Genomic DNA, 275,352 nt, shown 5'->3' on the forward strand with positions numbered 1-275,352 from the left:
GGCAGGAACGGTATCCCGGGCCTCTGTTTGCCAGAAGCTGGGATTGGGTGACAGAGCATGGATCACTTGATGATAACCTGTCTGTTCATTCCCTTTGGGGCCTGTTGAATTTATGATTTTGAACAACCTAGGAGTACTTTGTGATACAACAGTTAATGGAAACACCGAAGGATGTATGTATTTTATTACCATGACTAACTGCAGAAAGGTGCATTTTACATAAAAGAATGCTGGTGTACAGATAGACGCTTAGACGGTACAGTAAATGGAAAATATTCTCAGCATATCTGCTTCCCCAAGTATATCTAAATATATTTTACGGTTGGAAGAATGATACCCTATATTTGGTAGTTATTTGCTGTTGTGTTGAAGTTGGAATCTACATAGACCCATAATTCAACAGTATGTGTAGTTTGTTTAAATACTTTGTGACATGCAGTTATTTTAAAAAAATATATAAAATGTAATTGCTTTAAAAACTAATTTTGATAGTTTATAAATTATGAATATTCTACTTTACATGGTTTTAATTTTATTTTTATTGCTTATTGTACAAAGTAACTGACCAAGAGCAAACAGCATTATAAAATCTTTGCTGGTGTCACATGATGTTACATCAGTAAGACCTATTTGTAGAGAGGCTCTTCCAGTGCCATTTAAATTCGATAAATGTAAGTCACGATCATTACAAAGAGTTACCAAAAAGAAGTACAGTAAAAAATAAAATATTTCCTTACATCTAAGGCCTTGTATTCCATCTCTTTCTTGCTGTTGATTTTGCTTTTATTATTCAAAAAAAGACAGAAAATTCTATTCTGCCATCCCAGACATTGTTCTTATTCACTTAAAAGCAACAGAAGCTGTAACAAACATCTTGAGCAGATTTATACCCTAGCATTTAAAAAAAAAATACCCAGAAAACCCTGTTCATTTCCCAACTCTGCTTTAATTTGATGGAACTGCTGTAAACCCTGGAACCTGCCTGCTTTCCGTGAAATTGGGACAGTATAACAAAGCCTGAGGAGCCCCATTTGTATTTTAGTAACATCAGTGTCAATCCAGAGCAGCCCCACTGAAGTCAGGGTAGATACTCTGGATTGACACTAGTGGATAACTGAGATTAGAATCGAACCTTAAACTGCAGTTGATAAAACAAATTCTTTGCTGGTGTAAATTAGCTGAGCTCTATTGAAGTCTATGGAGCACTGCCACTTTACACTGGCAGAGAAATTTGGCCAAATGTATGAAATTGACCTAGTTTATGTAAGTTTCAGGCCACACCTGACTCTTGTAATGGAGAATCAAATCAAGTCAATGGGCGCAGGATCTGGCCTGTAAAACATCAGATATTCAACATGGAGCCAGCAGTTTAATCAGTTTCCAAAGGACCAGATCCTGCAGTCATCATCAGCCAGGCCTCAGGCAAAACGTCCTGTGAGTGTCTTGCGAATTTGAGAACAACCAACAAGGAGCTATCCACGCTTCTATTTGTCATGTCTTCCACCCACGTCTGATTCTCAGCTGGTGTAAATCAGCATAGCTCCATCAAATAGGCCAGATCCAATTGAAGAATTGGTCTGCATTCAACAAGATGAAATTCAATAAAGGTAAGTGCAAAATAGTTCACTTAGGAAGGAAAAGTCAAATGCACAATTACAAAACAAGGAGTAAGTGGCTAGCGGGTCGTACTGCTCCAAAGGGTCTGGGGGTTATAGTGGATCACATTGAATAAGAGTCAACAATGTGATGCGGTTGCGAAAAAGTATAATATCCTTCTGGGGTGTATTAACAAGAGTGTTGTATGTAAGACGAAGGATGTCAATGTCACGCTCTGCTGGACACTGGCAAGGCCTCGGCTGGAGTATAGTGTCCAAGTCTGGGCACTGCACTATATGAATGATGGGCAAACTGGGGAGAGGCCAGAGGAGAGCAACAAAGATGAGCAACGGTTTAGAAAACCTGACCTATAGGGAAGGTTAAAAAAGCTGGGTCTGTTTAGTCTTGAGAAAAGAAGCCTGAGGAGGGATCTGGTAACCGTCTTCACATGTGTTAAGCTCTGTTGTAATATAAAGTTCACTTGTTCTCCACAGCCACTGAAAGTAGGATGATAATTAATGGGCTTCACCTGCAGCTAGGGAGATTTACGTTCGCTATTAGGAAACACTTTTTCTTTACTCTAAGGGTAGCTAAGCTCTGGAACAGGCGTCCAAGGGACCTTGTGGAATCTTCATCACTGGAAGGCTTTAAGACCAGGTTGGACAGACAGCTGTCAGGGCTGGTCTGGGTTTACTTGGTCCTGCCTCAGTGCAGGGGGCTGGGTTTGATGAATCCTCCAGGTCCCTTCCAATCTGACATTTCTACGGTTTCTATCCCCAGCTAGTATTAATCAGGACAGCTCCAATGATGTGGGATGCAATTCAGCAAAGGAAAATAGAGGCTGAATATCAAACTCAAAGAGAAAACTCCCTCAAAGAGAGATACTAGGCTGTGGAATCAATAATCCCGCAAACCAAATGGTGGAAGTTTGCAACATGGAAAGCCAGATTGCACAAAACCCTGGGGAAATACAGGAACAATTCTCTTGTCAGGGGAGCTGAATGGGACATGATTCTAATAGACTTTTCCGTTTCTATTTCCTGTGATGTGAATGGCATCCAAATACACGTGCCTCTGTGACACACCGAAGCCACTTCACTGAGCCTATCATGCGCATCCACAGGAAACGCCGAGCTTAAAACATTAAATGGAACCGGTTGAAAAACTGACGGAACATTTTCCATCGGGAAAAAGCCGACTCCACAAAATCAAACCATTTCGTGGAAACGTATCCATTTCATCCCAATTTTGGATGCAAAATGATCGTGATGTTTTATTTTGCTGAGGTGGAGATGCTTTGTTGCCATGTTATTGTTTGGACTGTGATATTATGTGTCCAAACGAAGTGCGTCGACCTCATGGAAATGGTTCGCTAAAGGTAGTTTTGAAATTCTTCAGCAATTTCATTTCTTGGGAAGTTTCAACTTCCCCTTCTGACCCAGGGTGAAAGGAAATGTCAAACCGGGGGAATTTCCCACCAAATGGAAATTACAAGTTTCCACCAGCCCTGATATTAACCATTTTGGAAGCAAATTGCCTCATCCCCCTCACAAAGAAAATAAATCCTGACTCCTCTCTTCCAGAACCCTCCCAGACATTCTCCTGGGGATCGAAGTCTGAGCTTGGCTACGCTGATGCAAATTCAGACTAACCCCATGGAAATCAGTGGGGTTACTCCAGATTTAAGCCAGTGTAATCCAGACTAGGGTCCAGCCCATTGCTTTGAAAAGTGGAACCGTTTGATTCATCTGAGCTCATGGGAAGAAGGCAGGCAGCTTAACTAGGACGGATTTGCCTGAGACCAGTCCCTGACAGGGGCCAGATGTCCCCATCAGAACCTTTGGCACTTCTCAGGGGTTCCTGTCCAAGCGACTTTCCCTGCACACCGAAACAAGAGCTGTCTCTTTGCCGCATCATCCAGAGTGACAGTTCTCTTGCAGTCCCAGCACCTCTTTCTATTCCATTGCCCTCTAGCACAGAGATGACAGCAAGATCTCTGCGCGAATGGTGCATTTTGCTGCAACACAGAAATAAATACTGTCACCCAAAGCAACTTCCCCATCTGGAAAATATCCTGTGGGAGAGGGTGGGTAAAAATACTGGAGGATTGAGCTCTTGGCATTGATACAGCAGGGTGGCTGGAGGCAAGACTTCTGCTCTCACCACATGGGCACTCCTTGTGCCGAAGATGATTAGGGGTGGTAGGGGACAAGCAGCTGAACCCGAGGTCTCAGTGCGGTGCTGTGCCAAAGAGGGCTAGTGCGATCCTTGAATGTAGAAAACGGGAATGGCGAGTAGGTGATTTTAACCTCTGCGTACGGCATTCCTGAGCCCACTACTGGAATATTACGTGCAGCATTTTTAAATATGATAATTATTATATTATTTGATAATATGAATGCCCATATAATGAATATTGATAGCTATATCCTGAATATAATTATACCCTCCCTGTTTACAGCATTAAGCATATTCTACAGACATTTTTACCTTGAAGATACATTTCTTTGCAGTAATTGTACCTACAAATTCCCTGAATCAACAGTTCACAGGGGAGGGAGGAAGGGGCCATGACCCCCAAGCTCGTTTATATAGCTGGGTAAAGAAGGGAGGGAGGGGGAGATAACACTTCTTTACACAAAGGGGATCCTTCAGACAGCCACATTCCTTATGCAGCTGCGAGGACGAGGACGCTTCTCTTTCCTTAACAAGCAGAAGGGAACTTTATGGCAGGATGGCGACTGATCTATCAAACCAAGAAAGTGTTTGCTATGCCTCACTCCCTATTACCATGTTAGTGGTTACCCAGGTCTTTACTTAACCCCTACATACCCCAGCACTCATAGAATCTCAGGGTTGCAAGGGACCTCAGGAGGTCATCTAGTCCAACCCCCTGCTCAAAGCAGGACCAGTCCCCAACTCAATCATCCCAGCCAGGCCTTTGTCAAGCCTGACCTTAAAAACTTCTAAGGAAGGAGATTCCACCACCTCCCTAGGTAACACATTCCAGTGTTTCACCACCCTCCTAGTGAAAAAGTTTTTCTAATATCCAACCTAAACCTCCCCCACTGCAACTTGAGACCATTACTCCTCGTTCTGTCATCTGCTACCACTGAGAACAGTCTAGAGCCATCCTCTTTGGAACCCCCTTTCAGGTAGTTGAAAGCAGCTATCAAATCCCCCCTCATTCTTCTCTTCTGCAGACTAAACAACCCCAGTTCCCTCAGCCCCTCCTCATAAGTCATGTGTTCCAGTCCCCTAATCATTTTTGTTGCCCTTCGCTGGACTCTCTCCAATTTTTCCACATCCTTCTTGTAGTGTGGGGCCCAAAACTGGACACAGTACTCCAGATGAGGCCTCACCAATGTCAAATAGAGGGGAACGATCACATCCCTCGATCTGCTGGCAGTGCCCCTACTTATACAGCCCAAAATGCCGTGAGCCTTCTTGGCAACAAGGGCACACTGCTGACTCATATCCAGCTTCTCGTCCACTGTGACCCCTAGGTCCTTTTCTGCAGAACTGCTGCCGAGCCATTTGGTCCCTAGTCTGTAGCAGTGCAAGGGATTCTTCTGTCCTAAGTGCAGGACTCTGCACTTGTCCTTGTTGAACCTCATCAGATTTCTTTTGGCCCAATCCTCTAATTTGTCTAGGGCCCTCTGTATCCTATCCCTACCCTCCAGAGTATTTACCTCTCCCCCCAGTTTAGTGTCATCTGCAAACTTGCTGAGGGTGCAATCCACACCATCCTCCAGATCATTTATGAAGATCTTGAACACAACCGGCCCCAGGACCGACCCTTGGGGCACTCCACTTGATACCGGCTGCCAACTAGACATCGAGCCATTGATCACTACCCGTTGAGCCCGACAATCTAGCCAGCTTTCGATCCACCTTATCGTCCATTCATCCAGCCCATACAACAGCAGGGAAAGTAACCAATGCCCGGGCGGGGGTGTCAAACAACCACCAACAGCCATTGTCCAGCAAGGGAGTTATTATTCCATGACTCACCTGCATAAGGCCACACCAGGGGAATTGCTCAACCTTGCCTGGGGACTCAGCAATGCCCCTCAGACATGCCTGGACTTGTGTTGTCCAAGCACATGGACTAAGGGTAGAAAACATAACACAGAGGCCACATGCTTGGCCTTTCTCCTGCCCCCACCTACACTGCAAGCAACAAAGACACTCAGAAGACTGAAGACTCCAACAGAGGAGACTGGCCCAGGTTTAAGGGACAAACCTGTATATTAAGGACTGCAATATCCAGTGGGGTGAGAAAAACTGTTTAATGTAGATGTTGCCCAGTCTAATAGGATTGAGAGGTTAGACTGCGTGCTTATATTTCATTTTATTTTGGTAACTAACTTTGACTTTTGCCTATCACTTAAAAATCTATCTTTTGTAGTCAATACATTTGTTTTACTGTCTATCTTTGCCAAATGCTTCAGGCAAACTCACTGGTAATCTGCTCAGGTTTACAAAGGCTCGTGTATGTCCCCTTTCCATTGATGAAGTGGTGAACCAATTAATAAATGTGCATTGCTCATCTTGAGCAGTGCAGGACGGTATATTCCTGAGGTACAGTTCTGGGAGGATTTACCTGGTGCCTTTCTCTGTGTGATTCATGACCGGCTCTGGGAGCGTTCATGCAACCTAGCTGGGTGGGGGGGCTCCACATGCGTTGTGCTGAGTGATCACAGCACCTGGAGGGGTCACTAGCAAAGCATTGTGGGAGACCGCCCAGGCTGGAGAGAGTTAAGGGGCCACAGTGGTCCCACAGTCCCAGGCTGCACCCAGGGGGTCCTGTCACAACTAGGTCAGCCAGAGGTCTATCTAGCCCAGTTTCCTGTCTCTGACAGTGGTCAGTGCCAGATGCTTCAGAGGGAATGAACAGAACAGGGCAATTATCGAGTGATCCATCCCCTGCTATCCAGTTCCAGCTTCTAGCTGTCAGAGGTTTAGGGACACCCAGAGCATGAGGTTGCATCCCTGATCATCTTGGCTAATAGCCATTGATGGACATGTGACTGTTGCCCCTCCCCCCCTCCAGTATGCCACCTGATGTACTGGGGTCCCACTGAGCCCACCCGTTCCACCAGCCTGGGTTCGCTCACCCTGTCCTACTGTGCCAGGCCCCCAAGTCTCCTCTAGCACACACACAGGTAGGGCCACACTCAGCTGCAGAAGGACACTGACACGGAGATCAGCTCTGTGTGGGAAGACTCAGCTTGGGGAATGCCCAGCACTCAGGTACACACACACACACACACACCCCCACCCAGAGTGTAAACCCAAAATTGCATCGTCTTGCGCTGCACAGAGATCTGTACAGCGTAAGCGCATGAAAATCACCCCCTCCCTCAATGTGGAGGAAGACATGCACAGCTTTTTGCCCCCCCAATTATGAATTGCACAAACTGGTTTATAGAAAACAAAAATAAGTTTATTAACTACAAAGGATAGATTAAGTGATTATAAGGGATAGCAAACAGATCAAAGTAGATTACTGAGCAAATAAAACAAACACAAATTAAGTTTAATACACTAAAGAAACTGGCTACAAGCCTGCATCTGAAGTGGGTGTTTTACCCACAAAAGCTTATGCCTGAATAAATCCGTTCATCTTTAAGGTGCCACCAGACTCCCCATTGTTTTTGTGGCTACAAGTAGTAATTTCTCACCCAAAATTTTGTTTTAAGCAGGTTGCAGAGATTCTTGAAGACAAACTTCTTTTGCTTGCAGCTTAGAATTCCAGATATTCCCTTCACAGGCCAGGCACCTTCTAGTGGGGGTCCAACTCTTCCCCAGTTCAGTCTTAGGTGTTTTTAGCAGTCATCTTGGGCAGGTATTCAGTGAAGAACCGACCCTGATTAATTCACTTCCCAACCTTAAATAGGATTTACACATGGTGGGAATCCTTTGTTTCCCAGTTTGATCCCCTACTAGTGGAAAAATACAAGCAGTCCCAGATGGGATCCAGCACCAGGTGACATAATCACATGGCCATGCAGTGTCAAAGCAGCATCCCAGGAAGTGTCTCAGGAAGGTGGAAGATTAGCATCTTCAAAGAAGATTGTTCTCCCTAGTGGCCCATCCAGACTGATTGCATTCTGTCTGGTGGGCATTCCCCAGATGTAAACACAGTTGTAATTAGAAAAGGAGTACTTGTGGCACCTTAGAGACTACGTAATTTATTTGAGCATAAGCTTTCATGAGCTACAGCTCACTTGCTTATGCTCAAATAAATTTGATAGTCTCGAAGGTGCCACAAGTCCTCCTTTTCTTTTTGCGGCTACAGACTAACATGGCTGCTACTCTGAAACAGTTGTAATGGTTACATAGTCAATATTCCTAACTTCAGATACAGAAGTGATACTTGCATACAAATAGGACAATCTTAGTCAGTACACCATAACCTTTCCAATGATTGGGGGGAGGGATAGCTCAGTGGTTTGAGCATTGGCCTGCTAAACCCAGGGTTGTGAGCTCAATCCTTGAGGGGGCCATTTAGGGATCTGGGGCAAAAACTGGGGATTGGCCCTGCTTTGAGCAGGGGGTTGGACTAGATGACCTCCTGAGGTCCCTTCCAACCCTGATATTCTATGATTCCTCACATGACCCATCTTGCATAAAACATACCTTAATTATGCCATATTCATATCATAACAATATGTATGAGGAATATGGAGCATAGCATCACAGGACCTATCCTCCATGACCTTATGTCATAAATATAAAGGGAAGAGTAACCACCTTTCCATATACCGTGCTATAAAATCCCTCCTGGCCAGAGGCAAAGTCCTTTCACCAGTAAAGGGTTAAGAAGCTCAGCTAACCTGGCTGGCTCCTGACCCAAAAGACCAATAAGGGGACAAGATACTTTCAAATCTTGGGTAGGGGGAAGGCTTTTGTTTGTACTCTTTGTTTACGTGGTTGTTCTCTCTTAGGAGTGAGAGAGGCCAGACAGAAATCCATCTTCTCCAACCCATCCTAAGCCAAGTCTCCAATATTGCAACCAGTAGAGGTAAGCCAGGCAAGGCGGATTAGCTTATCTTTTGTTTTATGTGAATTTTCCCTGTGTTAAGAGGGAGGTTTATTCCTGTTTTCTGTAACTTCAAGGTTTTGCCCAGAGGGGGATCCTCTGGGTTTTGAATCTGAATACCCTGTCAAGTATTTTCCCTCCTGATTTTACAGAGGTGATTTTTACCTTTTTTTAAAAATAAAATCCTTCTTTTAAAAACCTGACTGATTTTTCCATTATTCCAAGATCCAGGGGGTTGGGTCTTTGATGATTTTGTAACAAATTGGTTAGGATATTATTCTCAAGCCTTCCCAGGAAAGGGGGTGTGTAGGGCTTGGAGACGTCTTCCCCCAAAATATCCCCCCCAAGTGGTCTCTTTCCCTGTTCTTTGTTTAAAACACTTGGTGGTGGTAGCATACGGTTCAAGGCCAAGGCCAAGCATGTACCTTGGGGAAGTTTTTAACCTCAACTGGTAAGAATAAGCTTAGGGGGTCTTTCATGCAGGTCCCCACATCTGTACCCTAGAGTTCAGAGTGGGGAAGGAACCCTGACACCTTATCTAGTTCTTTTTTTAACCCAGTTATGTTTCTGACCGTCACAACATCCCCTGGCAATGAGTTCCACAGGTTGACTGTGCATTGTGTGAAGTACTTCCTTTTGTTTGTTTTAAGCCTGATGCCTATTAATTTCGTTGGGTGACCCCTAGTTCTTGTGTTACGAGAAGGAGTAAATAATATTTCCCTGTTCATTTTCTCTACACCAATTGTGATTTTTATAGACCTCTATCATATCCCCCTTAGTCTTTTCTTTTCTAAGATGAACAGTCCCAGTCTTTATAATCCCTGCTCGTATGGAAGCTGTTCCATACCCCTAATCATTTTTGTTGCCCTTCTCTGTACTTTTCCCAGTTCTAATAGACCTTTTTTTGAGGTGGAGCGGCCACATCTACACGCAGTATTTAAGGTGTGGATGTACCATGGATTTATATAGTGGCAATATGATATTTTCTGTCTGATTATCTATCCCTTTCCTAATGGTTCCCAACATTCTGTTCGCATTTTTGACCGCTGCTGCGTATGGAGTGGATGTTTTCAGAGAACTGTCCACAATGACTCCAAGATCTCTTTCTTGAATGAGAACAGCTAATTTAGACCCCATCATTTTATGGGTCTAGTTGGGATTATTTTTTTCCCAATGTGCATTACTTTGCAATTATCAGCATTGAATTTTCACTGTTCCAGCTCTATGATTGGTCACCCAAATCATATGGTGTGGTTTCTGCTCCCTGACTGGACAATCATAACTTTGATAGTTTCCAGCACGCATCAGTGTTCACACAAAAACACATGCCCATGAGTTTCCTGGGGCACGCCTGCTCTGCACTGCTGGCTGGGAATGCTGCTGTAGGCACTCCTGGCCTCAGTTTCCTCCTCCCCAGGGCTTTCTGTCTTTCCCAGGGCTCACATGGCCCAGCCCTCCAGCTGAGTCATTGTGTTCAATCCCCTGTCAGGGTAACAAGACCAAACAAAAGTCCTACATCAACAAAAGATCCTTCTAACCTTTAGGGCTTCTCTTCAGCTTGATCTCTGGGCCTTACTCCCAGTCCCTTCTGGTTACTGTTCAGTCTCTCTCTGGCACAGAGCCCTGCCTCTAAACTTCCTCACCTGGAGCTTCCTCGGGGTCTCCTGCAGTCCCTTGCTCATGGCCTCCACCTGGTCTCATGGGTGGGGGAGTCTTCCCTCAGACTGGAGTTCTCAGCCCTTTTGAATGAAATCGTTCAACTAATCCGGACCAGCGGTGGGTGGGTGTGTGGCTAATCCGGCACAGCTGAGCCTGAGCCCAGCTGCCCTTGAAGGGCCGGCCAGCCTGTGACAATGTGCAAACCTAAGTCTTCGTGCAAATACTGGTCCCCCTCCAGACACCGGGGTGAACGAAGCTTCGGCCGGGAGAATGTTCATGAACCAAGTGAAGTTCACCCCATGCAGAGGCCCCCCATGAGCTTGTGCTGGCCCCTCAGCACAAGGGTGAATTTCACCCACAGTCAGTAAAATGGGGCTGCAAAGCTCACTGAATAGACTCAGCTGGCTTTATTCGTACTCTCATCAGCAGGTCCTGCTTTGCAGTATTCAACCAGCTCTTTACTAACCCCACATTGAAAACCGGGCTGGGAGAGGTGGAGTGGAAAGAGAAGAGTACCCACAGTTTGACACCAATGAACCCTCTTCTCCTTTTCTTTTGATTTCTTCCATCCATTCCCTTCTCCCCCTTTGTGTTCCTCTCACCTGTTAGCTGTCTAATGTGCTTACACTGTTTGTCCTAGCACAGGGGTGGGTCCTACTGGGGAAGGGTTAAGTGGGTTCTGCTGACTCACCAGTGCAAGTAGTTCCTTACTCCACTCCAGCTATAAGGGAGGTGGGAGTGGTTGGCCAGAGGCAGAGATGATCTAGGGTGTGGGCTGAGCAGTCTTCAGGGAGGAGGCCATGACCAGAGGGGAGGCTGATTTCTCGGTTAATAAAGCCAACCCCAGGAAGGGTGTGACCTTGGATTTTCTATGGTGCATGTGGACTTTCTTTTTAAGGCCAGTTGAGGTAGCCATCTGTTCATACTGTCTTACTGTTGCATCATTTTTCATTTTCATGTGAGGCCCTTGCTGGTGTAAAACAGGAGCGGTGCAGTGGTAACAATAGTGAAATTTCAGGTTTCAGAATAACAGCCGTGTTAGTCTGTATTCGCAAAAAGAAAAGGAGTACTTGTGGCACCTTAGAGACTAACCAATTTATTTGAGCATGAGCTTTCGTGAGCTACAGCTCACTTCATCAGATGCATACCGTGGAAACTGCAGCAGACTTTATATATACACAGAGAATATGAAACAATACCTCCTCCCACCCCACTGTCCTGCTGGTAATAGCTTATCTAAAGTGATCATCAGGTTAGGCCATTTCCAGTGAAATTGATGGTGTAAAACTGGAGAGAGTCAGGCAGTGGGGACTCCAGCCCTTAGCTAGGGCCTGTAACAAGTGCACCTTTTTTGTGTGTCTTTGGCCCAATTTCTGCCCCCTCTTTCGCCCATCCATGGGGTTGCTGACATAACTGAGGGCAGAATCTTGCCTTTGACCTGAGCCATTCTTTCTTTCCTTCATTCTGCTTTCTCTGACCCCTCCTGCTCTCTTCCATGCTTTTTATCTTTGCGTTCTTCCTCCATCTTCTCGACTGGGGTGGGGGGAGATTGGGGAAAGGGGAACAGAAGTGACCTTCATACAGCTCTCAGGGCCCTGGGTCCCTCCTCCTAGCCCCCTGTCACATTCCCCGTTCCAGCTGAGACGCGCTGGGTGCGGTTCTCTTTCACAGCCTTTGTGCTGTGCAAAGCGTTGCTCTAAGATGCATCAGCCTTGCAGAAACTGGAAGCCCCATAACAGGCACCGGTACAAAATGAAAAGATCTCTGTTTAATGCACGGATTAGCAGGCTTCATTGATCAGCATTCCCCCTGCAGGGAGGGCGGCCAGGTTTCTTCTGGCTTGAAAGTTTGTCTCTTTCATCAACCCAAGTTGGTCCAATAAAAGATATTCCCTCCCCCGCCTTGTCTTGCTCATATCCTGGGACCCACACGGCTACAACACTCCAAAGGTTCAATTCCTGAATTCCTGTCTGAGATCATAACCCCGCTGGATAAAACTACAAATGCGATTGACAGAGTCCAGCGGAGGACAACAAAAATGATTAGGGGACTGGAACACATGAGTTATGAGGAGAGGCTGAGGGAACTGGGGATGTTTAGTCTACGGAAGAGAAGAATGAGGGGGGATTTGATAGCTGCTTTCAACTACCTGAAAGGGGGTTCCAAAGAGGATGGCTCTAGACTGTTCTCAGTGGTAGCAGATGACAGAACAAGGAGTAATGGTCTCAAGTTGCAGTGGGGGAGATTTAGGTTGGATATTAGGAAAAACTTTTTCATTAGGAGAGTGGTGAAGCACTGGAATGGGTTACCTAGGGAGGTGGTGGAATCTCCTTCCTTAGAAGTTTTCAAGGTCAGGCTTGTCAAAGCCCTGGCTGGGATGATTTAATTGGGGTTGGTCCTGCTTTGAGCAGGGGGTTGGACTAGATGACCTCCTGAGGTCCCTTCCAACCCTGATATTCTATGATTCTATGATGTTGACTGGGGGGCTTCTCTGCTTCCTTTTTGCTTCCGTGTTGTCCAGGTGTCACATACACCTAGGAGAGAATGTAAGTGTGACATCCCGGGGTGGTGAACCCAGCACCTCTAGAACAATGAGCATCCCCTATATGAGCGAAAGACCCACAGCTGTCAAACAAGAGGCAACAGCAGGCTTCTCACCTTCTACTGTGGTCCAACCATTACAGCCAGTCAAAGGCCCCACCCTGGGTCACCGCACAGCAGAAAGCGGGAGAGAATCATAGAATCATAGAATATCAGGGTTGGAAGGGACCCCAGAAGGTCATCTAGTCCAACCCCCTGCTCGAAGCAGGACCAATTCCCAGTTAAATCATCCCAGCCAGGGCTTTGTCAAGCCTGACCTTAAAAACCTCTAAGGAAGGAGATTCCACCACCTCCCTAGGTAACCCATTTCAGTGTTTCACCACCCTCCTAGTGAAAAAGTTTTTCCTAATATCCAATCTAAACCTCCCCCACTGCAACTTGAGACCATTACTCCTCGTTCTGTCATCTGCTACCATTGAGAACAGTCTAGAGCCATCCTCTTTGGAACCCCCTTTCAGGTAGTTGAAAGCAGCTATCAGATCCCCCCCTCATTCTTCTCTTCTGCAAACTAAACAATCCCAGCTCCCTCAGCCTCTCCTCAGAGGGCTAGTTCCCAATGACAGAATAGCTTCTGGGCCATGCACATGGGCCAGCCCAGCCCGAGGACTCTGTATCCCTAACACAGAGCTCAGGCCTCCGCCGGGGGTGTACACAGGAATTTAAATCCCAGCACTTTCAGAGGGGCATGTTCTTTGCCCCCGCTGGGGGCTGGAGAAGTTGTCAGCTCCTGCCAGGGCCCTGGGGGCTGGAGAAGCTCTGTGACCCCTGCCTACTGGGGGGGGCCCATGCCCCTGCTTGCTGTCCCTTGTGCGTGCCCCTGGCTGCCCCTTAGCTAGACAAGCCTTCTGCAGGCGAGCTTGAGATTCATTTCCTAACGAACTCTTTGCGCAGCTTCTCTCTGGGGCTGCCAAGCTGGGGCTTTCAGAAGTAGGGAGACTCTGAGGGTGGTGCTGACACGCACGGCATCAGGGGAGATGCTTTGAAAGCTGCCTTAGCATTAATCCCTCCAGATGTGTGCAGCTGGGCAGGGCTGGGGAGATGGAGGGGGGCTCTTTGGCTCTGTTACCTGCTCACGTTGTTGGGTTTGGAACAGGTTTTCCGAGTAGCTAAGCTGGAGATGAGGGTGTAACCAGTTACCTAAGAGCAACAGCTTCCTGGTAACTGGCTAAGAAAATCTTTCCAATTTCTCTCTACCCCTCGGCGTGAGACAAGCAAGGTCTTAAAAGCCTGGCAGAAGGAGACACCAAAGTCATTTTTCACAATAGGCTACACCCCGCGCTTCACAAACCTTGGTTCATTAATAGAAGCCATTGTTTAGTTATGGTGTCACCATTGGGGAAACTGAGGCACAGAGCCAGTTAGGGCTAAATCATGCCGGAGTCCCATATGGTAGCACAAAGGTTGGGTAAGGCCCCCACACTTCCCAGTGCAGCTGCATCCTAGACCTGGGAGAGCAGGGGCTGCTCACTTAATACAGTCTCCCACAAGCAAATGGGAGGGCAGGCTTGGTAATAGGGGGTGTCTTGGCTGGTGGGGAGAGCTGACTCTACAGGGTGTATGGTACAACTTGCAAAGGGGTGGTCCAGTCCAACCACTGCCATCCCCCTCCCAATCCAACAGATGCCTCTGCAGTACAGTGCTTTCTCAGGCTCCCCACCCAACGGCTCCCTCTGGTCCTCAAACAAGTCTCCAACAATCACGTGGCCAGGAACTCAACTGCTGCAGCACACCCCTGCCCTCACCACTAGGTTGGACTGCCCTCATATAGGAGCCACGCGGTTCACCATGCTGATATAACGCCCCCGTTACTCTAGTACCTGAGCACCTCAATTTTAATCTCACAACCACCCTGTGAGGCAGGGCTGTTATCCCCATTGTACAGAGGGGAAACTGAGCGACTAAGTGACTCACCAAAGGCAGAACAGGGAATTGGACCCATGGTTCTTCAGGCCTAGGGGACCCATCCTCTGGGCCAGCCATCTTCCCTGGAAGGCTACTTCCATCCCCTCCAGCAGAGAGGAGGGCTTTGTGCCAATCTGAATGTCAAGAGCCCGCAGGCCGCAATGTTCCTATGGTCTATACACAAAGCCAGCTGACAAGTCTCCGTTGATTAGGAGAAAGCTGTTTCTGTCTCTGTCATTTTTGGTACATTCATTGATTTCCCCAGGGCCCTCCATGCAGGTTTCATTGCAGTTGACCAGAAAATACGGCGCGAGCCGGGGATGGGATTATAACTGGAACGCGCCCCAGTGGACTTTGCCGAGAAGCCTGTCTCTATGTGACAGCTTAATCAGGTTCAGCCGGAAGGTGGGGAGGGTCTGTGGCGTTGTTACAGGCTGTCAGGAGAACACCTTTCGTCTTGGCAGCTGCCAGTCAGTAACTTGCTTGGTAGAAAATGCCCCTTTCCACAGACACGCAGAGAGGACACATCTGGCACGGGGAGGACAGTAGATTCATAGATACTAAGGTCAGAAGGGACCATTATGATCATCTAGTCTGACCTCCTGCACAACGCAGACCAAAGAATCTCACCCACCCCCTCCTGCAAAAAACCTCTCACCTATGTCTGAGCTATTGAAGTCCTCAAATCGTGGTTTAAAGACTTCAAGGAGCAGAGAATCCTCCAGCAAGTGACCCGTGCCCCATGCTACAGAGGAAGGCGAAAAACCTCCGGGGCCTCTTCCAATCTGCCCAGGAGGAAAATTCCTTCCCGACCCCAAATATGGCCATCAGCTAAACCCTGAGCATATGGGCAAGATTCACCAGCCAGATACGACAGAAAATTCTTTCCTGGGTAACTCAGATCCCACCCCATCTAATATCCCATCACAGGCCATTGGGCCTATTTACCATGAATATTTAAAGATCAATTAATTACCAAAATCATGTTATCCCATCGTACCATCTCCTCCATAAACTTATCGAGTTTAATCTTAAAGCCAGATAGATCTTTTGCCCCCACTGCTTCCCTTGGAAGGCTATTCCAAAGCTTCACTCCTCTGATGGTTAGAAACCTTTGTCTAATTTCAAGTCTAAACTTCCCAATGACCAGTTTATATCCATTTGTTCTTGTGTCCACATTGGCAGTGAGCTTAAATAATTCCTCTCCTTCTCTGGTATTTATCCCTCTGATATATCTATAGAGAGCAATCATATCTCCCTTCAACCTTCTTTTAGTTAGGCTAAACAAGCCAAGCTCCTTGAGTCTCCTTTCATAAGACAGGTTTCCCATTCCTCGGATCATCCTAGTAGCCCGTCTCTGTACCTGTTCCAGTTTGAATTCATCCTTCTTAAACATGGGAGACCAGAACTGCACACAGTATTCCAGGTGAGGTCTCACCAGTGCCTTGTATAAGGGTACTAAAACCTCCTCATCCCTACTGGAAATACCTCTCCTGATGCATCCCAAGACCGCATTAGCTTTTTTCACAGCCATATCACATTGGTGGCTCATAGTCATCCTATGATCAACCAATAACTAATAATGATCAACTTATAACTAAAATTCTTGTTATTAATCCCTAAATGCATGACCTTTCACTTCTCACTATTAAATTTCATCCTATTACTATTACTCCAGTTTACAAGGTCATCCAGATCCTCCTGTAGGATATCCCGGTCCTTCTCTAAATTGGCAATACCTCCCAGCTTTGTGTCATCCACAAACTTTATTAGCACACTCCCACTTTTTGTGCCGAGGTCAGTAATAAAAAGATTAAATAAGATTGGTCCCAAAACTGAACCTTGAGGAACTTCACTGGTAACCTCCCTCCAGCCTGACAGTTCACCTTTCAGTAGGACCCGCTGTAGTCTCCCCTTTAACCAATTCCTTATCCACCTTTCAATTTTCATATTGATCCCCATCTTTTCCAATTTAACTAATAATTTCCTATGTGGCACCGTATCAAACGCCTTACTGAAATCTAGGTAAATTAGATCCACTGCGTTTCCTTTGTCTAAAAAATCTGTTACTTTCTCAAAGAAGGAGATCAGGTTGGTTTGGCACGATCTACCTTTTGTAAAACCATGTTGTATTTTGTCCCATTTACCATTGACTTCAATGTCCTTAACTACTTTCTCCTTCAAAATTTTTTCCAAGACCTTGCATGCTACAAATGTCAAACTAACAGGCCTGTAGTTACCCAGGTCGCTTTTTTTCCCTTTCTTAAAAATAGAAACTATGTTAGCAATTCTCCAATCATACGGTACAACCCCTGAGTTTACAGATTCATTAAAAATTCTTGCTAATGGGCTTGCAATTTCGTGTGCCAATTCCTTTAATATTCTTGGATGAAAATTATCTGGGCCCCCCGATTTAGTCCCATTAAGCTGTTCGAGTTTCGATTCTGCCTCAGATATGATAATATCTACCTCCATAACCTCATTCCCATTTGTCATGCTACCATTATCCCTAAGATCCTCTTTAGCCTTATTAAAGACTGAGGCAAAGTATTTGTTTAGATACTGGGCCATGCCTAGATTATCCTTGACCTCCACTCCATCGTCAGTGTTTAGCGGTCCCACTTCTTCTTGCTTTGTTTTCTTCTTATTTATATGGCTACAGAACCTTTTACTATTGGTTTTAATTCCCTTTGCAAGGTCCAACTCTACTTGACTTTTAGCCTGCCTCACTTTATCCCTACATGTTCGGACCTCAATAAGGTAGCTTTCCTTGCTGATCTCTCTCATCTTCCACTCCTTGTATGCTTTCTGCTTTTTCTTCATCACCTCTCAGAGATGCTTGCTCATCCAGCTTGGTCTACAACTCCTTCCTATGAATTTTTCCCCCTTTCTTGGGATGCAGGCTTCCGATAGCTTCTGCAGCTTTGATTTAAAGTAATCCCAGGCCTCCTCTGCCTTTAGATCCATAAGTTCTTCAGTCCAATCCACTTCCCTAACTAATTTCCTTAATTTTTGAACGCTGATCCTAACCAGACAGTGCACTCCAGTGGTTAGAGCAGGGGGGGAGCTAGCAGAGTGGGGTTCTATTAGCAAGTCTGCCACTTGATCACTGTCTGACTGTGGGCAAAGCATTTAAACTCCATGACTGACATTTCCAAAGAGACCCAGGGGAGTTAGATGTCATGCTCCCATTGGAATTCAATGGCAGTTGGCTGCCTAACTCCCCGAGGCTGGGGTTTTCAAAGGTGTCTGCATGCCTCAGTTTCCCCATCACTAAAACAGACAATTACAATATGGATCTGAATTTTGTGGCCGGTGCCCAGCTCTGCTTCTGGATGAAGCTGCTCTGGCTGCAGGTGAAATATGCCATTTCAAAATGAAACCAGGTGGGAAACAACCCCCACCCGCATGGCTCCAGCTGAGTTTTGCTGTGTGCATCTGGGTTCCTTCAAACCCAAAACATAGTGAAATTCATGGGGCTGTGAAACACACATAGATTTGAGCCAGAGGAATTGCTCACCTTCACAGCAACATGTGTACTAGTCCTAGCTGCTGTTTGATGCTGTTCAAGGGCCACCAACATGTGATTACTTCTGAAGGAATCTGGTTAGCCCTTCAAGTCTAGACTAGGTCCCTTTCTTGAAGAATGAGGTGCTCATGTAAGGGAGGTGAGGCCAAGAGATCAAAGATGGCAAACTGGGAAACTCAGCTACATTCCCTCTCTACCCCCCTGTCAGCCCGCCCATCTCCTAAAATACTAAGATGTCGCACCCTGGAGATGACAATGGATTGGTCTGGCCTTCGGTGAGAGGAGATGCAAAGATTAAAGGGCTAGACTGATGAGTCCCTCACATAGCATCTTACAAGTGCACTCCGATCTCTTCTCCTTGCCCTCCACTCTCACATACCATTTCTGAGTGGGGAACAATGCTGGTCTATTACTCACAGTGCCGGTCGTTAGGAAGCTGTGGAACAAACACCAATTCCAGCCACTACAGAGACACCAGACAAAACACCCCAGAGACCGCATTTTCATACAGGACACGTGTATGGCATGATGCGGTTTGCCAGGGGACTCATCTGCATTTGCTTACTTCGAGCACGCAATGGGGCAGCGCTGCATTGGGACCCCAGTGACAGGATGGTGCTTTCTTATACCCTTCTCTTTAGCTCAGAGCGGAGCAGAGGACGCGAGCTCAGCCACTGGCTCAGGGTTTGTTATGGACAACGCAGAACACAGCCCCAGTGAACCTGAGACTGGTCCCTCTAATTCCTCCACCCGTGCAGCCTCACTTTTCACACCCCGTGCTCTTGTGGATCGAACAGCTGCATGGGAAGCGCTGGACCATCTCAAGAACCTGTTGCAGGCCACCAGCAGCACCCTGAAGAGCCTTCAGAGCACAGCAAGCCTGGAGGCCGGCAAGCGCAGGTACCAGGAACTCACTTCTGAAGCACTGAGGGCTATATTATATTATTATTATAATATTCATGGTAAATAGGCCCAATGGCCTGTGATGGGATGTTTGATGGGGTGGGATCTGAGTTACTACAGAAAATTCTTTCCTGGGTATCTGGCTGGTGAATCTTGCCCATATGCTCAGGATTCAGCTGATCGCCATATTTGGGGTCGGGAAGGAATTTTCCTCCAGGGCAGATTGGAAGAGGCCCTGGAGGTTTTTCGCCTTCCTCTGTAGCATGGGGCACGGGTCACTTGCTGGAGGATTCTCTGCTCCTTGAAGTCTTTTTAAACCATGATTTGAGGACTTCAATAGCTCAGACATAGGTGAGAGGTTTATCGCAGGAGTGGGTGGGTGAGATTCTGTGGTCTGCATTGTGCAGGAGGTCGGACTAGATGATCGTAATGGTCCCTTCTGACCTTAATATCTATGCATCTATGAATCTATTAATCAGAAGGGCCAACCCGGAGTTCTTTGAGAACCTGGACAAGCTGACCAGCCCCAAAGGGGCAGAGAAGAGAAGGACAGAAGGGAAATAGCCCTCAGCTTGGTTGTAATTGAACCAGGGACCACTAGAGATTAACACGTTTCTACAGCTTCCACTAGAGAGACAGACTCTATAATTGCAGCTATAACAGACTCACATCCTTCATGGGTCAGGGACACATAACTCACACTGACCAGTGGGTTACAGAAGCAAATCACATTGAAGCTCTTGGCAGACTTGCAAGACAAAATCCTTCCTGTTGAGATGTTTAGAGCGGGGCTGGTCGGAACCAAAATTTCATTTCAGAGAAACATGCTCCAAATGCTCCCTGGGGACATACTGGTTCCCGCAAACCTTTCAGCAGGAAGGTTCCAAAGACCTTCTAGGTGGGTGGGGAGGGTATTAGGGATATGGGAGAACTGCCAACTCTGTGTGATTAAGAAGATTAAGAAGAGAGTTTTTTAACCTAAATTACGCCAAATCAGATTGCCGGGACTTGAACCTGGGTCTTTTACCGGTAGGGCTAAGACGAGGACAGAGACACAGACAGACACACACACTTCCAATTTTGGGAAAGCATTCACAAGGTTTTGTTTTAATTCTGTCCCTCACTAGGGACCCTACAAAAATAAACCCAAGGCATGAGCATGTGGTAGAGAGAAAGAAAACTCAGCAATTAAATAGGGCTCCATTTCAACCACAGAGAGTTAAAAAGGAAGGCAAACAGTGAACAGACACTCCGTACAATTAATACTAACAATAAGGGAAAAGGAACACAAGTCAAAATAGGGAAAGAACAGATTAAAGAATATTTAAGTAAATTAGATTTGGCAGGGTCTGATGAAATTCATTCTAGGCTACTTAAGGAACTAGCTGAAGAAATCTCGAAACCATTAGCAATTATCTTCGAGAACACCTAGAGGACGGGTGAGGTCCCAGGGGACTGGAGAAGGGCAAACCTACTACCTATCTTGAAAGAGGGGAACAAAGAGGACACAGGGAATTATAGACCAATCAGCCTAACTTCAGTACCTGGAAAGATACTGGAACAAATGATTACAAATTCAATTTGTTAGCCCCTGGAGGAGAACAGGGTTATCAAGAATAGCCAGCGTGGATCTGTCAGGAACAAATCATGCCAAACCAACCTAATTTCCTTCTTTGACAGGGTCACTGGCCTACTGGATGGGGAGGGAGGGGGGAAGAATGATTTTAATAAGGCTTCTGACACAGTCCCACATGACATGCTCATAAGCCCGCGAGGGGAAAGTGGCCTCGCTGGGTGCACCATGGGGTGTAAGTCCTTTTTCAAAGAGTAGTTATCACTAGTTTGCTGTCAAACTGGGGAAAGGTTAAAAAAGTGGCCATGCTTAGCCCTTAGTGAAGAGGACTGAGGTCCTCTCTCCCACTGGCGTGGGGTACTGTGGGCATGGCATGACGCTCAAAGCACTCGGGGAAAACACCCGGACAAAGTTCTCCGTCGGCTGTGAAACCCAACCTCGGCAATGTGCTTGCCCAGGAGAAGATCTCAAGCGCCTTGAACCAGAGTGGCTAGTGAAATCCCATTCTCAGTGAGACTAACTTCAGTGCGGCCACTCGTCCAAACTCCACCCCCACATATTGCCTCGGGAGCAGTAAATTCTGCTCTGAGTGACACTGGTGTGAATCCAGAGTGACCCCAGTGCAGCCTATGCAGATTTTCGTCCAGTATAACAGAACAGAATTTAGCCCAGAGGGTCACATTCAGCATGACGTAAATGGGACTTTATATTGTGCATTCAGTGTGGATTGGCCAGGAAACCGGCGCAAGAGGCAGAGTTAGTGTGACTCGGATCCCATGGGCATCATTACGGGCCGGATCCTCCAGAACACTCTGGGTGCGTTTTGCTCGTGTAAGTGACTGCTTCCTGTGGGTTGAAGGTGGTTTTGTGTCATGGCGGATGTGCAAAGCAGCCAGCACATCCAGGTGAATCTGACCCCAGGTCTGCAGAGTGGGGATCAAATTCAGGGCTTGCGTAAGGGGATGTAACTCACTGGCATCAATGATATTGGTATGAGTGGAAGACACTTGCACCAGGGCTGCCTGGAGGAGCAGTCTTATCTCACCCCATCCTGGGAGCTGCTGTTCCTGCTACATCTCTTTCCCCCTAACCCCCAGGAATGTAAGTTGCCCCTCACCTTGCATGAGTTCGGAGCTTTAAATCTGAACATGTTACACTATGTTGCAATTTACACCCATTTCCTGACCAGCTTATGCCTGTCGTGATATTTACACCACTGCCAAATCTGGCCCTCTGTCCCCATATGGCAGGAGGAGGGTTTGGGCCTTGGACAGGCATTCCAAGCAGCGTTGCTGAGGTTAACTCTGGGGAGAACGGGATTTCACTCACCTCTCCAGTTTGATGTACTTAATATTTCCCCCTCTCCTTCCCCATATCTAAAGGAGTGTGTGTATGGGGGAGTGGGGGAAGAAGAATGTTCCTGCTTTCTGTTAACCAGTGGATGACAACACCTCCAGAGCACCCCCTCCTGGCATGGGGTGGCCCTACAGGCTTCCAAGCCTCAGGTCCCACCGCATCTCCCAGTAATGTTCCACAGTCCAAAGCATTTAAACAAGATTCCTAATTTTATTGAGTCTTGACACAATTTCCAGTGGCCTTCCGGGCCTGAGCCCTTCCCCCTCCCCCTTGGCTAAGGGACTGCCCAGCCCTCCTTCCAGGGCTGATGCTGGGCTTCTCCCTGGGCCCTTATAATTGCCCTCCACCCGTTCCACAAAGGCTGGCAAGAAAGTCTTCCAAGAAACCAAAGCAGAATCTTCCTCCAAGGCACCTCTGCCGGAGCGCAGTCCACAAACCTTCCTCTAGGGCTCTGCGGCCAGGTCACCCCACCGCAGTCCTTTCTCCAGTCGGCTGTCGACCCCGGTGGCTCAGGCTCACCCCATCTGCCTCAGAGGTGGGATTGGCTCACACGACCTTCTTCACTGGGTGAAGAGTTGGCTGTGTCTACCCCATGATGTGCAAGAAAGACACAAGAGGCGGCACCCCAAATGGGATGATTTTTTGTTAATCTCTTGGTCATGGGCAGGGCGTGAACCCCTCCTTCGGGGAGGCTAGTGCCTGGCCCCGCCCCTTCCATCCGAGGCCCCGCCTCTTCTCCCCATCACCACTGGAGCACCGAGCCCCCTACTGTGGCCAGAGGAGCCCCACTCCAGCCACCCTGAGTCCTGGCCCACCAGCCGTCCCAAGCACCGGTCCGAGTGCCAGCCAACCCAAGCCCCATCTGGCCCGCTGACCCGCCGCAGCCAGCCCAAGCATGAGCCCTCCAGCTCACACCAGCCACCCCGAGTGCCAGGCCCCCGGCCCGCCCACCCTAGCCCCAGCCCCAGTCCCCGCCAGCTTCGGGGGAGGGGCTGAGCGAGGGCAGGAAGAGGAGCAGTATGGGTGGGGGAAAAGCGGGATGCGGGAGCGAGCCCTTGGGGCGGAGCGTGGGCAGGGCCATGCCTGGCTGTTTGGGGAGGCTTAGCCTCCCCTGGCCTATGATACTCGCCGCCATGCTCTCAGTTTTGAAGCCAGCCTCAGGGCTTTTGGGGGCTTGACTCGGGACATGGCAAGACCTGGAGCTGGCTCTTTGGAGACCGTCCACATCTCCACATTGTCTCCCCGCATGCTTCTGGAGGCAGGGAGAGCTCCAGCTCAGCTCTGGCTGACATCACCAGTTAGGTCCTGCAAAGCTCTTGCCCAAGTCCTCCAGCAAAGGGAGGGAAACGAGGAGCCAGTGGAGCCGACGCCCCTCGCCTTTGTACCCCTAATTCTCCACTCCTCTACACAGGTCTCACACCAGCCCAGCGCCACGGCCTGTAGCAAACCTGTACGCTGCTGATGTGCTGTATTTCTCCTTTATCGCAGGCATTTATACTGCAGCCATTCTCTCGAGCTCTGAGCCCATTTCCCGCGCTCAGATCCTCCAAGGTATTTCGGCACCTAACGTCCATCGAAAACAATGGGCATTAGGTGCCTAAATACCTGAGCCCTGGTTCTTGTCCTTACTGGGTCACGTTCATTGTTAGGCTCCGGCTGCTGTGTGCCAATGTGACTGTGCAAAGCAGCTGGAAGCCACGCTTAACTGGCTGGTGTAAGCCATGCCCCCCGTTGCATTGCCTGGCCGGAGTGGCCTGGAGCAGTCCGAGACCACTGTCCATAGACCTAGGACTTCGGAACCGACACCTCTCGGCATTGCACCTCGTGCAGTCACTTCCCTCAGAGCAGCAGCATCGTTCACCCCGTGCGCGTTCAGCTGGCACCGGGGTAAATGACTGTTTACCGTCCGTGACAATCAGGCTTTTTGTGTGTGACCAGAACTGACTCCACCTTCCAAACCTCCTGAGCTCCCTGCCCCGTTCGGAAAGCGCCGGCTCAGTGACTGTGGGCTGGGCAGCCAGAGGTTTGGCCAGCGAGGCCAAGCTGAGCCCATATCCTGCGCCTCCTGCTCTTGGCTGATGATTAGCTGTCACAGCCGCAACGTAGTCATTGGGTTCGGACAGGAACTGATCCCAAACCTGCTCAGTTCATGGAGGAGCTCCATTGATTTCAACGGCATTTGGATTGGCTGACAAAGAACCAAGCTCAATTCTTGCCCCCGCTTTCCTGAGGGTCTGCCGCTTTCAGGTGGCCCAGAGCTCATGGCTGTTTCCCAACACGTGTCTGTTCTCCTCCCGTTCTTCCAAGGCTAAGGAAAGGCCTCCACGTGATGGACCATGTGCTGTAGGTCATTGGCCACCTTCCTGAGCTGCTGGACAGCATGTCCCCAGACCTCCAGGCGGTGTTATCTCAGTGCTTGGAAAGCTCCACTTCTCTAGCCACCAGGCGCTCTGTGGACCCCTAGAGGGACCAGGGTAGCGAACCGTAGATCCTTGGCACGAACAACTCAGGAAGCCACTTTGGCTTTGTGGACCTAGGTGTATCAGCGTTTGCCTTTTCCATGCACTCGGCAGGTGTGTTTCAGTAGGACCGTGGGCTGTGAGAATCTTGGCCCGCTGTCTCTATGGTACAGGAGTGACACAGACACCTGGTACTTGGTCTGTCAGCCGGACTAGGCTAGGCAGGGGAGTCTTATCCGGCAATCAGTTACACCTGGGTAAACACGAAACAGCTCCAGTAAAGTCAACTTTAACAGTAGCTATTCCAGATTTACACCAGTATAACCAATCAGATGCTGGCTCCACATTAACTCTACATAAATCTCCATCCCCATTAATGGCTGCACTATATACAGAGGTTTGTAAGTCTGCTACTGATGGAGTTGATAGGATCACGGGAACTGCCAGACCGGACATGGCGATCTAATCCAACATCCATCTGCCCCAGCGGCCGGCACCAGTTGCTTCAGGGGAAGGTGAAAGTTACCCCTCAGTAGGCAGGTGTGAGATAATCTGCCCCCCCTGCGTAGGTTTCATCCTGGGCTCCAATGGTTACAGATCGGCTGACGCTGTCACGCGCTCAGTTTAACATCCCTTTCACGTTTGTTCCCTTTAACAAGAAGCCTGGCTCTTCTTGTTATCCATATAAATAACTGTGATGGGGTGTATCAACCCTGCACTGTACTAACGGGGGCTGACCAATCACTGTGGGCCCAGGAGACCACGCCCCCTCACCCCTGCTGCACATGCTCCAGGTGGAGGGGACAGATAAAAGGAGGCAGCCCATCTCAGTTGGGGTTGGCGGAGGAAGAGGAAGGATGTATGCTGCAGTCTCCTGCAGAGGAACCATCAACTCACCGGGCTGTTGGGACAGTGGCCCTGGACCAGGGATCTCGGAGACTGATGGGGCCGTCGAGCTGCTGCCAGCCGGGGAGATGCCCAAGATCCACTTTATGGTAGGAAGTGACCCAGGGAACATGTTAGAAGCTAATGCTTGAACCCTTAATAGGGAATTTACCGGCTTCACAGGACCCTGGGTTGGAACCCAGTGGAGTTGGGTAGACCCGGGTTCCCCTACTACCTGCCCCCCCACACACATTTGCCACTAGACGTGGCTACCAGGGATGCCTGATTTAGATTGTGTGTTTGCTCTGCTCCCTTCCCCCCCCCCAAGGGCTACACAGATTGTTTGCTCTGCCCTGCCCAGAGGGTCAGAGCCCTGACTGCTTTTGTTTGCCTCAGCCAGGAAGCCCAGGGGCTATGGACTGCTCGCTTGCTCTGCCCCACCAGAGTCCTGAGCCTCTTGATGGCAACTGTTTGATGCAACAGAAAATCCCTACCACCATGTGACAGGGTGTATCAACCCCACACTGGACAAACGGGGGCGGCCCCCACTCGACACACAGCACTCCCACGGCAATAACCCATCACTCTCACAGTCTTGCTCATTCTTGCCCTTAACCACTTCCCGTGGCAGCAAGTTCTGCCATCAAAAGACACATTGTGAGGGAAGAGTATTTCCTTTGATCAGTTTTGGATTTCTCCCCTTTTATTTTCATTACCCATCCCCTGGGTTTGTGTTAGGACACAAGGGAAACAGCAGCCCCCGCTCTCCCCTCAGCAGGCCACTCGTTATTTTATAGACTTGTCAGGTCCCCTCGTATTCATCTCCTTTCTAAGGTAACGATCCCAGCCTTTTCAGTCTCTCTGCACAGGAAAGCTTTTCTGGGCCTTGATCATTCTCATTGCTCTTCTCTGAACCACCCCCCAGTTCTGCAGTATCCTTTCAGAGAAGGGATGACCAGCACTGTAGGCTGTAGCCACATGAGGCCACACCATTGATTTAGATGAGGACGGTATAATGTTTTCAGTATTATTCTCCATCTTCTTACTTATCCGCCCTAATATCTTGTTGGGTTTTTTTGACCGCCGCTGCGCACTGAGCCTAGATTTTTATTGAGCTGGTAACATAACATCCCTTTCCTGAATTATTACAGTTAATTTAGAACCCTGTAAATTACATGAGGAGTTTACATTTTTCCCTTCAACGTGCATTACTTTGCACTGATCGACACTGAACTTCATTTGCCATCACATTGCCCACTGGAAAATGTTGTAATAAAGAAGACTATGATCAACTGTTCTCCAGGTCCACCAAGGACAGAATGAGAAGTAATGGAGATTTAGGTTAGACAGTAGGAAAAACTTTCTAACTTTAAGGGGAGTTAAGCTCTGGAATAGGTTGTGGAATCCCCATCGTCACAGGACTCTGGGAGCGGGGGCTGGAAGAAAAACCACCAAATACCATGAGACTTGTGATAAAATCACAACAGCTGGCAACACCCTAGGGTGCCAGCAGTCTATCAGATGTGCCAGGACTCAGAGGCAAGTGCTGAAGATGCATTAGCAGCTAGGCATTTGTTGGTAAGCTGTAGAGTCAATTGCTTGACCACCCTTTGGTTCAGTATGAAATACATCCAAAAGGCTAAATGACCCCTGTCAGCCAGGTTTATCACTAAACACCAACAATAGTAAAGTACAGGAAGAAAGGTTCAGTGTCTTAAAAGGGCAACAAAAATAATGAGGGGGATGGAACAGCTTCCATATAAGGAGAGATGAATAAGGCTGGGGCTTTTCAGCTTGGAAATGAGATGAGTGAGGGGGAATATGAGAGAGGTCTAAAATCATGGCTGGTGTGGAGAAAATAAATAAGGAAGAGTTATTTACTCCTTCTCATCACACAAGAAGAAGGGGTCGCCAAATGAAATTAACAGGCAGCAGGTTTAAAACAAACAAAAGGAAGTATTTCTTCACACAATGCACAATCAACCTATGGAACTCTTTGCCAGAGGATGTCGTGAAGGCCAACACTATAACAGGGTTCAAAAAAGAACTAGATAAGTTCATGGAGGATAGGTCCATCAATGGCTATTAGCCAGGATGGGCAGGGATGGTGTCCCTAGCCTCTGTTTGGCAGAAGCTGGGAATGGGCGACAGGGGATGGATCACTTGATGATTCTCTGTTCTGTTCATTCCCTTTGGGGCACCTGGCATTGGCCGCTGTCAGAAGACAGGACCCTGGGCTAGATGAACCGTTGGTCTGACCCTGTATGGCCATTCTTATGTCTGATACCAGTCACCGGGAAGCCATCTTGTACAGCGTTGTTCCCCTGAAGGTGTGTTCCCAAAGTGACACCTTTCAACTAGGAGTATTTATAGGATGATTTTACAAGTTACAAAACTCTTTACCCATCACTAAAATCCAACCTAGCCGTTGGTACCAGTTCCTTAACTCATTGGTCTTTACCTTCCTTATCTAGGTACCAGTCCATGAAAGCAACTCCCTCACTTCTACTAAGACACAGAACGAATGTGTCTTGATTTCTGACACGTTTCTTATCTGCTTATGCCCAGTGCAGAGTTGTAGAAGCTCAGGGTATTGTGGGATGGAGCTTAGTGGGAGTGAACAGAATTCTGCAAAAACACAGGCCAGTTCAGCTCTTCGAACTGCCAGGCACGAGTATAACGTGGTCTATGCTAACCTCTTGGCTAACACCTTGTAGGCACTAGGCCTGGGCCCCCAATAACCACTGACACATTCCCTACGGGAAAGGGTATTTCCCTAGGGCTGGCAGGAAAGGGAAAGGTTGCAGATACCTTACATACAGACAGAGGCTTAAACGGTTACTGTTCAAAGCGTGCAACAGTGGGTCTTGTTAGGCCCCTGGGGCTGTCCCACGGAGAGTCAGGGCTCTTTAGACCTTGTGCCTGGGGAGCCCACCCCGTCCAGTCTCTATTCCAGGCAAATAGGCACTTGTGGGTTTCCAAGCCAGGCTCAGGTAGTCTCTCATCGGGGCCCATGTGCACTGGCTCACTGCTCAGCTGCTGCTGCTCCCCCATAAGTTCCCACACAGACCTGCACCCGGCTATCCTGTCCGGCAGTCACCGCCCGTTCCACGCGCGCCTCTGCCCACAGTTCCTGGGGGTCATGCTCTGCATCCGGCTTCTCTGAGACTCCTGGCTCGCCGTGCGGCAGCTGCGTCATAGAATCCTAGAATATCAGGGTTGGAAGGGACCTCAGGAGGTATCTAGTCCAACCCCCTGCTCAAAGCAGGACCAATCCCCAATTAAATCATCCCAGCCAGGGCTTTGTCAAGCCTGACCTTAAAAACCTCTAAGGAAGGAGATTCTACCACTTCCCTAGGTAACGCATTCCAGTGTTTCACCACCCTCCTAGTGAAAAAGTTTTTCCTAATATCCAACCTAAACCTCCCCCACTGCAACTTCAGACCATTACTCCTTGTCCTGTCATCTGCTACCACTGAGAATAGTCTAGATCCATCCTCTTTGGAACCACCTCTCAGGTAGTTGAAAGCAGCTATCAAATCCCCCCTCATTCTTCTCTTCTGCAGATTAAACAATCCCAGTTCCCTCAGCCTCTCCTCATAAGTCATGTGTTGCAGCCCCCTAATCATTTTTGTTGCCCTCCGCTGGACTCTTTCCAATTTTTCCACATCCTTCTTGTAGTGTGGGGCCCAAAACTGGACACAGTACTCCAGATGAGGCCTCACCAATGTCGAATAGAGGGGAACGATCACGTCCCTTGATCAGCTGGCAATGCCCCTACTTATACAGCCCAAAATGCCGTTAGCCTTCTTGGCAACAAGGGCACACTGTTGACTCATATCCAGCTTCTCATCCACCATAACCCCTAGGTCCTTTTCTGCAGAACTGCTGCCTAGCCATTCAGTCCCTAGTCTGTAACAGTGCATGGGATTCTTCCGTCCTAAGCGCAGGACTCTGCACTTGTCCTTGTTGAACCTCATCAGATTTCTTTTGGCCCAATCCTCCAATTTGTCTAGGGCGCTCTGTATCCTATCCCTACCCTCCAGCGTATCTACCTCTCCTCCCAGTTTAGTGTCATCTGCAAACTTGCTGAGGGTGCAATCCACACCATCCTCCAGATCATTTATGAAGATATTGAACAAAACCGGCCCCAGGACCGACCCTTGGGGCACTCTGCTTGATACCGGCTGCCAACTAGACATGGAGCCATTGATCACTACCTGTTGAGCCCGATGATCTAGCCAGCTTTCTATTCACCTTATTGTCCATTCATCCAGCCCATACTTCTTTAACTTGCTGGCAAGAATACCTCACCACTTCCTGGTTCAGCGTCTTTCCATGGCATTTCTGCCCTCTCCCCTCCCTGGCCAGGAGTATGGGACTGGGTAGTGGGGAAACGGTTTATGGGAATTGGAGTCTCCATCCCAGAAGTCAGCTGTCAATTAGAGCTGCTCTAACATATGCCCGGCTGGACCCGCAATCTGCGAGGCGTACGGCTAGCTTTGCCTTTCCACCTGATTTGTACCAAACACAGCCCTGGATCAGGGCCTTTGTGCCTTTCCTGGAGCCTGCCCTGCCAAGAACGGACCCAGCCCTGCTGGTAAGAGCTGAACAGATCCAAGCCCCAAGGAGCCGTGACTGTGGGTGAAAGCTGCCTGAGCGTAATTACCCTTACACACCACCTTAATCCTTGGGCAAGGTAACACAGCTCTCATTCCAGAGGAGTTCCTGGGCCCAGTTATTGCTCAAGTTCCCAATTAAATCAGAGCGTAGATGTGGTCCCAGCACGCAATCAGCCTGGGAAAAAGGGAGCAATCGTGCTGAGATCATTCCAGCAACCAAGGAAGGGCTCAGGAGCTGGCAGCGGGATATGCGGCTTCTCCCTCAGGCCCCGATGGGAATTCACTGGTGAAACAAGCTGAGCTTGGACCCTGATTTGCCTGTTATGGGTCCACTCACTGCTACGGGCACCTCCTCCCGGCTGCTCTGGGGATTAGCTCGCTTCCAGTACTGCGCCCTTCTCTGGTCGTCTCTCCACCGCTGTCCTCTTTCATGGCCCCGCTTCCTCTTCCTGACTCAGCCCTCCGGCCGGGTCTCTAAGGGCACCCCCCTTCCAGGGTATCAAAGTCTTTCAAGGCAAACTCTCCCAGGCCGGCCGCTCTCCGCTGCCTGCTCTGGGCCACTTCCCCAGGGCCAGGTAGGGGAACCCAGGCCCACCCTCTACTCCAGGCTCCAGCCCAGGACCCCTCTGATCAGCAGCCAGGATCTGCACTGTCCTGCTTTCCCCCTGAGCCTTTCCGAACGGTCTGGCTCCCCCACTCTCTGGGGTTGCCAGGGAGTAACTGTAGAGTACCTCCCAACCACATCTCCCAGGGAGTGACAGCAGCCGACTTCCCTGCAGCCCCCTTTCTGCGCTCCCCGCCGGGGCTTTATACGGGCCCCTCCTGTTCCTGTCCAGCTGAGTCTCATCTAATTAATCCCGGCTCCCTGGCTTCTCCTCCAGGTGCAGCCTGGGCAGTTCATTGGCCTGCCTGGCCACCTTAACCCCGTCCGGCCTTGCGTGGGGTGGGCACCCCATCACCTGCCCCACATTGCAGCAGCGTAGGCGGGCTAGAGCAGGTATGTAGCCTGCCAGCATTGCCAGCCCTGTGGAAGAGCTGAGCCATCAAATGGGCAGGGCAAGCTGGGGGGCATCTACCCTGCCCAGAAACACCCGGAGCAGCGAGCCTCAGCACCCAGATCGACAGCCTGGACTCCCACTACAGGGTCCTTGGACTGGAGTCAGGGCTGTGAGCCCCCATTCCCGGCCAATGGGCCAGAGCCCACCCTCCTGCTCCCCTCCTGCAGCTGAACCCCCTGCTGCACCCCGCACCCCTCCTGCACCCTGACCCCCTGCCCTGAGCCCCTTGCCGCATCCCGCACCCCTCCTGCACCCAAACCGCTGCCCTGAGCCCCCTGCTGCACCCCTCCTGCACCCTGACCCCCTCCTGCACCCCGCACCCCTTCTGCACCCTGACCCCCTGCCCTGAGCCCCCTGCTGCACCCCGACCCATTGCTGCACCCCGCACCCCTCCTGCACCCTGACCCCCTGCCCTGAACCACCTGCCACACCCCGCAACCCTCCTGCACCTGGACCCCCTGCCCTGAGCCTCCTGCTGCACCCCAAACCCCTCCTGCAGCCCCACCCCCTGCCCTGAGCCCCCTGCTGCACCCCAACCCCCTGCCCTGAGCCTCCTGCTGCACCCTGCACCCCTCCTGCAGCCCCTGGGGGCAGGGAGGGGGGGGAGTTGGGGTGGGGATTTCGGGAAAGGGGTTGGAATGGGGGCAGGGAAGGGGTGGGAAGAGGTGGGGCAGGGGCAGGGCCTCATGGAAGGGGTGTAGTGGGGGCGCGGCAGTGGGAGAGGGGTCAATGATGCAGCCCTTGGACCAATGTACTAGTCCTCATGTGGCTCTCATGGTCATTTGAGTTTGAGACCCTTGTTTTAGCCCCATAACACAAGCCCCACAACCCTGAGTCTGCAGACCTAGACTCTGAGACTTGCCGCTGTGGGTGTTTCATTTTTTTTGCAGTGCAAACATACCCCAAGAGGCTGGGGGCCAGGCTCCAGGCAAGCAGGAGAAGGCTGCAGGACAACCCTCAGCGGGACGTGCCGGGACTCTGTGAGGGCACATGGGTCTGCCTGTATGGATCCGATCACAGGATCGGAGCCGGCGATCTTATCTCCGTTGAGATAATGGGCCGCATCCGGAGGTGCTCTGGAGAACGGTGTGGAGCAGGCGTATGTGAGTCCACAGCCATACAAGCTACACATCAAGGGGAGGTGTCGAGGGTAAATCAGTTATTGTTAGCAACCCGCTCAGGTCCTGCGAGGGTGGGGCTGTCTGAGGGCGTAGCTAAGTCCATTCCCATCAGGTCACCTTCACCCCACACAGAAGGCAGGCAGGGAGACCCCCAGGGCAGCTCTTGCTTAGCTGTATGATTGTAGCACCCATTTGTGCTAGGTACTGTACAAAGCACAGAACACAGACAGTCCCTGCCCCAAAGTGCTCCCAGGCTGAGTACAAGATGGAGACAGAGAGGGGAATACAAGGAGACAGGTCGACTGTGGTCTCTGCTCCAGGACTAGGGGAAGCTTCCTAAAACTGGGGGCAGGGGGGGATCACCTGTGCCCAAAGAGTGGCCCCGCCCCTTCTCCCAAAAGCCCCACCCACATGGTGCCACTTCTCCCTGAGCCCCCGCCCTCACACTTCCCCGGAAGCCCCACTTCTGCACCGCCTCTTCCCCCCCAGGGCCCCGCCCCCTGCTCAGCCTTCTCTGCCCCCTTCCCCCCTTATTCGCTCTTACAGATGGTAGAGTGTGGGGCCCATACCCCCCTCCTCCACTCCCCCTCCCAGCACCCCTGCTCTGCACACCAACTGCCTGACCATTGTCGAGTCTGTTCTTGGCATCCCAGCAGAGGAGAGTTTGAAGCAGGGGTAGGAGGTAGCTCTGTGGACAACTAGGGGAGTGAGGGGCAGCAGGGGAGAAAGCAAGAAGGTGCTCGTTGGAAAACGTAACAAGTTGGCGATGGAGGCCGGACTTAGGGACCAATCGGACCATTAGATGGACCAGGGGTGCCCAGGGCTATTCCCGGCCCTCTGCACGGAGGTGAATTCCCCTCCCATGGTTCTTTAGACCTGCCTTGACTTTCTAGCCTTGGATTCCCGCAGCAGAAGCAGGCCCAAGGGGTGTTTTTGAAAGACACAGAAGTTGCCGTGTCAGTCAAAACCCTGCTAGGAAAGCTCCCGGTGTCAGCGGAAAGAGCGCCCCCTCTTGCCCACACACACACACTCACGCACACACACACCCCGTACATTTCACCGCTCCCCTGGAATCCTGTATCCAGCCCTTCGAGCTCTGACCCTGCCAGAAATCAGTCATTTTTTTACAGCTCTAAAAATTAACTGCAGGTTTGTAAATTAACTCCCCATGGCCGCACAGGCTCAGTGTTGCTTTCTAATCTGTGTCCTCCTTTGTGCGCAGATGGCCCCATAAAGATGACTCGATAGTCCCTGCTATACAGGGCTCTGTATCCTTCCCTTAACCAAGGCCAGCTTTTCGGTTGACTCATGCACCCCCTCGTGGTCGACGCACATTCCCCCCCCCGCCCCGCTGTGGTAACTTCAGCTTTGTTACAAGCTCCAATGTCCTAAAACATCAGATCTAATGACCCATCCCGCCCGCTCCCCGGCGCCCAGTACAAGCTTCTGCTATTTCTTTGCAACTTTCAATCTCCTACCCAACAGGCAACTTCAGAAAGTGAACTGGACCCACGCACACACAGAGGAACGGACGCATGCCCATGCTGGATCCGAACCAGACGCGTGTGCCCAGCTCCTAGCACAAAGAACGGGAGCCCCATTCCTGGCTAGGTGCCACTGTAATACAGACACTAAATAATAATGCCACTGATGGACATGAGGGACAGGACGGACTCCCAAGCCTGAGGGAATTAACTCACACGATGACAAATGGAATCTGTCCAGAGGGAGAGATTTTGTGTTTGTAGGCACATTGTAGCCCCTTCCCCTTTATTTTAAGTCCCCAGGAGATTTGTTTCCATTCCCCGCGCTTCCCCCAGGCTCTCTCATACACAAGATGCTCCTGCTCCAGATGAGCTGTGCCCTGGAAGGGCTGGTGAATAAATCATGATGCTCTGGTGCTTTACAATCCGGGGAAGTGGCTCCATTAGCTCCCCACAGAAGAGGAGCCTGACTGAAGCCGGAGTTAGCGGATCTATTTGTAAAATGAACCCTCTGTCCCCAGGCCCCAAGCACCCCCCTGCCGCCATCACTCACTAGATGATTCTGCCGGTACCTCCTCCCCCTACTCCCCTCACGTCGTCAGGGTTTAGTGTAAGCGCTGGGGAGATCTTCATCAGTCTTGCCAGTGCTTGGCTGAGATGCAGCATCCCTGAGCAAGGCGGCCACACTCAGCCAAGGCATGAAACCGCCAGGACTGGGAGAGAGATCACAACTAGGGCCACTGGGTTCCTGCAGCACTGTTCAGTGAAGCTGGAGAGAGGGCAGCGGAAGAGAGGCGGATAAGGAGTAGGGGGACGGGGGGAGAATAGATCATTTTGCTCCAGAGCTTGTGCATCTTCTCACCGGGAGTTTTGATCAGCCCCTCCTGCGCCGTGGGGGTGCGGTGGGGCTGCAGACTGAGCAGGAAGCTGTCGTTTCTGATTGCACGAAGGAACTTTGGTTGGACAACACTGAACAGGGCTCCAGCTGGCATCTTCCTTCCTCCTCCACGCCCTTCGTCCAACGGGTAAGGGGTCTCTTTCTGATCTTGGCAGGTTCGCTAGGAGAGGAGAGCACGCCCAGGGAGATGAGATGCATGTGCTTAGCAGCAAAAGGGGAGCAGAGCAAAGCTTAGCCAGCAAACTCAGCAATGAGGAGAGCAAAGGTACTGGAAGTTTTCTTGCTGGTGCGTGAAGTTCCTTTTAAAACCCTCCTCTAGCCTGCCTTTGAAATCCAGACATGAAATAGTTTGCTTCACTGTATATATAAATCTGCTTCACTTTACAGCCTATATGGTGTTTTGTACCGTGATGGCCTTTGATCTCCTCTTTAGCAGAAAGGAAGCATACATGATCTTATCATTTTCATTCATCAGATTTACACCGTAGCACTTGAAATACACGTATACACACAGCCCTTCATGGTACATATTTCTGCTCTCACACACACACTCTGAAACCTGTCTTAAGTGGAGACGGGTGTACTATTCAAACGGAACAATTTATGTTGTTGAATGTTATTAAAGTCAAAGAAACTGTCCAACAACTAACCAGCTCCATTATTAGCCTATCCCTCCTAGAATAAAACACCCGGTAGAGGAACAGTTAAGTGACTAAAGAAACGTGGCTCTTAAATTATAGGTGAGGCAGAATGGCCTGAGACTGTGAGCATTTTGGAAGCTTTAAGCGGGCTGCGTAAGACAAGGAGTTGCTGCCTGGAAAGGAGACAAGCATCCAGAGAAACATTCTCAAATGTTACTGATCACAAGTGACCCGAGGGAAATGGAACCTGGCTGTTAAACGTGAGCCATGAAGAAAATGATCTATGCAGGGCATACGGCTAAAAGGTATGTACTGATTTATTTTGCACATTTCAGCTAGAATTCTTAAAAGGTAAAGCGAATGATGCAATGTGTAGAATTACTCAGTTCAGTAAATGTAACCGTGTCTTTAGGGAACATTTCCATACGTATAGCTAGATGCGTGTGTGTCAAATCTCTGCCTCTCGCACATAAATGTCACACATCAAAGTCACACATCACTCATTCACATACACAAGTCACACAACACACACAACACGTGGCAGGCTCCAAACACCCATCCCCACACATTACTCAAAACAGTCACACAACACCCATCCACACACATGACACATACCAGCCACACAATGCCCATCCATGCACACATTACACATACCAGTCACACAACAACACATATTATATACACACACATACAAAAGCCCCCCCCCCCCCACACACTCAGTCTTAGTTTCATAGATTTTACCCTGCCTGGACCTATGTATTTCTCCCTCTCCTATTATTTATCTAATTATCTCTGCAAAGTCTTCAGCTATTGATGTATAAAATACTCAGCTTTCTTTTGCATCCCGTTGTATAATTATGCCCACAGAGATGGAGTAAATGCAGGCAAAGTCCACTGTATGCGTTGCTAATTGTTTCACTTAGATTTAGATTTCTTCTCCAAACCCGGGGGGATAGTATCTGTAATTTTCTTTTCGACACACACGAGTGAGCATTATTTCTTCTTCTGTCTTCAAACCCTTTTACCATCAATGGATTAATCAAGGCAGCGGCAAGCTGACCACTGTTCAAGAGATAACGATGAGTTAACAAGGTCTCTTTTTTTCTTAAACAAGTCAGTGAAAAATTAAGCCCAATGAAGCATCTTACTTACTAAATAAACTCATCCCGCTTCTGATTTGTGCCGAGTAAAATCTGAGATCTTTGCTGAATCCGTCTCTTCGGGGATTAAAGAAGTTGTGTGTTGCTTAGGTCTTTGGAACGGCATCTCGTGAGTGCTCTGTTTGGAACTCAGGGTCAGATTTGGACAAACTACAGTGACAAACAAGACCGGGGGTCTTTTCATTTTAAAGCCAGTGAGAGAGGTGATGCATGCCAAAGATGCAATATGTATTCCCTACCCTTTTCATGCTCTGATCAACAGCTGCTTTTCCAATTGACATGATCTATAGGCTGGAATCTAGCTGTGCAAATTCATACAAATTCTGCCTTCTGGTCTTTTTCCAAGCATCGCCAGTATCCTTTTCCCTCCTACAAGAAGATATCTTTCCTCCTGGGAAAAGGAATTGAAAGGGTCCTACGATGAAGTTGAGAAGATTAGAGAGAATCTTTCTCTTTCAGAACTGAATTATATTAGTGACTCCGTTTCCCCCCTTCTCAAGGAGTGAGATCTCAGTATGTACAAGGAATCCAAGTGTCTCTCCGCTCCCTTTGGGTTCAGGACCCACATCAAATGAGAGCCACCCAATGAATTTGCTTTCCAAGCTTCAGGAAAAAAGCTCGTAGGTACCAGGCCAGATTCTGTACCCACTGCATCCCCTTTGTGTTGCCCCATTAGTGCAAAGGGGATGGAAAGCTGCCCTGGCAAAGCAGCTGGGGATGCCCCAGGTGGTGTACAGCCAGTATAACTCCAATAATCTTTGCTGGTGAAATGGCCATCTCAGATGTGTGTACCCTAGAGCAGCCCCAAGGCTGCTCTAATTTGTGCTGGGGAGTAAAAGGGCCCTTCCTGTCACCCAGCTCAGGGAAGGCTGGAACAAGCTAGAAAGCCAGCTACACCATCCCACCTGGGGCCTGTTCCAGCTGAAGATCTGGCCGATCTGATCCAAATGCACCAGCCTTATGCACCAGTCAGTGTCATTATTCAGGCTAAACTCCCACAGGTTTCAGTGGACGTTCTGTCTGACAAAGTGCTTTGAGACGGGGCCGCTGGCAGAATCCAGACCCCCCTGGCTCCGTCTTACTTCCCTCTGCTTTTTCAAAACAGGGGTGTTAGCACTGATTATTTCTAGGAAACATACTTTGCATGTACATAGCCCTTTTCACTTGCTCTCAAAGGCTCTAACAGATTTATAGCCCCTTACAAATGGGGAAACGGAGGCACCAATAAGTCAAGCAACTTGCTCATGATTGCACAGTGGCACAGATGGTATTTGAGCTCAGGTCTTTCAAAGCCCAGCCCTGTGTTCTAGCCATTAGGCCATGCTGCCCCATCAGCCTTCCTCCTCTCCCCGCCCCCACCTGCTCAAGCTCACACCACTGGGGACACATGCAGGCGATAAGCAGCAATCAGAGCTGAGTAGTGCGGACCTGTGATATGAAACCCTTTCCCACCCCACCGGGATTGTCTTTTCCCTGCGCTGAAGGGCCAGGCAAGGCAGGTTGTAGTCCCTGGGATTTCACTAGCTCTGTCCTTGGTCTGACATCTCTTGTGATGCAGCACACTCTGCTTGGAAACGAAAGGCAGTCCCTAGCGTGGGGCGCAGCCCGCCTGCTCCGGAGGCAGGGGCATGAGGCATCTGCAGGTAGAGGGGGCAGAGCCCTGGCTTGGAACATCTTTAGAATGGTGTAGCCGCCACTCCCACCCCACAGCCAGCCTGCCCAGGCCATGGCTCTACCCAGGGATATTCCCTCTGCACGGCCCCCAGCCCTGGTCCTCCTGAGGGCAGCCACATTGCCGGTCATCTCCTGCATCTGTGCCCAGAGGGGGGAGAGCCTCATGTGTTCTCCCCTCTCCTCGCAGAGACTGAGCCAAGGGACAGCCTGGACCTGGCTTCAGCTGGACGGGCCACTCAGAACTGGGGATCTGCTGCGCAGGACTTTCCGCAGGGCTTTCCGCAGGGCTGGCCAGAGAGGTCAACAGCAGCAACGGCTCTGCAGAGGGGACGGCAGCAGTTTAATAGGCAGCAGATTTAAAACAAACAAAAGGAAGGGGTTTTTTCGCACAGCCAACCTGTGGAACTCCTTGCCAGAGGATGTTGTGAAGGCCAAGCCCATAACAGGGTTCAAAAAAAAAAACAAAAAACAAAAAAAAACACTAGAGCAGTTCATGGAGGATAGGTCCATCAACAGCTATTAGCCAGGATGGGCAGGGATGGTGTCTCTAGCCTCTGTTTGCCAGAAGCTGGGAATGGGCGACAGGGGATGGATCACTGAATGATTCCCTGTTCTGTTCATTCCCTCTGAAATACCTGGCATTGGCCACTGTCGGAAGACCGGAGACTGGGCTCCATGGACCTTTGGTCTGACCCAGCGTGGATGTTCTTATGTCTAATACCTCAGTTGGATTAGCGCAGACAGCGGCCACAACCTTCTTCCCCTTGCAAATGGCACCCCCCTCCCCCTGCAGCTCCCCAGGCTCCGCGGCATGGAGCCCTGACAACCCGATGGGCTCTGCAGCTTCCCTGGGCTAATGAGGTGTCAGGGGTCCCTCAGAGTGGGGGAGTGGAAGACCATCCACCAGGGTGTTCCCATTCAGGGCATAAGTGACGTAGGCACCTTGGCGCTGTTTTATAGAGTCTTGGGCACCCGGGCCCAGCCCCTCAAAGGTGCCTAGGTGCCCATTTCCCAGGGAAATCACTGCCCAGGGCATGAGATGAGCATTGGGCATGAGCTGAGATGAGTAAGGAATCTCCACTGCGTACAGGCACAATCGGGGGGACCATCCTCCGAAGCACCTGGCATTGGAGATTGTCGGGGGCTGGGTTGGATGGACCGTGGGTCTGATCTGATGCAGAAACTCCCCTGCTCTGAAACATCTGAAATTTATTGCATCCTGTGCACGCTGAAGGTTGCAATTTGCCTCTCTCACGCTCCTGCAAGATGGGTATTTTGCTTCCTCTCATTTGCAGTACAGCTTGATAAATCAGGCAGGGGTGTGAGAGGCCATGGGGCCTGGAAAAGCTGGAAGGAACCTACAGATCTTCACTTGTTTTTTGTGATCCTGCAACAACCCACCACTGTGGTGCCATCAACAGGAATTGACCCCACAGCCTCTAACATAAGAACATGAGCACGGCCACACTGGGTCAGACCGAAGATCCATCGAGCCCAGTCTCCGGTCTTCCGACAGTGGCCAATGCCAGGTGCTTCACAGGGAATGAACAGAACAGGGCAATTATCAAATGATCCATCCCCTATTGTCCACTCCCAGCTTCTGGCAAACAGAGGCTCGGGACACTCAGAGCATCGTTTTACATCCCTGCTCATCCTGGCTAATAGCCACTGATGGACCTATCCTCCACAAATTTATCTAGTTCTTTTTTGAACCCTGTTGTAGTCTTGGCCTTCACAACATCCCCTGGCAAAGAGTTCCACAGGTTGACTGTGCATTGTGTGAAGAAATACTTCCTTTTGTTTGTTTTCAGCCTGCTGCCTGTTAATTTAATTTGGTAACCCCGAGTTCTTGTGTTATGAGAAGGGGTAAATAGCACTTCCTTATTCACTCTCTCCACACCAGTCAAGATTTTATAGACCTCTATCATATCCCCCCTTAGTCGTCTCTTTTCCAAGCTGAAAAGTTCCAGTCTTTTCAATCTCTCTTCATATAGAAGCTATTACATACCCCAAATCATTTTAGTTGCCCTTTTCCGTATCTTTTCCAATTCCAATATTATGTTTGAGATGGAGTGACCAGCTCTGCACATAGTATTCAAGATCTGGGTGTACCATGGATTTATATAGAGGCAATATCATAGAAGCATAGAATATGAGGGTTGGAAGGGACCTCAGGAGGTCATCTAGTCCAACCCCCTGCTCAAAGCAGGACCAATCCCCAATTAAATCATCCCAGCCAGGGCTTTGTCAAGCCTGACCTTAAAAACTTCTAAGGAAGGAGATTCCACCACCCCCCTACATAACGCATTCCAGTGCTTCACCACCCTCCTAGTGAAAAAGTTTTTCCTAATATCCAACCTAAACCTCCCCCACTGCAACTTGAATTATGCATATGATATTTTCTGTCTTATTACCTATCCCTCTCCTAATGATTCCCAGCATTCTGTTCACCTTTTGGACAGCCGCTGCACATTGAGTGGATGTTTTCAGAGAACTATCCACAATGACTCCAAGATCTCTTTCTTGAGTGGGAACAGCTCATTTAGACCCCAACATTTTATATGTAGAGTTGGGATTATGTGTTCTAATGTGCTTTGCATTTATCAGTATAGAAATTCACCCCAAAGGGCAATCCCCTCCTATTTGAGCTAAAGGTTAGCTTCATTCGATGGATCGGTAGTAGGCTGTTTTCTTGTGCATGGACCTGCCTCATAATGGGAATCCCGACAGCTTTGCTAATTACCTGTGCTATGCAGCAGCTGCTGTAAAACCCTTTGAATCCTTTACTGCAATGCAAGCTTTACACCCCTTATGTAGCAATATGGCTTGGTGAAGCCCAGCCAGTCTCGGGGCTCTTGGGAAGTTCATGCTCTCGTCAGCAGCGCTAAAGCCCCTCTGCCACAAAGCCAGGCCGGATCCTTGGTGTAAGAGCCCCAAAGGGCACTGGAAATGCTGCTACCCTTTATCCATATGGGGCCCGCGCCGCATCTGGGGTAAATCAAGGCAGACTCACTGGGGACAGCGCTGCAGTTAGTGTAATGCCAGTGCCACTCCATTGACTTCAGTGACCAAACAAGCTAAAACCTGGCTGAAAATCAAGGTCTCCGGGGCCCATTCTGTGTTAAGCCCTGCCTAGCCAAGCCCTACAGGTCCCTCCAAATGGGCGTCTAACAGCAGTGTCCTCTCGTTCTGGCTTTCTAGGAACATGGTGGCCCGAGTGCAGCACAGCTGAAGGAATGCAGCTCATCCCACCACGTGGACCAGCCCCTGGGATCAGCGCGGATTGAAAATCAGAGCTGGGCGCAGCGTGCAGAGGGACTGGAAGCCAGCTGACTAGCAGCCACGCTTTCAACGCTCCAGACAGCCCTTCGGCTCTCCCTGCTGCTTGCCCGCCCCTGACTCGGCAGCTCCCCACCGCCTTACTAAAGGACACTTGTTAACACTCAGGGACCCCCCTCCCCAGCGGGAGGTCTCGGCTAAGCCACATCCGCTGCCACCATCCACCCAGATTCACTCCCTGCTCTCTTTTGCCCCCTGGCGAAGACTTTGCAAATGAAAGGGGCTGTACTGGGGATTGCTGCCTGTGGGAGGATCAGTGTAAGGGGACGGGGTGGGGAACGGTGGTGCTGGCCTCCCGGAACATGGATCGATTCGCCAGCGGATTCCCACCTCTTAGGAACATGGTCGTGTGGTGCTTCGTCCTGCTCCGATCAGGTAAGGGACTGCTGTGAATACTGAGATTTGACAAAGGCCAGTGGCTGGACCACAGGACTGGGAGCCAGGAACTCCTGTGGTCTAATCCCGGTGCTGCTCCCTGGGGCCTTGGCCAGCTTGTTTAATTTCTTATTTCCCCCATCTCTAATATGCTTTGAAAATTAAAAGCTACTGTTTAAATGCCACATAACCACCTTTCCCATTCGATTATCAGCAGCGTTTGAACTCAAGACCTCTAGTAATAAAAGCAGGAGCGTCTTTCACTTGAGTTAAAGGGGTAACTCCTTCAGCTAACAGTTGTAGTAGGCTGTTATGTGTATCAGCCATTGTGGGGCCAGAGAGTCACACCATACTAGTATGGTCCTGAAGGATCCCAAAGCAGTTTTGCAAACTGTCAAACCATTTGATATCAAACTGGGAGGGCGTATCTAGTGGGGTCCAACAGGGGCCAGTCCTGGGTCGGGTACTACTCAATATTTTCATTAACAACTTGGATAACAGAGTGGAGAGTGTGTTTATAAAATTTGCAGCGACACCAAGCTGGGAGGGGCTGCAAGCACACTGGGGAACAGGATTAGAATTCAAAACAACCTTGACAAATTGAAGAATTGGTCTGAAGTCAACATGAAAGCAGGATGCTGGGGGTGGTTTGTGAAATGGAGGATGGGAAAGGGGCTGGATTGACATCTCTGAAGACATACAGCAATGCAGGCTTCCCACCTCCCCAGCCCTGCCAATGTCCCTCAACCCCAGCCCAACACAGCAGGGTGATGGGGAAACCGAGGCACCGGAAGGCAAAAAGGGCCTAGGGTGAGTGAATGGCAGAACTGGGGCTAGACCCTGGTTCCCAGGTCTCCTGATGCCCTTAGCCACTGGGCAACACATACCTGGTTTCCCCCCGTCTCTCAAATCCCACAATCCCTGCTCAGTGTGCTCCGGTATAGACAGTAAAGATCACCCTCTCTGACTGACTTTGAGCCCCGCCTCGAGTGACTCCGTATAACCAACATGAGCCTCTGTGCAGCGGTCTCCAAGATTCATTGCTCTTTAAAAAGCAAAACCTGACTGACCTTCACAACCGCAAGGCCACGCCTGCCCTGGTGCCAAGAGAGAAGCAAGGGACCCGCCACCTCCACGTGCTCTGAAGGCAGCTCCAGCTGAACCTTGGCACCGTAGGGGGACCCTGGGGGGAACCGAGTTGGAGGTGACTCAGTCCAGCGTCGGGGGGGCTCGGTAACTACAGCTGGACAGGATTGACTCCCCTGGTTGCAATCTCCGCAGAGATGGCGAGGATGGGACAGAGCCTGCGCTCCCCTCTTCTCCCTGAGAAGGGTCCTTCCATGGTGCTGGTGCAATGCAAGAAGCTCTCCCAGCTGCTAGCCAGAATGGGGTAACCCCCGCCTCCTGCTAGTGCCCTGTACGTCACCCTGTGTGTTCAGCAGGGCCCAAGTGGTGTCTCGGTCCTGGGCCCAGGGGTGAATTTCACCCTGAAAAGAGCAGCGGGATGGACAGACGGAGGGCTGGACAGACACTCCCGCACACACAGGCTGCACCCAGTGAATCCACAACGCCGCATCTCCCTGACACTGATCTAAGCGAGGGTGGGGCAGGGAGATGCCCCTGCTCCTCACTCACGCAGACGGATCCAATTGCAGTGATGTGCTGTCATGTTATCCCCACGGGCCCACGCCCATCAGAGAGGGTGAAAGCCAGTAAGTGGGCGCCAGGGCCGGGGAGAGACACGCCGGCTCTCATTAGCGGCTGTGGTGTGAAGGGAATGCAAGCGGCGACTGGGGATTGTCTGCACAAAGCCTCTCTGGGGAAAGTTCTGGGTTCTCTGCAGACAGACAGGGAGGGAAGAGATGGTCCAGTGGGAAAAGGGAGGGTAGCTCAGTGGTTAGAGCCCTAGATTCAGTCCCCTTCTCTGCCACAGACTGTGGGCATGACCTTGAGAAACTCACTCAGGCCCAGGTCCTTCAAGAGAGCGGGGCAGCTTACTCCCAATGAGGTCAGTAGGGTCAGGCCCCTGCATGACATTCAGGATCTCAGCCTGAATCTCTTTGGGCCTCAGTTTTCCCCATCCATAAAATGGGGATCGTGATGGAGGCTGCCACAGCCCAGGGCAACTGCTCCTGTATTTCCCCTGAAGAGCACCTAACTCTCAGGCTCCTGGACCCTGAGCTGTTGCCGCTCTTGGGTGGAGACCCATGTCCCTCTCCCTTCTGAACGGGTATTTCCAGGTTGCACAGGTCCCTGCCTTCTAGGTGTCTTTCCCAGATCAGCCAGGGACAGCTGCTGGCTTTCTCTTCTAGGACAGTTAACGGTGTAACTGCTGCCCTTATAAGGTACAGGATCTCCTCACTTAAAGTCGTCCTGGTTAACGTTGTTTCATTGCTGATCAATTAGGGAACATGCTTGTTTAAAGTTGCGCAAGGCTCCCTTCTAACGCCGCTTGGCAGCCGCCTGCTTTGTGCGCTGCTTGCAGGGACAGCAGCCCATTGGAGAGAGCGGGGGGAGGGGGGGCTTGGAACCAGAGTGGGCCAGCAGCCCCCCCCATCAGCTCCCTGCTCCCCTAAGTTCCCTGTGCAGCAGCCACCCAGCAGACTACCAATTGCCAGCAGTTCAGCTGTCCCTCCCCCCACAGCCAGGTGCTGCTCCTGCCCTCCGCCTTGGAGCTGCTCCCTGAGCCTCCTGCATGCTGGGGGGCTAATGTCAGGGTGTCCCCCTCGCCCTTGCTCCTGCACCCCGCTTACCCCATCTCCATAGAGCAGGGGGACACATGACAGAGCTCAGGAGCTTCCTGGCAGCAGCTGTGGTCTCAGCTGGCTGATTAATTTAACAAGGCAGTGTACTTAAGAGTGGGGTCAGCATACTTAAAGGGGAAATGCGCATCTCTCTCCCACACATAGGGTGTGTGTCTCTGTCTCTGTCTGCCATGCAGTCTCCCCTCCCTCCATTCAGTGCTGCCTTGTAGAGCGTGAGGCTACATTAACACCAATGTGTTAACCCTTGAGGGCTCAGCCGAATGCTAGCTCATCGTTTAGCAGTAAGGCATTCCCTGGGAAATATCCCCCGCCCTGACTTCACCACCTCAACCAAGCTTCACAACCATCCTTGCTGTGTGCAGTATTACATTGTTTGTGTAAAACTTATTCTCTGTGTGTGTGTAAATATAAAATGTAGTCTTCTGTGTGGCAGAAAAAAAAAAATTCCCTGGAACCTACTCTTCCCCCCCCCCCATTTACATTAATTCTTAGGGGGAAATTGGATTCGCTTAACATCGTTTCGCTTAAAGTCGCATTTTTCGCTAAGTGAGGAGTTACTGTACCACCCAGTGGTTCCTTTGCAAGCCTGCTTTATTCTGAGGGTAAAATCATTACCGAGAAAACATACTGGAAACAAGAAAGGACTCTCCCTGCATGCTAATAAGCCCACCGGAGATGCCCCACCCCCCGAGCCCCTGCCCCATCCTGTACATGGATTCTGGCAGGTCCTTCAACCCCCCATCTTAGGCATAGCCGTGTGGTTCCCCATTCAGCCCAGCTCCACCTCAGGCCAAGCCTCCAGCCCTCCGAACCCTCCGCTAAGGACGGGGGTCCTGTCCCTTTGCTGGCCCCAGAAGAAGACCCTCAGCCAGTTTTAAACCAGGCTGTTTAACCACAAACACTTTCTTTGGCCGCAGAGCCCTGGAGAACCCAGTCTATATGCAGCTCCTCTCAGGGGCTTCAAAGAGCTCGTACCAGAGGAAGTACATTGGCCTCCCACCTCCCTTGAGGCCACCATAACATACCCCCAATTGCATGTTTAACACAACGGACCCCAAAGGTTTTAACCCTCATGCAATCAGGTTTCCCAGGAGTCAATGAAGTTTATCTTCCGTCCATCAAGTTTGTTGGAGATATTACAGGAGATTGTTGGGGTCACAGGGGCAACCCCGAGGGGCATGGTGCGGTTCTGCAGGCATGCCACCCTCAGCTGCCTTGGGGTTCTTGCAATAATTCACTCCCAGGCCAGAATACTGGGGGGAGGGATAGCTCAGTGGTTTGAGCATTGGCCTGCTAAACCCAGGGTTGTAAGTTCAATCCTTGAGGGGGCCATTTAGGGATCGGGGCAAAAATTGGGGATTGGTCCTGCTTTGAGCAGGGGGTTGGACTAGATGACCTCCTGAAGTCCCTTCCAAACCTGATATTCTTTGAATACGTAAAGAGCCCCTCATCCTTGTGGAGCCCTATTTATTAAGTGGTATCAGAATACATCCCTAAGTCCCCAACCTTGTTCCTCCTAAAGTGTCTGGAGTTCCACCACCCTCTTTCTTGGGGCCTATGTCAGTAACTTACCTCAGTTTCCCCTCCTTGGTCTGGAGTATCACAGCCTTCCTTCTGGGCCCATAGCTCACGCTGCTGCAGTCCTTGAACTGTTTCTCTGAGATGGCCCCTCCTAAGTCTGTCCTTTGGCTCCCAGCTGACTGCTCGCTCTCGGGGGTGACTCTCTTTTACCCTCAGGCTTGGGACTGATTTAGCTGCATGACCTACCTGCCAGGTGGCTGAGGTAACTTTTCTCACCTGGGGAAGATTGCTGAGGGAAGCACAGAGGCAGCTGGTGCCATTATCTCTTTAGATTGATTTCAAGGGGAGTTAGGCAGCTATATACCTTTAAGGATCTGGGCCTCAGCGCCTTTCAGGATCAGGCCCGTTGTCAGTGAATTCCTCCCAACTTGCCAGGCCACTGGGGGCCTGCCTGATTCATGCTTATGGGCACGTCGCGGTCAGCTGGCCAGACATGCAGAAGAGCCGGTGGCGTTCTCAGCCCAGGGAGAAGAGATTTCGCCTCCTGCTTGTTTGCAGTAAAAAACCCAGCCAGAGGCAGTGCGGCAAACCGTCCAGCCCATCTGTGAGTGGGGGAGAAGGAAGGGAGATCGCAGCCAGGCTGACCTCAGAAAAGCCCCAGTCAGAGCAGTAAGCAGACAGAAGCTATCAGTCCAGCAGGCTGTAAACCAACCTCACCCTGAGCGTGAAACTAGCCAAAGCCTTGTCAACTATCTTGGCTGGAACCTCACTGCCCCAGCAGGGACGAATGACATTGTCTGCACAGGCCCTTTCCATCATGCGTGTGGGCCCGATCCGCCACTGATGTAAACTGCGGTAGCCCCCTGGGGTGACCAGACTCTCAATATTATCAGCACTGTCCTGGTATTAGGGGCTTTGTCTTATATACGCAACTATACCCCCCCCCCCAAAAGTCCTCATTTTTCACACTTGCTGTCTGGTCACCCTAGGTAGGTGTGACACTTTGTTCCACAGAGTAGGAACCCCCATATTCATCACTGTCATGTAATTATGATACATTTTGGACAATGTATGTCTTGTGAGGAATCATTTGAAAAGTCTTGATCTGTTGAAGATTCTTATCCAGTTGGATTGTATGTGCTGTCCTTGTAGGGGAAGTGATGAAGTTTTGCTATGTGTGTTTCTGAACTATGTTGTGAGGTTGGGAACACCCACAACCAGCCTTTCAGTTACAACAAAGGAGCGGCCATCAATAGCTGGCAGGGCCGGCTCTAGGCACCATCAAACCAAGCATGTGCTTGGGGCAGAGCTCTGACTCCTTCTCCCCCCTCCCCGGCTGCACTTCGGCTTTTTTATTTATTTATTTTTGCGGTCGGGGCGGTAAAAAGCCTAAAGCCGGTCCTGATAGCCGGATGGGTGATTAATGGCTCATCAACACCCAAACCACTATCTTGGAGATTTCTTGGAGAAGGCGGGTACACAATGGAGGCTGCGCCTTATCCCCCTGTCACGGCAAAGAACTTTCCAGCAAGCTGAAAGAAAGTACAAAGGGAGACAGTGACATCATCACTTGGCCTTCCCCCACCCCCAGCTCAACACCTGGAAGAACACCTGGAGGACAAAGACTTTGAACTGAGGGAGTTTGGTCCCAGGTTTGAAGGGGGTCCAGTCTGCGTACTGAGGAACTCTAACCTGCTTATACCATTGGTCAGGGTGAGAAAAGCTGTTTGATTCACCCCTTGCTTAGACTAAACATTTAGGATTTAGAATGCGTGCTTCTATTTTTATTTCTTATGGTAACGCTCTCTGACCTGTATGCCTACCACTTCTAATCACTTAAAATCCACCTTTCTGTAGTTAATGAGGTTATTTTAATGTTTTATCCTTCCCAGTGTGTTTGTCTAAAGTGCTTGGGGCATCTGCTCAGGTTACAAAGGTTGGGACATGTCCTCTTTCCTATGAAGAAGTGTGAACTAAGTAATGAACTTACACTGGCCAGGCTTCTGCCCGGTGCAGGACTGGGGAGCTGGGGGAATTGGCTGGAGCCTCTCTCTTGATGGGTCATGAGCAGCTGGGAGACCATTCATGTAACTCAGTTGGGTGTGTCCATGCCTGTGGATGGCTGTGTACGTGCAGTGCTAGTCAGAGGCTTGTAACTTGACAACAGCCTCACAGTGGGAGGGAGAGCCCAGGCTGGTGGGTTTGGAGGGCTCAGAGGTCCCACAGCCCAGGGACCCGGTCACATTAGGCCCCTGGGGTTTAGTAGAGCTGAGCTGCTCTGCCCCAGCCGATGATCCAGCCCCATGATTTCACACTGGCCTCTGGAACATCTTCAAGTCACACCTGTGTGCTGTACAACACAGCCATGCTGGGGCTGCAGCCAGAGCAGTTAGGGGAGACTCAGCCAGAGTCCACAGCCCTTTGCTCCTCCGCAGCATGGCTGGCAGCAACCTTCCCACGGCAGCCTCTTCCTTTCCCAGCCGGGGCTAGCGATGGCAGGTGGTGACAGCGCCCAGGACTCTGGAGCCAAGACCTGGTCCGGGAGCCCAGGACAGAGCATCAGTACGGAAGCCCCCTGCGGCCGTGCCTAGCTGGTCTGCTGGCAGGTCACACTCCAAGGGGGCAGGGGAGGGGTAGGAGAAGTGGCCCTTTAACCCCCACCACACGGACTCCTGCTCCATCAGCTGGAAGTCGCTGGCGATTTGCAAACCCATTCCTGCTGCGGGGGCCCGTTCCCCACTGCCCTGCAACCGGTCATTTCCATGGGTCCAGTGGGAAGTAACGGTCCGGGGCCTGAATGGTTAGAAACATCCCTCCCTGCCTGTGCTCAACGACCCTCCCAATGACGAGACCCATTTCTAAGGCATGGCCTGCGCCTCTGCTTACCACAGGTTCATTCAGGGTCACGCCGCTGGGCCTGATCCCTGGCTGGTGTCATCTGGCATCGTGCCATTGACAGAAATGTAGGGACGGGGATTTACACCTCCTGAAAATCTGGCCCCATTGACTTTGATATGGCTGGGGGTGATCTACACCAGCAGGGGATCTGGCCCCTTTAATGTCAATGGAGGGACGCTGATCTACACCAGCAGGGGATCTGGCCCTATGTGCTTTGTGTACAGTTTCTGCCTTTTCCTGGCCTTGCGCACTGTAACAGAGGATTTGACTCGCTGCTCCGTGACTCCAGTTTAATGCCGGTGTGACACCATCACAATCCGTGCAAAGAACCCTGGTGCAAAACTGGAGTAGAACAGCAGTGACTCAGGCTCTGCATTTGGGGGCTAAATCTGATCTGACAGCATCTTGTTAAAACCGGGAGCGCGGTGCTTTCTGGGCTAGCTACAGCAGAAACTGCGCCTCACAGCCGTAGCTAAAGCGGTCGCTGGCTAACGCGTGCAGGGTCACTGTAGCCGTCTCGTTCCCAGGATACTCGAAAGACAAGGCAGGGGAGGTAACATCTTTTACTGGACCAAGTTCTGTTGGTGAGAGAGACGCTTTCAAAGAGCTGGTCCTGAAGAACCACATGTAAGCTCAAAAGCTTGTCTCTCTCACCAACAGAACTTGGTCCAATAAAACAGTGGTCCGCAGCCTGTGGTCCGCAGACCCCAGGGGTCCAGGCTATGTCTGTGGTGTCCGCGAAAGACTTAGATTGAAAACTGACCGAACAGAGTTCAACTCTATATTCAAACAATAGATCCGCACTCCAATCAAAAATTTTTTCGGGGTCTGCAAATGAAAAAAGGTGAGAACTACCGCGATGAAAGGTATTACCTCACCCACTTGCTCATGTGACAAGTAACGTTCCTGGTTCCCGGAACCAGCGAGCCCCTTAGCACCCGTTGGGCCAGATCCCCCTGCCCTAAAGTCAGCTGGTCCAGCCACAGAAGGTTCCTAACAAAACTGCTACAGGGGGCTCCCCTCCTACCTCTCCCACCCCTGCAGCTGCTGCAGGGGGCGTGGCTGGGGGAAGTGGGAGGGGCTTGGAGATCCCCCGCTGCCAGGATCAGCTGGTGTGAATTCAGGCTCAGGGGAACTGACCTGGCACAGAGCTGCCCCTCCTCGGTTGGGCCCAGCTGCAGGGAATCTGGCCCCATGCTGGGAGATGGCATCTGCTTTGATTTGCTCCGTTGGTCCATAGCGCCAAATCCCATCGATCTCCAGAGCGGGTCTGGGTGCCCACGTTCAGGCCTATGCAGAGAACTAGAATGTAGCCTTAAAATCCACCCTTACGGCGGTTCCCCTGCCCTGCAGTGCAGATTACGCTGAGATCCTGCTTAAGCAAAGCCAGCAGCGCTGCCGTCCTATGGGCCAGCTGGGATTTTCCAGCTCCAGGGTCTCCAGCCTGTTGCGATAACTAGGCCTACAAACCTTCCCTAATGGCGAGCGCAGCTGTGAAAAGCGAGTGTGAGTTCATCAGACGTCACAATAGCAAATACCGTGGAATAGCAAATGTTGATAGGAAAGGGATCAAAAGCAAGACCAAGAGGCTGAATCAGTCGAAACAAAAAGGCCCCCTGGTGCAGTACAGTGCAAGGACCGTGGTAAGATCCTGGCTGGTAAACAGGAAATCACGTGTGAAACCGGAAATCAGTGAACCAAAAGGGGTGTGTCAGGAAGTAGACCTCATTGGTGGACAAAACAATGAGGGGCCGGGCTACTGCGCCCACCAGTCCTTTGGTGGGTGCATAAAGAGACTTTGGGGAGAAAAATTGGCTCCTGGAGCGAGCGTCACCATCATGGCTGCCACCCCCACCATCTCCTGCGACCCCAGACCTTCCTCATCCGAATCCTGACCAGGCTGGGCCAGAGAGAGGGACCCAGATGACATCACCACCTCCCTTGACTCAGGCTAAATCCCAAACACCACTTAGGCTGGGACACTGTCACCCCGCGTCCCCCCCTCCCCCCACGTATACTTACTTCTTTTTGTTCCTTTCTCTTTTTTCCTTCTGGCTTGTAAAAGTCTGGTTTAGCCAGCCGAGCCTGTGTATTTTGCAACCCTGCTGTAAGCCAGTGATCAGAAAGAGGCAGCTAAAAGCAATGCCCTAACCAAACTGGGACAAGTTTGCCAGATCTCAGATTTCCTCTCTTGTGTCTGTTTGTCTTGTTTTGCCTTCTAGGAAATCGGATTGGACTTTAACACCGGCAATAACAGCTGTACCAGCCAACCTCCACTAACTTCTCTGTTCCCCAAAAGGACCATTATTGCCATCTGTGACACCCGCTAAGAGACTGTTGGACTGGGGGGTGGGGAAGGGGTTCCTTCTAAAATCTCTCTCCAGCTGAAGGGAACAAGGGATGTGGTTAAAATGAAAGCCTCATTTAATACGTCGTATTCCAAATGCTTTAACTGTGGTTTGATTCTTTTCTGTCTCGTTAATACAAGGTTAAAAGGATGTTTAATGGTGTGTTTGCCACGGAGCTAAGCAGGCTGAGGTCTCCGCATACCAGACCCGGAGCCTCGTTTAACACTGTTTAACATTGGACAGTGATAGGCTCATGTTAACACCTTTGGCCCATACAATCTATCTGCATTAATCCAGCATTAGAGGAAGTGCTGAAGTGCCCAGGCCGAAAGCAAACTAGCTCATCCGTATGTCTTTTTCTGTCTCCCGTTGGTTCAGTGTCCGTCCAGGACCGGACTCACACGCACGCCGAGGAGCGCCTCTTCAAGTTCCTGTTCACCGGCTACAACAGGTGGTCCCGGCCAGTGCCCAACATCTCTGACGTCGTGATCGTCAGATTTGGGCTGTCCATCGCTCAGCTGATCGACGTGGTACGTATGTGAAGCCGGACTCTAATTCCGCTTCTAAAACCCTCCACAGAAGGGCAGGACATTTATACTAGCACCTGGGGTTACAGCAGGCAACTTAAGCCTAGCAAGGGCTGCATCAGCCCTCATACTTCAGGGCACATGTGCATCACCAGCTGGGGTCAGGAAGGAACTTCTTCTCCCCCCCTCCGGATAGTATATTGCACATTTAAGGGCTGTAAAAGCTTTTATCCCCTTATCCTTGCAGTTCAGGAGCGCCGGCTACATTTCCTTGCTCTGCCATAGACTCACTGTGGGACTTTGGGCAAGTCGGTTTTCCGCTTTGTGCCTCGCTTCCCCAGCTGTAGAATGGGAACTACGATACTTCCTTTGTCTGCCTTGGCTACGTAGGGTGTAAACGCTTTGGGTGCATCTACACAGCGAGCGGCAGCCCACAGGTGCAAGTCTCAGAGCCAGGTTCAGCAGATTCAGGCTCGCACTCTGGTGCTGAAGAGAGCTCAGTAGACATTCAGGGCCAGGCTGGAGCTCAGGCTCTAGGGCCTAGGGGCCTAGGATGGGGGTGGGCTTGATGGCTCGAGCTCCGGCCTGAGCCACGTGTCTACACAGCTATTTTTAGCGCCGTACTATGAGCCCCACTCTGTCGCCCTGGGCTTTGATACACACTTGCAGCGGGCTGCATAGACATATCCTTAGAGGCAGAGATGGTCTGTCACACTGGGTCCAGGAGGAGCCCAGCAGCATGGGCCCCAGGCCTCTCGGTACTTCTCGAGACCCAATATATAGTAATAATAAACTCTCTAGAATTGGCCACAGCTGGAGACACGAAACTGAACTCGAGGGACCGTTGATCTGTTCACTGCAACAATTCCTCTGGTCTGCTGGTCACGTACTTTCTTTCTCACTTTCTGGACACGAAGATAAATGAGCTCAGCTGGGGATGTTTAGCACAGCCAGTCAGCGTTGGCTGACACAAGATAAAATAGGAGCCAGGCCACCATGAAGTACTTTAAATGTAACGGGAATTACTATAAAGGGACCACGTGTTGCCTCTTGTCTATAAAAGGAGTGTTAAGAAAACACAGTGACAAAGATAAAATGCATTCGGATGGGTTTTGTTTAGTACCCCGTCTTCCAGACAAGATCTCAGTTCTCAACCACACCATGCCAACCTTGGTTTGAGATGATGAAGTGTTCACAGAATGGGAGCCGGTAGGTTGTTAGCCCCCCGTGCCCTGGCCACATTGCAACGTGAGTCATTATCTTCCACTTCACTAAACTGCCCCTGCGGTTCCAGCTGGTGGCGGTATTCGTCTTTACTTCCTGTCCGAAACTGTTGTCCGGTGTTGCTGTGTGGCTGTTACACAGCTGTTGCGCTCCACCCCAGAGGTGCCGCAGAAAGTGATTCAGCTTCATAGATGTTTAAGGCCAAAGGGACCACTGCGATCATCTTGTCCACCCTCCAGCAGAACACAGGCCAGAAGAAGTCCCTGAATTCACTGACCAATAGCTGTGATTGAACTAGAAAAACATCCACTCTTGATTTTAAAATGGCCATGATGGAGAATCCCCCCCAGCCCTTGCCAAATTGCTCCAGTGGTTCATTAAAAATTGTCCCTGAATTTATCTGGCTTCAACTTCCATATAACGGGCTTTCTGTTGCTCTGAAGCAACTCCAAAGAAACCTCAGTCAAAACCGAACAGCAGGAAGAGTGAAAACAAAGTATGTTTGATTTGTAAAACCCTTCAAGCTGCGATAATCTCAGGGGTGGCTAGTGACACGGGGAAAGAAATTACGGTTAGTATAACTGGGCCAAAATTCTGCACACCAGGAGGATCCCTCTGAAACCAGCAGTAACTGACGTGAAACTGACAGTGCAGGGGGATTCCCCCTAACCTCATTCCTTTGCCATCAAGTGCCATGGAAGCTTTCCAAGAACCACAAGGGGTCAGGAGCTCAGGTTTATATCAGCAACATGAGTCTCGTCAGCCTGGTGGGGAGCTAGTCGCTTCATTTGGAAGCTGTTCCCTTTTTTCACTGAAGCATTTGAGTGCCTCTCAGTTAGCACTAAGCACTTACACTAGGAAGTCTCTCGAATAGTCTTTCCACTATCTATCTATAAAACTATCCATCCCACATTAATCACCACGATATTTAAGCACTGTTACCCCTGGAAAAGGGGTAAACAATGAGATAGCAAAATTTGCAGATGATGCAAAATTACTCAAGATAGTTCAATCCAAAGCAGACTGCAAAGGGTTTCAAATTAATAGGCAGCAGGTTTAAAACAAACAAAAGGAGGAACTTTTTCACACCATGCACAGCCAACCTGTGGAACTCTTTGCCAGAGGATGTCGTGAAGGCCAAGACTATAACAGGCTTCAAAAAAGAACTAGATCAATTCATGGAGGATAGATCCATCAATGGCTATTAGCCAGGAGGTGCAGGGATGCAAAACCGTGCTCTGAAGTGTCCCTAGCCTCTATTTGCGAGAAGCTGGGAATGGGCGACAGGGGATGGATCGCTTGGTGATTCCCTGTTCTGTTCGTTCCCTCTGGGGCACCTGGCATTGGCCACTGTCGGCAGACAGGATACTGGGCTCGATGGACCTTTGGTCTGACCCAGTGTGGCCCTTTTTATGTAATGCCCATACTTTGGTAACTACTAATGGCATGCCATTGCCATTTAGTGGCCACACACCTAAAGGAGATAAAATCTCCCTCTCTCCATAGCTGGCATTCATTCCTACCAGTATCCAAGCTCTGGAGGAGGGTGGGAAAGGTAACAGTTGGGTCTTGCGCTGAACTGGCCCAGTGGAAGCAGCTGGTTTCAGGTCTAGCGTTGGTTTTCTCCATTATGATCAAACAAACTCTCCTCCTCTCTCCTTTCTCCCCTCCCCACCATACCCCTAATAGGATGAGAAGAACCAAATGATGACCACAAACGTCTGGCTGAAACAGGTGAGGGATCATTTCCCAGTGGGGTGCTGGGAGGATAGGTGGGTTTCCCAAGTCACGAGGAACCTCCCGGGGCTTAGGAGTTTGGTTCAGAGAAGTCCCGACCAGCCTGGCGGCCGTAGTCTAGCAGACCTTCTTGGGGTCAGAAACTTAATGAGAAGAGCCTTGGATACTGGATTTCAGCCTCGTCCCCCTGATCTGTGTGAAACCCGAGAGATAGGATGCCCCAGGGGTTTGGCAGTGGTGCATGATGACTTTACCCATGTGAACATGGCTGAAATCTAGCCCATGTGAGAAGTGGCTGGAAGCAGTTCCCATCCCACAGCTGCTCAGACTTTGTGAACTGGGTTGGTGGGTCTCAGCCCAGGTCCCCAGGGATGGGCACTGAATGGACCCGTGACCGGTCTCTGAAGGGGCTCTGCTAATGCCAGGTTTAAAGCATGTTGATGGGACCATCCATCGGGAGCTGATGGCAGTACAGCCTGTGTTATACCTGCCTTATACGGAGAGACCTTCACTCAGCAGGAGTGGCAGCCTGGGACCTTTCACCAGCACTGAATTCCCACCAGCACCCAGATGCCGTGGGGATGGGCACTTTAGCAAAGTGCCTAATAATGATGAAGACGTGTTTGAAAAGAGAAAATCAGCTCAGGAGGAACTGAGCAGTGACCCAGGACCCCTTTAGCTCATGTAGGAGGGGCCCATGCTTTGGACACTAAACATCCGAGGGGCCCCATGATGAGCTTGTTACACGGGGACACTCGCCCCGCTCCTTCGGACGGCTGGATCCCCGGCCCTCCTTGGGCAGCAGGTCCATCTCAGACCGTTCTTGCTCTTTCCTCCCCCAGGAGTGGAGTGACTACAAGCTGTGCTGGAACCCGGCGGACTTTGATAACGTCACCTCCATCCGGGTGCCCTCTGAGATGATCTGGATCCCGGACATTGTGCTGTATAACAAGTAGGTGGCACCACTGCACAGATACGGCGAGGCCAAGGCCTTAGGGATGGAGAGGAGGCCTCGGGGGTCCCACTGGGCAGTATACAGCCGGCAGTGCCCATTCCATGCCTGTCGCCTGCAGGCCAGGCCTTACGGAGATGCCGGTCCTGATCCCACTTGCAGTTTGCACTGATTGAAATCAGGAGTAACTCCTAACTGGGAGCAAAAAAGAAAAGGAGGACTTGTGGCACCTTAGAGACTAACCAATTTATTGCTTCTTAATTACTAACTGGGAGCAGAATCAGGTGCATGGCAGCAGGGAGCCAGAGAGAACCACATGGTCTGTCTGTGTCCAGCAGCCTGAGCAACGAATCCCCTTCCCATGCATTACAGCCCAATTTCCCATGCTATGTCCACCAGGCAGGGCCCTACACGTCGACAGCATGTTCCTGCTTGTGTCTTGCTGCCACCTCCTGGTGCATCTTGGTCACTAAAGGAAATGTTATTCTTGACCCGGGAAGGGCCTGCTTTTAAATTAACGGCTGGCCTCATTAACAGATTCAGTCACAGAGCAACCGCGTCCTGGGGAATTGGGTCGGAGCCGGGTTCCTGGGTTCCAGACCTGCACTGCGTCATTTCATGACCAGCTGCCTTGACAGACTGGGTCTTCAGCGGACCCAGGCCCGGCCATGAGTTTGCAGAGTTTCGTGCCGCACACTCAGCGTTCTCCCTTGCCATCCAGACAGGAACCTTGCTGTGCTCGGCTGCAGAGACATCTCGAAACAACCCCAGGCTTGATCCCCTGCTCTGGGGCCGCCCCACTGACTTCTGCCTGATCTGTCCATCCAGCCATGCTCATCACCACAGCATCTGAGCACCTGCCCTGGGGTTGTGTTGGGTCACTGAGCCCCTCTGTGCCTACCCACCTTCATCACACATCTCAGCTCCTCCCCAGGACCTGATCCCCCCATTTTGCAGATGGGGACACTGCGACCCAGAAGAGTTAGTGGTGACATTCACTCCCGTGCAAAGGGCCAGGCACCACTTTATCCCTCACGCCTGGGACGTAAGTGGGGCACTGGCTGTCTGCATGGGGTGGAGTGATTTGCACAGGGGGTCTGCAGCAGGGCTCTTTTGAGTCCCAGAGCTGAGCTAATCACAAGCCCTTTCTCCCCTTTTACTGCTCCTGGTGGATTTGGCCTTTCCTCCCCCCCGCCCGCCACTTTCTCCAAGTCTCTCACCACTCTGACCCCTGCTCCTCTGTCCCGCAGCGCCGACGGGGAGTTCGCAGTGACACACATGACCAAAGCCCACCTCTTCTCCAACGGCAAGGTGAAGTGGGTGCCGCCGGCCATCTACAAGAGCTCGTGCAGCATCGACGTGACCTTCTTCCCCTTCGACCAGCAGAACTGCAAGATGAAGTTTGGCTCGTGGACGTACGACAAGGCCAAGATCGACCTGGAGAGCATGGAACGTGACGTGGACCTGAAAGACTACTGGGAGAGCGGGGAGTGGGCCATCATCAACGCCGTGGGCACCTACAACACCAAGAAGTACGACTGCTGCACGGAGATCTACCCCGACATCACCTACTGCTTCATCATCCGGCGCTTGCCCCTCTTCTACACCATCAACCTCATCATCCCCTGCCTGCTCATCTCCTGCCTGACCGTGCTGGTCTTCTACCTGCCCTCTGACTGCGGGGAGAAGATCACCCTCTGCATCTCCGTGCTGCTCTCCCTCACCGTCTTCCTGCTGCTCATCACTGAGATCATCCCTTCCACCTCGCTGGTCATCCCCTTGATCGGCGAGTACCTCCTCTTCACCATGATCTTCGTCACCCTCTCCATCGTCATCACCGTCTTCGTCCTCAACGTCCACCACCGCTCGCCCAGCACCCACAAGATGCCCCGCTGGGTGCGCGCCGCTTTCCTGGACTTCATCCCCCGCTGGCTTTTCATGAGGCGGCCTCCGGTGCTAACCCCCCAGCAGGGGCTGATCGGGGAGTACGACCCGCCTGGCGCCAGGCTCAGCACCTCCAGGGGCTGGCTGGAAACGGACGTCGATGACACATGGGAGGAGGAGGAGGAGGAGGAGGAAGAAGAGGAGAGGAGGCACCCCGGACACGTGCCCCTCCAGACAGGCTCCCACAAACACAGCGTCCAGTACCGCCCCGGCTGCGACCGCCACCTGGGCACAGGGCCGGGGGCCCGGGCGCAGCGCCCGCCTGCCAAAGGGGACAGCTTGGGGTCAGATCCCAGCCTGCTGCTGTCCCCCAGGATCCTGAAGGCCTTGGCGGGGGTGCACTATATCGCAGACCACCTGCGGGCTGAGGATGCTGATTTCTCGGTGAGTCTGCGCCCCGCTGGCTCGGGAGGGCTGGGCCCAGGCACCTTGGGCCTTTCCCCTCCTCTAGCCATCGGTGGGAGTCTGGCCCATTCCAGGTGCCACCATCTGATGGCTATTCAGGGGCCCGCGTGGGGCGAGTGGGCGGGAGTCAGTCTAGCTCCCCGTGGCGAGGCACCCCCTGCATTGCCACCGGGGGAGCAGTCACAGCAGAGAGGACCAGGCAGGGATGGGCATGGGGAACTGGCTTTCCTCCTCTCGCCCCCGCGGGGTCCAGGCCCCGGGACTGGGGGGAGGCCCGTCGCTCGGGCAGGGTGAAGGGGGCTTGCTCCGCTTGCTGGCCCTGCCCCAATGCCCCCAGCTGTCCAGCCGGCACTGCATTCACCTACAGCCATCATCTGCAGCTGTTCCATGACCTCTTGGTCGGTTGTCTCCTTGCCAGGGATCGGGGGAGAGCTAGGAAGAGGTGGGGCTAAAAATGAATGAACTATTCACAGGCCCGTGATTGCCTGACAGGAGAGGCCTGTGCAGTAAAGGAGCGTGTGACTGGTCAAATGCAATGAGCCAAATTCATTCACTGGTGGGACTCCCTTGAGGCCCAAATGCTGGGGGTGGGGCGGGGCCTGGGCCTGGGCCAGGACAAGCATCTGCACTCAGCTGCAAAGCAGAGCCACCGGACCATGGCCTGAACGGCATTTACTCTCCTCGGGTGTCACTGTGCCCTGAGAGACTCTGAATTAGCAGACACCCAGGCTGAGCTCTGCAGTGAGGGACACACACACCTAGCTCGGGTCTTCTCAGCACTGGATTAAAGCTACATGTGGCCTGGATAGGCCAGTTCTGCAGGGCTTCAGTCATTGCTCCTGCATTTCCAGCCGGCTGGGCAGATGTGCGGCTTGGTTTCCTCCTCAGAGCTGGTTTTATTTGCCCCTGAACAGTGGTCTTAGGAGGGGAGTATTGTCTAGTCTCATCGCTCTGTTCTCACAGTTTCCTTCAGTGTATGCTGAAGCCCCGTTGAGGTATTTATCCTCTCCTAAGATGCAGGGGAGGTTGTTGGCCCCAGGGAACTAAGGCACAGGGAGAGAGACGAGGTGACTTGCCCAAGTCGCCTGTGGTAGGGGCACGAATTGAACAGCTTCCAAGGAGAGCCGGGATTTTTTTCACAAACCCACCCCTCCCCCAGTGCCAATTCATCGAAACTGAAACTTCACGCAACGGGGTCGGTGCTGACAAAGCTTCTGGCTTGGAACATTTCGGGGAAAAGAAGTTTCAGACCTGTCCACATGTCCCACTTGGACATTTTCGAACAGGAACTTTGGAGTCGAAACAACTTTTTATTTAGAAATGTGAGTAAAGTCAGACTAAAAACGGAATAAAACTTGACGTAACTAGAACCCTTCTGCCAGTTGTAGTCAGCAGCAACCAGGGCCAGGGACAATATCTAGGGGTTCCCGTTCAACAATACAACACAGACCCAGCTCGAGCCCCCACCCAGGAACGTGGGACAATTACACCCCATCCCTGGGCGCCTCTGAGAGGAAATACATCCCCTCTTGCAAGCACAGTGTAGAAAAGAAACTTTTAATGAAAGGAGAGAAGTCACTCAACATTAACTTGGGAAAACACCGCAAGCAGGATTCATAGACACAAAATAGTGAGCAAAACACCCACCCCAGAATACACGGGCCAGTGTCTTTTGCCTCAGATTTGTGAGTTCTACTACGAAAAGTTCCTTTAACCTGCCCCTCCTTTCTCCCTCCGCCGCACCCCACTCACAGTTGCTGTCCTTGGTCAGGGAAGACCCAGAGTTCAGAGATCATCTGTGTGAGTTCACCTCCCACCCTGGAGAGGGGGGCACCTGGCTCACTCTGCTGTCCAGGCTCACACACTGCCAGCCACCCACCCCTTGTGATCCCAGCTGTTAGCCGTTGAACCTCACTGCTAATGCACACTGGGCAGTTTCTTGCCTCACAGATACCAACCCAAAGCAGGTCTCATGGTTAGGCCGGGTTACCAGTGATTTCAGTTCTATTAGCACACAACAGGACTTTCAATTCACTCTTTACCAGCTCTCTTACTACACAACTTTTGTAGTAACAGGAAAAACATTTTCGCTAGGAGGGTGGCGAAGCACCAGAATGCGTTACCTAGGGAGGTGGTGGAATCTCCTTCCTTTGAGGTTTTTAAGGTCAGGCTTGACAAAGCCCTGGCTGGGATGATTTAATGAGGGATTGGTCCTGCTTTGAGCAGGGGTTGGACTAGATGACCTCCTGAGGTCCCTTCCAACCCTGAGATTCTACAATTCTATGACAACAGACTGAGAAAGGGTCAGGTGGTGCCTAGGACCAGCTCCACACCACCAAGTACAACTATCTATCCCCACCCTTTCTCAACTCAGTGGGCTTTGGCACCCCCATCCCCTGCCTAGCAAGTGGAGTTTAGTTAAGGGTGAGTCTGTTAATCAGGGTAGGCCAAGCACAATTCTGCTGCCCCTGGTTCACACTACAAGGATAACAACCCTTTAGTACCCCTGCCCCCATAACAAAGAGACTGGGGATCCAATACCAGCCAAAAGTGATCATTTGGGCCAAGCAGCCCCATCATGCTAGGCCGGGTGGGCGGGTCTATGCAAACAAAGGTGGCTCAAGTCCTCTTCCCCAGCTCATCACTAGATGTCAGGGGAGAGCTCATTCAGATCCTACTTACATAACGTTTCGATAAACCTGCACCAGATTTGAGTTTGTTTGGGGTTTTATAGTTTGGGAAGATTTTGAGGGTTTTTTTTTTTTTTTTTTACTTTTTGCCATGATTTGAAATGGGAAAAAATGTCAAAATCTCAAAACTTCTTCTGAGATGGAAAAAGTCTTTCCTGCCCACCCCAGCTCCTGAGTCCAGCCGCAGGCTACACCTGCATGGCCAACCTCTCTCTCAACACAACAGCCTCTCTGCCAGGCTGCTGGGGCCTCCCGTGACCCCATGCTGCTTTTGGGCCCCACACCTCACTCTGACTCTTGTCTGCCTGCAGGTGAAGGAAGACTGGAAGTACGTCGCTATGGTAATAGACCGGATATTCCTCTGGATGTTTATCGTCATCTGTTTGCTGGGGACCATCGGCCTCTTCCTCCCTCCCTTCCTGGCTGGGATGGTATAGGGTCTGTGCCCTGCGCTGAAGGTGGTCCTGCTCCCAGACCTGTGCCCAGGGCTGGGGAAGGGACAAACTAACCCACCCTGACTGCTGGCTCTGTGGAGCCCCTTTGGGCTTGTCCACACTGGAAAAACATTGTCAAGCCGCGACCCCATTTGAACTCTCACTCTCCCCGGCTAGTACCAGTGCCGAAGTCACACGTCAGCTGGGCCCAGCATCTGGTTTGTACCACCAAGGGAACAGTGCCAGGGGATTGGGGAGGGGGAACCCTACCGTGAAACCCCAACAAGATTTTTTTCTTGAGTCACGGAAACTGCTTCAAACTGAGCGGATCAGAACGGAACCACATGGGGTGCTCTGCGTTTGAAATTAACATGCCCGTAGCTACCTAGCAAGGCAGCAGGTGCGTCCCGCTGAGATGGGAACATGTTGCTCACGTTGGTTTGGTGACAAGGTCCATTTCATACTGTTCTTCCCAGCCACACACAGTTGCTGAGGCCAATTTATCCCCCAGGTGCAAACGTAAGTCACTGGCCAGGGGGTGTGAGAGGTCCCCGTCTGCAGCCTGCGGCTGGGAACCTCTAACTATGGCAGCTCATACTTTTCGCTAGGGAGATCCCCAGGGGGCAGCCATGGGACAAGCGTCCCAGGAGTTAATTCATCCTAGCCCAGGTGTGAGCAGCCTCACTGCAAAGCCATGCCTGTGTCCTCACTAGCCCTGCGCTCTGCATGTGGGACTGGGACTCCTGGGGGCCTGGCCCGTGGCTCTTTGTGCTGCCGTCAGCTGCCCATGGAGCCGGGAGAGAACTTGCGGGAGCTGAGCCTGGAACCTGGGCATCCCAGTTCCCCCAGTCTAGCCAGCCAACCTGGACGTAAAGTAAAACTGAAGTTCTGCCTGAAGCTGCTCAAGACAGTACCCTGAAGCCCACTAACACAGGAGAGAAGACAAACATTTCCTGCCTTTTCGGAAGCACCAGAGAAAAATCAAAAAAAGCGTCTCTGATTTTTATCCTTGCAGCGGGCAGGGCCATTGACTGATATGCGTCAGGGCTAGTGCACCCGGGGGAAGTAGGACTCATGTCTAGGCCTCTGCCCAGGGCCCAGTTTCACTGTAGAAGGGACGATCACTAGGCAGGCATTAGTGTGGTGACCGAGTGGCATGATCCTGGCTTGTGGTGCTGAGGGTCCACACTTCCAGTCCCAGGGAAGGCCTGGTTGTGGATGTATAAACAACAGGCCCTTAAATTTGGATGTCTGTTTTTTCTTTAAATATATATAGCTACATTCTAGCCCAACTGTAAGATATGGGCTGGATGCAGGAAGGACTTGATTTCCCAGTGTTGCCAGCTATTGGGGTATTTGGTGTTCTATTTAATCCCCAGCTGCTGGACACAAGAGGCTGTATGAGACACCCCCAGCTTTCTATCCAAAACTAAAGGAAATTGCCAGCCCTCCTAGAGAGCTTGAAATTGTGAAGCAAGTGCAACCTGAAAGCAGAGAAAAAGACCCCCCCGCCCCGTTTATTATCTTTAAAAAAAATCTCATGAGTGTTAAAGCGATCTCAGGATTGGGGGCAGGGATATGCTTTTGGAATGCTTGAGGGTTGGCCAACACTGCCCCTGAGCTCTGCAAGACATCGACTAGGCGTTCTGTGTTTGGACAGCACCTCGCACGAGAAGGTCCTGGGGCTCCTACAGTGATACACATAATAAGTAATAATGGTCCCGTCAGCCCTCACGATTCCATGGCTCTCGAACGTCAAGGTGACCTCCCAGAGATGTGCAGTATTATCTTCCGGGGAGGCTGGACTGTCACCCATAAACGTGCCCCCCACCCCCCTCATTCCAACATGACTGTTTTGGCCTTCAGTCGACCCAGCCTGGCCACGTACATCTGAAGCACCCTTACGAGCAGCAGCTTTCCAACAGACCCCTGCTGCTGCGGCCACGTGCGATGGCCCTGGGGGCTGGCCTAGCGAGGAGACGGGACGGAGGCCATTTTCAGCTGGGACGCTTTGAATGAATGGACCAGGACGCAGAACGATCGGCAAAATGGAGCCGGGGCACAGGAGCGGACTAGCGAGCTGGGGTGCCTTTTTCAAACACGGGCTTTAGCATTTATAGGGGCAGGGCCGTACGGCAGGCAGGAGTCTGTGGCGGGACATTCGTGTTTCCGGATAGGAGGATAAAGGTGTGTGTGCGTGTGTGGATGCGTCTGAGTGGATGTGTGTAGAAGGCCAGGGAGGGGGGTAGGTGGGTCTGGGTTTGAATCTGTTTCACTCAGGTATAGCTTTGTAAGTAGGGGGGATGGGTATATAGGAGTGTGTGAATGGCTATGTAGAGAAGTGTGTGTGGATGGGGGAGTGGGGGGGGTATCAAATAGAATGTTTTGCACCCGTGAAGTCACTACAAGAAGCAAACCCCACAGCGGCTGTAACTGGCCTCCCATTTAGCCCTCAAGAGATAAACAGAACCAATTTTGTTATGGGAGCGTTCTCCGTTTTCATGAGTCCTCGGACTTGACGTTCCAGCTGACCTGTCCTCACAGTATGGTCCGTCTGAGCAAGAGAAACATCGCAAGAAAACCTGGAAGATGTCCAGCCCAGGCTGAGCCTCGAGCTTCAAATAACCCTCATGCTCCAGGGCCTTTGATGCCTGCCCATAAAGAATACCCTTGATCTTGTGTCTAGCACCCCGAGAGCTTTTGCAGCCACAAGGGGCCATTTGAGAGGGGGAGGAGGAACAAAAGGGTTCTTGCAAGCCCCACCCGCAGCCATATAGAGTCCCTAACTCACACACCACAGAAAAGCAAAGGCACAATCAAACTTTGTACATCATTTATCTCAACCAGAATAAACAGCTTCATGGGAATTAATGGCCACAGCCAAACAGTACAATTTTGAATTCACCCACAAACCAGATAGAAAGATTTTTGTTGTTGTTGTTGCTTTGTTGTTCTTCCCCCCCACCCCCGCAGAATCTTACAGAGAAGCAAAGATCAGAAATACCGTCCTCGGGGCTGGTTTGTGTTTTTAAACGTCAGAACGAAGGCTACAATTCGGCGCTGTCCATGCTCTGGGATCGGTGCATTCCAGCTGCAGACGGGGAGGGGGGTGAGCAGATAGGTTCCAGAGATGCACACAGATCACGCACGGTCATTAAATAAACTCTTCTATACAATGTACAAGAAAATAAACAGTCTCTTCATGGCTCAGTGGAACATTTCCAGAGCGCCGGGTGTCTAACACCCGGGTCTCAGCCAGCAACGTCCAAACGCCCTAGTCTCCCAATGCCTACAAATGTAACAAGGGAAAGAGTGAACCGAAAAGCCACCTGCACCTGTGAAATTCACCAGTCTCCTGTCAACTCAGAGGGTACTATGGAAGTAGAATTGATATGAAAGCTCCCTGGCAGGGCTGGGACTGGCAGGTGGCTGGGTGATTTCGCTGGTTTGTCCCCACCATTCTCCCCACCCGTCCAGTGTCTTGTGTGTGCAGAATCAACCCCAGCAGCACACTCTATGGGACACAGGAAGACAGTGAGTTCCCCACAACCATGCCCTGTAAGGGGGAGGAGCCAGGAGCGTCTCCACCCTGTACTCAGAAGACTGACACGACAATATACAAGACACGAGCGATTGCAGGGAGGGGGGGCGGAACATCGAGGCTGGAGGAGATATTTAAAGCCGGGCCTTCTGGAGCAGATTCCTCTCCCGTCTCCACCAGCAGCGTGTCTTTCTCTCTCTCTCTCTCTCACTCCAGAGCGAGCTTCACCAGGTTGGCTTGGACCTTAGCCTGGTCCACAGCGTCCAGCAGGTTCTTGGCATCCACGGCCAGGGTGTGGGAGGCCGTCAGCATCTGCCGCTTGCACTCCTCGCTCAGCGAGGTGACGGCATTCTGCTGCGCCAGGCGCATCTTGTTGATCAGCTCGGCCAGGTCCTTGTTCAGCAGCTTCTGGGTGCCCTCAATCTGCCAACACAAAACACACACGTAGTGGCCGGAGCACATAGGGGATAACAGCCTACCACTGCTGCCAGCTAATGGAGTTACTCAGCTATGCGCAGACTCGTTTATGTGCGTGATTCAGGGATGACCGCAGTCCGTGTGGTCATTAGTTTCTTCCAAGGCAGCCTCATCCAGGCCAGGATTTAAGAAGACCCTGTGATGTCATTAGGCAGCAAAGTCTGCGCAAGTCACTGAGTGTGAGAGACAACCACAGGGTCTGTCTATGTCCAACAGCCTCAGTCAAGAATCCCCTTTACATTCATTACACCCAAGCCCTGTCTCTTTTCCAACCTGCCTCGCCCGGGGGAAGACGCACGCAGGATTTACCAGCAAAACATAGGTGTTCCCTGTTGAAGCCGCATCCTTGGATTTACCAGTGGTCCTGACCATCTAATGCCCTCTTCACCTGCCAGGCCTTCGGTTTGCAACCCACTCCCTTTGGACAGTGAAATCCACTAAGAGGACCCCATTCACTGCTGGCTAATGCTGCTACATTGTGTGGCCAACTCTCCTGATTTTAATCACGAGCCTTGCAATGTTTGATGATTTTCTTAAAGCCCCAGCTCCTCGAGTCATGTGATTGGCCAGGCCTCTCAGCTGTCCTGGACCAAAAAACACCGCGTTTCCAGCTTTTCTAGGAGAAAAAAGTTGGAAAATGCGCCTCCTTACGGCTCAGAGAGCAGCAGTCAAAGAAAAAGAAACCCTTTGTGCTGCTGTTGATCCCCTGACTTGGGGTGGCCTGACTCATGATTTTGGCACATTCGGAGCCGGCTGCAGCATTGCAAGGGAAGCTGGAAATACATTAAAAACCCGCCTCCCTCCATGTGGGATGAGCAGTCACCTGGCACTAATAAATAGTGGCTCAAGGAATTCTCTAATCAACTCTGTATGGCCCCTGGTGAGCCCTTGTGGGTGTCGCTGGGTTTCTTTAGAGCCAGGCCTGTATTGTCACCCTGGCTGGTAGACGTAGCGTGCAGGGGATTGACTCCGGCGAGAACAAAGGACCCTCTGGGAGGGGGGCAGGTGGGGAAGGTCCCTTGTTCTGTGTGAGCCCTGAAAGCACTAACATCTGCAAACTGGGATCTGCTCCCAGGATGTGCGGGCAGGGAGCTGGGGGTGGGGAGAGACCATGTGCTGGGATCATCCGTTACCCCAAAGGCAGGGGCTGTCCCACCCAACGGCTCTCCCCCGGCAGTAGGGGGCACAGGAGCCCTTACCTCTGTGCGCGATGCCATGGGCAGAGCTGGCAGGATCTCGTCCACGCTGCTGATCAGCTTCCGAAGGGACAGGCCCACGTTCTGTGAAGGGGGAAAGGTAGCGTGAAAAGTGTCTCTGGCTTCGGCAAAAGGCTTCATTCTTAGTGATGACCTGGGCCTGTCTTGGCTCAGGAGGGCTGCTGCAGAAAGATGCACGCTGGGAAATGTTCCCCGCTCTCGGGTCAACACCACCACTGGGGAGAGATGCATCTTGGGAAATGTTCCCCGCTCTTGGGTCAAGACCAGCACCGGGGAGAGGTGCAACCTGGCAAAATGTTCCCCGATCTTGGCTCAAGGCCACCACCGGGGAGAGGTGCATCTTGGGAAATATGACATGAGCACAGAAAGGGCTAACATGATCCAATGGCTGGAAGTTGAAACTAGACAAATTCAGATTGGAAACGAGGTGTCAATTTGTACTAACGAGAGTAATTAACCACTGGAGCAGTTTTCCAAGGGTCGTGGTGGATTCTCCGTCACTGACGATTTTTAAATCAAGATGGACTGTTTTTTTAAAAGCTCTGCCCTGGGAGTTGCTGTGGGGCAGGTCTCTGTCCCGTGTTATACGGCAGGTCAGACGAGGTGATCACAATGGTCCCTTCTGGCTTTAGGATCTGTGAATCTAGGATGTGTCTTAGTCCTTGCCAGTCTTCCCAGGAGGCAGCCTTGGTTGCCTACCTCCTCGCCCCTCACACACCCTGCGTGCTTTACCTTCACCACAATGATGTACCCCTCCGGGGGCAGCTGGCAGATCTCATTCTTGAGCTGCAGCACCGCCTTCACCAGCTCCATGACATTACTGTACACCGTGTCGTCCGTCCGGTCCAGGTTGGCAGTGGGGGCCGGCTGGATCGACTGCCAAGAAACCAGGAGAGGAAACATGATTGGCTTGCCCGCAGGGCCGGCTCGCCAAAGGCTTCAGAAGGAAGCCCCGAGGAGAAAGGCCAGTAGCCGCGCATGACGCAGGCCCTTCTGCGCCCACAGGGAGTGGGTTCAGCTGCCCCGGGGTGGACTGCCTATCGGCCAGGCAGCTGATAGCATCATGGTGCGTGCAGACCCACCAACAGCTGGGCGGAGGGTCAATGCTTCCATTGCCGAAGCAGGGCATGGGGGCGTAGCATCAGACCTCTAATCGCTGCACCCGACTCCAGGCTCAGGTCCGAACTAAAGGGACAATGGGCAGAGCGCTATGACCACGAGCCATCCCTCCCTCCCTCCCTCCAGGGGGCCCTGAATAGCTAGGGCCAAGTAGGGGGCTGGGGCTGGCTTCAAAGCGGAAGAGAAGGGACAGATGCAGGCCAGGAGGGAGAAACTCAGCCTGGTTCATTTTCACCACATACCTGAGCTCCCAGCCTTGGAGGCTTCTGGGGTGGGCCTGTAAACTCGGCTGAACCATGCGTGAAAGAAAAGAAGAATTGTTGTTCCCTTTGTTATTTCTATTGCCATCACCCTCGGAGATCCCAGTCAGGCCTCACCGTGCCATGCCCTGCGGGCACATATGGGGCCTGTCTACACTTCGAGCTGCCCGGTGTAACTTCCAGCTCAAGCAGACATGCCCATGAGAGCTCTGATCGACCTAATGTGCTAAAAACAGAGTGTAGCCGCAAGGGAGCAGCAGGAAGGGCTAGCCGCCCGAGTACGTATCTAGCCTCTTGGACAGGTACATCCTCCCACCCCCACAGAGCTCACAGTCTGGGTTAACAGGCACTGTTGTCTTGACCTTTAAATAGGTTCAACCCCCAACACTGGTTTGGCACCGTGTGTGAACCAGTGGAACTCCCTGGCTCAGGATATTATATAGACAAACAACTTAGAAAGCTCCCCCCGCCTCGAAAAAAGGATTAAACAATGTGTCTGAATGAGAGCTGCATGTGCAGCCGGAACAGCTGCCGCCAGAAACCCCACCCCTACGCGGGAGGAGGATGGGACAGTCTGGAACGGGCACTCACTGTAGTCAGTCTCCTTCTCCGAGTGCAGCTGCAAAGAAACGAGAAACGTCGTCAATCAACCTAGGTCCTGAAAACCTGAAATGAGGGAGGGCGCGAGCTGGAGCCACCTCCAAGGCACAGACGCAATCTCCATGGTCGGAGTATCAGGCGGGCCCCAGGCTCATTCAGATCCCCGAGGTTCCAAGCAGACATGGGCTCCAGCTGGACAAGTTGCACCTAGCGCCCCCTTCTGAACGAAGTCTGAGGGGGCATTGGGATCGTTAGGAAGAGGGGCCATTTGCAAGATCGGAATCCAGATCCCAAACACGCCCAGAGGTCAGAGGTGCTGGGTTCAGACCCAGCCTCCAGGCTCTGTAGAACGGAGGGACTTTTCCGCACCAGTTCGCACGTGGCTGGGTGCCAAGAGCAAGTCCAGCCTCCCAGAGAACTGAGGGTCAGCTAGTGGAGGTTTTACTGTAATTTGCATTGTTCAGTTGGGGAAGCAAGTCAGAGAAGATCAACAGTAACGGTCAAGGGGCTGGAGGAACTTGCTTACCAGGGAAAGGCCTCCGAGCAAGGTACGTCTAGCTAGGCTGAGCCGTGACTGGGGGGCGGAGGGAGAGTCTGGCTGTCTAGGAGCATGGCAAGGATGTAAACACCAAGGATGGGGAGTCATGGTTCGGGATGGGATAAGGGCTATTGTCCTGTCCACCTGTCAGGGATGGTCTAGATAATACTTAGTCCTGCCATGAGTGCAGGGGACTGGACTAGATGACCGCTCGAGGTCCCTTCCAGTCCTACGCTTCCATGATTCTACAATTATCCCTATTGTACAGATGGGAAACTGAGGCCTGGGAGGCTAAGTGGCTTGCCAAAGGTCACACAGGAAGTCTGTGGCGGAGCAGGGAAATGAATGAAGACCTACCAGGTCATAGGCTAGTGCCCTAACCACTGGAACAGAGAGATGTCCCCTCTAGTCCAACGCATGGACCAGCCAAGTCCCGCTCACATTTCTGAGTCTCTGAAAGCACCTTTCATCCCAGGTTCTTAGTTCCAAACAGGGATTAAAAAGGCATTTCAATAACCCAGTGAGACATGGAATAACTAGGGCTGTCAAGCGATTAAAAAAATTAATTGTGATTAATCACACTATTTAACAATAATAGAATACCATTTATTTAAATATTTTAGATGCTTTCTACATTTTCAAATATATTGATTTCAGTTACAACATAGAATAAAAAGTGTACAGTGCTCACTTTATATTTATTTTTGGTTACAAATATTTGTGCTGTCTTTTCAATTCACTTCATACAAGTACTGTAATGCAATCTCTTTTTCATGAAAATTGAACTTAGAAATGTAGACTTATGTACAAAAAATAACTGCATTCAAAAATAAAACAATAAAACAAAGCAATGTAAAACTTTAGTGCCTACAAGTCCACTCAGTCCTTCTTCTTCTTCAGCCAATCGCTAAGAAAAACAAGTTTGTTTACATTTGCAGGAGATAATGCTCCCCGCTTCTTGTTTACAATGTCACCTGAAATTGAGAACTGGAGTTTGCATGGCACTGTTGTAGCTGGCCTCGCAAGATATTTATGTGCCAGATGAGGTAAAGATTCATATGTTCCTTCATCTTCAACCACCATTCCAGAGGACATGCGTCCATGCTGATGATGGGTTCTGCTCGATAACAACCCAAAGCAGAGCGGACTGACACATGTTCATTTTCATCATCTGTGTCAGATGCCACCAGCAGAAGGTGGATTTTCTTTTTTGATGGTTCGGGGTCTGTAGTTTCCGCATCAGAATGTTGCTATTTTAAGACTTCTGAAAGCATGGTCCACACCGCATCCCTCTCAGATTTTGGAAGGCACTTCAGATTCTTAAACCTTGGGTCGAGGGCTGTTGCTATCTTTAGAAATCTCACATTGGTACCTTCTCTGCGTTTTGTCAAATTTGCAGTGAAAGTGTTCTTAAAACGAACAACATGCTGGGTCATCATCCGAGACTGCTATAATATGAAATATATGGCAGAATGCGGGTAAAACAGAGCAGGAGACGTACAATTCTCCCCTAAGGAGTTCAGTCAAAATTAATTAACACATTTTTTTTTAAATGAGCCTCATCAGCATGGAAAATGTCCTCTGGAATGGTGGCTGAAGCATGAAGAAGCATGTGAATGTTTAGCATATCTGGCACGTAAATACCTTGCAGTGCCGGCTACAAAAGTGCCATGTGAATGTCTGTTCTCACTTTCAGGTGACATTGTAAACAAGAAGCAGTCAGCAGTATCTCCCGTCAATGTAACCAAACTTGTTTGTCTGAGCTTAGATTGGCTGAACAAAAAGTAGGACTGAGTGGACCTGTAGGCACTAAAGTTTTACATTGCTTTGTTTTTGAGAGCAGTTATGTAACAAAAAAAATTGACATTTGTAAGTTGGACTTTCAGGATAAAGAGATTGCACTACAGTACTTGTATGAGGTGAATGGAAAAACATTATTTCTTTTGTTTATCATTTTTACAGTGCAAATATTTGTAATAAAAATAATAATATAAAGTGAGCCCTGTGCACTTTGTATTCTGTGTTGCAATTTAAATCAATATATTTGAAAATGTAGAAAAACATCCAAAAATAGTTAATAACGTTCAATTGGTATTCTATTGTTTAACAGTGCGATTAAACCTGCGATTAATCATGATTAATTTTTTGAGTTAATCGTGTGAGTTAACTGCGATTAATTGACAGCCCTAGTAACAACTGGAAGACAGTTTGGCTCCTATCAGAATTCGCTTTGTGTTACTCACTGGAGGAGAATTGTTGTTCATATAGACCATAGGGTCCTGTAATGGAGAAGAACAAGAATGATGAATAGCACAGAACCAGTGAAACAATTATCTTTATACGTTATAGCTATTGGACTGTCACAGACACGTGGCCCCCGAGGAACTTGAGAGCTGTTTTCATTTTGCTGCACATCTACTTCATGGACAAACTAAGATCTTCCCAGGCCCCTGATCTAAGAGAGACTCTCCTTTAGCCATTACCAGTATAGGGCACATGACACACAGTTGAGCAGTTCTAGTGCTGCCCAGCAGAGGGCAGACAAACATATTAGTAGAGCAGGTTGGGAATTTTTTGACTAAGCGATTTTTTGATTCCTCTAAAACAAAATTTTTAGCAGAAAAGAGCTGGCCGTGACAAATTTCCTTTTTCAAAAAATTGTTCAGAAAAAGAGTTTCAAAATTGACAAAATGTCCCATTTCAACATTTTCAAACCACAACGTTCCATGTTTGGTTCAAAATGACTTTTTGCTTCGAAATTTAAGTTAATTTATAGTAAAAAAGGTTTTTAACTAAAACTGGTTGAAATTGAAATGCATCATTTTGATTGACCCAAACTGTTCTTTTTTCCGGATTTTTGGTTTATGAGCAATTTTGAGCTTTCAGGTTTTCGTCCCAGTTCAGGAGAAGAAGCAGTTTCAAAATCTCGAACATATTCCCAGGACAGGAAAACCACTATCTGATCAGCACCACACATTAGCCATTTAGTGATGATACCGAATTCTCCATAGCAGAGCGTGTTACTCAGCCAGTTTCACAGCGGAGGAAACCAAAGCTAATCCTGTTTTTACCGTGGGATCTTTCATGTTCACACACTTCGACTGCTACACATTAACCAATGCAATCATTGTATCTACTTTAAAAATATACGACTACAGCTGATTAAAACACTATTCCAAGAATTTTCAAAATTCACAGTTGTTTCCAAACTCCAGGGTTCAAAAACTTTTCCATGAAATTTTCCACAATATTTTTAACCAAGATTCGTATCGAAACCATTACAGACCTTTTTCATGTCCCAGAAACCAGGTTTTCTTACCAAAAACTGGGGTTTCCACACACAGAAAATTTCTATAACAATTTTGGTACAAATTTTGATTAAAAAGTACGACGTGGAAAATTTAGTAAAGAACAGAAAATGTCCATAGCAGGGGTGGCCAACCTGTGGCCCCGGAGCCCCATGCGGCTCTTCAGACGTTAACATGCGGCTCCTTGTCCAGGCACCGACTCCGGGGCTGGAGCTACAGGTACCAACTTTCCAATGTGCCGGGGGGTGCTCGCAGCTCGACCCCTGGCTCTGCCACGGGCCCTGCCCCCGCTCCACCCTTCCCGCCCCCTCCCCTGAGCCTGCCGTGTCCTCGCTCCTCTCCCTCCCGCCAGAGCCTCCTGCACGCCACGAAACGGCTGATCAGGAGGTGCGGGGAGGGAGGGGAAGGCGCTGATCAGCAGGGCTGCCGGTGGGCGGGAGGTGCTGGGAGCGGGGTGGGGGAGCTGATGGGGGGCTGCTGACGTATTACTGTGGCTCTTTCGAATGTATACTGGTAAATTCTGGCTCCTTCTCAGGCTGAGGTTGGCCACTCCTGGTCCAGAGTTTTGACAACCTTTCGTGAGAAGTTTTGGGTTTTGAAAAAAAGGCCGTTTTTTGACCAAACAAACAAACAAACAAAAAAGGGTGTGAGAAAAATGTCAACCACCTGTAGATACCACAGTACAGTATTCTCTGCTAACAGCCCCAACCTCCAGACTAGCTCCATTATAAGTGTAGTATATTGGATCATTAGTATTTTTAAAATGTATTTAACCCCATAAATCTATCTTAGGTACTTCTATGGCCCTCATTACTCTAGTATAAGAATATTTCACAGTCTTTGATGTATTTGTCCTCACAGCACCCCAGGAGATAGTGCAGTGCTACTATCTTCATTCTACATATGGGAAACTGAGGCACCGTACAGAGGCGCTAAGTGAATTGCCAAAGGAAGTATGTTGCAAAGCCGGAGCTGTGCCTAGGTCTCCAGAGTCCCAGCCCAGAGCCCTGACAACTGGAGCATCCTAGCAGAGCAATACGCTGGTCTAATAGTGACCAGCACTGGGCTGTACCCGTATTTTCTATGTTGCTGGAAATTCCATGATTTCGAAAACATTTCTGTTCCAATACAGAACAAAAACAAAAAAACAGAAAAATTTCCCTTGGGATTAAATTAGGAAAAAAAAAAAAAAACTGTTTGGGGTCGATCCAAAAGTTTTGTTTGGTTTTTGACTTTTTAAAATCTTTTATATTATATTAAATACAATTTTAAACCCTGAAAGGAAAAGTCAGTTCAGAACAAAATTTCCTCAAACTGGACACATTCCTGGGCAACGTTTTGCTTATGACGAATTGGCATTTTCCGATGGACAAACGTTCCACTGCAAAATGTCTGGCCAGCTCTCCGGCTGAACCCGCTGGGCCCACTCACCAGGGATTTCTCTTCTTGCTTCAGCCACTGATAATCCTCCACCATCTGCTTATGCTGCTTGTCGAGCGTTTGCCGCATCTTGGCCCGCTCCATCTCCCACAGCTTCTGCGCTTCCTCCCTGCTAGTGGGCCTGAGGAAGTCCTCCTCCTTTGAGACAGAGGGTGGACTGTGACTGCGGCAATCACGGCTTAGGGACTGCCCACCTCCCGCACGAGCCAGGCACCGCTGGAGAACTCAGCCCTGAACCCAAGGCAATGGGCCACCCTCTGCCCATATTGACATCCCATTGGAAGCTTGAAACCAAGACCGTGTTTATTTCTTTCAATATATTTTCCTTCATTGTATGCATAGACACTGGTTACTGATTGCAGGGATGCCCATGCTGGTTTGTTATGGCAGGGTTACTCAGCGAGAGAGCTGGTCTGCCCATGCTGGTTTGTTATGGCAGGGTTACTCAGCGAGAGAGCTGGGCTCTGTACTCTAGGTTATTGTATTTATTTGTATTGTGGTAGCTCACAAAGGCACCAATCAGTGCTAGGTTCTGTGCAGACAAACGCGGGGCAAGACACAGTCCCTAACATAAGAACATAACAGAAGACCGGCCAGACTGGATCAGACCAAAGGTCCATCTAGCCCAGCATCCTGTCCTCTGCCAGCGCCTGGTGCCAGGTGCCCCAGAGGGAATGAACAGAACAGGGCAGTCATCGAGTGATTTATTCCCTGTCCTCCAGTCCCAGCTTCCGGCAGTCAGAGGTTTAGGGACCCCCAGAGCAGAGGGTTGCATCCCTGCCCATCTTGGCTCATTTGTGGAAAGTCCCTTTAATGAAACCAATGGCAGCCTATCGGAGAAGGGCTACCAGGGCCTAAGGAACATCTAGCCACCGCGCTTTTCTGAGCTCATCAGCAGTTCAGTCCCAAGTCCCCGGCTGCTGCTGCCCATGTGCCTGGGGCCAGTGTCGCTGCAGCTAACGCTTCCCCCGTGGGTGGCCCGCCAGGCCACTGAGACGGTGCTGCCCAGTGCCGTCCAGCAGGCTTGCCTGGGTCCAGCGCACGGCGACACACCTGGGCCGCGGGCCAGGCCGGCACTAAAGGGGTCAGTGTCTTTTGGGATCAGCTCCATAGACGGGCCAGGAATTGTTTGTGTATAAGCAGCAGACCTTGCAGCACAGCGAAGAACAAAGTCACACGAGACAGCGCCCCCTAGTGAGCCCCCGCCTCCCCCGGCTGCCTGCAACACAGTGGCCCCCTGGTGCCCCGCTGGGGCATGGGGGTCAGCACTGATTGAGGGAAGAGCGCCCCCTGCTGGCTTACACTGCACCTCACCGCGAAGTGCTCCGCTTCACGCCCCCTTCGGATCAAGCCAGGGGGCAAGCAAGCCGGCCCGTCTTACCCTCATGCTGTGGCGCTTGAAGACGCTGTGCCGGTTGAGGGGCGGGGTGTGCAGGGAGCTGGCGGGCGACTGGCACTCTATGGGGCTAGTGAGCGTAGGCGAGCTGGCGCACAGACCCTCGGGCACCTGTTTGAGGGGAGCAAGAGGCACCGGGCCCAGAGCCAGACACGGACAATTAGCAGCAACAGACAGAGAGGGGCGGAGAGAGCAAGTGAACAGAGCAGGGAGCGCTTTAGAGAGGGACCTTCGCACTGGGGCAGGCGTGTGGGGAAGGTGGCTGCTGGTGGTCCTTCAATAGGAGATTCCCTTCTCCTCCTGCCAGCTTGGTATCTCTCCGGCCTCATCCCGCAGTGAAGTGACCAGGGGAGGTCGGGCCTAATGGGCTGAGCACAGATCTGGGAGCCAGGAACGCCAGGCCTTTACTCTCCTGTCTGCCAAGACCGTGGGCAAGTCACCTAGGCCCCGGGCATCCAAATCATTGAGGGTCCCAACAGGAGTGACCAGGCCTGAATATTCTGGCCTAACTTTCCAGTCTCCTGAACATCCACAGGCTCCCACTGACTGTGGGTGCTCAGCACCCTCTGACAATCAGGGCCTCTGAGGCATAGAATTGTGCCCCAGAAAAACAGGCCACCAAAATTTGAAAATGTGGGTGAAAACGCTTCCTGCCTCAGTTTCCCCATCTGTAAAATGGGAATAATATTCCCTCTCTCCCAGGATAATAAAGATTTGTCCTTCTCCTGCCCCTTCTTTCTTAGGATCTGAGAGGGCTTTACAGAGATTAGCCAATTAATTCTCCCAATCCTACCCTCTGCAAGGTAGGTCAGGATCATCATTTCACAGATGGGGAAACTGAGGCATGGGGAGATAAAATGACTTCACCAAGGTCACACAGCATGTCTGTGGCAGAGCCAGGAAGGGAATGTTGAGCCCCCACCCCCAGATGCTGCACTGGAACCACTACACCCCACTTCCCTAATTCCCATAAAGTGCCCTACACCTGGTTCTGTTCTGATCTCAGTTACACTGGTGTAAGTCAGAGGAAACGGCATGGAAATCAGCAGAGCTCTGCTGGCGTAAACCCAGTGTGGGATCAGAATCAGGCCCATACGGCGCGCGGTTTGTGCGAAGATGTCACACGCTGTACTTCACTGCTGGGAGAGGATTGCAGGCAGGTGGACCAAGGCGCGGAGAGCCAACTTCGGCTCCCGGTTCAGCGGGCCCACACAACGCTGAAGGAGAGCAGAATTCCAAGACCCGAACACCTTCAGCGAGCAGCAGAGGAGGAAGAAGGTTGGAAACCGTTTTTCTCTCCTACCTCCCATGTAAAAATCGGTGTGTGCTGGGAGCCAATCGATGTCAATGCCATTCCCCAGGGCGAAAGTCTCTCTTTAAGTTTCAGGGCACAAACAGACACCCCGTTAGAGCTGCTTGGCCCCTCGGAACCGTACAGGGCCAAACCCCAAGAGGCGCCGGGCACCTGCTCTGACGTCGGGGGGAGCCGCGGGTGCTCTGCAGCTCTAAGGAGTTGGCTCAGAGTAAGCGACACACAGTAGCTCTTCAGCTATACCCCTGACCGAAATGCAATGGTCTCATCCCATCAAGCACTGGGAGTTCTCTGCTAGCCAATAGCTTGCTGCTTTCGGGCTGGTCAGTAACAGCCATGAGGCCTTACCTGGAACTGCAGCTTGGGCGCTAATAAGTTGGTCTGGGGAGACGGCTTGTATTTCGGCCTGCTGGGCTGTGGGACGACAAGGACACGGAAAAGCACAGGGTGAAGTGGTCGCCGTGTTAACAGCGCTCGGCTCCTGGCAGCCCTGGGCGTTACTCGCTGCAAACTCGCAGGCTGGGACTCGTCAGCCAAGCGTTACGAATGTAGCAAGAGGCAGGTCAGGAAAACCAACCAGGACGATACCAGCCCTTTGTCCGTGGGTCCCACAATGCAATGAGGTGGACGGGTGCCCGGTACACGAGTGCAACGCTTTGCATCTGACTGGGCCGGTGACGTGTGTATCTGGCGTAACACGTAGCATGCTCCAGGGGATTTCACTTGAGGTCTGTCACATGTTACTGCCCCCTGCATCATGCAGGTATCTAGATTCCCTCTCCTGTTGCCTCTAAGACAGGTAAAACCATGCATCTTGCTAGATTCGAGACACAACAAATCCAGCACCTTGACAGAGGTTAGACTAGACGACCTTGCAGTCCCTTCTAACCCCATGGGTCTATGAGTCACTATATGCCATTATTAAAGCTATGTTTAGTCAAGGGTATTTTTCGTAAAAGCCAAGGACAGGTTACAGGCAGTAAACAAAAATTCATGGCCTGTGACCTGTCCATGACTTCTACTATATAGCCCTGACTAAATCTTGGGTGCTCTGGAGAGGGGGACTCAGGGGTGGGGGGGAAGGGGGAGACACCACTGCTGGTGCTCTGGGGCAGGGGGCAGCAGGGGATCGCTGCTAGTGGGGGGGGGGTCGGCGAAACACAGCCCAGGACTGCCGCTGGTGCTGTGGGGAGGGGTGATTGCCCCAGCAGCGGCTGGTGCGGCTGGCCCAGGGGCCACCCGAGTTGCTTGGGTGGCCCTGGGGTCAGTCGCACCAGCCGCTGCAGAGTCAGGGAGGTCACGTGACTTCTGTGACCTCCACGACAGACTTGCAGCCTTACCCATAATATGCTAGACTTCATATTTAAAGGGACAGCGTTAGCTTAAAAATCATGCATATATTTTAAAAAAGAATTTCTCCTCTCTGTTACTAACCTCAGCTGGGATTCTCTCCGAGCAAACAGGGTGTATTGACACCACAAGTGCACTTGTCACTTCACACACCGATAAGAAAACACACGCTCTGCCCCAAACAGCTTGCTGTCTAGGGAAGGCAGGAAACTCAAAACGTGGTGGACGGCAGGGATGGACCACAAAGGTCATGGTAGTCTCCATCGGTGACAAGTTTTAAATCAAGATTGGACGGTTTTCTAAATGATCTGCTGTAGGAAATATTTTGGGGAAATTCTACAGCCCATACAGATGATCCCAATGGTTCCTTCTGGCCTTGGAATCTATGAAAAACCAGATCCCCATGTATATGCATTAGGGGGATCAGAACCCATGTCCTTCAGGTCTAAACAGCATAAGCTTCTGCCTCTTGAGCTAAAGGAGAGATTCCACTAAGTAACAGGTGTAGTGGACTGTTATCCTCTTACGCAGACCAGCCACTACAGGAGACCACATTCTCCTCCTGTGAGTGATGTGTGCACTATAGGGATGGTTGTGGTGGGGTGGCAGCCCTCCACAGCCCTGGCGGGATCTAGCAGCTTGTTATAGACACGCTGCTCAGCTCCCTTCTTACCTTTGGAGGGGGCTCCTGGAAAGACATTGGCTCCATGATTCTGGGAGGCCGGTGGCGATTGTTCCTCTCTTGCTCCCTGGCGATGTCCTTCTCCATCAGATATATGTCACTACAGGCAGTAGCAAAGGGAAGCAGTTCAGCTTTCTCCGCTACCGGGGAAATGCCAGGCAGTCAGCACTGGCGGGACTTGCTTATGCCAGCATCCCTAACAACGTTCCTGCCAGCTACAGCGTCCAATGCGGAAACCAATGACCATGGCGGAGAGACGGGGAAATGGTTGTGAGCACGTCCCACCCTTACTCGCCTCTTCCTGCCCCAGCTCCTCCCTCTCCCTCCCAGCGCCTCCTGCCTGTCACTGAACAGCTGATCAGCAGCAGGCGGGAGGCGTTAGGGAGGGAGGGGGAGGAGCTGATCGGTGGGGCCCACGGGGTTCAGCACCTATGGTGGGTTCAGGGTGACCGAACTCCGCGGGTAGAACCAGATCCCTGGAGAACTCCCCCCACCCAGGGTGGCAGGCAGCAGTCACCGCAGGGCTCTGGCTAGCCCTACAGTGATACTGCAGCCGCTGGCAGCGAACCTCCACAGCTCCCCGAGTTACCAGCGTCGCTAGAGCCTCCTGACTGATCCATCTGGCTGCCCCAGGTCATTAGCACCGCGTGATCCCCCCCGGCCGCCTACCTCAAGCTGCAGACCAGCTCCTTGAACTTGGGCCTGTCGTTGGGGTCGTAGTCCCAGCAGCGCGTCATGAGGGTGTAGAGGATGGGAGGGCAGAGGTCAGGCTTGGGGAGGCGATCTCCCTTCTCCAGCACCGCAATCACGTCTTTGTTCTCCAGCCAGAAGAAGGGCTGTTTGCCGTAGCTCAGGATCTCCCACATGCACACGGCTGGGCGGGCAGGGGACACAAAGCACCACATCTCAGGGGTGGCAGGCATGGCAAGGAGATGGGAAGCACTCACCAGGCAGGGTGGGCAAGGCACGGGCACCAGGGCCGCAAGCTCCCACCACGCTGCACTGATGGACCAGTGATTAGACCCCCATCTGGGGGAGCTGAGGTCAAATCCCTGCTCTGCCACAGATGCCATGTGTGACCCTGGGCAAGTCACTTAGCCTCGCTGTGCTTCAGTTTGCTATCTGAACCATGGGGTAGTAGCCCTGCCCTACCTCGCAGGGGGGTGGGAGGAAAAACACATTAAAGAATGGGAGATGCCGAGATACTATAGAAATGGGGCCAGACGAGTACCTTAGACAGACCACACCTCCCGAGGGGTGAGAGTCCTGTTTAGCCTCTGAAGCCCAATGAGTCTTTGTCATGGGGATTCCTGGCCACTCAGAACTGTCCTGAGCCCCCCAAAACTCCTATCAGCCACGCTGCATGTTGAGTTGCCAGTAGGGGAGGGGTTTGCTGGGGGAGCCGGGGTACTATTCGCTCTCTTCATTCCATCTACTTCCCTGCTGTCTCCCCATGCTCGAGACAGGATCTCTTCTCTTGTGCCGAATCTGCGCAGATCTTCAATACACCCACCCCCCCAAAAGACATCTCTGCTTTCTGCCTGGGCCCTGCCCAGCTCCCGCTACACACTCTGCTGGGTAACTCTAGGATAACGGCACTGAACTGGCTCTGGGTTTACCCCAGGGGAACTGAGAGCAGGATTTGGTCCTGGGAATTGGGAAAGATACCGGCCTGAGATCGATATACTGCCCCGGACCCTTCCTTGCCCCATGCCACACCCTTCTCGTAATCCACAGTCCCGCTCACCAAACATCCACACGTCACTGGCGGACGTGAAGCGACGGAAGTTGATAGACTCTGGCGACATCCACTTGATGGGGAGACGAGTCACGGAAGCTTGGGGAGCAGAGAAAATGGTCACAGACCTGCAGCCCCCCCTGCTCTTCCAGCTTTGGGCTTCCCACCCTGCAGCTCTGCCCATGTCCCGCAATCCCTGTCCAGAGCCCCCCTGCTCTCCCTCCCAGTCCTGGGCTCCCCACACACGCACACAGCTCTATCAATGTTCCTCAGTCCTGACCTGCAGCCCCTCGCTGCTACTCCAGCTTCTTCACCTGACCCTGCGTAATAGTGCCTAGTAGCTTTCTGATAGGGAGAATCGTCCCACAGCTTTAGGCCAGGCCACTGCAGACGCGAGTTGCCCCTTACCTTTGTAATACTCGTCATCTTCTATGTACCGGGAGAGACCGAAATCCCCCAGCTTCACACACTCGGAAGAAGCCACCAGGATGTTCCTCACAGCAATGTCCCTGCGGAGACCAGGGAGAGCAAGTCAGTCCCGCGGGAGCGTGTTGGACGTCGGCTTTGGAGAGAGCCCCGCATGGGGTGACCAGGCAATGGGTGAGCTCTGGGGACCCACTTCTCCATTGCCTCGGACCTAGTTGTGCAGAATGGGCAGAACAAACGAAGAATTCGTGTGGCTCCCTGATTGGATGAGCATAGCTCTTATCCTCAGTAGTGGGGCTTAAAAGCCCACTGGGCTTTGACTCTCCAGATCTACGTGTCACTGCATCGGGCTACATCCCACCACACCCCATGAGACATTGCTACTCTGGCAACACCCCTAGTGTAGATGCAGCTACGTAGCTGACATCATTCAGGGAGGCAGTGTTCCTACAGGGGCAGAAAAACCCCTTCTCTCTGTGTACGCTGCGTCTACACTAGGGGCCTAAGCCAGCATGGCTTCTGTAACATAGGTACACCCTAAATGTAATTTTACATCTCTCATCCCAATCCCACCATCCAACTGTGAGCAAGCTAGGAACAGTGCGTTCTCAACCCCTCCGTAGTGGTGCTCCGGTACGGGATGGTGGAGCCTGCTCCCCTTGCTTCGTCAAGCAGGGCCCCAGCCATCTAAAACAGATTAGCCGTGTGACACAGAGACCCCGCAGCAAAGCAGCCCCTGTTCAGCTCTTTTCTAAGACCTGACTGACTCACTGCACCCAGCACATGTCTTACAGGATATTTATCATGTAGGATATATACAGAAAGCTTGGAACCTATCAAGACTCATAACCATTACAGCGCGAATGGACGGGTAATACTTAAGGAGCAATGTATTTATACTGAAAGTCTGATTTGGAGTAGAAATTATTGCCCAGGGCATAATGTGTCCCCGTGACCCCCACATTCAAGCAAGAGGAAGTTGCCATCTCCCCAGTCGGCCAGTGAGGTCACGCAAGGTTCAATTGTCTACTCTTGCCACGGCCAATGGAAAACCATCATAGACCAGGACAAACAATCGAGACCGCTTACAGGCGGGAAGGAAAGTACCACAAGGCCGGGAGTCACCCTGCCTGTGAACAGAAACAAAGGGCCGTTTTCAGTAGAACAGAGAGTACGGCAAGGCGCTCTGCCTGCATTCACAGAGGAATCCCCTTTGGGAGCGGGGAACTTGCGTGGATATTTGGATCCTGGTTTCGGTGAAGCCAGCCAGCTCCACCACACACCGCACTTTGCGGGGGGAGCCAAATTTATTACCCAGGACAGGTAGCTATTGTTCCACCGTTTTCGATTTTATTTCATGTTGTAACCGGCTGTGTCCATCTCTGTCTCTCGCTTCCTGTTAAATCTTTGTTCTCACTCACACAAACCTACTTTTGTGTCGTTCAAAGTGCGGTGTGGTTTACAGGCGGGGTGGTTTAAAGGGAAACTGGGGTGCACCGCACCTTTGGGTGCAGAGGAATTGGAATTTCTGTGCGGAGCCAGTGTGAGGGGCTGGGTATCACAGCGGTATGATTCAAAGGCATCTCGTTAACCTGCAAGATGACAACAGGGGTGGCGTTTGGCTGAACGGCTGGTGATGGCAGGGATCGGACACCCAGCTACCATACGAAAGACACCCTCTTACTCGAGGCAGGGGGTAGCAGGTGACTCGCTCCTGGGCACCCCAAGAACAAGCCAATGCCCTGTAATTTGCCATCCTTGCTGCAGTCGCTCCCACGCGCTAACCGTGCGTAGAGCTGAGTGAATCACTGGTTCTTTGGTCTGGCTGCTGAACCAAATGGGAAAAAAAAATGCAGTTTTCGTTTTCTAGTTTTTATAACTTTTTTAAAAATAAAACGAGAAGTTGCTTCCGGTGCCAAAATCCAGTGTGTGTGTTTGTGTGTGGGGGGGTAGGGTCATTTCCCCCCCCCAAGACTGAAACGATTCGTCAGCTACAGGGCCAATTCGCAACACGCTTTGGTGGACACGAAGCTGCACTTTTCACACACACACCCCAAAATTTCGGACGAAAAGTTGTGCCCGGCTCCAGCGCTTGCATGTGTCAGCAGTTCGGCAGCTCTCTGCCAATGTGCCGGCTAATGCCCGCGGCCTTGGCAACGCCCTCGGAGCGCCCTTCCCCAGCTTTACCTGTGCACGCAGCTGATGGCCTCCAGGTACGCCAGGGCTTTGCCGATCTGCAGCGCGTACAGGATGAGGGTGGGCACCCTGAGGGAGTTCTTGTTCTGCTCGAGGTAGTGGCCCAGCTGCACGGGGGCAAGAGAGCTGCGGTTAGGGGCAAACCCAGCAGCTGGGGGGACCCAGGTAGTGCAAGCCAAAGGAACCCGGGTGTGGGGGAGGAGCAGCCACGCGAGGAAAGAGATGGGAGTCAAAGGCGGCCACGACGGGCAGATATCAGGGACGCTGGAGCAGTGGGGGGGTCTATTGGGATGGGCGCCCAGGAGTCCCAATGCCTTTCAGCGCCATCCAAATCTCTTGAGACTCGTGGGGCCATAATTGTAAGGCCCACCCACTCCGGAGCAGGCAGGAATCATTATTTCTATTTTACGAGTGGGGAAACCGAGGCACGGAATGGTGATGTGACTTGCCCCCATGATCATTGGCAGCACTGAGGGAGGAACCCAGGTTCCCTGGAATCCACTCCCCTGCTCTAACCACTAGGCAACACTCCCTCTGGCAGGGGCCAGTGGGTGAGGGCATTCCTTACAGCAGCAAGAGCTCCATGTCAAGCAAGCTTCTCTCCCGCCTGGCCCACCCTCTCCCCACCAACGACAGATCACTGCTGCTGAGGAAATGTTGCCTGATGCACGTTTCCAACGGCTTCGCTACCCGATGAGGAGCAAGGAGTCCTGCTGTAAAGACCATCCCCCCGCTCCCAGGCCCTCCAGCTAGCGAATGCCCCCCATGGGTTTGTTCTCCTCCCTCACCTCCCCGTAGGGGTACAGCTCCATGATGATCCAGGTCGGCTCCTCATCTGTGATGCCGATGAGCTTCACGATGTGGGGGTGGTCCAGCTTCTTCATCAGCACTGCGAGCGAGAGAGACACCGGGGTTGGCTCAGGCACTGAGGCGGCATGGTCGATGGGGGCGGGCTGAACCGGGGACCAGCAGCAACGGGAACGTGAGCATCCCCCACCGGAGCGAAAGCAGCAGCTGCCCTGGTAGCGGTGGCAGGTTCATGACCGTCTTAGGAGGCCCATGTGTAACACAGACAGACCCCTGTCGTCAGCGGGCGGCTATCTCCTGAGCTATCTCCAGCCCCCCGTTGCCCCAACACCCCATGGGCCTGCCAGCCCAGTGGATCCCCACCAGAGCAATACAGGATACGGCCAGAGGCGCCCCCGAGGTGGAGGGGGCAGGCTGTCGCCATGGCCACGGGCAGCCGGGAGCTACGTACCGGCTTCGCTCATGAACTTCTCCTTGTTCTCGGGGGTGCAGTCCTTCTTGCAGGTCTTCACGGCCACGTTGATCCGCACCCCCTTCTGGAAGGAGAAGAAGGCAGAGGAGGGGCTTTCACCCAAGGCCTTGATCACGGGGCAATGTCCAGGGGGTGGGGGAATTAGCGCAGCCTGGGGCTAACCACTGGGGCCTGAGAAGCAGCTGAGGGGGTTTGTCGGGAGGAAAGCGCAGGTAGGAAGTGCCTCCAAAGGGGGTATGGGACAGGCCCTGGGCTGAGAAGAGCCAGGATGAAAGGGAAGCCGGGTTTCAGGGGAAATCCACGTCCCTGTGCAGCCAGCCCTGACGGGAAAGGGCCAGGATTAAGGGGAATCAGGCCCTGGGGGCCCATGGGCCCAGAAGAGAAGACAAAAGCTGAGAGGGGACAAGAGGGCTGGGTGATGAGGACACGAGCCAGTGATCCCAGCTGCCCAGTGGCTGATGACTGGTGGGTGGAATATCACTGGACTGAGGGGGTAATAGACTGAAAAGACCTAGCCTCAGAAAGGGCTGGACATCAGAGGGGCCAGGCCTATCACAGGAGTGTGCCCGCACGGCAACAAGGGGGTGCTGTGGGACGGGCACTTTGCCACAGCCTCGTCTGTGGCGGGGCTGGCATCTGCCCTCTTGCGCCCACCCCTGCCAGCCCCATGGGGAGGATCAGTGGCTGCGAGTCGGCGGCAGCAAAGAGAAAGCGAACTCACCTGGTTGGTGTAAATGCCCTCGTATACCTCCCCGAAGAAACCTTCCCCCAGGATCCTGCCCAGAGTCACATCCTCTCGGGAGACCCCATACTGCTGGGCTGGAGGGACAGAGAAACCGGAGGGACAGGGTTCGCTGGTGCCACCAGCTCATCCCCGGGAGTCCCTGCTTGGAGATCCCCCCAGCGGGCGATGGCTCCACGGGGCTGGTACATTCGGTGCAGCCCCTGAAAAGCCAGCCGCTCTGTCAGGTGTGCAAATCCAGAGTCCACGGAGCGTGACTGATCCTATGGCCAGCCGCACCCCCGTTCCCGGCCCCGGGGGCTCCCAGAGGACAGGGACTGTCCTTGGTATAGACAGAGCCCTCCCTCATCTCCTGCAGGCAAAGCAGAGTCTCCAGGGCTAATGAAACATCCCCCCACGATGCCTGTTCAGCGCAGGATGACGACAGTATCTGAGGGGCCGAGTTTACAAATCACGAGGCGGGGGGAGGCTAACCACGGGGAGGACGAACGCATGAACCTTTCCACCCACGATCAGTCGGGGGAAGCCAGAGCCGGAGGTTAAGGATAATAGGCCACATCCAGTGCCGGTGCGAATCAGTGACGCTTCTTCTCCTCTAATGGAGCTATGCGGATTTACACCAGCGACGGATGGAGCCCCCCTCTCTCTAACATAGAAAAATTACATCCTTCAGACCATGCCCTTAAGGAGCACCTAGTGGGAGGGGCTGATTGACCCCAAGCTCCTCCCCCTCGCAGCTCAGCTCCTCCCATCACGTCTCCACCGTCTTTTGGGAGCCAGCAAAGAGGCGCCGACCGGCCAGTCCCTTTCCCCTGGAGCTGGCGTCCCTTCCTCCAGCATGTGGGTTCTCATGTCTTCAAGGAGAAGCGTCACTAACCAAGCAAAGCTGGAGGGGTCAGGCAGGGCACGTACCTCCAGACTTGGGTCTCGAGGCCTCATCGGGGATTTCAGCATAAATATCCGAATCTAGGGCAAGAAATTCAGCAGTAAAATGAGCCGCAGCACTAAGAAGGGGCCACCTGTGCAGGGCCCGGCCTGGGGTGTTTCTTTTAATAAGCCAGCCGGTCTGAGACCCCTACGAGCTGCCCCTTATCCTGTGACACTGTGGCAAGCCCGGGGCCTCCGCCTGGACAGCCCATCCGCACCAACCCCACGGATAAGCACAGGCTGTCCAGTCCCCCCGTGCCCATAGAAGCCACTGGCCATGGGAACCGCCACGGTGAGCCAGCTCAGGGGTCCATCTAGGGCAGCGTCCTGCCGGACAGGGGCCAGCACCAGCTGCTGCCAAGGAGGGTCTAAAGAGGCAGGAAGGACCCACACTGGGGCCGCACTAACGGGTTGGTTCCACCCGACTCTGTGGCCATGGGACAGAGAGGAAAAAGAAGCGAGGGTCCCCCGGTCAGGGGCAGGAGATAGAGGGAGGCTGGATCTGGAGCTTTGCCTCGGGCCTGTCTCTAATACAAGGGAGCTGAGATTCTCTCTCCCCTTCCCCAAACACTCCCATCCCTCTGTTTTCTCCTTCTGCCAGTGGCACCGGCTCGCTTACTCTCCAGTTCCCAGCTGTGGCCGGATGGCAAGAGGGGTGAATGAAACTCACCCACACTGATGCTCTCAGTTAACATGGGTCTTCTCTCGTCTATGTCCCTACAGGTGAAAGCATGGGTGAAAACGAGGAAGAGACAAGCTCAGACACCAGATGTCCTATCCATTCATGCATCCATCCATCCGTCTGTCCATCCATCTCCTCATTCTTCCATCCATCCACCCAGCTCCAGTATTTCCAAGGTGCCTATCACCAGGGTATCTAAGCCCCGCTCTGAAGCCAGGCGTTCGTGCGATCTCTGAGGGCCACACATGGTCAGGGCTTTAGTTTTATGGCCCTTCCTTCCAACCTGGACATCCCGCCTTTGTGGCCCCTCTGCCCAGTGCCAATACAGGTCCCTCGAGAGGTTATGTTCTACTTACTGTGTGGGGATCTGTGGCAGGCTCACCCGCTTCTCATTCTCTGTGGGGAAAGGGGGAAAAGGGTCTTGACTTTGCATCTCCTGTCGCCCACCCACCCCCCGTTTGGCTGCCAGACTCTGGGGACATCTTAGCCTCCGCTCTCCCTTCCCCGGCCATTCTGCTGAGCCTCCGAGGAAGATATGGGATGGAAGGCAGAGTGCAGTCGGGGGGCCCTTCCCCACACACCCAGCTGCTCAGCAACCTGCATACGAACATCAAGCCGAGACAGCCCCACACTGCCACCGCCTTTCACCTCGGGACGCCATCTGGGGTTCAACGCCAGAGTGGATCACAAGCGCAGTGAGTTTGGTGGCTCTCAGCTGAGACTGAAGGGCACTTGCCCCTCTCCTGTAATTTAGCAGGATCGTGGCGATGGTCCAGGACAGGAAAAGAAGGGGCTCTGTGCAGGGACGCCGAACTGGAATAGTCGGGGGACTGTAAATCAGGGCTGATGGGGGTGCTGGGAACAGGGGGTTAAGAAAACTCCCTGCACTAAGCCTGGCTCCAGTTTGGGACATCACCCCTTGACGTTCATGGGCATCGCAATCCCGCTGCATCTGCTCCCCCTCTGGTCTCCCAAGCACCTGTGCTTGGAGAGAGTCGCTCACCTTTCTTGGGACGGACGATGAGGGAGATTTCCAGGCCCCCCTGCAGCCGGCAGTAACCGTCTATCAGATCAGCCATGTTCTCCGCCTCGGCCAGGGAGGAGGTTTTAATAGCCAGGGACTGTGAAACATGAAAGGGGGGGTGGAGGGGAGAAACCTAGGTGAACATTTGCATCCAGATTTCCACACTCCCAGCTGGACGGACAACGGCTGGATACCTGGAGGCCGCAGGGGCTAGTGTTGAGATGCGCTGCCATACTGAGCCCATCCCTCTCCCTTCTGGGACACTGGGGTCCAGCAAACCCAAACCACTCGGGCCAGACTCAGAGATGAACCTGAGTCCCCAGCCATGGGCAGGAGATTTGCACAAGTGAAACTGCACCCATGACCAAGCTTCCACTGAGCCCCCCGGCGTGTGAGTTACACCCACTCAGGCTCCATTCGCGCCAGAAGGCCAAGGTCACAAGCGACGAGTAAGGGGGTGTACGTGACACACCGGTGCCAGGGGGTGCGTCTAACCGTCCCCATTACAGGCTGGAGCTGGGGTCATGTTCCCACTGAAGGGGCAGCAGGAGGTGCAAGATTACACCCTGTTACGCCCTCCGAGATGCACCTCTGTATCTGGCCTGATGCATTAACATCTTTAAAGTACACCTGGGCAAGCCCATTGATTCCAATGGGGACAAATTGGGCCCCTAACGTATTGGTCTGGTGCCATCTACAGCTATTGGCCTGCACTCATACCCTGTGCTAAGAACAGCTGGTGCAGTGTCCTGGTAGCCCTATCTGACCCAGGATATTAAACAAACAGAAGTTGGTGAAATAAAGATACTGCCACCCCACCTCACCCCACCCCGCCCTTGTCTTTCTGGTAGCAACATGTGACTGTTATAGAATCATCGAACCATAGGGCTAGAAGGGACCACAGGGCCATCCAGTGTAACCCTCTGCCAAGATGCAGGATTTGTTGGGTCGAAACCATCCAAGGCAGATGGCTCCAGCCTCCTTCTGAAAACCTCCCGTGAAGGAGCTTCCACGACCTCCCCAGGCATCTGCTCCATTGCCCTGCTGTTCTTACAATGAGGAAGTTTTTCCTGAGATTTAATCTAAATCTGCTCTGCTGGAGTTTGACCCCCTGCCTCTCGCCCTGGCCTCTGTGGCAAGAGAGAACAGCTTTTCTCCATCTTTTTTAGGGCAGCCTTTCAAGGATTTGAAGACCACTCTCTTGTCTCCCCTTCATCTCCTCTTTTCCAAACTAAACATGCCCAGATCCTTCAGCCTTTGCTCGCATGGCTTTCATTCCATCCCTCTGATCATCTTTGTCGCTCGTCTCTCGATCCTTTCCAGTGTCTCTACACCCTTTCTACACAGTGGTGACCCAAACTGGACGCAGTCCTCCAGCTGAGGCCTGCCCAGCGCCGAGCAGAGTGGTACTTGCACCGCCCGTGACTTGCCTGCGGTGCCTCTGTTCATTGCTAAAATTGCTTTTGTTTTTTTTGCAACAGCATCGCATTGCTGACCCGTACTGAGGCTGTGACCCACCACAACTCCCAGCTCCTTCTCAGCAGTGCTGCTGACGAGCCAGTTATCTCCCATCCTGTATTTGTGCAGTTGGTTTTTCTTCCCAACGTGTAGCACCAGCCATTTGTCTTTGCTGAATTTCACGTTGTTGTTCACGGCCCAGTTCTCCAATTTATCAAGAACCCTCTGATTTTTAGTTCCATCCTCCCAAGTGTTGACACCCCCCCCCACCAGCTTTGTGTCATTTGATCAGTGTGACGCTGTGACCTTTTTTATGTTACTACTAAAACCATGTGACGCGCTTTTAGTTTTTGCAGCTGTTTTTAGAACAGTCGTCTCCCAAAAAACAGTTCTCTGTCTCCCCTTTTTCTCCCCTCATTTCTCTTTTCCAACCTTGGCACTGGGGGAACAACTATTTGATAATCATGGGCTCTTCAGTCTAGCAGACAACATTCAATGGCTGGGAGTTGAAGCTAGACGAATTCAGCCTGGAAACAAGGGGTCATTTTTTAACGGTGAGGGTAATTAACCCCTGGAACATTTTACCAACAGTCGTGGTGGATTCTCCAGCACTGGGCATTTTTAAATCCAGCCTGGATGTTTTTTTCTAAGAGATCTGCATTAGCTCAGAGGAGTTCTGTGGCCGGTGTGCTATGGCAGAGCAGATGATCAGAGTGGTCCCTTCTGGCCTTGGACTCTACGTGGCTCTAGGACGGTAAGAGACATCGAAGCGCTGCCCATCTCCCCCCCCTTTACCTGGGGGGTCCCGGTGAGTGTGAGCTGCAGCACGGCTCTGCCCTCCTCCACGCTGCAACACCTGATGGATTTGATCTGCTTGAACTCCGCCAGGCAGGTGGGCTGCAATGCACCAAAACCTCAGCGTGATCACAACGCCTGTGGGGACTGGGAGACAGCTAAGCAAGGATGTCACACACACACACACACACGCTCTATTTTGGGATGCCCGTTGCAGCTCCCTCATTCCATAAGCAGCTCCACCTCCTTTAATTGCCAGAAGAGGAACGTGCTCTGGGTCCCAGCCCCGGCAGGTGCGGGGGTGAGGGGGGACTAAGCCCTCTCATCTTTTGGGGATTTAGCCCTGCCCCCCTCCCCATACCTTTGCTTCCTTGCTTGTCATCTGCCGGATGCCCTTGGGCCCGATCACCAGATCCACCGTGATGTTCCACCCTTGCTGGAAGGGAAAGACAAGGACACGGGCGCGGTCTCTGCTCTGCCTCCGAAACAGCCCCGTCCCCCTTCTCAAGAGCTTCTCGGCCAGGGGTTTGCTGAAGCACCCAGCACTGGTCAAGGGGGCTGGAGAACAGACCCCAAAAGGGGGGCCTGAGCAGCAGCACGATGAGCGTCCCCACACAGTCCTGCCCAGCAAGCTGGAGCCCTGGCCTGCAGAGAGCACCGTCAGTTCTGTCTCCACAGTCCATACAGTCCTCGGCTTCTCCGCTGAGGCCAATCAGAGCGCCAGCAAGGGAAGGGGGAGTGTGAGGTGGACGCTTGTCCGAGAACTGGGCTGAGACTCACCCCGTAATTCCCTGGGGGCAAACTCATCTCGGCTGAGTGGAACTGAGAAGCCGACCGCCCTGTCTAGCGCCGGGTGCAGTGCAGACGGCGGCTTCGCTGGCTTTCCACACCCGTGGCTCTGCCGGCCCACCTCAGTCCCCGCCTGCGGCATCCCACTGGATGGGGAGCTGGGAGCAGTCCCCTGCCAACATCCCCCAGCTGGGCTGCAACTGCTGGCCGTTCGGAGACGTGCACCGACCCCAGAAACTCAATCAAAACCGCAGGACTTGAACCCAGGCCCCATCATAAGTCCCTGCTAGATCTCGCTAATGATAACACTGCTGGGGGATTCCAGTGCCTCCTGGGCAGCTGAGGGGCACTGAAGACTTCAAACCGCTCGCGCCCTCCCTGCTGTTAAACTGGTACATACTGCAGCAGCCAGGAGTGGAGCTACGGGGAAGCCCCCTGGTATCTAGTGGGAAAGTCAAGCTGAGCTGGGGAGCCTGGATCAGGTTTGGGGATAGGCCTGTGTCCAAATGCCGGGTGGAAACGCTATGAAACTTGGGGGCACAAAGCTGAGTGGTGCAACCGCGGACCTTGCACAACTCCCGGAGAGCTGAAACAACCAAGCTTCCCGCAGCACTCGCCATGAGCACCGGCAGCTGCCGATCCACATTGGATCTGCCCCGGCCAGCCCCACCCCGAAGCGACGTGAAAGCCACCGAGACCGGCTGCGGGGTGTTGTTGGCAGCTAGTGGCTTGAACTACCTTCAGCTGCTTGAGAAATTCTGTGAGGAACAGGATATTTGCTAGTACAAACTCAGACACAGACGCTGCCTGAGAGACAGAGTCAGGGGCCACCTTTATGATCGGCTGGAGCCAGAGAGTAGAAAGCCGGAAGCAGTTGAAACCAAAGCCATATTACAGTGTATGACCAGGGCAGGGGTCCCCAGTGGGGGAGCCACTTGGGGTTGCGGTATGGGGCGTAGAGATTCCCAGGAGTTAATCTGGGGGTTACTTTCTGAGATGGGAACATCAGAATGGCCTGTCTCAATCAGACCCGAGGTCCACCAAGCACAGCATCCTGTCTATGACACTGGCCAGCCCCGGCTGCTCCAGAGGAAGGTGCAAGACACCCGAGGGGAAAGTCTGACCTAACCCCCATCTGTGGTTGGCTTAGTCCCTGATGGGAGAGGGTTTATAATGCTAATACATTTTATGTCCTATCTAATGGACTTGTAATTCAGGATGTTTTTATCCCTATCGGTGCCTGTGTTATACAGGAAGTCAGACTAGATAACCACAACGGTCCCTTCCGGCCTTATAATCTATGAATCTACCAATGCCTAGTCCTTTTTGGAACCCTGCTGGTACTTTGCCCTCACGGATAGCTAGTGGCAGTGAGTTCCACAGGCTGATTGTATAAAAAAGTATTTTGTTGTATCAGCTTGAAATTGGCTGCCTTCCACTCTCATTGGACCAGCTGGTGTCAATCGGTGTAGTTGGCGCAGCTACGCGGAGGATCCGGCCCAGTATTCCTAGGAGGCTACGCCACTGATGTATACAATGGCCCCTATAATGTCTTATATCCTCTGATACTTAATATCTTCAGTGTTGCTGTTATGCCGGAAGGTGGTCATGGCTGCCAGCAGGGGGCAGTCTTGGACCTAAAGACGATCACAGACCTCCTTAAAGCCAGCATGTGCCCACCACTCTCTGTCAGGAAGAGCAATCCAACCCCTGTATGTGCTCCCAACAGCTGGGTCCTTGCAGCTATTGCCCGGGGCGCCAGACCGCGAGGAACGAGGGCTTTCCCAGGCTGTGAACACGGGGCGGGGTTAGGATGTCGGGTTTGCAGCCCCTGTGTGCCGGAGGCAGAAGTAAGTCAGCAGGAGGCGCTGCGAGCGTGACCCTGGGAAGCAGAGGGGCAGAGCTCCTTGGGCGCAGTGCTTGCTGGAGGGGCGAGCATGGGGACTTCTGAGCCAGGAAGCTTCCCACTGTTTGTTCGGGCCCACGTTCAGGGAACAGGCCTCCGTGGCCATTCTTTGTGAATCATAGAATATCAGGGTTGGAAGGGACCTCAGGAGGTCATCTAGTCCAACCCCCTGCTCAAAGCAGGACCGATTCCCCAACTAAATCATCCCAGCCAGGGCTTTGTCAGGCCTGACCTTAAAAACTTGTAAGGAAGGAGATTCCACCACCTCCCTAGGTAACGCATTCCAGTGTTTCACCACTCTCCTAGTGAAAAAGTTTTTCCTAATATCCAACCTAAACCTCCCCCACTGCAACTTGAGACCAATTACTCCTCGTTCTGTCATCTGCTACCACTGAGAACAGTCTAGAGCCATCCTCTTTGGAACCCCCTTTCAGGTAGTTGAAAGCAGCTATCAAATCCCCCCTCATTCTTCTCTTCCGCAGACTAAACAATCCCAGTTCCCTCAGCCTCTCTTCATAACTCATGTGTTCCAGCTCCTGATCATTTTTGTTGCCCTCTGCTGGACTCTTTCCAATTTTTCCACATCCTTCTTGTAGTGCGGGGCCCAAAACTGGACACGGTACTCCAGATGAGGCCTCACCAATGTCGAATAGAGGGGAACGATCACGTCCCTCGATCTGCAGGCAATGCCCCTACTTATACATCCCAAAATGCCATTGGCCTTCTTGGCAACAAGGGCACACTGCTGACTCATATCCAGCTTCTCGTCCACTGTAACCCCTAGGTCCTTTTCAGCAGAACTGCTGCTGAGCCATTCGGTCCCTAGTCTGTAGCGGTGCATTGGGTTCTTCCGTCCTAAATGCAGGACTCTGCGCTTGTCCTTGTTGAACTCATCAGATTTCTTTTGGCCCAATCCTCTGATTTGTCTAGGGCCCTCTGTATCCTAACCCTACCCTCCAGCGTATCTACCTCTCCTCCCAGTTTAGTGTCATCTGCAAACTTGCTGAGGGTGCAATAAACGGGACGGTGCCCAAGAACCGCCTGGTCTCATGGCCCTGATTTCTCATCCTGACGGAAACAATCCTGCAAGGCTGGGCAACTCCGGCTAACCGCTCCAGCCCAGGGCCGACGCTAGTCTCTGCCCTCGTCTGTATGCACCCTGACATTTTCATCGCAGCACATGGAGCAGAAGGTTTCATACTGAGCTGCCCAGTTCTCCCCCCGCCGCGGGCAGTACAGTGAATGTAGAAGCCCCACCATTAGGGCACAGTTGCAGGGTATTTCCAAGAGATCAGGAATCCCCCACAGGGTCCTGTTCTGTGTTCCGGGGTTTCCCTCGAGGAACTGTTCCTCTCCTTTGGCAATTCCCAGCAGGTACCCCCCAGGGCTCAGTCACGGCCCGCCCAGGGATCCGACCAGGCATTCGCAGCTGGAACGCGGCAACGCGGCTCTGCTCCTCAGCCCCTCCCCGGTTGGCTCCCTTTCACGCACAGCAAGACAACTGGAAGAAGCCTGCCACACAACGCCTGGGCCACAGGACAGCAATGCCCGCTAAGGACGCCCAACTCCCCACCCCCACTCAGGCCTCCTCTGCTGGGTTTGCCCTGACTGGGGGCCTGATTCTGCTCTCCCGCTGGTGTAAATTAGAAGCAACTGCACTGAAATGGTGTCAGAGGGAGCAGAATCAGGCCCTTGGTAAGGTGAAATGCATCCTGGGAAGAGAGGCCGGTGCCTAGAACTTTGCACCAGCCCCTTGGCGGGCAGCAAATTTCACACTCAGAGCCCTGGGGCTGGGCATACTGTGTATCCTACCGTATACTGGCCCTCAACCCCAGGCCAACAGGAGATTTGGGAATGCCATATTTCCCCCTCTATCCGAGCACTGATCCCCAGCCCTCCTCCCGACGCTGGCCATGGAGCGATGCTTATTAGCCAGCCAAGGCTGGATGATCAGGCTCTAGGCAGGGGCTGGCTGGAGGCGTGTGACGGAACCGTACAGATCCCAGCCCCGGCCACAGCGCCCCGTCCTCCCCAGGCAGGTACTCACGATCAGCTCGCAGCGGTAGCTCTCCTGGTCAATGTTGGCGAAAGAGGCGAGGGTGTGGAGGAACTTGATGATGCACTCCTCCTCCCGCAGCAGGGCGTACTGCTGGAACGTCTGCTGGATCATCTTCCGGAACTGCTTGGGCTGAGGAGAGAACAGCGCCCGAGCCGGGGAGTCAGCGACGGGCCCCGCTGGCTGGGCATAAAGACCCAACAGCCGGAAGCAGCCCGGTCTGGGAGGCGTCTGCGTACCCAAATGCTTCCCTCTCCACGTGCACAGTATCTCCGCCAATGCACTTGAGTCCTGACCCCCCTCTCCCGCCCGCTGTTCCAGTCGTGAGCCGTCCCCTCACTGCTGACCTGCAGCCCTGCTGTGGTTCCACTCCTCGCTTCCCCGGCTCTGCTGACGCCCTCAGCCTGGACCCCCAGCCGCTCTGCATCCCCAGCTATTCCAGTCCTGGGCTCCCCACACACACAGCTCTGCCAGCGCCCCTCATCCCTGACCTCCACCCCCTCCCCGCCCCCCACTGTTCTAGCCCTGGGCTCCCCATACACAGCTCTGCCAACAGCCCTCAATCCCGGCTTCCAGGAACCCCTGCTAATTCCTGTGAGCGGCTTTCCCAACTCCGCTCCTTGACCGAGAGACCTGACAACCCAGTGCGGGGCGCTGGAGAGCTCTGCAAGGAACTCCTAGGTTTGGGTGAGTTCCCTGCCGTTCCGCGCCCGGCCTGCCCCTTCCCCAGGTCAGCTCCCCTCTCCTTGTCGTTTCTTGGCAAAGGGTGAATTCTTCAACCGACATCCTAGGTGCCACTCAAGTCCCACTTACACTCCTAGGGTTGGCTTAGGCCCCAGGCCTAGAGTGGCACCTGTCTCCTTGCTCTGCACCAGGCCTGGATTTCACCCTAACGGCTTAACCCAGCTGCACTCAGCTGTTCTCTGAGGGAGTCCTGGCTTCCTGCGCTGGCCACAAGTGTCCTTTGTCCATAACACCCCTAGGCCGGGCTCTGCAGCACCTCACCTTCAAATTCTCCTGCATCTGCTTGGGGAAGAACAGGTCCAGCCCTACTTCCTTTCTGAAAGGCAGAGAGAGCAAGAGACGCACACGCAGGTTAACGATCCCACAGGGACTCTGCAAAACCTACTCCTTTCATCCGCATTTCAGTGGCGTTTAGGCCGGCTTTAAAATATCCTGCCTGGCGCATGGAGGGGTGCCCGGGGACGTGTGACAGGCACCCTGAGTCCCCCAGGGTCATTGGCTTGGGTGGGTCTCTGATCAGCGATGACTGGAGCTCAGTGCCACCTGGTGGGTGACTGGTGGCCCCTAAAGCAGTGCTCCCAGCCTGGTTCCCGGTTGAGGACCGTCCGCACTGCAGCGGGCAGCCTCAGCAGAAATCCCCAGGGCCACAGAGAGACCACCTCTCAGTGACCCCTGCCCTCGGGACAGGGACTCTGGTACTGCCCCCACTTGGATCGCGATCTATTGTTGTGGTCAGTAATGTGGCCTCGCGCACCTGACGCGGTAGGGGATGATATGAGGGGGTTCATCTCATGGCATTTCAGGCTTCCTGCACTTATGAGGATCCCAGCTTCCCCCACTCTGGGTTTGACTCCCTGCAGTAGGGCCATGACGCTTTGAGGGGCACACACACGTTTCTGCAACATCTCTAGGGCAGCCCACTCCAGGCTCTTGGCCAGGACCTTGTAATAACCATCAAAGAGCCCAAACCATAGCACATCCATTCCAGGCTCTACACTGAGCCCAGTAGATTCTGCAGGGTTCGGACTCTGGGGGAGGAGGCTGTGTGTGGACGCAATCAGCCACAAGTGTCCTTGTGGTTAGGTACTTAAATGGTGAGTCTCCCTCTGTGCTGGGATCTAGGGAGCTGCCTAATCCCCTGGGCCATAAGTATAGGAGGAGATTTCCTTGCCTTGATTAAGAGATCACGTGGGATTGGACACCCTGTTATTTGTGAGGACTGGGGAACTCCGAGGAGTGGGGGGAAGGGGGGGAGAGTCGAGAAGAAATAGAACCTGGCTACTTACTCCAGGAACTCAAAGTTGGATTTCTTATCCAGGGCATTGTGCGGCATGTCCTTATAGAACCTCCTGCAAGAAGAGTGAAGGTCAGGTGTCAACATACCGACCTCACGCGTGCGCATCCTATATGGGGGGGTGGGGGGTGGGCATGCAAGCAGGCTGCAAATGCCAGGGCAGCAGATTAGCCATCAGCCCCTGGTGGCTCATTCGTACATTCAATATGCAAAATGAGCGGTACAAAATGATAGGAGGGCAGCAGACACCCCGTTAACCTCACACTGTGATCAGAGTCAGGAAAGGGACCTTCAAACAGATGGGCCCAGATAAGAATTGCAGATGCAAAGGTAATAAGTTAGTTAAATGTGTCACGGCCCCCTTTAGTGGCTCATTCTCAGAGAGGATACCAGCCTACCACTGCTACTAGTCAATGGAGTTACTCCATTAGCTCATGTGGCAGAGGCCTGTAACTTAGAGCAGAAAGTCAGGGTTCTGTATCTGCTGCTTACATGTGGTAACCAAGGTGTTACACAGATTTGGAGAGCTTTATACTCCAGGTCTGGATCTAAATTTGCAAATAGCCCCTGGGCTAAATTCTGCTGTGAATTAGACATGCGACGTTCCCACTGAAACTGAGCACAACGTGGCTCCCTGTCTGCATAACAGGCAGGACCCAAACAATCGCAAGCTTTTGGGGTGTCTGGTTCTGGATTGAGCCCAGCTGGCCTATGGAGAGTGACAGGCAGAAAAGCAGGTGGCTCTGGGGTTCTTCCCCCATCCGTGACTGTCAGCTCAAACGTGCTCAGCTCCAGGCTTTTGCTAACCACCAGCCATGGCAGTTCGAGTCCAGCTGGGGTCCTCCTGCCTCTTATCAGCAACAAACTCACTGCAGAACTCTGATGGATTTCCAGAGGCCTGGGCTTCGCCTGGCGGGCTGACGAGGCACGAGGAGTATAGAATCCGCCCAGCCCTATCCTAGCAAAAGCCCGGGCCAAATCCTCAGCTGGCGTAAATCAAGAAAGCCCCCACTGACTTGTAGCAGGAGTGTTTCCTCACCCTAGCGAGCAACGGCTGCCTCTCCCGACCCCCGCCCGCACTTCCCATGCGCCCGCATCTCACGGGGGGGCTGATGGCGACCGCATTCAAGCCTGCCGGGTGGCATACCAACCATGCCACCACCACCCGCCTTGGCACTGCTCTCTGCCAACTACAGACGACCGTGGGCATGGAGAACAGAGGAGCCTCCTGGGGTTGAATCTCTCCGGTTATTGTTAGGGCCCATCTAACGTCCTGCTGCTCAAGTCCATCTGGCCCGCCGGAGTGATTCAGCTGGAACGCATCCCCCCTCCCACCATATTATTCTAGCTGTAGGGCATGAGAGAGCCGTTCCCCAGCACCCCTGGGAGCCGTGGGGCACCAGAGCCCATAGCTCAGCTGCGCCGGTTTCTTCATCCTCATCTTTCCTCTCTTCTACCTCCTCCTGACACCCCCGCCCCCCTTCGTGCAGTGCCATGGCACTGGCATCTGGCTTGAGCTTCCCAGCCCACCACATCCAAGGGGGTTGGGACTCGCTCAAAAGAAGCTGCCCTCCCAGCCCGGACAAAACCTGGAACTTCTCCCCGGTCCCTTTGCTGGGGGCTTGCTCCAGGCAGCCCTTGTTTTGCTCCAGGTGAGCCTCTGGCTTGGGGCAAAGGGAGCCACAATAGGAAAACGCTATGCACTAAATGAGCCCTATTGTCCAAGGAGCTCCAAGCTGTTTACAAAGCGTGATCCCATTTTGCAGAGGGGGAAACTGAGGCACGGAGTGGGGAAATGGCTGGAAACAGTGAGCCGGTGGCAGGGACAGGATTCACCCCCTGGCAATCCCTGGCTCCTTGCGCTCCGCTGTTTTAACCACTAGCCAGCGCTTCCTCCCACACTTCTCTGGATCCAGTTTGGGGCTGGGATGCATGTTTAAGAAGGGTTCTTTCCCCTGGCCCCCTGGGGACGGTCCCCTAGCGCTCCACGCCTGCTCTGCGAGGTACGTACCTGAGCTCCAGGCAGCCCAGCTGCAGGGCCATGCCCTCGCTCACCTTGCTGGCATAGTGCTGCATGTAGCTGGCCCGGAGCTGCAAGGCCAGAAGGAGAGATCAGGAGGCCAGTCAGGTGTCCGGCATTCCCACAATCCCTCCTCGCCTCTCCCTTTTCCTGCAGCGATGGGGCTGCAGGCCCGAGTGTGAATGCCGCTGGGGCACGTGCAGGGCAAAGAGATTTACTTCAGGAACCGGAGCTGTTTGGTCTCCAGGCAAAACAATTGCCCTGGGGATTCATAGCTGCTAAGGCCTGAAGGGGGCATTCCGATCATTTCGCCCAGCGGTTCTCAAACCGTGGGTCAGGGCCCCATTTTAATGGGGTTGCCAGGGCCAGCGTTAGACTCACTGGGACCTGTGCTGCAGCCCGAGCACCACACTCCCAGGGGGCTCGGGCTTTGAACCCCTGTCCCCCTGTCTGGGGCGGCTGGGCTCGGGCTCCAGCCCCCCCGCCCCCAGTTCGGGGCCTCTCTCCCCCCACGGAGGGCATCAGGGCTTGGGCTCTCCCCCCGCCCCTCCTCACACCCAGCTCGGGCTCCTCTCCCCCCACCCAGGGCATCGGGGCTTGGGCTCTCCCCCCGCCTCCGGGGTCATGTCATAATTTCATTGTCCGAAAGGGGTCCCGGTGCAATGACATTTGAGGAGCACTGGTCTGTCCTCCCGCAGAAGACAGGGCATAGAGCCTCGCCCAGCGATTCCTGCCGGTCGTCCATAGCTTTTTGGTTGAGCTATGGTGGAGCTTTAAGAAAGAGACAGCCAGTCTTGACTTAAAAGCCACCAGGGATGGAGACGACACCCCGTCCCTAGTAAGTGGGTCCAGTGGTTAATGACTCTCCCTGGTCAAACAGGGGCTTTAGTTCTAGTCTGAATTTCTCTAGCTTTAGCGTCCACCCCTTGAGCTCATTCTGCACTGAGATGAGAGAGTGGCCGACCCCTGAAGCTCTCGTCTTCAGACACGTCCCCACTCTAACCATCGCTGCTGCTGGTCAACCACACCCGCACGGGGACTGCTGGCCAGGTCTGGGTGCCCGCAGTTCCCAGCGACTTCTTTGGAATTTGTAGGTGCTCAGAACCTTTTTCAATCAGGCCCCGGTGTGGTGAGAGCAAGAAAGGGAGAGAGATTCCCGGGAGACGTGTGAATCCAGGGGGATCACGGGTGCGTGCGGACGGGAGGCCAAATTCAACACTGGTGCAAGAGGGCACATTGCCGCAGGAGTCGGCGGAGTCGGGCCCACTCATGCCCCGGAGAGCGTGTTGCAAATACTCTGACCTGCTGGTAGAAGTACAGTAAGGTGGTCCTGTCCTCTAGGAAGCACTTCATGTAGTCCTCAGGGAGGTAGCGGATTTGGAGGTCGTACCTTCAAGAAAACAATAAGGCAGCTATTTGGGGTGTCCGCTCTTCCGAGGAAGGGTCTTTCTTTCTGCAACGCGCCTAGCCCCGACAGCTACCACAGCCCTGCCCGGCCGACGCCCCTCGCCCCTGCTGCCCCACTCCGCAATGTGCCCGAGTGGAGACTCAGCTGAGACCCCCGGATCCAGGTGTGACGGGTCCGTGTGGACCCAACAGCCCCCGGCTGTCCTCCCGCCATGGCGACCTCCCCTGCGGCCACCTGTTCCGGCTGCGTCTGCCCATTGCGCAGGGCGATCTCTGGTCCTAAAGACGGGCGCGCGGGGTCTCCCCGTACCTCCACTCGGCCTCCAGGTGCAGGTACTCGTACTTGTCCTGCACCTCGCCCACCGTCAGGTCCGGGTGCAGCCAGTGGATCTCGTCGGACTTCACATGCTTGAGCCGCAGGCCGTAGCAATCGGCCAGCTGGATGTCAGGCCCGATCCTGCCGCTCAGCAGGATGGAGTGGATGACCTCCTGCAGTCGGGGGAGGGGAGATGGAGTGAGAGTGAGAACACAGACGCCCCTTCCCCCGGGGCATTACCCCTTCCCCCAGCACAAGCTGTACCTCGGCAGGGACATCCTGGAGTGCTGGGCTTCCCAGTGCATCTCCCGTATTAGATTCTCATGCTCTCTGGAGCAGGAGCTGCCTGAAGTCTGTGTCTTGTGCTGGGCCAGGGCCAGAGGTGCTGGAACTAGGGGTGCTGGGGATGCAGCAGCACCCCTGGCTTGAAGTGGTTTCCATCTTATGCAGGGTTTACAGTTTGGTTCAAATGGCTCTGGGCACCCCCACTCTACACACTGTTCCAGCACGCCAGGGCATGCGATAAGCACCAAGAAAAACCATCAGTGTCATTTGAACTATTCCCACTAGAGGGTGCTGTGACACAGGCTTTCAGACTGGCTACGACCCCACGGCCACCAGACACACTGGCCCTGGGGCGCACAGCCAGCTTTCATTTCAGGGGGTTTACAAAGCTGCGGTGTGATAACAGGCCGTACTTTGAACTAAATACAACAGGCCTGATACTGAGCTGGTGTCAACTGGTGTTGCCCCGGAAGATCTAGCCCAGCACCTGAAAATCTGGCCCAGGGACGGGAGGTTAAGGAATTAATTTGTTTCAAATGCTGCTGTTTTTCCTGTTAAAACTTACATACCCCCTCTGCCCCAAAACTGAAATCAGAACATGAATGTTTGCAATATAAGCCAGCAAGACTTTGTAGAGAAACAATGTTCTTTGGGTGCAACAATGTATTGAAAGAAAGAAAGAAAGAAAGAAAGAAAGAAAGAAAGAAAGAAAGAAAGAAAGAAAGAAAGAAAGAAAGAAAGAAAGAAGTACACGAGGTTTTTAGTGGTTGAGTTGTTTGCACAGTTGGCGTCATGCCATACGAGCTTGTTTAGGTACAGACTGGCTATAAACTCTTCTGTTCAGGGTTACACTGCAGACATCTTTTGTTTTAAGTTTATCACTTGAACCTTGGAAAATCAACAGAAATCGGTTTGCAGCTAAATAAAGGACATTTTCCATTTTTTCTTTTTCTTGCTTGGCTTAAGGTACAATGGGGCCAGATCCTCACTGGTGTCAATCAGTAGCACTCTGTTGACTTCAGTGGAGTCTTGCCAGTTGATGCCAGCTATCTCTGTGAATGCCACCTGCCTGGCCTGCCCCTTTCATCAGATCAGCAGCCTGGCTGCTGTGACCTTCCCCCTGGAAAGCTGTTACCGGCTCTGCACTTCTGGCCTCCTTGGACTCCTCCTTCGAGCCCCCACTGTGAGGCTTGATAGGAACAGGAGCACACACAGCAGGAAGAACTAGGCCAAGAAATGCTTCTGCTGTCACTAATTTTAGCAGCTTCCTGGCCATGCAGAGTTACCCACTTCTGCCATAACAGTGAGGGACTCGGCTGAGATATACAACACAAGCCTTAACCACTCCTGGTCATTGAAGATTCCCACACACCCTTCTGCAAGAAGAGGAGTATTAACCCTAGTGCTTTGGCCAAATGCAAGCTCAAGTAATTAAATCCTGCCTAACTCATCCCCACCCACTTTGATATGGTAACATTCTTCCCCTTCCACTCTTTCGTCACTGTGTCCTGTTAGCTGCCGCGTTCTGCCCCAGAGGTGGCTGCCTGTCAGTGCTGGGGGAAGCAAACCCCAGAGGCTGTATGTAGTTTGTAAATCCGTTCGGCGATCATCAGGAGACGGAAGGCAGGTTATGGGCCAGGTTCATCCCTGCTGTAACTGGACTCAAGTCAATGGCTCTACACCTGAGGTGAATTCATCTCCATACGCGGAAGGTGGGCGTTGTTATCCCAACATGTTGGTCAACGATCCCAGGTAGCTTTTGAACGTTAACCCTAATTCACAGTTTCCTGTCTTAGTAGTGTCCATTTATTTGCAAAACTACAACGGCTTTCCTAGCTTGGGGGCCACCAACTGGTCCTTTCAACCTTCGCCTCACCTAGGCAGCCCTTTCCCCACGTAACGCCTTCCGGGGCCGTGGGTGAGTGCAGAGCCCGTGACACTGACGAGAAAATACAGAACTACCCTGCGTCAGGAATGATAGCACACCCATTCTCCACGGACCTCCTGCCACGAACGTGTACGAGCTGCCTCTTTAAAGCACAGTGCGCAGCTAAGAACTAACCGCTGCACCTGGAGGCCCCAGCGGAGATCAGGGAGCCATTGTGCAAGGTGCGGTACAGACAACATATTAAGAGACCATTCATTTCCCCTACAGCTTTCAATCCATACAAGGTGGGAGAAAGGAACTGTTCTCCTGCTTCTACGGATGAGGAGCTGAGGCTGAAGGAGACGACGGGAGGGACGTGCAGTAAGTCTTCGATAGCTCTGGGAATCGAACCGAGAGCTATCAAAGCTCAGCACCGTGCCACAAAGCTGTCCTTCCTCTCCACGTGATGAGCCAATGAAGGGCCAGCAGCCTGGGACTCTCTAACCACTCTCCTATTGAGCCCAGAACCAAGAAGCCAACCTGCGAGCTAGCCAGTCCCTCCCATAGTAGGCCCTTGTCTACCACTAGAAATGCACAAGTTGCAGATCTCCCCGGGCTTAGAACATAAGAACAGCCATACTGGGTCAGACCAAAGGTCCATCCAGCCCAGTATCCTGTCTTTGGACAGTGGCCAATGCCAGGTGCCCCGCAGAGGGAGTGAACCTAACAGGTAATGATCAAGTGATCTCTCTCCTGCCATCCATCTCCACCCTCTGACAAACAGAGGCTAGGGACACCATTCCTTACCCATCCTGGCTAATAGCCATTAATGGACTTAGCCTCCATGAATTTATCCAGTTCTCTTTTAAACCCTGTTATAGTCCTAGCCTTCACCACCTCCTCAGGCAAGGAGTTCCACAGGTTGACTGTGCGCTGTGTGAAGAAGAACTTCCTTTTATTTGTTTTAAACCTGCTGCCCATTAACTTAATTTGGTGGCCCCTAGTTCTTATATTATGGGAACAAGTAAATAACTTTTCCTTATTCACTTTCTCTACACCATTCATGATTTTATAGACCTCTATCATATCCCCCCCTTAGACTCCTCTTTTCCAAGCTGAAAAGTCCTAGCCTCTTTAATCTCTCCTCACATGGGACCCGTTCCAAACCCCTCATCATTTTAGTTGCCTTCTCTGAACCTTTTCGAATGCCAGTATATCCTTTTTGAGATGAGGAGACCACATCTGTACGCCGTATTCAAGATGTGGGTGTACCATGGATTTATATAAGGGCAATAAGATATTCTCTGTTTTACTCTCTATCCCATTTTTAATTATTCCTAACATCCTGTTCGCTTTTTTGACTGCCACTGCACGCTGCGTGGACGTCTTCAGAGAACTATCCACGATGACTCCAAGATCTCTTTCCTGATTACTTGTAGCTAAATTAGCCCCCATCACATTGTATGTATAGTTGGGGTTATTTTTTCCAACGTGCATTACTTTACATTTGTCCACATTAAATTTCATTTGCCATTTTGTTGCCCAATCACTTAGTTTTGTGAGATCTTTTTGAAGTTCTTCACAGTCTGCTTTGGTCTTAACTATCTTGAGCAGTTTAGTATTGTCTGCAAACTTTGCCACCTCACTGTTTACCCCCTTCTCCAGATCCTTTATGAATAAGTTGAATAGGACTGGTCCTAGGACTGACCCTTGGGGAACACCACTAGTAACCCCTCTCCATTCTGAAAATTTACCATTTATTCCTACCCTTTGCTCCCTGTCTTTTAGCCAGTTCTCAATCCATGAAAGGATCTTCCCTCTTATCCCATGACAACTTAATTTATGTAAGAGCCTTTGGTGAGGGACCTTGTCAAAGGCTTTCTGGAAATCTAAGTACACTATGTCCACTGGATCCCCCTTGTCCACATGTTTGTTTGTAGATGCTCAGTGCAAGGGAAAGGTTTTGGAGGGGAACCCCTGGGCAAATAGTCTTCAGGAGAAACAAGTGGCCTGGGACATCTGCTATGGGAGAATCACCAGTCCCCGCTTCGGAGTTAAGCCTGAGTTTCCATGAATGAACCAAGCTGCGGAGAGGAGAAGAAGCCCCTAAGTGGGGAAGAGCTCATCTGGATAACACATGACTTTGGTAAGGCTTTTGATACTGTCTCACATGACCTCATAACCAAACTAGGAAACAGCCTAGACAAAGCTGCTACACAGTGGGTGCACAGCTGGCCGGAAAACCGTACTCAGACAGTAGTTAGCAATGGCTCACAATCGAGCTGGAAGGGCCTAGCCAGTGGGGTCCCCCAGAGATCTGCCCCACGTCCAATTCTTCATATCTTCATCAATGATTTAGATAATGGCATAGGGAGTACACTTATAAAGTTTGCGGACCATACCAAGCTGGGAGGGGTTGTAAGCGCTTTGGAGGACAGGATCAGTATTTAGAATGATCTGGACAAACTGGAGAAATCGTGTGAAGTAAATAGGATGAAATTCAGTAAGGACAAATGCAAAGTACCCCACTTAGGAAGGAACAATCAGTTGCACACATACACAATGGGAAATGACTGCCTAGGAAGGAGTACTGCGGAAAGGGATCTGGGGGTCACAGTGGACCACAAGCTAAATATGAATCAACAGTGTAATGCTGTTGCAAAAAAAGCAAACATCCTCTGGGATGTATTAGTAGAGTGTTGTAAGTAAGACACAAGTAGTAATTCTTCCGCTCTACTTCACACTGATTAGGCCTCAACTGGAGTACTGTGTCCATTTCTCTGGGCATCACATTTCCGGAAAGATGTGGACAAATTGGAGAAAGTCCAGAGAAGAGCAACAAAAATGATTAAAGGTCTAGAAAACAGGGCCTACCAGGAAAGATTGAAAAAACTGGGTTTGTTTAGTCTGGAGAAGAGAAGACTGAGAGGGGACACGATAATAGTCTTGAAATACATAAAAAGTTGTTATAAAGAGGAGAGAGGAAAATTGTTCTCCTTAGCCACTGAGGACAGGACAGGAAGCAATGAGCTTAAATTGCAGCAAGGGCATTGGTAAAAACTTGCGAACTGTCCGGGTGGTTAAGAACTGGAACAAATTACCCAGGCAAGTGGTGGAATCTCTGTCATTGGAAGTTTTATAAGAACAGCTCAGACAAACTCCTGCCAGGGATGGTCTAGATCAGTGTTTCTTAACCTTTTTGTGCTGGATACCCTCTTGGGACTTAAAAAGAAATTGCAACCCCCTACTTTAAGCTTGGGCTTGGACTTCAGCTCCTGGTAGCTCAGGGCCAACACTGGTTGCCAACACTCCAGGACTCTCCTGTAGTCTCCAGGAATTAAAGATTAATCTTTAATGAAAGATTACATGGTGTAATGAAGCCTCCAGGAATCTCCCCGCCGCCCGGAGCTGAGGTAAGTAACTTAGCTTCACGGGGCCCCTGGGCAATTGCCCTGCTTGCCACCCCCTAACGCTGGCCCTGCACTTGTGACCCCACTAAACCTGGCCTATGCCCCTTCCTGGAGAGAGGGGGGGTCACAACCCATAGGTTGAGAAACACTGGTCTAGATTTCAGAGTAGCAGCCGTGTTAGTCTGTATCTGCAAAAAGAAAAGGAGGACTTGTGTCACCTTAGAGACTAACAAATTTATTAGAGCATAAAGCTTTCGTGAGCTACAGCCCACTTCATCGGATGCATGGTCTAGATAATACTGAGTCCTGTCTCAGAGCAGGGGACTGGACTAGATGACCTCTCGAGATCCCTTCCTGTCCTACGATAATACCTCGCTCTGATATACCACTTTTCATCTAGAGAGCTCAGCGTGCTCTACGAGGAGGTCAGTGTTATTGAACGGGAGGTAAAGCGATTGTCTAAGGTCACCCAGCAGCCTGGGGGCAAAGCTGGAACGAGAACCCAGGTGTCCTAAGGCCCAGGCCAGCACACTATCCACTAAACCACACTGTTCCCCGAGCGCCCCTCTCCTCGTGTGTCCGTCCTCTTCTTCATTCCATGGCAACATTCGTCTGCAGTCCCATGGCTGAAATCTGCTGCTCTCGGGCAGGGTGGTTGATGAGGGGAATGTCAATGGGCTACAAAGCCTGACAGCGCTGGAGCCCATCCTGCCCAGGGAGGGCCCAAAAGCCCTGTGGCCTGCATGAGATGGGCAGGCGGCTTTAATGCAGATCCCACCAGACAGGAGTCGGCATCGCAACGGAGCACAGGGGATGGCTGGCCATACTCCCCAGCCCCCGGCCCCGTTCCCGGACAAGGAGCCTGACACGGAAGGGTAAGCACAGACGCCACGGTCGCTGAGTGAAACGGGGTCACCCCGCTTCTGGGGGGTTTCCTGCTGTCTTCTTCTTGACTTGCAGCCGAGCCATGGCAGCAGCAGCCGGAGTTCAAAGCTGCATGCCAGCCACCCAGAGCCTGGTGCGTTACAGGAGGGACGCAGCGCGCTGCAATGGGACCCGTGGCACTGAATCCGCAATGCAGTTGCATCGAATTGGGAATCCAGCTGCAGTGCCGTCTGGGCATATATTCCACAAGCCCCAGCTCCGCTCCTGGAAGCGGTGCATCCTGGGAGGTTTCGCAAGGCCTCTGGCCCGCTCTGGGAGCATCCACGCATTCACACTGGCACTAAACCAGTTCAGACCGAACCTCTTCTGCCCTATCAGCTTATTTAAGGCCGTCTGGTTTAACCGGTTCTTACAGCACGCTTGAAGTGGCTAAAAAGTGGTGCTGCAAACAGAGACAGGGCCTGAGTGGCCGAGAAAGTCGAGCGAGGGCGGCAAACGCATCGAACCCCTCAGTGACACTGCCGTGCCCACGAGGCTGGCTCCCCGGCTTTCCCTCACACTCCCAGCCCCCCGGGAAAGCTGCCTGACAGGTCGGAACACAGAGTCAAAGCCAGCTGATACTCAGTCCGTCCTCCTTAAAGGGGACGTGCAGCCAAGGAGAGAGAGGGCGGAGGTCAGCTAAAGGGCACAGGTGAAATCCCGGCCCCACTGACGTCAATGGCAAGCCCCATGGAACGCAACAGGGGCCAGGATCCCACCCCAGCAATTCTCCTCATGCAATCTGCCTGCCTTCTCCCTGTTACCAGGGGGACCACATCTTCCCTCGCCTTAAACTACTGAAACCAGGAATCCTTGCTTGTTTTGTAACTTCCCCACCCTCATTATCTAGCACCAGCCAAGCACCCCCGGAGACATGTCACTAGCCCCTGTGTTACAGGGGGGGAACCCATGGACTGGGAATCTATGGGAGAGCCAAGAGCAGAAGTCACATCTCTCCACTCCCAGGCCAGCACCTTCAACACAAGTGCAACCTCCCTCTGTCCCTTCGGCCTCCCTCTCTGCATGAGAGCCTTCTCCTAGGCAGCTCCGGCCATCAGACACAGCCTCGCTGTATCTCCAGGCCTCTCCCTGTCTTTTCAAAGCTCAGGCCAAAGCCTCTCTTCTCCCCTTGGCTCAGGTCTCTCGACGGATCGGCTTCGGCTCTGCTTCAAGGAAGCACAACTGAAATCAGGGCTAGAAGGCTCGGCAACCTCCTCCAGGCTCTTTTGTGCCCTGCCTGAAAGGAAGACGTCCCACGAAACACGGTCTGATCCTGAGACATGCTGAGCCCTTCTTGCTCCCGCTGCAGCTGGCAGGGAGCAGAGGGAGCTCCGCACCCAGCAGGATCCGACCCTCGGGCTGTTCCGCCTTGCATCACAAAGAAGAAACCACAAACCTGGACAGAAAGGGTCGGTAGTTTCATAACCGCGGAGGGACAGCAAAAAGGAAATCCGGGGTGCAGACAGAGCGGGCTCAGAAGCCCTCACTCTCCACTAAGATTTTTATTCTTCACAGAGGTGATAAAATAGTAACAATCCACCCGCCCACACACACACAGATCCTTGAATATTTTGCAAATAATTTGCTTTGTTGGGATTCATAGGGTCACAGGATTCAGCATTCACTTGTGTTCTGACAACGGCCGCCCGGGGAATGGGTGGAAATGCCTGCAAATCCCTAGGGAACCATACATTTTAGCCCACGTGAGGATTTGTCCCCAAATCTCCACCAGAAGCCTGGTCTTCTCTAGGCAATGCTGTCCCGGTTATAAAGCTTACATTGTCCAATCAGGGAGCATGAACAATACCAGCTGACTTGGATGACCAATCACACAACAGAAATGGCAAACAGCATGTAGTCCTGGGGTGAATTTCAACCCTGTGCAAAGGGGGACAGCAAAACTGAACACCCTTGCCCCGCCCCCTGCCCCACCCCTAATCTGAGACCCCGCCCCCGCTCACTCCATCCTCCCCTTTCTCTGTCACTTGCTCATTTTCACCAGGGGTGCGGGAGCGGGGGAGGGCTCCAGCTGGGGGTGCGGGTTCTGGGATGGGGCCAGAAATGAGGAGTTCAGAGTGCAGGAGGGGGCTCCGGGCTGAGGCAGTGGGTTGGGATGTGAGAGGGGGGTGAGGGCTCTGGCTGGGGGGTGCAGGTTCTGATGTGGGGCTGGGGATGAAGGATTTGGGGTACAGGAGGGAGCTCAGGGCTGTAGCTCAGGGGTTCGGAGTGTGGGAGGGGGCTCTGGGCTGGGGCAAGGAGTTGAGGTGTGGTGGGGTGAGGGCTCTGCATAGGAGTGCAGACTCTGGGGTGGGGCTGGGGATGGGGGGGTTTGGAGTGCAGGAAGGGTTCTGGGACCGAGGGGTTTGGAGGGCGGGAGGGGGATCAGGGCTGGAGCTGGGGGCTGGGGTGCAGGTGGTGAGGGCTCCGGCTGGGGATATTGGCTCTGGGGTGGGGCTGGGGATAAGGGGTTTGAGGTGTAAGAGGGTGCTCTGGGCTGGGACTGAGGGCAGGAGGGGAATCAGGGCTGGGGCAGGGGGTGGGGCCCAGGAGGAGGTCAGAGGTGCAGGCTCTGGGCAGCGCTTACCTCAAGCAGCTCCCGGAAGCAGTGGCATGTCCCCCCTCCGGCTCCTATGCAGAGGCGCGGCCAGGTGGCTCTGCATGCTGCCCCATCCGCAGGCGCCACCCCTGCAGCTCCCATTGGCCATGGTTCCCAGCAATGGGAGCTGTGAGGGTGGTGCTTGAGTTGGGGGCAATGTATGCATAGGAGCCAGAGGGGGGCACATGCTGGCTGCTTCCCGGGAGCCACAAGGCACGGAGGCTAGCAGGGAGCCTGCCAGCCCCACTACGCAGTGCCGCCAACCAGACAGTCAACGGCCTGATCAGCAGTGCTGACTGGAGCTGCCACGATTCCTTTTCAATCAGGTGTCGAAAACCGGACACCTGGTCATCCTAGTGCTGGGGGAAGTTTCACCCTCTGGGTGCTGGGCTCTGACTCAGATTTGAGCCCAAGCCCCCTTGGTGTCCACCCACAAATCAGCAAGCACTCAGGAGCCAGATCCTCAGACTCTGCTACTGGACAAGGTTCAGAGCCTGAGTCCCGCTGCGACTCGGGTCCAAGACTTGGCATTTTGCAGTGTGGACACAACTCAAGCTGCAGAGCCAAGTCACCTCTCCAGGGCCCTGACCCCCTACTTCTCCTCTTCCCCCACAGCCAGGCCGGAAGCCAGAGCCGGGCCGTTGTAAGAGCCACCCAGGGAGCCGGAGCCACTGTGGGGATCCCTGGACCCTCCATCTGAGCTGAGCAGGAGGCCAGGATACCCAAAAACAGTCCCCAGCCCATGTCCCTGCCCCCCGGGGCATGCTGACCAGGGCAGGTGGAGGGTTCTGGTCTCCCCACAGTGGTCCGGGCTCCCAGGGCAGCTCTTACCATGGCCTAGGCGGGGCCTCGGGAGGGGGGAGGAGGGGCAGGGACGGGGCCACAGAGAGGAGCAGGGACTTGCAGCAATGGGGGGGCCTAAGGCCCACCTCAGTCCCCGCACGGGGAAGAGGCTGTCACCACCGGCAGGGGCTGTGCTTCGCGGCGGGGGAGCTGATCACCTCCCCCACCACAAAGCTTAGCCCCTGCCGGCGTTGCTCCACACCAGCCCGGGGCTTGCAGTCTGGGGGGGGGGCAACGCAGCCCCCTTCCCCCCAAACTACGCCCATGCTAAAAAGTGGGGGGGCCACGGCCCCCCTGGACCGAGGTCCAGCAATTGTAAGCCCAGGCAGTGTGGATGCTCGAGGGTGGCCTGGGAAACACCCGATCCACCAGCCCAGGTTTACAGTGCGGTGCAAACATACCCTCAGTGAATGGTTCACCAACAACCCCCGGCCTCGGAAGGACTCGGCCGAGCTACCTGGTGGATCCTGATGAAGGATGAAAATCCAGCGGCCTAGTTCCCCTCCCGCACCGGCTTGGGGACACTGGAGCCACTGCTGCATCTCAGGGGTGTGGGCAGAGAATCCAGTCTCGGATCAGCTCACGAGCCACCGACAGAGCACTCAGCAGTGTGACAGCTCAGACTCCCTGTCCCCCAGCAGCCGGGCCATCTGCGGAGATTTTCCTCTGTTTCTCTCCGTCCCCCCAATGTTTTCATTTGAAGGCGCCTTTTCCCCAGTCCCCCGGGCTCGCTGTGGCAGCAGATCCTCCATCTTCCAGGGCAAGCACAGCAGCCGCTGCGTATCTGTTCCCCAGTCCGTCGTGTACTCCGCCCCAGCCCCTTCCAACAACGCTCAGGTCCCTTGATTCAACACATCCTGCTGCTTTCTGGCTTACTACATTTCTCCCAGCCAGTCTCCCAGGTCTGCATCCTCTCCCCGTGTAGGACGCCAGAGCTCAGTGCGCAGGCTGCTGGCCCGAGAAGTGACCTGGGAATCAGGTCTCCCGGGGCATATCCCAAGAGCAGGGAGGCAGCAGGACTGGGGATTAGAGTGACAGGCTGAAGGTCAGGACACCTAAGGTGTAACCACAACTTGTTGCCTTGTCGTTAAAACACAGGACTGTGCCCCAAGACTCCCGGGGTCCACAGCCAACTGTGTTAATCTCTCGCGGGGAACTTCTTTGTCTAGCCACCGACAGCCCTGGAGAATGTCTTTTTCCTCCCACGTCTCAGAATCTCTGCCCTTTCCTGCAGGATGAGGACCGAGCCGTGGGTTGGTCACCTCTAGATGAGATAGTTGCGAGGTGCTGCCCAGGGGCTGACCCAGATGGTGCCCCCTGGAAGCATATCACATTGCAGCCCCTCTGCTAAGCAGGGGATGTTTCCCCAGTGCTTCCTGATCTTCACCACCAACCACGCCAGTTCAAAGATCAAATCAATGGCCCAGCCCTCCTCTACAAACACCTAAACAGGTCGGGAGTCATCTCTCTCCACACCCTGTGTGGCCAGGCTGCTGCCCCCAGGGCACCCCCTCATGGCCAGGGATGGCTCTACAGCAGTTCTGCCTCAGTTTCCCTCCCAGGTGCTTTGCAATAATTGACATTAGGACCAGCACTCTTGCAATAAGATTCCCCTTTCATGGGGTCTTATTTATTCCGTACCTTATCAACTGCAGACTGTCTAGCCCCACAGTCCCAGCCCTTCATCTCACCGGGGCAGGAGTCCCACCGCCCTCCGCCTGAGGTCTGAGGGTGCAGCCTCAGACCAGCTTGTCTTCCCCTCCCTGGGCTGGGGGAGGTCAGAGGCCGCTTTCTTCCCTGCTGATCTCTCTCCTCTTGGGAGGAAAGAGACACATTAGGAGCCACCCTGGGTCCGGGGCTCATCCCTGCTGGCTGAGAGAGAGGGGAGCTCTGCCTCACCCTCTACAATTCTTAAAGGGGCCAGACCACCCTGTTATACCCTGGCATTGCAGCTGCGATCAGCGGGGAACACCCAGACTGATGGGCTCCCCCTCATACGTGGGACGAGCCTCTCCCAGAGGGCAGGCAGAGTCTGAGTCTCGCTGCCTTCCAGGCTCATCTCCTGGGTCTCCGGGGCCCCAAGTGGGTCTGCTCCTTCGGGCCGGCGGTTGTGAGGCTTGGGGAGAGCTAATGATGCCAAGGTGCATGCTGAGGGGTGCACAGCAGACAGAGCAGCTCGGAGACAAGGGAGCAACCAGGGGAACCCACCCACGAACGACGGCCAAGGGAGGGCTGGGGATCACCCTGAGAACCCTCCAAAGGCCAAGGGGTCTTGGATGCTCTCACCCCCTCTGTTTGTATTAGGCCAATTCTCATCTATTCCAACAGGTGGCTGCTTCCACCACTGGCAAAACAGCTGATTGCCACAAGGGGCAACTTGCTCCAGACCCGCACGCGTCCGGGGGCATACGGGGCAGCAGCCGACCAAGCCCAAATGTAACTCTCGCTTACTCTGGGTTACGTGGCCTCGTCTCCGCACAAGAGGCGGGAACGTTCCTCTTCCCCAAGCAGCTTCTCTCGAGCCAAGCTTCACGCTGCTGCCCATCCCCCCAGCTCTGCCAGTGCCCCCAATCTCACCCGCCCCGGTGCACAGTCACCCCCCTGCCTTCTTCCACACAGCCCCTGTGCTCCACACAACTCCCTGCGCTCATCTGCCAGGCCCCCGCCCTGCCCACGTGTAGGTCCTTCTGAGAGCCGGCCCCTGCCCTGCTGCTACAGGGCAGCTTGTGGGTCTGCACAGCAATTGTATGTAAATTGCCTATTGTCATCCCACGGGCCTCTGTCTTCAGCCTGAGAGCTCCTCAGAGCAGGGACTGAGCCTAAGTGTTTGGGAAGTGCTAGGACACCGGGCAGAGACAAATAATAATTATCAATCGTGGTCCACCGCTCGCAATGAGCCCAAAGATCTACAAATGCATCAACCGTCCCTCTTGGTCAGGAAGTGGGCTGGTGGGAAGTGGGCTGGTGGGAAGTGGGCTCTGTAGACCAGCTAAGTGGATTTCTAGCTGATGGGCTCACAGTCCTGGGGAACTGATGGCAGGATAGGTACAGAACAGCCAGCACCACCCATGCTGTGACACCTGCCTCATCTGGAGAGCTGAGCTCCAGCTCCCTGACCTAGCCAGGCTTTGCCCAGGCTGCCGACAAGAGACAGGTCAGCGGCCGGGGACATCACAACAGCGACTGTCACTCACTGCTGACCCACGGGAGGATTTGAACTGCTGACCTGGAGATCCAAGGGTCTGTGTTGCTTCACCAACCAGGAGAGGCCTCCAGGGTCGGTATTATACACAGCTGCACACCCTGGGTTGCCTCCAGACTTCATTGCCTAAGAGGGCCCAGCTCATGGAATTCCTGGCATGTCCCAACACCACGAGGGATGAGATGCGGGGTCAGCTCTGGCTCTGGGGGTCTGCAAAGCAGCTCCGGGACAAAGCCCCCGTGGAGTCAAACTAAGCAGGAAGCCCGATCAGCAGCGGGTTTGAGCACCTGCAGCTTCCACTGACTTCTTTGGGGCTTGGGGGGAAGCACTATTCGCCGGATTCGCAGAGGTGCTGAGTCCCTGCAGCTCCCATGGACTTCAAAGGGACAGGAGAGTGCTCAGCTCTTCTGAAAATCAGCCCATGATCCCCGCACCCGACTCTCCAGCCCTGCCTCCCCAACAGCTCCACCGTCTACCGAAACTGCCTTGCTGCCCTGCGTTACCAGCACAGCAGAGGTCGATGGACCCTTCGAGGTCCATGGTCCTTAGAGGTCCAGAGGTAGATGGACCCTCAGAAGCTGGTGAGCCCTGTGGCTGAGGAGTCGGATGGGATTCCTCTAAGGGTCCATCCACACTGCAGCTGGGAGATGTGATTGCCGGCTCGGGTCGACGGACATGCTCTGGCTTTGATGGAGTGAGCATGCTAAAACTAGCAATGTTGCATGGCGGCAGAGGGACAGGCCAGCCACCCAAGTACAGCAGCACCTCAGAGTGACCAACACCAGAGTTACGAAATGACCGGTCAGCCCCACGCCCCCCTCTGGAACCAGAAGTATGCAATCAGGCAGCAGCAGAGCCAAAAAAAAACCCCCAAAGACAGTACAGTCCCGTGAACTACAGGAGAACCTCAGCGTTAGAGACACCTCAGGAAGGGAGGTTGTTCGTCACTCCAAAATGTTGGTAACTCTGAACAAAACGTTATGGTTCTTTCAAAAGTTTACAACTGAACATTGACTTAGTACAGCTTTGAAACTTTACTATGCAGAAGGAAAATGCTGCTTTTAACTATCTTAATTTAAAGGAAACAAGCAAAGAAACAGTTTCCTTCCTTTTTTTTTTAAAACCCAGACCAAGTAAACCCAGACTACCCCTGACAGGAGTTTGTCCAGCCTGTTCTTAAAAACCTCCCATGACAGGGATTCCGCAACCTCCCTTGGAAGCCTGTTCCAGAGTTTAATTCCCCTAAGAGTTAGCAAGTTTTTTCCTGATCTCCTTCCCTTTTTTCGTTAGTAGTTTAGGTTTAACACAGGACTGTCCTGTATTTGCTTTTTTTTTTTTTGGTCTTTGTTGCTGCCTCATTGCGTACTTCTGGTTCCAGATGGGGTGTGTGATGGACCAGTGCATTCATAATGCTGAGGTTCTACTGTACGTCCCTAAGACCTCAGGTTTGATCTTGGGTCCGTCACAATTACCCGTCTCTGTAAACCAGACAGCAGCCATGGGGTCCACCGCAGCTCAGCACAGAGCACGGCACAGTTGACGAGCCTACGATCGCTCCGCTTTTCTGCCTCAGCCACTTCAGTACTGCCCGGTACAAAGGGCACAATGCATCCTTGTGCTGCCAAAGACACCTCCCGGCATGCTTTAGCAGGGAAAGAGTTAATGCCACAGACCTGGACACAGCTGCGTCTCCACTCTCCTCACCCAGCCTAGCACCTTGGCTGCACCCCTGGCCTTAGAGCCAGCAGCAGCAAACAACACCGAGCGTTAAAACCTCCAGAGCAACAGGAAGGACGTGTCTGCTGTGCAGAGCACAAGGACATGCCCAAGAGCTGCCCCAGCCCCACTGTTCCCTGCAATGGCTACATGACTGGCCCTGGCGTGACAGCTCTCTCCCTGCCCTTGCGGGGGCCACGCTCCAGAACAGCCCTGAAAAGGGAACCGAAATCCCAGCAGAATCTCGGTGACTCACTCCAGCATCCCACACAGAACAACCCACTGAACCACAGGCAAGGAACCAGGCCCAGCTCCTGGCTGCCCACACCAGATTTCCCCAGCGGGCCACGCCGCAGCTGTAGTCTCACCGGGGCCATCAGCCGGGGAGCCGACTCAGGCGCCAATCAAGTGACGAGACCACTGGGGACATCCCGCCTTACTGCACCTTCAGCCTCCGTGCAATACACCGCTCCGTGCATGAGGCTGTCCTCCGCTAGTGGCTGGCCTCAATCACTACAACAGCCCGTGGCTCAGGCTGCAGCAAGTTGCTTCTTTAGCCCAAGTGGCCAAGGCCTTTGGCTTTGGGACTGAAGGTCCCAGGTTCAATTCAGGCTGCCATATATATGCAGCCACTGTCTGTTACATCAGGGAGCAACAGGGCACAGCAGTGTGTACCAGGTCTGGGCTTGAGGAAACCCAGATGAGGCAGCTTCCGCCCCACTGACCCGGATCTCTGTCACTACTCTGCATCCCGCCCCACTGACCCGGATCTCCACCACGACGCTGCATCCCACCCCACTGACCCGGATCTCCATCACAACCCTGCAACCCGCCTTGCTGACCCAGATGTCCGTCACGACCCTGCATCCTGCCCTGCTGATCCAGATCTCCATCACGACACTGCATCCACCCCACTGACCCGGATCTCCATCACGACGCTGCATCCCACCCCACTGACCCGGATCTCCATCACGACCCTGCAACCCGCCCTGCTGACCCAGATCTGCATCACAACCCTGCAACCCGCCCTGCTGACCCAGATGTCCGTCACAACCCTGCATCCTGCCCTGCTGATCCAGATCTCCATCACGACACTGCATCCACCCCACTGACCCGGATCTCCATCACGACGCTGCATCCCACCCCACTGACCCAGATCTCCATCACGACCCTGCAACCCGCCCTGCTGACCCAGATCTGCATCACAACCCTGCAACCCGCCCTGCTGACCCAGATGTCCGTCACGACCCTGCATCCTGCCCTGCTGACCCAGATCTCCGTCACGACCCTGCATCCCGCCCCGCTGACCCAGATCTCCGTCACGACCCTGCATCCCGCCCCGCTGATCCAGATCTCCATCACGACGCTGCATCCCACCCCACTGACTCGGATCTGCATCACAACCCTGCAACCCGCCCCGTTGACCCGGATCTCCGTCACGACCCTGCATCCCGCCCCGCTGACCCAGATGTCCATCACGACCCTGCATCCCGCCCCGCTGACCCAGATGTCCGTCACGACCCTGCATCCTGCCCTGCTGACCCAGATCTCCGTCACGACCCTGCATCCCGCCCCGCTGACCCAGATGTCCGTCACAACCCTGCATCCTGCCCTGCTGACCCAGATCTCCGTCACGACCCTGCATCCTGCCCTGCTGACCCAGATGTCCGTCACGACCCTGCATCCCGCCCCACTTACCCGGATCTCGGTCAAGACGGAGCATTTCACCAGCTTGAAGTTCTTCCCCATGTTGAAGCTGTTGCTGTGAAAACACACTTTGAGAATCCGCACTTCCTCCTTCTCCAGGTCAATGGGCATGGACACCATGGTGGGGTCCAGGGTCCCACCCAGACTCCGGAGTGAGCTCCCCCGCAGCCGGGTCAGGGCCTCCGGGATTCCCGACATCCTGAGGGGCACGGCGCTGCTAAGAGCACAGCATCACTATCCTGCAGGGACAAAGACACAGGTGGATGAATGAAGAAGGAACAACCCTGGCTCAGGCTGGGCAGGGGACAGGACAGCAAGACAGCTGGGCTCTCAGCAATCACCCCAGGGGCCAGGACCCCCACAGCATATGAACTGAGTTGGGCGGGAAGGGTGGTAGGGAGAGGTCAGCAAGGGGGTGGGTGGGGAACCTGGCCTGGGGCCAGTGGGGGAGAGGCAGGGAAAAAGCACATGAGATGGGGTGGGATGGTGGAAGGGCAGGGAAGGAGAGGGCATCCAACATGGGTGCGGCGGGGAAGCCGGCACACAGGAGATCCCCGAAGCACCCCCCCAGCAGGAATCCTGTCCCATGCATTGTTTACCGGTGGGAATTCGAACCACTGCCCTCAGGCCTGTGCTCCAGCTCACCGCAGAGAGGAGAGAGGCTCCGCAATTCCGCCCCGCGCCGGCAGCCTGGGACGGCGGCATGGGCAAGCCAGCCTGGGAAGCAGGCGTGTGCTCCAGACGGGCCTGTCGGGGCAGGCGGGCATGACGTGGGCTCGCTCAGCCGGCTGGGCGCCGCTCCCCTGAGACGCTGCGGCCGTCCGGAGCACAGAGACGCTGCAGCACCCTGGCCCTGCTCGCTTCACCCGTACAGTGTAAAGGTCCCAGTTCCCTCTGCCCCGGGGCCTGGGCTGCGACCTGACCCGACACACAGCATGAGGCTGTGAGCGCCCGTGTCCTGACCGGGAGCGGAGCAAGCCAGCTGGGCCCGCACCCTCCAGCACGCGGCATTACAGCCGTGGGCAGAGATATAGGAGCAGTCGTGATCCCACCATGCTTAGCTGCTACACTCACCCGTCCCGCCAGCTGCCAGGCCGGTGTAACTTGATGGCTGCTCTATAGCACTCTCATTCATGCAGGATCAGATCTCCTCCACCCAGGGCTTTCTTATCTGCTCATTACTTTCCACCTTGGACCTACACACCCAGCTCCCCCACCCTCCTCACCTGCCCCAGGCCAGATCCTTCCTGCGCTGGGAAACTACGGCCGAAAGTCTGACCCACTGTGATCCTCCAAACCTTGATTTTCTCCCCTCTTCTTTTTAGTCAGTTCAGCCAAAGCCCCCGGCTATGGCTTTGGATTTGGGGTTTTATGCAGAAGGACAAAATGGTGCATTTCCCAGCCTTCCTCAGCAACCCTACAATAAACAAGCCAATGGGCACAGCCTAGCGCTCGCAAGCAACCCTACAATAACAAGGAAGTGCAGACAGCTATGCACTTGCAATCAGCCCTACAGACGGATCACAACCCGGCCCTCAAAAGCAACCCTACCATGACAAAGCAGCGTGCACTGTTGCGCCTTTGTCGGCAGCCCTACAATAATAAACCAGTGTGCACTGTACAGGTGGGTACAATTTTCTAAGTCTGCAGATCTATACATCATGCATCCATCACTATGGGCTAGGTTGTGAGCCCTTTACTGGCATGGGTGAGCAGTGTCACACACAAATACCCTTGTGTCCTCGAAGGGCATTATCTGTGTCAGTAGCTGCTTGTCAGTTCATGGGCTTTACAATATGGCCCCCCAGTGAGACTTTTCCCCTGAACAATATCTTTGCAGTGCCCCTTTATAACAAACCCCTGCAATGCCAAAGCCGACTGTGAGTCACAACTGCCTTGATTTCTTATGACGGGGCATGGCAGAACCAGGAAGCACACACAGATGAAAAATGATTCACCAACTAAATGATTCACCAACTATACCACTGAGGTGCAGCCACCTCTGGGGTGGAGGGCAGCAGCTAACTCACACAGCAGCTGCCCAAGACGAATTGTTTTCCCACGACGCCCAGGGGAAGTGTTTTCATGGCATCACAGAAAGGCAGGGCTGCAAGGGACTTTGAGAGGTTATCTAACGCAGCCCGCTGCGCTGAGACAGGACCTAGTAAACCCAGGCTACCCCTGACAGGAGTTTGTCCATCCTGTTCTTAAAAACCTCCCATGACAGGGATTCCACAACCTCCCTTGGAAGCCTGTTCCAGAGTTTAATTCCCCTAAGAGTTAGCAAGCTTTTTCCTGATGTCTAAGCTAAATCACCCTTGCTGCAGATTAAGTCCATTACTTCTTGTCCTGCCTTCAGTGGACATGGAGAACAATTGTTCACCACCCTCTCTATAACAGCCCTTCACGTAGTTGAAGACTGTTGTCAGGTCTCCCGCTCAGTGGTCTTTTCTCAAGGCAAAACATGTCCTCTTTTTTAACATTTCCTCACAGGTCAGGTTTTCTAAAACTTTGATCATTTCTATTGCTCTTCTCTGGACTCTCTCCAATTTGTCCACACCTTTCTTAAAGCATCGCACCCAGAACTGGACACGGTGCTCCAGCTGAGAGCAGAGCGGGACAGTTACCTCCCGTGTCCTACATGTGACTCTTCTGTTAATACACCCCAGAATGATATTACCCTTTTTCATAACTGTATCGCATTGTTGGCTCATATGCAATTTGTGACCCACTATAACCCCCGCAAGCCCTTTGCAGCAACACTACCTCCTAGCCCGTTATTCCCCAGTTTGGAGTTGTGCATTTGACGTTTTCTTTAGAGCACTTTGCACCTGTCTTTATTGAATTTCATCTTGGTGACTTCAGACCAATTCTTCAATTTGCCAAGGTCGTTTCGAATTCTAATCCTGTCCACCAAAGTGTATGCAACCTCTCCCGGCGAGGTGTCATCGGCAAATTTCATAAACCTACTCTCCACTGGATTGTCCAAATCATTCATGAAAATATTAAATAGTACCAGACCCAGGACTGACCCGTCGGTCCTCACGAGATACGCCCTCCCAGTTTGACAGTGAACCACTGATAACTACTCTTTGAATACACTCTGTCAATCAGTTGTATACCCACATCATAGTAATTTCACCTAGATCACATTTCCCTAATTTGCTTATGAGAATGTCTTGAATGACTGTGTCGAAAGCCCCACTAAAATCAAGACATATCACTTCTACTGCTTCCCCCCAGCCACTAGACCACTGACCCTGTCAAAGAGAGATGGAAGAAGACAATGACAATCCCGGAGAGGCCCTGGAGACCAAGTGACCCTATAGCAGGCCATTCATGGTGAAGCTGCAGTACACGGAAGTGTGAAACGCTTACCCTACAATTGCGTGTGCTCAGTCGCTGGGACAGCCAACCCATTACCTTTCACTAGCATTAAGGGAAACAACCCAGGCTGATGACCAGCGACCAGCTCTCGCTTGTCCTAGTTCGAATTAAAGCCAAATGTCTCGGCCTGAAACGTAAATCACCTCCGATAATGAGGCAGGAGAAGGATCGATCAGCCTAGGGAGAGAGAACTCCCTGGAGCAGAATAAGTGGTTGATGGTCGCTATTCCCCCTGACGCGCAGCAGGGAGAGGACTCAGTGACAGATGGGGATTCTTGCCAAGACTGGATTATTTGGGGGCCCGTGCAGAAGCAGGAATTAAAGCAGAGTTGGGCCAATGCTGCTAAAAAATAATGCCCCACCATCCGCTCCAGTTCGTATTCACTGTTGGGCGCTGGCCCCACCAACTCAGGCTAGCCTGGACCCTGGTGCAAAAGGAAATTTTAAAGTCACATCATTCAAACCAAATCTCCAATTCTTTTGCACACAGGAGAATTTGTGCCATTATCCAATGGAGGGACAGAAAAAAATACCATGTGACTCAGCTGACCAATCACAAGAGTTCAAATACTGAAAATTCTGATATTGCTCACAATCAAGCCACCTTTGGAAAGGGTGAGGCTGGATTTCCTCTAAGACACATGCACTGCATTGTTCTGCAAGGGGATGGCTGGATGCCAGCTGAGGTGCATTAATTGCATTGTTCAGCAAGGGGATGGCTGGATCCCAGCTAAGGTTCATTAATTGCATTGTTCTGCAAGGAGATGGCTGGATCCCAGCTAAGGTGCATTAATCGCATTGTTCTGCAAGGGAATGGCTGGATCCCAGCTAAGATGCATGCACTGCATTGTTCTGCAAGGGGATGGCTGGATCCCAGCTAAGGAGCATTAATTGCATTGTTCAGCAAGGGGATGGCTGGATCCCAGCTAAGGAGCATTAATTGCATTGTTCTGCAAGGGGATGGCTGGATCCCAGCTAAGGAGCATTAATTGCATTGTTCTGCAAGGGGATGGCTGGATCCCAGCTAAGGAGCATTAATTGCATTGTTCTGCAAGGGGATGGCTGGATCCCAGCTAAGGAGCATTAATTGCATTGTTCTGCAAGGGGATGGCTGGATCCCAGCTAAGGTGCATTAATTGCATTGTTCTGCAAGGGAATGGCTGGATCCCAGCTAAGGTTCATTAATTGCATTGTTCTGCAAGGAGATGGCTGGATCCCAGCTAAGGTGCATTAATCGCATTGTTCAGCAAGGGGATGGCTGGATCCCAGCTAAGGAGCATTAATTGCATTGTTCAGCAAGGGGATGGCTGGATCCCAGCTAAGGAGCATTAATTGCATTGTTCAGCAAGGGGATGGCTGGATCCCAGCTAAGGTGCATTAATTGCATTGTTCAGCAAGGGGATGGCTGGATCCCAGCTAAGGTGCATTAATTGCATTGTTCTGCAAGGGGATGGCTGGATCCCAGCTAAGGAGCATTAATTGCATTGTTCAGCAAGGGGATGGCTGGATCCCAGCTAAGGAGCATTAATTGCATTGTTCAGCAAGGGGATGGCTGGATCCCAGCTAAGGTGCATTAATTGCATTGTTCAGCAAGGGGATGGCTGGATCCCAGCTAAGGTGCATTAATTGCATTGTTCAGCAAGGGGATGGCTGGATCCCAGCTAAGGTTCATTAATTGCATTGTTCTGCAAGGAGATGGCTGGATCCCAGCTAAGGAGCATTAATTGCATTGTTCAGCAAGGGGATGGCTGGATCCCAGCTAAGGAGCATTAATTGCATTGTTCAGCAAGGGGATGGCTGGATCCCAGCTAAGGAGCATTAATTGCATTGTTCTGCAAGGGGATGGCTGGATCCCAGCTAAGGAGCATTAATTGCATTGTTCAGCAAGGGGATGGCTGGATCCCAGCTAAGGAGCATTAATTGCATTGTTCTGCAAGGGGATGGCTGGATCCCAGCTAAGGAGCATTAATTGCATTGTTCTGCAAGGGGATGGCTGGATCCCAGCTAAGGTGCATTAATTGCATTGTTCAGCAAGGGGATGGCTGGATCCCAGCTAAGGAGCATTAATTGCATTGTTCTGCAAGGGGATGGCTGGATCCCAGCTAAGGAGCATTAATTGCATTGTTCAGCAAGGGGATGGCTGGATCCCAGCTAAGGAGCATTAATTGCATTGTTCTGCAAGGGGATGGCTGGATCCCAGCTAAGGAGCATGCACTGCATTGTTCTGCAAGGGGATGGCTGGATCCCAGCTAAGGTCCATGTTATGTAAGGGAGTAGCTAGATTCCAGCTACCAAAGGGGGCCAAGGGGAAGGGGCTACAGGTGACCAAACAGCTCTTCTCCATCTTGAACACAGCATTATTCCAAGTGAAGCCTTAGTACATGAGACTTCTGGGTTCTGCTGTGTGCGAGTGCTCTGGCTAGCACGCTTTGTGCATTGCTGAAGCTACAAAACCTGTGGATATGGACCTCTGAATGAGCCTCTGTCCACAAAAACCTCACGAAGCAAGTTCTGTGGCACTGAAATGGCTCCACTGCGCCCCTGCCCTGGCCGGGGGAGATGGACGGGGCGAACTCCTAGGTCTTTTCCATCTCTAGTTTTTATAACGTGACGAGAAACTCCTAGAATGACATTACACTCCAGTGCACAGCCACTGTCCTGCCTGCCACACCAAACCCAGCTGGTTGCTGCTGTTTATACCCTGACACGCTTCACCCCGGGAGGGGAGGGGGGCGATGCACGAAGGAGCTGTCGGAAAAGAACACGTCACTGCAGGCGAAGCGGGAGCATCAGGCAGAGGAAACTATAAGAAGCAGGACTCCTGGGCCAAGAAACGACCAGCAGCAGTGAAGAAGGTGTGTTCTGTGTACCTCAAAGGCAGGGCTGTTGGCATGTGGCTAGTTGCCAGCTATTTCCCTGACAGGGACGAAAGGCCCTGCCCTCGGGTAGCTAACGCTGGGCAGCAATCCACAGCCCGGAGCGTGATGCCGACATTGCAGAATGTGCTGCCGGTGGTTGCACAGTGCTCAGCTGTTATCGGCAACACAGCAGCAAATGAGCAGGGCAAAGCACGGATACTTTTTTTCATAGATATTTAGGTCAGAAGGGACCATTATGATCATCTAGTCTGACCTCCTGCACAACGCAGGCCACAGAATTTCACCCACCACTCCTACAAAAAAAACCTCACACCTATATCTGTGCTATTGAAGTCCTCAAATTGTAGTTTAAAGACCTCAAGGAGCAGAGAATCCTCCAGATACAAGCCTGGCCGGCCGAACGGTCAGGGCACGGGCGTGGCTGGTAGCAGGGGATATCACTATTATTTATTATGCGTCTCCCAGCGGCCCGGGTTGGGATCGGACCCCACGTTGCGCTGAACGTTGAATGGACACGGCCCCTGTCCCGGAGGAAGGTAAGTGACATCCACAGGGCTGAGGGGGGGGATACAATCAGAGAGAGTTTCTCCGTGGGTGTAAATCAGTGCAGCTCTGTCGCTGTCAATGGATGTACACCAGCTGGGGATCTGGCCTTCATGCATCGATGCAATGGCCATCTTTCTTTCTTTCTTTCTTTCTTTCTTTCTTTCTTTCTTTCTCAGAATGATCACAATTCCGAATCAGTGCCAGCTAGTTCCACCTGCCCATGGGGTGCCATGAATGGGCTGAGCCGGGTATACTGAGGAGGGGTGTGAAGGAGGAGTAGGGGGCCCAGCTGTTGAGAAGGGACTTGGAGAAGGGGGACGGGACAGCAAGTGGAGAAGCAGGAGGGAGTCAAGACAAAGGAAGGTGTTAGGGGGAGTCAAAGGCAGCGAGATTAGGGGCGTAGGAATCGCCCAGGGCCAGGGCAGAGCTGAAGGAAGAGGGGAGACACCTGCAATGGAGGAAGCCGGCGGGGGCATGGGGCGGGGAGGCGTTTGCCGGCAGTGGAGGAGAAGGGACCCGTGGGGGTTGAGCCAGGGCTGGCTGATGGAGGGACGCGCTTTGCAGAGGGGCCGAGAGCAGGCAGGAGCGGAGGGAATCGCCAGGCGAGCCAGCGGAGGAGGGAGCGGAGAGAGAGGCTTCCACTGGAGGCACGTGGGAGATGCTGGAGGTGGCGAGGGGGCAGTGCTGGTCACAGGGAACACGGCCAGGGGACACCGAGGGAGCAGCGTTTGGGGGGATGAGGTGGGGTGGGCCGGAGAGCCGGGCCAGGCATGAGGCAAGGGGGGGAGCCGGGCGGCTAGCCCCGTGGCTGAGGCCGGGCACAAGGGGGAGACCCAGCCACGCGCACTAGGCCAGCTCGCGACAGCACGTCCCGGCAGACGGAGACATTTGCTCGTCTCCGGGCCCGTTCCTAACAAGTACAGCCGCTTCCCAAGAGCCGCAGTGGGCTGGAGCCATCCTCCCGCTTCTCAGTTTCGTGCCAGTGAAATGTCTCCATCTGTTCCTCGAAACGCTTCCTTCTGCTGCCTGCTTTTCAGGGTGCAGCTGGCGACGGGTGGGGAAGTCTCCGTTCCGCCTTCGGCACGTTCCTCTTTTCAAAAAGGCTCCTCTGAAATCCACCACAACGAGTCAGCTGTGTGCCGGGCGATGGCCCCTGCTCGTCCCTGAACGGGCACGGCCCGGAGGGGGAGTATCCCTGATGCCACCAGCCTCCCATGGGCCTCAGCCCTGCCCAGGAGGGTGAGAAGGGCAAACAGGTCCAGCGCCCAGTCAGCTGGAGAAGGCTGAAGGCCAGGGAGCAGCTGCCCGCTGGTTCTAAGCCGGAGCCACAGGCCACGAAGGGCTGAAGGAAGGGAAGCAGCTACCACTGATGTCTCCTTGTCACAGCTGGGCCCAGGACTGTGAGAGGGCCCAGCTGGGTGAGGGGTGCACCCCTGGCTAGGACGCTCCCAGCAGAGAGGCTGGGGGAGTCCCATCCCAGAAGGCAGGGCGGGACGGCTGTCCGGGCAGAGGGCCAGTGGAGGACTGACAGAGAGGCCGGAGGTGGCGGAAGATGCCCGAATGCTGCATGTGTTATGTCAACGGCCAAAAGGTGACGTGATTTCTCAGGGTGCCGGGGGGATAGGGACTACGCTTTGGGACTTTTGCACTCGGTTTTGTTCATAAACGATGAGAACGGACTCGGGGAGAAGATTCCATGGAGTTACTGGGGGGCACAAAAGGGAAACTGAGGCATGGAGCCACTTGCAAGGCTGCCCTGAGGTCTCTGGTTTCCACTGATCTTCAGGGGGAGCCTAATCCCGGTCCCACTGAACTGTCACAAGCCAGCATAGCCCAGTTCTCACGTGCCAGCCCTGTCACCTCATCCCCCCTAGTACAGCAACCTAAGAAAGTCAATGCAGCAGGGACTCTGTTAGTAAGAGCATTAACTGTTGCCCTAGGTGTGCCCCCTGGAATTACTTCCTAAGCCACTGTATCCTGCCCGCCCCCGATCCTCCGGTACCCGGGCAGCCACCTCCCAATGGGGACCATGCACCAATGGAGATGCTTTCACCATGCTCCCCGACCAACGTCAATGTCTTCTAACACAAGAGCTAGGCTCACCCACACTAACTGACAGCTCCTTCTTTTTGGATTTCTCTCCCCTCGACAGCCGGGCAGAGCCCAGCTGCTGGCCTTCAGGTGTGTTTATTCTGTTTAGCATTGGATTGGCTTTTTTGTTTTGGAGCTTGGGTGTTTTGTTTTGTTTTGATTTTAATTTTCTGTACTTAAAGAGACAATGCCAACATATAAATAAGAATTTGTCTCCATGCTGTATTCTGCCACTACTTGGAATCTAATGCCAGCAGTAGGGATAGAACTCAGATCCTCCAGCTCAAGCTAAAAGAGAATCTCCATTATCAATTGGCAGTACAGAGCATAGGAGACACAGTTGTGCAGTTCTGACTTCATCCAGCAGAGAGCAATAGTAACACACACATACATCCACACACTTACTTTTCATTACAGTGTATTGTTAAACCTATTTTCTTGCCAATGTTACCAATAACAATAACCATGGATGGTTAAAATTCTCTCTCTTTTAATCATATAGTTTACTGTTGATTCTTTTACACTCTTTGTTTGCTTGTCCATCAGCTTGGAAAATGGGAATCAACAAAGTGAGTATCACTTGGGTTCATAGGGACACACAGTGGGGGAGGTAGTATCTTGTATTCGACCAACTTCTTCCAGAAGTTAAGATTTTACCTCACCCACCTCGTCTCTCTAATATCCCAGATCCAACAGGGCCACAACAACACTGCAGATAACTTGAGTTCATAGTCAACTACAGGCTCAGGTGATCAACCACCCATGTTTGGGCTGCAAACATTCCAGAAGAATGTTTCATTGTTTGCAAACAATTGTATCTGGGAAATGACACAGAAACCCTTCTATTTAGTCTCCTTCGCCCCCCCCCCCCTTTCTTTTCTATTTTGTAAATTTGAGGCTGGATCTCTGCTGAGATAGCTTCATGGCCCCACGTTTGCACCAGATCTAAATTTTGGAACAACCCCAGCGACACGGGTTAATTAAAAAGAAATTAGCAAAAGAGCCATAATCAGTGTGGAATTTCAGACCAAAATTAGTGAACCCGGCCATTGAAATCTATCTTGAGCCTCAAGGCTGCTGTCCCTGGTCAGGACAAGGGAGGAATAAAGGGGGCTCAAAAGGGAATTGCACCTGTGGTGGGCTTGCATAAATTCAAGCAACGGCAGGAAATCTACTCAGGTTTGGCGAATTGAGCCATCATTTGTGGGGGAACGTGGGAAGGGCAAAGGCATTAGTCCCCATCTCAGACAGCTGGAGCTGAAGACGGGATCAGTGCAAGTGTAACATGGTGGCAGTGTGTTTTGTGTCCCTGTCTAGTGGCTGGGCCACTGGAGGATAAAAGCCTACTACTGCCGGTGGGTTCCTCCTTGAGCTCAAGTGGCAAAGGTCTGTGTGACAATCCTGAGAACCACTTTACAGGGACAGGCCTGGGTAGAAAAGGCCCCAGTCCTGCAACATGCTGAGCACCCTCGACCCCCGGGACCTGGGAAGCATTCAGCAGCTGGCAGGATCAAACTGCTGCGGGAGAGGCCTTCCCGGTTTTTCTCAGCCCAGCCCTCGGAAGACTGGCGGGCTGAGGAGCATGCCTCGTTGTCTGTGAGCTGGGCAGGGCTCTTGGACAGCAGCTGGTATAATGCCCCCCCACCCCACCCCACCCCCCACCCCCCGAGGGAGATGGAGAGCCACGCTCAGGGGGACTGGGTTCCAGTGGCATTTCTGAACCTCATTGGCAGAGCCGAGTGTGGGGTCCCCTGGATGGATGGCGATTCAAGTCAGCCTTGAGTGGCATCAGCAAAGCCGTGTACATGCACAGCAAGGGAGACAAACATACACAGCTGAGAGGCAGTGTGGCCTAGTGGATGGAGCACTGGTCTCGGACTCAGATGACTGGGTTTTATTTCCCGCTCTGCCTCCTGGGTGACCTTAGGCAAGTCACTGTGCTGCTCTGTGCCTCAGCTTCCCCATCTGTAACACAGGGATCATGACGTTGACTGCCTTTGTAACGCGCTTTGAAATCCACTGATCGAAAGCGTTACCGAAGAGCTGGATTTATTATTTTTTCTTGCCTGCACCATGCCTGGTTCAGAGCAGCCCTATTAACCCCTAGCTGCCACAAAGACAGCAAAATAACTCATTTGACTGCAGGCCAGGATGAGGATTTGAAAACACATCCGTTGCATTCAGCAGCGAACCCGCCGTGGGGAAAGAGCTCAGCTAATTCCCTGTAAATTTTTCTGGCTATTTAATAGCTGGATAGATTTTAATAACTCATGATAAATAAAAACAATCTGCAGATGGAGGGAAAATAGGCTGTCATAACGGCCAGAGTGACGCACTGGCAGGTGTGGCCTTTGCTAATTATAAGGATGCAGAGAAGGCCCAACGGAGGTGAGACACCGGGGAGCCTGCATGCGTCATGAATACAGTTCTCCTTTCATTTCTGCTAACAGCTCTGACAAAAGAGGATTCAAATATTTTTATTATACACACACAACCACAACAATGCAACTGCTACCTCCACAATCCACACGGACAGAGGCCATTTAAAACTGGCAAAATCGGCCAGATTAGCAGCCCACGACGCTGAAATGCCCATCCACACCGGCAGCACACAGCGTGGATCATCAGTCCTGCTCACGATCATCCACTTCTTCATCCACGGACACCTTTGTATCTTCTCCCCGGCAGCTCCCTACATCCTCCTCGAACTCACCCCTAAGCCATCCCTCTTCCTTCCAGTCCCTGCCTCAGACCCTTTTGTTCCATGATGACCCCAAGACTGGGAAGGGGCAGGCAGGGGGAGCTGCGGAGTTACATGGATCTGATAGTCTTTCTCCCCATGTTGCTTTTGAGGCTGCAGGCTCCCTGGGGCAGGGACTACATCGTCCTATGGGTTTCTGCAGCACCTAGCACAGTGGGGTCCTGAACCCAATTGCAGCCTGGGTGCAACCACCATGGCAATAATACGAGCATGGGCACATTCCTCATCTGCCCCCAACTCTGACACAGAGCCACCGCTTCTAAGGGGTGGAGTTCAACACCCAGAGCATCATCACTGATCGGCCCCTCCACAGACACTCCCAATTAATACCCAAAGTGACTGTTACACGGAGGATGTGGATGCCACTCTACCTGGAACTGGACTGAGACCCAGCAAACTCATTTCACTAAGTCACCAAGCAGTCACTTTGCTAGCAAGTTTGGATCACCACTGGCCTTAAGAACGTAGGCATGGGCAGACTGGATCACAGGTCGTCTAGCCCAGTATCCTGTCTCCGGCAGTGGTAAGCACCAGCTGCTTCAGAGGAAGGTAGGAGAAGCCCTACCCTGGGCAGCTATGGGGTAACCTGCCCACAGGGGAAGATTCTTCTTTACTCCTAGTAGTTAGGGCCTGATGCAGGAAGGGTCAGATTCCCTTCCCAACACTTGGATAGGGGTTTGTTTGTTTTTATCATCTTTATTCTAACTCTGGATCTCCTTGTTATCCATGGAAATGTCCAATCCCTCTTTGAATCCTACTAGGCTTCAGTTATATCTTGTGGCAATGAGTTCCACAGGCTGACTGCACACTGTATGAAAAAGTATTTCCTTTTCTCACTTTTGAATTTGCCACCTTTCTGTTTCATTGAACACACCTTTGCTCTTGCATCTCCTTTTCTATGAGATTTTTTCCATACCTTCAATCATTCTCAAGTAGCCTTGGCTGTATGTGAACCAGCAGCCTAGAAACAAAAGCCTCTAGCCCACTGTTCACCAGTCCTCCCTGACTGTCTGAGCATTTTCTCCTCTGAAGTATGAGTCGATTCTTCCTGCTTTACTGGGGTCTTGTGTTTACGGTATCAGTCCTGCCACTGAATCACTATGTGGCCTGCAACAAACCCCGCCCTGGCTTTGTGCCTCAGTTTCCCCACTGGGGAAATGATAATCCTTGACCGTCTTTGAAAGCAGTGCCTTTATGCAGCCTCATGTTCCCCATGCACTCAGAAAGCATTGTGGTCACAGCAGCAGGGAGGGGCTAAAAGTTTTGCTAACTTTGGTGACTGAGCTATTTTCCCTAGCCGTGTCAGTGAGTAAGGTCAGTCAGCAGGCAGTCGGAACAGTTGACACCAGCTCCATTCAGAGCAGCAGAAGAAAACGTCCCCCAGCAGCCTGCCTGCTCCGAGAGCTGTTTTTATTTGTCTTTCTGTGCCCGTGCGTGCTCTTTTTAGCTTTCAAGGAGGAATAATGCAACCCCCACCCCCACGGCCCCTAGTTGGGCTGCCCTCCCATCTGCCGACAACATACACCAGCAGAGTCAATGCCTCGGTGCCTGGGCCAGAGGCTGACTCATTAGGTGCAGCCTGCGTCGGGGGTACATTGTTTCACGTAACGCACGGTTTAAAACAAATCTGCTCACCCCAGGCCCTGGCTTTTGTCCACCTGAGTCTCCTCCTCCGTCTTTATCTCAGCTGGCTCCCTCCCCCAGCGCCAAGGCTTTGGGCATGCTAGTTAATTCCTGGAATTTAATCTCTTCAGCAATATCGCCTCCCCGGCACTCCAGGTTCATACACAACGTCCTTCCGTCCCTTCCCCCGGTTCCCGTCCCCTTCTCTCCCCAGCTGCCTGGCACAGGCCACGTCACCGAAAGAACTTTTCAGACGCAGGCACAAGGTTCTACTCTAGATCCAGAGTTTGGTTCGTGCCCATCGCTACGTGCCTTTAGCTCCGGCGCAGTCCCGTATGACGCCACCCCTCTGCTTGTCCATGATGCCAGCCTGGCCCTTTGGCCCACTTCTCCCACAGATCTTCACGTCCTTTTCCATGCCTGGTTCGCCCCCCCAGCTCTGCTCCGCTAACCCACTAGCCCCCGTGCCCTGTTCAAATCCCCCTTTGAGACTCACTTTTTTTGCATTTAGGTGTCCGAATCCCATTGGCTGTCCCTGCATTAGGTGCCCAGCTGCCATCTGTGCCTTTGAAACGTCTCCCCCACAGCACTAATTGTACTATCAGGGCTCTCACAGAAGAGCCCAGAGCATGACTACAGGATTAGAAAATATGTCCTATAGTGACAGACTCCAGGAGCTCCATCTCTTTACCTTGACAGAAGGTTAAGAGGTGACTTGATCACAGGGTAGAAGTACCTACACGGGGAACAAATAGTTCATAATGGGCTCTTCATAGGATTGCCAACTTTCTAATTGCTGACAACTGGACCACCCTGCCCCACCCCTGCCTCTTCCCCTGAGGCCCCGCCCTTGCTCCGCCTCTTCGCCTGAGGCCCCGCCCCTGCTCCGCCTCTTCACCTGAGGCCCCGCCCCTGCTCCACCTCTTCCTCCAGGCCCCACCCCTCGCTTAGGCCTCTCCTCCCAGCCCCCTTCCTCAGCTGGATCCTCTCCACCTCCCTCCCCCCTCCAGCTGGGCTCTCTCTGCTCCGGAGCTTGATGCAGGAGCCTGCCTGCCTGGCTATGAGATTCAGGTAGAAGGCGGCCCTGGCTGAGCAGCAGCCAGTGCATATCGATGACCCAGCGCCTCCTCCATGCCCTGCCCGCTGTAACTGGACTTTTGGTGTCTGCTCAGTACATCTGACCAGACACTGCCAGATTCCCTTTTCGACTGGATTTTCCAGGTCAAAACCAGGCCCCTGGCAACCCTAGCTCTCCAATCTAGCAGAGAAAGGTCGAACACGCTCCAGTGGCAGGAAGTTGAAGCTGGACAAATACAGACTGGAAATAAGGTACCAGTTTTTAACAGTGAAAGTAATTAACCACGGGAACAATTTACCGAAGGTTGTGGTGGATTCGCCAACAGGGACACTTGCTAAATCAAGACTGGATGTTGTTCTGAAAGCTCTGCTCTAGGGGGGCAGGTCTCTGGCCTCTGTTATACAGGTCAGACTAGATGATCACAATGGTCCTTGCTGGCCTTGGAGTCTACCCCAATGATTCCCACAGCCAGTGCAAGGATAGGAATAGGGCTATACACTCAGTGGAAAAGGGAACTTTCATTCTGGGGAAGTGTGAAATGAGCACAATTCCATTTCCCTGACACCCAGCCTTGGCCAAATCTATCCCCAGCGTAAAGCCAGTGGCTTGGATGGAGTTATCCTAAGCCAGAATTTGGCCCTCTGTGTTTTGTAATTTGTTCCTCTATGTTTTGCTGCTGTGGTTAAATATTAAACGTGTTCGGGGAGAGTGGGAAGCTGGAGACAGAACCTTTCACCTCTCAGAGGTGGAGTCGAATTCAAACCACATGTGCCATGGTCAGAGGGTGCTGCCTTGCGAAGCCTGTTAAGGGCTGATATGAAATGAGATTGGCGGGTCTCAGCCATTAAAATATAAGAACAGCTACATTGGGTCAGACCTAGGGTGACCAGATGTCCCGATTTTATAGGGACAGTCCCGATTTTGGGGTCTTTTTTTTTTAAATAGGCTCCTACTACTCCCCACCCCCGTCTTGATTTTTCACATTTGCTATCTGGTCACCCTAGGCAGACCAGTGGTCGTCTGACAGTGGCCAGTGCCAGATACTTCAGAGGGAATGAACAGAACAGGGCAGTTATCCAGTGATCCACCCCCTGTCGTCCAGTCCCAGCTTCTGGCAGTCAGAGGTTTAGGGATACCCAGAGCAGTGGCTGATTAGCCATTGGGCCCCGTGCCCAGGGGCCCCAGCGAATTTGGGGGGCCCTGGAAAAATGCGTGTCCCCACACCCCGACCTGCTTTGCCCGCCTGCTGGGGAGCGGGGTCAGGGCGTGGGAGCTTGCCCTGCTCTGCTGGTCTGGTGCTCCTGCCGGGGAGAAGGGGAAGCCCCCACGCCCAGACCTTGCTCCCCAGCAGGAGCGCTGAGTGGAGCAGGGCAAGCCCCCATGTCCTGACCCCATTTTTCCGGCAGGAGTGCCAGGCAGGGAGCCAGGGGGGACTGCAGGCGGAAGGGGTGGGAAGAGGCCCCCACACACCCTGGCCCAGGGCCGCACAAAACAGTAATCCGCCTCTGACCCAAAGCATCAGGTTGTATCCCTGACCATCTTGGCTAATAGCCATTCATGGTCCTATCCCCCATGAACGTATCTAGTTCTTTTCTGAACCCAATTGTACTTTTATCTAATTCTTAGATTAGTCCAGTTCTTAACAAGATGGACGTCCACAGCACAAAAACCACCCTAGCAATTGGCCCTAATTACTCCTCTCGGTCGTGGTCTCAACGGAGAATGCAGGGACTGAGTGGGCTTAAAGGATGAGCTACCAACCGCTGACGTGGTCCCCCCTGTCGTGGTTGAAGCGTATTGGTGGGGTGATGGGAGGGAAGCTTGCAAGGCTACGGCCTGCTCTTTATCTGCCCTATGAACAACCCCTGTGCTTCTGCGTCCCGCACCTTCCAGCACTACATCTAGTGAGAGAAGAGTAAGGCTTAGGCTGAGATGAGACTGCTGCAACCCATGGTTTGTGAAGTCCACAGCAGGGCATGGTCATGAGACTGCCCTGCTGACATGGGCCAGCAAAGACTAGAACAAAGGGCTATAACTACTCCAGGGGAACAGGCCAGATGCAAGGGAGAAACACATAGAGGGTGTGTACGGGGAAATAAAGCCCAGGTGAGGCTAGCAGGAGAAGACTGGGAGGAGGAGCCCTCCTTTGCCCCCCCTCTCATTTCTCTCTTGGGGGACGAGCCATGCGACAGAGAAGGGAATGAGCCCCTCTCAGATCTAAACTCCAGCCCGCATGCACTGTGCCGCCTCGCAGTCGCATTAGGCAGGCGCTGACAGTTCCCCAGCCGGATTCTGGTAGATGTACAAGCACATCCCACGCTCAGCTAATGCAACTAACGAGCGTGAAGAGACCTAATTAGTGCACAGAAAGACTAATCATAGATCAGCGACTCATGCAGACTGAGTGAGGTGTTAAGCCCCAGGATGTATGGGGAATAAACCAGTTGGCCAAACGGAGGCTTTTCTATGGTTCAGCTGAGGGTGGTTTCAATGACGGGTTTGAGGCTTATGAACCTGGTGCAATTTAGCATTGAGAACTCAAGACAACTAACGGGTAGTAGAGGACAGATGCCAAGGTGATGGACGCGAGGTAGACAGACTGGGTGGATGGAGGACGGATGGTTACTTGGCGATCACGTGTCTTGGCTCACACATGGGAACAGGTGCTCAACCAGGTGGATTCTTGCCCCTCATTAATTTGGGGATAGAAAAAACTCTTCCTATAACTGACTGGTGGGGTCCTGGGAGTGATGGTGGGTTGTCTTTCCCCGGAGCATGGAGTGAGGATCATCCATCAGGATCAAACGGCTCGTTCCCATACGAGGATCAATTCCTTGTGATTGCAGCCCACAGGGGATGGACATAGGACACTGGTAGAGCCCCCTCATCTCCCTTTGAAGCAATGGTATGGGCAGCAGCTGGAGACAGGATACTCGAGAGCATGGACCTTGGTCTATGGCAATTCCTAGATTCTCTTTCTCCTGTTCTATGTATATTCCTAGCTTTGAGGAAGGCCGCTTTGGCTGACACAGCAGTGTCCAGCTCCATGCATGGGACCTTTATTCCAGACTGCAGCAGGAGGTGGCATTAACCAACCAGAGCTCTTTCGTTTTCATATGGGAGAAACGGGTTGTGGGATAGGGACAATTCTCGGACTCTGGCTTTGCACAGCCGTTAGTCCATCAGGGCCCAATCCTGACTGGGGCCCTTAGCCCTACTGTAATACTAACAACAGCTGGCAAAAATCCATGTGGGATTGAAATTGTAGTGACCCTTTCCCCATGTAAATTTCATCTTCAGCACCCTGTGGTTCTTTCTTTGCACATCCCACGTTCCCATGGCCTGCAGTGGAGGAGAAGGACCTCAGTGGATTGTGTCTTTTTACATTTGATTCCAACACAGCAGATTTGGTCCATGGACCTTTTGGGAATCCATGGACCAAAAATCAAGCTAGCGCGCTAAAAACAGCAGCATGGATGTTCTGGCTCGGACAGCAGCTTGGGCTCTCAAGCACACGCAGTCCACTGGGTCTGAGCTCAGGTGACTAGCCCGAGTCTCCGCTGGAACCACAACATCCAGACTGCTATTTTTAGCATGCTAGCCTGAGACCCACCCAGCTCCCAGCCACACCAATGAGAGATGCATGTCAAGACAATAGTGCGGTCTTTGTTGATGCTGTGCTCTGTCTGCAGCTGCAGGGCCGGTCTCAGAATTGACCACAGTTCTCTGGTCAGCAGCAGCCACTTTCCTGGCCTCTGATGAGTCTCGTGTTGTCAGCCCCTCGTTAGCTGCGGGCCTGCAGTGACTGTGCACCCTGCACGCTACTGGGGAGAAAATGACAACAGCTGTTCAGGCAGGGTAGGTGCAGCCCAGTACTCCGGCTGCAGGTAGATAGCCTCCTTCAGCTCAAGCACTGGGGGCACCTGGTTCTAGGACAGAAGAGCTCAAGGGCGAGCCCTGCTCCCTCTATAAAGTCTCGCATGGCTGTGCTTCCCAGCACTGTGACGTCGTAGGTGGTCGCGGCTTTGTTAGAATGGGCGCTTGGAGGTGAACCCTAGAAGCTCAAGGATTAGCTCTGTCTCACTTCAGGGAGTATGCTGTGTGTGACGCCGTGCCTTTGCTGGAGTCCAAGGGGTGACTGCAGCTTGGCCAGACATACCTGAGCTGGCAGGGCAGGCTGTACAAACAGGTGGGAGACCCTGGGTACCTGCTCACGCTGCTGAAGCCAGAGCTGCTGCAGGTACTGTGACAGATACGGGAATGGCCTGCCACATCCTTGGGAGACAGTGTCTTTAGGATCCATTGTGTGCAATGAATGGTTTATGTATTATTGTGGGCCGGGGTTGTAGGTCACCTCTCGGGGGGAGAGGTGACAAAGTGAGACCTGGGAATTCCAAGGACTGTATCGCTCAGATTAGCCAACTCCAGTTAGGGCAAATCCCAGCCTTTTGCCCAAGAGAGGTGACAGCTCAGTATCTAGAGCATCCGATGAAGTGAGCTGTAGCTCACGAAAGCTCATGCTGAAATAAATTGGTTAGTCTCTAAGGTGCCACAAGTCCTCCTTCTCTTTTTATCTAGAGCAGGGCTCTGGAGGGACCACAAGGGGGAATACAGATGCAGTTGCCTGAAACTGTGACATCCACCCAGCTGTTTTTAGCAACGGTAGTGCAGGTAAGTCGACCACCCTTTGGACTGCAGTGCAGACACACCCGAGTGTCACAGCTGTTCTGTGCTGGACGGACTGTCAGATGCTGAATGCGTACAGTTTAGAGGGAGACTCTGGTCTGTGTTGTTAATGACCATGGAGTCGTTAAATCCGGCAATATAAAGTAATGCGAAGAGTAGCCAATGGGCAGCGGAGGTCGGTCCCTTTGGACTCCTTGCGCCCAGCAGTGCAGAGCATCCACAGCTCAGTGGAAGCCCAAGGGAGTTGTGGGCACTCAGCATCTCTGGAAATCAGGCTGCTACCTTCAGTCAAGCCAATAAGGCCGATCAGACCTCACGTTTCAGGCCGCCAGCGAACAATTGTTTCTGCGAACTCACAGTGGCGCAGAGATGGCAGTTGGCTACTTTATGGTGCGTTGGGAGTTCTCCGCTCTCCCAAGAATCAGGTGTAGCTCACCTGGACTAGAAAAGCTGTGTGAGGGCACAAAGCCAGGCCTGGTTACTGGGAAGAGATAAAAGGAGCAGGGTGGCAGGAAGTTGTCTGCAGAAAGCCACTCGGCTAAGCTGGCTGGGTGAAAGTTGTTTGTTCAAAATGTTCTAAACTGAGCTGCCACTAAGATGCAGTTTCTGACTTCCCCATCCCCCCGTTTACTCTCTGGTGGTGTGATTTGTGCTGTAATTTGCACAGCACTTAGAGACAGCTTTGATCTGCGAGGTGCCACTCTAATTACAGCCTGCATTGTGCTGCTGTATTGTACAGAATGAATCCTGAGGGCTCGCTGCTCTGTGTGCATCTGAACTCAGCCAGGATGCTGCACGCCGGCTCCTCGACACTGCAAGGTTCTGCTTTTTAAAGTAACTTGATGTAATCACTGTCCTAAGAATACATAATTACAGGTCTGGCCCTTTAAGATCCCTTTAAGGTCCTACAGGAACTCAAGTGTTCTTCACCCTGCATGGATCTTAAAGGGACAGGCCTCTGTTTTTCAGATTTCTCTAAGGGGAATTTTCCCTATCTGGGTGTGGAAAGTCAGAGCCACCATGATTATGGAGTAGAATGACCCCAGCATATGTCATCAGCAGGATTCGAACCCAAAATCTTCAAGTACTGCAACACAGAGCGCGACCACTTGAGCTAAAGAAGTTGCTCCACAAGTCAGTAGCAGTTACAGGCCGTTATCAACTAAGGGACAGCCACTAAAGGGGAACACAGCACACATTCTGCCAAAGTGTTACAGGCTTAGTTGGCTTCCTTCCCTCCTGCCCCCAACAACTCCTGCTCCTTTGTAATCCTGCAGCACCAGGGCAAAGCAGGGTGAATTCTGAAATTACCCACAATGTTTGGCAACATACATGATTCTCCCAGATCCGCATTTAAAAAAAATCTGGTATTCTTCCCACCCTGCCCCCTGTTGTGATAACTGGACCTGCAAATTTACCCTAGTGCTGAGCTCAATTGTGAAAAGTTAATAAAATGTCACAATTCCATATATCAACAGTAAACGGTGAAAGGTGAAAAAGTGAGACAGACTGAATGAGTCCAAACACAAAGACCTCCTGCTGTCACTCAAGGACGGTGTTAAGGTGGTGGCTGGTGAACATGAAAAGTGTGACTGGAAATCGGTGAACCAAAGCGGATGTGTCACAAATTAGGCCTAACGGGGGGACAAAATGCTGAGGGGAGGGGCTGTTCCACCCACCACTCCCTTTGTGGGTCCTTAAAGAAAGAGAAAAATTGGCTACTGAAGGAAGTTTCACCATCATGGCTGCCACTCCCACCATCTCCTGGGACCCTGGACCTCCATCTTAACTCGGAGAGATTTCTAGGCCAGGCCAGAGAGAGGAACCCACTACCACCTCCACCAGCTCAATCCCAACCTCCACCTGGGGTGTTAGACTCTCTCTCACACACACACATCTCTTCTTTCCTTTCTCTCTCATTTTTCCTTCCGTCTAACAAGGGTCTGGCTTAGCCAGTCGAGCCGGCGTATTTTGCAACATACGCCTGTGACCAGAAAGAGGCAGCTAAAAGCAATGCCCTACCCGGCCCGAAGCTGGGACAAGTTTGCCAAGTCTCGGAGTGGCTGATAAAAAACCCATGTGCTGGGCCTGTGGTTTTTTCCAACAGCGAGAATGCAAGTGAGGGTCAACACCACAGCATCGCGGGCAGGCTGTGGGCAGCCAGACACTGTAGTTGGAGCCAGAGTCCACAGTCACGAGTCGGCTGGGTCAGAGGCAAGAGGTAAACTGGAGATAAGAACCACGAGTCAGCACCCAGGGTCAGGATACCAGGGGTCAGAGATAGGAGCCAGACTAGAGATCAGGAGCCACGTCAGATGCCATTGGAGTGGGGTGCATACAGTCCACCAAAAGCAGGATGAAGCCCAGCTTCAGTAGCTTCCTCTACCTCTGTAACACTGACAGACCCTGGTCATCGGCGGGGCAGGATCGAACCTGGGACCTCTGAAGCTAAATGCAAGAGTCTCTACTGAACGAGCTAAAAGCCATATAGCTCTTAGCTAAGGCTGTAAAGCAGACTCGTTAATCTCTCGCTCTACGTGGTCTCAGTGCCACTAGATGGGACAGCACACCACACCCATGAGATGTGCGGGTTACACTTCCCCTACCTGGGGAAGCGCATCCCAAGCGTCAGAGACTTCCCAGTTGAAATCCCAGATGAGCCCCCACTTGTAACACCGACAGACCCCGGTCGTCGGCAGGCAGGATCGAACCTGGGAATCTCTGGAGCTAAATGCATGAGCCTCTACTGCATGAGCTAAAAGCCACATGGCCCTTCGTTAATGCTGTAGAGCAGTCTCATTTTCTCTCTCTCTCTCTCTAAGTGGGCTCGGTGCCACTAGATGGGACAGAAAACCACACCCAGCAGGTGTGTGGGTTACACCTGCTGCTGACTTAAATAGGGCCAGCGAGCTGATCAGCCGCTCTGGGACTCTGCCACTCGGACCTCAGGGGCAGAACCACTGGGGCTGGGGTTCATGGGTCCCAGGTCAGCAATTGTCAGCAGGCTGCCCCTATGGGACCAGGGTCAAGCCATGGTGCTTGAGACAGACAGAAGTTGCATTTTCTGTCTTGGCTGTTCTTCTTTTCCCCCTTTTGCTTTTGGCTTCTTAGGAAACGGGGTCAGACTTTAACAACCTCAGCAACAACCCCAGCTCCAGCCCACCTCAGCTGACTTCTCTGTGCCCCCAAAGCACAGTCATCCCCATATGCAATACCATCGAAGAGACTGTCAATCCAGGTCTGGTTTTTCCTTCTAAAAACTCTCTCCAGCTAACAGGCATGAGGGCTGTCATTAAAATGAAAGCCTCCCTTCATAGGCTACATTCCAAAGCCTTTAACTCTTTTTCCCTTCTTTTCTGTCTCTTTAATAAAAGATTAAAAGGATGGAGAACGGTGCACTTGCCGTGGCGCTAAGCAGGCTGAGGTCTCTGTTTGCCGAACCCTGAACGTGGTTTCAAATTGTTCCATGTTGGATGGTTTCAGAGCCCTTAACTCTTTGGGCCAGTCGGTTCCATCTAAATTAATGCAACAGCCCCCACTGTAACGCCCACTGGCCTTCAGGCTCCAAGCATTAGTCATTCCTGGAGGCTGGAGCTGGTGACTACTGCTGTTTCAAATCCCCACTGATGCCGTGTGTCAGCCTAGGGAGTGGGTGTCAGAGAGGTGAGCCGGCCCCGAACTGTGGAGGACTTGGCACTGGGGTGCGTCTCCGGCCTGTGTCAGCTCTAATGCCTTGTTGGCCTGGCTGCTTCTCTCCATCTGTCTCTGTGCAGCGGGGCACGCTACAGAACATGGGGAGCTCTGCGGCTGGCATGCTTCCACCAGAGCTGCTGTAGCAGGAAGGAGAGGGGTGGCTTCCTGCAGCCGGGAGAGGGCATCTGGGTAGCAGCGGCCTGGGGGAGCCGTGGGAGGGGGCTGGCAGGCAGCGCTGACATGCTTCCCTGCACCATGTGCAGCACAGGGCTGGCTGCTGTGAGGGACACACTCCTACTGTTCCCTGTCACTACAGGGCCCCATATGCAGATGTTCTCCTTGGGGCAGCAGCCCGCAAGTTATCCTGGGGCAGGGAGTTCTCATAGTGCAGCCCACAGGCTCCCCCCGCCAGTCCCCGTGTCTGGTGCTCACCCTTCTCCGGTTCTCGGTCTAACAGAACTAATCATCTAAGTCCAATCCAAGAGCCAGTGAGATTTCTCAGAGCCGAGTTACCACACCCAATGGCTTCCAAAGAAGCACCAATCCGGTTCCCTTAGTCAATCTCTTTCGCGCCCTCCCCCACCCCGGAGTGCAGTCTTATTGGCGGCAGAACCTGTGCCTTTGCCCCCTACCGGTCTAAAAAGGTTTCTGATTGGCTGGCGTTTTACTGGCCATCAGCCCCCAGAGCTGCCTGGAGGAGGTAAATACCAGTGTGAGAATTTACCTGCAGCTGACAGGAAAAAACATCCCTCAACAATATCTTTAAAAATGCATGACAGCAGCCCTGCCTTGGCACAGAGCTGACTCGAGTTCAGATCTCAGTGTCCGGCTCCCGCTGGCGGATGAAGACCTGGCCTCAGTGATTCACACCTTGGTCACGTCTCGGCTGGACTACAGCAACACAGTACGTCTGGCCAGGAAGCCATCGGCACTTGGGCAACTCCAGCTAGTACAGAACACTGCAGTGTGTCTCCTCAGCAGCCCAGGCTACTCCCATCCTCTGCCCCCTCCACCAGCTTCCCACAGAACATCCAATCAAGTTCAAGGGCTTGGTCCTTATTCGTGGCCTGGGCCCAGAGTATGTAAAAGATCTAACCGAGCTCTGGGATGAGACTGTGGTTGACAACTGCTCCTCCGGCACCATGGACCTCTCAACAGTAAGGGTGAAAAGCTCTTCTGGGCAGGAGACAGAACCTTCCCCGGGGGCGGTCTGGGACTGCAATGAACCCCCCCAGGAACCGAGGACCATCCCCACCCCGCCACTTTCTGCTCCAAGCGCAAGGCACGTTTCTTCAACGTGCCTTCTCAAATACAAACACAAGGAAACGTGTGTGTGTGTCCATATTCCAAACCAAGACCCTCCGCGTCTCCCCCTGGGAGAAGAGGACAGAATGTAGTCATGGGGCTTCATGCATGACTGGAAGAATCATAGAAATGTCGGGCTGGAAGAGACCTTGAGGTCACAAGTCCAGCCCCTGTGCTAAGGCAGGACCAAGTAAACCTAGTCCATCCTTGACAAGTGTTTGTCCAACCTGTTCCTAGAAACCTCTAGTGATGGGGATCGCACAGCATCCCTTAGAGTTAGAAAGTGTTTCCTAAGATCTGTTAGAATCCGTGGGCCTAGCAGCCAGGTCCATAGCACCTGGGACTGCTGATGTTCCCACATCACCACCAAGAGGCTACATATAGTTACCTCCAGGGAGCACTATGGAGATTAGGCACTGCAGGAAGTACCGCCCAAAGGGTCCAGAGTGACAGCGCCTTGCGGCCTTCTGATTGGCCCATGCTCACCATTTCACCCCGGAGAGTGGCCCAGGCAGTTGTCAATGCAACCACATAGACTTCGGGCCCATTGTGATGCCAGGCCTCACCTGGCTTTCTGATCTCCAGTCTCTGAGCCCAGCCTGCCTCTGATCCTGATTCCTGCCTGTTGATCCTGGCACTAGCAATAACCACGATCCTGGCTCACTGGCTGGTGCCTTGTGGCTGTCCTTGACTTGTGGACAGCACCCCAGCTGTGGCTGCTAGGCCAGACTGGGCACATTCTCCAGCTGTGGCCTCACCAGTGCTGAGCAGAGAGGGACAATTACCTCCCATGTCTTACCTACGACACTCCAGTTAATACACCCCAGAATGATACTAGCCATTTTTGCAACTGCATCACACTGCTGACTCATATTCAGTTGGTGACCCACTGTAACCCCCAGATCCTTCTCGGCTGTACGGCCGCCTAGGCAGGTATTCCCCAGTTCGTAGTTGTGCATTTGATTTTTTCCTTTTTAAGTGCAGTACTTAAGTGAAGAAGCTCAGGTGCCATGCTGATGAATGCAGTCTAAGAGTCTATACAGAACAGAACGTCGAGATATTTCCCCTGATATTCAGCCCACATCTTCCTCTGCTCAATTTCCTCCTAGTTTCCTCTTTGTACCGATGGCTGGAAGAAGTGTGGTCTAGTGGTCAGAGTGCAGGCCACAGAGCCAGGAGAGACGGGCTCCTAATCTAATGTGCCTTCAGCGATTACCCAGAGGCCTCAGTCACCAACACCAGTCTCCGGTTTGTGTGCTGCTGGTTATTGGCCGCTCCCCCAGACGTATTAGATGGAGTAGCTCTATATCAACCCCTGTTTCCTGCCCAGGATGGCCAGTTGACTGAAACTAAACTAAAGACGGAGGTGATGCTTGTCAGCCAGGGGGAACGCTTAGAGGAGATGACTAAATCTATTGTTGCTCCCAGCCACTGAAGACACCTGCCTGATCACTGTGGATTGCAAACTCAGAGTCCTCCTACACTCAGAGCTACTCCACGCCTCTCAGAAAAGGTCAGTGCGCGAAATCAGCCCCTCCTCTGAGATGCACACTTTTCAGGGTTTGAATTTGGGTAGCCACCCACCACCAACTCCTCCTCTCTGAGGTGCCCATTTGTTCTCCAGAATCTCAGCTTTCATTCTCTGGTCCTCATGGTTACGAACTAAACTTTCAGAGTCTGACCTGAGTGTAACCAATGCAGTGATTCCTGCCTGAGTCTGCAGGCAGCCTGAAGCAACAGCTCTGAGAGGGGCCAACTGCCCCTGTTCATTACGGAGGGGTGGTAGCCCAGAAACCCAGTGGCGATTGTCACAGCGTGAAAGGGAAGGCACCCAGGACTGATTGCCTAATGCCCGAATGACTGAAAGGAAAGGCACTTGGGATCAATTAACTGCTGAGGATTGAAAGGAAAGGGCCTTATAAAAGACTGAATCGGGCTGGCTGCCAACACAGAATGATGAGAGGTCTGAGCAAGGATTAACCAGCAAACTGAAAGGGTCCTGAAGAAAGTAGCTGCGAAAGGGGTCAGAAGAGCTGCTCTGAGCAGGAGTTACACAGGTCTCCTGCAAAGTCCTTGGCCAAGGGAAGGGTTTGGTCCCAAAAGCCAGAGAGTTGGAAAAGGCTAAGGGCCCGGGAAAGCAGACTCCACAAGCCTTCAGATGGAAAGGGCTGAGAGTGAAGTGCTGAAGCACGGAAGAGATGCAGAAACCAGGCAGAGAGGAGGAGAAGAGACACCTCAGGACTGAGCATTGCTTGTATTAGATGCCAATAAATTAGACCCTGGGCGAAGGGCATTTCTGGGCAAATAAAGCCTGCGGGCAGTTTATTGAAAGAGCCCCATGAAGGGGGAGAAACAGAGGCAGGCCCATGGCAGACTCACACCTGGTCAGCAGAGCTGCATTTATCGTGATTGTTGTAAAAAATATCACCTCCGTTAACTACTTCCCAGCTGATCAAAGCAGATACAAGAGTAGAGGGCGGATGGCGTTTGAAGATCTATACACGCAACTTCTCCTTTTGGCCCTCCAAGTGGACGGTTATTTAGGAGATGCAACTACTTCCCCCCCTCCCCCACCCTCCCTCGAGGAGGAGGGAAGCCCCACGAGCCCAGCAGGGTACGTTAAACCCCACAGAGGGGCAGCCAAGACCAAGGACCAAGGTGGGGCAGCCCAGTCGCACAGTAGAGGGATCCGTACCCAAATGGATCCACAGGGCGCCCAAGAGAATATTTTGAACATCTGCACAACAGGGCGTCTCACGAGGTTGGAGCCTGGTTTGTGGGTGGAGCTCGGAAGGTACCGCGACTCTGCCCACCCCCAATTCAGTTCCTGAGTCCTTGCCTCTGCCATTCCTGACCCCTAGGTTTGACTGGGGCAGTGGCCGCTAGCTGGGACTGACCACAAAAGCCCCCCAGAAGCTCAGGCTCGTGCAGACTGCAGCTGCCCACCTTCAGAGTGGAGCAGACTGGCAGCAGACTATCACCCCATAGGCTCCTATCGCTGTGCGGCTGCTAGTCCACACCCAGGTGAAATTCAAGGTGCTGGTCGCTATCTACAAAGCCCTAATCTCCCACGTGAGCGCTGGAAGCCCTGTCTTGATGGGGCTGAGGCATATTGTTACCCAGGCTTCCCACTCCTATGGAAATCTGGTCAATCAGCTCCCCAGTCCCATCTATTTCCACTGTCTATACCAGTATCTCTCAACCTTCCCAGACTACTGTACCCCCTGCAGGAGTCTGACTTGTCTTGCGTACCTCAAGTTTCACCTCACTTAAAAACAGTTTGCTTACAAAATCTGACATAAAAAGACAAAAGTGTCACAGCACACTGTGACTGCAAAATTGCTGACTTTCTCCTTTTTACCATATAAATATAAAATGAAGCAATTAGAATATAAATACTGTACTTACATTGCAGTGTATTGTATATAGAGCAGTATAAACAAGTCATTGTCTGTAGGAAGTTTCAGTTTTTACTGTCTTTACTAGTGCTTCTTACGTAGCCTGTTGTAAAATTAGGCAAATATCTAGATGAGTTGATGTACCCCCAGAAGACCTCTGCGTACCCCCTGGTTGAGAACCACTGGTCTATACAGCTGCAGGGTGAAGGGTTTAGCTCTTCCAATGTGGCATATTAACATGACTCACGCCACGTCACAGTGATATGCTCCGTATACACGCATGTAACTACAATAATAACCTGCCCAATCACTCTGGCCCCCTTCCCATCCTATCTCTCCCCTCACTGCGGCTCAGCCCACCACCCAGCCTCGAATAACCGGTGCATTTCATCATTTCTGGGAAAGGGAACGTGTTAAATTGACAGTCGGAGACAAAATAAGAGCAGACCCAACACCTACCCCAGCAGCTCCCCATCAGACGCCTCTTCCCCACAAGATCCCTTCTGCATACTGTTCCCTTCGCTCACCAGCTGTCGCAGCAGGGTTAGACGCAGCATAAGATCCAGAGACGGATAATCTAGAACTCCCATCTAGTCCAACCCCGTCCCCCAAGGCAAGCTTGTTCCCTTCCCGCTGCTCTCTCTGTCCAGTCCAGCTGCAAGAGGATCCTCCACCACTTATACTGGGAGTTTATTCCACTTCCCCGTAGATTTCACAGCTAGGCAGGGTTTCCTGATGTTCAGCCTAAATTCTCCTCGGCTGCGTTTCACCTCCAAGGGAGAGCTCTTCCTCCTTCTCTCCCAATCTCACAGCTCTGTTTATTTTGGGCTGCATCTCTAAAATAAACGTTGGTAATTGGAGCGAAGGCTGCTGAGCCGTTGTGCCCAGACCCGAGGTATGGTCTGGGCTCTCCTTTCTCTTCTCCACCCAGGCCAGGCTCCGTGTCGCAGGGCCTGGCTTGTCTGACTGGCCCAGGGGAGCTGGACGTAGCGCCTTGTGGGTCCGAGTGACACTGAGCTCCCTGGTGTGCTCCTACCTCTGCAGGAAGAGGTCAGTGCTGGGTAGCATGTCTGATGGGTAGCAGCCAAAGGCTGGAGCAAACCCAACCCATGTATAGCGTCATCTCCCCTCATCCAGGCTAGAGCACTGGACTGGGACTCAGGAGACCTGGGTTTCATTCCGGTCTCTGCCACTGGCCTGCTGAGTGACCTTGTTACATCCCCTGTTTGTGCCTCAGTTAACCCATCTGTAAGAGGGGGGAAATGATACCGACCTTGGTAAAGCTCTTTGAGATCTGCCGATGGTCAGAGCTAGGTGCTATTATTTATTATGGATGCCTTTCGGTGCATCTCTTCCTCCGGGCACCCCTGACTCTGAAGGAGGGAGAAGGGTGGGTGGGGAGTAGCTACAGAGACCAGACGTGGAAGCTGAAAATCCCAGGATGGAAGACACGTGCTTTCCCTCCCACCAGAGAAGCTGGTCTCTTGAAATACAGCAGCCCTGATTTCGGTCACCCCTTTTCTGCACTTGAGCTAGGGATTGGGGGCAGGGGGGCTTTCAGCCACCTCCACAGTCCCTATATCCTGGGTCCTAGACGTGACTTCGCATGGCCCCGGGATACAGCAGAACAGAGCAATGCTCTCCAGCCCTACCCCTGCCGTACCCTGTCCATCGAGGGCTGGGAGCTGGGGACACCCCCATATAGGCCATTTCTGCCCCCTTTCATTGCCAGGGCAGCGTAAGACGACATTGGCATAACTGAGTGAGGGCCCGGGTCTAATCCCCTCCCAGCAGGCCAGGGCTCTCCCTACACGTCCCTCATCCGCTGCGCCTGGCTCTCCCACTACATAGGCCCTGTCCATTCGCCGGGCTGGGCTATCTCCCTGCTGCTGCCTGGCTAGCAGGGTGACCCGGGGCTCATGAGCGTGGGGCTAGGAACGCCCCTGCTTTCCCCTTCATCCCCTGCACATCCCCAGCTTGCTCTCCCCTGTCACCCCAGGGAACCGGCTGGCCACTGGGAAGCCGAACCCCCGGGCTCCAGTTTGACTCCGGCCTGAGCTGGTGCTGACCAAGAATTCCTATGGTGTGGCTATACGGGGCGGCACAATGAATGTGCTGGGCCCCAACCCAGCCCCTGGTGGGCACCTCAGTACCCGTCACCCTGGATGGCTCCCCCTGACAGGCTCAGCCCCTGCTTCATTCATCCTGCAACCCGCCCCGGCCCTATGTATATTTCTTCCCCCGCAGCGGTGTCCCTCTCCTGCTCCGGCTTTCCAGGGCCCCCTCGCACAAACCTTTGGGCTAGCTGAGGCAGCGGCGCAAAGGATTCTGGGTGGCACCTGAGACCCACGGCTGCCCACCGCACCTGCCGGCACAGAGTGGGCCCGCCCTGGCAGACACCCTGGATCCGGAGAAGGGCCATTTGGGGTGTCCCCACGCCTGTCCCAGGGCCGGAGGCACCCAGGGGGCCTGTGCCGAAGGCTGCCCCGGCAGTATCCCGTCCCCGTCAGGGCTGAGCCACAGAGCAGGAAGCTTACCCAGCGGCTGCCCGTGCCCTGATCTGCGGATACCCAGAGGATTTCACTGCCCAGGGCTCCTCTCACCAGCACTAAATCCAGCTCTGGACATGCCCAGGGCCGAAGCCAGCCTGGCTGGTACTCCACTGACAGCACCCTCTTGTCCTGGGGGCTGACACTGACCCATCACTGTTTGCGCCCCCGTTGCAGAGTGTGACTTGCCCCAGCCTGTCCTCCCGTGGTCCTAGTGGCACCTGAGGGGCCGGCACCAGCCAGGCTCATGCGCACGTCTGGCAAAGGGCCCCAGAGTCCGGGGCAGCCTGAGAAAAGTACCACTTACTGTCGAGACGGCTGTCTCCGCACGCCTCGCTGCCTCTCCCTCTGCCAAGCCCGCTCTGACCGAACAGACACTTCCTTCCTTCTCGCACAAGTGTGCAGAGAGGAATTTGCATATTGCAAAGGCGGCCGGTGCAGCCGCAGCATCCGACGCACGAGGAAAACCTCCCTGCACGAGGGGAAGGGGGTAAGGAGATGAACCTGACAGCTTCAAAACCTGCTCCCCTACCTCAGCCAGGCGGGACTGCATTGGGGCGGGCCAGACACTCCCTGAACGGGCCATTCCTCGAGTCTTTCTTTAGCCCCCTTTCCTTCGGCGCTTCCTTTTCTCTTCCCAGGTGGCTCAGCTCGGCTTCCCTTTCTCCAGCATTCTTGGAGGGGAAACTACTCCCACACACACACCAGTCCAGCTTCTATCTGTCTTCGGCCTCCCCACGTAGTAGGCGAAGCAACCAGGTTTACATTCAGTTCACCTGTCCTTCTAGCCCCACCAGAGCCTAGCTGGGGATGTGGGCAGCTAGCTGTATCCTGGCCAAGGTTAGGACATGTCTTTAACCCTGGTCCGCACAGGCTGGCCAAACGATGCCTGAAACCTGTTCAACTACCGTGCCTCCATTCAGCGTCATGGAGTTGCTACCGCTGCCATGGATTTGCAAAGCTTGAAATCGGGCTGACCTGGGACATGAGACAGCCCCGCAGCGATGCTAGAACAGTTCCAACAGCTTTCCCGCAGAAAGGTTAGCCCAGTGGTTGGAGGGCGGGGGGGTAGTCTACATTTCTGTAGAGCTGGGTTCAAGTCCCTGCTTGCTGCAACTTTCAAGTATGATTTTGGGTGAGTCACTCCATCTCTCTGTGACTCAGTTCCCCATCAGCAGTGGGGGATAATGATGCCGAGAGGATAAATACATCAATGTTTGTGAGCCACGATGGTACAGGAAGCCTGCCAAACAATCAGTGGGGCCACTGGATGATCGAGGTGGTAAAGGAGCACTCAAGGATGATAAGGCCACTGCAGAGAAGTTAAACGAATTCTTTCCATTGGTCTTCACTGCAGGGAAGGGATTCACTCCCTTCACTTCACTTTCCCAGATTGGAGGTCCTGACCCAATAGGGAGTTGCAGGGGGGTGGCAAGGTTATTTGAGGGGGGTTCGCGGTATTGCCACCCTTACTTCTGTGCTGCCATCACATCTGAGCATCTGGAGAGCGGCGGCTGCTGACGGAGGGCCCAGCTCTGCAGGCAGCAGGGCAGAAGTCAGGGTGGCGATCCCGTACCACTCCAGACCATCCTGACTTCTGCCCTGCTGCTGGCGGCGGCTCTGCCTTGGGAGCTGGGCTGCCAGCAGCCGCAGCGCAGAATGACGAGTAGCAGTACCGCAGCCCCCCCTTGCAATAACCTTGCCGCCCCCCCGCCCCCCCCCCCACTCCTCTTTGGGTCAGGACCCCCACAATGACAACACCGTGACAGGTCACATTTAAAATAGCTGAAATCATGAAATTTACGAATTTTTAAATCTTATGACCACGAAATGGACCAAAATGGGCCGCGAATTGGTAGGGGCCTAATTATCACCCGTCAGGGCAAGCACATTGATGCCTTGATACTCAGGTGCTGGCAGAGTAGAGGGAGTTCAGGAAAGGGCAAGGAAAACGGTCAGGGCAGAGGTGGGAAGGACTGACTAATGGAGAAGGATTGAAAGAGCTTCCCAATTTGTCTAGCGTGGCTGAGGCATCTGAGGAGTGTGAATGCCAAGGTCGTTGTTTCTGGTGGTCGAAGTGGGGGGACAGGAGCAATGGGATGAAATTAAATGGGCAACATTTCGGCTGGAAGTGCAGGCTGGCCAACCAGGCGGGTTTTCTGGGCGCTCCTAGATGTCTACGCTCCTGGCCCTTTGCACACGTCCCGCTCCCCATCCTGGGTTCAGGGACGGACAGGGAGCGACGCACGGAGCGTGGTTGGGGGCAGGCACGAGGGAGCATGGGGAAGGCGCTGGAGGCCAGGGAGAGGTCACCTGCAGATTCCCACCAGTCCACTCCCTAGTCAGTAGGAAAGGGAAGGGGTGGGACAGCCTCCCACGGGAAGGGATGGAGCACTCAAAGGGGGACTCTGCAGGCAGTGAGAGAGCCAGAAATCCCAGGGTGGGAAGGAAGTGGCAACACTCCAGGTGCCTTTCACGGAGAGATCCAAGCTAGATACACGGAAGAGATCGGAGCTTCCCAAACTGGGGGGCACCAGGCTACTTCAGGGCTAGATGGGGAAGGGCACAGCGAGGCAGCGTAGATGGGGAAAGCGGCAGGACGCCCGACGGAGAAGACCAGGACTGGCGGGGGGGTTGTGGCTTAGGCACAGCTGTGTAAAGGGGGGACGGAGACACACATGTATCGTGAACTGCTTTGAAACCAGGCTGCCCTAGAAGCACAGTGAAACGACACAGATGCCAGCCCGCAGCAGTTAATCACGTGACTCCCTCACAGGAAGTCTGGCTTCCACAAAGCAGAGAAAATGACACATGACACACGTTCCACTCTGTAGCGGATGATTCCCCCGGGGTGGGGGCTGGAGGAGGCCTCTGATGGCAGGTGCAGGGAGACACCGGCCCATGAGACCGTCCCCATCACCCTAGATTCCCCCAATATTGGCCAGGCCATTGAAGTTTGGCTGGCCTCTCTTCCCCCCCGCCCAGATTTGGACAAGGCTGGTTCCCAGGGGCTATCCCTGCGACAGCTGGAACCAGGGTCTCCAAGGCAATATTTCGATATGGGCAAGAACCAGTCCCTGATCCAGACATCCCTGAAGCCTGAGTTACTCAGAGCAGGAGCCAAACTTCCCAGTTGGCCCCTAGATCTATCCGGGGCTCAGCTAAAAACCCCTGGATCCGAACACAGCAGTGCTGTGGGGCCTGCACGCCCCACCAGAATGGACAGCACCTGCAGACCTGGGACAGAGACTTCAGGCAGCACAAGGAGCTGAACTCTTCCCTCTGGTGAGCCAGACATGGGGCCAGTTAAGTGTGGCTCGGCAGTGTCTGCCCGACTGTTGTTTGCAGCCTATGCTGGGGCTCTGGCAGTCCCAGATTCAAACCCTGTTGCACCTGACAAATATGAACTAACTCCAATTCACGGCTGTGCCCGGCGAAGCAGTGAACTATCATCCCCAGGTGGGGAAACTGAGGCACAGAGCAGCAAAGAAGGAATAGGCTCATTTGGGGAGCTGAGCTGCAAACACCACAGAATTCAGCTGTGTTCAGATCCAGGGTTGCGGCTAGCCCGAAGCCAGGACTTCTGTCTCCCAGTCCCGGGCTCTCACCACCAAACCAGGGTTCTCTTACAAGGTCACTTATTAATCCCTGTTTATTTAAACAGGCCTCGCCTGGGAGCTAATAATAAATGCCAGGGGCGTTCTAACAAGCCTTGGGGTTCCAGGGGATGCGAAACCCTAACTTCCCCCCTCGCCCAACAGCTCCCTTCAAACCCACGCTCTGCATCTCAGCCAAGAATGGGTGAAAACAGATCTTCTTGTACCAGGCGCAGCAGTGGACCCATGTTTATTTGGAGACGGTGAGAGGACAAAGCAGGGACCATCTGGGAAGGAATTTATCACGAGCTGGTGGAGACAGCATCCAAGAAGGCAGCTGCTTGCAGCTCAGGTGGCAGGCATCTGAGGAATTGCGCAGCCCTCTAAAGGTTCACAGTGAGAACCCCAGATTCACAGGACCAGATTGCTCCCCTTAAGCCGGACCCCTGCCTCCTCCACGATTAGCCCCACTGATTTCAACAGGGCTACTCATACAGCCTGGGCAAAGGGTGAGTGAGAACAGAGCCAGGCCCACAGACTTCCGGCTCGGTCTCGCAGACACCCATGGGGTCACTCTGCGTTTACACGGGTGGGAGTGAGACCAGATCAGGCCTCTACAGTTTAATGGGGCGGCTCACTTTGTATTTACACCGGGGGCAAGAGAGGGGGTGAGCGAGCTCAGGATGGGGCCCACTGCACTGATTTCTCTTGCCTTTCCCACCGTCTCTCCCAGACGTCACGTGTAACATCGGAGCCCCTGGCCCAGTTGGCGGGAGCGTGGAATTCGGCCCGAGTTCACCCTGGGTAATCCTTACACTCAGCACTTTCCTTCGGCAGGGAGGGATTTCGGGGTTCAGTGCTGGGGAGTTAGTTTGTCTCTCACTGGACAGGGGCCCGCACCACACCAGGGGGATGATCACAGCTGCCCCCTTGTATCACTGTCCCAGCTGAGAGAGGCCAATGAGGCAGAGCCCCCTGGGAGTGCCCTCTCCAGGCCAGGGTTGAGATACACCTGTGATGGTATCTCACAGTTTTGGGGGTCCAAACCCCACTGAAATCAATGGTAAGACTCTCCCTGATCAGGATCAGGCCTGTAGTGAGATGGACACACCTCGGCTGAAGGGAACTGGCCTGAGACCTATCACACTCATTGCATGTAAGCCAGCAGCTGCCTCCTAGGCACCGTCCCTCCCAGAGCTCTCCCTGGGGAAATGCAGCTCCACCCAACCCCTGAGTCAGTTACTGCTACAGTGTCGCCCTATGGCATGACAGCCACTTGGGGACTGAATACAGGTGGTGCTGGAAAACCCAAAAACCACCAAGCCAGCCACACACGTATTCACCCCGCCACCTACACAGATCCAGCCAGCTTCCCATGTAAACACGCAGCCATACCGCCACACGCATGCACACAGAACACCCATCCAGATACACACATCCATCTAAAAACACCCGCACACGCATACACACAGCTAGTTACACACCCCCGCACACCCATCTAGGTGCACACGCGTCTGAATACACACACGCAGAGAGTACACCCATCTAGATACACACCCCCCCCAGATACACATGCCCACTCATCTAGTTACACAAACACACACATCCATCTAGACCCACACACACAGCGTACACCTATCTAGATACAGACAGATCTAGCTACACACACAACAGAATACACCCCACACCCGTCTAGATACATAGAATCATAGAATATCAGGGTTGGAAGGGACCCCTGAAGGTCATCTAGTCCAACCCCCTGCTCGAAGCAGGACCAATTCCCAGCTAAATCATCCCAGCCAGGGCTGTGTACACATACACACATACACACCCCAACATACTCATCTAGATCCACACCCACCCAGTACACCCCTCTGGACACATATGCACACCCACCTAGACACACGCACGCACACCTCTCTAGATCCTCACACGCCACACGGCCACACGCATCTACCCAACCCTACAGACATAGACGCGCCTTGCCATAGGGGCAGCTGCAGCTCTTGTGAGGATCCCAGCCGGCCACAGCGGGCGCGTGGCGTCCCCCGAACAAGGGACGGGCTGGTGGGAGCCCTGCTGCCTGCCCTAAACTTCGCCCAACTCTCCCAAATTGCCCAGGGCCCTAGGAATCGCGATCCTGGATCAGACTCAATGTCTCTTCTGTCCCCAGCACCAGATCAAAGCCCCCTTTACCACAGTGCCGAGTCAAGTACCTGGCTCCCAATGAAATCAGTTGGAGCTAGGCACCTCAATACATTTAAAATAGGGCCCTTCGTGCCCTACCGTCCTTAATATACTTATCCTCACCAACCCCCCTGAGGCAGGGTAGGGCTATTAGCCCCATGGTACAGAGGGGAAACTGAGGCACAGAGCGGCTAAATGACTCACCCAAGGTCACACAGGGGTCTGTGGCACAGCAAGGACATGACCCAGGTCTCCCAAGTCCCAGGTGAGCAGCCTAACCACGGGACCATCCTTCCTCACTAGTTGCTTCAGGGGAAGGTGCCAGACCCCCCACAGCAGGCAGTCATGGGGTGACTTGCCCCTCATGAAGGCCTCACCCTAATCACCAATACTTATAGAGTGGGGTCAACCTGGACACATGAGGTTTTAGCTCCCTTCCAACACTAGCGTCAGCATGAAGGAGCATGCGCTGGGGTTCAGGGGACCACTGGTCTAGTCCCAGCTTGGCCTCTTAGATGTGCCTCGGTTTCCCCATCTATAAAATGGCGATACTGCCCGCCTTTGTGAAGCCGTCTGAGATCTACTAAGGAACAGCTGGGTGGTGGTGATATCACTATTTCGCTGGGGCTGCTAATCAACGCCTTGCTCTTCAGTGGGGCCATGCTGGAAAACACCAGGATATTTTCCAACTCCATGACGACTCTTTGCTTGTAGGAAATTGCCAGGACCCTTGAGCTCCGGATTCGCTGCGTGAGCAGCACCAGGAGGGAGTTCCCACCACAGAGGGGGTGAAATTCACCCCTGGGCAAGGAGGCCCAAGGCAAGGCCAAAGCACGACTTCTGTCCTATCTCCCTCTGCTGAGACTGCTGTGGCAGAGACCCTGATCCCAACCTCCCGCCAAAGTCAGGGGGGAGACTTTCCACTGCCTTGAGATCAAGCCCTTAGTATCTGGTAACGCAAAATCACTTTGTTCTGATCGGAGGCCAGGGCTGAACTGAGCCCTTGGGGATTCTCCTTATGTTTCATAGGTCTGCCTGCTTGGGAGAGCAGCATCTCTACAACTGCAGAGGCATATAAGATTATGATGTTCTCCTGTTGACCCTTTTTCATCCTGGGCATGGTGGACCATTGGTCTGACCCAGTACGGCCATTCTTCAAATAGGGGTCCATAACCTCCAGAGGGGTTATGAAATGGAAGCCGGAACATGTTTCACACACCGGGTTACACAATGTCAACCTGCGGAACTCACTGCCACAAGTATCTTGGTGGCCGAGTCAGGAAAGGATCAGACATTTATATGGACAATAAGAATATGATTGCTCTCTATAAATTATGATTGCTCTCTATAAATATATCAGAGGGATAAATACCAGAGAGGGAGAGGAATTATTTAAACTCAGTACCAATGTGGACACAAGAACAAATGGATATAAACTGGCCACTAGGAAATTTAGATTAGAAATTAGACGAAGGTTTCTAACCATCAGAGGAGTGAAGTTTTGGAATAGCCTTCCGAGGGAAGTAGTGGGGGCAAAAGATCTATCTTGCTTTAAGATTAAACTCGATAAGTTTATGGATGAGATGGTATGATGGGATAACATGGTTTTGGTAATTAAATATTCATGGTAAATAGGCCCAATGGCCTGTGATGGGTTTTAGATGGGGTAAGATCCAAGTTACCTGGGAAAGAATTTTCTGTAGTATCTGGCTGATGAATCTTGCCCATATGCTCAGGGTTTAGCTGATCGCCATATTTGGGGTCGGGAAGGAATTTTCCTCCAGGGCAGATTGGAAGAGGCCCTGGAGGTTTTTCGCCTTCCTCTGTAGCATGGGGCACGGGTCACTTGCTGGAGGATTCTCTGCTCCTTGAGGTCTTTAAACTACAATTTGAGGACTTCAATAGCACAGATATAGGTGTGAGGTTTTTTTTTTTTGTAGGAGTGGTGGGTGAAATTCTGTGGCCTGCGTTGTGCAGGAGGTCAGACTAGATGATCATAATGGTCCCTTCTGACCTAAATATCTATGAGTCTATCTATGAGTCTATGAGTCCACTGTTGTGTTAGACAGGAGTGTGACAAAGCGTCAGTGGCAACGGGGGAAAGACAAACACTAGCTCCTGTAAGTTTATTACACTTACATCTGAAGCAGCTGGTACCAGACGCTGTCAGAGACAGGACACTGGATAGGCCACCAGTCTGGGATGACATGTCCTATGTTCCTGTTCACACAGCCCACGAGATCATGCCAGAATAGCAGGCCCACGGGTTTGGCTTCTCAGTCGCATTCAGACCCCTTCCAGCATTTCGCTTCCTGCTGAAAGCTCTTTGTTTACCGGTCTGTTCTGAAGCTCAGAAATGCAATCGCTTATAACAGCCGCTCAGCACGCACGGGAGAAATTAGGCAGCAGAACACGCGGCGCTCCCCTCCGCCCATCTCCGCCCCCACACCTGGAACAGCAGCCTCCATATCCAGGGAACCTGTCAAAGAAACTCCCAGCGAATTAAATTTAAAGAGAAAAAGAATCAGCGTTGGCACTGAGAGTGGAAAGCTGCTCTTGCCACACTCCTGAATTCCAGCACAGCACACGATGGGGGGAACGCATCAGCCAGCCCCCCTCCCTCACAGCATGCGGTGGTGACTCACCACCAGCCACTGGGGGGGGGGGGAAGAAGGGGGGGGGCGTTGTGTGTTTGCATGTTAGCATCCATTGTTGGGTTTGCAACTGCAGCCTACCCGGAAGACACAATACCTGTGCAGAATAAGATGCTCTCTGGAGAGATCTACAAGCCCGTGTCATGAACGTTTCCCGCAGCGTTATCATGACTGGAAGTATCAGCCCAGCACTCAGGACTCCTGGGTTCTATTGCTGGGTCTGCCACTGACTAGCCACAGACAAATTCACGAGGCCAAAAGTTTCCAACTTGGGTAGGCCTGATTTTAGGCATCCAATTTTGTACATCATCCCTCTATGTTTCTAATCCTGTGTGTGCCTGATTTGAGGAGTCTAACTTTGTACCACCCCTCTCTAGGTCTCTATTCCCTCTGTACAAAAATGAGGTTAATAATAGTGTAATGAACCTGGCTGGTGTGTGTGTCTCTGTGCACCACTGCCCTGTACTGGATGGAACTGGGATGTCTCAAAAGTGTGTCCTAGGCCCTACACTGCTAATAGCGGACAATGATTTAGCTAAGCCAGTAGGGGCTTGGGCTCTACAGGCAGGAAAACTGGAGTTCTATCTTTGCCCCTGTCATGGTGCACAGCCGAATAACTACAGGAGCTGCCTGGAAATATGCAATTTCAATGAAAGTTCAGCTTTCACAGGGATCATATTTTTCCTGAAAATGTCCATGAAAACCATATGCGAGTTCCAACCCATTCTAGTAACAGCAAATTCCTCCAGAGCCCAGATTTGTTACAATTCCTCCCTGCCCGACAGGAGTGGTGCAGGACTTAATCCATCCGCATTTTCTACCCTTTGTTAATACTGTAATTTACAAATTACATTCTCTAGACCCTTCTCCATCCCCAGCACTCACAAATTAAAACATACCCAACGCAGCGTCGATGCAGAGAACTCGTCAATGAATGAGCTGGGCCCCATTGGTGATCAGGGTTAAAATGGTCTAAGTGCCTAAGTCACTAAGGAGCTTTTGAAAATCAGACTTGGCTCCCAAGTCTCATAGACTTTAAGGCCAGAAGGAACCAGCCAAGGTCATCTAGTCTGACTTCCTGCACATTGCAGGCCACAGAACCTCACCCACCCACTCCTGTAACAGACCCCTAACCTCTGGCTGAGCTACTGAATTCCTCAAATCATGATTTAAAGACTTCAAGTTACAGAGAATCCCCCGTTTACACTAGTTTAAAGGTGCAAGAGCCCAGTGCCCCATGCTGCAGAGGAAGGTGAAAAACCCCCAGGGTCTCTGCCAATCTGACGTGGGGGAAAATTCCTTCCCGACCCCAAATATGGCGATCAGTTGGACCCTGAGCATGTGGGCAAGACCCAGCACCCAGGAAATAATTCCCTTAGATGCTTTTGCCAATGTGAGCTGTGGGCTCCAGGCTCCAAACGTCTGCGCCAGGCGTTTGGCAGGCCTCACTCACACTCCCTGGGGGGCATTTGCCCACAATCCCAAACCCCCACCAGCTTTTGGCCCCCGGGGGCTGGGTTTGCACCGTCACTGACGCAGTGTTACAGGTCCGTGTGGTGCTATGCAGATAAAGTGCAAGAAAAGGTCCCAAATCCTGACCGATGCAGCCCAGGGTTGGGCAATCAGGGTGCCCACCAGCTCTTTGGAAATACTCAGGCCCAGATGCTCAAAGGTATTTAGGCCCCTACCTCCCATTGGAACCTGGTGGGGGCGGGGAGCAATTGATGTCTGTAAGTGAGGAGCGAGGCAAAACAGCCCCATAAACACCAAGTCCTACTGCACAGAGCTAGTATCTGACCCAGACCCACCCAGCCTACAAGAGGAAGAGGACGCTGCAGCCTTGAGCAAGCGGAGCGGTTGCAGCAATCGCAGATCCTGCGCATGTTCTGAGCTCAGCTCTCTCTCGGACACTGCAAGCACAGGGCGCGAGTGCCGCTCACGTGCACATCCTCGAGCTAGCTTGGATCTAGCCAACTCCGGGACCAAGGCTGTGAAGCCACGGCAGCAAACGTAGCCCCGTGAACAATGACCTGGGGTTCCGGGCAGAGGGGTGGGTGGGAGCCCAGGGCTGGGATAACAGGGGGGCTGCGGGTCGGTATTGAGGGGCATTGGCAGAGGGGTGGGTGTCGGGAGCCCAGGGCTGGGATAACAGGGGGGCTGTGGGTCGGGATTGAGGGGCATTGGCAGAGGGGTGGGTGTCGGGAGCCCAGGGCTGGGATAACAGGGGGCTACGGGTCGGGATTGAGGGGCATTGGCAGAGGGGTGGGTGTCGGGAGCCCAGGGCTGGGATAACAGGGGGCTACGGGTCGGGATTGAGGGGCATTGGCAGAGGGGTGGGTGTCGGGAGCCCAGGGCTGGGATAACAGGGGGGCTGCGGGTCGGGATTAATATTAGACCATTAGTCTAATATTAGTCATTAGGATTAATAGAGGCTGGGGGTAGGTATTAATATTTAGTAATATAGGCCTCCTAGTGAGGGCCTTCTTTGAGGGGAGGGATAGCTCAGTGGTTTGAGCATTGGCCTGCTAAACCCAGGGTTGTGAGTTCAATCCTTGAGGGGGCCGTTTAGGGATCTGGGGCAAAAAATGGGGATTGGTCCTGCTTTGAGGGGGTTGGACTAGATGACCTCCTGAGGTCCCTTCCAACCCTGATATTCTATGATTCTATGATTGAGGGGCATCAGCAGAGCTGCAGGGAGTTATACCCATGTTATTAGCCCATCACTTTCACGAGAATCAAAACCAAAAATCCAACAAATACTGAAATACTAAAAATAAATCCAACTCTGCAATGAAACCTCCCCTTGGGGAGGGGAACCCACTTCCCAGGAACGGGGTGGGCGTGTTTCCTAGTAACCTTTATCTGCGCGAAGGAAGCAAGCAGAGGAGCGCTTGAGTCCTGATCTGCACCCTGGGAAACTCTGGGAGGTGCGATCACAGGTCCCTCACTGGTCACTAAGCATGTTGGTCGCTAAGCAACCAACGTGAAACCACCTGTGAGGCTGCAGGAGGGAAATAAAAGGGTCTGTTTTCCGCATTTGGCTGCTTCTGAAAAAACACCAACAGCAGCCAGAGACAGGCCGGGGTGGAGGGAAGAAGTTGGCGAGATGCAACGTCCATGGGATGCCCCTGTGAATCCCATCAGCGAGCCTCCTGAAGGACACGCGAGTGCAGCCTGGCTTGGCGACTTTCCAGTCGCTATCTTGCAAACCCACAGTGTGATGGGGACAACGCAGGGCTCTTCCCAACCAGCACCTCCTAATGGTCCATTTAGCCTGGTATCCTTCAGGGAGCAAATGGTAAAGCCCCCAGGATGTCCCATAATAACTTTGGGTGCTTATACAGCACTTATAGATCTCAAAGCAGGTGGGTGAGCATCATCCTCGGCAATTTAAAGGTGGAGAAAGCGAGGCAGAGCAAGTACTAAGTAATCCGTGTAACGGAGAGGCCTGTCCCTTTAATGGCCAGGGGCCCTCGGCCCAACCAGCCCTATTCATTTATCAGACCCAGCAGGGAACGGGAGAGAGGGGGTTCCAGGTGACCCCCATAAACAGCCAGTAAGTGGCTCAGCTGAGAGGCCTGCAGGTGGCTCTGAAGCAGGGGAGCAAAGGGAAGGGAAGACCCCCTTTCAGCCCTGAAAGGGACCAGGGGGAGAGTGTCTGGAAGCTGTAGCCCAGGGTGGACAGAGGGACTGCTTTTTTATTTTGAAGAATAAAACTGTGCCTAGAAAGAGTCTTGAGCCTGGCAGTGAGTCCTTCCTGCGGAAGCTGGGAGATCTAACCTGTGTGAGGGGAAACTGAGGCACCAGCTAGCCTAGGTAAGGCAGCACTATTACATTCACTAAGACACCCCATGTCTTCTGTCTCCCCGTTCTGAGTCCTCAGCAGTGGACCACGCTTTAGATGCTCTATACTAGCCATGTCAGGCTGGGTGCAGGACAAATTCTTCCTGACCCCAGCTGTTGACAGCTTTTACCCTGAAGCATGAGGATGGAATAGGGCCTCTAACTATCAAGGTATGCCAACGTGTTAGCACAAAGTAGTGAGTTGCATATAATCGTAATGGGTGCACCCGAAATCCCGCCAGCTCCTCCTCTAGTGCAAAACCTTAAGCCCAACCTCATGCAACCAAACGCTCCCCGTGTATGTGTGTGTTTGTGTGTGTGTGTTGAACAGCTACAAAGCGGAAGGCGGCTTGCTGGGCAGGTGAGGAGTCCACCAACGAGAGCAGTCAATGTGATGCGTGGGCGGCAGGGAACGAAGGTTCTCTTACGTAGTTGTTCCCTTGTTTGAAGGGTTTGGATGGGTGAGTTGAGACCCCTTTAACTGGTTATTATGTGGCTCTAGTAGCATCCTCAATCCACTACGTGCCTCCCAAATATATAAGATATTCCTGTCCTGGAGAGCTGATAGCTTCAAGCAGCACGTTGCTCTGTCTCTTCCTTAAGTTAAAAAACAAATCCACTCCTGGCTTTCTTCTTTGTATCCCTGTAGGCAACACAGCACCCACCAGAGTGAATCAGCCCCACACTCCATCTAGGTCAGTGTCCTCGCTCCGAGAGTGGCCAGGCACCAGCTGCTTTAGGGGCAGCAATAGGCATTTATGGCAGACCCACCCCCAGGTAATATCAAGTGACAATGGGGTCCAGTGGTAGGGCACGGCCTAGAATACAGGGGCCAGGGGTTCTAGGCCTGGCTCTGATTTGCTGTGTGGTCTCTGTGCTTTGATTGTCGATAGAGTTTTAGTAAGCTCCTTCTGACAAGAGACTATCTTAGTGCTAGGTGTTTGTACAGTGCCTAGCACAATGCCGAGCTGCTAGTAGCATTCCAGCTGTACCGCTTACAGCACGTGCCACAATGGGGCCCTGAGCTCAGCTGGGGCCTCTAGATTTTTGTCCTAATGATTACCCCATTAATTAGGCTGGCTTATCTCCTGAAGCGGGGCAGGGGGTGGGAATTTTACCTCCCTTCTAAAGCTCTTGTTTTTTTTTTTAGGCTGGGATTTTCTTCAAAGAAGCCTACGTTTGAGTTCCCAAATCCCATAGCCTCCTTTGGAAATGAAACTCTGGATATTTTTGTTATCCATATATTAGGCTGGTTCAATTTTTTTTGGTTTTGTTTTTAATCCTACTCTGCTCTTAGCCTCGAGGAGATCTTGTGGCCATGAGTTGCACAAGCAACTTCTGCACTGTATACAAGTCTTTCCTTTTCTCCCTTTGGAATTTGCCACCTTCCAGGTTCATAAAATGCCCTTTGGCCTTTGTGTTAAAAAAAAGGGGGTCAAATGTTCAAAAGCGCTTCAGTGACGTCTACATGACAGCAGGTAAAAAAAAAAAAAAAAAAAACCACGGCAGCAAGCCTCAGAGCCCAGCTCAGCCGACTCGGGCTCAAGCTACAGGGCCAAAAATAGCCATGTAGACGTCCCTGCTTGGGCTGGAGCCTGGGCTCTGAAACCCAGAGAGTGGGGGAGGGTCTCAGAGCCTAAGAACTCCCATTGATTTAGGCACCTACGAACCTTTGTGAACCCCACCCTTGGGCACTTTTGCCCAGGATCAACACATGTCCCCCAGCTGCCTTCTCCATACCATGCATTATTCTGTATACCTTCGCCACATCCTTCCTTATTTGTTACCTCTCTGAGGACAGGCTTTGCAATCACCAATGTGCTCGTCTTGTGATTAATATTTTGTTCCCGCCTCAGTCGACAGCAGTAAAATCGTTTCATAACACATGGGAAAGTTGACACTTCCCAGGATATATCTGCTGTCCGCATTTTTGGCAATTCATTTCATAGCTTAATGAAGTACTTTGTTTCATTTATGATCATTAGTAACAACTGTTGGGGATTATTATGCTTTTCCCTTGTCGTGAGAGGCCTGGTAGAGTTTACAAGTAATATTATTATCTATCGCACCTGGCGATGTCTAGCGATTGCAGCTGCTTAGGGATTCGCCAACAGAAAATGCGGCTTCCTGAACACTGGATTTTCCCAAACATTTTCAAGCGTTCGTAGGGAAAACCAAACCTGAATTATTTCGTTTGGGGTCATTTGGACCAAATCAGAATATTCTGATTTTTTTTGTTATCTGACTTGAAACACTTTCAGATCAGTTCAATAAAACATTAGACTGAACATGAGAACGGCCACGCTGGGTCAGAGCAAGGGTCCATTGAGCCCAGTCTCCGGTCTTCCGACAGGGGCCAGTACCAGGTGCTCCAGAGGGAATGGACAGAACAGGGCAATTTTGAGTGATCCGTCCCATCATCCACTCCCAGTTTCTGGCTGTGAGAGGCTAGGGACACCCAGAAGATGAGGTTGCATCTCTGACCCTCTTGGCTAATAGTCACTGACGGACCTATCCTCCATGAACGTATATAATTCTTCTTTGAACCCAGTTATACTTTTTGCCTTCACATCATCCCCTGTCAATGAGTTCCACAGATTGACTGTGCCTTGTGTGAAGAAATACTTCCTTTTGTTTGTTTTAAACCTGCTGCCTATTAATTTCCTTGGGTGACCCATAAGAACATTAGAACGACCACACAGGTCCGTCCAGCCCAGTGTCCTGTCTTCTGACAGTGGCCAATGCCAGGTGCTTCAGAGGGAATGAACAGAACACAAGACCCCTTGGTGAAGGGGTAAATAACACTTCCCTATTCACTTTCTCCCCACCAGTTATGACTTTATAGACCTCTCTCCCATGCCCCCTTTGCATTTCCCCATCCGTGCACTGCTTCATGGGAGTTGAAGTTTAGACCCCCATTCTCTCCTGTGGGATGGGCTCCCCAAAAGACTTAAAAGAACAAAAATAACCAGCGTCAAAGCAATGATCATGAAAGCTCAGCTGAGCTGGACAGAGCATATTACCAGAATGGGCGATGGCAGATGCCCAGAAAAAAGTTTCTGTGGTGAATTATACTCAGAAAGCACAGGAGGGGTGGTCAACGAAACCCCGAGAGAGGCACCATTAGGCTGAATAGCACCTCACGTAGCATAGATGCTAATAACATCGAAGAGGCAGCTACGGACAGATCTGAATTGAGAGCAAGTAGCAATAAAGGCTGCAAACACTCTAAGGAAGCCTGACACGAAAAACTGATTGAAAAAAGGGCCAACCATCATGCCAAGGCTTCCATGGGAGCCTGCACATTCCTATGTGACATCTGTTCGTGATCCTGCCGCTCAAGGATCTGACTATAAAGCCACAGGAGAACACATGCGAGGCCATGATGTCATCACCGGATATGCTGGACAGCTTAAAACATGCCCATAATGCAATGCAGATTTCCCTCTGACCGAGCTGCCTGGTGCATCATGGAAGTCCGATGACTCCGGATGCACTATTGGTCCAGTCAGGGTGTCCGGTCCATAGGGCGAATGAGGGCCTCAGTCTCCCAAACTACATCTCCCATAAGGCAATGCACCAGCATGGCGAAAATGCAGTTTAAGATTGAACTGGCTTGAAAATAAGCATTTTGTGCCGGTCCAATAAACCCAAATGAAACAAATCAATCCCAGGACTGTCAAATGTTTTCTTTTGATTGAAAACGTTGAAACAAAATGTTCCCCTATTTCCAGATTGAGAGGTTTTGGAACTGCCGTTCCACACAATAGTTCAAAGCTTCAACTTTTCCTCCCGATTTGGGATGAAAACAAAAGTTGGAATTTCCCATGGGTTGGAAATGCTGAATTTCCTGCTGCTCTCCGAGTGACCCTTAAGGCCTCACTCAGACCCCACTTAAGACCTATTTTGGGGTGTACGTGGGCTTTAAACGGCGCATTTGTGCTGACACTGCATTCAGGGGCAAATTTTACCCTTTGTAAGTCAGATCGTAACACACAGCAGCGGCTAGACCGCAGAAAAGCAAAATACCAAATGCCAGCAATAAGTGATGGCATTTCTCCCTTGGCTCAAGTAGCAGAAGTGTGGGCTTTTGAAGATGAAGGAGAAGGATCATCTCTCCAGTGGGGCAGAATTTATCTAGCAAATCTGCCTGGAGCCTGTAGCTCATGAACTCCCTACAACCCTCCTGTTGCAGGGGTACTTGAGTTGCGTATCGTGGGATTCCCACTGCAGAAAGATGCGGGAAACAGTAGCATATAAACGAGCGCATACAACCCAAGACACGACAGGCAGCGAATCCCATCCGATCTGAGCCTGTGGCAAGACTGGAGATGGGAGGAAACCGTAACTGGCCAGAAAACAAAACCTTTCAGTTTGGATGAGTGGAAACATTTTGATAAAATCGAAACGTTTTGTTTCACACTTTTACATTCCGTGATAATTGGTAATACAATATATAAAACTCTATGCAAACGGCGTTTGGAAACACGTTGAAACGAAACGGTTTGATTTTTGTCCCCGGGAAACGTTGCTGAAATCGACGCCTTCCCACAGAATGATTCAATGGCAGCGAATAAACGTTTTCTGACGGGGAAACGGCTACATCGGAAAATTCTCGGCCAGCTCGAGTCATGACAATCCGATGCGTATTCAAAGGACCCCCGGCTCAGAGTCGCTTTTGCAGTTCGACCTGTCGTAGAGACAGGTCTGGAGGGTACAGCTTGGGCCAGAGATCGGGATGGCCTCTTTACGGGAACGTGCCCCGTTCCCCTGTGAAGGATACAATCCTGCCTGCTGGGCTTGATGGGGATCAGTTGACACTAATAAAAGGATGGCAAGAAAGCTCCCAGCAGAGGGGGAGGGGTCCTAGCAGATCGATTACCACAAGCCCCGAATGAAAGGGGCAGAGAGCAGGGAAAGGCTTACGCCAGGCAGCCGAACTCGCTTCGTTTGCATAGGACAATAAAGCGACCGACTGAGAAAGAGGCATGCAGCAAGACTTGGGAGGTGGCGTCTGTCTGTCCTTACGGGCCAGGGAGGCAGAACTGACTGGGTGGAACGTGTGCAGGCCCAGAAACTAGAAACCCTGTAGGCGCCGCTTGCCGGGATGCAGTCGAAGGAGCAGCCGGGCAGAGGTCGCACGAGGGGCCAGGCTTCCAGAGCTAGGAATTTGCCGGCCGCAGGGCGAATACACTGAGTGGGCGTTCGCAGATGCTAGATGGCAAACTCCACGGTTATCTCCAAGGAGGTACGGCTGTACTGTGAAAGCACAACACAACACAGACCGGTGCCAGGGCAGGGGCAGGGTAAATCACGGAAGATCAGCGCTCGCTTTCATAATAGCAGGTGAGACTAATGTGAGATCCCAGAGAGCTCTCCGAGAAATAGTAATACACGATGCATCTTCAGAAGTGCATTAACTACCCAGGAGATGGAGTTAATGATCCAGACCTATTTCACAGAGGGGGAAACCGAGGCACACACAGGGCAAGTGGCTTGCCCGAGGTCACAGAAGACATGAGCATCTGTGCCAGAATTAGCACGCATGTGTTCTTGGCTCCCAACTCCATGCTCAGATCTCCAGGCTGCATGGCTTTTGTGATTACCTGCCTCCGATTCCCGAAAGAATCTCAGCATCTCTTGGGACGGGGTGAGAGACTAAATTAAAGCAAGTTGCCCAAGTTCTAGCAGCTCCATGTGGAGCATCGACACCAGGTGGCTACTAGTTATCTGTCTGCAAGTGAAACTTTGATTCTATTCATCAGCATAGGATTTGATAGCTGCTTTCAACTATCTGAAGGGGGGTTCCAAAGAGGATGGATCTAGACTGTTCTCAGTGGTAGCAGATGACAGAACAAGCAATGGTCTCAAGTTGCAGTGGGGGAGGTCTAGGTTGGATATTAGGAAAAACCTTTTCATTAGGAGGGTGGTGAAGCACTGGAATGGGTTACCTGGGGGGGGGGCGGGGGGGATCGCCTTCCGTAGAGGTTTTTAAGGCCTGGCTTGACAAAGCCCTGGCTGGGATGATTTAGTTGGTGTTAGTCCTGCTTTGAACAGGGGGTTGGACGAGATGACCTCCTGAGGTCCCTTCCAACCCTAATCTTCTATGATTCTATGATTCTACAGCATCTAGACACTGCATAGACAGAGGCCTACCAAGGTTTGGAGGTTCAGCCAGGCTGCTCCATATGCTTCATGCACTTAGACGGTTCCGTGTGAAACTCACCCCCACCATGGGATGTCAGGAAGCATAAAACCGGGGACCTCCAGCAGCAAAAGGACAGGCCTCTGTTGTTTGAGCTAAAAGAGCAGTTGTCTCCTCTGATGGCAGGGGTGAGCTCTTCCTCTCCATGTCAAACACATTTAGCCAGCGTGTTACAGATATGGTCTTTGGGATCTCCTGATCCTGCAGCCTTTCCTTACCAGAAACGCCCCTGCTCGCATAAGGGGTCTCATTCGTTTCAATGGCTTTTCATGCCCAAGACAGTATTACAACATGAGTCACTACCCTGGCTTAGGCCTTGCTGAATTCCTGACAATCAAAAATGTCAATTCTGACATGACACCACGGTGCCTCATGGGGGATCTAGTTCGGGAGCTTCATTCTCCTCTGTGGGCTGGGCTCTCCAGCTGGATGTCATCTCCCAGGATGCACTGCCTTCTCTCACCAAGAGGAGAGATCAGAGTGCATCATGGGGGATTGTAGTCTGACTGGGCAGTCCAGCCTGTAGAAGGGAATTGGGAGCATGAGACCCCATAACTGTAGCTCCCATGAGTCACCATGGTCGCATTTCCAAATTGAAATATTTCAGTTTTTGATTTTTCATTGAAAGTTTTTCCATGGTTGTCAAAATTTTCTCTGTGTGGGGGGGGAATCTTTTCCAGCTAGTTCTTCCAGCAGCTCAGGGAATTACTGCTTCATCTATTCCATTCCTGCCATAACCTGTACGGCTACAACGCTGGGGCATTCCACAGGCCCGTACGTTATTATAATTTTAAATATAAGCAAAGCTTGGTACAAAGGCCTCGCTCCTGTGTCAACCCACTGTGAGTAATAATTATGCCGAAGGAAAAGCAAAGTGATTCAGAAGACATTGCCTTCCCTGCCCCCGTCACCCCGAGGAGTTTGCACAGTGAATGTTAAGAATAGCCCAAACGTGAAGGCAATGGAAAAGCAGAACTCGGAGGCGTGCCTGGGCTCCACAGGACAGGGTGGAAGGTAAAAATTACAAACCCAGAGCCAGAGAGCTTTCAGAGCAAGCAGGAGCAACAGCGGGGGAGGCTTTTCCATTCAAGGGGACGCAGAAAAAGCCCGAACGCTTTATTCAGCAAATGCACTTGGCAGAGAAGAGGGGGAAAGACACTCAGGCCCAGCACAGTGCTGCTCTCAGGGCTTCCCAGCGTCCCACCGGCTCTAGAAAAGCCTCATCTGCACAATGACCCACGGAGAGCCTCGGGATCTCGGAGAAACGGTCCCTTACCCTTCTCTCCCACACGCACACAGAAATCCAGCGTCTCTCTCCCACACACACACACTTCTACACCGAGTCTGTCTTTTTCACACACCCCCAATGAACGGCCCCCAGAACGCATGTCTGTCCCATGGGCACCAGTAAAGACACATAGTATTTCTCTCCCTCTCAAGCTCCTTCACACACATGCTATCAGCTGCAAGTTTTAACTCCAGATCCCAAGTTTAAAGGTGTTTACCTCTTTTCACCCCCCTCCCCCTGATTTTGGGCCAGGGACCTGCTGCAAAGATGGTACCGAGCTGCGCAGATGGGGGAGGGGGAACTGATTCAAGCCTGTCGTAAGAATCTCTTGCTCACTGAAACACAGAGGCCGATACACACCTTCTCATAGGACTTGACCACAGTTCTGAGACGATCATAGCGCTCACAAATGCAGAGACACATCAGCCTGAACACCCACAAGACTCTGCGCACACAGGGCCTTGATGCACCCAGCCAAGAATGCTGTGTTGCTTTCAATAACTCAACTCATGGGGTGGTGAAAACAAACCCTTCACTTCCCTCTCTGCGTACAAAGGGGAAACTGAGGCCCAGGATTGCAGGATAAATAGGAAGGATGGCCCAATGGTTAAGGCACTAGCCTGGGACCTGGCACCAATTTCCTGTGCACCCTTGGGTGCATCACTTAGCCTCCCCGTGCCTCAGTTTCCCCTTTGTTCAATGGGGATACTAGCCCTGCCCTGCCTCACAGAGGCATGTGAGGCTGCGTACATTGCAGAGCGTGAGGCACTCAGATCCTGTACAAGCCCCTGCGGGAAATGAGGCTGAACAGACTGCGGGCCTGGAGCAATTGGGCCACCATCTTGCCGGGCCGGGCGAGAAGCCCAAGCTTCAAGTTGCAGTGGGGGAGGTTTAGGTTGGATATTAGGAAAAACTTTTTCACTAGGAGGGTGGTGAAACACTGGAATGCGTTACCTAGGGAGGTGGTAGAATCTCCTTCCTTAGAAGTTTTTAAGGTCAGGCTTGACAAAGCCCCGGCTGGGATGATTTAATTGGGGCTTGGTCCTGCTTTGAGCAGGGGGTTGGACTAGATGACCTCCTGAGGTCCCTTCCAACCCCGAGATTCTATGATTCTATGATTCTAACACACACAGACTCTCCAGCCGGGGCTGCAACAGTCTCGCGTCTCCCGCGGTTCAGCACACGCTCTCTGAGGGGTGACACTTGCATGGTTCCTAGCACACGGCGTGGGAAAAGCCAAGCCCGCCGTCCCCCGGGGCCGTCCGCAAGGAACCTTCCCCCAGCACCGAGCACCCTGCGGCATCCCAGGGCAGCTCACGCCAGGCCTTTGTTTCTAGTTCTGTCATGCCTCTGTGGGCAGCTTCCTGGGCCTGATGCTTCCTGGGTGTAAACGGGCTCCCCAGACTGCAGCGGAGTGAGGCTGGTTTACGCCAGCGGAGGCTGCGGCCCCGGCGGACGAAGCCCGAGGCTGCGTGTTTCTGCTATGAATGGCATGCGCTGGGCAGCAGCCAGCGGCATCGGTAGCAAGGGGGAAGGCCAGTCACACTTTCGCTGCAGGAAGGATCAGAAGCTTTTTCAGCGCTGTGGACGGGGCTTTCCCAGGGACCACATTTCATGGTACGAGGGGGCGGGGGGAAAAGGCCAGCAGGCGTTTTAAGGAGACTTATCTCCGTTGCCATCTGAGCTCTGCAGACGCCCCCCCTCACCTTAGCTTCTGCGGCCTTTAGGGATCAGAGGGGAAGAGACGAAGCAGCGAAGGAATAAGAAATGGGAGGAAACCAATGGAGCATGAAACGCCGGCAGCTTGTGTGATTTCCTCCTCGCTCTCAGAGCATAGGGGAACTCCAGACAAAGCCACACGCTCACTCAACATCCCCTGAGAGCTGGAGAGGTTTGGGCCCAGCTGAGCTGAGGTGGGTGGAATTGCACTTTGGGACTTGCCAGCTCACAGTCGGCTCTGGCTCAGGCTCAGGGAAGTTTCCAGTTTATATCTCTGCAGCTACAGGCGGCGTTTGACCCCCTGCCCCTACAAAGCTGACAGCAACCCAAGCAGGGCAGGATCCGCTCCATCCCCAGCACCCAGGGCAGGATCATTCCCCGCTGCCAGTTCTCCAGTGCTTCGGCCAGCATGGCTTGCCGGAGCAGCCACCTCTTCCCTTGGCAGACCCTCATCCCCCTCGCTCTCGCAGGGAGGAGGAGCCGTCTAGTGCTCTCCCTTTGCTTCCAGCCCTCCTCAGCCCATCCCCTCCTCGGTGCTCACAACCTTCATACGGCAACCGGGACCCCTCTCTGACTAAGCTTTCACAGCGTGTCCTCTGAGATCCCGTTCCAGACGAGAGTCCCGCAGACCACCCCTCCGAGGCAGGTCTCTCCCCGGGGGCAGCCTCCGCAGGCCACTAGCCACGGGGACGGACATGGCCAACGAGTCAGCCAGCCAGTGGCTGGGTTGTTTTAGGAGGCCGTCTCTCCTTGCATGTGGCAGACTGGAACGGGGATATCCATAGGCAGACCCCCAACACCCAGTCCAGGGCTAGGCTCCAGCTCATCTCGGACACATGGTGCTCTTGGCATCAGCCATCACGAGACACGTGCCCCTTCCCTTAGCAGACAGCCCTACCTGCTGTCCCCTCGGAGCATGCCACCATCCTCAGCTCTCCTGGCCCGGGTGCCGTACGGCAGGGCCTGTCTCAGCCCCTCTCCAGGGTATTCCGACTAGTAAACACAAGGAGCCCACGTACAGTTACGCCGGGGACGGATTTGGCCCAACCACGGCAAATATTTACCCAGCTATCAGCATACCGATGGCGCGGGAAGGTACATGCCGTCACATGGGGGATCCGTACACCTCAGGGTTCAATCCCAGCTGGCAAGCCTCAGCAGCCTCACACCAGAGAGGGGAGTGGGGAAGATTTTGCACGGAGCCAGAACACACCCGTGTGTCCACAGGAGCATGTACTAGCCTGGCACATTCACACCAGCGGGGCCAGGCGCCCTGCCTCAGTCACAGCGATTCCCCCAACGACCAGGGGGCCGATCGTCACCCCCACACAAGCCAGAGTGCTCCCACAAGCACTACACAACGGGACACCTTTGGTGCCCGCACCCCGGCCATACCCTCTCAAGGACCCTTCAGGCGAGGGGGTTAACAACCCCAGCTCTCTCCTACCTTTTCACCCACCTCGAGGCTCCCAGGGTGCTAGCGAAAAAGCTGTAGGTCCGCAGGCCCCCCCTCCTCCCAGCCCCGTGACTGCACCCCAAACCTGGGGCACGGGGGTAGGGACGGAGGTATGGAAAATGGGATCTTCCTTCCCCGGAGGCCCTGGAGAAAACACCCTGGCAATTACACACCCTCAGTGCGCTCACTTCCTGGTCTGGGCTGCCTTGCATTCCTCCGAGCACCGCCCTCCCTCTCTCCCTGCCTGCATCTCCTGCCAGCCCCAGCAGGTCCCTGGGGTGCCGAGGCTGCCCTGCTCCTCCCAGGAGGCTGACAGCTCTGTCTGCAGCATCCTGCTGCCTCCCAAGAGCCTGAGGGACTCACCTATGCAAGGGGGAAGCCGGAGCCTGGGGACCTGCGGTGGGTTCCTTTGCTCCTCCTCTGTGCAGGTCTCTAGCTCGCCAGGCAAGAGCAGGACCGAGGAACTTGCAGGACCTGGCCCACGTGGGAGTTGGTGCTAAGGGGAAGGGCATCGTTCTTACTAAAACCACACCCCAGGGGCCCACTTCCTGGATGGGTTCGGGGCCTGTGCCAGTGACATGAATCCTCGAGCCCACGTTTCCGTGACAGCAGCCGTCACAACTAGTGCGCCAGGCAAGATAGAGAGCAGACCGCCCCATGCCCCTCTCTGGCAAAGGGCTCCACAAACAAGGAAACCCACCCCCATCTTACTCAGAACTCCGGTGCAGGGGTCTGATCCCCAACCGGCCACATGGAGAGTCAGGCCCGGATCCTCAGCTGCACTCAAGGACCACACAGCATGCTGCCAAGGGGCCTTTAGGCCAGTGGTTCTCAACCAGGGGTACATGTCCCTCTTGAGGTACACAGAGGTTTTCCAGGGGGTACGTCAACTCATCTAGATGTTTGCCCAGTGTTACAACCGGCTACATAAAAAGCACGAGCGAAGTCAGTACAAACTAAAATTTCATACAGACAATGACTTGTTTATACTGCTCTATGTACTATACACTGCAATGTAAGTACAATAGCTATATTCCAATAGATTTATTTTATAATTATATGGTAAAAATGAGAAAGTCAGCAATTTTTCAGTAACAGTGTGCTGTGACACTTTTGTATTTTTATGTCTGATTTTGTAAGCAAGTTGTTTTTAAGTGAGGTGAAACTTGGGGGTACACAAGACAAACCAGACTCCTGAAAGGGGGACAGTAGTCTGGAAAGGTTGAGAATCACTGCTTTAGGCCAACGATGTGCTTCCCTGATCTCGGGCCAGCTGTGCACCAGCCCAGTCCCTCTATGTAACTGAGAGCAGCCTCAGGGCTGCTCTCCATTACTCACAGCCCCACTGTGAAGAAGGTAATGGGTGTATACAGGGATCTCTTCAGCCATCTCTTCTGGGGTGGGATGCAGCAGCTACTTCACAACAGCCAGCAACGCTACCTAACAGTTCTGGTCAGTTAAATGCTGAAGGACTTTGCATCCAGCTGAAACGAGCGCCAGCTGGGGAGATAGACCATTCCTTAGCTGGAAGGTGGCCAGACCCCAGAGCTAACCCCACAGCCCCTGGTAAATGCACAGGCGGTCTGGAATTATGGGACAGAAAATGACTATTAGTCAAAATCAAAACCTGTCGTAAAAACCTGTCACTGGCCACAAGACTTTCACTGGGAAGGTGTCTCAGGTCCAGGGTGAATTTCTGGGCAAGAAGAAAATAGCCAGGAGGCCAGGACATTTACATGGGATCTGGGCTCAAATGTGAGTCTCCAATGCTCCCAGGGACTGCCTGCACCACTGGGCTGTAGAATCAGTCTCTAGCTAGTCCTCAGCATTAAAAAGCAGGCAAAAGAGAGACTGATTCTGTAGTACCCAGTGGTAGGTGCTACACAGACATATGGTAAGAGACGGCACCTGTCCCAGAGAACTAACCGTCTGTACAGCTAAGGTATTACCATTTTACAGGCAGGGCACTACAGCACAGAGAGGGCACGTGGCAGGACTTGAACCCCTATTTCAACACAGTCAAGCCAGTTCTTTAACTACAAGACCCCACGGCCCTTCCGCCTGTGGGTTAAGCTTTCAACAGCCCAGGGGATGCAAGCATGCGTGTTGCAACCTGTTAGCCACATTTGTTAACAGTGGATACAAGCAACAATACACATTCAGGAAGTCACCATAGATCCAGCCACCTTTCTTCGGCCTCTGTTGGCTCTGGCTTTTTGCTCCCTCGTTGGACACCCGGAGGGTGCAAAGCCTCCGGCACAACCAAGCTCCCTATCACATTGTCTCATTGCAGCTGCTGTATATACCCCAACTCACTTTCAGCCTATGAGCTGTTACTGTCCAATGTGCTGGCACTTCATAAGCTTTACTGTGCGTTTGTACAGTGCCCAGCACACTGAGGCGCCGCCCATTTGCACCCTCCAGGCATTGCTGCTATTTAATAAATAAGTACACTTTTCATCTACAGATCTTCAACTCGCCCTACGAAGGGGGGAGCAAGCATATCATCAGCCCTATTTTGCCACTAGGGAAACTGAGGCACCGCAGGTGCAGCAACTTGCCCAAGGGTTCAAAGCTGGGTCCGCGGCAGATCCCGGCTTCGAACCCAGAAGTACACCGAGTTGGGAATTTTTTGACTGCTCCTCTTTGGCAAAAATAATGTGGGTTCGTCAGAACAAAAGCTGTTCATGAAAGTGGGTCAGTTTCAACCCAACTCCCCACGCAAAACATTTGTGGAAAAAAATCTCTCTGAAATTGTCCAGATGTCCCATTTCAGTGTTTTCAACTCAGAGAGTTTTGGCTTTTCAAGTTGAAATTACTTTTTGGTTCAAAATTTTAGTAAATTTAGACTAAAAAAAAGGTTAAAAAAAAAGAGGAAAGGTCAAAAAGGAAACGGACCATTTGGAAATGATCAAAACAAAACATTCCACTGACCCAAACTGATTTCGTTTTCTCGGTTTGTGAAAATTTTGAAGATTTTGACTTTTCGTCCCAATTCAGGCCAGGAAAAAATTTCAAAATCTTGCAAATTCTCCCAGGACAGGAAAGCCATTCCTGCCCAGCCCTACCCAGGTGTCCTGCACCCCTCCCCACATCAGCCTCTCTCCTTAAAAGTAAATGCATGGAAGGCTCCCAGCCCAGATCCTCCGACTGCACCTGCCACCTGAATTCATGATGCACACCGCCTGTGACCTCCTGGAAGATCCTCCTTCCTGCTCCTGACCAGGACCTGAGAACACCCGAGGAAGAGAGAGCCTTGAAAACTCCACCCCAGGTTTCACACAAGACACTGCATGTACCATGACAGGATGCTTGAGGCCTCAGTTGCACATAGCCCTTCAGTCATTCCTACATCTCCCGGCTATCCACCTTCCCCAACGCATGGTTATCATCCACTCCACTGCCCCTTATTACAGCCCCTCCAGGACCCCAGGCACCATCTCTTCCCCCTCCCACACACTGCCACCTTTGACTCTGCATCCTAGCTACACTCCGGGAGGGCTGGCTCTGCCCCCATTGCCATGGTATCTGGGCACGTGCTGCTCTCCAGCGCCCCCTCTGCCTGCCAGCGTGTCACACAGAGCTCCGGCCAGAGGGGGCGCTAGAGAGCAAGGCACGCTCAGTGAGGCGTGCAGGAGGGATGGAGAGTTGCTGGCCTAGGAAGCCTGGACCCCCAACCACAACCCCCGGGAGCTTGCTTGCTGAGCCAGCTCGCTGAGCCAGGTGAGCGGCTGGTGGGGAGAGAGGCTGTTCCCCACTGCCCTGGGCTGGATGCAATCAGACCTGCTCAGGAGTATGCGCTGGCGGTGTACGCAGGTCGCGATCCCTAGTGGCAGCTAATCGAGCTTATCCTCTGACCGCGGCCATCTCCCCAGGCTAGCACGGAGAGGCGTATTTATGTATTTAAAGGTCACACAGCTCTGCCCCAACAGAGGCCGGGGCGGCGGTTCTCTGCAGCTCCCTGCAGTCCACAGCCCCGCCTTGCCAAATGGGGGGGGACGGACCCTGCACCCCACATCCTTACACAACAACGCCAGGTGCTCCCCACCCCACCACCCTCTGTCCACCATGGGCTCCTGCCCAGCCCCACAGCTGGCCCACCGCTGGATCTACCTTCAGCCTTGACGCATCGCCCTGCCCCTCCTCGCTGACATCAGAGTTCCCCGCTCTTGGGAAGACACTGGGGCATCCCAGAAGATTTAGGAAGCCAGCTAGCACCCCTGGGGAAAACTCTGTCCGGAGCCATGGGGAGCCCACACGCTGGAGCCCTGCAAGCAGGCTAGAGAGAGGAACAAGAAGAGGAAGGCGAGGCTGGAGAGAGACGACATCTGCCTGTCCCTGGGACTGGGGAAGATTAAGGGGCTAAAGACTGACCCACGCACCTAGGGCCATATTTAAATGAGACGCTTCGGCAAGGCATGGGGGACAGGTGCCCATGGAGCCGTGTTTCTGCAGCAGAAGGGCCTGAATCCCACGGCTCACGGCTTAGGTGGTGGTCAGGGCATGTCGGTGAATCCGCGGCAGATGCGCCCGAGTCGTTAAAGCCGCTCGGACAAAGCGCACAACTGTCCGGAAACGAGCTTGCTGACGACACAACGGTCCCAGTGAGTGGGGGTGCAATGAACCCACACAGGTGCCTTGGCTACACCGTGATCAGGGCTGGTTTAGCAGCCACTAGCCCTGAGACTGTTGGGATGCTGGTGCCCTTTCAGGCGGTGCTGTCTCACGCCTTTCCCTGCCCCTGGACAGGGCCGGGGCCAACGAAACTCACCTCTGCAGGGGGTGGGACATCACAGCGTTGGTACCACTTGCAGAGCGCCCTGATGGTGCAAACTTTCCAACCCCCTTGGTCATCCCCCCATAGCGCTTTTCAGCCATAAATCACAAAGAGGAGGTGAGTAGCCTATTTCAGGAGAGGGGGAGACCGAGGCACGGAGCAGTGAAGTGACTCGCCTAGTGCCAGAGTGAGTCAGTCACAGGGTCAGGGCTCCCAATTCCCAGTCCCTCTCCCCTGGGCCATGCCGCCTGTCCTACCACAAGGCAACAGTTCTGCGATACACCTGTATCCTTACAGAGGGCTCATGTACAGCTCCCTGTTCTTACAGGGGGCAACGTATCCTTCCAGGGGGCTCATGTACAGCTCCCTGCACTGCTATTGGGCTGGCACTGCAGGACCTCACTGCCATTATGGTACCACATGATCTGTACACATTGTCAGGTCAGCCACGGGGGAGGAATCAGGGACGTCCAGGGCACAGACTGGGGATCATGGGAGTGGCCCTGCTCTTTCCAGGCTGCAGGGTGGACTTGGAGCCATCTTTGCCTCTCCATCTCAGCCCAAACCTGCTCTAGCCCCCGACCTGTGGAGCCTCCAAGCCATTTCTCCAGCGCCTGCCCTCACTCTGCTGCGGGAGAAGATCAGCAGCCAGGGACTCCGAGCAAGGCTCCTGCAAGAAGGGAGTGGCTGGGGAACCCCACAAACCGTCCGTGGGGACACACTCGCCGGGCCAAACTCCCCAGCCGCGCACGGGTTTGAAATGGGAGGCAGAAAACAGACCATCAGGCAGGATGCCAGCCTACAGCCTGCCCGCAGCCATGCAGACCACCTAGGCGGACCACCCCCGCCTTGTGCCCTCTTCCACAGATCCAGCCAAGCACGGGCAGCCAGCCTCAGTCCTGCCTATGCCAACTTCCCCCCACGCCGCACCCGTGCCCAGAACTGCCCAATGCCCACCCCGCACGACAGTAGCTCACTCCGGCTCCATCCGTCCTGGACGGCTAAGATGGGGAAAGAGCCACTTGCTTCACCAGCAACCTGGGCACCTCCCCACAGAGGGCAACAGCGTTTGACCCGCCTCAGTGGGCTTGGGGCTTAGAAGGGACAGGGTCTAGTAGCCCCTTCTAGTAGCCCTCCAGCCCTGCCCTCGGGAGACTGGCTGACTTTGTGTCTCCAAACCCTCGCCAGCCACACATTCCTCCCCCTCGCTGGGAGAAGCTACCAGCCATGCCAAGGGAAGGATTTATTAATAGCCCCTCATCGCCCACTCCAGAGCAATGGCTTCAAGCCTCCAGGGTGCTGGAAAGACACCCCCCCCCCATCACATTTACACACACACCCCCCAACTTACTTTGAAGGAGAGGCGCCAAGGGCTGGGCAGGCAGGAGGGAGCAGCTGCTGGCCCCGCAGCCGCCCGGCTCCGAAAGCGCTCGGCAGCGGAACGCACGTGTGCCGGGAGTGGGGACACGCGGCGAGCCGGCTGGGGCTGTCCGTGCAGCGGCGGAGCTGGAGCCGTGTCTGGAGGCGGTTCAGGCGCGTTGGTGCTGCCCCCGTGTGGATCTGGGCGCACGCTGCCTGCGGGAGTGGGGCCGGGGCGGGGGCGCGGCCCGGGTGCAAGTCGGGCGCTGCGCAGCCGGTGCGGGGCGCTGGGCCACCTCGCGGCTGGTCCGCTGCGGGGACGAGCCTGCTCCAGCCCGGGCGGCAGCGGCTTGAGTTCCAGCCAGCCGGGCTCTGGTTCCATCCGGCGTGACAGCCCGCGCAGCAGGTGGCCGCCGGAGCAAAGAGGACTGTGGCCTGGCGGGGGTCGGGGCCACCCTGACCCCACTGGATCATCAAACGCGCACCCCGTCCGCTGCGCCAGCCAGAGGGACACCAGGCCTTGTCCAGTGACAGTCCCACCAACGCACAACGGCCTGGTAGGGCTGGAGCGCCGGAGAGGCCCCGGGGGTCACAAATGAAGCGAGTGGCTCTGGGCTCAGCGGACGACGTTAGAACAGCGGACGGGGAAGGTGAAGATAACGCGGCAGAGACGGGGGCCTGCTGCATCCTCAGCCGCACCTGGTGCCCTTGTGAACCCCAGCGCGAAGAGGGCCACAACCACTAGAAAAAACACAAAAACAAAAAATGGCCGTAGGGCCGGGACACCTGGGTTCTGTTCCTGGCTTGGCCTCTGACCAGCTGAGTGACCTTGAGCAAGCCACTTTCCCTCTCGATGCCTCTATTTCCCATCCCCCCTCTTGTCTATTTAGGTTGTAAGCTCCTTGGGCTGGGAGGGGTCTCTCACTGTGGGGGGGTGTGGGGGTGTGTACGGAGCCCAGCACAGTGGGGCCCTGCTCTCTGCTGGAGTGTTCTCCAAGTGCGACTGTCACACGGCTGCTCAGGGTTGCCAGCTCTAAGGCAAGTCTCACGATCTTTAGTGAGTCTCCTAAAGACCCAGCTGCTGGAGTCATGAGATCATCAGAGAGCTCAGCTGTCTTTTAAGTATGTTTCTCAGCCTCACTGCTGCAGGGAAAAGCTGGAGAAGCACACCCTGAGGGCTCAAAGCCAGAGGGCAGAGAAAAAAGCCCCAACGTTAGTTATTTAACATAAAAGGCACCTTTTTCAGGCCAGTCTCACGATTTGTGAATGTTCTGGGGTAGCAATACTGAATTACTGATAATGAGCTACGCTCCACATTCTGCATAACTCAATGTACCAAACCCGTACTGTTTGGGCCAGTGTTTGCGTAACTGGCTTGGAGAAAGCTTTGCGCCTTTTAGGCAAAATGTCTCCGTGCCCTTTCCTGTATCGCGCAGCTTTACCTCTCCGCTGCAGCCCAGATCAGAGGGTCGTCTTTTCAGGATTTAGCTGTGTTTATATACATTACACAGAGTTAAACCCCTGAGAGACGCAGTGACAAAAGGGAAAAGCATTTGCTAAAGCTGTACCTATATCTAGACCGATAAATGTACATGCATTTGTTTACCTTTAACCCATGAAACAATTGTCAGTAGTGTCAATTACAAGTTTTTAAACATTTTAGGGGGGTCCCCAAGTTTTAATGCTTCTTACCATCCAGTTCAAATGCAAAATATAATTGCATGCACTCCCACACACGCTCCCCTAAGTCAGTGGCTCTCAACAAGGGGTACACGTACCCCTGGGGGTGAGCAGAGATCTTCCAGGAGTACATCAAATCCAGATATTTGCCTAGTTTTACAACCAGCTACATAAAAAGCATGAGGGAAGTCAGGCAAACTAAAATTTCATTCCGAGAATGACTTGTTTATACGCTCGATATTTTCAGTGGTTCTCAACCAGTGGGTTGCGACCCCAAAGTGGGTCACGAGTTTATTTTTGGGGGGGGGGTTGCCAGGGCCGGCATTAGACTCGCTGGGGCCCAGGCCAAAAAGCTGAAGCCCGAGTGGGGCTGAAGCCAAAGCCTGAGTTTTTAAGTGAGGTGCAAGTTGGGGTAGGCAAGACAAATCAGAGTCCTGAAAAGGGGACCAGTTGTCTGGAAAGGTTGAGAGCCACTGTTCCAGGTGTCTTCTCTAGGCGGACTTACCCACCTCAGCCTCTGCAGGATGCTGTCTGTAGCACACGCCAGCTCCTTAAAGTTAGGAAACAAGCGATAGTCCCACTTTGTCTTTGAGTCTCTTCAGCAACAGCCTGGAATTTGCCCAACCTGCAGCAGTTCTAGCCCTCTTCCTCTCCGGTGGGGCCAGGGAGCCTGCCCCAGGCTAAATCCAACGGACTGGCAGAGTCCCTGGAACACAGGGCTACCAGACTGTAACTGTGAAAAAAACGGGACAGGGAGTGGGGGGTAATAGGCGCCTATATAAGAAAAAGTCCCAAAAAACGGGAATGTCCCTTTAAAAACGGGACATCTGGTCACCCTACTGGAACACAGTCCCTGGCACTGCTCCACTGCTGAGTTTTCCAGATCACTCTGGCTCCCACTCCTATTTGTTCACTCCTCCCCATTCCCTTGAGCTCCCCTTTGTTCCACGTTCAGAGGGTGACTCTGGGTATATCCTGCCAGGCTCCTTGCCCACAGTGGAAATCATCCAGGCATTTTCAACCAGCTAATGAGCATGCCCAGTACCTGCTACATCCAATTTCTACATGATTCTGACCCATCCTGCAGAGACACTTCACCCAGCTCTGTGTGGTCTGCAGGCACACACTGTGCCCCTAAACAAAAACGAGTAACTATGTATCTCCCCCCCGTTTCTTCCCTTCTTTATCTCATTAAATGCTGCAATGCCAGTGTGTGGCTTAGACTTGCTGCCTCTGTGCCCAGGCATAGCCCTGGTGGCTAGTGGATCCAACTGCAGAGCGGAGCCATAAGTGTTTGTAGGACAGGGACCTGTTTTCAGGGCCAGCCTTATGGGTGGGCGACCACCCAGGGCACCATGGTTGCGGGGTCACCGTGGTCAAGAGGCAAGGAGCAGGGCGGGCCTGGGGGGCAAGGCTGCAAAAGGGAGCTTGGGATAATGGGGGAGAGGAGGCATCGGGGCCCAAGGGAGATGAGTGGGGAGCTCAGAGAGGCAGCAGGGGCCCGGACGATCAGGGGGGAGCCTGGGGAGACAGCAGAGGCCAGGGGCACCAAAATGCAAGTTTGCCCAGAGCATCATTTTCCCTAAGACTGGCCCTGTCCATTTTCACTGCTGGCTCTGCTCCTATGCCCTTCCTATGCCATCTAGCGGCTTCTCTTGCGATAACAGCTGAGCGACTCGATGGGCCGGTGCATTCTGATGAAAGCAGGCCCTGCCAGTCACCCCGGCTCATCAGAGACCAGCTGCTCCGCGTGGAAAGAGGAACAAACCAGCCTTTGCATAGACAAAAAAACCTCTCTGCCTTCATTATTATGATGATTATTTGTAGTCTCAATATGCTCAGGGCGTGTCCACCCCTCTCGTGACCCCCTGCTGTTTGCGACCGTTGATTCCTGGCCAAGGCACACTGCGTCACGCTCATGGAGTGGTGGCAGGCCCCAGAATCCCAAATCATATTGTCTGCCTCTTTCTATGTCGGCGCAATTCCTCTGACCATCAGCTTTCGGGGTTACAGGCATCGTCGTTCTCGAGTTTTCTGTTGAACAAAGTGTCTGAAGGTGACGAACCATGTTTCACTGATGCCGCCCTGTACTTTGACACGGCTGAGTACGGCTTGGTCTCACGCCGTCGCCTTTTCCTGTAGCCGCTTTCTTATTTTGGCACCGCTTTCCACCAGCCCATGGGTCTGGGGACAATGGCGACTGCGGCGACATGAAAACCCAAACTTTGCTGCAAGCTGCTTAAACACATGCCTGCTACCCTGCAGCCCATCATCAGACATCACTTGGTCAGGCACACAACGTCTAGCAAAAATAGATCTGCCACACGCAATCACCTGTTTAGCCACAGGATCTGCTAATAAGGCTATCTCAGGGAAGTGAAAATAATCGTTTAGACCAAGTACATCATTTTCGCCCCAGACAACGTAAACAAATCCATGCCTGTTTTGCTCCAGGGGACAATTTTTCCCCCTGTGCCATCACCAGCATGGTCACTTTCACTTGCCTTTGACAATTTCCTCGATAAAAGAAAAGGAGTACTGGTGGCACCTTAGAGACCAAGCAATTTATTTGAGCATAAGCTTTTGTGAGCTACAGCTCACTTCGTCGGATGCATTCCAATGAAGTGAGCTGTAGCTCACGAAAGCTTATGCTCAAATAAATTGGTTAGTCTCTAAGGTGCCACAAGTCCTCCTTTTCTTTTTGCGAATACAGACTAACACGGCTGTTACTCTGAAACCTGAAATTTCCTCAGTGTCGCTCTTCATTTGTGGCCAGTATAAAACATCTTTGGCCCTTCTCTTAGCTTTCTCAGTCCCTCAAGGTCCTTCCTGTATCCTTTGTAACATATTCCTCTGTAGCACCTTAGAGAATCGCTATCCTGACGTCTTTAAACAAAATCCCACTGAGGACTGAGAGCTCCACCCGAATCGGTGATAGGGACTGAGAAGATGCTGCCCTGGCCACCCTGTGCTAATAAGCATTAGCTGCTTTCTGCAGGTTCTCATTCTGAACTGTTGCTCTGGCAATCAGAGTCCACATTTCATCAGAGTATGTGTCTAGCTCTGGATTTTGGTGTCTAGCTCTGGATTTTGCTCCACTGCACTTTTGTCAAATGCCTAGAGAGCACATTTGTAACTGCCAGGTCTCTCCCTGCCACTTGCTCCCGGCATGAAATCAAGTAAGTTACTTGCTCGCTCTGTGCCTCAGTTTCCCATCTGTAAACTATGGATAATTATACTTCCTTTGCCTGGCTTGTGTTGTTAGATTGCCTGTCTTTGGCCATGTGTGTGTCCTGGACCCAGCACAATGGGACCTCTCGGTAATACTGTCATGTACATAATAATGAATTCATAAAAAGCACGATCTGATGATAAAAGAGAAATACAGGGCTGTTGACTAAAAAACCCCAGAGATCCGAGCCAGCCACAGAATACATTATGAGCAATTTCTTCACAAATGTAGCCCTTTTTCTTGGTGTGTGGGCTTGACATGTGCTTCCGAGGAACAGAACTCCACTTGCGCAAATGTGTGCAGAAAAGGTGTGAATGTGATTGGCCTGAAACATGACAGCAACTCCACCACAGCGCTCCGGGGAGACGTTGGTGGGGATGCCAGGATGGCAGCTGCATTGCTTCGGAGGACGGCTAGGGGCACCACGAAGAGACTGCTGGGGTCCATATGGTGACACGTTCTTCCCCCGCATTGCTGTCCAAAGAGCAAGAAGGAGATTTTGGCCCTTTGCTCCATTCTCTTTGCCCCACACAGACCTGCCCAGAGACTTCTTGCATAGATGCCACCATGCCGTTTATTTCCATTGTGGCACTCCTCCACCTACATACTAGTGCATTTGCAGGGTCCTCCAGCGTTACTACCCCTCCTCCAAAGGGGAGGGCGGCAAAGGTGTCTCCTCCCAGAGAATTCCCTTGTCTCAGGCCCCCCTGGCCTGTCTTTCTCTTCCCTTTCTCCCCTCGCATTTCCTGCCTCTGCCCTTTTGTCCAGCCTCCTTGTTAATGGGCTAATTAGCTGGGTAGCTACCCAGCCCCCCATCTGACCTGGTCACCAGGAAGGCCTCTCCTGGTCACCAGGAAGGGGAGGGTCTGACTGGTTAAACAGTGATCCGAATGCACCGGCCCATGGAGTCGCTCAGCTGTTATCGCAGGAGACGCCGCTAGATGGCATAGGAAGGGCATAGGAGCAGAGCCAGCAGTGAAAATGGCTGTCCATCCTAGCACTGGTTCGGGTGCTGATTCGCAGCACTCTGCCACCCACCTCCCGCCCCGGTATTTCTGTCTCCAGGGTACTGGAGCTGCTACTCAACTTAGCCAGCTAGGATCCCTTTCTCCACCCACACAGGTCCTCACACCCGGGCCCCCTGGGGTTCCACACTCCTCATTCTCGGCCTCTTTGCTTTGCGGGGGGGGGGGGCTGCTGGTGCCCCTCCTCCTCCTGGTGACCCCAACTCTCCAACTGCTCTTGGGATTCCCCCCTCCCCGGCTGTCCGGAGGCAGGAGCTCCGATAACTTCTCAACCGCTGTTAACGAGCTCAGATTATTTTTATCCCCTGAGACTATTTCCTTGTCTTTTTTCTCTTACCTCTTCATCCCTCGGGGTGCTCCCCTTTCTTTGTGTTCTCTTGTCTACGTTTCCCAACCCTTCTAAGTTTAACAGCTCTTGTCCCTTCCCTGTGGGTTTCATTCCTTCCCTCTGGGGTTTCTGGACACCCCTTTGCTTCCCTAATGGGAAGGGATTCCAGTCTGTGTCTAACAAGAGAGGGTGGGGCAACCCATCCACTACCCAGAACCGACCTTAGGGTGAGTGACAAGGGTGACTGCCCAGGGAGCCATCTGGGGATGGGGGGGGTGTCACCATCTGAGTGCCGCACGCTGATAGGCCTGGGCTGCCGGAGTGGGGGTGAGTGTGGCGAGCCCAGGGCTGGAGCCTCCGGACAAGGGTGGGTGATGCCACCCAGAGCTGCCAGCCTGGCGGGGAGGTGCAGGCAGCAGGGCTTGTGTCTGCAGAGCCAGAGAGACAGCATCTGTGTCCCCCCTCTTCCTGCAAGCACGATGGTCAGGGGAGGGGGCTCCCCTGGCTCAGAAACTCCCCCCTGTGCTGCCCTCCTGACAGGCGATGGGAGGGGGAGTCTGTGTGTGACGCATGACCGGGAAGCATTAAGCATCCTGCAGGATAAATGACTCCAATTCAACCCTTAAAGACATTTTGGTAGATAATGTTTGTGTTTTTGTGTATTTACATATATATTGTTAAAGGTTAACAATGTAATCAAACAGTCCTTGTCTGTGCTGTATTCTGTTCATTCAGAGATCAAAAGGACATCTTAACATTGAGATGAACTGTAAACATAGGATATCCTTGTATTCATCCATCTTTGAAATGTACAGCAAATCATCTGTGAATCGTGGAAAAACAGGCAATTGCCTTATGTTAATCTGTGTAGATAATTACCAATGATGCTTAGGAAATGGATCTACTTCAAAAGTCCCCATAATTGCCTATTGTTCACCAAAAGACTCTGAGCTGTCACAAGACGGCCTGAAACTGTACAAAGATATTTGGGTCCCCATCTTTTTATCTCAGATCTGCTTCAGGCTTCATGCAGGGGAAGCCTAAGCCATAAGGACTGAATCCCAGTCCTGACTGGACCACCCTGAATATAAACATTGGACTATTGTGGAAGTATAACATTGTATAAGTATAGCGTTGTATAAGGGGACATGCTGGATACATTGTATATGAGAGGGCATGCCAAAACATGTTACAAAGTATCTGAGGAAGCACACTAGGGACAGTTAGCTTTTGAATGGAGAAGCAATTAAAATAGAGCCAGCACGTCTAAGAAGCAGGCATCAGAATGGAAGGTGTGAAGGGCAATTAGTTAAGTTAACTGGAAGCTGTTAAAGGAGATTGTTAAGGGTGGCAGGTAATTGAAGATACGTGACTGGTCTCAGGGATCTCGAAGGGTGGTGACTAAAATCTTTTTTCTTCTTTTGTCTGTAACTTCTCTGTAACTTGTTCTCCAAAAACTGTATAAATTAAGAGACACAAGCCCCACTCGGGGGGCTCATTTCTAAATGTATTAGCAGAGCAGCTTTGCTAATAAAACAGAGTGGTCTGATAAATTGTGAGTCTGAGTCAAACTTTGACACTATATAACCTAGGAACTATTTCTAAAAGAACTCTTTGCATCTACAAAGCTCACCATCTCTGCTATGAATCTGAATCTCAAGAATTGAACTCATGTCTGCATGTGTACTGATCTTTTTACCAACAAGCTCTCTCTTTGCTTTTTAAATACATTTTAGTTTAGTTAATAAGAATTGGCTTTAAGTGTGTATTTGGGTAAGATTTGGAATATTTATTAACCTGAGAGGTAATGTGTCTGAACCTTTGGAATTGGTAGAACTTTTTTATATGATTAATAAGATTTTCAGTAATCCTCATCACATTTGACTTGGGTGTCTAGGTGGAGGCCTGAGGGTGGGTTACTTTAAGGGAACTGTGTTGTTGGCTTCTGGGTAACCAGTGAGGTATTATAGAAGCTGTTTTGTGCTGTCTTGGTAAATCTAAGCATTGGAATGTCCACCAGCATTGGGGATTGCCTGCCCCATTCTTTGCAGTTCACCCTAATTGAGTGACCTCAGTTGGCTCCCCTGGGACTCCGGTTACACCGTGGATGCCAGGGGAGATGGGGTGGGGAGCCCGGGGAGCCCATGGTGGCCAGGGGCAATGGGGGGGAGCCCATGGGGGCCAGGGGTGATGGGGGGCCCACAGGCACCAGGGGTGCCAAAAAACAAATTCACCCAGGGCACCATATTCCCTGAGGCCAGCTCTGCCGCTACTCCAACCCGCTTCCATTTAAACATCTTCTGAACTTCTTGGGGCACCTGTGCCATAGGGCAGAGATTCTTACATTGCATACATTCAAGCTTCACTTGTGCGCTGGTCTTCCTCCCTGGATCCAGACCCTTAAACTGCTGACCCCCTCTGGGAATGTCTCCACAAACTCCTCTGTTCCTTTAGCTGCCCTCTAGGGTGATGGATTGATGCTGCCTGACCCATACCCGGGCATTCTCTGGGAGGCTCTGCAAGAATTGTTCCAAAATGACAGCATGCATAATATCAGCCATGCCTTGGGCATCTGGCCTCAGCCAACGCATGGCCCAGTCTGGCAGTTTGGGGGCAAATGCCCAGGGCCGTAATCCCCTAGTCCATCTTGCGGCTCAAAGTTTTTGCTGGTATTTTTCCATCAAAGGGCCCACCCAGTCTAGAATGGCCACCTGAACCATTTCATAGACTCTTGCTTGCTCATCACTGAGAGCCACGTAGGCCACATGATCTTCTCCTGTTAAACAGCATACTAGCCATAGGGCCCAGCTGCCCTTATCCCATCCTGCCCCCACAGCCCTCTCTCAAACGTGACCAAAAACGGATCATCTGTGGGGCCCCTTTTGCCGAGGCATATCCCCTGAGCCTGACTGCCAATCCCTGCTGCAGACTCACCGTGCTTTGTAACAGCTCTTGCTGCACCTGGGTTTGCTCCCTTATCAATTCCTGCAGGCGTTTTTGTTGCTCAGCCTGCCGGGTGAGCAAGGACTAACTCTCTCCAAGTGGTGGGACGACTGGAAGGTCTGCAAGGTCTTCCGCGTTTCCTTCTGCTGTTCGGCCAGCCGCCGTAACGTCTCCTCCATCTCTGAGCCTGCCGAACCTTTACACCGGCTCCCCCTTCTGGTTCTTCATCCGCATGGATAAAGGCAGGATCCCAGAGGAGCCCCCAGGCTCCTAATTGGTTAACCAGTGATCAGAGTGCTGGTTCATTTGCCGATTCCCAGCTCCCTGTCACAGCCTCTTCAAGAGACGGGGAGGAACGTTGGAGGCTGGGGGCTCTTTGCAGTTTGAACCGGGCAGAGGGACTCGCAGGAGAGGGCAGGATCATACGACAGGGATGAGGGGACAACTAGCAAGCTCAAGGGAGCACAGTGATGGAGCAAAGGAAGTGAGACCGGAGGGTGGAGCAGCGAGAGAAGAACAGCGGGAGGAATCTGCTTTGAAGAGATCCAGCCGTGCTGTGCGGAGGGGCCTGGCCGATGCGTGGAAATACCAGGGAGTTGCTGCGGATCCTTCGCTTGGCCTGTGCCAGCCAGGAAGGGGGTTGCAGCTGGCGGACAGGAAGATGGAGGGATGAGGAAAATGCACTCGGTCGTCTTCCCACTTAAAAGAGCGATCTCAGAACAACCGTGCTGGGCTCGGCGGGACTATTCCGATGAGCGAGCATCACTCCCGTGAGTAGGGGTTGGCAGGATCAGGCCCATTCACTACTGAGCAGCGGGCCCCTTGCTGCAGGGCATGGGCCAACGCACACTGGTCTCCTGGCTGGCGGAAGCCGCAGGGCTGTGGGACACTGTGGTACTTTTGTTTGTGGGTTGCTACAGTGAGGAGGGAGTTCGGTACCAAGAAATGAGCGAGTCGCCCAGGGCCTAGCTGGAGGGTTCGCAATGTAAGCACAGGGGCAGGGTGGCCATGTCTCATCCCCGGGTAGCAAATATCCTCAACAGCTGGTGGTGAGATACTAGATGGGGAGGGTTCTGAGTTACTACAGAGAATTCTTTCCCAGGTGTCTGGCTGGTGGGTCTTGCTCACATGCTTAGGGTCTAACTGATCACTGCATTTGGGGTTGGGAAGGAATTTCCCCCCAGTCAGATTAGCTGAGACCCAGGGGGTTTTTCACCTTCCTCTGCAGCACGGGTCACTTGCACCTTTATACCTGCTCCTGTATTTTCCACTCCATGCATCTGATGAAGTGGGTTCTAGCCCATGAAAGCTTACGCCCAAATAAATTTGTTCGTCTCTAGGGTGCCACAAGGACTCCTCGTTGTCTTTAAACTAGTGTAAATGGTGGATTCTCTGTAACCTGAAGTCTTTAAATCAGGATTTGAGGACTTCAGCAACTCAGCCAGAGGTTAGGGGTCTATTACTGGAGTGGGTGGGTGAGGCTCTGTGGCCTGCAATGTACAGGTCAGACTAGATGATCATGCTGGTCCCTTCTGGCCTTAATGTGTATGAGTCTATGAGCATTCTCTAGACAGCAGCCGCTCAACGCAAGCATTGATGGACGTGTGCGATGTGGGGACAAGCAAGCCAGAGACCAGAGCAGGGGAAGCCGCCTAGGGCTGGGAGCAGGATCCAGCTGCCCTGGATTCTTGCTCCCTGCAACATACACACACTCTGGGAAGAGGTGTCAATTTCATGGCTCAGCCGTGAAATTGACAAGACAGTCAATATTCCCAGCCCAGAGCCAGAGGGGGGAGCCATTCTGGCTTCTTGCCCAACTGGGAGCAGGGTCCAGCCACCCAGCTCTCCACGGTAGCAGGGGGCAACTGGGCTCTAGCTGCCTGGCTTTCTTGTCAGTTTCACACTCCTGCCAACAGCAGATGTAAGACCCGCAGGGTCTACACAGACACAGCATCGCCTTAGCTACACTGACAAGCCCTATGTCTCTCGTGGAGGTGGAGTTATTATGTCAGTGTAGCAAAGCTGCAGTGTAGACACTGACATAATAAGGTCGACGTAAACTGCCTCACGTGGATCTAACTGTGGTGTCTAGACCAGGCCTGGGTCTCTCGGTGCTACCATGAAGGGCAGCTCTCTTGGAAGTCCCTGGGGCTCCCAGCATCAGTTTGTATCCCTGGTGGTTCTCAAGGTGCATTCAGCTTGGCCATTGGCCCCCAAGAGGAGGTAAAAGGTCCCATTCACTCTGCCATGAGGTGGCTCTGAAGGCTGCCTTGGAATCGAGGATCTGAGAGCCCCATTGTGGCCAGTGATGTACAAACACTGAGAACCCAATGCAGAGTCACACCGACTTGCAGACAGATTTGAGTATGGGGAACCAGAGCTGTGGATTTGCAAAGATACCCCATTGATCGGTGCTTAGTGATACCAGCACAGTGGCCACCTCGCCGCTGCCAGATGGTAGCCACTCCCAACCACTGCTGACGGGGAGCAGGAAGCTGCAGCACACAACACACAGAGTGCGAAGAGGCAAACTGTCTTTGGCCCATCTGTACCCCTCGCTAGCCACTGCTGTTCCATCCAGGTGCTGGGCACTCTGCAAACAAATCACACAGGAAATGGAGTGACACTAGGATCCAGAACTTCCCTGCTCAGTTCACGGCTTGGCTGGGGAGTGACAGAAAGATGCTACCCTCCCATGGTAGAGGCGGAATGAGTAAACGCAGTTCCTAGTAGACATCTGCTTCTCTCACACAAAAAACGCAACCACACATCCTGCTGGCATCATGCTGGGTGGGCTCCAGATAGCACCAAAAGCTAATGATATTTGTTAAGCAGCAGCAATGCACTCGGCAGTGTAGAAGACCCATAAGTCTCTGCTCTGAAGAGTTTACAGTCTGAATACGAAAAATACAGATGAGACACGATGCACTGGGAAGCCAAGAGAAGTAAAAACAAGGGTCTGATTCTCCACCATCTTGCACGGTGGATTGTCATTTACACGAGGGTCACATGGGTGTAAAATCGTCTTACCCTCGCTTTCCACAGCCACAAATGAGGACACACCGGGCAAGACAATGGAGAATCAGGCCCAACGCAGTGTTTTCTGCTCTCACAATTTTATCACAAGACTCATGATGTTTGGGGCTTTTCTGAAGGCCCCAGCTCCTGAAGTCATGTTGTTAGGATATAGATATTCAGGCCTGTCTGCAAAGGCCTGTACTTTAAGAATTTAGGTGTATTCTTATCACTTGGCTAGTTCTAGAGGTATAAAAGAAAGAATCAAAATCACTGTCTGCCGATGTAAGGGCCTTCTCTTACTGTGACAGTCTGAGGCCCTGTGCTTAGGCTCAGGCCTTTGGCTAAGCAGCAGAGGCAGCCATAAGCTGGGAAGCGACCGGTCACATCCTCCCATTCCAAACTAGTCGCATTGAAATAAGGTGCTATTGGGCTGTTCGGCACTATCAGGACAGGATTGTATTCCTGTCACCTCCAGAGAAAGGGAAGTGCCTAGAAAATGTAAAAGGAAACTTAGTTTGATAGCATCCTGTCTGGCAAGAACTCACTTATCAATAGCTGGGATGTGAAATCCTCGCTTCTGTGTTGTCTTGCCATTATAGTTCCCACTTTGCTATTGTTTGTCTGTATAATCTCTGTCTGGTTCTGTGATTGTTCCTGTCTGCTGTATAATTAATTTTGCTGGGTGTAAACTAATTAAGGTGGTGGGATATAATTGGTTACATAATCATGTTACAATATGTTAGGATTGGTTAGTTACATTTCAGGAAAATGATTGGTTAAGGTATAGCTAAGCAGAACTCAAGTTTTACTATATAATCTGTAGTCACTGAGGAAGTGAGTGGGTGTGTGGGTGGGGGAGATGGGAACAGGGAATGGGGGTGCGGAAATTGGAACCATGTTTTGCTAAAGGGGGAAATGGGGGTAAGGAAATTGGAATAATGTTTGGCTAAGGGCAGGAATGGGAACAGGGACACGGGTATAAGGCTCTGTGGTGTCAGAGCTGGGAAGGAGGATACCAAGGAAGGAAACTGGAATCATGCTTGCTGGAAGTTCACCCCAATAAACATCGAATTGTTTGCACCTTTGGACTTCGGGTATTGCTGCTCTCTGTTCATGCGAGAAGGACCAGGGAAGTAAGTGGGTGAAGGAATAAGCCCCCTAACACATGGGAGCACATGAGACTCTCCACTTTCATTTAAAAAATAGTAAACGTCTAGCCCTTCCTGCTTGAAAATGTGACACCCCTAAAGCAGGGGTGGGCAAACTATGGCCCGAGGGCCACATCCGGCCCTTCAGATGTTTTAATTCAGCCCTCAAGCTCCTGCTGGCTCCCAGAAGCAGAGGCATGTCCCCGCTCCGGCTCCTACACGTAGGAGCATCCAGGGGGCTCCACAAGTTGCCCCTGCAGCTCCCATTGGCCGGGAACTGAGGCCAATGGGAGCTGCACGGGCAGCATGCAAGGCTGCCTGGCCATGCCTCCGCGTAGGAGCCGGAGTGGGGACAAGCTGCTGCCTCTGGGAGCTGCTTGAGGTAAGCTCTGCCCAGAGCCTGGACCCCTTATCCCCCCTCCCACCCTCTGAACCCCTCGGTCCCCGCCCAGAGCACCCTCCTGCACCCCCAACCCCTCATCCCCAGCCCCCACCCTCTCCACACACTCCAACCCACTGCCCCAGCCCCCTCCTACACCCTGAACTCCTCATTTCTGGCCCCACCCCAGAGCCCACACCCCCAGCTGGAGCCCTCACCCCGACCCCCAATTTCGTGAGCATTCATACCCCGCCGTGGCCTTCGGGCCAAAAGGCTAGCATCACCGTTGGCTCTCATGCAGCTGGGTGGGCTCTGTGCAAGCCTCAGACCCACGCCCTGCATCCAGGATGGTAGCCAAGCCTCGGCACCACCCAGGCCCCCTTGCACCAGCCCCTGTAGCATGTGTTTAGGTAGGTAACAAACAAAGGGCTGGACAATCATTAATTTAGGGCACTAATAAACCCAACCCCGGCCCCTCTCAAGGCCAGGGCAGCGTGCAATAGACACAGGCCCAGGGCCAGCTGGATCAGAGGGCGACAAGACCCATGCGGTCTCCCTGGGGATCTGTGCCAAGGGGTCTCCGCCGGGGGGGGCTCGCACAGCTGCTGCAAAGCGAAGCCCGTTTCCCAATTCTGGTCAATCTCCTTGTTCAGGGTTGGAAGAAAGCCACTCTTCTGTCCGTCCCCCGCCCCCTCCCCCTCCCGAGCCACAGCCCGTCCCGGCGGGGGAGACTCGCCCCTCCCGGGCCGCACCCCGCACCCCGGCGTGGGCTGCCGGAGCCGCTCCCTAGCCCCGCAGGGGCCGGCCGGGGGTGGAGCCCGGCTCCAGCCCGCCGAGCCCAGGGACATAAAAGGAAAGACCCGGCTGCGGCGGCTCCTCTCTCCCGGGGCCCGATCGCCCCAGCGATGCCCGGAGACTCCCGCCGGCAGCGCCGAGCCCGGGGCGGCTGCAAACGGTGCCTCCCGGCCCGGGGCCCCGCCGCCGCCGGCTCCGAGCCCAGGTAAAACCCAGCAGCAGCAGCCGGGGCGGGCGCCTGCGATGCGGCGGCTGGGGGGCGTTACGCGGCGGCGGGTCTTCTCGGGGCCCCCCCGGCTGGCAGGAGGGAGCGAGCCCGGGGCGGAGACAGCCCGATCCCCTCCGTGCACCCACCCCGCGGCGGGAGCAAGAGGCCCCTTGCCGGCCGCGCCCACCACCGCGGCGCTGCGGCGGCGGCGGCTCCCCCCACTGGCCTGACGCCGCGTCACCCCGCCCCGCCGGCTGGGGCTGCTCCCGGCTTCCTCCCGCCCTGAGTCAGCGGCCGGGATCGCAGCAGCGGCGGGTTTTTCCCAGTCGGGCTGTTTCTCCCTCTGCGCCGGTTTGACTCCCTTTTCCGCCCCCTGCAGGGCCATGGACACCGGCGCGGCTTCGGCCGCCTCCCCGCCCAGCTTCAAAGAGGAGCTGCTCTGCCCCATCTGCTACGACCCCTTCCGAGAGGCCGTGACCCTGGGCTGCGGCCACAACTTCTGCCGGGCCTGCGTGAGCCGCTCCTGGGAGCACCAGCCCCGCCACGCCTGCCCCGTGTGCAAGGAGCTGTCCGCCCTGGGCGACCTGCGGGTCAACCACACGCTCAACAACCTGGTGGAGATGCTCCTGCGGGAGGAGAGCCGGCGGGGCGCCCCGGGGGGCCCTGCCCTGTGCGCCCTGCACGGCCAGGAGGCCAAGCTCTTCTGCCAGGACGACAAGGAGCTGGTGTGCGCCTTGTGCCAGGGCGCCAAGCAGCACGCGGGCCACAGGGTGCGGCCGGTGGCGGAGATGGCCAAGGACTACAGGGTGAGTGGCCCCCGGGGCGGGACCTGCCCTCAGCGAGCCGGGGGCACGGCCGGGCAAGGGAGACACGTGCGAGGGCGGTGGCGGGGAGGGTGCCGGGCGGCGTGGACCGCCGGGCGTGCACGACGACCCTGCGCTGGCATGGGGACCCGAGATTTGCCCTCGGTGGGAACCCCGTGGCGTGGGGGCACACCCGTGGTATGTGCCCGGTTGTGCGTCGGATACAGGGATGTGCACGGCTGGGATACGGGGGTGCACCCAGTGGCATGTCCACGCTGGGAGTGGACTGCGCCTTGGATCGCCCGGAGGGAGGGGAATTTTGCTGCGGGGAGGTGGGCCTCAGATGGGGGGGTACGCAGAGCTTTCCCCCCTTGCAGAATGACCTGTATGTGCAGCCCCTCCTGACATGCGAACTGCCTGAGGCCCTGGGACTGGGATTTTGATGGCGCTCCCCTTAGGAAATAGCAGGAAGTAGGTGCGGCTGTAAGCAGGAAGCCAGCTGTAGGGTGACTGTGTGTTGGGGGGGTCCTGAGTGAAAGGCACCAGGCCTCTGCTCTTCCTCTGACTGCTTCCAAGGTACCCTGGCTGTAAGGGTGCTGCTTCGCTGCTCTGCCAGCTCCTCTCCTCTCCGCATGGCCCAGTTGCTGGGGTGTGTTAAGAAAGCTGGTGTACCATGTGCTCGCCCGCCCAGTGCCCACAGGCAGGACACCCAGGGCTGTCGCTTGCCCTGTTAGCAGCATGGCAGGGGCTGGAGAGAGCTCTGGGCCGGCCCCCACTCTCCCCAGCCTGGAGACAGTTCGTGATCTTGGACGGGGAATGGCCCCTTCTCCAGCAGTGATCCTGCCACGGCCCCCGGCCTGGAGAGCGGGATCCACGGGGCAAGGGCAGTGACGTTTGCTTAGCACTGGTACGGGGGGAGGACGAGAGACGGTGGCAGAGCAGCGATGCTCTGGGGCCTCTCCCCACTCACGAGCCAGGGAGCAGAGAGCAGGGCCCATCTCCAGGCGGCAGTTTTGCTCTTCCAGCCGGAAAAGGGAAATTGGAGCTGCTGTCGTCACTGGCCGAGTGAGTCACCCGGGAGGGGGCCGCGCCTTAATTCAAACGCTGCAGCAGCCCTTGGAGCGGGCTCTGAAATCTGTTTATAACTCCCACTGACAGTGCACAGGGAGGGTAGTATGGCCTAGTGGTTGAGACACAGCCCAGGCAGTCAGGCCTCCTGTGCTCTCATCCCAGCCGTGCTGTGAGCGGGCATGAGTCACTGACCCTCTTGCTGGACGCTTCCTGTCTGTAAAACGGGGAGAATCAGCATGGGGAACATGGAGCTTGCCAGACAGGATCAGGCCCAGGGCTCCTCTAGCCCAGGGTCCTGTCTTGGACGGTGGCCAGGACCAGATGCTTTGGAGGAAGGTGCAGAAAACCCTGCAAGAGGCATTCACTGGCTCACCTGCCCCCGGGGCAGTGCCTTGGGGGTTGTCTTCTAAACTCTCCTGCTTCAGTGTAGATTCCTGAGTGTTGTGAGGCTAGATTGATGTTTGTTAGGTGCTTGGAGGTCCCCAGAGGGAAAGGGCTAGCGAAATGCAACTCGTTATTATTAATGAGCTAGCCGGGAGACAGGACTCCCCCACCACCTCTCTCCCCCCTACGCAGGTGCTCAGGGCTGTGGCAGGGAGAGATGCCTTTCCCTGCCGGCCCCAACCCAGCCCCGAGGAGAGGTGCCTCTCCACCCCAGCCCAAGTGCTGCTGTGGGGGGAGAGACCTGGGGGGAGTCCTTTCTCCCTGCTGTAGCCCTGGGGCAGCCTGCACCCCAAACGCCTCATCCCTAGCCCCATCCTAGAGCCTTCGCCCCCAGCCCTGAGCCCCTCATCCTTGGCCCTACCCCAGAGCCCGCACCCCCAGACGGAGTCCTCACCCCCGCTGCACCCCAACCCTCTGCCCCAGCCCTGAGCCCCACCACACGCCGATCCCCTCAGCCCCACCCCTGCCACATGTCACCCATCAGCTCCATATTGGTGCACATGACAAAATTCATTCCGCACATGGATGGGAAAAACAAGAGGGAACACTCTTAATGAGCTGGTGTGATTTCACATGGGGTGGGGGGAGCGAGAGAGAGAGTGTGTGTGTGAGTGTGTATATGTCTTTATACACACATATGTATATGTATAAAAATAAAAGGGGTCCCTGACAAAGGCCTGCCATTGAGGAATAGGGTGATCAGATCACAACAGTGAAATATCCGGGGGGGGACGACACCACCACTCCTCCCAGGTCCTGCCCCCTCCCCGCTCGGCCCCCACCCTGCGCCCTTCCTCATCCTCCGGCCCGCCGCTGGCTTGCTGTGTCCTCAGTTTCCCACCCACCGCTGGCCTCTTCACCCCCCCCTCGCCTGCCAGTCGCCTTTTCACCCTGCCCGCTGCTTGCTCGCCCGCCCGCCTTTTCACCCCGCCACTCGCCTCTTCACATGCCACTTGCCCCTATGGCACCGACTTCCCCTCTGCCAGGTGGGTGCTCGCCCGCCCCCTTCCCCCAAATCCCCGCCCCGGCCCCGCTGCCTTCCCATTCCTCCCCCTCCCTCCTGGAAAGTCCAAAGTGCCTCCAAACAGCTGTTAGGTGGCGGGAAGCACTGGGAGGAGCGAGGACGCAGTGCGCTGGAGGGGGGGGGGAGAATAAGGTGAGGATGGAGGAGCTTGGCTGCATTTTTCCCTGTGGGTGCTCCAGCCCTGGAGCACCCACGGAGTCGGTGCCTCCTTCCCGCTCGCCTCCTTACCTGAATATCAGGACAAATGGCGTCCTGATCGTACATCGATCGGGATGCGGGACAAAGGGTTAAATATCGGGACAGTCCAGATTTTATTGGCACATCTGGTCACCCTATCTATAAGGAACATCTCCTTCCTGCAGGCCAAATGGAGGAACATGGAGAACTCCCTGCGGGACAAGGTGAAGGATTTCGGGACAGTCCGGCGGTCGTATGAGTCCATCTCCAAACACAACCAGGTAAACCACCAAACCACCAGGTTGAAGTGGGTTGGTGGATTACACCATCCCTAACCGGACAGCTGGGGAGATAGTCATAGGTTTTTTTCATAGATACTAAGGTCAGAAGGGACCATTATGATCATCTAGTCCGACATCCTGCACACTGCAGGCCACAGAATCTCACCCACCCACTCATGCGTTTAAACCTCTCACCTATGTCTGAGCTATTGAAGTCCTCAAATCGTGGTTTAAAGACTTCAAGGAGCAGAGAATCCTCCAGCAAGTGACCCGTGCCCCATGCTACAGAGGAAGGCGAAAAACCTCAGGGCCTCTTCCAGTCTGCCCAGGAGGAAAATTCCTTCCTGACCCCAAATATGGCGATCAGCTGAACCCTTAGCATATGGGCAAGAGTCACCAGCCAGATACTAGAGAAAATTCTTTCCTGGGTAACTCAGATCCCACCCCATCTAACATCCCATCACAGGCCATTGGGCCTATTTACCATGAATATTTAAAGATCAATTAATTACCAAAATCACAGAAAGAAAAGGAGTACTTGTGGCACCTTAGAGACTAACCAATTTATTTGAGCATAGGCTTTCGTGAGCTACAGCTCACTTCATCGGATGCATTCATTCATTCATTATTTTTTTTCCCCCCACTGAATACATCCGATGAAGTGAGCTGTAGCTCATGAAAGCTTATGCTCAAATAAATTGGCTAGTCTCTAAGGTGCCATAAGTCCTCCTTTTCTTTCTGCGATTACAGACTAACACGGCTGCTACTCTGAAACCTACCAAAATCATGTTATTCCATCATACCATCTCCTCCATAAACTTATGGAGTTTAATCTTAAAGCCAAGAGATTAGTCCTACAGGAGCTGCAAGGGGGAGGGGGTCTTAGCTGATTGCAAAGGGGGGTGGGGGGGTTTAGCCGATAGCAAACCTGCAGCTGGCCTTATTGTTTGTGGGGCCCAACCCACAGGGAATTGGCTGCTGAGTCTTTCTCTCTGCTACCGGGGGGGCTGAGTTGAGCCATGAGTTACTGAGTTGGTGTCACAGCCCAGGGCCCCCTATTCTCCCTGTGTGACCAGTGCCGGAGGCTGGGCCTTGTTTGAAAACTTCTCTCAATGGAGCCTTCTGTCCCGCAGGATCCAAAGGCCTTTTGCAAACTGTACCTGGTGGATCACACTCCCATGGCAGAAATGCAGCCACCTCTGGGGTGGAACGCTGCCCCTATCCGTACCAGCAATCCCACGTAACGGCAGGAGTGTTGTGGAGAGACAGGCTGGGGTCGCAGGAGGGAGAATCCGCCCCTGTTGGTTGTGTGCCTAGGGGTCAGGACTGGGGATTGGGAGGGTGGGGGCTGGAGTAACATGGGGTGCACCGCACATGCACCTTTCGACACCTGCCGCAGCCCAGCAAGCAGCTGGGAGCCCTGGGCTTTGCCCTTCTTAGTCCCTTCGCGACAAGCACGGGCAAGTCTGCAGAGATCTTTGGGAACGTACCAGAGGCCCCTGGTGAAGATGCCTGAAACCCCCCCCCAATGGACAGTGTAGGGAGGCGGAGAGATTCCCAAAGGCACAAACGGGAGCCGGGCACCTGCTTCCCATTCCTTTGCAATGGCAGAGAGGCCTCCAGCTGTCCGCTGTGCCTTGGAGAATCGCCTGCTTGTGGGATGCCCTGGGCTGGGGAGGGCTCGCCCTGGCCTTGTCCTCTGAGGGTCCTGGGCAGTGGGAGGCCTGTGGACCAGGTTTGGTGACCTGGGGAGAAAAAAGCAAACTCCCCTGGGGGTGACATGGGCAAGGCGAGAGCAGTTGTTGCTGTGAGAGCTCTGGGGGAGCTGAGGTGAATGGGGAGTGTATGGAGGGGGTTGGGGGGGCACTCAGTCCATGTGACTCATCATTCTCCAGCACGCTTAAGCCCTGGGAACGGTGATTGGCCGGGTGGCCACAGGTGTGGCTGGTTTAACTATTGCAAGCCCAGCGGAGGTCTGTAGCTTCCCCTACCCCAGAGCCCACCTTGACTCTGAAATGGACTGAGCGGTCACGGAGGCTGCTTTCCGACAGGAGGCTGTCACTGGGTGGGAAATGCTGGCCGGTCTCCAGAGCTCCGGCCCACTGCTGGGAAACCCAAGGGCCAATGGCTCTTCTGGGTGATGGCAGCCGGTGGGCTTCTGCTGGTGTCCAAAGGAATAAGCTATAATGTGGCAGTCCTCCGAGGGATTCCCTGTGGGACCGAAGGCATGCCCAGGGGACTGGGGGTCGGGGAGTGGGGCTCAGGATCTGGGTTCAGCTGCTGGCTCTCAGACTCTGTGGGACTTCAGGCAAGTCATTTCACCACTTCTGCGTCCATTCCCCATCAGCCCAATGGGGCTCCTGCCCTGTGCCCTATTTAGCAGAGCTGGTCAAAAATCCTTCTTCTCTCTCCCCCCCCCCATCCCCCCCCAGAAAAAACATCAATTTTTGGATGGAAAAAGATACATTTTCATTTTGAATTGAAACGTTTTGATTTGGGCTTTGAACTCCCTTCCCCCTGTTTGGGTTTTCAGCTCTCCCCCTCCCTTTTCAATTTTTCCAGGGGGCCCGAAACCCAAAGTGTTTTCCACCTGGGAATCACAAAACTCACATTTTTTTGCTTTCATTTTTGTGTTGAAAAATCAAAAGATTCTTCAGCCTCAGACGGTTTGAGTACCACCAAGATTTGGACGGAATGGACTCTTTCTAATGAAAAAGTCATTAGGAAAACTCTGGTCAGTCTTTTTCGATTGTAAACTCCTTGGGGCAGGGGCCCTCCAGCTACATGTTTGTGCAGCACCCTAGCTAGGTGCCACTGCCATACAAATAACATTCTTCCCTTCCTGTCCTAGAGTGGGATCCTGTTGACCTGAGGGCGGCTGTTGGGTGCAGTGACCCCGTGGGGGTGGAAAGGGCCGGGTCTAAGTCAGGTCGCTGCTATGGTCCTGCTCTTCCTCCCGCCGGGCAGGTGGAGGTCGCCAGGCTGGAGGATCAGATCAGGAAGGAGTTTGAGAAGCTGCACGAGTTCCTGCGGGGCGAGGAGAAGGCCCTGCTGTCGGAGCTGCACGAGGAGGCCCGGCACAAGCGGGGCCTGATCGAGGGCAAGATCAAGAAGCTGTCAGAGGACAGCGATGCTCTGCTGCACGAGGTCAACCAGCTGCAGGCTGACCTGACGGAGGACGACGTCTCCTTCCTCAGGGTAATGCCGCCCTCCTCCCTATGCCTGCAGTGCTCACCTTGGGGGCCCCCCCGAGTCAGATGGGGGAGTTGCGGGGAGGGGGAGTGGTCAAAGTACATCCTAGCTCCGCCCACTGTCAAAGCTCCACCAGGTTTCTGCTCAAATGATCTGTAGTACAGTTGTTAACACATGGTCGTCGTTAGTCTTCGGCTATAGCCAGTGCAGCCGCCGGCCTCTCCTGGGACCAAATAACCACCGGTTTCCAGAGCTGCTGGGGGCCTCTGTGTGGGAGCCTTTACCCCTCTGAGAAATAACAGAGAGGATCTAGAGACAAAGGCAGGACCTAAACTGCAATTTGTCTGGAAACAATAATCTGAAATGGTGCTTAACAGGGTGGGGGCAGGGCATGAGACCCAGCCAGGGGTGAAAGTAAGTCGAGTGACTTACCGGTACGCTGGGGCCAGCTTTGGCCCCCCAGAAGGGGCGGGGCCTAGGGCAGAAGGGGATCAGAGCCAGCCCCAGCCCACCCTGTAAGGTAAGTGCCCCCCTCCTTCTCCTCCTTCCCCCCTCCCCCACCAGGGTAGCGGCAGCAGCCCGGGGCTCCGTCGGCTATTTAAAGGGCCGGGACGGTAGAAGCAGGGGAGCCCTGGGCCCTTTAAATAGCCCCCGGAGACCCACCGCCGCTACCCCAGGGCTCCAGCAGTGGGACTCTGGAGGCAATTTAAAGGGCCTGGGGCTCCAGCCATTGCTGGGAGCCCCAGGCTCTTTAAATTGCCCCCTGGGGACAGGGCCGCCCAGAGGGGGGAGCAAATGGGGCAGTTTGCCCCGGGCCCCGCAGGGGCCCCCACGGGAGTTTTCGGCTGCACACCCGGAGTGAAGGACCCGCCACCGCTCCTTCCGCTCCAGGTCTTCGGCGGCAATTCGGCGGCGGGGGTCCTTCCACTCCATGTCTTCAGCGAACTGCTCTGAAGACCCGGAGCAGAAGGACCCCTGCCGCTGAAGACCCCAGGCCCCCTGAATCCTCTGGGCAGCCCTGCCTGGGGAAGCCGGGCTGCCCCAGTACGGTGCACCGGCTCTTGCTGGTATGCTGTACCGGGGCCTACCAGCTTACTTTCACCTCTGGACCTAGTTCTGATGTGAAGTGGCAGCGAAAAACGACTGTTGCAATTTTGGGTAAGGAGTGGTGGGTCCCTCTCCATATGGCTCTTCGTAGCTGGCATCCGTTCCGAGAACCGCCCCACCAAGGATGTTGGTGCATCGGAGAGGGTTTGGACACATGATGCCCAGATCCACAAAGGATCAAGGGCTGGGGGGTGGGCGTGGCTTGCAGCGAGCGAGAGGGGCATAAAAACTCTGAGCTAGGTGGAGCTCCCCTGATTGACACCAGCTGAGGCTCTGTCCCTGTATTTGAAGGGTGTAATCGCTTGGGATGAAAGCAAACCCCTTAGGGCGGGTCTGCACTAGAAAATGAGGTCGACCCAGCTTCGTCGCTCGGGGTGAGAAAAATCCACCGCCCGAGTGACGTAGGTAAGCCAGCCTGAGTCCTGTGTAGCCAGCGCTGAGCTGACGGAAGAATTCTTCCATTGACCTAGCTACCGCCTCTGGGAGGTGGATTACCTACGTCAGTGGGAGAACCCCGGAGTGTCTACACTGAAGCTGCAGCTGCGCCGCTGTAGTGTTTCAAGTGTAGACGAGCCTTTAGTGTGCTACAGAAGGGCCTGGGAGGGGAGGGAATAACTAGAAGGGAATGGGATGCAAGCGGGAAAGGAGACCTTGCCTGTCTCCTGCCTGTGTTGTGAGTCGGCACCTCTTCCGGGCTGTTTGGGTGAAGCAATCACGTTTTCAATGTAAATTCTCTGTGAAACCTGCTCAGAAGCATGTGGTTTTGTTGTGGGGGTTTTGCACTTTGGGTTGCCCCAGTCCTGGGCAGGAGAATAGCAACCCTCTCTCCCCCACTGCCCTCCCCAGACTGTGCAGTCAGATGCTCCAGTGCATAAGAGCCTGGTCTCCAGGGCACGTTTCTGCCCACCGTTGTCAGTTCTGCCCACCATCGTCGGGGTGGGGAGGGATAGCTCAGTTGTTTGAGCATTGGCCTGCTAAACCCAGGGTTGTGAGTTCAATCCTTGAGGGGGTCATTTAGAGATCTGGGGCAAAAATTGGGGGATTGGTCCTGCTTTGAGCAGGGGGTTGGACTAGATGACCTCCTGAGGTCCCTTCCAACCCTGGTATTCTATGATTCCTCTGATCGTTACAAAAGCGCCTCGTGCAGGTTTAACGTGCGACGTCTCTCTCCTCTTTCAGAAACACAAGAACCGCAAGCGCAGGTAGGTTCCTGAGCATTTGAAATCCCGAATGTGCAGCTGGGGTTTATTGGATCAAACCTGGCCCTCGTACGCCAATTCTCACGGCGTTGCCAATCCCGAGTGAAACGGCTTTGTCCGTGACACAGACCCCACATCGAAACCTTCCCGCGGGGGACATTAAAACACTGCGGGATACATGTGGCCGCTGCTGCAAATAGGTGGAGGCGGTACTTTCGGAGAGATCCTTGTTTTCGAGGGTGCAGAGTACCAGCAATTCCTGCCAGTGCCAAGCACCTCTGACAAGGCAGCTCACGGTCCCGTGGGTCCCAGAGCAATTTACAAGTTGCACGTGGTAAAGATGAGCTTGAGGTGCGAAATCTGGGTTGAAACCATTCTAATCCCACCCTCCCAAGCTCCACCTTGGGCTCTGAAGGGCTGGTCCAGGGCTAATCTCCAGTACCCGAGGCAGGAATTGCAGCTCTGCTCCCTCCCTCCCCTGGGAATGACCCTAGGCTGCCGTTCAGGCCTGGAAATGAAGGGTCCCATCTCCAAATGAATGAAGGGCAGTTACAGACAGGCTGTAACTACCCAAGCTGGAATCTAGCCAGGGAAAGTGCTCTGGAATCACTGAGGATTTGGTTTCAAAGCCCCGTTTGAAAGACACCCCCTCCCTCAGCACAGTGCCCCCTATTCTCATGCTGGGCTGACCCTGAGAATGGAGTGCTGTCCTGACTCAGCAGTGCCTTGGAGATCTCCATCCCTGGCCCGGCCTCAGTGGTGAGACATTGGACTGTAACCGTCACCTGCAGGCAGTACAGAATGCCCTCCCCGACTTAAGCGATCCTTTGCATTAACCCCCTAGAACATGGCCTCTCCCAACCGGTTCCGTGTAACCTTCTCCCGCATGTCCCCAGAATTGCCTGCACAGCAGAGGAGCCAGAAGCCATCCCACCAGGGTTGCTGGTTGATGTCCCCAAGTTCCTGGGGTCCCTGCAGTACGACGTGTGGAAGAAGATGCTGGACATCATTACAGTGGGTAAGGCGCTGAGGACACTGGGCAGTGAGTGAGGCGGGCAGGTGGTGGCCAATGCACCGGGTAACTTAGAGCCACAGGGCTGCTCAGACTTCAAGGCTGGGAGCACCATGGAGCTTTGCATGCCTTCAAAGGTACTCGGGCTGGGCCACGTGGAGGCTAACAGCCTACTACTGCTGATGGACTTACTCGTTTAGCTCAGGTGCTAGAGGCCTGTGGCATTGAAGGCTGTGGGTTCAAACCCTGCTGACGACCTGGTTGTGGGGTTGTTACACTGGCACATGTAAGCCAGGCTGGTTTGTGTCTTATGATGCAGGAGCTAAGAGCCTGACCAAACCTGCTGGCTGGGAGCTATAACCAATTCCTCCTCTGTCCCCGATCTGCAGAGAATAACGCACCCTGAACAGTGGGTTACATGTAGAAGCCACAGATGCTGCATAAACAGACTCCAGATGCTGCTAAACTGAATTGTAAACTGGTGGAGAGGAAAGCTTCAACTCTCCCCTCTAACGTTTGAGCTAGAGGGGCAGCCCCGTCTTCAGACTTACACACACGCAGATCCCCATTGTATCCGCTAGAGGGCAGTGGGACACACAAGCACCTAAGAATGACAATACTGGATCAGACCAAGGGTCTCTCTAGCCCAGTATCCTGTCTGCCGACAGTGGCTGGTGCCAGGTGCTTCACAGGGAAGGAACAGAACAATTACCTAGTGATCCATCCCCTCTTGGCTAGTCCCAGTTTCTGGCAGTTAGAGGCTTAGGACACCCAGAGCATGGCTTTGTGCCCCTGACCGTCATGGCTAATAGCCACTGACGGACCAATCCTCCATGGGAACTTTAGTTCTTTTTTGAACCCAGTTATATTTTTGGCCTTCACAACATCCCCTGGCAAGGAATTCACAGGTTGACCATGCGTTGTGTGAAGAAATACTTCCTCTGTTTCTTTTAAACCTGCTGCCTCTTAATTTCGTTGCGGGACCCCTGGTTCTTGTGTGTTATGAGAAAGGAGTAAATAACACTTCCTAATTCACTTTCTCTGCACCAGTCATGATTTTATAGACCTCTCTCATATCCCTCCTTATTCGTCTCTTTTTCTAAGCTGAACAGTCCCAGTCTTTATAATCTCCTTATTTGTTGCCCTTCTCTGTACTTTTTCCAATTCTAATATATCTTTTTTTGAGATGGGGCAACCAGATCTGCACGCAGTATTCAAGGGGTAGGCGTACTGTGGCTTTACGTAGGGGCAGCATGATATTATGAGTCTTCTTATCTGCCCCTTTCCGAATGGTTCCTAACATTCTGTTCGCCTTTTTGATGGCTGCTGAGTATTGAGAGGATGTTTTCAGAGAACTCTCCACAATGACTCCAAGCTCTTTCTTGAATGGTAACAGCTCATTTACACTCCATCAGTTTGTGTGTATGGTTGGGATTGTTTTCCAATGGGCATTACTTTGCTTTTATCCACACTGCGTTTCATCTGCTCTTTTGTTGCCCAGTCACTCAGTTTAGTGAGATTCCTTTGTAATCTTCACAGTCAGCATTGGACTCAACTTCTATCCTGAGTAGTTTTGTATCATCTGGAAACTTTGCCATCTCACTGTTTACCCCTTTTTCCAGATTGTTTATGAATATGTTGAACAGCAGTGGTCCCAGTACAGATCCTAGGGGGAATCTGCTATTTCCCTCTCTCCTGTCAAAACTGACTGTTTATTCCTCCCGTGTGTGCCTTATCTTTTAACCAGCTACTGATCCATGAGAGAATCTTCCCTCTTATCCCATGACTGCTTGGTTTGCGAAGAGCCTTTGGTGAGGGACCTTGTCAAAGGCTTTCTGAAAGTCCAAGTACACTATATCCACTGGATCCCCCTTGTCCCCATGTTTATTGTTATTGACACACACAAAGAATTCTAATAGATTGCTGAGGCATGATTTCCCTTTACAAAAGCAGTGTTGACTCTTCCCCCCAAAAATCGTGTTCATCCATGTGTCAGCATGACCTACTCTATTCTTTAGTCCAGTACCAGGCAAATTGGCTGAAACTAAAGTTAGTGATCACTGGCCTGTAATTGCCAGGATCACCTCTGGAGCCTTTTTAAAAAATTGGCATTACATTAGCTACCCTCCAGTTATCGAACACAGACTGATTTAAGTGGTAGGTTAAATACCACAGTTAGTAGTTCTTCAGTTTCATATCTGAGTTAATTCAGAACTCTTGGGTGACTACCGTCTGGTCCTGGTGACTTATTACTGTCAAAGTTTGACTCAGACTCACAATTTATCAGACCACTCTGTTTTATTAGCAAAGCTGCTCTGCTAATACATTTAGAAGTGAGCCCCCCCGAGTGGGGCTTGTGTCTTTTAATTTATACAGTTTTTTGGAGAACAAGTTACAGACAAAAAAAGAAAAAGATTTTAGTCACCACCCTTCGAGATCCCTGAGACCAGTCACGTATCTTCAATTACCTGCCACCCTTAACAATCTCCTTTAACAGCTTCCAGTTAACTTAACTTTAACTAATTGCCCTTCACACCTTCCATTCTGATGCCTGCTTCTTAGACGTGCTGGCTCTATCTTATTTGCTTCTCCATTCAAAAGCTAACTGTCGTGTGCTCCCTCAGATACTTTGTAACATGTTTTGGCATGCCCTCTCATATACAATGTATCCAGCATGTCCCCTTATACAACGCTCTACTTCCACATTACTGTGTAATGTATTGAGTTGTTCCAAAACCTCCTGCACTGACACCTCCTTCTGGGACAGTTCCTCAGGTCTGTCACCTAAAAAGAACGGCCTGGGTGTGGGAATGTCCCACACGTCCTCTGCAGTGAAGACCAATGCAAAGGATTCATTTAGCTTCTCTGCAATGGTCTTGTCGTCTTTGAGTGCTCCTTTAGCATTTGTCATCCAGTGGCCCCACTGGTTGTTTGGCAGCTTCCTGCTTCTGATGTACTTAACTTTTTGGTTTTTTTGCTGTTTAGTTTGAAGAGAACTAGCAAAAGACAAATTCTTTTTTTGGCCTGTCTAATTGTACTTTTACACTTGACTTGCCAGAGTTTATGCTCCTTTCTACTTTCCTCAGTTGGGAGTTGACTTCCAATTGTTAAAGGATCCCTTTTTGCCTCTAATCTCCTTTTTTTACTCTGTTTAGCCATGGTGACATTTTTATTTTTTTTGGTCCTCTGGTTGATGGTTGGTTTTTTTTTGCGGTAACTTATGGTTTGAGCTTCTATTATGGTGGTTTAAAAAAGTTTCCCTGCAGCTTGCAGGCATTTCACTCTTGTGGCTGTGCCTTTTCATTTCTGTTTCACTAGCTTCGTCATTTTGGTGTAGTTCCCCTTTCGGAAGTTAAATGCTTCTGTGGTATTTTCAACCCTACGAGGCTGTTTAAATATAATTACATGGTAGCTGAACCACACAGTGAGAGCAACCATATTCACGTCTTGGACCAGATCCTTTGTGCCACTTAGGACTAGATCAAGAATTGCCTCTCCCCTTGTGATTGCCCAGACGAGCTGCTCCCGGAAGCAGTCGTTGACAGAGTGTAGAAATTTTATCTTTGCAGCCTGTCCTGAGGTGACATGTACCCAGTCCACATGGGGCTAGTTGAAATCCCCCATTATTATTGGGTTTTCTGTTGTTGTAGCCTCTCTCATCTCCCTGAGCATTTCACAACCACCTGCGGGGGTGTCAGTAGTATATTCCTGCAGCTAGACTCTTTATTATTCAAGCATGGAACCTCTATCCATAGAGATTCTGCGGCAGTGTTTCTTTCACATGCATACAGGGCTTCGCTCTAGGCTCGCTGGGGGTGCTACAGCTGAAGATGAAATGGTTACGTCAGGGGTCTCCACCAGGGGGTGCTGCTGCTCGGGGCTGAGGCGTGTTGGCAGAGCTCATCTGCAGGCTTAGGCGTGCAGCAGCAGGGGCTTCGCTGGGGATGTGCAGGGAGAGCCTTAGGCGGGGGGGACCTTGCCCAGAACATCAAGCTCCGGTCCGTCCTCGCCTGTGGCTTTGGCGCATAAGGGGTTAACCGTACGTGGCTGGTTCTGCGCTCTGCACACACGCTGCTGTCATGATAACAAGGTGAGGAGCCTGCTAGTCACGGTGAATCTGGGCTGTGAGGGGCAAGGCCCCTGCCCTGAGTCTTTCCCCCCCCCCCCCCCCCCCGACTGCACACAGGACAGCGCCAGGTGCGGGATGGGGCCGTCTGGCTGATTCACGCCCTGCAGCGAGCTGGTGGCTTCGATCCATCAGTGCGGTGCAGGGCGGAGAGAGGGGAGGCCGCTCCTGTTAGCACAGTAGGATCACATTGTCTGGGCTAGGGGGAGAACAGCCAGGGCCGGCTGGAGTCGAGTCGCAGCGGGGATGGTGGCGTTGGGGGGGCTTGATAAGAGCGTGTAAAAATCCCTATGGGCCAGCTTCATCCTGGATGTAACCCACTGACTCCAGGAGTCACACCGGGGTAGAGAGCCCTCTGCAGCTGGGGAGAGCACCCTGGGCTGAGGCCCCTGGGCAATGCATGTCGGGTGCCGACACCCCACGCTGTCTGGGACGTGGAGGGTGATGATCCCGGCCTAAGAAACGTTGAGCTGGGTGCAGATCCACGTTCACCCACCATCACGGCAGAACTTGAACGAGACCTGCCAGGCCCTGATCACACCGGCCACGGGCTGGAACCTTCCTGAGAGACGACCGAGGGTGATCGCAAGTCACTCTGCACGGGCGACATTGGCATTGCTGGTAACTCTTAAGCAGCGCCGATGGCCTGCCGCTGCAGGCCGAGCCGGGGGGCCTACAGGGCGGAGGGCCCAACGCTCATCCAGTTCCTAAAAAATTACGGGTGTTCCCATGCCAAAAACAGTTAAAATAGAATTAAAGTGGACACTGTGTTGCCCTTTGAAACACTTAATAGGAAAAAACCCACTGAGCTCTGGCGGGAGGGTCTCATTTGGACAGGCCCTAGAAATCTTATCACTGACATGGGTTTAGAGCCAGAAAGAGGGAGGGAAGATGGCCTGTGGTGCTCCGGGACTTGGGGATTGTGGTCACGTTCTCAGCTCTGCGGCGGACTCCCCGCGTGGCTGGGCTGTGTCATTTCCAGCTGTCCGGCTCAGCTGGGAGAGGGGGCTCTTGCTGCTCTGCCTCCCCGGGGTAGCCTGGAGCAAGGCGCAGCGGTGCTGGGGAGATCTGCCGTGCTTCGGTGGTAGCGTTCCCTGCAGGGCGCAGGTGTGGCAAATACTTCCCCTGCCGCAATGCGTGGCTGCCCCCCAGCGGTGCTGTGCTAGGTGCTGTACAAACGCCCAGCCAGTGAGAGCCCCAGCCCCAAAGGGCTGACGGTCCTCAAGACGAGCCGGAGCCAGTGGAGAGATGGGGTTGTGCAGACAATAGGAGGTGTGTGGGGCTCAGCCAGTTGGGAGCAGCGTGACCCACATGCCACCCGGCGTTCAGCCAGGGTTGTTCTGAGGAGGGATTTGAAGGTGTGTTGGTGGGGGTTATGAGTCTGGACTGGGGCTTTCCCCAGACACAAGCAGTGGGCTGGGGGAGCGGTTGGGTGATGGAGGGTGGCAGGTGGGATGTTTGCCCTGGGCTATGCCTGGCACCCGCATGACGGTAGCTCCGAAGGCAGCTCCTGGCATCTCCTGACAAATCTCCTTTCTCAGTTCCCTTCAGCTTTGACCCCAACTCCGCCGCAGGCTGGCTCTCTGTCTCCAGCAACCTCACCAGCATCACCAACGGCAGCTACCAGCTACTGGTGGACAACCCGGAGCGCTTCTCCTCGGCCCCCTGCATCCTGGGCTCCCGGGGCTTCTCCAAGGGCTCCCACGCGTGGGAGGTGGACCTGGGCGGGCTCACGAACTGGCGCGTGGGCGTGGCCAAGGAGCGGGGCGGCTGCCGGTGGAACTTCCACCACGACGCCCGCTCGGGCTTCTGGTACATCTACCGCCTGCAGGGCGCCGACAGCGAGATGTGCCGGGCCTCCAACTCGGCCAGGTCGGAGACGGCAGTCCGGGACCTCAAGCGGATCCGGGTGGAACTGGACTGCGACGAGGGCGAGCTCTCCTTCTATGACGCCGACCAGAAGAACCACATCTACACCTTCCATGAGCCGTTCAGTGGCGAGGTTTTCCCCTATTTCTACGTGGGCAACCCAAAGCCTGATATGCCACCCGGGTCTCTCAGGATCTGCCCTCTGCGTGTCCTGATCAAGGAGGACCTTCCACTTTAGGCTGCTACATACAACCAGTAAAGGCTCCCCCCCCACTTCCCATCCTCCATTCCCCCTGGCCTGCTGCTTCCAAGCGCCGTTCTACAGGGCGGCCCATCAGGATGTCCTCCTCCAATGGACCAACCCCCTCAGGCCCCTGGTTTCCTGCTTGGGCTTTCTCAAGGGAAGCTGTTCCTTGTGGGTTTTTATTTTCTACTGTTTGCCTTCATAACAGATGGTGGCTCTTTTTTTTTGTCTTTTTAATAAAGCTCTGTGGTGGCAGGACCCAGCAGTGGCTGCGGGGGCCTTGTGTTTTGGATCACAAATTCCAAGCGTCTCCCTTCGACTCTTAGTCAGGAAAGGTTCTGTTAGCTGCCAAACCCCCTCCCCCTCCTTTTTTGGGGGAAAAAAAATCACAGCTGAGTTGGGAAAGCATTTCCTTACACCCGCAGTCTGTGGAACTCCTGGTCACATGATGCTGAGGCCAAGAGCTTCTCAGGATTCAAAAAAATGGGTGTGGGCTAATAAGGTTGTTCTAACACCCTGCCCCCCCCCCCCCCCAGCACATAAACCAACTACTAGAGGGCAGGGTAGCAGATACTCAAGGAACTCCCTCAGGGCAGATGGTATTCCAGAATTACCCTTGCGTAAGATTTCTTGCACCTTCCTCCTTGACTATCTAGTGTAGACCCCTGTTGAGACAAGATCCTGGACTAGCTAGACCACCAGTCCCTTGCAGTGCAATGTATAGATCCTCCTCTTCCCTCTATCCCTTGGCTGGCATAAAACCAACACCTAGCTCTCGCACAAATAGTTTAATGAGCTTGACAGACTAAAGGGCTGTAGCTGTTTTTCCTATATGAAAATGGGGGGTGGGGGGGACTGAAAGCCTCAGGGGATTGGTCATAACCTACGAAGCCTCTTCATCCAAGGTAATAGGCTCAAATCCAGGCCAAGTCAATAGAGATCCCGAACCGGTCCTGTGTTCTGGCTGGGTGGCCAAGGAGAAATGAGCGAATGCTCCTGATCTCAGACTCCTGCCTGTCACAGTGGGTAGCTCAAGTAGCCAGGAGCTCTGAACTCCCCTTGTCCCTCCTGTTCACAGTGAGAATAATCCCGAACGGAGTAGCGTCAACAGGAGTGATCAACCTTGCACTTTTTCTTCAGTGTTAATTTCTGCGTAACCTGTCATCTCCCTGGCCCCAGCTGCTCTGTGTCCTGACTGACTGGATGCCTCTACCCAGGCTGACATGAAGCCATCTAATAAAAGCATTTTTCATCGGGGGCTCTCAAAGCACTTCCAAAAGGAGCTCAGTGTCCCCTCCATTTTACAGATATGGAAGCTGAGATACAGCTGGCTTTGACTTGCTTAGGTCACCCAGTGGCAGTTCTGGGAATAGGACGCAGGTCTCCAGAGGTTCTCCAAAAAAAGAAAAGGAGGACTTGTGGCACCTGAGAGACTAACAAATTTATTTGAGCATGAGCTTTCATGAGCTACAGCTCTGTGCTTCCCAGAGTTGTCTTCTGTGCCTGTGGGTGAGAGAGAAAGTAAAACGGCACCTAACCTACCTGGCTCTTGCAGTTGCTGTGTAGAAAGTGACTGAACCCAAAAGAGTGGGAGTCTCCTCAAACTGGCTCTGTTGGTCGTAAGCCAAACCTGTTGATGGCAGGGCTTTGGTGCTTGTTCAACCCAAAGTGCCCCAAGGAGACTCTGCCTGGATAACTGATCACTTCCCATTTTCTATAAAGTGCAAAATTCAACTCCCTCTTAATTGCAGAGCTCCGGCCAGGACTTCCACAACCTGCAACGTCTCGTGTTCTGCACGACTCCGGTGTTTCATCTGAGCGTGTTCGATCCTTGTGCTGTAGCAGGGAACACAGGCTGTACAAAACGCAGACCCAGATGCTTCCGGGCGCTATACAGCACGGCTGTCTAAGAAGGACCCGAGACCAAGAAGAGTGGCTTTTCACCCCTTCCTGGTCGAACCTCAAAGAGTTCTGACGGACTGTTAACTTTTGGAGCCCATAGCTCTGAGTCTGACCTCACACGGGCTTTAGATTGGTGTAACCCTGTTGCTTTCAGTGGAGTTATTCCTGGTTTCCCCGCAGGGCACCTGAGATCAGAATCAGGCCCTCAGTATAACCGGGCAACATGAACTGTATTCAATCAAAGACATGAGAGCAATGTGCCCAAGATTCAAAGGCGGTTTGGAGCTCTTCCAAGCAGCCAGGGGGAGGTCTAGGCCAGTATGTTCTTGGAATCAGAATTGCCTCCCTTTGAGCCCCCCGAATGGACTAAGCAGCCACTGGAAGGTGATGTCCTCATCTACTGAATACGGCCGGGAATGCAGCTCAGCTGGCTGAGAACTCAGGAAATGCACCTGACTGGCAGATCCCATTACGGCTTCTCCTGCCTTCGGTGGCCATGGAGGACAATTACTCAGGGCCCCCTTTCCAACCGCCCAGAACAGATTTTAAGCCTCTCGCGTCATGACCGTTGCCTCGAGTTGCTCTAACTACTCTCCTCCAGTCAGAGAGTTCACAGTCCGGTTGGGGGCCGAAACCAGACCCCCTCGCTGACAGAGGAACTGGACGGGACTGAAGAACTCCATGCTGCGAGTGGTGAGCACGAATTCCAAGAGTCCAGCTTTCATTTTCACTGTGGTCTCGGGCATCTCATTTATAGCCTGAAATCTCAGGTATTAAGTGTGTGTGTGTGGGAAGGTGGGAATGGGGAGCCGTTAATGGCGAATCAGGTATTGTCCTTCACCCAGCTGAAGGGAAAGCCTCCAACTTGCCTTCACACCGGCCCCCTTGAGTGCCAAAGCGGGCGGATTTTGATGGAGAAAAGTAGGAAAGTATTTTTAAGAATTGTGTGTGTGAATTATTTTTCCATTCTTCAACCAGGTCCAGACTTCCTTCCCCTCCATGCCCCCAACAAATATACACTTCCCTGGGCAATGGGGCTGCTTCTCTGTGGAGCCCACTGAGCCAACCCCCACATCAGATACACCCACCCTCCTTTCTATTTTAAGCTATTTGAATCCAGCTCTGCCCTTTCCTGCCTGCCAGTTAATTCCCGGGGAGAATCAGGAGAGTGGAGGTGAATTTGAATTGAAATTGACACTGATTCAAACTGCATTATGTCCCTGGGTAAGATATAACACATGGTGTATCTTATGTGTTGCCATTATATAACTTTAGCAGCAGCTAGAATTACTGCCAGGACAGAAATAGCCTGAAGAGCTCTGTCTTATTATTAGGAGGACTAGTGGCACCTTAGAGACTAACCAATTTATTTGAGCATAAGCTTTCGTGAGCTACAGCTCACTTCGTCTGAATGCATCCGATGCAGTGAGCTGTAGCCCACGAAAGCTTATGCTCAAATAAATTGGTTAGTCTCTAAGGTGCCACAAGTACTCCTTTTCTTTTTGCGAATACAGACGAACACGGCTGCTACTCAGAAACCTCTCTAATTATTATTTAACATGTATAATGTGATAGCACCAAGAGGGTGACCAAGTCTGGGCCGGTGTGCCAGGGGCTGTACAAACTCTCCAAACATGTAATAGATCTCCAGGTCAAAATAGCATCTAGTCTGACCTCCTGCAGAACACCGGGCTGTGAACTTACCCGGCCTGTGACTGTCCGTGGCCCAGAGAGCTTTCAGTCCCAAAGACAAGACAGAAGAGGTGGATTAAGCATTTAAAGGTAAGAATGGCTAGTGCTTTCCTGGAGCTTGGGATGTTCAGAATCTCCCTTAAATCCGTTATGTGCCTCTGAATGCTTTGGGCTCTGTCTTTCCGTGCACGCTTACCTTAAAGGCCTGGTCTGCACACATTTTGTGTACCAGTATAACTATTCCAGTTGTGGGTGTGATTGTTACCTATATAGTTATAATGATTGTGATGGGATCCCTGGGGTGCAACCTGGAATTGGGGTACCACTGTGCCCCCTTAACTGTCCAGCCAGGGGTGTCTCTCACAATCTTTGCTAGTGACACCCCCAGGCCTGCTGCTGCTCTGGCGGTCCCTGGAGCTGCCCCCTGGAGCTGCCCCAATGCAGGGCCCTCCCCGGGGCTGCTTCTCCAGCCGCCCCTGAGACTGCTGCTCCTTGGGCGGTCCTTGGGGCCATCCCCAGGACCAATGCTGGGGCAGTCCCCAGGGCTGCTGCTCTGGCCGCCTCCAGGACTGCTGCTGCTAGGGCGGTCCCTGGGGCCAGTTGCCCAGGGCCACCCAAGCAGCGGCCAGTGCAGCTAGGCCTGGGGAAGCTGGTGCAGCTGGCCCTGGGGCTGCTGCTTGGGCGCTCCCAAGCGCCAGCTGCACCAGCCACTGCTGAGGCCAGCGGCTTGGGCACCTGGTGGCCAGCCGCACCGGTAACTTCAGCTGCAGAACTCATGGAGGTCGCATAAAGTCACGGAATCCGTGACTTCCGCAACCTTTGTGACAGAATTGCAGCCTTATTTATTACCCCGTCTGCCCCTCCCTCCATGTGGAGAGGACACACACTAGCCTTTGTAAACTGAGCTGAGGTTTCCCAAACACTTCAACCAAAACACACTGTTTTAGGTAAAATATAATACAGGTTTATTAACTACAGAGAGATAGATTTTAAGTGGTTGGCACAGAAAGTCAGAGAGAGTTACCAAAGAAAATAAAAGGTCCTCGCACAGTCTAAATCTTAACCTTTATTAGACTAGGCAGTATTTAGATCAAACAACTTTCTCATCCCAGTGGATGTTGCAGGCTGGTTATAGTTCTTAATACACAGGCTTCCCCTTTGAGCCTGGGACCAGTCTCCTCAGTTCAAGTCTTTGTCCTCTCAGCATTCTTGTTGCTTCCTGTGCAGGTGGGGAAGGAGAAATGCCAAAGCATGATGCCCCTGTCTCCCTATTTTATATCGTCAGTCCACGTGCCTAGAAAACACTAACTCAGATATGTCCTGGTGGGCTTTGCTGAGTCACAAAGTTGAGTAGTCCCCCACTGTATGATGCTTCTCTTACAGAATTGTAAATCCCTGGTTTACAACTCCCCTGCTGACTAATGGTCGCTTAACACCCTCCTGGAAGTGGATCACCTCCTGTGTTGTCACTGGGGAACTAGCAATAAAGACACTAAAACAGACAACACATTTCAGTAACAACCATGCAGCAAAATCTCATAACTTCATACATGCTAACAGTATACATATTTGGACAGAACAATGGGTTTTGGCAGATCAAGACCTTTTCATCTGATATCTTACATGGCATGCTTTGTATGAAATATATCATAATTATATGATGGGGAGAATATGGGCGCTCCAGGGGTCTGCTTTGAGGTACAGAATGCCACAGCGATACAATCCCTCTCCTGTGAACACAGTTATACTGATATAAAGGTGACTTATACTGGTATAGCTTATTCCCCTTCCTGTTCAGGAATGTAATGGGGTGTACTGGTCCATTAAGCCTGGGGGCAGGGGAAGATACTGTTCCAGCAATGACAGGTTTCAGAGTAACAGCCGTGTTAGTCTGTATTTGCAAAAAGAAAAGGAGGACTTGTGGCACCTTAGAGACTAACCAATTTATTTGAGCATGAGCTTTCGTGAGCTACAGCTCACTTCATCAGATGCATACCGTGGAAACTGCAGCAGACTTTATATATACACAGAGAATATGAAACAATACCTCCTCCCACCCCACTGTCCTGCTGGTAATAGCTTATCTAAAGTGAGCATCAGGTTAGGCTGGAAATGGCCTAACCTGATGCTCACTTTAGATAAGCTATTACCAGCAGGACAGTGGGGTGGGAGGAGGTATTGTTTCATATTCTCTGTGTATATATAAAGTCTGCTGCAGTTTCCACGGTATGCATCTGATGAAGTGAGCTGTAGCTCACGAAAGCTCATGCTCAAATAAATTGGTTAGTCTCTAAGGTGCCACAAGTCCTCCTTTTCTTTTTGTTCCAGCAATGTTAACAGGAGCACAGGCTCAGAAAGCAGTGAAAACTGGAAGAGAGGAACTGGTCCAGGGAATTAGCAGTGGGGTGGGAAGATCCCAGGACACTGCCACTTTAAGGGCACGGGATCAGAAGTCCTGTAGGGTAGGATGGGGCAGAGCTTCCCTCTCCTTGGGCCAATCGGGGGAAGCTTTCAGAAGGAGGGCAGTATATTTACTGCATTCCCTCGCAGAGCAGGGTGTTTGTGGGCAGAGAAGGAAGCCTGGGCGGGAAAGCTACATTTCTGTTGGGTGGAATACGGTCTCCATGACCCACAGCAACATTGGAGGGGGGGGAAAGCGAGGGGGAAAACGGTTTTTCAGGTAGAACTTGCCCTGGGATGGGCAAGGTTCTCAGGGGGGGCCGGTGTGTACGAGGGTGGCTTGCCCGTAGGCTGGAGAGCTGGCGGCTAAGCCAGCCCTGATGAGCCCCACCTTCGAGGAATCGGGGATTCCAATGTAACCGGCAGTACAAGCTGCAGGGGGGAGTTGCGAGAGTAGCAGAGACTGCCAGAGGCAGGAGGCTCAGGAGACTGGAGATGTGTGAACTATGGGGTTTGCTGATCCATTGCATAGCGCGTGGCTTGATTACACTTCGGTTCATTATGCAATATACTCAAGAGCCCAAATAACCAGGGCCAGTGAGGGTTATTGCCCGAAGACGATAAGAATAGAGGACAGGGGGAAAGGTGCAATACGATCTGAGGCCCTGGGAAGCCATCCTGTCAGGACTGTTACATTCTCCTTCCCAACGGGACACACTGCAGCTGGCATTAGTCACATGAGGTTTTCCCACGTTACACATCTCTTAGCACGTCACGGAAATCCAACCCATCCATCCGGCCCAGTTCCCTCATTCGCCGTTCTGTTCTTCCTAGGGTGAGCGTGTGTCCGGGTTTGGCCGGGATGGTCCCTTTTTTAAGCCCTGTCCTGGCCGTCCTGACTCTTTTGGCAAAAGTGGGCGTTTGTCCCGTTTGCTCTTGCTCCCTCGACCAGTTGGCAAGAGCAATAATAGTGGGGTGTAGTGGACTGTGCGGGGTGGGGGGTATGGTTCAAGCGGAGGGCAGGCAGGGCTCGAGCGAGCAGCGACGCCAGCCCCAGCCTCCTGCGTGGTGGTGGGGTGTCCAGCTAGCATCTCGGGCCTGTGAAAGGGGGATAATGACACATCTGTCCTTTGTAAAGGAGATTTTGAGCTCTATGGATGAAAGAGTGCTAGATCATAACACCGCCAGCCAGCCTTACTATTGTATTACTCCTGTGCCCTTCACGAGGGGAAATCGAACTATTCAGCTTTGCAATTTAAGAATTTGCAGGGGGGACTCACTCACTCCTTCCATTCATGCTCACAGCTGGACTGAGGTGTTAGCGCTGCTCTGTGCCTCAGTTTCCCTCCCCCCCACTGGGAGTGACAGGGCAGCGTGGGGAAGCTTGTGTGGTCCGTGCTGTTGGACTCCTATGAGATTTCAGTCACCAGCATTGCCAGGGGGCACCTTTCACCAGTGCTAATGTCGGAAATCCAACAATGTGCAAAACTTGGAGCTGGAACTATCCTAAGGTTGTTCCCCCCGCAGGCCTGGGAGAGACGGAGTCTGAAGGCAAGTGCCTCTGTAGCTGTTCGGAAGCTGAGAAGGGGACCCGACATAGTCCACACGAGGCTTTGGGTATCCTCCTTTCTAGAGCATGGATGGGGGAGTAGTTGCAATCGGCCCCATCGGGCGCGGTGCTGTGTTTCCTCTTCTTCCTTGTGTTGTGTTCGCGCCCAGGGGCCCATTGTGCCAGGCACTGTGCAAACGCAGAGCAGAAAGGTTAGATTGTAAAGGAGGGTCTGTGAAGTGGCCAACAGGGGCCCTCTATCAGGCAAAATGTGGGTGCTTCTGTGTCTGTCATCCTGGCCAAGACAGGACTGGGAGGGTGAAGTGGGCGCTGATTCTGCCGGAAGCGGAGGCTGGTTGGAACTGAGCTGTAAGATGGCGGAGGACAATGATCATATCCTCAACCGAACAGACACCTGAATCTTGGCTGACATTAGAATTTTGTGTGCGGAGCTGATGGTGCCCGGCTCTGTCTCCTGAACAAGGGGTTCGTTAGCTGCTCAGACAGCCACAATAACAAGCAGAGTACGAATACCTAGCAGATCGGGGGAAGTGATCGTTCCCCTCTATTCGGCACTAGTGAGGCCTCATCTGGAGTATTGCGTCCAGTTTTGGGCCCCCCACTACAGAAAGGATGTGGACACATTGGAGAGAGTCCAGCAGCGGGCAACAAAAATGATTAGGGGGCTGGGGCACATGACTTACGAGGAGAGGCTGAGGGAACTGGGATTGTTTAGTCTGCGGAAGAGAAGAATGAGGGGGGATTTGATAGCTGCTTTCAACTACCTGAAAGGGGGTTCCAGAGAGGATGGATCTAGACTGTTCTCAGTGGTAGCAGATGACAGAACGAGGAGTAATGGTCTCAAGTTGCCGTGGGGGAGGTCTAGGTTGGATATTAGGGAAAACTTTTACTAGGAGGGTGGTGAAGCCCTGGAATCTGTTACCTAGGGAGGTGGTGGAGGGAGGTGGTGGAATCTCCTTCCTTAGAGGTTTTTAAGGCCCGACTTGACATAGCCCTGGCTGGGATGATGATTTAGTTGGGGATTGGTCCTGCTTTGAGCAGGGGCTTGGACTAGATGACCTCCTGAGGTCCCTTCCAACCCCGATATTCTATCGTTATCCTGACGGCTTTGTGTAACAAGCTCGCAGTTGCTCTTCCCTCTCTGCCATCCAGGGGCGCTCAGCTGCCATGCCTGCAGTCCATTATAGAGGCAAACTGATTGAGAAGAAGGCTGATCCTGCGGGTAATGCACTAAATGGGGAGCCAGGCGAGCTGGGTTCTCTTCCCCGATCTGCGACAGCGTCTGTGTGTGACCTTAATCTGTCTGTGCCTCAGTTCCCTACCAGCAGAATGGGGATTGTGCTTCCTTTGTCTGGGCGGATTGGAAGCTCTTTGGGGGTGGGGAATATCTCTGTGTTCAGGGCCTGGGGCAGTGGGGTCTTGATCTCAGCCAGGTGCTATTATTGAATAACTTCCATGGCAGGCTCTCATGCTTATTTCTTCATCCAGATGCCTTTCACCCCCCGCCGCCATCTCATAACAGTAAATCGTCCCAGAGCGGGTTTCAAAAGCTGGCTGCTTTTATTATCCCTGTAACATCGTCCACCAGGCTTGACAAGGCCGCGCTCTGGGAAATATGGAAATGGTTCTCAAGCCGCCCTCAAACTGTTGAATTACAGCTGCCTGCCAGCTTTTAGACGGAGCAGGGTCTATGTCTGACTCCGATATTACCATCGCTCCAGAAAGGGACTCGGTTTACAAGGAGCCTTTCTGGTACCCACTTGAAAGTAGGCAGATAGATCTGATGCGGATAGATCTGATAGCACTTTAAAAAAGATGGAGGGGGGAGTGGGGGCAGACCAAGAGAAAGTGAAAGTGATGTGAGACATGACGAGAAGCCAAACAGTTACAGCAAAGTCTTTTTGCAAGGTGTATGCCCGTGATGTGTAGCGAAGTGAATGGGCGAACAAGCTAGCCTTAGATTGCTCGAGCTCAGTTTTCAATTCTCGCTTGTCATGAGTGTAGCGTTCTCAGCAGACATTTATTATTATTATTATTAAAGTAGCAGCTAGAGAGCCCAACTGAGATCAGGCCTCCAGTGTGGTGAGAGAGTGCCCTGGCCCTGAAGGGTTTACAACATAACTAGACAAAGGAAGTATTATTACCCTCATTTTACAGATGGGGAAACTGAGGCACAGAGCAGCAAAGTGACTTGCCGCAGGTGACACAGGAAGTCTGTGACAGATCCAGGAATTAAACTGAGCTCTCCTGCATCATAGTTAAGCACCTTCACTACAAGCCCATCTTTTCTTTTGCCTGGGTAGGTTACCTTTATCACAGAATAACCCCCCAGGTGGGAGGTTCTGCTTAGCAGCCTTTTCCCTGGAGCGGGTAGGGGGTGGACCCAGTCAGGCCTGGCATGCGTCGGAAGAGAGATGGTGAGTGGGATTCCAGTCACCTCTGAGTGCTGGCGCTCAGGGGTGCGTTGACCAAACCTGGGGACAAGGAGATGATGCAGAGCCCCTAACTGCATTTTGTCTGGCTTTACCCAGTGTGATTAGCCCCTCGACTTAAAATTTTATCCCCAAATTAGAAATAAAAAGTATGCATCTAACCCCTTCAAATCCATTTCAGAACTTCTATCCAACAAAACACAGTGTAAGGGCCAGATCTTCCCCTGGTGTAAATCATCATTTCTCCATGGATTTGCCATAGCTGAGGGTCTGGCTCTCAATCGTTAGTCCTAAACTTTCCCGGTCCAAGAGCCTGTCTGGGGCGTCATTCATTGACCTACTGGCTCTTTAAGAGCTGAGTTTCCTTTCTAAATCCTAAAGCAAAAAATGATTGAATCTTAACACTTGGTGAGCAACAGCTCGTTGTAGCTGCTGTCGGTCCGTGGCATGAGATCTGAAGAAACGTTTCTTCCCTCTGCTCCAAGTTTTAAGTTTCTGTGAGCTTGCCAGTGGATATGGCCCTGGACCAAGCATCAAGCGCCCTGGGTTCTATCATGCCTCTCTGCACTTCATTTCCCACCTCTGTCGTGTGGAGATACTGATCCTTCCCTTGTTACATGTTTTGAGAGCTATGGAGGGAAAGTGCTGAGTGGTGTTTATTTCTATCACTTGCTATTTGTTTTTTGCATTTTGCTTCCCTTAGTCAGTTTCAATTTCCTGTTCTGGTTCTTAGGCACTGTTGCTTTTAGGTTGCCAGTAATGTAGGTGAATATTTCCAGTCCCTCCCCATAAGACACACAACTGCTTGCATTTGTTTTTTTCCCCTAAAGGAAAACATAAGAATGGCCACACTGTGTCTGACCAAGGGTCCATCTAGCCCAGTATCCTGTCCTCTGATGTGCCCAATGCCAGGTGCCCCAGAGGGAATGAACAGAACAGGTAATCATCAAGTGATCCATCTCCTGTCACCCATTCCCAGTTTCTGGCAAACAGAAGCTAGGGACACCATCCCTGCCCCTCCTGGCTGTTAGCCATTGATGGATCTATCCTCCGTGAACTTATCTAGTTCTTTTTTGAACCCGGTTATAATCTTGGCCTTCACAACATCCTCTCCTCTGACAAGGAGTTCCACAGGTTGACTGTGCATTGTGTGAAAAAATACTTCCTTTTATTTGTTTTAGTATTGTTTAAAATATTTCCATTCATACTGGGTTTTATTAAAACAGACCCCACTGAAAGCCGGAACTTGGGGCTTAAGCTATGTTGCATTCCTTTAAGCTAAAGATGTTAATATTTAGCACTTACATGAAAGATCCTGCTGAAACACCAACATAACTGCATTGGTTTCAGGGGAGTTATTCTGCCTTTATACCAGTTAAGCCAAGATTCTAATCTGTCTATGCAAAGGGCTATGCAAACATAAGCCATTTCCACTCATGTTACCAATTGTCATTTATCCTAACCCTCGTATTTACCAGCTGAAATCTTGTCTGTCTGCTCCTGTGAATTTTTTAAACATGATGATTTGGAGAGAAACATGTTATAGTTCATTCGGATCTAACACATAACATATTATAGTTTGCCGTGCAATTGCACCATCTCACTGCTGGCTAAGAAGAACCGGCTCACAAGAGGAAGAAATTAACAATTGGTTTCCATGGTTTCACCTGCTCTATTTGCATAGGATTCTCCTTAGGAACAGGAACCCAGGAGTCGCCAAGGAAAATACAAAAGAAGGATGTCCAAGCTACATTAAGGGGGTGTTGAGCAGCGTTAATGGGGGGTGCCTCTCCAGAGGGTTGGACAAGGCCACTTAGTCAGTGGTGAGTACGAAGGGTGGTGGAGAATGCAGCCTGGAAGATTGCTGTTAAGCTTGGATTCACACACACACACAATGCAGCACTTAATGAAGCAAATTGAACGGGTTGTGTGGGTGTCTTAAAGGCTTTCCATCAAAGCGAGTGAACCCCAGTCATGGGGCATCCTAGATGTTAGCAATGGAAAAGTCCCATGAAAGAGTCAGTCTGGCTCCCTTCTGATGCAGGATAGTATGTTGTTATCAAATCCTCATGCCCTGCGTGATGCATGTGACCTAATTGATTCCAGGGTTGTCAGTCCCAACCATTCATAAAACCTCGAATCAGGCCCCCCCGAATTATAAGATTTTAAAGTAATAAATACTGGCTTCTTCTTATTTGGCTTACGGGTTAGGAGGAATGGTCAGCAGGAAGCATTTGGTCCCATTCTGTGAAAACTTTCAAGAGTTCAAAGCTTTTTCCTGTCCTGAATTGGGACAAAAAGTCAAAAATCTTCAAAATTTTCACAAGGTCAAAATTGGGAGGGAAAAAAATAATTCTGAGTCCAATGAATTTTGTTTTAATTTTGTTTGACTCTAATTAGCTTAAATTTTGAAGCAAACAATTGTTTCGAACCAGAAAATTATTTTTTAAAAAAATGTCAGAACAAAACATTTCAACCATTCTGAAGCTTTTTCTCAACATTTTGTTGAGCCAAGACATTTGTCTAAATCTACTCTTCCTCACAAAAAGTTTCCATTTTGACACCCCACCCTCCCCCCACAAGTAATTTCATTGTAAAAATTCCTGACCTGCCCTAGTTTTGAGCCTTCAAGGGGGTCGGGGGGTCATGTTCTCAGGCTTTTCTCCATTGCTGAAAGGGTAGAAATGTACCTTTTTCTTCAGTGAAAGCTGAGATTCTCACGTAATCTCATGCCTCCAGGAGCTGGGGCCTTAAGGAAAACTTCATATATTCCCAAACTTGTGATAAAATCACAAGAGCTGGCAACACTGTATATTCAGATTTTCAGATCAGAAGGGACAATTATGGTCATCTTGTCCTGCATAACACACACCAGAGAATCCACCCTATGATTCCTGCATCAAGCCTAAACCCTGATCTATATGGCATTCCATTCTTTCCAGCCCAGTGCAGTATCCTTACTCTGGCATCCTTTGTGCTTTCTTTATTTTGATTTCCCATTTGTTGCCCCTTCTGCCAACTGAATGTCCTATTCTGACAACAGTGATACCCCTTTGAGTGATAGCAGAGATCTGGGGCATTACAGGTTGGCTTCCCATTTGGAGGAGAAATCAATGATGTGGAGCCAGGGTATATTCTAAGTGTAACTTCTTTAGTTACACAGATACACCAGTCATGGAACAGAGGTGGTCATAAACAGCATGAAGGCGATCCTTTCTTCCAGGAATCTTATCCCAACCCCAATGCCTCGTTTCCATGGAGCACTTTTGCCAGAAGAACTGATCAGAGAGTCAGGCAGAGTTAGAACTTTGATGCGATTACAAAGGGAAGTTGAATTGTACAGTTTGTTAAAAGGCGTGTGACACTGGTGCAATGGCGGGCATGTAGGCGTACTGCTGCCGTCTGTGGGAGGGAATGTCAGCCATGTATTTGTAAGCATGTGGTCAGAGCGCCCTGGGGTAATTGGAGTTCCATGGACAATATAAACGCTAAGGCTTCTACTGCTAGCAACGTTTTCCTTTGGTTACAGGGGTGGAAGTAGGGCTACATTTTTGGCGGAGACGTTTCCTACCTTGATTCTTGTGCTTGACTAGGAAGTCCATGCAGCAAGAGTTTTTAATTGATGAAATGCACGTGGCCATTGATTCTGTGGATGTGGAGTTACAAAAACAGTGTCCTAGCAGGAGCCACCAGATGGTGCTGTTACACACAGACTTTCAAGTTCTTTTGAAATGCTCATTCTTTGCAGACATGCTGTAGTGTTATTAGTGTTATGATGTAGGTTCTTTGGGGGAGCTAGTGCAAATAGCAAGGGATTTTGCTCTCTGCCTTAATTTCTCTCACTAGAGTCAATTCTCAGTGCAATGTTTCTTCCTGGGAACCATGCATTGGTGTTTGGGCTCAGAATCCTGAAGTGGGGGTTTACCTGCATGTTGTTTGACCTACCTCTGTTCCAGGATATAGGGTGTAGATAAAATAAGTTACACCAAAAAAGTATATAAATTCCACATCACTGATCCTCCTCCACCAGGAAACTGACCTGTAAGCCCCCTGCATCTGTTACCTCTCAGCAGAAGGCATGCTAAAATGAGTTAACAACACTTAGGTGGCTTCTGTGATCCAGCAAGTCTGATATTTACTTGTGCTTCATTTACTACTTTGGCAAAAAAATAAGTTCTCTTCTGGTAGAAAATGCAGAATTAGCATGTGATGGGGTGTATTGACCCAACACCTGCTGAGAAGGAGTTAACGGGAGCGTGAGAGCTCCCCACCTGGTTACACCTGGAGGGTGTGCCAGGCTCAAGGAGGAGTTAAAAGGAAGGAGTTCTGAGCAGCTGGGAGAAGGAGACCCAGGAGTCGTGTGGTCTGGAGGTCCCTCTGTGGGGAAGGCCTGAGAGGAACCACAAGGAGAGAGAACCAGGGAGAAGCTCCGGGAGTGGAGTCAAGTCCTGTGGTGCACCTTGGAACAGCCCAGGAAGGCAGCGCTGCTGACGAGTGTTCTGTAATGAGCAGAGACCTGGGGAGCACCAAAGAGGGACTCGCAGGTTCAAGACTGGGGTGGTTGGAAGTGGCTTAGTTGGTATTTCGCCCGGTGCTTGGGATCTGCTGAGGAGCCCGGGGAGCTGCTGCTCTGAAGGCAGAGTGAGGTGGAAGAGGAGCCCAGGCAGAGCGGGAGACATGGCGATTGCCCAGAAGCAGTGCAACTCTAGGGTGGCCCAGGCGGATGGCCACGTCCTCGCTAAGTTACCAAATTTCTGACCGAACAAAACCAAACACTCTTGCCCTGCCCCTTCCTCAAGGCCCCGCCCCACTCACTCCATCCCCCCTCCCTCCATCACTCGCTCTCCCCTACCCTCACTCACTCGCTCATTGTCACAGGGCTGGGAAGGGTCCCTTTTCGACAAGGTGTTTGGTTGAAAACTGGACAGCCGGCAACGGTCGCCAGGACACTGCAGCCCAGAGGGAGAGAGCCAAGTTGAGTCACTGAAATGCCAGGCCACGTCACTAGGGGGCGCTCCAGGTCAGTGAGCCTACAGCATAGTGCGACCCTCATAGATGCACAACGTCCTGTCTGAGCTTGGGAGACATCTCCGGGGAAGGGGTGGCGGGTTTACTGTAGGGCCCGGTCCATGGTGTTCATGCCAGGTGTTCTGGGAGGTGCTTGACTGCCCCCCCCCCGGCCTGCGCTCAGAGCCAGCCCAGCACGACTTGCTCACCTGCTAGGATCTGAACAGGCTGATCAAAATTTTAAAACAACCCAACCCTCAGAAAACTCCAATTACTGGCCTGACCTTTCTGTGGCTAATACATGTCCCTGCCTCTTCTAATTGGAGGGGTGTATTTTTCTAATAGGAGCAACTCAGGGGATTCACAGATTTATCTTGAGAAATGAGTATTTCTGCCTAGCATTTCTTTTTCCATAGCCACTGAAGTAGCAGCAGGAATTAGAGCATGTGGGCAGGGTTGTGAGCTGTCCTGATTTTCACAGAATAGCCCCAGTTCTGATTGCACCACACGGTGTCCTACAAAGTGTTTTAATGACCCACCGTTTGATCCCCATCTGTCATCAGTGGGGATCAAACCCAGAGCCCCTGGCACTTCTACCACCTGAGCTAACAGAGCAGCTCACCGATAGCTGGGCATTAGTAGTAGACTGTTGTAGTTATGCAGGTCCACCACTAGTGGGAGCTGTGATGCCATGGGCTGTGCCAGCGTATTACAGGATATTGACAGCGGGCCCAGGAAGGGGGCGAGGAACTTTCACTCTCTGCTACTATTTGGTGTTGCATTTTCATTGTGCTTGTTCTCTGACCTGCCCCGAAGCTGGAGGGAGTGGGTGGGCATCAGTCATGTTCCCTCCCTCCTCTCCGGCCTGGCACTGCGTGGTGATGCCAGCCGCCAACGAGCAGCAGCAGCCTTTGCCATATCTGTGCCAACCAATACACTTGGCTCAGGCCAACAGCGGTATCTTTGCATCTCGCCAGCCAGGCACCGGCTCCTTGGCAGGTGGACGTCTCAGCTCCCAGTTGCCTGGACCAGCTCATGGCGATTGATGCCGCATGTGGCAGAGGGAAGTCATGTACTAGATGGCATTGGCCCAGTCAGAAGCCCCGACGGCTGGCCAGACCTGCTTTGTGGTCATGGGGCCTGCGTGGTGCTGCAGCCAAGGCTCAAGCTAGCTATGACTTTGCTGAGCACCCAGGTGAGCTTAGTGCCCGGGTACAATGCCCTGCCTGTGTATCCCAGGTCGAATTCCCCTGCTGCGCTGCTGAATGCCCCATGTCTGAGTGTAACCATGAAATCACATGGAAGGCGCCTGGATCGGGGTGTGCTTGTCACCGTTCCAACTGGCCTTCGCCCACCTGAATGTCTCTCTTCAAAATGTATCAGGCTAGAGTGTGTCGGTCTGCCCTGGGCTGGGTTATTCGCATCCGCTAACCTCTCCCTGGCCTCCCGGTTCTCCAAAGCGCCATGTCCCGCCGAAGCCACATGCTCTCAGCGGGGCATATTCAACGCAGTGACGGGAGAGGAGAGGTTACACACGTGCCAATGGCAGCAAAGCCAAGAGACAAGAATCTCCGATCCCACGGGGCTTCCCCCTTCTCCTGTCCCTCCCTTCTCCCCTCGTGCCATGGCCAGGGTAAGAGAAAGTTCTGACCAACGACATGAGACGCCTTCTCTCAAGCTCCTACCGACTGCTGGGGACCCCTTTGTACTTTAACGATCTCGTTACCACTTCCCTGCTCTGGCTCTGCCAGCCCCGCTGGGACTGCCTGCCCTTTCCATAGGTCTGTGTCGGGGTTCGCCCATCCAGCCAGGCCGGGTGGCCCACTGGGGCAGGTTGAGGGGGCCCAGCCGCACCCGGGGAGCCGGGGCCAGCATGCACGCCGCCCGAGGGGCCTGGCTCGTTCACAGGCACCTCACGCACGGCTTGCAATGATGTCACCCCAGCACCCAGCTGGAGCACGTGATGGGGCCAGGCCGTGAGCTGAATCCGTGATTCCCCAGCACCTGTGGGGGTGGTGGGTGGGCTGAGCGGGCTGCACTGGGTAAGGGGAGGGCGAGGCTGCTCCAGCACCATCTGGAACAAAGACATCACTTTCCCATCCCTCTTGTCCTCTCCTAGGCCCATGGCCCAGAGGCTAATGAGCCTGTAATTAAAGGCAGCTCAGCCTCCTCCCCCTGCAGCACCCGGAGCTGGAGATTTACAGGGATGGGAAGCTTTAAACAGGCAGGATGGTTTCCTATTGGTCACTGTTGGCAGCATGATGTCATTGCCATCCAATCAGGAGACAGACCGCTCCCCTTCTGTTCCCCCCCCCCCCTTTCCCCTCTTCATCCAGGAGGGTGTGAAAAGTCTGGCAGGAATTAACCCCTTGTGGATTTTAGTCTGCCAGGGAGAGAAGCCCCCACAAGAATGCCTCCCCCTCCCCCTCTGCTGGCGGGCCAGCACCACCAGGGCTGGGACACCTACAAGGGGAAGGAAAGGATGGTACGGGCCCCCGGGGCGGGATGGCAGTGCCCTTGTGCCTGGCTGCGTATGGGCATTTTCCATCAGTGCCAACTAGCATAGAGAATCCAAGACTCCGCCCGTGCCAGCCCCCCCTCCATTTGCCAGGCTCTGAGGCAGGGGTGGGGGGTTGCATTTGAAAAAGACTGCTCTCTGAAGGTAACTTCTCTGCAACTCGATGGGGAGGAGAGGGGTGTTGGGGGAACAGCCAGGGAAATGGAGCTGGTTGCTCAGCGCCGAGCAATCAGGAAAAGAGCATCTGTCCAGGCTGCAAAGCTGACGAGGCTGCACGTGTAGGACTCAGCCCAGGTGCGCCCTGGATGGGGACTCCGGAGATCTGCCGTCAGTTCCTGGCTCTGCCACAGCCCTCGGGCGTGTCCCTCAGTCGTGCTGTGCCTCGGTTCTCCAGTGGTGAAACGCGAAGAACAAACCGTCCCTTGGCCAGCCGTTGTCTGCCTTGTCTGTTACTAGGTGTATGTACAGCACCTAGCACACGGGGGCCTCGGACTGTGCTACCAAAGAGATCACTTCTCTCGCTGCACCCATCACCTCCCACCACAGCCTATGTTCCACCAGAACCCTCAAACTAGCCACCAGGAGGGGGAGGTCCAACCTGGACCTGCCGACAGTGCGGGGGCAGAGGGAGGTCAGTGGCTTCAGCAGATGTTACTGAGCATGCTCAGTCCAGGTGAAACCAAGCAGCAAATCTGGCTGAGGCACGTGACCCCCACATGCCCCCCCCCCCGCCCCCAACACACACCCACACATTGCCTCTGGGTCCATGAGTGCCAGAATTAAACGTTCCACAGGGGACGGACCTGGACTGTGGAACTCACGGCCACAAGAGCTAGGGGTGACCATGGGCCTCATCACATCTGAACCCAAATGTAAAACTCATCTCTTTATTAGCTCTCCCATATACACATGCTGGCCCTATCGACTGATCAACCCATTCGCCCTACAGGCTGGGCAGAGAGACTGGGACTGCGGTTCCCTTTCCAAAGATTTGGGAGATGCTCAGGTACTGAGGGCATGGGAATGGGGGGTGGGGGGGGCTGCTTTCCAGCCTGTTATCCTTTGTGTTTGTGTGCGTGTGTGTGTGTGTCAAGGGGAGGTGTAGAGCTGAGCTGGCTTGATGCTTTGCTGCCCTCCCGTCCCCATGTAGCTGTGATGGCCCCACAGGGATGAGGCTAAAAGCCTTTAAGGAATGAGGCAACATCAAACATCTCTTGCCCCTCCCCCTTTAGAGCAATATTGCCCCGCTCAGGTACCGTGGTCAATGTCAATGAATGATGCTCCCTCCTTCTGCCTCCAGTCATCACTCACATCTTGTTGCCATAGCAATGGGGACCAGGGACAGCCTCTGCGGGTTCCCTCGCGGCTCACCCCGGCTGGCCTCTGCAGAGACATTGGCTCCAGGGTCTTGTGTCAGGGGGGCCACGGCAGCTCCCTCCTCCTGCTACACCTCACTGTCCCCTCCCCTCCATCTCTCCAGGGGAACTTGCTGGGATCTGATCCAACGTGAGGCTTCCCGCGATCCCAGGCCTGTGTCACCCTGTTAGATCATGGGAGCTGGTGCCAGGCGAGCTGCCCCGGGGGACCTCAGTTGGCTGGACTGATGCCGTGCAGGTGTCCGTGGGACAGCTGGGCAGGAGATGACGAAGGTCCTGGAATGAAGCTTTGGTTCATTAGAAATATGATGGCTTTTCCCCCTGCAAGGAAATCAGCCAGAAATTCCACATCACATGGGACGAGAGGCTTAGCTGGTTAGTCTGAGCTCCTTGGAGGCTTCGGACAGGTATAACCTGAGCTTTGTGTGCCACGGGGTGAAGGCAGGAATGGGAAAGGTTGTCTCATCTTCTCCATGACTTTAGGCCCCCAGCTGGCAAGGTATGTCAGCACAGGCTTGATTTTAAGTACATGGGTCATTAAAGTTAACGGGACTATTCCCCCGCTTCAACTGAAGCTTGTATTTAACGGCTTGCTGGGCTGGGTCCTGAGGATATGGGGATGGGCACTTCTTATCGGAAGGCTCAGAGTTTGATCGGTTGGGCTCTGACTCTGACTCACCAGACGTCTTTGGCTGGAAGAGTCCGGAGAACTTGTTCTCTCTCATGATTCTTGGTCCTTCAGGCTTCCAGACAGGCCAGAAAAATCTAGCACAGATTCCCAGTTTGTGAACTGGCCAGGAATCCCATGGAAACAGCCTGCCCTGTGTTAGATAGGCCTCTCTTCTTCCAGGCTTGATTAGACCTTGGTAGAGCAGGCCCCCTACTTCTGAAAGCTAATAGACGTCATCCCTTTAGCTGCAGCAAGCGGGGGCTCTGCTGATGGTCCCATGTCCAAACCCGCTGCCGAGTCATGCTGTGCTGCCATGATACCGGCTTGGTCGCTAATTGCTCTTGGACCCTGTAACGGATAATATATAATATTTTGGATGACGATTGTGTGTGCCTCAGTTTCCCCTGTGAGCTGCCTGGTTTACTAGGTGGTGCGGGGGAAAGGTTGTTCAATCTTTGCAGGTGGGACCGACGCCTGGCTGCCTGGTTGCCTATGGAGAGTCCCAGAAGGCAGTTGCCCGACATGGGGCACTGAGCAACTAACGACCCAGGTGGTCCACCCTCTCTGGAGGCCAGCCGGGGGGGACCAGCTGGAGAACGAAGCCTGAGGCGGAGGCCAGGTGACTTTGAACACAGGACTAAGGAGGGGCTGCTGGAAGCAGGCTGGGACTCAGGAGGGGTCAGAGGGAGCTCTGGGTTCTGAACTGAGGCAGGGGGACTATGCTGTAACTCTCTGCTCTCTGGGATAACTAAGTACTTCATATGCCACGTTCCAGACATCTGATACACCCTCCTGCTTTTACAGCACTGGCTGCCAGTCACCCCAGAGCCGGATTAAACTGGGGGTGCCTTGCTGCCTTTGGGAGTGTAAGTCTTCCCCAGGTGTCCGATCCAGGGGGACTCGCTGCTGGGAGCTCGCAGCATGAAGCCGGGGTGCTGAAGGCTGGGAGGTTTGGACCTAGGAGGCAGTGAGGCCAAGGAGCTGACCCCAGCAAGAGAGTGTGACCCTAGGGGGCTAACACACTGTAGGGGGTCCTCCCAGGGACCCTTCCAGAGCTTGGTGAGAGAGCTCCGGACCTGTGGATGTTACAGCCACTCAGCCAAGCTGTGATGTTCAAACACCTTTTGCTCTGGCCCTGGGCAGCAGCTTCCCTATTTGTTACTGTCTCACTGCCCTGGCCTGCCTGTCCATGGAGGGCACGTACCAGAGGGGATGGCTTTGTAGCCTCTGGACTTCCTACAGCCTGCGTATTGAAGTCTGGCAGGGTTGTCTCAGTCCTCCTGTCCTTCCAAGAGCCTGGCTGGTCTGCATGGTTTCTTTACCTCCCCTGCCATGGTTACATGCCACTTATTTACCCAACTGATGCTCCCTGCCCCAGAGGTGGCTGCCCTTTAGAGGTGCTAGATGTACAGAGAACCAGATCCTGGTCCCACTGAAGTCAGTGGCAAAATTCTCATTGATGTCGAGAGCACCAGGGTTTGGCCTGCAGCCCCGCTGTAGGTGGTCCTTGAGGATGACGGGTGCTCCAGGGACAGAAGATTGTTGAATTCCACCATCCAAGACGTAACAGCTGTGAGAGGGGGTTGAACAAAGAGCTGGACACGCAATACGGAGAAGACAATCCTTTGGATTTGAGTCCTTTCAAACTAGAAGGGTGAACAGAGTGACTGGCTCTTCCCATGCGTTCGGGGACAATAGCGTTTCAACGCAGTCTGGCCAGGTGCTCTGTCTTAGGTGCCTGCTCTCATCCTCAGCTCACTATTCCAGACGCTCTCTCTGCTGGTCTCTAACGTTCTTTGCGGGCTTCCTATAACAGTGACACTTAGCTCTTATCCAGGCATCTCTGACCTGGAGGGCCATGCTGGTGACCTCTCGCGAGGCTGACTTGAACTCCGTTTGGACTGCAGTGCACAGCCCGGTACTGTTTATCCCTGGAGCATTTTCCCAACGCATTAGCTGCAGCTGCAGGCTTGCGTCCCCCGCTGCATTTGAGGACAATTCTGCCCTGGTTCAGCAGCACTCACAGCCACGTTAAAGGAAAATCGCTCCCCAGAGGCACGGAATGTGGGCCAGCCAGATGTGCTGATCTGGGGCTGTGACTGCGATCGGCACATAGGAGGTCACGGTCGAGGATCTGTGCTGGGCGCGAGTTTGGTGAAGCGGAGCTGCGGATTGCTTTAGGGGGATCCATTGCAGGTGGAAAGGAAAGCCATGGGAAACATTGGAGGGCATGAGCGAGATGTTGCTGGTGGAAAGGAATGCACCAGTCTTCCCCCTTGTTCCCTGGCTTTTCAGGTCTTGCGGGGATGGGGCTTATCCTGCTGCAGCCTTAACGGTCATTCACCATTGGTTTTGTTTGCCAGTTATAATTTGTATTGCCGTAGCTCAGGCCCCAGTGGGGATCAAGGCCTCATTGTGTTGGATGCTGCACAGACAAGACACTGTCTTTGCCCGGAAGAGCTTCCAATCTAAATAGACAAGAGAGGCCCAGGACTCTTACCTGACTTTCCAGGTGGGGAACGGAGGCAGGGAGAGATGGACTGATTTGCACAGTCACACAGGGAGGCTGTTCTTTTCCAGCAATCACCGGCCATGCTGGGCTGGGGTCTGTTTAGAGACAGGCCTGATGTCTCTCGGGTCTTCTGCCTCTGTGAGCCAGCCCAAGCTCCATCAAGGCGGGTGGGTGGGGGGATGGGTTTGGCGTCCGTGGTTCTGGGGAGACCTTCTCCAGTGCTCTTGGTGCAGATGGGGCGACCTCGCCCAACATCTCCAGGAGCCCAGCCTGGGTGCAAGAGAAATGTGGATCGATTGATCAGCTCAGAGGAGGGAGGCTGCCATTCTGGGACTCCCCGCTCCTGGGCTTGCTGTGTTCTCATGGGGACCAGAGATGCCCGTCCCGCTCTGGCTCCTGCTAACACATTTTCTACAACAGAACTCCACCAGGCATGGCGCTGCTGATGGAAATGAGCGATGGATGATATTGACCAGCACATGCCTGGTGCAGGCAGGGACAGTCAACACAGCTCTGTGTCAAGGCATCAGCGAATCTCCACGGCCTGCCACGCCCCTGCTAGTCCAGTCCGATCATTGCACCTGGGTGGTGATGGACTTGGACACACAACTCTCAGTCCTGGTGTTCAACTGCCCTCTGCTCTGCCCCTCTCCGCTTAGCTCTGCTGCATCTTCCTCTGCTCTTCAGCACATTTTGCTACTCTAGACCTGAGCAGGGGACAGATCATTCTGCCAAACTGCCTGGTATTTCTTATGATGAGAACTAACCTCCGGACTGGATTGCCCTCAAACCCAAGTCACATGTACGCCTGATCAGGCTATAATAAATCCAACCTCAGTTCCACCCGCGTCATTCACCTTTCTCCCTTGAGTGGAAGAGTTTATTCCTGTAATTGAAGATTTGTGGTCCATGGATTAACTCTGGAGTTAAATGAACTTTCAGACAATTTAAATCATCCACTTTAATTTTCTGGTCCTCTGAATATCCCAACAGAAATCCGGAGCAGATCGGAATGGCTTTTGCTACATTTCATCCCAGGGTTTATCATTTTTATAGTTTTTAGACTGTTTGGCATTTTCCAGCCATGAATCAAGTTCCTCTAGAATTTGCTTTGCAGATCCATTTATAATGATCCATGGATGTAAACACAGGTGTCACACTTGTTAACCAACCAGTTACCTGTGGCAGTCAGAAATGGGGCCCATGACCGTGAGCTCCGGAAATGCAGCCCTTGAGGAGGGAAGGAAGCAGCTCCTCTGCTATTGAGAGGGAAACAAGATACGTAATCTGGTCTGATGCACTCTGTGCAACAGAGGACAGCACAGCATGTTCATACGCAGTCCCCCGGAGATGTAGGGCTGGGGATCATTGCTCGACATGGCTGACTATGAATGGATTGCAATTAGGACAGGGTGGATTGGGTCTAGGAGAAGGACATGCCTGTGGTTAGTGCACTGGGTAGAGACTCAGGAGATCTAGGATCAGTTCCCAGAGCAGCTCCAAACCCCCTGCGTGACCTTGAGCCGCTCACATTGTCTTTCTGTGCTTTTGTTCCCCAGCTGTAAAATGGGGATAATGATCCTTCCTTTACGTCCTATTTAGATTGTAAACTCTTCAGACCTGGGATGATCTCTCGCTATGTGTTTGTACAGATCCTTGCCCGGTGGAGCCCAAACGCTGTCATGGCCTTGAAGTGCTATTGTAATATTAATAATAAACGACCACCCCAAACTTTACCTCAAACTGGAAGAAAACCAGCAGCATCTGACTTTGGAATGCTTAACTGTGTGACTGGAAGGGTCCCTTAATGTGGTTTTTAGTGGAATTTCTGAGGTTTATTTAAAATAAATGCCAGGATTTGGAGCTATTTGACTGGGCCCTGTGGGAATAGGTGCGAGCTCAGCAAGGCCAGGGCAGTTTGGGAACTCTGGCCTCATTTAGTAAATAAACAAATTAATTAATAAAAGGATGATTAATTTATTAATTAATGAAATTAATTAATTAATAAAAGGACGATTTACCCTGAGCAGCAGGAAAAACACCGGGGGAGATGCAGTAGGGGCTGTGAGGTAGCGGGGAAGGCTCATTATTTCAGACTTTTAAAACTAGCCTGGACAAAATAGTCTTTTCTGTCTTATAGGGGCAGGTTCCCTGGAGGCCTCACTCCCCTGAAGACAAGGGAAATAAACCAGCTGAGAATCTGACTCCCGCCGTGGGGTGCATGACAGATTGAGTGAGATCTGGCTGATTTTTCATCCTCTGTCTCTTTGTTTGTTTAATGGTGGCTCAGGTCCCCCCAGTGCCCTTTGCACGGGGAGCAGGAGCTGGACTTTGGAGTCTCTTCAGGGCAGGGATCGTGTCTCCCTGTAGGTGCAGGTTCAGTACGTGGCACAATCGGGGCAGGATCCTGGCTGGTGCATTTGAGGATCCCTGTCATGTCCATTAATAGGGTTCTCCAAAGTTGCCCCGGATCTCTCCAGCCAGCTTTGCTCTCTCCCAGCCTCTCTCCCGGAGTTGAAAATAGCTTCTTTGTGTGACATCATCCTTTGGGTACCTGGCCTGCAAGGAGTTACTCAGGCAATCCCTGCTTCCCTGACAAGAGGCTGCCCAATCAGCAAAGGCCCTGGGCTCGGCCAATCGGCTGGCTCGGAGGTGATGTCATGGTGAGAGGCTGGCAAGCGGGGCTGATGCTGGCAGGAGCCCTCAGCAGCAGTAAGTGAATGAGTAGCACCAGGAGCGACAGACAGAGCAGGTGTTGGGGGTAAGTCGCAAAGGAAGGGGAAGCAGCGAGGAGCTCAGGCAGGGAGGCCAGCATGGGGGGGTCTGTTGCTTTGGTGGTTTTGAACCCTGGGATCCCAGGTGGGTTGTGCCCGCCATTGGGTTAGCAGGACAATCCCATGGGGAGGAAGTGGCGCGAGGGGGTTTTACAAAACCGATTGGCACCGTTTGCCGTCTTTCTGTTCCGTGTCTCCTAGAAGCCCGGGCTGGGTCTGAAAGCGCCGTGATCCCCCACGTGCAGAGTGGCTCCCCGTCGTTGGGTGCGTCCAGCTGCAGGCTCCCTCTTTGTCTGCCTGTCCTGTCTGACTCCCACGTGCTGGCTCGCTCTCACCCCTTTGCTTTGCTGCTTGGTGAGGCACAGGCTCCAGTACCTCTAGCAGCATCCAGGAGTGGTAGCCACTGGACCACTCCAAGAGAGAGACTCCCAGCTCCACCCCAACAGCTGGGCGCCAGCTCCCTCCTCCTCCTCATCCCAGAGCTCATCTGTGCTTGGAGCAGGGCTCCCTGTGCCCAGCTGGTGGGTGCATCCCCCCAGGCAGAGAGAAAGGGCAGTGAGTCCAAATCTAAATGCACTGGTTGGTTTTTTCCTTTGAAAAGTGGGTGCCAGCCTTTACTCTGGGGCTGGATCCTGTATGTTTGACGTTTTCTTTCATACTAATCTGTCTAGCCATAACCTGGATTGCATGGGATTATCTCTCTCTCTCTCTGTGTCTTTCTTTCCTGCTCAACCCCACAATAGATGCATTGGGCCTAATTCTGATCTCCAGCTGGTGTAAATGAGGAGTAGCCCCACTGAAGTGAGTTTACATGGGGGTAAAGTCAGTGTACATGGGATCAGGATCTGGCCCGTTGAGTTCAAGGCTTGCCGGCTGTACGCTGGCGGGTCTCTCTGATCCCACTTCCCAACTGGCAGAGAGGAGGGCTGCAAATTCCTGCCTCCCTGTCCACGGACCCCACCCAACCTTTGGGTGGAAAACTCCATTAGCCCCAAGTAGAGTCAGTTAGGGTCACTCCATGCTTCCGGAACATGCCCCGAGGATGTCGCCTGTGGGGGCAGCCCCACCTGAGAGCCAGCTGGGGTGGGACGGGATGGCAGGGGCCTGGACCGGGGGTTCCCAGGTGGGACGTCCCGAAGACGGAGAGTTCCAAAGAGGCTTCCCCTGCCTTACTAGATGGGAACAGCTGGTACCAAAGCAGCAAGAAGTGAAGAAGCAGCCAGGCTGGGGGGAGGGAGGATGCTGTCAGTGCTGGAAAGGGTGCGGGGGGGCACAGTCTGCTTTATTGATGGAGGCAGGAAACGTTCTTTCCTTGCAATGTCTTTAAATATTATTTCAGATGGGGAGAGGCAGGTGAGAGAGAAGAGGACTGAGTGGCAGCTGGAGGGCATTGAGCTTTTAAAAGCTGAACCAGCCCTGGAGAGGGTGGAGGTTTCCCCGCCTGGGGAGGGCTGTGCAGGCAAATCGCACCAGCCCTTCCAGACGCACGGACGCCTCATTGTTCAGCCCAGATGAGCTCATCTGGCATTATGCAGGGCGGCTGCTGCTTCTGTCTAGCAAACAGTAGTGCTCACAGCAAAACTCAATGGAAGTTGTCAGTGGGTTTATTTTAACCATCAGCACCTGCTTCCACAGTCCTGGTGGGCTCCCTGCCCCGCAGCCTGCCTGGCCCTCAGGCTGTTTCAAGCTGTGATGCTGGTGCCCCTCAATCCTGACCTGCAGCCCCCCGGCTATTCCAGCCTTGGGCTCCCTACACAGCCCTGTCCAGGCCCCTCACTCCTGACCTGCAGCCCCCCTGGCTATCCCAGTCCTGGGCTCCCTACACAGCCCTGTCCAGGCCCCTCACTCCTGACCTGCAGCCCCCCTGGCTATCCCAGTCCTGGGCTCCCTACACAGCCCTGTCCAGGCCCCTCACTCCTGACCTGCAGCCCCCCTGGCTATCCCAGTCCTGGGCTCCCTACACAGCCCTGTCCAGGCCCCTCACTCCTGACCTGCACCCCCCTGCTATCCCAGTTCTTAGCCTCTCTTGAGTAAAGAGGTACAATGTGGAGATTTGTGTGGTGATGCTGGGAGATGGACAAACAGCCACTGGGGCCTGGGAGGAATCGTTTCAAGCGTTCACTTCAACCAGGCCTTCAGAAGGGCTAGCCCGCGGGCCCTGCAGCACACTTCTTCATTAGCCGCTGAGGAAGGTGCCTTTAAATCGGAGCAGAGGGGTTCCAGTCAAGGTGGCCGGGCTGTGCACGCTTGGCCAGGTTGTCCCCACGCTGCATGGCACGTCAGAGCCCCTCCCGCGTTTTGTAACTATGTCGGCCTCGAGTGGCAGCAGCCACCCGTGGGATCAGCCCGCACACTGCTGCAGCGGGGGAAATTCCCCCTTTGCTGAATAGGGAGCAGCCTGGGTCGGGGGCAGTAGGTCTGGGCCCTGGGATGTCTACGCTGCCCCAGCATGTGGCTTAGCTTGGTGCCCGGGAGTTGGGGGAACGATGGGTTAACCACTTCTGACCTATTTCGCGAGTCTAGGTTTTTCCAGAGTACCTGTCGCAATGGCAGCAGGATTCACTCCACCAGTGACACACGTTTGGTGTTCAGACACCAGCACAAACCGCTCCCCGCCATTAGCCCCTTTCCCATGTGGCCCAGCCTCTCCCGGTTAGCGTGACATCCCCGGAGAGGAGCGCTCTTTGCTCAGCCCTGGCTGTGTGGCTGGGGCTGTCCAGGAAATAACAGAGTTTTACAGAGGGGTTTCCATGGAGAGAGGCCAGGTGCTTGCAGAAGAGAGGGACCTCCCCCCCCAAGACCCTTGGATGAGTCAGGTATCGGCCCACTGCCACTGTAGCCTAGGACAACCCATTGGTCTTCAATGCACGTTTGGTTTCTGACGGGAGAGCTAGAGGGCCAGGCGGGGTGACCCCAGGGCCCTCTGTGATCTCCAAACCCAGAGGATCAAAGAGCAGTTTAGCAAACTCTCCTCCTGCTGGGATGTGACTAGGTCTCTAGCGTGCCGGGCCACGGGGCTTCCCCTGAGACAAGGCGATGGGGATCTGAGGGATAGGGAGGGTCGATGGCGCTCACCTGTGGCTCAGGATCAAGGCACCTCAGCGGGGGTGAGGGGACTGGGATAGCAAGGGGTGCTGCGGGCTAGGATTGAGGAACTTCGGGGAGGCGAATCTCAGGACAGGGATGGCGGGGGGTGGGGGGGTTGCAGGTCAGGACTGAGGTGCGTCAGGACTGGGACAGCAGCGGGGCTGCAGGTCAGGAGTGAGGGGCATGGACAGGGGTGTGTGGGGAATGGGATCTCCCAGGACTGGGATAGCAGGGTGAGGGGGGGACTCTCGGTTGGGACTGAGGTGCAGCACCAGAGCTGTGTGTGAGGAGCCCATGGCCAGGTTAGCAGCTGCAGGCCTGCTCTGAGATGCACAGAGGTGACCTCATTTATCCTCTGTCTCTGGGCATTAAAGAGCCCTGGCTCGAAGCCAGACTGGCGTGGCCAGCAGGGTTACTGTCATTTCCGAGTCCTATCGCTCTGACAATGTGCTGGGCCCTTAGTGACCGGAACGTGCCGCCCACAAGGCCGAGGAAGATAGGAGCCCTCACAACAGGGAGGAAACCCCTTCCTCTGAGACCTCCCTCCCCTCCACACCACCCCAGTCCCCCCCCCACCAACCCAGGCTCCATAACAAGGAGGCTGGGTGGCTCCTGGAGATTTGCTGGGGCAGATCCACTTGGGTTCTGCTGCTTCCCCAGGTAACAGGGGGCAGGCAGGTTCTTAGCTCCCCACCTGCCGTGTTCTCTCGTGATCCCAACAGGGCACTGCTCGAAGCCTCTCCCTCCGGGCCTGTCACCTCCTGGCCATACCTCGCTATTAAAGAGGAAAGTTGTCCCCATCTGGGCCCTGCTTCCAGATCTGCCTGGTCGGTGCTGCCCCAGACCCAGGCGAGGGGCGGGAGCGCGCGGGCTCGATCAGATGGGGCTCGGTGAGCCGCCCAGCGATTCTGCCACGGCTCCAAACCCAGCCCATTCCCCCAGCTGGAGGAAACAATCCACCCATTGTCAGCACGCCAGCTCACAGCCAGCTCCCCGGGCCTGGCACGAGGCCAGGCCCATTGTTTGGGCTCCTCTTTCCCCCTGCTGTGGGGTTTGTTTACGTGGCACAATGTTGACCCGGGACGGGCTGGTTCTTAGAGCCGGTTCTGGATGCCAGGAGGTACCCGGGGGCCCACAGCTGGCTGCACCGGGGGCTCTGGGCCAGTCCAATGCCAGCTCAGAGACCTTAGCTACTGCACTTTGCATGCCAAGAAGAGGGTGGCACAGAGGCCGCTGCTTTAACCGCTAACACCCTGGAGCAATGCCGACATGCATCTGCAGCCCCCCCCCATCTCTCCTGCAACCCCGCCCTCCCCCCCAGTGACTGACGCCCCGTCCTCCATCAACAGACCCACCCCTCTCTCAGGCACCTCCCCTGACCCCCTATCCAGCCCACTGCAATGGATTTCTCCATTGCAGCCCACTCCTGCCCCCACAAACACACGCACGAGGGTCGTCAGTTACAGCACATCCCTGCCTGGTGTTGGGCCAGGAGCCAGGACATTTGGCACCAGCCCCCTCCGCACTCAGCACTTCTCTCCAGATTAGGCAGCTGCCACAGCCGGTAACCTGGTCGCACACCCTGGAACAGGTCAGTTCAATAGGGCATAGCAAACCTGGCTGGGAATTGCATTGCCTGCCCATCCCTGGCTTGATAGCTCTTGGAAAGCAGTTTAGAATCATAGACGATCAGGATTGGAAGAGACCTCAGGAGGTCATCTAGTCCAACCCTCTGCTCAGAGCAGGACCAATCCCCAGCTAAATCATCCCAGCCAGGGCTTTGTCAAGGCCTTCACTCCCTCTGTAGACTTTCAGTAGCCAGCTATCGAGCCAGATTCGCCGGGGACTCAGCCAGAGCTTGCAGACCTTGCTGGATCTTTCACTGAGCCCGGCCCAAGCCCTGGATTTGATTGATCCTTAGGGACTGAGTTAGTCCTTATTATGAAAGTCTTGCCCAGCCCTGGCCTGAGCAAGGTGAAGGGTGGGGCTCCTGGCATGCAGGAGATATGGGTTCTATCTCTTTCATGGCCTTTTTGTATAAGATGGCACCAGATTCTTAACAGTTCCGTGCCTCAGTTTCCCCATTTGTAACAACGATGGTGAGTGCTTTGCACTTTCGGAACTTTGCACAAAAACTGCTATCTAACTATACACTGTTATTAGCCTTCCTGGGTAGCGCCTAGAGATCTCAGCAAGTCTGGGCCCTCAATATGCTGGATGCTTTACAAGCATATAGTATAGCCCCAGGGAGCTGGAGATCGATAAGGTTCAATCTATTATTAGCCTCCCAGCCTCCCTTCTGGGTAGGTAACTATTATTACTTCCTTTTCAGAGATGGGTAAACTGAGGCACGCAACCTGCCCAATGTGGCAGAGTGGAGTCAGTGGCAGAGGTAGGGCTGGAACCCCCGAGCCTAGAATCCACAGCCAGAAGGGACCATCTATGCTCATCTATTGCGGCCAGTGCTCTCCCTCGCCCAAAGATTCCTGCATCAAACCCAACACCCTGGGCTGCTGAGCAGGGGCTTTTCATGCACAGCCCCCGGGCACCCTCCTTTGGAATTAGCCAGGCCAGGGCTCGGCCTTGGCAAGGCTCTCTCGTTAGCGGAGCCAGTGCAGTGGGGAGAGTGGGGTTCAGGCCAGCCTCAGCTGCTGCCCCCCCGTCTGACATCGGGCTTTCCAGTGGCACTCAGCGTTGGCCCAGCGCCACTCCCACCAAAGTCAATGGGCATTTTATCGTTGAAGCCAGCGGGATGTTTACCACTGACCTCAATAGGAATGGCATTGGGTTAACATTGAAAACCCACCTGTCACTGCGCTGTGCCTCGGTTTCCCCTATGTGTACGATGGGGCTGAAACTCTTTCCCCACCTCCCTGGGCCAATGCAATCTGAGGGGCTTTGAGATCTGCAGAAGGAGGGTTATGCAGCAGGGCTAAGAGCTATTACAACACCCCCTACTTTGGGGGCCAGCTCCTGATGCTGCTCAGAGACCAGCTGGAGCTGGGGAGAGCGGGGCAGCTGGGATGAGTACAGGAATAAAGACCTGTGCCCTAGGGGAATCAATCGGGGACACTGGGAAGAATTTTAATTGTGGTCCCTTTTCCAGCACTGTTCTGGGCGACCCATTTAAAGAGAGGCCAGCGTCTGTTTTTATCCACTGTACCCGGGCTGGGATAGTACAGGGCACATCGCATCCTGCCAGCCTGGCCTCCCAGCCTGGGGGTGGGCGGGTCACAGCTCAGAGCAGGGCAGGCTGAGAAGCCGCTGTGGTGGAGAGCTGTTTAGTGTGAGAGCAGGCCAGCGTCCTTCCTCTGCCATGATCACCAATTAAAGGCCAGACGGGATTGTCTGCCTGCCTGAAGACCCCAGGCCACAGACAGAACTGCACCTGGAGATCAGACGTCCCATGGGGCTAAGCTAGGTAAGCAGCTGATCTTTATTGTAAAGGCTCCAGGTGACAGAGGGAGGAGGTATTTTTCATCAGTGCATTTTTCATAGCTGAAAAACCTCTTTTTGTTGACAATCAACACCAAAACCTATTTCCCTTTGAGAAAGCCAGTCCCGCTTGCTGTGCTTCTGCACCCTGGTTTGTTGTTGTAGGGTTGCCCATAAGCAAGACACACATTTTACCTTAGGTCTGGTATTTCAGGGCAGCTCTGAGTGTGCTGGGCTGCACCTGCTGCTTTGTTATTGTAGGGTTGCTTGTGAGTGTTGGCCTCCACCCACTGGTTTGTTGTTGCAGGTGGCTGCGTGGATTGGCCACGCTGATTTATTATGGTAGGGCTGCTCAGGAGCGCTGGGCTGCCCCCTGCTGGGTTATTATTGTAGGGTCACCTACTGAGTTGAACTCGCTGATTTATTTATCAGCGGGTTGTTCGCGAGTGCTGAGCTTTTCGAGCTGGTTTGTTATTGTAGGGTTGCTTGTAGATGCGGCAGCCACTAATTGTTTTGATGTGCAGGGCGGAGAAAGGTATGAAAGGGTTTGCTTTGACAATGAAAAGAGATGATCTAAAGAGGCGTTTAGAAAGAGCTCTTGGTGGGAAATCATACCACGTCTTCCCAACCTTGGCCATGCCCGCTATGCAGAGAGAGCCTGCGGGAACCAATCCACAGTCACACGCTAGGGGTCGGGGAAAGCACCGGTGCTGGGAAAGGGGGCAGAATCCGAGACTGGGGTCATCCGATTGGCTTGAACCTCAGGACAGGCCTCTACCAACTGAGCTAAGGGAGTAACTGCTGCCCCGGTGGGGGAGTCTCTCGGCCTTGGGAATTAATTGTGCCACGTCCTGGTGTATTATGAGGAAAAGAAATTGGACTCTGGGCTCTGAGACGGCGCTGATTCCAAACACAAGAGGCATCAGCTGTGTAACGTGGTGGGGATTCACAGGCCATGCACACGTGGCTGAAAGACCGGGAGACGCCTGCGCCCTGTAGGAGAAATAACTTCACTGGTAAATTACTTCAGTGGCATATGCCCCAGTAGTCGAGTGGGTCTTTCCAGGCCAGGTTGCCAGCTCCCGGGCAGTGGTCTGAGGGATCCTTTGTGTTATGAGTAAATCTCACTGAGTATCGTTAGCGATGAGTATCAGACTCCCCTGCCCATTGTCCCCCACCTCGCACTGCGCTGCACCCCTGCAGGGATGTGTGCCTGGCCGGGTACCCCCCGACCTGTACGAACTTGGACAAGCAGGGAGCGAAAGCTGGAATATGTGACCCACAGACCCATATAGGCCCTGCTGTGCTGGCCGCGTGTGGTCTCCGAGGGCCGTCGGGCGTTACGTAACGCTCCGGCTGTGGGACCTACGCCCCATTTCAGCGGCTCCTTCACTGCAGGGAGGGAAGAAAAGCGGCTTTGTCTGCTCCGGTGGCTGTTTTTTTCTTTGCTTTGTTTTGTTTGGCTCCCGAAAGAACGGTTTGCATTGTCCTGATTGCTCCCCTCCTCACCTCCTCCAGCTCTGCTGATGCTCCTTAAGCCTTGCCCACAATGGCCCCTGTTATGCCAGTGCTGGGCTCCCTCCTCTCCCCTTCCCTCCCCCCCAGCTTGGCTAGTACGATCGCTGCAGGGCAAGTGTCAGGTGCATCAGCAAAAGGAGAGGGGGAATCATAGAATATCAGGGTTGGAAGGGACCTCAGGAGGTCATCTAGTCCAACCCCCTGCTCAAAGCAGGACCAATCCCCAGTTTTTGCCCCAGATCCCTAAATGGCCCCCTCAAGGATTGAACTCACAACCCTGGGTTTAGCAGACCAATGCTCAAACCACTGAGCTATCCCTCCCCCAAAGGGGTGGGTGGGTCGGTAGGCACTGGAATAACATGACAAGCTGCACATCGGGCCTATGGGGCATTGTCACAGCGGGGTGTAGGGAGCCAGGGCTGGGATAGCAGGGGGCTGCGGGTCGGGATTGAGGGGCGTTGGCACGGCGGGGTGTGGGATAGCAGGGGGCTGTGGGTCGGGATTGAGGGGCGTTGGCGCGGCGGGGTGTGGGATAGCAGGGGGCTGTGGGTCGGGATTGAGGGGCATTGGCGTGGCGGGGTGTGGGATAGCAGGGGGCTGCGGGTCGGGATTGAGGGGCGTTGGCGCGGCGGGGTGTGGGATAGCAGGGGGCTGCGGGTCGGGATTGAGGGGCGTTGGCGCGGCGGGGTGTGGGATAGCAGGGGGCTGCGGGTCGGGATTGAGGGGCGTTGGCGCAGCTGAGCAGAAGGGGGCAGGGGATGAGGCTGTATCCACGGGGCTGGGCGGAGAGATGTGCGGGGAGGGAGTGATTGTGTGTCTGTGTGTGAATGTGTGAGTTTGTGTCCCTGTGCATGTCTGCCTGTGTGCTCGTGAGTCAGTGTATATTGTGGCCAGACAGGTGTGTCCATGGATCACGTGTGGGTGTTATGTACCTATGAGCGGCAAGGCGTGGGAGCTGTGTTCATAAGGGTGCTGATGTCCGGCTTGCGTGGCTGTTTATGTGTGTGTGTGTGTGTGAGCACCCTGCTTGCCTAGAGTGCCGTTAACAGGAGCCCTGCTGAGCACTAACCACCTGGTCTCTTTGCTCCTGCAGGCCCCGAGAAAACTTCCGGCCACACTTGATTCCCAGCCTGCAGAAGGAACCCGAGCACCATGACTCTGGCTGGTACGGACGTGCCGTGAGATACCCCCAGCCCGCAGCACCTCACTCCCCCTGCTACAGGCGTCTAGCCCTGACCCCTTTCCTGTGGGACAGGCAATGGCCTTCGCCTCCATCAGCCACGTGCAGGGCTGGGGGGGATGAGGCATGGCCGCACGCTCGCCCCGCTGGGTCCCTAGCCCCGGCAGGTGCCTAGAATCACTCCAGCCTCTGTTCCTTTTGAGTTTCCTGGGAGAGTCACCTGGTTAAATTGGCAGCTCAGAAGATGCAGGAGGTGGCCCAGATAGAGATGGGCTCAACCCCCCCCATGGGCAATGCCCCCCAGGGGCAATGCCCACGCCTCCCAGCGCGCTCCTAGGGGGCTGCAGCGGGGAGGCCTGGGTGTTGCAATGCAGTCAAACATGCCTGGCATGCCGCTTTGCTCTCCCACCTCCTCATTTTCCCACTGCTGCCACCACTCAGCGCTCCGGGATCAGGTCACAGCTTCCCCTGATTCTGGGGTGCAACCCTGGGGTTTTGCTTCACCCCGGCAGAGCTCCGCAGACCCAGCCTTGCTGCTACAACTCCAGAAGGGGGCAGGCTTCCTGGGGCTCTGTTCCTGGTCCACTCTGCCTCAGTTTCCCCTGGGACAGCAACACTTGCCTGCCTTTAGGTCCAGTGGCTAATGGGTGTGATCACCATGACAAGTGATGTGAAAAGTGAGGAGCTGTTGGTATAAAAGAAGTTTACCAAACTCAGCAGCACAGGACCTGTCTCAGCCACCATCCCGCCAATTTCACTGCTGGAGGGGAGGGCTTGGAGCCGTGGGTTTGGAATCCCTGCCCGCAGGTGGACCTGTTCGTCCCCTTGAGACAGACAAGGAGGGTTTGGCTCTGGGGTCCTTCCTGGCAAACCTCCTCTCTGCCCCGCAGCTGCTCCATCCCAGAGGTGGCTGCATTTCGGTCAGGGAGACGTGTGCAGGGCGACTCAGAGCAGGCCAGATTCTCTGGCTGTCAGCCGGGGCTGCGGAGACTGACTCTCCCAATGGTGTTTTCGCAGCATACAAAGAGAAGATGAAGGAGCTCCCCCTCGTGTCCTTGTTCTGTTCCTGCTTCCTGGCCGACCCCTTGAACAAGCCAGTGTATAAATACGAAGGTAGGTCACTCAACCGCTTGCTCCTGTTAGGAGATGGGGGGTGGAGGGGGACCAGTGCATATTGATTCCTTCTGGTATTACCAAGGGCCTGCTGTGGAGAAAACAGCTGGTCTCCTGGGGTCCCCACCTGTCCTGGACCCTGCATGGCTCTATCCCACATAGCAATCATCAGTCTGGGTCAGGAAGGGCCCCCGAGGGTGAGGTTCACACCGGCTGACCCAGAGGCATCCAGACCTGGCTGGGGCTGTGCAGCTGGTGAGGGCCGCCTGCTGGCAGAAGGGAGGATGACACCACAAAGTTTGGTGCGAGAGAGTTTCACTCGGCTCTCGTAGGAACAGCTGGGAAATCCCTTAATAAGGAGGGCAGAGGCAGGAGATCAGCTAGACCGAGCTCGTCTGGAAAGCAAACTAGCTCGTCACAACCCGCACCCCGGATCAGGGCGATGATTGAATCCCACTCCTTCTGCCCCAAAAGCCATTTCAGCTAAGGGAGAGACTCCATGAGCTGGTAGCAGTAGGAGGCTGTTATCCTCTAGCCAGACCAGTGCCTGGAATGGGACATCACCCCTTTAGCCAGTGTATTACTAACATCAGTGATATTGGTCGCATCTGCTGTTCTTTCCTCAAAGGCCTTTCTCTCCTGGCCTATAATTAGCCTGCAGAACCCACTCTCGCTAATTGCTATTAGCTTAGCACAGTTTAAAAAAAACCCACTGGGCATTTACGTGATGAAGCACAGCCTCTGGCTAGGATAACAGTGATCAGGGCCATCCACCCTCATGCTTCCTGGTACAGATGGATCACCACATGGGATCAGGAAGAAATTCCCCTTCCCTTCCCTCAGGTACAAAGGAATTTCACCACGTCAGAAGCATGAAGCATTGGCGTTTGTCAAAGACAAGCTACCGGAATAGGTAGCCCATTGGTCTGTTCCTTTCAGACAGGAACAATCTTCCTTGAGTCTCCCTTCATCTTACTTGTATTGTAAGGATCTAGAGGCAGGGCGCATGATTTCCTGGGTATTTTCTATGGCACTGTGCTCCCTGCGGGCACTCAGCAGATGCTAGAGAATAATAATAACGTTGGCTCTGGCTCCCACCGGCGAGGAGTCAGAAATGCAAGGCACTGACAGTGGGCGTTTCCACAGATTGATTTTAGGGAAGCCACAGCTAGATGGATCATTCCAGGTGAATCGCATTGGCAGACCCAGTCGTGCTCGACAGCAAGGATCCATGAGAATTGGGCATCACCGCCCACGGAGTGGCGGGTTCCCGACCACCACCACCTGCCGGGCCCCTTACACCTTCTGTTCTTGTGTTGGCGCGCAGTGTTAGGTCACTCTGGAAGGCGCTGGTCCCAAGCAGCAGAGAGTCTAGCTTTCCGGATTGCCACGAGGACTGGCTCATGCTGAAAACTGGGCTCTTGGCTGCATTGTAGCCTGTATGGTTTCATCTTCTATTGCCAAAGCATAGGATCATAGAGCCATAGAACCACAGGGCTAGAAGGGACCGTAAGGGTCACCTAGTCTCACCCCTGCCAAGATGCAGGATTTGTTGTGTCGAAACCATCCAAGGCAGATGCTCTCCAGCCTCCTTCTGAAAACTTCCCGTGAAGGAGCTTCCACAACCTCCCCAGGCGTCTGCTCCATTGTCCTGCTGTTCTTACAGTTAGGAAGTTTTTCCTGAGGTTTAATCCAAATCTCCTATCCTGAAGTTTGATCCCATTGCCTCTCGCCCTGGCCTCTGTGGCAAGAGAGAACAGCTTTTGTCCATCTTTTTTATGCAGCCTTTCAAGCATTTGAAGACTGTTATCATGAAGACCACTCTCTTGTCTCCCCTTCATCTCCTCTTTTCCAAACTAAACATGCCCAGATCCTTCAGCTTTGTTCGCATGGCTTGTGTTCCCCACCTTTGATCATCTTTGTCGCTCGTCTCTGGATCCTTTCCAGTTTCTCTCCATCCTTTCTATGCAGTGGTGACCAAAACTGGACACAGTTCTCCAAATGAGGCCTATCCAGCACTGAGTAGAGGGGTACTAGCATTGCCCGTGAGGTGCATGGCATGCCTCTGTTCATGCAACTCAAAATTGCATTTGCTTTTTTTGCAACAGCATCACATTGCTGACGCATGTTGAGGTTGTGATCCACCACAACTCCCAGAGGTGGGCACGTTTTTTGTGTGTGTGGCAAATAGCTGTAGTAGGTTGTTATCCTCTAGGGTGATCAGTCCCTGGAATGGGACATCGTCCCCTTAGCCAGTGTGTGATTCACAGCAAATTCACCAAAAATACATTTTTCAGGTCAACGAAACTGCTAGTGAGGTCGGGTTGGATTCAGCAAATAGTTTCTGCCAGAAAAAAAAGTGTGGGGGGGGGGAAAGCTTTTTTGAAATGTTGGAACAGTTTGTTATTTAGCTAATTAGAGAGAGAGAGAGATGAAAAACACCTCCCCAAAAAAACAACTGAAACAAAATGAAACAGCATTTCATTTCTGGGTCAAACTTAACATTGTGTGACTCAACGATCCTCCCCCCGGCCCGGTTCTTCATTTCAGCACAAAAAAACAAAATAAGACAGCTTCAGTTTGAACCAAACCAATTCCCACCCCCCTCCCCGCCCAGATTTTTTGGTTCAGCTGCCAGACCGAAAAAAAAACCCCTAATACATGATTCCCTTCTATCTGCTCTAAGCTGAACCTTGCCCATGAAGGGCCATGTCTCCGCAGGGGCATTGCCTGTACCCTGGCACTCTCCTGCTCCTCCCAGCCAGGCCCACTCCGAGTTTACACGGCCCATTGTAAGCCAGGCCAGCCCGCAGCCTCCTTGCCAGGGACAAGCCGTGAAACCGGCTGTGTTTTGTGTTTTGAACAATGGACTGGCACAGGGGGGGCGGGGGGTGAGCTGGTGGGTGTGTCGGCTCAGAGAGGGTGATGGAGCCTGAGACGAGAGGGCGCGTGAGTGAGAATGAGGAGATAAGGGGTGAGGAAATGGATGAGTGACCGGTGGCTGGTGTGTAACGGGGAGTGTGTGTGTGACTGCGGGGGGAAGCGTGGGTGAATGTCGGAGGAAAAGAGTGGTGAATGGGGATGAGTAAACCAGGAGGAGTGTGAACATGAGCATAGGGGGTGAATGAATGCTCGGTGCATAAGGATATGTGTGTGAGTGTGTGTTAATACTGGGGAACTGAAGGTGTGAATGGCTGCTGGAGGACTGAGTAGGTGTGCGCTGGTGTGAGTGGATGGCAGAGGATTACGCTTGAGTGGATGTGAGTGTGAGCAGCTGGTGGGGAACTGAGTGTGAGTGAGTGGCTAGTGGTGGCGGACCGTGAGTGTGCAAGAAGGCGTGAGTGGCTGTGGGGGGTTGAGTGTGTGTGGGGCTGCAGAGAGGTTGAGCGTGAGTGTGTGAGCCAGTCCGACTGCATGGCGGTGGGTGCAGTGTGTGAGTGGTGCAAGCAAGTGTGAGTAGCTGCGGGTGAATGTGCATGTGGATGGGTGTGAGAGCGGGTGAGTGTGAGCAGGTGTGACTGAGTGGCTGCAGGGGTGCCGTGAGTGTGTGAGCGGCTGCAGGGGGCAGTGTGAGCGTGCGAGCAGGTGTGGGGGGGTGAGTGTGTGAGCAGGTGTGCGTGGCTGCAGGGGGCAGAGCGAGTGTGCGAGCGGTAACGCCTCTCTCGCTCGCTCGCTCTCCCAGCAGACACCGTCGACCTCACCTGGTGTGTCATTTCGGACATGGAGGTCATCGAGCTGAACAAGCGCACCTCGGGCCAGTCCTTTGAGGTGATCCTAAAGCCGCCGTCCTTCGACGGGATCCCCGAGTTCAACGCCTCCCTGCCCCGGCGGCGCGACCCCTCCCTGGAGGAGATCCAGAAGAGGCTGGAGGCAGCCGAGGAGCGGCGGAAGGTAGGCCGAAGGGCCCCCGGGCCTCGCGCTGCGGGTGGCGGGAGAGAGGCCCTGGGGAAACGTGGGACACTGGGGCGCTGGTGCGTCATGGCGTGGGAACAGGTGCAGAGGATTCTGGGAAGAATCTGAGCAGGTCCCTGGGGACGCAGTTGAATGTAGTGGGCTCACGGGGTGAAGAACTCACGACGCCCGGCCCCGCGTCCTCCTCCAGACGGCGCAGCCCATAGGGGGGAAAGGGCAGGCTCCGCGCAAAGCCACGGTCAAGCGCCTTCTGCCATCACCAGGGCCACTCTGCTGCGGGTGCTCGTCCAGCCCGGGCAGGCATCCCCCAGTGGGCATGTGCCACCTGGCTAGCTCATGTGGTTTGCCGGCATGTGAATTATTGATCATCCTTCAGCAGCCCCCACCATTACGGTGGCCAGGTGCCCAGTTTTCGATTGGAAAGTCCGGTCGAAAAGGGGACCTGACGGTGTCCGGTCAGCTCTACTGACCGGACACTCAAAGTCCGGTTTATGTAGGCGGGGGTGGGGGGGAGGCGCCGGGTCATCACCCGCCCCAGCCCCTACTCAGCCGGGGCCACCTCCTACTTGCATCGGGCAGCTGCCGCTCCCAGCCCCGGCTCTGCAGGCAAGTCCCTCCTGAGCAGGTGGGAGGGGAAAAGCAGCGAGCAACAGAAAGCGGGGGAAGAGGAGTGGATGGGGGCAGGGCCATGGGGGAAGGGCGGGGCAGGAGCTGGGCTTTTTGGGGGGAAGAGGCAGGGCAGGGGTGGTTCCGGCACTCCTCCTGGAGTGTCCGGTTTTTAAATATTACCAAGTTGGCCACCCTACTCTCCGCTGACCCAGCCACCAGGAGCTCTGCTGGGCAGCGGTTCAGCTCAGCACCAGCCTCTGAATCGCCCTTCACAGGAGAGGGAGTTAGAGATGCCCTAATGGGACTCTCCCAGCTCTCGCTTCTGCTAGTCACACAGGGGGGACACCCCCGGCCCTGCCTTAACTCCATGCCAAGCTCTGTCCTCAGCACCCTTGGGCGACTCCACTGAGTCCAGTGGGACCCCATGGGCGCACTGGGAAGGGGTGGGGGTAAGACCTTGCACTGATTCTTTCTGGCCAACGCTGCAAGCTCCCCCCGTTGCTTGGAACCGGGCTGTCATGAAAAGCTGGAGGCAGGAAAACACATTCGCACGTAGCATGGGCTTGTGGAATGACAGGCAGCTTAGCCATCACTGGGCTTTGAACCGTGGGAGCTAAGAGCCGGAGTCGCCGCACCTTGAGCTAAAGGACTAAGGCCGAGATCCTCAAAGGTATTTAGGCACCTAGCTCCCATTGAGTTAGGCACCTAAATACCTTTGAGGATCCAGGCCTCAATCTCCTAGGCAGCAGCTGTGGCTGGGGTGGAGCGGGGGTTATGTATCGCAGGCTGAACAGCTGGTTCCACTCGTGACTCAGGCACCTCGCTGTCCCCAGCGGGCCCGGGACTCTGCGTGGCTCTCGCCCAGCCCTCAGCCGGCTTGTCCTGTTTGCTTTGTGGGTGCAGTACCAGGAAGCGGAGCTCCTGAAGCACCTGGCGGAGAAGCGGGAGCACGAGCGGGAGGTCATCCAGAAAGCCATCGAGGAGAACAACAACTTCATCAAGGCAGCCAAGGAGAAGCTGGCACAGAGGATGGAGTCCAACAAGGAGAACCGGGAGGCCCACTTAGCGGCCATGCTGGAACGCCTGCAGGAGAAGGTGAGCGGAGGGTGCCAGACCCAGGGCCGCGAGGAAAGGGCATGGCAAGGTGCAATCGATGCACCCAACAGGTGCTCTGGGGTGTCCCGTATTGTTATTACATCTCAGTAGCACCCAGAAGAGCCAAGATCAAGGTCCCCATTGTGCTGCACAAACACTTAGTAAGAGACAGGCCCTGTCTATTCAGACTGTAAAGACCGAGGCAGGGTTATTAGGCCCTTTGGACGGAGGGGACACTGAGGCCAAAAGCGATGACAGGCCAGATTTTTAAAGGGATGTAGGTACCGAAACAGACAGACAGGCGCTCAAGTCCACCAAACTGGTGCAACTGACCTCGTCAGAGCTACGGCTCAGGTCCCGCTTAATCCCCCGGGGGCTGAAGCTTCAAAGCGGTGTAAACCCTGACGCCGCCCCCGCAGCTAACGAGCTGCTCGGAGAACTAGTTTGAGCTGAGGCCCTGAGCGGGATTCCCAGAGGAGGGAGGGGACCGCCTGACTCACCAGCAGCGCCCGGTCCACCAGGCCAGCTCTGAGCCAGGCCTAAAACCGGGTACCTGCCAGACCCCGCAGCAGGAGGGCCAGAGACAGGCCACCCAGAGATAAGGGGGGCAGCACCGCACCCACATGAAGGACAGCCACTCAGGGAAATGCAGGCCAAGCAGGTGAGCGGGACAGGCGGAGGAGGGATTTTCGGCTGCTAGGGCCCCTAGCTTAGCTGACTCAGATGTCTGACTCTGGGGGAGAGTTCACAGCTGAGGATCCCACCCGGAGGCATCCATCTCTCGCCCACACCTGCTCAGCCACTTAGCCCCTAACCCTTCCCCGCCCTCTCCTCAGCATTTCACTCCTGGCTGGCCTGCTTCAGAAAACCCCCTTTTTAGGGACTTAACGACCCCCCTAAACCCTGCAGGGAGCCACCAAAATCAGGGCAGAAAGTTCTGCTTAGCAACAGGTCACCCAGGGGCTGGGCCTCGTTCTGCTCTGCTGGGCAACACCTAAACCCCTTTCCCAAGCTGGCCCCGAGTGATTTGCTCAAGGCCAAGTCTGTGGCAGAACTGGGAACCAAATCCTGCTCTCCTGAGACCCAGCTCAGTGCGTTGCCCCCGTCCCTCGCCATGCCGTCCCCTGCTCCCCTGGCTCCACTTGGGGCTGGTTCCCTCCTAGCTCTCTTTAATCTCGGCAGCTTCATTCTTAATTGCGAGGGGGCCAGCTGCAGCTGCTGGTGTTGGGGGTGGGTTTGGGCAGGGGGTCTGCACCACGTGACTCATTGGGCCCAATCAGCGCCTCCAGCTGCTGGGTAGCAGCAAGATAATCACAGACTGGAGCAGGAATCGGAGTGCGGTGGGCGGGAGGGAGATGGGGGAGCTGCCCGGGAACCTGACTCCCATCAGTACAGAAGCACAGATTTTGGGGTCCGCGCTGAGAGAGGGCCAGCAAAGGCAGCTGCCTTGTTCAGTGATGATCATTTCTCTCGACCGCCTGCCTGTTAATCTGACTTGGGCTGGTGTTAAGTGATTGCCCCTGTCCCAATGGAAAGGGAGGGGTCATTGGTAACCCCACCATCTCTCTCCTTCCCTTCCCTTTGCCTGCCTGGGAGGGAGACTCCAGTCCCAGAAACCCACCGCTGGGATGGGGCTTTCCAAATGGCGGTTCCTATCCCTCTCTCCAGCGCCTCTCTGAAAGGCTTTGGGCTCAGAATAGGGTGGCAGAGCAGGGTGACCTTCGGGGACAGCCAGGCAGTTCTGGACAGGAGTCAGAGACAGGCCAGGCAGACAGACAAACAGCTGGGCTTGTTGGCTAGCTCACGAGGGCAGCTGCTAGCCCCCTTTTCCATCTCGTGCCAAGGCATGTCCACTGAATCTCTCTCTTGGTCTTCCCCCAGCCGCCAATCCAGGCTGGTCTATGTCTCAGTTTAAGGTACTTCGATGGCCCCCTTATCTGAGCACATCACAGCCTTTACTGTCTTTCCCTTTGGACGGCAGGGCAGTGCGATGAGCCCCATTGTCCAGATGGGGGAACTGAGGCACAGGGCGCCTGGGGCAAAGCAAGGATTTGAACCCAGGTCTCCCCAGGCTCAGACGAGCACCCTCACCATGGGTCCCTCCTTAGAGACTTCCCTGCTGCTTTGTCCAGGCTAGTTTGAAAGGCCCCGAGCAAAGCGATGCCCAGCACCTTCCCAGGGAGACTCCACAGCCTGGGAAACGGCTCATTCTAAACGTTCATTTGCTCCGTTTCACCTCCTGTCTCCTAAACCCAGCTCCTTGGGCTGCCCTATATGCAGTTCCCCTGCCTCCTGGGTTACAGCGCCCCCGCCGGGTGCCATCCACAGAGGACAGCACCCTGGTACAACCCAGCGAGGAGGCCTCGGCACACACACTCCCCCGTGGGCCACACCCCTTGAACATTAATAGACCTCTTCTATCTCCTGGAAGAGAGATAAATAAATCCATCCCAACTCCAGTGCACCAGGTCCTGCTCCTCTGCCAACTCCTCTCCTCACTAGCCTCCTCCAAACACCTTCTCCAGCCTTCACCTTGTATCCGAGACCAAGAGAGTGAGACAGAGAAGACCAGTCGAAGCACACGTCTACAATGCAAAATGAGAAACCCGCGGCTGGCCCATGCCAGCTGACGCAGGCTCGCAGGGCTGTAGATGTTTTGTCTCGGGCTGCAGCCTGAGCTCTGGGACCCTCCCACCTCGCAGGATCCTAGAGCCCGGGCTTCAGTACAAGCCTGGACGTCTACACGGCAGTTAAACAGCCCTGGGAGCTGAGCTCCGCGCGCCTGAATCAGCTGCCATGGGCCAGCCATGGGTTTTTAATTGCAGCGTGGACATGCCCTGTGGGACATGCAGCGTGGTCTTGTCTGATCAGCTCCGCCCTTCTAGATCTGGGCCAAGGACTATCCGTGCCTGGGCACCAGTGCAGCCCTTAATAATCATGACACTGGTGGCTTTGGTGGTGTTACACGGGGGAGGAACCTGGGCCACCACCCTCTGTCCTTGCTTCCCAGTCAAACCGCTCCACAGTCCCCTTGTCGCTGCCCATCATTGAGTCCTGAAGCCCAGCACGCTAACAGGGTCCCCCTTCCACCTTCCCCCAGGACAAACATGCGGAAGAGGTGCGGAAAAACAAGGAGCTCAAGGAAGAGGCCTCGAGGTAGAGAGGCCAGGACGGTGGCGGTTTGGACTGACAGCTCCGGTGAAGCTTTGCGACCGATGACGGGGAGTTCCTCTGCTTGCTTTGTTTGTGAATGTAAAGATTGACCAGTGAAGCCATCCTATTTGTTTTGGGGGAGGGCGGGGAGATGGGGAGGAGAGAGATGGGGCAGGGGGGTGTTTGTTGGAGGGAGGACGGGGGGCAGGAGGGAATAGACACACCCCGTTTGGGAAGTCTACAATCCTCTCCACGGTTTCATTTTTACTTCCTCATCATTAGTGTCTAAGAAAGAGTCCAAACGAACAAAGGGTCGGTGACGCTGGAAGTTAGGGGAGGTGACACGACGGGGTGGGAGAGGGATGTGCAGCGTGGGTGAATTTAATTTGGGGATCAGTGCCGAACGGACGGGGCTGCCCTGTCTGCATCTCTCTGTAACTGTGGGCAGGAAAGTCGTCTCTCGGGGGTGCGTGTAGCCTGTTCTGTGTTTGCCATGAACTTTGGTCATCAATACAAATGAAACATCTCCTTTCGGTGTCTCGGTCTTATTCTTCTTTCTGTCTCTAATGGCAGGCCTGTCGGGGGCCTGGCGCTGTTTGGCTTTGTTCTTCCCAGAATCTCTTGCAGTCTTTTGGAAATAATGCTCCTCCAGCAATTCAGTATTGTCAGACATTAATTAACAGGTTCCCCTCCCTCTCTCCCCCCACCAATGAGAAACAAATCTTCCTAGGATGGCATTATCTGCTGGTAGGAGACACTTGTTTGGCTATAGTGAAGTGAAGTTCAAAATCCCTGTGATCTCCCTAAGAGTGAGGATTTGTCAGATAGAGCCCGGGATGTCTCTTCTAATGAGAGATCCCTTTTTCTAGGTATGGAGCAGCAGAAAATCTTGCTGCAGTTTGGAGTGAGGAAAGCGGAGGGAGGGCAGAAGGCACCTGTGGCTGGGATTGTGGGGAGAAGAGACATTCAGCTCCATGGTGAGCTAGAGAGAATCCAGTGCAGGGCAGCGGAAGCGATGCTGATGCAAGGAGTAGAGAAGAGGGGGGCCTGAAGGAGCCCAGATGACAGTGACAGGGAAGACGGGGGTGGGTATTTGATCATAGGTTATAACTAGCTTCAAGCTAGCTGTGTCCATGGAGAGGAGAATTACTGCTGAGGCCAGCAGGACAGGGAGTGACGTCCCGAAGGGAATTGAGGAAAAGCTGAAGCTAGATATTCAGAATGGTTTCATCCCAGCTGGGCGGTGGAGTGGGCTCCTGGAAGAGATGGTGGGTGCCTCCTTGTTACAGAGTTTCAAGGGCACATTAGTAAGGAAGATAGTGGAAAAGGGTTACCTCCAGATCCCTGGACCGGGTTGCACTGAAAGACCAGCCAGGGCTGGTGTTCACAGCCCCGTGTGCGGGGCTGACCTTCCCTCTCACTCCTAGAAAAAGCAGAAAGGCTGAGGTGGGGTCCATCCAGCTCTAAGCCAGAGGGCAGAGAGCCGGAGCATGGAGCCTCTCTACTCCAGCTGGCCTGCAGACAGAGCCTTCCAGCTAGACCGAGCCCTGTGCACCACATCGGTTTCCCACAAGTGAGGTCTCGCTGGCCACTACAGTCGGATAAGGCTTTTAGGGCATTGATTAACTGAGAGGCCTTGATAAAGTGGCCTCTCTGGAGCTTTTATGATGAGAGCAATTAATCAGGGCCCCGCTCTTCAGAGACCAGCTCGACACAGGATCTGGCTGTGGGAGCTGCAGGGAAGGGGTGGGGAAGAGGCAAGGGGGGTCTGTTCCAGATGTGGCACCAGCTGTCTTTTTGTATACAACCATTGTAAATAAACTGCCTTGGCATTTCTTTCCTTTCTGTGATCTGTGCAGTGTCTCGGGTGCATTTTGGGCCGTGGCCTTCTGGCTCTCCTGCAGCCGTGCAGGGGGACGTGTGTGTGTGTGTACACCCATGCAGTGAGCGCGGGGTGGGAGTTTATAAAAGAGCACATGGCCAGATCAATGAGTCGGCCAGTGGAGCTGCCCAGCCCCATGGCCGTGAGGTGTTCCCAGTAGTACCTGGCTGCCTGTGACATCGCTCAAAGCCAGCTGTTAGTGGAATCTCTTTCCTTCTGGGACCCCTGGGGCCTGGCCTGCACGGCCCAGGGGCTACGACCCAGACCCCTCCTACTGTGCATTCAAGGTGGCGCAAAGCCCAGACCCCCCCACCAAACAGCCGTAGCTGTTCGACATGGAGCTGTAGGCAGCTTGAAGGCCATACATGTCACTAAAGGGACAGCAGGTTGCTCTCGTGGCAGCTCCCAGTGTGATTCAGGAGAGGACGCTTGGCAACCAGTGGTGACTGGTTTTGAAAACGGGGGCCATAGTCTGCATCCACCCATGAAACGTGAGGACAGAACCACAGGGGTCTCTGAAGGTCACCTGCCCTTCCTGGTACCAGCCCCTGCAATCCCACATTCAGCCCCTGGAGCAGCTCCCTGCTAACTCATCAGGATACCCCTGCCTGCAGCATCCGCCAAGCCCATCAGCGTGTGGTGGCTAGGGAAAGGCAGGAGGCAGAGACATGACAGGCTCCAGGGGCCTGTGTCCTGAGCCATGGTTCCTCTGGAGGCGTGGGTTCAAAGCCCTGTGGACCGTGTGTCACTAAAGACCAAGGGAGCTAGCGGGTGGGCTGCCTACCTTCACCTGAGGGATGTGCTCTTGTCTTTGTCCTACACAACTTCCCTATACCCGGTGAAGGCCTGCGTGGGTAAAGTGCCTCTCCCCTACCTATCACCCCAGCGGTGGGGCCAGGGCTTCATTGGGACAGGTAGCTGTGCGGTGCATGAGACTTTAAAGGTCTGTCTACACTGCCCACTGAGCCTGGGCTGTGACGCAGGTTTGAGCCCAAGCCCCTCTTCCATCCACACACAAATCGGTCTGACACAGCTCAGGAGTGGGGTCCTAGGACCCTACTTGGGGAATGGGGAGGCGGGGGGCGGGGGGTCAGAGCCCAAGTCCCACTGTGATGCAGGTCTAAGCCCCGCCATCTTGCAGTATGGCTGCAGGTCAACCCACAGACCTGAGTCAGAAGTACACCATGGACACGTTAACATGGTTGCAACACCTGGGTCCAGCTCAGGCTGTGTGGACGCATAAGCGTGGGCTTGGGAGCACCGAGGGCACGAGCCTGGGTCCCACAGACCTGGGGTTCATGGGCAGTGTAGACACGCCCTGACAGGCTGTATCCTCCCTGCCAGCAGGGGGCAGCCATAGCAAGACAACTTTGGGAGTGGGTTTATATGACAGCTGGCTGGGATGGCAGGGGGCTGTACACTCAAGCCTGTTCCTAAGACACGGGGGGAGTCTCTCTTACCCATTTCCAGTGGGGAGGCAGCAGATTTACTACCCCCTGTCTGCTCACAGCCGGGAGATTGTCTCCTTGGTGTAAGCATGAAGGCCCAGATCCGCCTAGATATTTGCAGTCAATTGGAGTTAGGCACCTCGATAGCTTTCAAGGATCTGGGCCACAATATCTACCAGGTAGAGGGTAACATGCCTGGGCAGGGGAGCCAGCAGGGTGAACTCACGGCTCGTGGAACAAAAGCCCCATTTGAACCCAGGGAAGCAGTCGAGGGGTTCAATTCCACTTCGCTACGGCGGGAGTTCCAGTAAACATGAGTGTGCCACGCGGGGGACCGCTGTCCAACACCACGCTCGGACACGCCAGTGATGGAAAGAGGACTGGGGGCGGCGGGGGGGGGGGTGATATCGAAAAGGAGAGCAGAGAAATGGCAACGTCTGTGGGCCATGGTGGTGAGTGAGATGGAAATCACGTCATGGGTGGCATCCCTCAGCCGTTTTGAACCATTTGCCGCTGGCGATTCCATTCCAGACGGAGTTCAACCTTGCCGGCCATGCTGGGCGAGACAGCCCACAGACTGCGGCTGCGTGGCCTGTTGCCTCCAGCCGTGCCCAGAACCGCCACGGACGCCGCACTCCCTCCAGCACCGCGGGAGCATTGTCCCCCTGCCCCATCGATGGCAGCAGAATGCTACCGGCTCCATCACCGCAGCAAGGGAGAGGCGAGTCGGTCGCACCGTTCCTTGCTGCGCTAAGGAAGTTGCCGGAGCATTGTCCATTCAGGCAACCATCGAGGGATGTGCTGCGCGACTAATTTGTCCCTGGATTATGCACTGACCAGAGCCGGGAAAAGCTACTGACGGGATCAGCTCTTGCATTCAAGAAGGCTGATGACAAAGCAACTACCATGGAAATGGCGGAGAAGGATTCTCTGGAATCTAGGGTGAGCCGAGACATTCACCTGCTGAATCGGCGAGGCCCTCGGGAACGTAAGGAATGTCCCCGTGACTGTTGTGCACAAACGATGCACACTAAGGACTGCTGGGCACACCAGGGGTTTTTGCAGAAAGTTCCAGAAGAAAGGACACGTTGCCCTGCCCTGTCACACAGTCCAACGTCCAGCCAAGAAGACACCTCTGAAGATTGACCCTAAAAAAGGATGGAAGTCAGGAATGCATAATATGGAGAAAGACACTGACCCAGACCTGGCGCTCCATGTGTTATCAGAACTGGACTCAGACATGGTGTCCAGATCCCACCGTTGACTGAAGCAGTTCCTACAGGAAAGGAGTTTGATCCTAGAGCTGCCATCTCACTGATTCCTGCATCAACCCATCACCAGACTTTGTCACGAGTCCAGCGGATATTCCAGTCGGACTTTCTGTTCCTCCTCCCGTTACACCTCCTAATTTCAACGATCTGCGGGAGGAAACGTTGATACCAGATCTAGCTGATTCCTTACCTCTGACTGGTGCTGTTGTTCAGGGCCCAGCCGCACCACCATCGCCAAGAGAGTGAGAAAACTAGGTTGGCACCGGAATTTACAAATTCTTTAGTTAGTGAGTTGCTTTTCCAGGGCAGAATAATCCCTTGCAATTTTAAAGTCTGCGGTATTCCACCCACAACTATTAGTTAGGTTACATAGTGTTTTATTGGCAAAGAGTCCTGTGGCACCTTATAGACTAACAGACATATTGGAGCTTAAGCTTTTGTGGGTGAATACCCACTTCATTATCCTTCAATACGTCTGTTAGTCTATAAGGTGCCACAGGACTCTTTGCCACTTTTACAGATCCAGACTAACACGGCTACCCTTCTGATAGGGTTTTATGGTAGTCATGTCAACGACAATGTATATATACAGTAAAAGCTGTGTTATCCAGCCCTGTACCAACCGGAAAGCTCTATAAACTGGCATTTCTAATCTTCTTAGGAAGTCCGGTTTATAGTCCAGTTGGCGTGCGACTGGCAGGCTCCCTACCTGGCTCTATGTGGCTCCCCGGAAGCAGCAACATGACCCTCTGCTCCTAGGCAGAGAAGCGGCCACGAGGGGTTGGGAGTGCGGGATGGGGTGTGGGGCTGGGGCACGCGTGGGCTCTGGGAAGGAGTTTGGGTGCAGGAGGGGGCTTGGGGCACAGGAGGGGTTTCAGGGTGCCGGATCGGGCCGGGGAAAGGGGCAGTGCGCAGAGCCGCCTAGCCACACCTCCGCCTAGGAGCAGCAGGGACAGATCACCACTTACAGGGAGCTGCCTGAGGTGACTGCCGCCCGGATCCAGCACCCTGAAGCCCATCCTGCACCCCAACCCGCTGTCCCGAGCCCCCTCCTACACCCAAACTCTCTTCCTCTGAGTTAACCAGAATTTTTCACTTACTGGTACCTCCGGTTCCTCCAACATGCCAGATAAAAAAGCTTTTATTGTATTTACATGTATATCATGGCAAGTCTTTTAAAATAGGATGAAGGAATGTGATGTCCTGTCCCGTTAAATGTTTGGCCATTCTGTACTCCCCCTGCCCCAGGGCAAAAACACAGCCCAGGTTCACAATGAGGCATACTTCTCTGGAGTGAAAGTCTTGGGATCCATCATCAGCAAACTGAGAACGAGGTGGCAGGATAACACCATTGCGAAGTAGAGCCCGATGGTCTTCTCAGGTACGTATGAACAGAGAGGGCCTCTCTACAGCCAAGGAAGTCATTGTGCCATGCTGCAGAGCCCTGGGGCCATAATAGTGTGCACAGTTCTGGTCCCCAAAGCTGGGCAACAAAACTGATCCAAGGACAGAGAGACAAAGCAGGTGAGGAAGGACTGCAGGAGCTAATTTCGTAGAGTCTGGAAAAGAGAGGGCTCCAGGAGTGGGGGAGGATGATCACATACATAAATACCTGCAAGGAAACAGAAATGAAGGAAGGAGATTAGTTGTAGACTCAGCAGATGGTAAAACGAGGTGCAGAGGCTGGAATCTAAGGAAGGGAACGTTTCAGCAACACACAGTTCTTGACGATAAAAGCAACGGGGTGGTAGGCTAATCTCCCACGGGAGGTGGCAAGGCAGCGTTGCTGAAGGTACGCCAGTGCAATTGAGAGAAGGTGCTGATCGGTCCGGGACTAGGTGTCTGATCAGCAGTGCCTTCAGCAGGGGGGACTCTCCAAGGTGACGGATGGGAAGTCTTTGGGCATGGGTTGCCCCTCTCTGATCCCTCCGCCACATGCGGGCTGTTTGGAATAACAGCACTGAAGAGCAGGAAGGGAAGTCGGGGGGAAATAACCACCCTGCTTATTAAGAGAGGTGTATTCAAACTACAACTCGAGATGGAGGCTCTTGCTCGCGAGGTTGCACAGAAAACCACACACACAGAGCAGTCCCGGTCAATAAATCACAGCATAGCAGAATTACCTCACCCCATCAGATCCGAGTGGCTGAATACATCCAGAGGCTAGGACACGGTTACCTAGCAACTGCTAACAGCTGGGTACCACTTGTGTGGATAGGACAGCGCCTGTGGGGGCAAGGCAGCAGAGGCTGGGCTGGGCACTACTAATGCTACCTAGGGCTTCTGAGTGGGAATGAGGCAGGCTAGTGCCTTGTGAAATGCCGGGTGTCATGTTAGATGGTCCTTTTCCAGCCCTAGGATCTATGATCACCTCATGCTTTGTAAGACTGGATGGAACATGGCAGTAAATGGTCCGCACAAGGCCCGGGAATGGACTGGAGGAGCTAACAGACCTTTTCCAACTCTATCTGCCATGGATTCACTGGCACTACAATGATCTACCAGTGAGCCCATGAGATGAGACAGACACAGGTGTTCTCCTGGCCCCACACGTTATTTACGACACAGCCGCATACAATTTCACTAGGCCCCAAGCCGGGTCTTGTGATGTATTTTGCAATCTCGAGGGATGTTCGATCGCCTTTGCTAACCCACGTAAGGCTAAGCCCTTATTTCAGCCATCGGAGCAAAGCACATGCCTTTGACAATAGCAATACACCAAGGCGGAAAAATCGGCAGAAAGAAAATTCCTGCTGCAACAATCAAAGGCGGATAGCGACACGGCTTCTGTCTAGTGACTACAGTCAATAAGGACCTGTCAGTCCCATTTCCTCTCAATTGTCCCTTTATAGAGCAGGGTAATGAGTCATTGAACTCAACAAGACTTGGGCTATTTAGACTGCAAGGGAAGAGTCGGAGACGCTTTGGTGCTCTGATTCCAGCGGTATAAATGTCTAGCCAGAGAGTGCAGAGATTAATAGGATCAGAGGGTTAGAAAATAAGAAGTATGAAATTGCTAAACTACTAACTGTGGAATGTAACCTATCGCTTAAATCAGCCTCTGTCCCAGAAGACTGGAGGGTAGCTATTCTAACAATGACTTTTTTAAAGACACCAAAGGTGATCCTGGCAATTACAGGCCAGTAAGCTTAACTTCAGTACCAGGCAAATTGGTTAAACCTGTAGTAAAGAACAGAATTATCAGACACTTAGATGAACACGATTAGCTGGGGAAGAGTCAAGACAGCTTTTGTAAAGGGGAATCATTCATCATCAATCTATGAGTCAGCAGTGTGCCCTCGCTGCCAAGAAGGCTAACGGCATATTGGGCTGCATTAGTAGGAGCGTTGCCAGCAGAATGAGGGAAGTGATTATTCCCCTTTATTTGGTGCTGGTGAGGCCACATCTGGAGTATTGTGTCCAGTTTTGGGGCCCCCACTACAGAAAGGATGTGGACAAATTGGAGAGAGTCCAGCGGAGGGCAACAAAAATGATCGGGGGTTGGGGCACATGACTTAGGAGGAGAGGCTGAGGGAACTGGGTTTATTTAGTCTGCAGAAGAGAAGAGTGAGGGGGGATTTGATAGCAGCCTTCAACTACCTGAAGGGGGTTCCAAAGAGGATGGAGCTCGGCTGTTCTCAGTGGTGGCAGATGACAGAACAAGGAGAAATGGTCTCAAGTTGCAGTGGGGGAGGTTTAGGTTGGATCTTAGGAAACACTATTTCACTAGGAGGGTGGTGAAGCACTGGAATGGGTTACCTAGGGAGGTGGTGGAATCTCCTTCCTTAGAGGTTTTTAAGGTCAGGCTTGACAAAACCCTGGCTCAGATGATTTAATTGGGGATCGGTCCTGCTTTGAGCAGGGGGTTGGACTAGATGACCTCCTGAGGTCCCTTCCAACCCTCATCTTCTATGATTCTATTAGAGTTCTTTGCGGGGGTCAACGAACATGTGCTAAGGGTGATCCAGTGGATATAGAGTACTTGGACTTTTAGAAAGCCTTTGACAAAGTTCCTGCCCAAAGACCCCTAAGTTGTCCTGGGATAAGAGCAACGGTCCTCTAATGGATCGGTAACTGGTTAATAGATCGGAAACAAAGGGTGGGAATAACTGGTCAGTTTTCACAGTGGAGAGAGGTAAATAGCGGGGGTCCCCCAATGATCTGTGTTGGGAGCAGTGGTGTTCAACATATTCATAAATTATCTGGGAAAAGTGAGTGGCCAGTGAGGTGGCAACATTTGTAGATGATTACTCAAAAATAGTTAAGTCCAAAGCCGACTACAAAGGGATCTCACAAACCTGGGTGACTGGGCAACAAAATGGCAGATGAAATTCAGTGTTGCTAAATGCAAAGGAATGCACATTGGAAAACTTAATCCCAACTATACACACAAAATGATGGGCTCTAAATTAGCTGTTACCACTCAAGGAAGATCTTGGAGTCTGTGCAGCGGCAGTCATAACAGCTAAGAGAAAGTTGAGAACCATTAGGAAAAGGCTAGACAATAAAACAGAGACTATCCTAATGTCACTCTATGAATCCATGGTACGCCCACACCTAGCACACTGCGTGCTGTCCTGGTCACCCCATCTCAAAAAAGATTGAATTGGAAAAGGTGCAGAGAAGGGCAACAAAAATGATTGGGATGGAACGGTTTCCATATGGGAAGAGATTTCAAAGACTGGGACAGTTCAGGTTAGAAAAGAGATGATTAAGGGTGGATGTGATCGAGGTCCATAAAATCATCAATGGTGCAGAGAAAATGGATAGGGAAGTGGTATTTACCCCTTCACATAACACAAGAACCTGGGGTCACCCAAGGAAATTAACAGGCAGCAGGTTTCAAACAAACAGAAGGAAGTATTTCTTCACACACCACATAGTCAACCTGTGGAACTTGTTGACAGGGGATGATGCGAAGGCAAAAAGTATAACTGGGCTCAAAAAATAATTAGATAAGTTCATGGAGGACAGGTCTATCAATGGCTATTAGCCAAGATGGTCAGGGATGCAACCTCCAACTGACATATGGTGGGGCTGGACGAAAGGGGATGGATCACTCAATAATTGCCCTGTTCTGTTCATTCCCTCCGAAGCACCTGGCACCGGCCACTATCAGAGGCAAGAGACTGGGCGAGGTGTGCCATTGGTCTGACCCAGTCTGAAGGTTCTTAAGAAAACCAAGCGACTTCTCTGATTTACCCCATCTCAGAAAATACCAGGACACTGGGGTGTCTGATTCCAAGACAACAGACTTCTCAGTTGATTAAAAGGGGTAAAGCATGCGTGACTTGGAAGCTGGTGCAGAATGACACCCCGAAGATGAAAGCTCTCTGTTTATCCATGGAGCTGAGGACACAACATGCCTCAATACAAACCTGATGGGATAGCCTCCAGGGAGAGAGGTGAATTAGCTCTCAAAGGTCTGCGCAATCCTTGACCACCCTGCTGACGTGGTCAAGGGGAACCTGCTGGGTATATATATAAAGCTTACTGCGGCAATGTTCACACTAGAGTGGCACAGTTATGGCAATTTCTGTCACTGCAGTTAATCAACCGCTCTGAGAGCTGGCAGCTCGGTTGACAGAATAATTATTCCATCAACCTAACCGCATCTACACTCGCGTTAGGTCAACCTATCTATGGCGCGCAGGGCACGAAGTTTTTCACAACCCCAAGTGATGCAGTTAGGTAGACCTAACTTTTAATTGTAGCTCAGGCCTAAATTGTTAACCTGTGGAACTTCCTGCTGCAGGGTGTTACTGAGGCAAATAGCTTAAGACTCAGGACTGGATTAGACATTTATAGGCTCAGGTATGGAAGCTGTTGCATGCAGAGAAAAGAGAGATCTATCAATCCTCATGCCTCACTGTGAAAAGACCCATTAGGAAACCTGCTCCATTTTCCCAGCCAGTGCAGGATTGGCCCCTATGGGATATTATCCAGGGCTTTGTCCTGGCTAGTTTGAAAAAGGCTCCAGCGATGGAATTTCCACTCCTTCCCCTGGGAACTCCGGCGACAGTCTGACAGACTTCCCAGCCAGGGAAGGTTTCCTACACTGTTGCTGAGTCTCTGTAATTGCACCTACGGTGGCAGTGATCATCCCGGTGGGTGTAATTTCAGGGTAGCTGGGGAGATGACAGGGATGCTGCAGGTGCTGGGTGACAGATGGGCCAGTGTGTACAAACTTCCAGCCTCTAGCTAGCCCCCTTGTTCCAGCCCTCCAGCTCTGTGTCACGCCAACGGCCCAGGGGCGGTTCACTCAAGGGATAAGCAGCAGCTGGCAAGTTGCTCTGTGACTGGCAGGACAGCCCCAGTTGGCTCAACAAGGAGCTATCTTTAGCCCTGATCACTTCTTTGCGGTGTCAGGAAAAGCGAAGCCCAAAGTGCACTAACATTATAACGGTTCTTCCCTCCCCGCTGCTCCTGCTGATGTGCTGACGGGTGCTAATTACCAGGGAGCTGCACTGTTGACGAGACAGGCCCACTGCTGCTTGGAGAAAGGATCAGGACAGAACAGCCCAAGGGGGATGCATGGCGAACAGGCAAGCTTCCACCCCCCCAGGACTCCCTCACAGCACCCCGGTCCACCCACCCTCGCAGAGCCTCCTTACAATGCTCTGCCCAGCAACAGATCCCCTTTCATCCAAGGAGATCTCAGCACTTTGCAGCTCATTCCCATACCTCCCCTGTGAGGGGGGCAAGTATCATTTAATTCCCCTTTACAGATGGGAAAACCAGAGGCTCAGGCTGGTTGCAAAATCCAGGAGCCTCGACCCCCACCACGAAGCCGCAGAGCTGAAAAAAGGACCCCAAGGTCCTGACACTCACAGTCCCTCTTCTAACCAGACTCCTCTGCCGGAGCCAGGAATGGAATCCAGGAGTCCTCAGGCCTCGTCCAGTCACTAGCCACAGCTCAGGGGATGTAACAGTGACCGATGTTGTTCTCCAAGTGAAGGGGAAGTGACAAATGAGTGGAGGAGATAGGGTTCGTCGTGCAGAAATTTTCCAAACTGAAATAGGCCAGTGCCAGCAGAGAGAAAGTGAGGGAGATCAGACACCCCTAATAATGGCAGAGGCTTTACCCTAGGCTCCACCTAGTTCCCACATTCAAAACATACCATTTCACACTGTTCTATTGGGCCCACCCTTGTAGGGCTTGTCAGCCAGCCATTCAAATGCACTTTTCAAGTCTGCCCAGGAAGTGGGGGCCCATTTTAAAGCATACTCGATTATCAAAGCCCAGGGCAGGCATGGGCCGGTCCTTATGCAGGTACAAGCAGGGGAAGGTTCAAAAAGCCATCTCTGCCCGGCCTATTGAAAGGCCAGATGCAAATGCAGTCTCTGCTCTCCGGGGCCCCTGCATCTGTAGCTATGCTAAGCTCATTCAAGTTGCAGTGGGGGAGGTTTAGGTTGGATATTAGGAAAAACTTTTTCACTAGGAGGGTGGTGAAACACTGGAATGCGTTATGTAGGGGGGTGGTGGAATCTCCTTCCTTAGAGGTTTTTAAGGTCAGGCTTGACAAAGCCCTGGCTGGGATGATTTAACTGGGAATTGGTCCTGCTTCAAGCAGGGGGTTGGACTAGATGACCTCCTGAGGTCCCTTCCAACCCTGATATTCTATGATTCTATGATTCTATGATTTCATCTGCAAGGGATTCTTTGCACCTTACTACTATATGGGCCATTTTCTCCCCTGGTGGAAATCCGTGTAACCCACTGGCCTCAATGGAGTGAAGCCAAATTATGTCAGCTAAAGACCTGGCCACAGTGTATTTTTAGAGTTAGAATTGTACAGCGGAGTCATTAGGTGTCTGGAAATGAGTCACTGATTCTTGGTAACAGCACCGTGTATCAAATACGTTCTTTACCTGTGTTTCATGGCACTTGGGTGCTTTTTTTGGCTGGTAGCTTTAAAATGCAGCTCAGCTCTGAAAAGTGGCTGTGAGACAGCAGCATGGGCATCCTGGCTACTGTGTCTCTGTGATACCAGATCAAATGGGCTCTGTTCACAAGTAAAACTACGGTTTTTTTCCTACTCACTGACCATGCAACCTCCCCCTGGGATCTGAGAGTCAAGCTGGGCTCTTTCTCACTTGTGCATCAGCACAATAAAGGTGCTGCAGGGAAAATTCTGCCCTCAGTCACACCTGGGCAGCTCTGTTGCCTACCTCTTGGTTTGCAGCCGTCCAAATGGTTAAGCCAGCAGCTCTGACTGATACAGGGAGAGGGAGCTGTTTTTGCCTGTCAGTCTTCAGAGCAGAATAACACATTAAGAACATGACTAGCTTGTTAGGCTTGACAATCACCGCCCCCTTGCCAGCTGTCCTGTCTAACATTCATGCCAAAGGATCCCAGGGAGGTACTCATTTCCAGACCCTTCCTTGCTGTGGTCGGGGCAAACACCGGTCTCACAGTGTGACTCACAGGACATGCCCCAGATTTGAGAGGTGTGTGCACCCTGGACTTTGATTAAACTAATTGCAACCACATTATATGCATTCAGCCACCATGAATTAATAAAATAGACCACCACCTAGTTAAGGGTTAATTTGAAAAAGCAGAGCTGCTGGAGGCAAGGTCAAGTACATTTGCAGGCCGGCCGTCTCTGCTCCTCAGGGTGGGAGGAGGGGAGAAAAGAGTCAACAATTTGAGACCGAAAGAAAATAAGTGAGTTTTGGGCACCTTTGATAGAGAAGCTTGTTATGACTAAGATTGTTCGGCACGTTTGTGGATAGTAGTTTATTGAAGTTAGGGGAAGTGATGACCCTGTGGGGGTCACTATGAGCTGTGTCATTTGTAAAAGTTAGTTATAAAAATGACTAGATAATAAAGTGTATTTTGGAGCAGTTCTCTGAAGCTAGCTTGAGAGGTGTTTTCCCTGAAATCTTACTCCCCAGCGGGGAAGCAACTGGCTATTGCTGATCTGCCACAATTTAATCAATATTGTCCCAGATTTTAGGTAAATAGGTGGGATGTTCTAAACCTATTGCTTATGCCCGTGTGTGCTTACATCTAATAAATTGTAGCTTTAGATAAGAGCACGCTTCCTTGTGTTAATCGTTCATCAGCCGGAAGTGCTGTGTTCCCATTGATTTATTGCTGACACTGCCTGGAGTGAAGCAGTTAAGTTACCACTGCTGTGGGTTCTGAAAACCCTGGGCAACAGACGTGGCTACTAACAGGCATCGTCGTGGGGATTCTAACGACTGAGGGGCAGAGACCAGGAGCCTCGTCCTTTGGCTACGCAGTCCTAAGCGGTGCCTGTGTTTATTAGGAGTCTGCCTGCTCCTCCAGCACCTGGAGACACAACCCCCTGCTTGCAATATCCCAGCCAATGGCCCCGGGGACAACTATGCTACAGCAAGGGAGGAATAAGGTGTTGGCTGATGAATAAACAAGAGGAGAAAGGGAAACAAGGCGACAGGGATTCTAGCGGTACTAAAGAATGAGAGAAGAGCCATGCTGAAAACGTGCAGAAGAGGCTGGGTTTGTGGGGGCGGGGAGAAGAAGGGACTCCGCGGTTCCCCTGGCCAAGTGTTTTCTGAATTCTTCCATCATGGGGAGAGGGTCTTGTCCCACCCATAGAAGAAGCAGGAGATTCATGGTAGGGATTCATGTCTGCACAGAGGTGTAGGGCCTCCTGCCTCCTCCCCATACATCTCCCCTTTGCCTCCGTCAGCAGTACAACCTAAGGAGGTGCCAAAGGGCAGATTTACAACAGGGTTTGGAGAGAGACCGGCTGGCTCCTCCTGCCTCACCCAGAGAGGCTTCGTGACTTTTCTTCGGCACGGCTGCTAGTCTCTGCTTCAGAGAGGCCCCGGGACTAGAATGGCAGGGTGAGTTACAGGCTTTGGTCTCAAGCACGTTGGCGCAGCTGTGGAAAGCTAGCTTCCCCAGCACCCGGTCATGCTAGCCAGTGGCAATCATCCTTCACCTTCAGGAGCACTAAATCCCATGGCACAGAGTCTCTAGACCAGCTGAGCTGTGCTTGTCCCAAGACCTGAGAGGAGGGACACGGCTCTCCCGATCTTAGGACCAGCCCCAGCCCAATTCATCTTACAGGTGCCTGAGGGTTACTGTTGGCCCATGGAGCTCTTCCACTGAGGATCGCAGGAGCATAAAGACTTCCTGGACACCGTCTTTCTCCCAGGAACACCCACTTCATGATGGCAAGGAAGCAAGGCAGCGTAGAGCCTCTATGGCTAGTCGTCGCACAAGGGTTGTGCCTACGAAGCCTCATGGGACTGAATCAGCTGCCAGAGTGGTACATGGGGACCGTGCGGGGTCAAGCTGACAGCATCAGGGCAGGGGCCACCCAGTGGTTCCTCCAGCGGCACCTTCTGCCTCTTTGCCCGAGTTATGATTTGCCTTTTGAGGGTCACAGGCCTCCCCTGAAGCGTGGGCACAGGGACAGACATGCCCATAACACCACAGAGACAAGATCCCCGCTGCATCTTCTGCTCTCCTGGCCTCTTCCACAGGTAAGCTAGAGCTTACTATATTTAAACAGGTATCACAGAATCCTAGAATCTCAGGGTTGGAAGGGACCTCAGGAGGTCATCTAGTCCCACCCCCTGCTCAAAGCAGGACCCATCCCCGACTCAATCATCCCCAATGTTTAATAGAAGAGCGAAAACTGGCTAAGCACCAGCCGAGGGAGCTGCTCGTGAAGACCTCAAACCAGGAACCAGAGCTTAGCACAGGCTCGTGGTCCAGTCTGCCGGCTGAAGCTGAAATGACACTATATGGAGAGGCTTCGATTAGACAAACGGACTTGCCCTGTCACTGCAGGCCCTTTGGAAGAAAGAATGAAGAACAGAGGCTGATTGCTGACTGTGAAAGAGATGGTCCTAGGAACCCCACAGATAACAGCTGGTGACTGTATCCATCAACCCCAGGGTTCTATCGTGCTGCCCATCACAGTAGCGTCTGGGCGCCTTCCACATAGAATCAATAGCAATAGCTCAGTCCCGACTAGACTTCATGGTGTGTCTGGCATTTCCGCCTTTTGGGCTTAAACTCTCTCCTTGGGGTATGGATTTTGTTTTTGATTATTTTTAAGATGTATTTTTTTAAGGTTGATTTGTCTCAGGATTTTTGTTGGAGGGTGGCTTGGTTGGTTGGGTTTTTTTGGGCGGCTGGAAGTGTCACGGTTGTGAAAATTATCCTTCTGAGATGGAAAAGGTACATCACAGGTAGCAGTGCGACTTGCTGAGCAATGAAATCATCAGCGTTCGTGAGTCCCTGAACCCTCGATTCCGAAACAAAGACACTTCTGAGACGTTGATACTCTAGCTACTCCATCAAAGCTACTAATGATCGCCATAGAAAAGTTACACCCCATACAAATAGCCTCAGAGACTCTCGGTAGGCGGCAATATGTATGGCAGGCCTTACTACACACACATTCACTGTGTGCATCCCCTGCCCTTTAACTCCAGTCTCCTCCCTTGCGTTTTGTTACCACTCGGATGAGTCATGTCTGCTATTTGTTCATAAGGTCTCCAGGGCAGGAACAATGGGCCCAATCCTATAACCCTCATAAATTCCCTTAGCTGGAGTGGTTCTAAGGCAACTAGTACTAGGAAATCCTCAGCTGGTGGCATTAACACTATGCCAGCTGTCCTACTTGCCCCTCAGCGTAGGGTGCAACTCCAGGCTTGGCTGGAGCAGAGAAGTGTGTCAGAGCTGGGGCCAGAGCACTGGTTGGGACTGCTCACAGCTCTGAGATTGCTCTAACTTATGACAGGAGCCAGCTGGACCCCTGGAAGCCTCCAGGATTGAGGGGTGGGACAGGGGCAGAAAGGGAGCGTAAAAGCCACCGGTGCTCCCTCCAAGTGAGCAAGCACTTGGGGTTCTGGCCCCATGTCACCTTTGTCATCCTGTGAGGTATCTTGCATACCGACAGTGTTCCTCAACCGGCAGGTCACAAGCCCCAGTGGAAGGTCTGGGGCCTTTTTCTGTAGCCATATTAGGCGAGCAGGAGCCATTAGCCAAGAAGCAGAAAGTCACCGCCTCGTATTCCATCTAAATTACATTAAAACAGTGTAATAATGGGCTGTGATGGAGACGCTCCTGTCCTAATAGCACCCACCGTCACCAGATAAAGAAACAGATCTTACGATGGTTAAAGAAAACTTCATTTGGTAGCATTCTGTCCAGCAAGAAATCACTTATCAACAGTGTGGGTGTGAAATCTATACTGCTTTATTGTTTTGCCTTTATGGTCCCCACTTTTCTATTGTTTATCTGTATGGTTTCTGTCTGGTTCTTTGATTGTTTCTGTTTGTTGGATAACGAATTTTGCAAAGTGTAAATCAGCTAAGGTGGTGGGGTCTGACTGGGTGAAGAATTGTTTCGCAATAGGTTAGGACGGATCAAATAATTATTTTGTAATACTTTAGTAAAATGACTGGTTAAGATACAGCTAAGCAGGACTCAAGTTTCACTATAGAAACTGGGGTCCAAAAGGAAGTTCTTGGGAACCAACTATAGGACATAGCCCAAGATCGGAGCTGCCAGACCTCAACACCCTGCCAACTATATCGTGCAGAAGCTGGAGTCCCCGGACTACCTGATCCTGACTGGTCAGCAAGAAAAATTCATCTGCCTTATTGGGAGTGGTGAGCATTGTATGCTTAGCGTGTGTATTCTGTGTCGGTAATTGTTAGTAAATAGAGGTTAAGGATATTACTGTGTAAAGCTCTTTCACTGGTAAAAGACCCTGCAAACCCGCAGAGTATAAGCTTATGCCTTGAGCCCAAGGAAGGGTAAGGGTAGGTTCTAAAGGGGAGGGTTATGCCTTAAGCCCTCAGAACTGGGCAAAGGTGGGTGCCCCTAGAGAGTGTGAGTAACACCGGGGGGCTCATGAAATGAAACTGGGGGAGTTGGAAACATTGAAAAATATATTACAATCTAAACCAAAGGAAATCTTTCCCCTGCCTCTCAGACCCTGGCACACGATTCCCCTTCAAGGCCATGTATTCTGTCAACCTCCCAACACACTGCCTGCCCGATTTACATGCACAAATACCAGACAGGCACATAACTGGCTGTCTACATGTGTGAGTACCTCATTTCCCTGTCTCCTGCCCTTCATCCACTCTTAGTCTTAGAATGCAGACTGTTCAGGGCAGGAACTGTGTCTGCCTGGAGTACGGAAAACACCGAGAACATTGTGGGCGCTGCTGCAACCTAAATAACAACAGCAAATTTCCAAAATTAGAAATGTGCCATCGCGTGCACACAGCTGGCGCGTGCAAGTAGCCGAAAGGCACTTGACTGGATACGTGCAAATTTGATCGGGCACCTGCACACCCAAATTGGAAATCTGCAATTGCATGCATCTAACGGTGAAAATCTGACACAATCCGAGCTTGATTTGCCACTCTCCTATACCAGTATCACTTCATGGAGTTACCTGGGCTTTTCACAGGCGTCCATGAGAGGAGAAGCAGGCCCTCTGCACTGAGTTCTCCCCTAGTTCTGCGCTTCACTGTCAGCGATATCAAGTGCATCTCCCCTTCCCGTGGTCCCTCATGTCTGAATTCGTGGAAGCCACAAAACTCTGGCATCGTGACCAATATTTCCTCTCGTAGTGAAACAGGTTCTAATGACCAAGACTCTGCGTGTGCAATAGAGGAATACTTATTAAGGACGGACACGTTTGCTGTCCAGTTACTGCACGGCTCAGGACCCATTTATCCTGGTGTAACCGGGGGGAGAATCAGTCCTCCAATGTCTAAGGACGCGTTACCACGCAGCACACCAGGGAGTGTCTCTACAGCAACGTCCTGCGTGGACAGTGCAGAAAGGCAGTGAAAGTCTTGGAGTGCAGCTTGGCTCAACAGAAGCTTTGCAAAAGGCAGAAAATAACCTGGAGAAAGGTTAAGGCCCATCAAGCCTGTACGTACTCCGGGACTATTACTGCACTGTAGCAGCATCCACACTGGACATCACCCCGCGGCCAGCTGGAGTGCTGCAGAGTCCCCCTCCTCAGCAGAAAAGCTGGCCAAGGACGGCGTGGGCGAGAGACCTGCCCGATGCGAAGAGCTAACGCTGAGGGAAGAGGTGCTGCGTGACGAGGTGGCACGTAAGCAACAAGAGCTGAAGGAGCTGGAGCCATCACCTGAACAGGGAGAAAGGGGCAGAGGCACGTAGCTGAGACTCTTCGCAAAAGGCAGAAAATAGTCTGGGAACGGCGCCCACAGGGTTGAGAAACGTAGACGCAAAGATGCGGGAAAGCCAAACGGGGCGAGGGGTTGGCTCGGGGCGAACCTTCAGCCCTTTGACCGGGTCGCTCGTTGGTGGGGTTTTTTTGGTTCTGGTTTTCTTACGGCTAAAATCTTCTCTTTTTTTGGTGCCGTGTCATTCGATATACCGGGGAGCTGATCCTTCCTCCACTATTGCTGCTGTGGTGGGCGCCAGCCGTCAGCAGAACCACTGCAGTTCTTCTGCCCGGAGGGAGGGGATGAAGGGCAGGCTTAGGAAAGACTCTGCTAGGGTCTTGTGCCCCACTCCATGCCAATGAACCCAGCGCCAGGGAGACAAGTGTTTGCCCCAGTAGATGAGCGTAGCGTGTGGTTTTTATCCTCCAGGAGTTTGGAAGGAGAAATTGGCTCATTAGAGGAGCAGGCTGGTTGTGGTTAAGACGTGGAATTAGGATTCGGAAGCTCTGGGTGCAGTGCCCAGCTCTGTCACAGATTCCCTGTGGCACCCGGGGACAAATCACCTCCTCTCTCCGTGCCTTCGTTTCCCCAGCAGTACAACAGGAATGATAGCCCTTCCCCTTGCCCAGTCTGATGGTAAGCTCTCTGGGGCCAGGCCTGTCTTTTCTTAGTGTGTGTTTGCTTCTGGTAGCACCACCAATTGACAGGGCACTTGCAGGAGAGGGCAGTTCCTGGCCTGAGAGGCTCACAGCTTAAGGATCATCACACAGAAGTCAGAATGCCAACATGCAAGTAAACTCAGGCGCTCAAATCGGGTGTGTGTGACCAGAGCTCTTTACTGCACGTAACACAAAGCTACAGCACTCAGTCTACTACCCCTGCTCTCCCTGACACAATCTCCAGAATATCCTATGTGACTCCATCACTGCTGATAGGATGGCATTTTGCTATGGTCTTGTTCCCCTCCCCACCGTAGGGCTTCCTATATCACTGGCACACCAAGAAGCCTTGAACTCTGCAACCAGGCACAGGGATGAGGGCCCAGAGGAATGTCGATTCCTGCAGAAAAGGGGTTTGCTGGTGCTCCCGTGAATTGCGTTGCATTCCACAAAGATAAAGGAGACCCGGCGGGAGACAGAGCTCCGAGGAAGGAACACAAGTGACACCACAGGGTGCGCCACGGGGAAAATTAGTGGGTGCTCAGCACCCACCGGCAGTCCCCCCCCGATCAGCTCCTCCCCCGCCCCGCAGCGACTCCCTCCTGCCGCGGATCAGCTGTTCAGCGGCGTGCAGGAGGCGCTGGGGGGAGGGGGAGGAGCGAGGGCAGGGCGCACTCAGGGGAGGGAGCGGGAAGAGGCAGGGCAGGGGCAGAGCAGGGGCAAGAAGAGGCGGGGTTGGGGTGAGGGCTTGGGGGAAGGGGTGGAGTGAGGGTGGGACCTGAGGCAAAGTGGGGGTCGAGCACCCCCCCGGCAACTCATAAAGCCGGCGCCTCTGACTGGCACGGACCCCTCGCTGTCTGCCCTGGGTGATCTGAGAGAGGAGGCTGCAACGGTGCTGGATGAGGAACTACACCCCGATTCCTTAGGCACCTTATCAGGAACTGCCCACGTTCTGGGAGCGGGCGTCAGGAACGACATGGCCCTTCTTCGCCCTCTTCCCCAGATGCTGGATGAAATCCTCAAGCAGCTCAAAGGGTCAGTGCCTGGGGATCCTCCAAAGAGACGTTGAAATTATGAGTGAGAAACCAGAAAGCTTCAAATCCCACAGTACCGGCAGGTTAACCGAGGCAGAGGAGATGGCTTCTGATTTTATGGGCGAGTTCATGCTCTCCCGTGTGGGAGTCACGCAGACAGGCACCTTTTAATACCTGCATCTTGAGGCGCTAGGGTGGCCGAGCCTCCAGGATTGTCCTGGAGTCTCCAGGAATTAAAGATCAGCCTTTAAAGAGTACGTTGTGCGATGACACCTCCAGGAATACGTTCAACCACGATTGGCAACCGTATTAGGCACCTAAACACCTTCACAACTCTGACTCGGGGTTTTCACGTTCCCCGGACAGCCAGCTCATTGGGCAGATAGGAGCTGGGACTGAAAAAGGGGAAGGAGGTTTGGTACAGGGGTCTTCTAACTGTTGCCCCATCGCCGCAGTGGGCATGGAAACCTGTCAGAAATACATGGTGATTAAAGGTTACTACACCGCTCTTCGATGACGTTGGGACTTCAGCGCCCACTTCCTCACTGCAGAACTTCCGAGACTCACAGACACGGCCAGAAGCAACTGGGGCGAATCGCTTGCGTACACAAGTTTGACCACTTCAGCGAGCAGGCTAATGAAGAGCCAGTCTGGCCACCTAAAGCACAAAATGGAGTATCTTACTGAGCCCTGGAACTGTAGCTAAGTTGCAGTCTCTTCGGGAGTGTCTGGCTTCTTCTAACGTGCACCAGCAGTTCTAAACAGAGTTTGCTGCACTCCCATGAGGGGCTGTAGAGTAAATATGAAGTCAGAAAATGAGCGTTAGTTTACGTTGGGTTAAGGAAATAGATGTGGCAAGTGGAAGAAAGGCCTTGGAAGCAGTGAGCGATAAGGCCTGGAGGAACCAGGTTTGGGTCAAAGAATAACCACTGAGATAAGGGAACATTTCTAAAGAGAAGGGCCTCTGACCATAGGGGTGACTGCAGATGGCTTTAAGTAAAACAAAGAGAATCTGTCTTAAAAAGAGCCAGCATGGACCTTGCCATCCCACATACTAGGGTTATCCTCAAACTAAAGCCTATGTGAACCCACGTGCAATGAAAAAGCTACCGGTCAGCAGACAAGAGTGGAAGAGATAAGGAGGAAGGGCCTTGGGGAGAGAGGAGATTGTAAATTTTATCTGGATTAAGACTGGAGATAAGGGTGAACTGTCTCCAATTGGTTGTTAGCTAAAACAGATATCAACTAGGACATCGTCTGTTGCTGAAAGGTATAAAGGGAGTTATGAATCAGAGGGTTCTTTGTCAGACCCTACCTGATCCTGCTGGAGCACACCAGGACCAGACGGTTCCCCCTTTGGCTGGTCTGTACGCCTATGGATCACATGCTTCTGAATGTTTAGCTACAGTGTGGTAACTGCTTATTCTTTAGGCCAGTGTTTCTCAACCTGGGGAGTCATGGGATGGGCTTGCGGGGGGGGGTCACCAGGGCTGGCATTAGGGGGAAGCAAGCAGGGCAATTGCCCGGGGCCCCACCCCACAGGGGGCCCCACAAAGCTAAGTTACATGCTTCAGCCCTGTAGGGCAGGGCTCAAGCTGAAGCAGGGCCCCAGGCAATTGCCCTGTTTGTCACCCTCTAACGCCAGCCCTGAGTAATATTCATAATTTACTTAATGACATTTAAGGTAGGGTAATTGCAATGTTTTCAAGTCTTAATGTTGCGGCGGGGGGAGTAGGGGGGGAGGGTGTCAGATTTTTTGTTAAGTCCAAAGGGGGTCCCCAGCAGAAGGTGGTTGAGAAATGCCAGCTGCTAGACTGAGGCATGTTTAAAGCCATTGTATAAATACCATTTGGTCTCCGGGCTTCCTAAAGGAATTCATGGTTAAACTAGTGTTTGGCGGTCTCCCATGTTATTATTAGTCATTCGAAGTATGAATCATAATTCCAACAGCAGCCATGCTTAGCATAATCGCTTGATATTACAGTTCACTCAGTCATTCTTGTACACTTAGAGCTGAGTTTATTATACTCTGTGAACTGATGATGAATTTGCTCTGCTGAACCATCAAACCTCCAGCCTGTGAGTGTTAGCTTGGTGTATTTCCTGCCTTTGAATCAACGCTCTCCATGTGCCTTTCTTGTGGAGATTAGACATCTAGCCCTACTTTTGTAGATTAATAAATGTAGATGTTGGTTTGCATGAGAGTCAAACCTTTCCTACTCTTAAACAGATACAAGAAATGGCAGCAAAAATCTCCAGTGCATCCTACAACTAAATTTCACCTTTGACCATTCACCACCATCAGAAGATCTCCAACTCCCATTGAGAACTGGATTCCAGAGCTTCCCATGTGTAACCCTTCTGCCCGTCAGAGTTGGCAGCAACAAGGGCCGGGTTCAATATCTAGGGGATCCATTCCAATAACACAATGCAAACCGGCTCGAGCCCCCACCCAGTGACCTGGGACAAATATATACCACCCCCACTGGGCACCTCCAAGAGGCAATACTTCCCCTCTCGCAAGCACCTAGTCTGAGTGTAGCAAAAAGCCTTTTAATAACAGAGAGAAACAATGTGGCATTATGTTGGGGAAACACCACCAATAAGATTCATAACACAACCCATGAGCAAAAAAAGCCCACCCCAAGCAAATTGGGGCATGGCCCTTTCCCCTTGGTTCTTGAGTCCAGCAACCCCAAATCACCCAAAGTCCCAAAAGTCCAATGACCCAAAAGTCTCTGTCCCTGGTCAGGGCAGCCCCAGAGTTTGAAAGTTTATCTGCGGAGCTTTACCTCCCAACCTGGGTGGAGATGGGACAGGGGTAAGAGGCACCTTACGTGATCTGAAGCTGACCGCCCCACAGCTCCATAGGCCTTCGCTCTGTTCCGCCAGCCGCCCCACAAACTCCTTCACTCAGCTCCGCGTCCCACCAGCAGCTCCTGCTGTCCTACGAACTGCTCCACCAGCCTGTCCACAAGGCACTCCAGCCGTCCTGCAAACTGCTCCACAATATATCTTCAGGCTCCCCCACTACTTAACACAACACTCAGTGATTTCAGCTCTTAGTCAGTTCAGCTCTTTGGTGAATTCAGCTTGCCCTAGGGGAGCCTCAGTGCTGGTGCACTGTTAGCCCAAAGTGAGCTCAGCAGCCTGTAACTAGACTCCTAATGAAATCAAAATTAGCTCTAATATTCCACAGTGGAGAGAGGAGGAAGTGCAATTAGCATGTAAGGCCCTCACCAAGCTGGCCCATGCCACCAAGTATTAATACTTGTCCCCAGCCTCTCTCAATTCACAAAGTTTTGGAACCCATGACCCTTGCCTAGCAAGTGCCACTTAGTTGATGGTGAGTCCCTCCATCATAACAAAAGGCCAAGTACAGTTCCAAGCACAGTTCCCATAATCAGGGTAATAACAATTTATTCTTCCTGCCCCAATAACAGAGACACTGGGGATCCCACAGCAGCCAAAGTGACCATTTGGGCAGCTATGGCCTCATTCTAGGCAGGGTGGGTGTGCCTATGCAAATGAGATCAGCCCCTAAAGTTCTTTTCCACAACTTGCCACACCTCACCACCAGATGTCAGGGTGGAGCTCATCCTGACACTGCTTACACATGCAACCCCAAC

General features: G+C 53.1%; 4 protein-coding genes across 10 annotated transcripts; 3 read left to right on the top strand and 1 right to left on the bottom strand.

The window, feature by feature from the left end:
* Nucleotides 1–41,810: 41,810 nt before the first annotated feature.
* CHRNA2 (cholinergic receptor nicotinic alpha 2 subunit) lies at nt 41,811–61,331 on the top strand. The gene is made up of 6 exons (XM_077811492.1): nt 41,811–41,883; nt 51,794–51,945; nt 54,856–54,900; nt 55,746–55,855; nt 57,106–58,183; nt 61,206–61,331. The coding sequence occupies exons 1-6, from the start codon at nt 41,811–41,813 to the stop codon at nt 61,329–61,331; spliced, it is 1,584 nt and encodes a 527-aa protein (XP_077667618.1).
* Nucleotides 61,332–64,147: 2,816 nt separating this feature from the next.
* Nucleotides 64,148–169,996, bottom strand: PTK2B (protein tyrosine kinase 2 beta). Of its 5 annotated transcripts, XM_077812319.1 has the most exons (31): nt 169,853–169,996; nt 116,909–117,156; nt 100,362–100,540; nt 99,947–100,034; nt 98,636–98,715; nt 96,617–96,679; nt 95,592–95,646; nt 94,578–94,718; nt 90,197–90,271; nt 89,836–89,937; nt 87,562–87,679; nt 86,915–86,954; nt 86,547–86,593; nt 85,862–85,915; nt 84,929–85,026; nt 84,187–84,271; nt 83,717–83,817; nt 82,920–83,035; nt 80,715–80,815; nt 80,316–80,405; nt 79,238–79,442; nt 78,560–78,668; nt 76,885–76,950; nt 75,210–75,335; nt 73,820–73,966; nt 71,324–71,359; nt 68,534–68,561; nt 67,925–67,971; nt 67,296–67,439; nt 66,546–66,626; nt 64,148–65,292 (listed from the first exon to the last, which is right to left on the bottom strand). In XM_077812319.1, the coding sequence occupies exons 2-31, from the start codon at nt 117,113–117,115 to the stop codon at nt 65,077–65,079; spliced, it is 3,045 nt and encodes a 1,014-aa protein (XP_077668445.1). In that variant the 5' UTR covers nt 117,116–117,156; nt 169,853–169,996; the 3' UTR covers nt 64,148–65,076. The 5 variants fall into 5 exon arrangements, 4 of the variants coding, with proteins under 4 accessions (XP_077668445.1, XP_077668441.1, XP_077668442.1 ...); XM_077812315.1 differs by lacking the exon at nt 75,210–75,335; XM_077812316.1 differs by lacking the exon at nt 75,210–75,335 and having other exon boundaries at nt 169,865–169,876.
* Nucleotides 169,997–190,654: 20,658 nt separating this feature from the next.
* TRIM35 (tripartite motif containing 35) lies at nt 190,655–207,511 on the top strand. The gene is made up of 7 exons (XM_077811493.1): nt 190,655–190,750; nt 191,133–191,559; nt 194,458–194,553; nt 197,521–197,751; nt 200,032–200,054; nt 200,948–201,069; nt 206,731–207,511. Exons 1-7 carry the CDS (start codon nt 190,656–190,658, stop codon nt 207,294–207,296), a joined length of 1,560 nt encoding a protein of 519 aa, XP_077667619.1. The 5' UTR covers nt 190,655; the 3' UTR covers nt 207,297–207,511.
* Nucleotides 207,512–241,347: 33,836 nt separating this feature from the next.
* STMN4 (stathmin 4) lies at nt 241,348–251,264 on the top strand. Of its 3 annotated transcripts, none has more exons than XM_077811494.1 (5): nt 241,348–241,360; nt 242,393–242,488; nt 246,171–246,379; nt 247,913–248,104; nt 251,205–251,264. In XM_077811494.1, the coding sequence occupies exons 1-5, from the start codon at nt 241,348–241,350 to the stop codon at nt 251,262–251,264; spliced, it is 570 nt and encodes a 189-aa protein (XP_077667620.1). The 3 variants fall into 3 exon arrangements, with proteins under 3 accessions (XP_077667620.1, XP_077667621.1, XP_077667622.1); XM_077811495.1 differs by having other exon boundaries at nt 246,174–246,379; XM_077811496.1 differs by lacking the exon at nt 241,348–241,360 and having other exon boundaries at nt 242,401–242,482; nt 246,201–246,379.
* The last annotated feature ends 24,088 nt before the right edge of the window (nt 251,265–275,352 follow it).

The sequence above is a fragment of the Eretmochelys imbricata genome, chromosome 3, assembly GCF_965152235.1.
Source record: "Eretmochelys imbricata isolate rEreImb1 chromosome 3, rEreImb1.hap1, whole genome shotgun sequence".
NCBI lineage: Eukaryota > Metazoa > Chordata > Testudines > Cheloniidae > Eretmochelys > Eretmochelys imbricata.

Coding starts and splice junctions, on each gene's coding strand:
- STMN4 (XM_077811494.1), top strand. Junction 242,489..246,170: donor GCCAGTGTATAAATACGAAG/GTAGGTCACTCA, acceptor TCGCTCTCCCAG/CAGACACCGTCGACCTCACC. Junction 246,380..247,912: donor CAGCCGAGGAGCGGCGGAAG/GTAGGCCGAAGG, acceptor TTGTGGGTGCAG/TACCAGGAAGCGGAGCTCCT.
- CHRNA2 (XM_077811492.1), top strand. CDS start 41,811: ATGGATCGATTCGCCAGCGGATTCCCACCTCTTAGGAACATGGTCGTG. Junction 41,884..51,793: donor CTTCGTCCTGCTCCGATCAG/GTAAGGGACTGC, acceptor CCGTTGGTTCAG/TGTCCGTCCAGGACCGGACT. Junction 51,946..54,855: donor TCGCTCAGCTGATCGACGTG/GTACGTATGTGA, acceptor TACCCCTAATAG/GATGAGAAGAACCAAATGAT.
- PTK2B (XM_077812319.1), bottom strand. CDS start 117,115: ATGTCGGGAATCCCGGAGGCCCTGACCCGGCTGCGGGGGAGCTCACTC. Junction 94,719..95,591: donor AGATGCAGGAGAATTTGAAG/GTGAGGTGCTGC, acceptor TTCTCTCCTCAG/CCCAAGCAGTTCCGGAAGAT. Junction 85,916..86,546: donor AACTGAGAGCATCAGTGTGG/GTGAGTTTCATT, acceptor TTCTTGCCCTAG/ATTCGGATATTTATGCTGAA.
- TRIM35 (XM_077811493.1), top strand. CDS start 190,656: ATGCCCGGAGACTCCCGCCGGCAGCGCCGAGCCCGGGGCGGCTGCAAA. Junction 190,751..191,132: donor GCCGCCGGCTCCGAGCCCAG/GTAAAACCCAGC, acceptor CGCCCCCTGCAG/GGCCATGGACACCGGCGCGG. Junction 194,554..197,520: donor CCATCTCCAAACACAACCAG/GTAAACCACCAA, acceptor CCCGCCGGGCAG/GTGGAGGTCGCCAGGCTGGA.